Below are 226,547 nucleotides of genomic sequence, written 5' to 3' on the forward strand. Positions count from 1 at the left end.
CCCTGTGAAGCCATCTGGCCCTGGGCATTTATTTGTGGGAAGATTTTTGATAACTGATTGGATCTCTTTGCTTGTGATGGGTTGGCTGAGGTCTTCTATTTCTTCTCTGGTCAGTCTAGGTTGTTCATATGTTTCCAGGAAATTGTCCATTTCTTCTACATTATCCAGTTTGTTGCCATACAGTTGTTCATAATATCCTCTTATAATTTTTTTAATTTCTTCAGGATCTGCAGTTATGTCACCTTTTTCATTCATTATTTTGTTTATATGGGTCTTCTCTCTTTTTGATTTTGTCAGTCTAGCTAGGGGCTTGTCAATCTTGTTGATCTTCTCAAAGAACCAACTTTTGGTGATATTTATCCTCTCTATTGTTTTTTTGTTCTCTATGTCATTTATTTCTGCTTTAATCCTTGTTATTTCTTTTCTTGTACTTGGTTTAGGATTGGTTTGCTGTTCATTTTCTAGCTTCTTCAGTTGATCCATTAGTTCTTTGATTTTGGCTCTTTCTTCCTTTTTAATATATGTGTTTAGTGCTATAAATTTCCCCCTTAGCACTGCTTTTGCTGCATCCCATAGGTTTTGGTATGTTGTGTTCTCATTTTCATTCGTCTCTATATATTTAGCAATTTCTCTTGCTATTTCTTCTTTAACCCACTGATTGTTTAGGAGTGTGTTGTTTAACCTCCAGGTATTTGTGAATTTTCTAAGTCTCTGATGGTTATTGACTTCTAATTGTATTCCATTGTGGTCAGAGAATGTGCTTTGAATAATTTCAATCTTTTTAAATTTATTGAGGCTTGTTTTATGTCCCAGCATATGATCTATTCTGGAGAAAGTTCCGTGAGCACTAGAAAAGTATGTGTATCCTGGTGATTTGGGATGTAATGTCCTGTATATGTCTGTTAAATCTAATTCATTTATCAGATTGTTTAGGTTTTCAATTTCCTTATTGGTCTTCTGCCTGGTTGATCTATCTATAGGAGAGAGTGATGTGTTGAAGTCTCCCACAATCATTGTGGAAACATCAATTGCTTCCTTTAGTTTTGCCAGTGTTTCTCTCATGTATTTTGTGGCACCTTGACTGGGTGCATAGACATTTACGATTGTTATTTCTTCTTGTTGAATTGCCCCTTTTATTAGTATGTAGTGGCCTTCTTTGTCTCTCAAAACATCCCTGCATTTGAAGTCTATTTTATCTGAGATTAATATTGCTACACCTGCTTTCTTTTGGCTGTAGCTTGCATAAAATATTTTTTTCCATCCTTTCACTGTAAGTTTCTTTGTGTCCCTGTGTCTAAGATGAGTCTCTTGTATGCAACATATTGATGGTTCATTTTTTTTGATCCATTCTGCGAATCTATGTCTTTTAATTGGGGAGTTTAATCCATTTACATTCAACGTTATAACCGTGAAGGCATTTCTTGAATCAGCCATCTTATCCTTTGGTTTATGTTTGTCATATTTTTCCCGTGTCTATTAATATCCTTTATTGTACCCATACCGAATCTCTTTAGTACTGAACCTTTCTCCAAGTCTCTCTGTCCTTTCTTTGTTTCTCTGTTTGTAGGGCTCCCTTTACTATCTCCAGTAGGGCAGGTCTCTTGTTAGCAAATTCTCTCAGCATTTGTTTGTCTGTGAAAAATTTAAGCTCTCCCTTAAATTTGAAGGAGAGCTTTGCTGGATAAAGTATTCTTGGCTGGAAATTTTTCTCACTCAAAATTTTAAATATATCATGCCACTGCCTTCTTGCCTCCATGGTGGCTGCTGAGTAGTCACTACTTAGTCTTATGCTGTTTCCTTTGTATGTGGTGAATTGCTTTTCTCTTGCTGCTTTCAGAACGTGCTACTTCTCTTCTATGTTTGACAGTGTGATCAGTATATGTCTCGGAGTGGGTCTCTTTGGATTTATTCTATTTTGAGTTTGCTGAGCATTTAAGATTTGTGTATTTATGTTGTTTAGAAGATTTGGGAAGTTTTCCCCAACAATTTCTTTGAATACTCTTCCTAGACCTTTACCCTTTTCTTCCCCTTCTGGGACACCAATGAGTCTTATATTTGGACGTTTCATATTATCTATCATATCCCTGAGGTCCATTTCGATTTTTTCAATTTTTTTCCCCATTCTTTCTTTTATGCTTTCATTTTCCATTCTGTCATCTTCCAGGTCACTGATTCGTTGTTCAGCTTCCTCTAGTCTTGTACTATGAGTGTCCAGAATCTTTTTAATTTGGTCAACAGTTTCTTTAATTTCCATAAGATCATCCATTTTTTTATTTAGTCTTGCAAGGTCTTCTTTATGCTCTTCTAGGGTCTTCTTGATTTCCTTTGTATCCCGTACTATGGTCTCCTGGTTCATCTTTAGTTCTTTCAGTAGCTGCTCTAGGTGCTGTGTCTCTTCTGATCTTTTGATTTGGGTGCTTGGGCTTGGGTTATCCATATCCTCTGTTTATTTCATATGCTTTATAATTTTCTGTTGTTTCTGGCCTCGTGGCATTTGCTGAACTTCATAGGGTTCTTTTAGGATTTGTAGACCAATTGAAGTCCTTATCTCTAATTTATCAGATCTACAGCTTCGTGGAGTACAGTTTCTCTAACCAGCAGGTGGCGTCCACGAGCCACATGTTTTCCACAAGCCAGTTCTCCCCTGCTTAGCCTTTTTGGTGAGGGGGGGAGTGAGTCTTGTGGGGTCCAATTGGTGTACCAAGCTTGCGTGTGTAGTTGGTGTTGCCTGCCCTGTATATGGGGCGTGTTTCTGGGCAGTCAGGGAGGGGGGGTGGCCCTAACAATCAAATCTCCCTGGTGATCCTAGAGTTTTAAAGCTTCTGCAATAGTCTAATCCTTCAGTTCAGTCCTGCCACAGTTTGTCTCTGCCACTGACCCACAAGTCCTTGGTATTGGCGTATGGCTCCTGAGACTTGCAAGTGGGCCCCTCTTCCAGGCTGTGCACCCCGGGTCCTCTGTTGAGGGATGACTGTGCTATGTCACAGGTGAGTGCCAGTCCCCCCAGGGCAGTTCTGGGCTGCTGGGCTGTGTAGGGAGGCTCCCAGTCTGCTGAAATGATGGCTGAATGGGGCTTTGTTAATTCACACTGCTCCACCTTCCCAACTCTGGGACAATCAGCTGAGGTTGCAGGGAAGGCTAATGTCCACGCCCAGTTTTGTGGTGTGTGCCTGTTATTTGAAGCACTTCCGTCACACTGGGTTGTGTGGGGCAGCTCTGGGCTATGGGGCTGGCGATGGGCAGGAGTGTTTCCTGTCCACCAGGATGATGGCTGTGAGCAGACACCCCCCTTTTCTTGGGAAGTTGTGGTGTTTAGTGAATTTTCTCAGCCACTGGATTATTGCCTTTTGTCTCAGAGCTCTCTTAGTTCTGCTCTTGACTTGACCTGCCCAAATTGCAAGTCTTTGAAGCTTTCTGTATTGGGCTTCTTAGAGTAATTGTTTTAGAAAAAGAAAAAAGGATTAAAAAAAAAAAAACAAAAGGGCCCTTCTCAGAGATCTAATGGGTTATTGAAATGCTAAGAGACAAAGCAACCAGGGCCATTAAGGAAAGGTCCACAGGGCAGAGAGATCAGCTTTTCTTCGGGATTTGCATATGCGCCTCAGGGCCTGAGCTCTGCCCTTCCCCTTTCTATGTTCACCAGAACTCCAAAAATCCTCCGCTTTTATTTTGGAGTTTTTCGTGTTGTTTTTTTCCTATGCCTGTCTCCTCTCTGCTGGGCTGGCTGCTCTCAGATTCTCTGGTGTCTGGTCTCAGTCTATCTGTAGTTGGAGTTTGGATCAGTAGAATGAGTTTCCGATAAGGGCTGCCACTGCAGTTCTCCCTTCTCCTTCCCGGAGCTGACAACCTCTCCTCCCACGGGACTGAGCATGGCAGGGAGGGGGGCGGGTCCCCTGGCCGCAAAAACTTACAGATTTCGCTGATCTCAGCAGTTCCACGTTTTCATGAGTGTTGTATGAAGTATGCCCAAAATCAGATTGCTCTGTGGTGTCCAGTCCACGCAGTTCCTGGCTTTCTACCTACTTTCCTGGAGGAGTAACTAAAACATACAGCTCACCAGTCCCCCATCTTGCCCCGCCTGGTTTTCTATAATGATGCAAAATATACAGAATTTTATAAAAGACATCCTTTTTGGATCCATGCTTCCTCTTTTCTTTCTTAGAAATAAACACCAAAGCACACAGCCTTTGAGCATTCAAAGGACAAAATAAGAATCACTTATAGTTCAGCAAATAATTAGATTAAACAGTTCTCCTGGACTTTTTGTTAGGAGATGGACTGAGGGCATCAGGGCAGAAGGGTGGTGGGGACTGTGAAGAAATGGGACAGAGGCAGGCAAGGGCTACCTTCTAGACCTACAAAAGGCTATGAGAGTGGGATGGGGAGGAGAGGATGAGGAGGGGAGGATGAGGAGCAGGTGTGAACAATTTACCTTCACGTTCTTTCTCCTTATTTTACTATTCTGGCCACCAGGTCAGTTACTGTAAGTTGCATAAGAAGTCAGAACGGGGTTTGGGAACAGACATAGCCTTATCAAGGGAAGTTGAGTGGCATGGAGTGGGGGGTGGGGTGGGGTATCTATGGCAGTGCCAAGGAAGATGGTGATAATTTAAATTTCCTAACTTTACAGATGAGGAAAAAAAAAGTCTTAAAATTAAGAGTCTTTTACAAGGTTGCACAGCTTGTTAATTTGAGAATCAAGACTAGAAGTCAGATTTCCTAAGTACTTGGTCACTTAGTTTCTTTTATTCTACTATGCTGCAGCCCTTCAAAAGCAAAAGCTAAGTAGGACAGAATGGGTAAACGTGTTAAAACGATCATCCAGTCACAAAATTTAATCATGTGGGACCCACACAAGTACATAGAAAAATCCTAACTTTGTGTCAAAAATATAAAATTCACTTAAAGCGACTTCAAAAAGAATCTGAAAAAATTAAAAAAAAAACCAACAAAAAACAAATTAAACTAGGTCTGTTAGACCTCCATAAAATCATTTTAAAAGGACAAATTAAGTTTAAATTTCTCAATATTAGCAAGACGGGGATAAATAATGGAATTCGTTTTAATCTTTCAAGTTAAAAAAAAAGGGGAGATGGTTCACAAACCTGTGTTTTAACTTTTTTAAGGCAAAACAAGGTAGATGTACATTGTGAAAAAGAGTAGAAAAAAATAAGCAAAAGGAAATAAAATTACTAATAATCCTCCCACCTGAGAATTAATTTTAAGTCTTTTTTACCACACAAAAGTATGTAACGATTAAGTAATTAAAAAAAAAACAAAAAACTTTTTTGGGTGGGGAGTTCCTATTTACGTTCAATCATCTAAAATTTACTAAACACCTAAACTGGGACTGGCATTGTGCCAGATCCTTGGGATACAGAGAGCAACAGGACACAGTCTTTGTTCTCCAAAAGGCTTACAGACATAAACAGAGGCTTATCAATAACAGAAAACTGGCAGCATACAATAGAAGTGGTTAAAATGGGAAATTTTGTTGTATATATGTTACTACAATAAAAATTTAAAAAAAAAAAAACGAGAGCTGAATCTCAGTTTTTAGCTCTTACATAGGTCATCGTAGAATTCTCATGTACGTAATTTTCTAAAGCAAACACTCAAGATAAGGCTAGTGCAGTATTATCACCATCACTACTTCAAAACGTATGCGAAGACAAATTTAGGTTTAAATTCACTTTAGTACGTTTAAAATGTTTATGTCTTTCAAAACTAACTTGTTTAGCGAGTTCGAAATGCACACAGGACTGGTAACCACCATGCCCCCAAAAGCACAAGCGCTTCAAGGGTCCTGTTTATACTTGTATTCTCACCACTTACACTCCCCGGAGGCCGGAGAAGCGGTGCATGCTGGGACTTGTAGTCTCTAACCAACAGCAATGAAACGGCACCTCCACTTCTTCCTTTTAAACTACCTAGCCCAACAATGAGATTTAAGTCCTAATCTAAAACATACCTTGATAAAGCTCACCTCATTCTAGTGTTATTAAGCTTTTGCAAGGCACATTATGTTCAACACTCAGAGGGAAAGTAATCCCCCTCTCAAGCCTCAAAGAGATTGGTGTGTCCTCAGCATTGGGCGGACCCCTGGGTAGACTAGAGCTCGGGATTGGCCAGTTTCTCACTAGACGCCGTGTTTCCTTATCCAGTAACTAGTATGTACACTGTGGTGAAAAAATGAGTCCTCCGCAGTATTCTTCCTCGCCGCAGGAAGTCTCGCGATATTTTTGTCGGTGGGACCTAGAGACGCGTAGTGAGCAACCGAGGCCAGTGGGGGTGGCGAACACCGAAGCCGGGAAGGGACAGGTCAAGAAGGGAGGGCGAGCGCGTGCTCCCGGCGCCACTTCGTCGCAGTCCAGGCTGGCTTTCCTGGGCCCAGAAAAATTTTGTGTCCGCGCGGCCTTTCCGGCGGGTGAGTCGGATCCGGGTCGCTGTCGGTGAGTCGATCCCAAGCTACACCTGGGACGCACGGGCCGTGACAGGTGCGCCGAGCAGCGCTGCGCCCCGCCCGCTCGCTAGTCCGCCCCACTGCGGGCCTCGTCCGCCAGGGCTCGGGATGAGCCGCGGGCCCCTGCTGAGCGGCTCTGGCTCCTGGTGCCCATCGCTGCTGCTGCCGCCGCCGAAAAGCGGCCGCCGCCCCTGAGGGAAGAAGTAAGGGAAAGTCCCCTGACTCCGGGCATGAGCTGGACGCAGTGTCAGCTGCGGGACTAAGGCGCCGACATGAACCTGCACCAGGTGCTGACCGGAGCCGTCAACCCGGGCGACCACTGCTTTTCTGTGGGCAGCATCGGCGACCAGCGTTTCACGGTGAGTGAGTGAGGATTTCGCGTCTCCTGTGGCCCGCCCGCGCCCCTAAGCCGGCCAGGCCCGACCAAGAATGAAGGGCAGAGGTGGAGAGCGCCCCGCCGCTCCAGTAAGGTCCTCCGCTGTCCCACGGGGGTCCCCAGCCGTCCCCGCGGAGGTTCCCTACCGCTTCGAACCTGCTGTCTGGGCCTTTGAAAGTGAAGAAGGCAAGAACATTTCGGTCTGTGAGAGGGCCTGAACTCGGAACTCAGAATGTTTTGTAGGATTTTTAAAGTTTTTCATCCTACTTCTTTGGGCCGGGATGGTTTGTCAAGGTCGTGTATCTAAAATTCTTTCAGTTACTTGTTGGGCTTTTCATTATTCCACGCCATGCCTCCGAATTGTCAAGCTTAGAATTATTGAGGATGGGTTTCATTTTTGATTCTAAGTAAACATCAAGTATCTTTGTAGGGAACAAAAGTAAAGTGTCTTAAAACGATTACTAATTGTTTGCTGTCAACACCTAGCGCTAAGTAAAAAACAAAACAAAAGTGGAAACACTGCATTCCCTTCCATTTACTTTTCTTCAAACTATTGAGGAATAACTTTGGAAAGAAAATGTCTTTCATAAATAATTTAATACTACCATCTTTTGAATTCCATATATAATAGTCTAGTGATCCTGGGAAATTTTTATTTCAGATTTTCATATTGATTACTAAAAATTGCACTGCTCTTTTTCAGTATCACTCTTATTTAATATGGAGTAGTGTTTCCAGGTTAAGATGTACTGAAATTGCCTTGCTTTACTTTGGTCTTCCCCCACTATTGGGAAAAAAGAGGGCCCCAAACTTGTGGATACTTACCAGTATAGTGGCGTTTTCTGCCTTAACTATTGTCTTTATAATAATTTCAAACTGTAAGTCAGTATTGCACTGCTGCCTTTTATTTAAACGTATTAATAATGATGAGTTTGTGCTACAACTTCCATAGTTGTCATTTCAGTTGTGATTAAAAGTAAAAATTTTACACAAGACAGTAAAACAAGGTAAATAGCTTAACAGGGTCCCATGTTTAGGAGTCCTAATTTTTTTTTTTTTTTAATCGTACTGTCATCCTTTTGATTGTTTTGTGGCCTTTTCATCAGAATAAATAACAGTCAGCATTTAACATGGTATAAGCATTTAATTCCTAAATTATGATTGTAGAACTGTGCCAACTAAGCACTTGGCTTTCGAATAGAGACTGTACCTCTCTGGTAGAGGGCAATCACTCATCCATGCCTTGATTTGCACTTGATACTAGCAGTTGTAGAGATTTTAAAACAAAATGTTTACCTAATTTGAATACCCATGAGGAGAATAATGAAGTTCTGAGGGTCACCCTTGTAGGTGGACATTGATTTCTGCTCTTCTGTTTAAATCAAGGAAACAAATGACAGTCTAAGGAGGTTTCCTAGTGGGAAATCATGTAACAGTGATATTGCTTTTTTTGCCATCTCCTGAAGTTGTATGAATGCTTTCTCCTATGTAAATTGCAAGAAGTTTCTAAGAAGGCATTCAGAATCTATGTAAGCACTGCTGTGAACCTCAAGGTATATGATAATGCTGGCCTGTTTATACACCTGGATGTGCCGGTCTGTAAAACTTTATTGAATGCCTCCGTATTACTTTTATGGGGAGGTGAGTTAATATGCCAAGGATTGTATATGGTCATCCTACACTGTCATGTAATTTGTTGCTCAGTTCTGCTGAATTTTGAAGTCCACCTCCTTAGACCAGGCTCTACTCATCTCCCAACTAAATCTACTGCAAATTTCTTCCAGATCGCTGAGAAGCATTCCAGTACAAGGTGAAAGATTTTTAATAGCTCTCTTTAATTTTGGTGATGATTTAAGGATTAGCAGTCATCTTTCTACTTTGCTAATCCATCTCTGACTCTTCAACATTGATCAAGGTGGTAAACTCAGTTACAAACTTAAGTTTCTTGAGCTCAAACTTAAGTTAAACATCGTGTATCTACAGGTAACAAGAGTAAAGTGTCTTAAAACAATTATTAATTGTTTGCTATCAACATCTAGCTCTAAAAAAAAAAAAAACAAACACATAAAACAGTGGCAACACTGCATTCCGTTTACTTATATAATGCAGTATATAATGTATTACTTATATAATACACCTTAAATTTATCTCTCTTGAAATTGCTGAGGTTTTTTTTCCTTTTCATTTTAAAAAGCAGACTCTACTTATTTGTTCCTTGAGTTTTGTTTTTAACCTCTTTTGATTTTGACTCTTTCTTTTGATAGGAAGAGCAAACATTGATGATAGATAGTATGTAAAGACTAAAAAGTTTCCCTAAATTTCAGGTTTACTTGGGGTAAAGACATGGATCTATCTCTCCCAGACCCCCTTGGAAAATTCTTTTGCAAAACCTTCTTGGTGCTTTATGCCTTCCCTTAAAACAGAGCTGTAACTGTAATTCCTCCCTTTACATGTTTGCAAAGAACTCACTGATTTTTGCTTTGAAAGATTATAGGAAATGAGATTCTGTTTTGACATGTTTTAAATTGAAATAAAATTGAATACCAGTTCTCATGGATTCTAGATTTTAGAATATGCAATTACTAACACGGGTTTGTATATCTAAGTATTAGGTACTTTTTTTTTTTTTTTTTTTTTTTGCTACTTAAACTGGCATCAAACTGTTTTGACTGCTCTTTTTTTACTAAGAAAACTTTTTTTTCTTTAACTTTTTATTTTGAAATAAATTCAAACTTACAGGACAGTAACAAAAATAATACAAACCCCGCACAGAGAACTCCAGTATACCCATCTCCTCCAAGACAACTAGGTCTACTAACTTTACACTCTACCACATTTGCAGTATCCTTCTATCTATCTATCAATCCATTTTCAGAATACTCGAGTGTAAGTTGTATCCAACATGCTTCCTGAACACTTAATGTTACCATGCACATTTCCTAAGAACAAGGATATTCACTTATATAACCACCTTAAGTGCAATTCTCAAGTTTAAGCAATTTAACATTGATATAAAGCTTATAGTCTATGTTCCATTTTTTTTTCCTGTGTCCCAATAATATCCCTTTGAACCTTTTCTCCTTCTTTGCTAGATCCCATCCAGGATCATGTATTGCATTTAATTGTCATTCTGTCTTCAGTTGCTCTTTTTTTAGTGTTACTATACACAGAAAATAAACTTTTCCATCTCACATTGTCTCCTCCATTATTAAATGCTGTCTAGCATCATGTATTGCATTTAATTGTTATCATCTTGTTAGTCTCTTTTTGCTTTTTTTGATTGTGGAAACATAAATGCAACCTAAAATTTTCTGTCTCAGCAACCCCAAGCCTACAATTAAGTGGGATCAATCACATTCTCAATATTGTGCTACCCTCCTCATCATCTGTTACCAAAACTTTTCCTTCACTCCAACAGAAACTGTGCACCCATCATTTATTAGTTCCCCTTTCCCTCTCCCCCCACCATTCCGTCCTTAGTAACCTATACTTCACCTTTTTTCTCTATGAATTTGCGTATTCTAGTTATTTCTTTTAAGGGGAATCATACAGTATCTGTCCTGTTGTATCTGATTTATATTACTCAAAATGTTTTCAAGGTTTTTTCATTGCAGCATGAATCAGAACTTCATTCTTTAATGGCTGAATAATATTCCATTGTGTATATATATCACATTTAATGGTGTTTTTTGAAGAATAAAAAAATTTAATTTTGATGAAGTCCAATTTATCTGTTTTGTTGCTTGTACTTTGGATGTCATAGCTAAGAAATCATGTTTAACAAATCAGAGGTCATCAAAACTTACTCCTGTGTAAGTTTTCTAAGAGTTTTACAGTTTTGGCTCTTAAATTTAAGTTTTTGGTCCATTTTGAATTATTTTTGTATATGGTATGATGTAAGAGTCCAGTTTCATTGTTTTGCATGTTACTATCCAATTGCTTAGCACCATTTCTTAAAAAGATTATTCTTTTCCCTACTGAATTATCTTGACACCCTTGTTTGAAATCAATTGACTATAAATGTAAATTTATTTCTGGATTCTCAATTCTATTCTGTTGATTTATATGACTTTCTTTATGCCAGTGCACAATGTTTTGATTACTGTAGTTTTGTAGTAAGTTTTGAAGTGTTGTTCCTACAACTTGTTCTTCTTTATAGTTTTAAAGGTAATATTCTGAAATTTATACTGATGTAATCTTTGGGATTTGATGATTTAGCTGGCTAGAACTCACTGCTAGTGCTAGGTGCTAAAATAAAATGCCAGAAGAGGGCTGCTTGTCTTATGCCAGGATAAAACTTTATTGCCTGATCCTGAAGGAAGAAGGTGCATTGTATGTTCTCGTGCCAAGGCTACTCAACCCATAGAAGCCTGCTCCAACCACTTTCAGGCCCTTAGTTGGCATTTAATTGTTCCTTGTTCTCTCAGTCTAAATTGACAGGTTAACTTAGGTAGCTTCAATGCCTTGTTACAAGATGACTTTTTGTTTCCTCTAGTGTGTCATTAAAAAAAAAAAAAAAAGTCTTAATTTTCTAGGAGCTGTGAAACAGTTACAGAGTAGGCAATGCAAAAGGAGTACATTATCATCTCAGTTTTTGTTTTAATATGATGTTTGCATAATCTGGTATTTATCACTTGCTAGTTTGGATGTATTTTTCTTTAAGAAAGTGATTTTTAAGAGGTTCTAAAATTGTGTATATGGTTTTGTGAATTTTATTTTGTCATTTTGTGAACAAGTCTGTTTTTCTGTAGGCATGTCTTCCATGTCTAGTTTTCTATTGAAAGCTCATCAAAGTTGACCCTACTCTTTTTTTTTCCCCATGCATATCTTTATTTTATTACTCATCTAACCATACACTGTATAAAGGGGGTGTCACACACAAGGTTTTAAAATCACATGGTCACAAGCTAAAAGCTATATACTTATACAGTCATTATCCAAGATCAAGGCTACTGGGTTACAGTTCAACAATTTCAGGTATTTCCTTCTGACTGTTCTAATACACTAGAAACTAAAAAAAATCTGTATAATAATTCGATAATCATAATCATTTGTTAAATCCTAACTTCTTTGTTACAACTCCTTTCTCTCATCTGATTGTTCTCTCAATCTTCAAGGATATCTGGGCAATGACTGTTCTAACTTCTTTGTGTTGAAGAGGGGTATCAGCATTATGGGGTAGCTGAATGAAACTGGTTGACGTTCTTGGAGAGACTGGTACCTCTGTATTTCAGGGCTTAATTGGCATAGGAACAATCTGGAGGTTTTAAGTTTCTAAAAAAATAAACTTATTAAGTAAAACATTTAGAGAGTCTTAGAGCCCAGGGTATTCTTTAGGGTTTTCAGGAATACTGTATGTTGGGGCTTGACATATTGTGGCAATTTGCAATATCTGGTTGAAGCTTGCAGAAGAGTAACCTCCAGAATGATTTCTTGACTCTGTTTGAAATCTCTTAGCCACTAAAACTTAATTTTGTTTCATTTCTTTTCTCCCTTTTGGTCAAGAGGGCATTGTCAATCCCACAATGCCAGGGCCAGGCTCACCCCTGGGAGTCATGTCCCACATTGCCAGGGAGACTTACACTCCTGAAAGTCATGTCCCAAATAGGGAGGAGGGTCATGAGTTTATTTGCAGAATATGGCTTAGAGAAAGGCCACATCTGATGAACAAAAGAGGTTCTCTGGGGGTGACTATTGGGCATAATTATAAGTAGGCTTAGCTTTGCCATTACAGAAATAAGTTTTATAAGGGCAAGTCTCAAGCTTTAGGGCTTGGCTTATTAAATTGGGAGTCCCTAATGCTTGCAAGAATATCAGGAATTTCCCATGTGAGGAAGTTTAATAGTACTACATTTTCCCCCAGTACCTCAAGGGGCTTTGCAAATACTTTTTTATTTTCTGCCCAAAATACTCTGGAATGTATCTGGGTATTATATTAAGCTATGCAGAATAACATGCTCTCATTCCCTATTCTAGGCTCCATGTAATTAGGTTGTTTAACTAAACTCACCAGACAGGTTAAGTTAGATAATGCGCTACAGAAAATTTAAATTTTGGACAAAATAAACATCTCTTCCTTTGGTCTTACATGGCAGTTGAAGTTTTAAAATACAGACCATATATCCTTTACCCTGTATTCTGATTTACCTCAGTCCTAACCAGATCAACTTCATTTGTGTCTCTAATTGAAGTCTGATCTCTTTTTCAGCTTCTTTAGTAGTTGCTATATGGAGTAATGCTGACTTTCAAAACTGCAGAACTCTAATTCTGAGTCTCAGGTGTCACACAGATACCTAAAGTTCCAGGGAACTACCAGGTTATACACAGAGCCCAGCATCTCAGAATTCAGAAATATAACAATTAAAACCCAGGAATAAATGTGACTGTTGTAAGAGTTTACAGTCTAGGCCCTGATTTTCTTATAAGCATGTTCTAAATGAGACCATAAAGTATTTGCCCTTTTGTTTCTGGCTTCTTTCACTCAACATGATGTCCTCATGGTTCATGCACCTCGTTGCATGCCTCACAACTTCATTCCTTTCTGTAGCCAAACAATATTCCATCGTATGTATATCCCACAGTTTGCCCTTCTACTCATCAGTCAGTAGACACTTAGGCCACCTCCATCCGCTGGCAATCATAAATAATGCCGCCATAAACATAAGTGTGCAAATTTCTATTCATGTCCCTGCTTTCAGTTATTCTGAGTATATTTCTAGTAAAGGGATTGCATGATCATATGGCAACCCTATATTTAGCCTTCTGTGGATCTGCCACACTGCCCTTCAGAGGGGCTGCACCATTCTACTTCCCTGTTGACATTAAATAGGTATACCTCTCTCTCCACATCTTCTCCAGCACTTTTATCTTTCTGTTTATTTTTCTCAATCTGCAGATGTTATTGGGATATGTTCTTATACCATATATTCCATCCAAAGTATACGGTGTCTCACAGAATCCTCACTTAGTTGTGCAATCATCATCCCTTTCAATTTTAACCAATATTTATGCTCCGGCACACACAAAAGATCACCCCAAACACCCCAAATCCCTTGTCTCCCCCTATTATTTACCCCTAATATTGGTGTGGTACATGTTAATATTGATGAAAGAATATTAAGGTATTACTGTTAAATATAGTCCATAGCATGCAATAGGTAATTCCCCCCATATACCACTCTATTATTAACTCTCTGTAAAAGTGTCATACATTTGTAGTAGTTCATGCAAGAACTTATTCATGAATATTTGTAGTGTTAATTGGTGAAATACATGACTTTAAATAACCCTTTTCAGTCAAATCCTCCTACAATAAGGCACCATTATTTATAGTCCCAATTACAAACTACCATCACCTCTATCCATTCCCAAATATTTAAGTTCAACCTCATTAACAACTTTGTACATATTAGGTAACTGCTCCCCCTTCTCTAGGTTCTGTCTATCTCTAGGTCCCCTATATTCTACATTTTAAGTCTCTGAGTTTACATTTTTTAGGTGGTTCATATTAGTGAAATCATACACTGGCCATCCTTATCTGTCTGGCTTGTTTCATTCAGCGTTGTGTTCTCAAGGTTCATCCATGTTGTCTCATGCTTCAGAAGCTCATTTCTTCTTACTGCTGACTAATATTCCATCATATATATATACCGCATTTTGTTTATCCACTCATCTGTTGATGGACGCTTAGATTGTTTCCATCTTTTGGCAATTGTGGATAATGCCATTATGAGCATCGGTGTGCAAATGTCTGTTGGTGTCATTCATTCAGATCGTCTTTCAAACTGAGTAGCGGAATTGCTGGGTCATAGGGCAACTCAGTATTTAAGTTTGCTGAGGAAGCGCCAAACTGTCTTTCACAGTGGCTGTTCCATTTTACATTCCCACCAGCAGTAAATAAGTATTCCTATTTCTCCACATTCTCTCCAGTATTTGTAGTTTCCTGTTTGTCTAATGGTGGCCATTCTTACAGGTGTAAGATGATATTTCATTGTGGTTTTGGTTTGCATTTACCTAATAGCTAATGAAGATGAACATTTTTCATGTGCTTTTAGCCATTTGCATTTCTTCTTTGGAAAAATGCCTATTCATGTCTTTTGCCCGTTTTATAATGTCTTCTTGTTGTTGAGTTGTAAGATTTCTTTATGTATACTGGATATCAAACTTATTAGATATATGGTTTCCAAATATTTTCTTCCATTGAGTTGGCTGACTCTTCACCCTTTTGACAGAGTCCTTTGAAGCACAGAAGTGTTCAGTCTTGTGGAGTTCCCATTTATCTATTTTTTCTTTTGTTGCTTGTGCTTTGCATGTAAGGTCTAAGAAGCTACCTGCTATCACTAGCACTTGAAGATATATCCTTATATTTTCTACTAGGAGTTTTATGGTACCTGCTCTTACATTTAGGTCTTTGATCCACTTTGAGTTAATTTTAGATGGGGTGTGAGGTAGGGATCGTCATTCATTCTTTGGATGTGGATAGCCAGTTCTCCCAGCCCCATTTATTGAAGTGACTGTTCTGTCCAGTTCAGAGGATTTTCAGGCTGTGTCAGAAATAAATTGACTATAGATGTGAGGGAACTCGCAATTCAGTTCCATTGATCAGTATGTCTGTCTGTGTGCCAATATCATGCTGTTTTGACCACTGTGGGGTTTTAATAAGCTTTAATGTCAGGAAGTATAACTCCTCTTAGTTTGTTCTTCTGTTTTAGGGTGTTTTTGGCTATTTGAGGCCCCTTTCCATTCCAAATACATTTGATAGGTAGCTTTTCCAAGTCTGCAAAGTAGGTTGTTGGAATTTTGATTGGTATTGCATTGAATCTGTAGATCAGTTTGGGTAGAATTGACATCTTAATGACATTTAGTCTTCCTATCCATGAACACAGAATGTCTTTCCATCTATTTAGGTCTTCTTTGATTTCTTTTAGTAATATATTGTAGTTTTCTGTGTACAAGTCCTTTACATCCTTGGTTAAGTTTATTCCTAGATACTTGATTCTTTTAGTTTCTATTGTGGATGGAATTTTTTTCTTAATTGCCTCCTCATTTAGGTCATTACAAGTGTGTAGAAACACTACTGATTTTTGCTGAATTGTTTATTAGTTCAAGTACCTTTGTCATATCGCTCTTGGGATTTTCCATATATAAGATCATGTCATCTGAAAATAATGAGTTTTACTTCTTCTTTCTGATTTGTATGCCTTTTATTTATTTTTCTTGCCTAATGCTCTAGCTAGAACTTCTTGCACAGTGTTGCATAACAGTCATGACAGTGGGCATCCTTGTCTTGCTCCTGATCTTGGAGGGAAGGTTTTCAGTCTCTCACCATTGAGTATGATGCCTACTGTGGGTTTTTCATATATGCCCTTTATCATATTGAGTAAGTTTCCTTTGATTCCTATCTTTAGAAGTGTTTTTATCAGGAAAGGATGCTGAATTTTGTCAAATACCTTTTCAGTGTCAATCAAGATGATTATGTGAGTTTTCCCTTTTGATTTGTTAATATGTTGTGCCAGTTTGAATGTATTGTGTCCCCCAAACGCCGTTATCTTTGATGTAGTCTTGTGTGGGCAGACATTATCAGTTTTGATTAGATTTCTTTGAGTGTTTCTTTGGAGATGCGTCCCACCCAGCTGTGGGTGATGACTCTGATTGGATATTTCCATGGAGGTGTGGCCCCACCCATTTAGGGTGGGCCTTGATCAGTGGAGCCATGTAAATGAGCTGACGGGCAGAGGGAACTCAGTGCAGCTGTGAGTGATGTTTTGAAGAGGAGCTACAGCCAAGAGGGACACTTTGAAGAAAGCACAGGAGCTGCAGATGAGAGACATTTTGAAGACGGCTGTTGGAAGCAGACTCTTGCTCTGGAGAAGCTAAGAGAGGACAGATACCCCAAGTGCAACTAAGAGTGACATTTTTGAGGAACTGCAACCTAGAGAGGGACATCCTAGGAGAAAGCCATTTTGAAACCAGAACTTTGGAGCAGACGCCAGCCACGTCCCCTCCCAGCTAACAGAGGTTTTCCGGACACCATTGGCTATCCTCCAGTGAAGGTACCTGATTGCTGATGTGTTACCTTGGACACTTTATGGCCTTAAGACTGTAACTGTGTAACCAAATAAACCCCCTTTTATAAAAGCCAATCCATCTCTGGTGTTTTGCATTCTGGCAGCATTAGCAAACTAGAACAGATTTTGGTACCGGAGAAGGGGGGGCTTTTGCTGCTGTGTTTGCAAATACCAAACATGTTGGAATGGCTTTTTAGATGGTTAAGGGGAAGATTCTGGAAGAATTGCGAGGAGCTTGATAGAAGAGGCCTAAACTGCTTTGAAGAGACTATTTGTGGAAATATGGACTCTAAAGATACTTCTGACGAGGCCTTGAACAGAAATGATGAATGTGTTGTTGCAAACTGGAAGAAAGGTGATCCTTGTTTTAAAGTGGCAGAGTTTGGCAAAATTGAGTCCTGGTGTCAGATGGAAGGAAGAATTTGAAAGCGACAACCTGGAATACTTAGCTGAGGAGATCTCCAGACTACGTGTGGAGGGTGTACCCTGGCTTCTCCTTGCAGCTTATAGTAAAATGCGAGCGGAGAGAGAGAAACTTATGACTGAACTCTTGGGTTCAAAGAAGACAGAAACTGATGCTTAGAAAATTATGAGCTTCCAGGGGGTGGAATCCCAGAAGCTACAGCCCAACGTAAGGATGTAACCAAACATGGAACCCAGCCACCATTTCAGTACAAGCCAAGATTGGAAAAGGAGTTAAGCAGAAAGGATTTGTGGAAAATCCTACTGTCTGATGGCTTTGACCCCTGTGTGCTTCATGCGAAGCCAACAGAATTTTTGCAAGATCTTTATAGACAGAGCCGTTGCCAGTCTGGACTGGAGGAGATAGACAAGGAACAAATTGCAGAAAAAATTTCTTCAAAGACAGAGCCATGGAGGTTGAGGTCTGGAGTCAAGAGGTGTAGGGCTGGGAGAGCAGAGCAGCCCACACGTATAGAAAGGGTGAGTTTGCCCTGGAGGTCGAGGGCGGGTCTTCCTCCTCAATACTCAGGAAATGTTCTGCAACCCTAAGCCCCAAAGAGGGTGGAGCACATTCCCAGGGAATTGGGGAGAGCCTGGCTGCCACCACACTGTTCTGAGGGGGTTGAGCATGTGCCCCAGAGATGGAAGGGAATCCGGGAGCTGCCCTGATGTTTGAGGAGGACGGGGGCAAGATGGTGGTCTCCCCAGTGTGTGGATATGTTGGAGCACTCACCCAAGCGTTTGGAGAGGAAAGAGCTGCCACAAAGGCCCTTAGGAAGGGTTAGACTCCCGCTCTCTCAAGCCCCAAGGATGCAGCGCCGTTCTGTAAATGACTCTCAGACTTTGAAATCTAATGGAGTTTGTCTTGCAGGTTTTAGGAACTGTTTTGGTCCTGTGAACCCTGTTTTCTTTTCAGTTTTTCCTTATGGCAATGGGAATGTTTATCCTATGAATGTCCCTCCTTTGTATATTGGAAGCACATAACTTGTTCTAAGTTCACAGATCCACAGCTAAAGGAAAATTATGCCTTAGGACTGACCACGCCTATAATTGATTTTGATGGAATTTTGTACTTAACTATTGTTACTGAAATGATTTAAGTTTCTGTGATATTGTTGTGGGATGAATGTATTTTGTATATGGAAAGATAATGTCATTTTGGTGTCCAGGGGGTGGAATGTGCCAGTTTGAATGTATTGTGTCCCCCAAATGCCATTAATTTTGATGTAGTCTTGTGTGGGCAGACGTTATCAGTTTTGATTAGATTTCTTTGAGTGTTTCTTTGGAGATGCGTCCCACCCAGCTGTGGGTGATGACTCTGATTGGATATTTCCATGGAGGTGTGGTCCCACCCATTTAGCATAATATAATATTCTATAATATAGCATAACATAATATAGTATGTTATATTACATTGATTGATTTTCTTACGGTGAACAAACCCTTGCCTGCCTGGAATAAACTCCATTTTGTCATGGTGTATAATTCTTTTAATGTGCCATTGGATTCGATTTGCAAGTATTTGTTTAGAATTTTTGCATCTATATTCATTAGGGAGATTGTCCTGTAGTTTTCCTCTCTTGTAGAATCTTTATCAGGTTTTGGTATTAGAGTGATATTAGCTTCATAGAATGAGTTACATAGTGTTACCTTTTTCAGTTTTTTAGTAGAGTTTGAACAGGAATGGTGTTAGCTCTTTTTGGAATGTTTGGTAAAATTCCCCTGTGAAGTCATCTGCCCTGGGCTTTTCTTTATAGGAAGGTGTTTTTTTTTTAATTGAGATTGTTCACATGCCATACAATTATCCAGAGATCCAAAGTGTACAATCAACTGCCCACGGTACCATCATATAGTTGTGCATCCATCACCGCAATTTTTTTTTCAATTTTTAGAACATTTTCATTACTCCAGAAAAGAGATAGAAACCAAAAAAGGAAACTCAAATCTTCCCATACCCTTAACCACCACCCCCCCTTTATTGATTCATGGTATTGGTATCGTACTTTTGTTACTGTTGATGAAAGAACGTTAAAATACTACTAACTGTAGTATATAGTTTGCAGTAGGTATATTTTTTCCTACATGCCTCCTCCTTATTAACTTCTAATTATAGTGTCATACATTTTTTTCCTAGTTCATGAGAGAGATTTCTAATATTTGTACAGTTAATCACGGACACTATCCACCACAAGATTCACTGTTTTATACGTTCCCATCTTTAAACCTCCAGCTTTCTTTCTGGTGACATACGTAACTCTGAGCTTACCCTTTCCACCACATTCACACACCATTCAGCACTGTTAGTTATTCTCACAATGTGCTACCATCATCTCTGTCCATTTCCGAATGTTTAAGTTCACCCTAGTTAAGCATTCTGCTCATAATAAGCAATCGCTCCCCATTCTTCAGTCTCGTTCTATATCCTGGCAACTTATATTTCATGTCTATGAGTTTACATATTATAATTAGTTCATATCAGTGAGACCCTGCCATATTTGTCCTTATGTGTCTGTCTTATTTCACTCAATATAGTGTCTTCAAGGTTTCTTCATCAACCCTTTTTTTTTAAGACGGTTTTGTTCACACACCGTACATGGTCCTAAGGAAACAGTCAGTGGTTCCCTGTATGGTCACGTATTTATGTATTCGCCACCACCGCCACTATCTATATAAGGGCACCTCCATTTCTTCCACAAAGAAGGAGGCAGAGTCAAAGAAGGCAGAGAGACAAAAGAGAAAGAAAAAAGACAGAAAAAAATAACAGCTAGGAAGCAACAAAAGGAAAACGTCATTAAACTAAAGTAGAATAAAGAGTCAGACATCACCACCAATGCCAAGAGTCCCATACCTTCCCCCCCCCGCCCCCTGTATGCATTTAGCTTTGGTGTATTGCCTTTGTTATATTAAAGGAAGCATAATACAGTGTCTCTGTTAATTATAGCCTTTAATGTGCATTGATTGTGTTTTTCCTGCAGTCCCACCCTATTTTTAACACCTTGCGGTGTTGACATTCATTTGTTCTACCTCATGTGAAAACATATTTGCACCTTTTCTCACAATCATTGAGCACTCGAGGTTTCACTGAGTTATACAGTTCCAGCCTCTATCTTTCCCCTTTCCTTCTGGTGTCCCACATGCTCCTAACCTTTCTCCTTTAACCATACTCACAGTCATCTTTGTTCAGTGTACTCTTGTTGCTGGGCTACTATCTCCCAAAATTGTGTTCCATACCTCTCACTCCTGTCTTTTTTCTTTCTGTCTGTAGTGCTCCCTTTAGTGTTTCCTGTAGAGTGGGTATCTTGTTCACAAACTCTGTCATTGTCTGTTTGTCAGAGAATATTTTAAGCTCTCCCTTGTATTTGAAGTACAGTTTTGCCGGATAGAGGATTCTTGGTTGGTGGTTTTTCTCTTTCAGTATCTTCAGTATCCCCACTTCTTTTTTGCCTCCATGGTTTCTATTGAGAAATCAGCATATAGTCTTCTCAAGCTTCTTTTGTATGTGATGGATCGCTTTTCTCTTCTGCTTTCAGGATTCTCTCTTTGACGTTTGATAATCTGATTATTAAGTGTCTTGGCGTAGGCCTATTCAGATCTATTCTGTTTGGGGTACGCTGCGCTTCTTGGATCTGTAATTTTATGTCTTCATAAGAGATGGGAAATTTTCATTGATTATTTCCTCTATTATTGTTTCTGCCCCTTTTCCCCTCTCGTCTCCTTCTGGGACACCCATGACACATACATTCGTGGATTTCATGTAGTCATTCAGTTCCCAGAGACATTGTTCATATTTTTCCATTCTTTTCTTCATCTGTTCTTTTGTGTGTAGGATTTCAGGTGTCTTGTTCTCCAGTTCCTGAGTGTTTTCTTCTGCCTCTTGAGATCTGCTGTTGTATGTCTCCATTGTGTCTTTCATCTCTTGTGTTGTGCCTTTCATTTCCATAGATTTTGTCAGTTGCTTTTTTGAACTTTCTATTTCTACCTTATGTATGCCCAATGTTTTCATTATATGCTTCATCTCTTTCACCGTATCTTCCCTAATCTTTTTGGATTGACTTAGTATTGTTTCAATTTCTGTATCTCAGTTGAAGTGTAAGTTTGTTCCTTTGACTGGGCCATAACTTTGTTTTTCTTAGTGTAGGTTGTAGTTTTTTGTTGTCTAGGCATCTTGTTTCCTTGGTTACCCAGTGAGATTTTCCCAGAATGGACTCAGGTCTCAGAAGGAGGCAATAGTATCAGGTCTTCTTGAAGGTGTGTCTTAGAAGATTGATACACCCTTTGAGGCCTCAAGGCACTGTGCTTTCCTGCCCAGCAGGTGGCACCTGTCAGCCTGTCACTCCTGACTCGTGCAAGGAGGTGTGGCCTGTGGCTGTTTTCCTCCAGGCCCTCGTGTTTGCTTCTGAATGGAAGGCGGATAGTAGAGCTTGGCATCACCTCCTTCCTCTCAGGGAAGATAAACGCACTGGTTAGATGTCATTTGCATTTCGAGTAGTCTCTCTGACTCTGCTGTCTCCACCCTTGTCTGGGTCAGAGGTCTGGGAACTGCAAATGGCTGAGACCTTCTCCACTGAGCAGGAAAAGGGACGGAAAGCCCCCCTTCAGGGCCAGTCCGCATCCATCCTCAGTTTCAGTGGTTAGCCAGAGATAGCACCTCGTCCTCTGGACTCCCCCTCCCTCCCAGAGAGATTCTCTGGCTCTCCAAGGTCAGTCGGCACCAAAAGCCTCTGTCTGCTTGTAGTGAGCAATCAACATTTGTTAATTAAAACCTCAGTTGGAGCTGGGCTGAGGTATATTCTCTTGTTCAGAGAGTGCTGCTCTCTAGCACAGCAAGGCTTTGCAGTTCAGGCTGCTATGGGGGGGGGGGGCTCTCCGCTCAGGTCCGCAGTTTTTGCTTACAGATTTTATGCTGCGATCTCGGGCTTTCCTCCCAATCTACGTTGGTGTACGATGTGTGGACAGTCACGTTTGTCCCCCAGCTGTTATTCCAGATTATTTAGTAGTTGTTCCTGGTTAGTTATTAGTTGTTCCAGGAGGACTAACTAGCTTCCACTCCTCTCTATGCCACCGTTTTCTTCCGACTTCGGTCCCTCATTTTTGAAGGACAGTTTTGACAGATATAGGATTCTTGGTTGACAGTTTTTCTCTTTCACTATCTTGAATATATCATACCACTGCCTTCTCATCTCCATGGTTTCTGCTGAGAGATCTGCATTTAATCTTATCGAGCTTCCCTTGTATGTGATGGATTGCTTCCTCTTGCTGCTTTCAGAATTCTCTTTGTCTTTGACATTTGGAAATCTGATTAGTAAGTGTCTTGGAGTAGGTCTATTTGTTTAAATTTTTTATGGGGTACGCTGTGATTCTTGGACCTGTAATTTTATGTCTTTCATAAGAGTTGGGATATTTTTATTTATTATTTTTCTATTATTTCTTCTGCTAATTTTCCCTTCTCTTCTCCTTCTGGGACACCTATAACACGTATGTTTGTTGTCATTCAGTTCCCTGGGACCCTATTCATATTTTTCCATCCTTTTCCCTATCTGTTCCTTTGTGTGCAGGATTTCAGATATCCTGTCCTCCACCTCACTGATCCTTTTTTCTGCCTCTCCAAGCCTGCTGTTGTATGTCTCCATTGTGTTTTTCATCTCTTCTGTTGTGCCTTTCATTCCCATAAGTTCTGCCATTTGTTTTTTCAAGCGTATGAATTCTTCCTTATGATCACCCAGTGGCTTCTTTATGTTCTTCATCTTTTTTGTCACATTTTCTCAACTTGTTGATTTGATTTAAAAGGCTTGCTTAAACATCTATAATTCAACTCCTGAATCTCAGTTGAGGTGTTAGTTTTTTCGTTTGGGCCATATCTTCCTGTTTCCTGATGTGGCTGGTGATTTTTTATCTTGATTGCTTTATTCTGGAGGTTGTTTTCCCTCTTTTTCTGAAGGTTTTGTTGTTGGTTGACTTTGATCTCTATCTTTTCTTTGTTTCTCTTGCTGGGCAGTTCTCAGATTGGCTCTGTCCCCCAGTCTTCTTCCCCAAATCAGGCACCCACTGTGTCCTGCCACGGGATTGTGAGTAGGCACTTGGCACCCCAGCAGGTTCAGAGTGTGTGGTAATTCTAATCTTCTGGCTTGTGGTGGTGCTCTGTTTTCCGCCAGCTAGCAAGAACTGGGTTTGTTTTGGGTCCCTGCTTTAACAGTTAGGTCTTCCCTATTTCTCAGCCAGAACAGGGCCAGGTTTCCATACAAGGCATATAGACCAGTTTTTGTTCTCCAAAGAGCATGTCTGAAGCATCTTTTAATAAGTTATTTTATTTCCCTTGCACTTTCTGGACTGTCCAGCAGATGTCGCTGTCCGGTAACTTCATTATACTCAGAGGCTGCTTTGCCTTAGTGCACAAGCTTTGTATGACCCAGAGAGGCTGAAACTGCAGGATTCCTATGCCCTCACTTTGCCAGCCAAAATCTGGCTCAAGGTGGGGCTCCACCTGTGGCAAAGTACTGCCTCAGCCAACCCAGCACTCCAGGTGTCTCCAAGGCAAGGAAACGGCTGCCAGCTGCTGCTTCCCTCAAGGGTGGGAGAAAAGGGCTTTCAGACCCAGCACTGGAAACAGTCTCTGTCCACAAGTTCTCAGTCTCTCTGTCCCTCACTGATCTGGGCTTTGAAATGTCCTCCCCTGTCCACTGGGTCTTCAAACAGTGAGTGTATTTTTCATTGCTGCCAGAGATTTTAAAATCTATGTCTGTAGTGAGAGGGTTTCAGTCTGCTGTTTCTGTGCCTTTCCCACACAGAGACCAGGTGAGGGAGAGGGGAGAGGACTGGCTGATGCGGGACAGAAAATTCCCTATGTTTCTTCTATTTCTTCAATTCAGCATTTGCAGGGTCTTTCTCCAGTCTATATTCTCCTCCAGAGTTTCAGAGAATTCAAAATTATCCTTTTCTTCATTGAATCCCTGGAGAGAAGTTTTTAGTACCTGTTTCCGTCGCCATCTTGATGATGTCACCCCTATTGTCTTTGGATTTTGACCATTTTGCTAAATGTGTCCTGGTGTAAATCTATTCAGGTCTGTCCTGCTTGGAATTCATTACGCTTCTTGGATGTGTATATTCATGGCTTTCCTTAGATTTGGGAAGTTTTCAGTCTTTCCTTCTTCAAATGCTTTTTCTGCCTCTTATTCTCTAACGATGTGTATGTTGGTACCCTTGATAGTAACCCACAGGTACTTCAGAATCTCTTCGTTTTTCTTCATTTTTTGTTTTCTTCTCACACTGGATAATTTAAGTTGTCTTCAAGTTCACTGATCCTTCTGCCTGTTCATATCTTCTGTTTGATCCATCTAATGGGTTCTTCATTTAAATTACTCTTCTTTGCAGCTCCCAAATTTGTTTGGTTCCTTTTTATAATTTCTTAATTTCTTATAAATTTTGTTCAGATGATTTTTTTTTTAAATTTTTATTGGGATTGTTCAGATACCATACAATTATCCAAAGATCCAAAGTGTACAATCCGTTGCCCCTGGTACCCTCATACAGCTGTGCATCCATCACTGCACTTAATTTTTGTTCAATTTTTATAATGTTTTCATTACTCCAGACAAGAAATAAAGTGAAAGATGAAAAAAGAAAAAGAAAAAAATGAAGGAAACTCAAATCCTCCCATATCCCTAGCCAACCCCCCTCAATTGTTGACTCATAGTGTTGGTATAGTACATTTGTTACTGTTTATGAAAGAATGTTGAAATACTACTAACTGTAGTATATAGTTTGCCATAGGTATATATTTCTTCCCTATATGCCCCTCTATTATTAACTTCTAGTTGTATTGTCATACATTTGTTCTGGTTCATGGAAGAGTTTTCTAATATTTGTACATTTAATCATGGACGTTGCCCACCATAGGATTTGGTGTTATACATTTCCATCTTTTGCCCTCCAACTTTCCTTCTGGTGACATATATGACTCTGAGCTTCCCCTTTCCACCTCATTCACGTGCCATTCAGCACTGTTAGTTATTCTCACATCTTGTTACTGACACCTTTGTTCATTTCCAAACATGTAAGTTCATCCTAGTTGAACATTCTGCTCATACTAAGCAACCGCTCCCCATTCTTAAGCTTCATTCTATATCTTGGCACCTTATATTTCATGTCTATGAGTTTACATATTATAATTAGTTCTTATCAGTGAGACCCTGCAATATTTGTCCTTATGTGTCTGGCTTATTTCACTCAGTATATTGCCCTTGAGGTTTTGCCACCAACCCGTTTTTTTTTTAAGATGATTTTGTTCACACACCATACATTCCATCCTAACTAAACAATTGATGGTTCTCTGTATGATCACATATTTATGTGTTCACCACCTTCAGCACTATCTATGTAAGGGCATCTACATTTCTTCCACAAGGCAGGAGGGAGAGTCAGAGAAGGTAGAGAGGCAAAAAAAGAGGAAATAAAATGACAGCTAGGAAGTAGCAAAAGGAAAAGTAACCTTAAATCAAAGTAGAGTAAAGAGTCAGACAACACCACCAATGTCAAGTGTCTAACATGCCTCCCCTATCCCCCCCTCTTATCTGCATTTACCTTGGTATATCGCCTTTGTTACATTAAAGGATGCATAATACAATGATTCTGTTAGTTACAGTCTCTAGTTTATGTTGATTGCATCCCTCCCCTGTTCAGATGATGTTTTGCTAATTTCTTTTAGTTCTTTCTATATGGATTCCTTTAGCTCACTGAACATATTTAAGGCAGTTGATTTAAAGTCTTTGGCTAATAGTTTCAATGTATGAGCTTCCTAAGAGATGGTTTCTGGCAGATTTTGTTTTTCCTGTGAATGGGCCATACTTTCCTTTTCTTTTGTGTGTTCTGTAACGTTTTGTTGCGAATGGGACATTCTGAGATTGCTAGTATTTTTATTATTATTATTATTGTTGTTGTTGAAGGCTGGAGCTGTCAATTTGTGACTTTCCAAATATTTTTGCTCCCAAACAGAGAATGGAAAGAGATAAGAGACAAAGTGGGGGGGGGGGGTGTTGGTGCGGGAGGGATCAAGGTATTGCCTCTTTAAGACTCTACTGCTGCTTTTGCCTGAGGAAGGTTGGAATAATGGCCACCCTCAGGGCTACTCCTCACCCTCCACCCCACCAAGTGATCTGAAATAGTTGATCAAAAGCAGTGATCAGTGATCATACCACACACACTGCATTTTGGAGGACTGAGTCCATAAAACTCACCCAGGAATCTGAGCTGCAGTCCCCACTGCTGCCTGTTACGTGGTTGGGGAATGGACCATGATAGCTATTGTAGGGATGCTGAAATTCACCAGTATTTACTAGCCTCTGCAGTTCCTGCTCTTCCTTGGTTACTGCAGTGTTTCATCATATTCTACAGTTTCAAAATATTTGATTCAGACAGTTTCTGCCAGTTCAATAGCTGGTTTGGGGGATGGACTGATTTCTGGAGCTTCCTACTCAGTTATTGTCCCACCTTCTCACCTCCTTTTCAAGTATATTTAGTATACTTAGTCTGGATGTTTTTGTTCAGTGTTCTGAGATTTATCCATGTTCTGTGCTTTTTTGTTTATCGCTTTATAGCCGTGTTTCTCGAACAGTGGTCTGGGAATGAGATCCTGTGGGTCTGAGAACTAAAAAGTGTTTTTTGTAATAATGCTAAGGTCTTATTTGCTTTTTTCAGTGTTCTCCTACAATGTAGAGTGGAGTTTTCCAGAGGCTACATCCAGAGGCTAATAAAATATGTGCGTGTGTATTCTCGTGTATTAACTTTCCTCAGTTTTAATTTCTAAGAGTAAATCTTGAGCTAGATAACACCACAGAAACTAAAGGTGTTTGGTCTGGTGTTCTCAGTACTTTCCTAAGAATATGAAGGATTCCTGATTCCAAGAAGTTTGAGAACCTCTGTTTTATAGTATTCCACTATATGATTATAGTACAATTTATTTATTCATTCCACTGTTGATGGATTTTTGAGTTGTTTCTAGTTTGGGGCTATTATGAATAACACAGTGAGTGTTTTTATATGTGTCTCATGGTTGCACACATGGGACACACATCTGGTAGGTATATACTTAAGAGAATAATGGTGGTTCATAAGATATGCATCTGTTCAGCTTTCCCAATTGTACTGTTTTACACTCCTGTCAGCAATTATGGGAGCTCTGATTGCTTCACATCCAAATGAGGCATTTTTAATTATGAGAAGAAATCAAAGACAAATCATTCAATTCATACCAGTTTATGGTTATAAGGCATTATAAGTAACCATAGGAAAGGGAGTAGGAGCATGTTCTTTGGCTTCAGTTATAAGTTGGTTTTGGTCCTAGTTGTGCCATGTACTAGCTCGGAGATCTTGAGCCAATTACCCAATCTCTCTGGGCTTCAGTTTCCTTAACAATAAAATGGAATGATAGTAGTAAATACCTCATAGGATTTGTTGTGAAGATTAAATGGGATACTAAGGAGAAGTCCTTAGCATTGACCCTACAGCAAATTGTTAAAGAAGAAAATGGGCTCAGAAGAGTATAGTCAGTGAAACATAGAAAAACACAAAAAAGTGACAGAATTTTAAAAAAAACTTTAGAAAGAATCATTTGGGTATTATATATTTTTATTGCTATGTGGACACTGATTCTTCATTACATTTTATACATTTGCCTTTTTAAAGATCATGTAGAAAGTAAAAAAGTATAGCTACAGATCACAAATACAAATACAATAGTACTGGCATTTGTATTTACCCATGTGTTAACCCTTACTGGAGATCATTCTTTCTTCATGCATCTTTGATCTATTGTCTATTGTCCTTTCCTTTCAACCTTCCAAACTCCCTCTAGCATCTCTTGGATGGCCTGTCTAGTAGTGATATACTCTCTGCTTTTGTTTATCTTGGAATGTCTTAAACTCTCGTTCCTTTTTTTTTTTTTTTAATTTTATTTTGAAATAAATTGAAACTTACAGGAGCAGTTGCAAAAACAACACAAACCCCATACACAGAACTCCAGCATACCCCAACCCCCCTCCCCTGATACCCCGATCCACCAACTTTAACATCCTGTCACACCACCATTACTTTCTTTCCCTCCCTCCCTCCCTGTCTATTGCTGTCCTCTGAACATATGAGAGCAAGCTGCACACATCTTTGAACAAACAATATAATTCACATATACACTTCCCATGAACAAGAGCATTCTTTTATGCAATCCCATTAAGCACAGCTAAGTTGTTCAAGAAATTCAGCATTGATACAAAGCTTACATTCTGTATTTCCTTTTTTTTTCCTTATGTCCCATCTGTGTCCCTTTGAGCCTCCTCTCCTCTATCCTCAGATCCCATCCAGGATCATCCTTGGCATCTAATTGTCATCTATTAAGACTGTCTTTTTTTTTCAATTGTGGAACCATACATACAGCCTAAATCTTCCCATTCCATCCCCTCCCTGGCATTCCATTAGTGGAATTAATCACATTTAGAATGTTTCAATGCTATCACCTTCCCACCATCCATTACTAGAAATTTCCCCTCACCCCAAGCAGAAACCCTACACTCATTTCTTAACCCCCCATTGCGCCTTCCCACACTTCTTGTAACCCCTACTCTACTATTCATCTCTATGGTCATATTCTCTGATTGTTTCTTTGTGTTTACTGTGGGGCTTAAATTTAACCTCTTAAATCTGTAAGAATCTTGTTTTTCTTTGATACCAACTTAACACATAAACTATGTTCCTATACTCCTTCATTCCCCCATCTCTATGTAGTTCTTGTCAAATTTCATATTTTACATTGAGTCCAAAACCACTGATTTATCATTACAGTTTATGTATTTTAGATCATGTAGGAAGTAAATAGTGGAGTTACAAATCAAAAATACAGTAGAATTGGTATTTATATTTACCATGTGATCTTTACTGGAAATCTTTATTTCTTCATGTGTTTTCAGTCAATTGTTTAGTGTCCCTTCTTTTCAGCCTGCTCAACTCCCTTTAGCATTTCTTATAGAACTGATCCACTGGTGATGAAGTCCCTCAGCTTTTGATTATCCGGGAATGTTTTCATCTCCCCCTCGTTTTTACCCTGCAGGTGTTTGTGAATTCTCCAAGTCTCTGATGGTTATTGACTTCTATTTGTATTCCATTGTGGTCAGAGAATGTGCTTTGAAAAAATTCAATTTTTTTTTTTTTTAATTTATTGAGGCTTGTTTTATGTCACAGCGTATGGTCCATTCTAGAGGAAGATCCATGATCACTAGAGAAGAATGTGTGTCCCGGTGACCTGGGATGTAATGTTCTATATATGTCTGTTAAATTTCTCTCTATCTCTCTCTCCTTTCTTTGTTTCTCTGTCGGTAGGGCTCCCTTTAGTATCTGAAGTAGGGCAGGTCTTTTATTAGCAAAATCTCTCAGCATTTGTTTGTCTGTGAAAAATTTAAGCTCTCCCTCAAATTTGAAGGAGAGTTTTGCTGGATAAAGTATTCTTGGTTGGAAATTTTTCTCTCTCAGAATTTTAAATATATCATGCCACTGCCTTCTTGCCTCCATGGTGGCCGCTGAGTAGTCACAACTTGGTCTTATGTTGTTTCCTTTGTATGTGGTGAATTGCTTTTCTCTTGCTGCTTTCAGAACTTGCTCCTTCTTTTCAGTATTTGAGAGTCTGATCAGAATATGTCTCAGAGTGGGTTTATTTGGATTTATTCTATTTGGAGTTCAACTGGGCATTTATGCTTTGTGTATTTATATTGTGTATAAGGTTTGGGAAGTTTTCCCCAACAGTTTCTTTGAATACTCTTTCTAGACCTTTACCCTTCTCTTCCCCTTCTGGGACACCAATGAGTCTTAAATTTGGACATTTTATTTTATCTAACATATCCCTGAGATCCGTTTCGATTTTTTTTTATTTTTTCCCCATTCTTTCTTTTGTTCTTTCATTTTCTGTTGTGTGGTCCTTGAGGAGGCTGAGTTGTTGTTCAGCTTCCTCTAGTCTTGTATTATGAGTATCCAGAGTCTTTTTAATTTGGCCAACAGTTTCTTTTATTTCCATAAGATCTATTTTTTTATTTACTCTTGCAGTTTCTTCTTTATGCTCTTCTAGGGTCTTCTTCATGTCCTTTATATCCTGGGCCTTGCTCTCATTGTCTGTCTTTAGTTCTTTGATTAATTGCACCAAGTACTGTGTCTCTTCTGATGTTTTGATTTGGGTTTGGGTTTGGGTTCTTCATATCATCTGGTTTTATCAGATGCTTTAAGATTTTCTGTTGTTTTTGGCCTCTTGGTATTTGCTTTACTTGATCTCTAGTTTGTCAGAACTACAGCTTGGTGGTGTACACTTTCTCTAACTAGCAGATGGCGTCCATGAGGCACCTGTTTCCCTCAAGTCAGTTCTCCCTAACTTTGTCTTTGTGGTGTGTGGGGATCTGATTCTTGTGAAGTTCAATTGGTGCACTAAATTTGGGTGTGTTGTTGGTGCTATCTGCCCTGAATGAGGGGCATGTGTCTGAGTGGTTAGGGAGGCAGGGCAGCTTTAATAATCAAACCTCCCACGTTTTCCCGGAGATATAAGGCTGTTCCAAGAGCCTAAGCCTTCATTTCAGTCTTGCCACAGATTGTCTCTGATGCTGACCCAGAAGTCCTTGGTATTGGCGTAGGGTCCCTGGGATTGCTGAGCGGGTCCCCCTTCTCAGCCGTGCTCTTCCAGGACCTCTGCTGAGGGGATGTTGTGCCACGTCACAAGTGCGCGCCAGTCCGCCAGGGAAGCCCTGGGCCACTGGGCCGTGCACGGGTGTTCCTAGCCTGCTGTAAAGATAGGTGAATGGGACATGTTACTTTACCCCTTTTCGCAGAGCTCCACCTTCCCAGCTCTGGGACAGTTAGCTGTGGGTGTGCTAAAGGCCACCGTCCATGGCCGATATTGTGGCGTGTGCGCAGTGCTACAGAAAAGACTCCCTGTCACACTGGGTTTCTTGGCGCGGCTCTGGGCTGTGGGTCCGGCCCCAGGCAGGAGATGGCTGCAAGGGGCATGGTTTCTTTCTCCTTTTGGCTCCCCTCTGCTCCCCTGGCCCCGAGACAATCAGCAGTGGGTGTGGGAAGGGCTATTCTCCACGCCAGACACCGAGGTGTTCGCCCAGCCCGCTCCTGCCGTGCTTCACTGCAGGGTTCTCCCCGTCGTATCTGCAGCTGCTGCTGGGGTTTTTTTCTTTTTTAAAAGAACCAGCCCATGTCCAAATGCCAACCCACCATTTCCCCACACTGCAGCGCGCCTGCTGGAGTTTCAGCTGGCTCACTCACTCGTTTCAGAACGCAGACTTCCAGTTTCACCAAATGCACAGTCCCTGTGGATTTAGCAGACCTTGTCTGGCTGGTGCATTGCTGGAACCGGTGTTCTGGGTCACTTTCTTGTTTTTATCTGGTATTTTTCACAGAGATGTTTTTTTGCCCTGTCTCACCTAGCCGCCATGTTAGGTTCTCTCATTCCTTTTAGAAAGACAGTTTTGCCAGATACAGAATTCTTGGTTTGCAATTTTTTTTTTGGCTTTCAACACTTTAAATGTGTCATCCCAGTGCCTTCTTGCCTCCGTGGTTTTCAATGAGGAATCAGAACTTAATCTTGGGAGTGCAGCTGTGAGTGGCGTTCTGAAGAGGAGCAAGCTTGCTAGAGGGGAACGTCCTGGGAGAAAGCCATTTTGAAACCAGAACTTTGGAGCAGACGCCAGCCACATGCTTTCCCAGCTGACAGAGGTTTTCCGGACGCCATTTGCCATCCTCCAGTGAAGGTACCTAATTACTGATGTGTTACCTTGGACACTTTATGGCCTTAAGACTGTAACTGTGGGAGGCGGGGCAAGATGGCGGACTGGTGAGCTGTATGTTTAAGTTCCTCCTCCAGGAAAGTAGGTAGAAAGCCAGGAACTGCGTGGACTGGATACCACAGGGCAATCTGACTTTGGGCATACTTCATACAACACTGATGAAATCGTGGAACTGCTGAGATCAACGAAATCTGTAAGTTTTTGTGGCCAGGGGACCTGCTCCCCTCCCTGCCAGGCTCAGTCCCGTGGGAGGAGGGGCTGTCAGCTCCGGGAAGGAGAAGGGAGAACTGCAGTGGCAGCTCTTATCAGAAACTCATTCTACTGATCCAAACTCCAACCATAGATAGACTGAGACCAGACACCAGAGAATCTGAGAGCAGCCAGCCCAGCAGAGAGGAGACAGGCATAGAAAAAAACAACACGAAAAAATCCAAAATAAAAGCGGAGGATTTTTGGAGTTCTGGTGAATATAGAAAGGGGAAGGGCACAGCTCAGGCCCTGAGGCTCATATGCAAATCCCGAAGAAAAGCTGATCTCTCTGCCCTGTGGACCTTTCCTTAATGGCCCTAATTGCTTTGTCTCTTAGCATTTCAAGAACCCATTAGATCTCTGAGGAGGGCCCTTTTTTTAATCCTTTTTTCTTTTTCTAAAACAATTACTCTAAGAAGCCCAATACAGAAAGCTTCAAAGACTTGCAATTTGGGCAGGTCAAGTAAAGAGCAGGACTAAGAGAGCTCTGAGACAAAAGACAATAATCCAGTGGCTGAGAAAATTCACTAAACACCACAACTTCCCAAGAAAAGGGGGGTGTCCGCTCACAGCCATCATCCTGGTGGACAGGAAAGACTCCTGCCCATCGCCAGCCCCATAGCCCAGAGCTGCCCCAGACAACCCAGTGTGACGGAAGCGCTTCAAATAACAGGCACACACCACAAAACTGGGCGTGGACATTAGCCTTCCCTGAAACCTCAGCTGATTGTCCCAGAGTTGGGAAGGTGGAGCAGTGTGAATTAACAACGCCCCATTCAGCCATCATTTCAGCAGACTGGGAGCCTCCCTACACAGCCCAGCAGCCCAGAACTGCTGGTGACATAACTGCAGATCCTGAAGAAATTAAAAAAATTATAAGAGGATATTATGAACAACTGTTTGGCAACAAACTGGATAATGTAGAAGAAATGGACAATTTCCTGGAAACATATGAACAACCTAGACTGACCAGAGAAGAAGTAGAAGACCTCAACCAACCCATCACAAGCAAAGAGATCCAATCAGTCATCAAAAATCTTCCCACAAATAAATGCCCAGGGCCAGATGACTTCACAGGGGAATTCTACCAAACTTTCCAGAAAGAACTGACACCAATCTTACTCAAACTCTTTCAAAACATTGAAGAAAATGGAACACTACCTAACTCATTTTATGAAGCTAACATCAATCTAATACCCAAACCAGGCAAAGATGCTACAAAAAAGGAAAACTACTGTCCAATCTCCCTAATGAATATAGATGCAAAAATCCTCAACAAAATACTTGCAAATCGAATCCAAAGACACATTAAAAAAATCATACACCATGACCAAGTGGGGTTCATTCCAGGCATGCAAGGATGGTTCAACATAAGAAAATCAATCAGTGTATTACAACACATTAACAAGTCAAAAGGGAAAAATCAATTGATCATCTCAATAGATGCTGAAAAAGCATTTGACAAAATCCAACATCCCTTTTTGATAAAAACACTTCAAAAGGTAGGAATTGAAGGAAACTTCCTCAACATGATAAAGAGCATATATGAAAAACCCACAGCCAGCATAGTACTCAGTGGTGAGAGACTGAAAGCCTTCCCTCTAAGATCAGGAACAAGACAAGGATGCCCGCTGTCACCACTGTTATTCAACATTGTGCTGGAAGTGCTAGCCAGGGCAATCCGGCAAGACAAAGAAATAAAAGGCATCCAAATTGGAAAAGAAGAAGTAAAACTGTCATTGTTTGCAGATGATATGATCTTATATCTAGAAAACCCTGAGAAATCGACAATACAGCTACTAGAGCTAATAAACAAATTTAGCAAAGTAGCGGGATACAAGATTAATGCACATAAGTCAGTAATGTTTCTATATGCTAGAAATGAACAAACTGAAGAGACACTCAAGAAAAAGCTACCATTTTCAATAGCAACTAAAAAAATCAAGTACCTAGGAATAAACTTAACCAAAGATGTAAAAGACCTATACAAAGAAAACTACATAACTCTACTCAAAGAAATAGAAGGGGACCTTAAAAGATGGAAAAATATTCCATGTTCATGGATAGGAAGGCTAAATGTCATTAAGATGTCAATTCTACCCAAACTCATCTACAGATTCAATGCAATCCCAATCAAAATTCCAACAACCTACTTTGCAGACTTGGAAAAGCTAGTTATCAAATTTATTTGGAAAGGGAAGATGCCTCGAATTGCTAAAGACACTCTAAAAAAGAAAAACGAAGTGGGAGGACTTACACTCCCTGACTTTGAAGCTTATTATAAAGCCACAGTTGCCAAAACAGCATGGTACTGGCACAAAGATAGACATATAGATCAATGGAATCGAATTGAGAATTCAGAGGTAGACCCTCAGATCTATGGCCGACTGATCTTTGATAAGGCCCCCAAAGTCACTGAACTGAGTCATAATGGTCTTTTCAACAAATGGGGCTGGCAGAGTTGGATATCCATATCCATAAGAATGAAAGAGGACCCCTACCTCACCCCCTACACAAAAATTAACTCAAAATGGACCAAAGATCTCAATATAAAAGAAAGTACCATAAAACTCCTAGAAGATAATGTAGGAAAACATCTTCAAGACCTTGTATTAGGCGGCCACTTCCTAGACTTTACACCCAAAGCACAAGCAACAAAAGAGAAAATAGATAAATGGGAGCTCCTCAAGGTTAGAAGTTTCTGCACCTCAAAGGAATTTCTCAAAAAGGTAAAGAGGCAGCCAACTCAATGGGAAAAAATTTTTGGAAACCATGTATCTGACAAAAGACTGATATCTTGCATATATAAGGAAATCCTACAACTCAATGACAATAGTACAGACAGCCCAATTATAAAATGGGCAAAAGATATGAAAAGACAGTTCTCTGAAGAGGAAATACAAATGGCCAAGAAACACATGAAAAAATGTTCAGCTTCACTAGCTCTTAGAGAGATGCAAATTAAGACCACAATGAGATACCATCTCACACCGGTTAGAATGGCTGCCATTAAACAAACAGGAAACTACAAATGCTGGAGGGGATGTGGAGAAATTGGAACTCTTATTCATTGTTGGTGGGACTGTATAATGGTTCAGCCACTCTGGAAGTCAGTCTGGCAGTTCCTTAGAAAACTAGATATAGAGTTACCCTTCGATCCAGCGATTGCACTTCTCGGTATATACCCGGAAGATCGGAAAGCAGTGACACGAACAGATATCTGCACGCCAATGTTCATAGCAGCATTATTCACAATTGCCAAGAGATGGAAACAACCCAAATGTCCTTCAACAGATGAGTGGATAAATAAAATGTGGTATATACACACGATGGAATACTACGCGGCAGTAAGAAGGAACGATCTCGTGAAACATATGACAACATGGATGAACCTTGAAGACATAATGCTGAGCGAAATAAGCCAGGCACAGAAAGAGAAATATTATATGCTACCACTAATGTGAACTTTGAAAAATGTAAAACAAATGGTTTATAATGTAGAATGTAGGGGAGCTAGCAATAGAGAGCAATTAAGGGAGGGGGAACAATAATCCAAGAAGAACAGATAAGCTATTTAACGTTCTGGCGATGCCCAGGAATGACTATGGTCTGTTAATTTCTGATGGATATAGTAGGAACAAGTTCACAGAAATGTTGCTAATTATGTAACTTTCTTGGGGTAAAGTAGGAACATGTTGGAAGTTAAGCAGTTATCTTAGGTTAGTTGTCTTTTTCTTACTCCCTTGTTATGGTCTCTTTGAAATGTTCTTTTATTGTATGTTTGTTTTCTTTTTAACTTTTTTTTCATACAGTTGATTTAAAAAAGAAGGGAAAGTTAAAAAAAAAAGAAAAACAAGGAAAAAAAGATGTAGTGCCCCCTTGAGGAGCCTGTGGAGAATGCAGGGGTATTGGCTTACCCCACCTCGATGGTTGCTAACATGACCACAGACATAGGGGACTGGTGGTTTGATGGGTTGAGCCATCTACCATAGGTTTTACCCTTGGGAAGATGGTTGCTGCAAAGGAGAGGCTAGGCCTCCCTATGGTTGTGCGTTAGAGCCTCCTCCCGAATGCCTCTTTGTTGCTCAGATGTGGCCCTCTCTCTCTGGCTAAGCCAACTTGAAAGGTGAAATCACTGCCCGCCCCCGTACGTGGGATCAGACACCCAGGGGAGTGAATCTCCCTGGCAACGTGGAATATGACTCCCGGGGAGGAATGTAGACCCAGCATCATGGGACGGAGAACATCTTCTTGACCAAAAGGGGGATGTGAAAGGAAATGAAATAAGCTTCAGTGGCAGAGAGATTCCAAAAGGAGCCGAGAGGTCACTCTGGTGGGCACTCTTATGCACACTTTAGACAACCCTTTTTAGCTTTTAAAGAATTGGGGTAGCTGGTGGTGGATATCTGAAACTATCAAACTACAACCCAGAACCCATGAATCTCGAAGATAGTTGTATAAAAGTGTAGCTTATGAGGGGTGACAATGGGATTGGGAAAGCCATAAGGACCACATTCCACTTTGTCTAGTTTATGGATGGATGAGTAGAAAAATAGGGGAAGGAAACAAACAGACAAAGGTACCCAGTGTTCTTTTTTACTTCAATTGCTCTTTTTCACTCTAATTATTATTCTTGTTATTTTTGTGTGTGTGCTAATGAAGGTGTCAGGGATTGATTTAGGTGATGAATGTACAGCTATGTAATGGTACTGTGAACAATCGAAAGTACGATTTATTTTGTATGACTGTGTGGTATGTGAATATATCTCAATAAAATGAAGATTAAAAAAAAAAAAAGGAAACAAACCAGGAAAAAAAAAAAAAAGACTGTAACTGTATAGCCAAATAATCCCCCTTGTTATAAAAGCAAAAAAAAAAAAAAGAACTTAATCTTATTGGGGCTCCCTTGTATGTGACATGTTGCATGTCTCTTGGGACTTTCAAAATTCTCTCTTTATCATTCAACATTTTTATTATAATATGTCAGGGCTGGGCTCTGTTTTGGTTTATTCAGTTTGGAGTTCATTGAGCTTCTTGGATGTGTATATACATGTCTTTCTTTAAATTTGGCAAGTTTTTAGCCATTATTTCTTGTAATTGTTTTTCTTCCCCTTTCTCTTTTTTCTTCTGGGACTCCCACAATGTGTATATTGATACACTTGATCGTGTCCCACAGGTTCTTCAGGCTCTGTTCACTTTTCTTCATTCTTTCCTCTTTCTTTTCCCAGACTGGATGATTTCGATTGTCTTATCTTCAGATTCACTTTTACTGATTCTTTCTTCTGTGAGCTTCCATCTGCTGTTGAACCGATTGAGGGAATTTTTCATTTCTATTACTTTGTTCTTCAGGTCTGCTTGGTTTCCTTTTATAATTTCCATCTCTCTATTGATATTCTCTTTGTGGTCACATATTCTTTTCTGATTTCCTTTAGTTCTTTGTCCACATTTTCCTTTAGCTCTTTGAATATTTTTAGGACTATTTTTTTTTAAGGTCTTTGTTTGGTATGTCCCAGGTCTGGTACTCCTCACTGATGGACTTCCTGTTTCTTTGTGTATTTTGTAAACTTATGTTGAAACTTGGACATTTTTATTATTTAATGTGTTATTGCTGGTATTTAGACTCTGAAGTGTCTGTACCTTAAGCTTATAGCCAGCTAGTTTCTGATAGAGCTTTCCTTATATGCCAGGAGCTAACAACAAGAAAAGGAATAAAAGAAAACACCTTTTTCTGTCTTTGCAGATTGACCTGTGCCAGAGCTTATCCACACACTGAGTTTGCAGAATAGCTCCAGGCCAAAGCATATAGGGGCCACCTTGATCCTTTTTCTAAATACATTTTTTTTTTATTTTATTATTTTTTTCTCTAAATAACATTGTGTGTGCAGCTGTCCCTGTAGCCCTAGAAATTCTCCTGTTTACATGAACACAAATATTACTCTTCCCTAGGAAATAGTTTCCTCACAGTCCCAGTAACTACATTGTATATCCTACAGCCAGCAATCCCATGCCTCAGGCTACCACTTGACTACTCTCCTATGGCATTTTGTGGGAACACTCTTTGCAGTGCCTTCTACATGCAGGGCAAGCTCTGGGATAGTGAGGTACTCAGGCCATCATCAGACAGACTAGGCCAGATATATGTGCTTCTAGATGCGCGTGTGGGTTACTCTGCTCCCTCTAGAACCAGGGTCAGGAATCCGCACTGGGAGCACTGGTCAGTTCTGTGCTGACCCATTGAGGGTTGATGTAGGGGCCAGCCAAGGTGCCATGAGATCCTGCCGTTTTTAAGTGGTTTTTCTCTTGGTTCGGTGTTCATATTATTACTGCAGTCCTTTTATTTGTTTAGGATGTGGTGGCTGTTTTTGTGAAATTAAATACTCCATTTGATCCATAGGTTTTTATAAAGCACCAACTGTATGTCAGACCCTTCTGTTAGAATTAGGGGCTGGAGCAGAGCAAAAGTTACGTTTGAACCCTGCCCTCTCTGAACTTAAATTTTAGTAATGGAAATGGACAAAAACAAGATATTTACAAATCATATTATGTGGTGTAAAGAAAATAAACAGTAACGGGATAGAGAGTAATGGGAGAGGGAGACCTGAATTTTTAAAAGAAGCTAGACAGGCGAAGATCAGGCAGATAAACCACCTTGAGTTGGAAGAAGAAATTTATATGCCCGAGAAACAGAAAGAAGAGGGGCAGTATGGGAACAGGAGTCAATTGAGGGAAGAAAAGAACTAAAGAGTGGCCTGAGATGGGAGAAATAGCATAATCATTCAGGGCCTTGACCATGGTAGGAATTGAGGTTTTGTTCTAAATACAGAGAGAAACTATTGAAGAAGTTTAAGTAGGGAAAATTAATTAGTGTAATATATATTTTTTAAAAGGTCATTCTTGTTTTTGTGAAGACATGAATTAGAGGGATGCAAGAATGGAAGGAGTTAGGCTATTAACAGTAGTGCAGAAGAGATGACTGTGGCTTAGACAAGGGTGATAGCATTCAGTGGAGATGGAACAAGTGGACAGAGTTGTTATTTATTTTGCAGATAGGACTGACAGAATTTGCTGATGGATTATATGTGGGAGGTCAGGGAAATAATTTCCAAATAATATAATTTGTTTGTTTTCTAAAGAACATTTTAAATTGGTCTGTCAAAACATAATAGTTAATGCTAGTATTCCAAAAAATAAATATTTTCTTGACACTTTATTATATAGTTTTTTTTGTTCTATTTTTAGGCTTATGCATCTGGATGTGACATTGTAATACTGGGAAGTGATTTTGAAAGATTACAGATAATCCCGGGAGCTAAACATGGAAATATTCAAGTGGGGTGTGTAGACTGTTCGATGCAACAAGGCAAGGTTTGTAATCTTGTGGTAACGTGCATATTTGTTTTGACTGTGTTTTTGTCAGGATGTTCTCTGAAGTACGTGTATGTATTTCTTACTGAATTAATTAGAGACTTGCTTTGTTTCAAAGACAATGTAACTACATATTTCTTTTGCTCTGTAAGATATGGTTTAGAGTCTCAGGAACTCTGTTCTTATATATCTTTAAAATATAAGATAATCTTGTTGTATCTTCTTTGAGTTGAGAAGGAAACAATACTACCTGTAGGATAAGTCTAAGGCTTGTTACTTATATAATATTTGATGGGATTAAGGGAAAAGAAACAAATAAATCTTCAATCTGTTTACAGATAAACTGAAGAAGAATCCTTTGGTAGAGACATTCTTTGTGGATGGGGTTATCTCCTTGTAATTTCTGGAAAGGCTTTAAACTGAAATGAAGATAAACTATTCTAAAGTCTGTAATTTTTTATTAATTTATTCTGATTCTGTAAGAAAAATTACAAACTCTATCTGTATATCAAAAGTAATAAGTTGACCTTAAAGTAAAACAGCAACAACAAAAACAAAACCACAGCATGGAATTCTTCTAGATTATATTAAATATAGTTACATATAGCATCAGAATTGAGAGAGTCATAACTTTTAGGCAGCACAGTATTGCTTAAAATAGCACTATCTTGACATAGGTGGCCAGGCCCAGGAATAATTGTAACCGGTCTGGGCTGAGCTTCGCAATTTACTAATTTTTTTTAGGATTTTTTTTTTTTTTCAGATTTTTAAATATGTATTGTTGGACTGTATGATTTCATTAGAACATTTGGTGTGAGAAATCAAAATGGTCATCTAAGAATTCATGGAATCAATTTTTTAAAATAATCTAATCCTCATTTCTGATAAACCTACCAGTCTGAGAAATACTGCTGGAACCTAATTTAAAGACATTCATTCTTTAATCTTAGACTCACATGAGTCTGGTTAATGTTGGAACAGCCCAGGTTAGGATGAAAGGATCATTTAGTTTTATAATCATTCAGAGCAAAGAAGGTGGCTTTGAGAAATGGCCTGCTGGTTAAAGCCCTCTTCCCATGGCCAGTATGAGATAGACGCTTTACTCAGTTTTTTTCCCCTCAAGCTCTCTTTTTTATTACTCCAAATAATAAAGGGCAAAATTCCTTTGTTTTACAGATATCAGTATTATCAAAGGACTCCACAGAATTTGTGGGTTCTGTTATCTGGGAACTTTTGACTGTTTGCCTTTAAGAAGGGAATGCTACTTGACAGCATAGGTGCTAGTATTTTATTGATTACCATTTTTTTCATTGTATTATACCACTGGATTAATTTTCTGAGAAAACTTATCAGCATTTATTTTGTTATTCCTTTGCTTAAAAACATTCCTACCTTTCCATTACCTTGGAAAAGATCCAATTGTTTACCTTGACATTATGCCCTACACAATTTGATCCAAACCTGCTATTTTTTAGCCTCATATTCATTATTCTGTTATAAGGATCCTTCTCTTTTAGTCAGGCTGGTGGTCACTCACCTCCAAATCTATGTTGCTGTGTTTCATCTTTACGCCTGTGTTCATAGCACACGCTGTTCCTGGAAGTAAATATATATTGCTTGTGATTAGTAGGCAGTAGGAAAGTAAAATATATACTGCTTATGGTTAAAGGCCCAGACTAAATAGTCCCTCCTAGACTGTCCTAGCACAGGTGATTTCTATAGCCTAAGACCTATTCAGAATACTTAAAAATATCCATTTTCCAAATGTATGTTACATCTTCATCCCTTACCCTCCTTCACTAGATCCTGTGTTCTTATTTCTATCATTGATTCATTCATTTATTCTACCTGATATCTGATATTTTCATATTATTATTTTAACATTCATTTGTGATTCATTCAAACTTTGGTAATAGCTACCTTATAATACAGCACCAGGAAAGATTATTTTGCTCATTGATTTAAAGCATAAATTTAAAAGATACTCAAATAAAGTAGAGTATTTATAAAATGTACTTTTTAGTTCACAAAGGAATAATCTAAGTTTTATTTTACAATTAAAAACATACAACCACAGAATGTGAATCAGAGCATACTTCTTGAAGGCTCTGCTTCCTATTTATCTGTGAATCAGTGATGAGACCTCATTTCCTTATCCTTCATCCAATAGCAGACCATTTTGCTCATTCTGAATCTGTTCACTTCTTTCCGTCTCTTCTTGGTCCATACCACTGTCCTGCTGACCTGTAATACTATAATAACTTCCTAACTTGTCTTCCTGCCTTTTATATTTTTTGACAGTGTTTTTTTCCTTTAAACTTTCTATTTTGAAATGATTTCAAACTTAACAGGATAGTTGCAAAAATAATAGCAAAATCATACAAAATCATCCATTCCAACATACCCTGAGCCCTGATACCCAGCTTCACCAATTTTAACATTTTTCCACATTTCCTTTATCATCCTTTCTCAGTCTACCTATGTATGCCTATTTATCAATTTTCTAAACATTTGAGTGTTGTTTATATACATCATGCTTCTTGAACACAGAACACTTAAATATACATTTCCTAAGAGCAAGGATACTTACTTAGGTAACCACCTTAACTTGCTTCTACTCTTCATTTATTCTTCATGCAGAAATCAGGGTGATCTTTTTCTTAAATATAAATCAGTTTACAAACAGACATAAAGTAAACTTAAAACCTTTAATGGCTTCTCATTCCTCTTAAAATAAAATCTGAGCTCTTTCATAGGGCCTGGAGATCCGTTTGGGATGTTTCTACCTACTTCTTCCCTGTACAACCTCATATTCAGCCATTTCCATCAGCAGCTCACTATTTTAGCCTCAGTGCCTTATTTTTAATTCCCTAAATATAGAATTTTTTTCCAGTTCAGAACTTGTTGTGGAAATTAATGGAAATTGTATGGGGAAAGCATCTTGCAAGATTTAAAGTGCTTTACAAATGTAAGATCTTTATTATTTCAGTCAGTATTTGTACATTGGTTGAAATTGATTGCTATAGTATTGTAAACTTTGAGGACAGGTAATCTAAAAATCCATTTTAAATCGTGTCAAGCTCCATATTTGACAAGAAATACATAAGTATGTTTTCTTCTGCAAGGAAGGGAATTAACATTCCCTATGCATCTTAAATGTTAGATATTATATGCTAAGTGTTTTACAAATGTTATTTCAATCCTCAAAATAATTCCATTAGGAAGATAGTGTCATACATATTATATACACAGATAGGGAGACCAGTATTCAGATAGATTAATTTTCTAGTCACAAGTTAATCTTGTACAGAAGCGCAAGAAAATGTCAATCCTGAGTTTCTAATCCAAATAAGATTGTCTCCTAAACCGGTGTTCTCCAAGTATCACTGAATGAAATTGTGTATATGGACATATGCAAAATAATATTATTAATTTTCTTTGCTGTTTTAATCTATAAATGAGTTAACATATCCATAATCAGTTTTCTTTCTTTTTTTCTTTTTAAAAGATTGCAGCATCCTATGGAAACGTTATCTCTGTTTTTGAGCCAGGTAACCTACCGAAGCAAAAGAAAAATTTGGTCAGTAATTTATTATATTTCTCTTAGAATTGAAATTTAAGTATAAAAGATACTTTTAAGAGTATAAAGTCTGAGTGATCATTAAATGAATCTATAAATTATACAGTATAATTGGAAATAAATCTTAAATGCCACTTGCATAGCAGACATACTTAAATGTTTCATTGGAATAGCATCAAACTAAATAGTGCTATTGAATTGCCTTGAAATGCTTTACTTTCCTCCTTCTGACATTTTTTGTTTTACAATGAATATTTGAGGTATCAACTTTTGCTAATATCAAAACACCATGATCCAGCCATATGTGGCACTTTATTCTTTGTAGTTATCAACCTTTGTACAATTTTCTGTTTCTTTTCCTATGTATATTATTCTTAATGTTACATGTTTTAATTGAAGTTATTTTCTTAGAATTATTATATTATGTAATTTTTAATGGTCAGTGAATATTTCTTCATAAAGAAGCTACATTCACTTAATTCATATGTATCTTGAGTGTCCACAGTTCTCCACAGATTTCTGTTTATTACCTAATAAATCCAATATTAGGGACTCTTACAGCCTTTTGAATTAATAATGGGCAGAACTAAAAGTAAAATTTAAAGGAAAGGTGTAGTCCCAAACACCCGAACCATATATTGTAAATAATGCTCAGTAAATATTTGCTGAAAGAAATAACTGACTTTTTTGTTAAAAACTTTATCAAAAAAATAAAAAAAAATTTCAAACAAAACAAAGGAATAAGAAAAAACAAATATCCTACAATAACTACATTGCTTCCATTATGTTCCTATATACCCCAAGAATTTTAATAAATCTTAGTCATTCCTGAGCATTCCCATATAATTAAGATTACCCTCAATGTCTTATTTCTTATTAGATTGTCTTTCCTCCTTCACTAGTTACTGTCTATCTCTTGGTTCCCTATATTCTACAATATAAGACACTTGTTTTACATTTTTCACAATGTTCACATTTGTGGTATCATTCAAATCTCTCCTTTTGTATCTGACTCAGTTCACTCACCGTTATGTCCTCAGCGTTAATCCATGTTGTCATAAACTTCACGACTCTGTTCTTTCTCACTGCTGAGTAGTATTCCATCATATATATGTACCACAGTTTATTTATCCACTCATCTGATGTAGGACATGTAGGTTGTTTTCATCTCTTGACTATTGTGAACAATGCTGTTACGAACGTCAGTGTGCAAATATCTGTTTGTGTCACTGCTTTCAGGTCCTCTGAGTAAATACTGAGAAGTGAAATTGCTGCATCTTAGGGTAACTCAACACCTAGTTTTCTGATGAACCACCATACTGTCTTCCAGAGTGGATGAACCATTATACAGTCTCACCAGCACTGAATAAGAGTTCCAATTTCTCTACATCCTCTCCAGCATTTGTAGTTTCGTGTTTGCTTAATGGCAGCCATTCTTATTGGTGTGAGATGATACCTCATTGTGGTCTTGATTTGCATCTCCCTAATAGGGAAGATGAACATTTTTTCATGTGTTTTTTAGCCATTTGTATTTCCTTTTCAGAGAAATGTCTTTTCATATCTTTTGCTCATTTTATAATTGGGCTGTTTGTACTAATGTCATTGGGTTGTAAGATTTCTTTATATATACAAGATATCAGTCTTATCAGATAGATAGTTTTCAAATATTTTCTCCCATTGAGTTGGCTGTCTCCTTACCTTTTTGACAAATTCCTTTGAGGTACAGAAGCTTTTAATTCTGAGGAGTTCCCTTTTATCTATTTTTTCTTTCATTGCTTGTACTTTAGGTGTAAGGTCTAAGAAGCAACCTCCTAATACTAGGTCTTGAAGATGTTTCCCTACATTTTCTTCTAAGAGTTTTATGGTGTAGTCTCTTACATTGAGGTCTTTGATCCACTTTGAGTTAATTTTTGTATAGGGTGTGAGGTAGGAGTCCTCTTTCTTTCTTTTAGATATGGATATCCAGTTGTCCCAGCCCCATTTCAGTGGATTTTGGGACCTTATCAGAAATCAGTTGACCATGGATCTGGGGTCTATTTCCGAATTCTCAATTTGATTCCATTGATTGCTGTGTCTATCTTTGTGCCAATACCATGCTGTTTTGACTACTGTGGCTTTATAGTAGTCTTCAAAGTCAGGAAGTGTAAGTCCTCCCACTTCCTTTTTCTTTTTTAGAATATTTTTAGCAATTCGGGGTATCTTTCCCTTCCAAATAAATTTGATGACTATCTTTTCCAAGTCTGCAAAGTAGATTGTTGGAATTTTGATGGAAATTACATTAAATCTGTAGATCCGTTTGGGTAGAATTGACATCTTAACTACATTTAGCCTTCCTGTCCATGAACACGGAATAAACACATGCCTGAGGAACCCTCTCCACAAACAGCAGTTGCACCCTCTCTGACCCATCATCCCCCTTGTTGCCAGGATCTCAGACCACAATGCTTCTGGGGCTCCACCAGTAACCGTCCTGGAAAAAACCTGCCTGGAAAAATTCCGTCAGCTTCTCTCCAGCCATAACACTTACTTAGGTGAAGTGAGGAAGTATAACTGGCCGGAGGTTCCCAGGGAGGTTCGTTCTGTAACCTGGAGACTCCTGTTGGGCGATCTTCCAGCAAAGACTGAGAGGAGGAAGTGGACCCTGCAGAGGAAGTGGGAGGAGTATTTAGGCTCATTGAGCAGTATTCTGACTCTCGAAATGAGGAGCGTCACCAGGATACCTACAGACAGATTCACATTGACATTCCAAGGACAAATCCTCTCATTCCATTGTTCCAGCAACCGCTTATACAAGAGATCTTTGAAAGAATTCTGTTTATTTGGGCCATCTGACATCCTGTCAGTGAATCTGTCCAGGGAATTAATGACCTGGTCACTCTGTTCTTCGTCATCTTCCTCTCAGAATATGTGGAAGTGGATGTGGAGAACTTTGACTTGACCAGCTTGTCTCAGGACATGCTGCAAAACCTTGAAGTGGACAGCTTTTGGTGCATGAGCAAGCTGCTGGATGGAATCCAGGATAACTACACCTTTGCACAACCAGGGATCCAGAAGAAGGTCAAGGCACTAGAAGAGCCTGCCAGCTGGATTGATGAGCAGGTACATAATCACTTTAGGAGGCGTGAGGTCGAATACCTACAGTTTGCCTTTCGTTGGATGAACAATCTGCTTATGCAGGAGCTTCCCCTTCACTGCACCATCTGCCTGTGGGACACATACCAGTCTCAACCAGAAGGTTCTCCCAGTTCCATCTCTACATGTGTGCAGCCTTCTAGATCAAGTGGAGGAATGAGATCTTCAATGAGGAGGACTTTCAGGGTCTCTTCATGCTGCTAAAGAACCTACCTGTGATACACTGGGGCAATGAAGAGATTGGGCTGCTTCTTGCTGAGGCATACAGACTCAAGTACGTATTTGCCGACGCCCCCAATCACTACCACTGCTGGGTGCTGTCTCCCCATGGGGACCCAGACTGCCCCATTTCTGATGACAGTCTGGTCACTGTGGCCACTGTGCACGCTGTGGATCCTGGCCAGGAACCACTCCTGCTGTCACATCTGCCACCCAGATCTTAACTTTCTTTGTTCCTGTCCACCACTCCATGTCTGTGGGTGTGTCTCTTGGACCACTGTCAGTATTCCATGGCATGTGGATGGGCCCAGCTCTGGGAAAGGACAGAAAAGGAGGTACAGGGTTGTCTACCCCTTTAAAAGAAACTGGACAAAAGAAGGAAAAGGCTCAGGGTCTCAACTCACATTGTCCCTACATGGACTTGCTGTCTCACCTCCCCAACCCAACTGATACTGTTGTTCTTTGTGACATAGTTTGATTTGATCACAGGTCAAAATGCCTTATGTTTAAGACTCCTGATCCCTCCCTATCTCCCGTTTTCTAGTCCTCCTTCTCACCTAGATTGAGCCAGTGAGTAGCTTTTCAAGACCACTGCTCTCAGATGGAGGAGGCACTGATGCTTTTAACTCTGGGAAGAGACCTACACCCAAGGGCTGGGAATTTTATTTTTCCTTTTCTCACCAGATGTCTGTATGTGTGTGTGTTAGAGAGACAGTGTGTATACACACACACCCATCAGCGTTTAGGTACATATCTAAGTTTCTGTCTCCAGACTGGCGCGACCAAAATCATCTGAGAGGGGCCTCAGTCACCAGATATACAAGCATCCCTTGAAAAGGATCAGGGCAGGGGCCTGGGGGAAGAGAATTTTTACCTCTCCAAATCCTCTTTCCATGTTGCCCCACTCCAAGTCATTATGCATAAATTGTGTCATTATGTATATGGGTAAGGATGTACAAATATATGTCCTCTTTGTAACAGATAAGATTTTATATTTATAATGTACATCACCATGTGAAAGCATTCTAGGTCACTGGCACAGATAAAGTTGCCAGGCAAGCGATTCAGTGATCCAGGTTGTTTTCAAGTATCGTCCTATGAGGGAAATGGGATGGTCATCTGCTAGAGTGAATATGGCTGAGCAGATGGCACTGCTTTTTTTTCTTTTGAATTCATTTTTATTGAGATATATTCACATACCCTGCAGTCATACAAAGCGTAAATTCAGTTGTTCACAGTACCATTATATAGTTGTGTGTTCATCACCGAAATTAATTTTTGAACATTTTCATTACCACACACACAAAAATAATAAGAATAAAAGTTAAAGTGAAAAAGAACACTGGGTGCCTTTTTTTTTGCCCTCCTTTTTCTACTCATTCATCTGTACACTGGACAAAGGGGAGTGTGGTCCACATGGCCTTCCCAATCACATTGTCACCCCTCGTAAGCTACATTTTTATACAATCGTCTTCAAGACTCATGGGTTCTAGGTTGTAGTTTGATAGTTTCAGGTATTTCCTGCTAGCTATTCCAATTCATTAGAACCTAAAAAGAGTTGTCTATATTGTGCGTAAGAGTGCCCACCAGAGTTACCTTTCGGCTTCTACCCACAATGCTGAGGCTAGATTCTTCCCCGGGAGTCATATTCCACATTGCCAGGGAGATTCACTCCCCTGGGTGTCATATCCCATGTAGCGGGGAGGGCAGTGATTTCACCTGCCAAGTTGGATTAGCTAGAGAGAGAGGACCACATCTGAGCAACGAAGAGGCATTTGGGAGGAGGCTCTTAGGCACAATTATAGGCAGGCCTAACCTCTCCTTTGCAGCAACAGTCTTGCCAAGGGCAAATCCCATGGTAGAGGGCTCAGCCCATCAAATCACCAGTCCCCTATGTCTGTGGCACTGCTTTTAAAACCAGTGGCAGCTATCCCAAGCATCAGTGTCCCAGTTTTTTTCTCCCCTTTCTTCCCACTCCTCTTTGGGCCTTTCTGGAGCATCTTCCCTGCTCCCTCCCCCTCTTCAGCAGAAAAAGAATGTGAAGACACAGCTCCCTACCCTTTACCCCTAGCAGCCTCCCAAAGAGGGGACTGCAGAGATGGAAGGCCTTTCTGCATGGTTTAGCCCCTGCCTTTTCCCCGGAATCTGGGGAGGACTCATATTTTTTCACATTTTTAAATCAGCATTTTATTCAGGACAGAAGCTAGGACTGACTAGTCAGTGCCAAGGGAAGGAAAGGGATTTCCAGTGCATCCTGGTGTTTTGGGCTCTTCTGAGTATCCACACTGTCACCATCATAGCCACACAGCTCATGAGACCTGTGACCCATGTTTGATTTTTGGTATTTGGTAGTGAGAGGTGGGGGGGGATTGTGGAAAGCAGCTGTCATCCTCTTGGATGACACCTTGAGCTTCATTGCCAACTAAGCCCCACCATACCAATATATGTTCAGTTTTTCCTGTAGAACTGTTTCTCAGGCATTCTTCCCTAACTCTTTTCCTTTTCCCCTTTGGTGTACCTCAGTAGTTTCCTTCACAGAGTGAGAGGGCTTATGATCCTCCCTCAACCAGACTAATTAAAGAAAGACACTTGTGTTCCCAAGTGGTGGTTTTCTTTTTTTAGTGTTTATGTTTGTATGGGAAATTATGGATAAAGTGAAAGAATGAATAGTAAATAAATAGTGTATTTCCTCTTCCTCCTCCTCTTCCTCCTCAAAAAAAAAAAGAACTGACTTTAAAAAATCTGTATATTATATTAAAATGCCTTTGTTAGTAAGGGTAGAATAGATAATTTTAGTTTTTGCCTATTTTCTCTTTTATTCATTATAATTGATTAATATAATAGTATCTAAGACTCATTTATTGGTAGGCAGCACTAACTGCAGAGAAGATAAAAAAAAAAGGAAGAAAGAAAAAACCTTGAAGAAGGGGAAAACTGGATCTAACGGAAAAATCATAAACTTAGAAGATGCATAAAATTTCTAATTCCAACAGATGGTCTCAGAGGATCTTCAGATCCTCATAAAATAGAATTATTCACTTTTTTGGGGTACATAATTGAATTCTCTTTTGAGACAGTGGTTTTCATGAGAGGTGCACTTTAAAATCACTGGTGAATGTGTCCAAACACTACCTTTGGAGTTTCTAAATCTATAGATGTGAGTTGTGCCTAGACACTAGTATTTCTGGTTCGAGAGAGGTTGGTTCTGATGTGCACTGTGATTGAGAGCCATTCTTCCTGTAAGGCACTGTTTCTTTTCTTTTCTTTTCTTTTTTTTTTAAATTAAATTCAGTTTTATTGAGATATATTCACATACTATCCAGTCATCCATGGTGTTCAATCAACTGTCATAGTACCATCAGATAGTTATGCATGCATCACCCCAATCTATTTTTGAACATTTTCCTTACACCAGAAAGAATAAGAATAAAAAATAAAAGTAAAAAAAGAACACCTAGATCATCCCCCCATCCCACCCTATTTTTCATTCAGTTTTTGTCCCCATTTTTCTATTCACCCATCCATACACTGGGTAAAGGGAGTATGATCCACAAGGTTTTCACAGTCACATTCTCACCCATTGTAAGCTACATTGTTATACAGTAGTCTTCAAGAGTCAAGGCTACTAGGTTGGAGTTTGATAGTTTCAGGTATATACTTCTAGCTCTTCTAATACATTAAATACTAAAAAGTGTTATCTATATAGTGCATAAGAATGTCCACCAGAGTGACCTCTTGAATCCATTTGAAATCTCTCAGCCACTGAAACTATTTCGTTTCATTTCGCATCCTCCTTTTGGGCAAGAAGATGTTCTCAATCCCACGGTGCCACTTCCGGATTCATTCCCAGAAGTTATATCCCATGTTGCCAGAGAGCTTTACACCCCTGGGAGTCAGGTCCCACATAGTGGGGAGGGCAGTGAGTTCACCCATCGAGTTGGCTTAGCTGGAGAGAGGGCCATGTCTGAGCAACAAAGAGGAACTCAGGAGCAGATTCTTAGGCACAATTATGAGCAGGTTTAGCCTCTCCTTTGCAGTAACAAGCTTCATAAGGGCAAGCCCTAAGATAGAGGGCTTGGGATACTAAACACCAGTCCTCAATGTTTGTTAGAGTATCAGCAACAATTCAGGTGAGGAAGTCAAACACATCCACATTTCCCCCCAGCTCCTCAGGGGGGCCCTGCATGTATATTTTTATTCTCTGCCCAAATTACTTTGGGTTATGTTGCTGTTTCACTCTTATCTATACAAACCTACCATATCTCACTTCCTATTCAAAGTTCCATGTAGTTATGGTGTTTAAACAAACTGTAGAAGTTATATTGTTTAGAAAATATAAATCCTGCACTAAATAAACATCTCTCCCCTTGGTCTCACATGAAAGTTGAAGTTTTAAAACACAGTCAGTTTCGACCTTTAACTGTTGCCCGATTTGCCCTAGTCTTAACCACATCCGCTTCATTCATATCTCTTCTTGAAGTCTGGGCTCATTTCAGCTTTTTTTTTTAACACTTGCTGTATGTGCTAATATTGACATTCATATCTGCCCAGCTCTAGCTCTGAGTTTCAGGTGTCACACAGAGGCATTGTTACTTAAAAGCTTATTCTGCAGGCCACTTGTATCAAAATAACCTGGGATATTGGTTTAAATGCAGGTTCCTGTGTCTTGTCCTGGACTTTTTGAACCTTTTGAACCTGAATATTTGGAAATCTGCCTCAGAAATTTTTATTTTTAATTAACATCTCAACCTATTCTTAGTTGTATTTAAAAAAAATTTGAGAACCTCTACATTAAGAGGGTGTTTATGGGTCTCATCTCATTGGCAAACAGTGAAATCAAGTTAGTCAGCTACAACCTGGATTTTAAAGGAAAATGAAATAGACTATAAAATTTCAGATTGCATCACATGTAGTAAGGGTAAACTTCACTTGCATTTACATATACGTATATGTGTGCTCTGGGTCACAGTGGAACATGTATTTCTTACTGGTTTGCAGGCAAGAAAGTTTGAAAAATACTTTTTTAAGGAATGGAAAGGCCTTAAATTATATAATATTAAGGAAGTGTTATTATATTCTTCTTCTGAATTTTCCCACATCTTCATGATCCCAGGTGTGGATGAAACGTTTTTAAAAGACAGTGGTGCCCCAAATAGCAGAACTACAGACACATTTAAAATTAAATCTTTGACTGTAACCATAATAAGAATGACAATAATAATAATAATATTAATTATAATTACAAAGTAAGACTTTTGAACCCCCAGGATTGGATATTCTCTCACTGATCTCTGCCATCATATATTCTTTTTTTAATGCAATTTTCTTGAGATATATTCACACACCATATAATCCATCTAAAGTATATAATCAGTGGCTCATGGTGTCATCATATAGTTGAGCATTCATCACCAGAGTCAATTTTCAAACATTTTCATTTCTTCAAAATAAAGAAAAAATACTAAAAAATTAAAAAGAAATAAAAAAGAACACCCAGGATCTAAGATGGTGGCATAGAGCGGAGTGGAAGCTAGTTATTTCTCCTGGAACAACTTAAAAAAAAAAACAGAAACAACTAGTAAATAACCCGGAATAACTGTGGGGGGACAAATGTGACCATCCACTCATCATACACCAACCTGAATTGGGAGGAAGGCCCGAGATCACAGCATAAAATCTGTAAGTAAAAACTGCGGATCCAAGCCGGGATACCTGTCTCCCTATAGCCTGAGTGGCAGAGCCTCATGGTGCTATAGAGAAGCTCTCTCCCAGCAAATGAATATAGCTCAGCTGAGCTCCAACTGGGATTTTAATTAGCAAGTGTGAACTGCTCACTATGAGCTACAAATCCCCAACAAGCAGACAGAGGCTTTGGGTGATGACTGACCTTGTAGAGCCAGAGGGTCGCCACAGACTAGCCCTGAAGGGGACTTTCTGTCCCTTTTTTGGCTTAGTGGAGAAAGGCTCAGCCATTTTCAGTTTCCAGTGCCCTGATCCAGACAAGGGTGGAGGTAGCACAGGCAGAGAGACACCATTGAAATGCTAATGACCTCTCTCTATGGGGTCTATCTTCCCTAAGAGGAAAAGGGTGGGGCCCAGCTCTACTACCCACCTTCCATTCAAAACCAGACCCCAGAGTCTGGGGGAAAACAGCCCCAGGCCACACCTCCTTACACCAGTCTGGAATTACAGGCTAACAGGTGCCACCTGCTGGTCCGAAAAGCACAGTGACCTGAGGCATCACAGAGTTTACCAGTCTTCTAAGACATACCCTCAGGGAAACCAGATACTGAATATTTCTTCCTTCTGGGACCTGAACCCATTTTGGTCTGGGAAAACCTTATTGGGGTAACCAAGTAAACCATGCCTAGACAACAGAAACTACAACCTACACTAAGAAAAATGAAGTTATGGCCCAAAGGAACAAACTTACACTTCACCTGAGATACAGGAATTGAAACAACTAATAATAAGTCAATTCAAAAAGTTTAGGGAAGATATGGTGAAAGAGCTGAACTGTATAATGGAAACACAGGATGTACATAAGGTAGAAATTGAAAGTTCGAAAACCCAACTGGCAGAATCTATGGAAATGAAAGGCACAGCACAAGAGATGAAAGGCACAATGGAAACATACAATAGCAGATTTCAAGAGGCAGAAGAAAACACTCAGGAACTGGAGAACAAGGCACTTGAAAGCGTACACACAAAAGAACAGAGAAAAGAATGGAAAAATGGGAGCAGAGTCTACGGGAACTTAAGGACAAAACAAAAAGCAAGAATGTACGTGTCATTAGTGTCCCAGAAGGAGAAGAGAAGGGAAAAGGGGCAGAAGCAATAATAGAGGAAATAATCAATGAAAATATCCCATCTCTTATGAAAGACATAAAATTACAGGTCCAAGAAGCACAGCATACCCCAAACAGACTAGATCTCAATAGGCCTATGCCCAGACACTTAATAATCAGATTATCAAACATCAAAGATGAAGAGAGAATCCTGAAAGCTCCAAGGGAAAAGTGATCTATCACAAACAAAGGAATAATAAGACTGTGCGGATTCCTCAGTAGAAACCATGGAGGCAAGAAGGCAGCGGGGTGATATATTTAAGATACTGAAAGAGAAAAACCACCAACCAAGAATCCTATGTATGGCAAAACTATCCTTCAAATATGAGGGAGAGCTAAAAATACTCTCTGACAAACAGACAATGACAGAGTTTGTGAATAAGGTACCTGCTCTACAGGAAACATTAAAGGGGGCACTGCAGACAGAAAGGAAAAGACAGGAGTGAGAGGTTTGGAAAACAGTTTTGGGAGATAGTAGCACAGCAATGTGAGTATACTGAACAAAGATGACTGTGAGTATGGTTGAAAGAGGAAGGCTGGGATCATGTGGGACACCAGAAAAGACTGGAAGTGTGTAAGTCAGGGAAACCTAGGGTTCTCAACAATAGTAATAAAAAAAAAAAAATGTTTTTACACGTGGTAGAACAGATAAATGTAAACATTACAAGGTGTTAAAAATAGGTGGGATTGGGGGGAAAATACAATCAATGCAAACTAGAGACTATTAAAAAAAAAAAGAACACCCAAACTATCCCATACCCCTTCTCCTTCCTATTTTACATATATATCTATATCTGTATCTATTTATTGTTACTATGTTATACTCATCTGCCCATACACTGGTTAAAGGGAGTGTCAGTCACCAGGTCTTCACTATCATATGGGTCACATGATAAAAGCTGTATAGTTACACAGTTATCATCAAGAATCAAGTCTACTGGATTACTGTTCAACAGATTCAGGTATTTCCTTCTAGCTATTCTAATACACTAGAAACAAAAAGGGAAATCTGTATAATGCATAAGAATAACCTCTAGATTGACCTCTGGATTCCATTTGAGATCTCTCAGCCACTGAAGTTTCATTTCTTTTCCCCCTTTTGGTCAAGAAGACATTCTCAATCCCATGTCAGGGCCAGGCTCATCCCTGGTAGTCCTGTCCCTCATTGCTAGGGAGACTTACACCCCTGGGATTCATATCCCACGTGTTGGGGGGGGGGGGTAGTGAGTTTATTTGCAGCGTTGACTAAAAGAAAGAGGCCACATCTGAGCAACAAAAGAGGTTCTCTGGGGATGACTCTTAGGCATAATTATTAATAGGCTTAGCTTCTCCTTTGCAGGAATAAGTTTCATAAGGACAAGCCCGAGGATTGAGGGCTTGATTTATTAAATTGAGATTCCCTAATGCTTCCAGGAATATCAGGAATTCCCCAGGTGAGGATGTTTAATATTTCCACATTTTCCCCCATTCACTCAAGGGGACTTCATAAATACTTTTTTATTTTCTGCCCAGAGTTCTCTGGTGTGCATCAGGATGTCATATTAACCTGTACAGAATAAGAAGATCTCATTTCCCATTCTAGGTTCCTTGCAACTATACATTATTTAAATAGGCTTACTGTATAAGTTATATTTAGAAAGAGTGCTACAGATAATATACCAAATAAACATCTCTTAAATAGCAGTCAAAACGCAGGAATAGATGTGACTGCCCTAAGAGCCTACAGTCTTTGAACCTTTACAACAAGCCTTGTTGCACCCTCCACACTCCTGCATTGTCAGTTGCCCAATCCCTGTCCACATTCTATCCTCTGGTACCTATGCTTTGAATTCAGTTCTCAGCATTTGCTCATTATAGTAATTTTATGTTAGTGAGGCCTTACAATATTAGTCCTTTCGTTTCTGGCTTAGTTCACTCAACATAATGTCCTCAAGGTTCATTCACCTAGTTGTGTGCCTCACGACTTCATTCCTTCTCCAAGCATTCAATATTCCATTGTATGTATACACTGCAGTTCACCCTCGTGTTCACTTGTGATGTACCCTTAAGCTGCCTCCATTCATTGGAAATTGTGAACACTACTACCATAAACACCTGTGTGTAAATGTCTATTTGAGTCTGTGCTTTTCAGTTCTTCCAAGCATGTACCAAATAACGGGTTGCAGGATCATATGGCAATCCTATACATAGCCTCCACATTGCCCTCCAGAGGGGCTACACTGTTCTACTTCCTTACCAACAGTGAATAGGTATATCTCGCTCTCCACATCTTCTCCAGCACTTGTATCTTTCTGTTTATTTTTTAAACAATTTTTTTCACACATCATGCAATCCATTCTGAATGACCAATCAGAAGCTCCCGGTATAATCACATAATTATGCTTTTACCACCACAGTCTATATGAGAACAATTCCATTTCTTCCACACAAAAAAAAGAGGAAGAAAAAAACTGATAAAGATAAAAAAATAAAGAATAAAAAAAAAAAAAAAAAAAAGAAACAGTAACAAGAATCCCATACCCATCCTTCATATCCCCATCTTTTTGACATTTAGCTTTGGTATATTGCCTTTTTTACAATTAATGGAAGAATATTACAATGTTATTGTTGACTATAGGCCCTAGTTTTCATTGATTATATTTTTTCCCTTATACCATCCCCCATTTTCAACACCTTGCAATGCTGACATTCACTTGTTCTCCTTTATGTAAAAGCTTTCTTATATTTCTACATTTAATCATCAGCATTGTCCACTCTAGTTTTTGCTACATTAAACAGTCCCAGTTTTATCCTGTGTCTTTCCTTCAGGTGTCATACATGCTTCTAGCCTCCTTCTTTCAATCATACTCACACTCAGCTTTGTTGATTATACTTGGAATATTGTGCTTCCATCACATACTATTGTGCTATCCATTTCTAGATCTTTACAATCAGTCTTTTTGAGCATTCTGTACCCCTGCAGTATCAAATGCCCAATCTCTACCCTCTTTCTACCTCCTGATAACCTGTGTTCTTTATTTGAACTGTCAGAGTTTGCTCATTATAGTTAGGTCATATTAATGAGACCTTACAGTATTTATCCTTTTGTTTCTGGCTAATTTCGCTCAACATAATGTCCTCCGGGTTCATCCACATTGTCGTATGCATCATGACTTTATTTTGTCTTACAGCTGCATAATACTCCATCCGATTGGGTATTTTCTCTCACTGATCTCTGCTATCATATTCTTTATTCATGTTTCTTGACTGCTTTGAACTTTTTTCTTCTTTTCTCCTTAAAAATGACTGCATATAGTATTATTAGAATAGTAAGCATGAATGGTTATTATGATTATGAAATGCCAAGAATGACTGACTAAATCACTTTTTTTTTTTTTTTTAATTTTAGGAATCATACAGTCAGTGGCAGAAAAGCGGCCAATTTTTTCTGGAATCAATAGCACACAATATAACATGGGATCCCACAGGTAAGAGAACAAACGGGATTATCTGAAATTAAATATTGCCTAGGCTTCCTAGGCTTATTGCTTTTATTACTCTCATTTATTCCAGTTCTGTTATGTGTGAGATTGTGGGGAATACAAAGGTAAGTGAAAGATTGTGTCCTTTTAGAAGCTTATGTACAAATGTAGAAAAATATTCACTGTGAAAGGTGACAGAATATGGTAAATGCTGTAATAGGAATACCTGTTCTTCTGGGAGGGAGACATTTATTCTCTCTGGATAATCAAGCTTTCTGTGAAGAGGAGCCTTTTGACCTGTGGATAGATTTTAATAATGAGGGTGTTGTGGATAAATTGAAGAGTGAAAAAGAATTAAATTCTAAGAAGATAATGACGTTATGTATCAGTTATCTTCTTCTTAGTTAAAAATTATCCCAAAACTTAGTGGCCTAAAACATCAATTGTTTTATTACTTATGATTTAAAACAAATTTATTGTGATAACATATAGACAACGTAAAATTTCTCATTTTAACCAATTCCATGTATACAATTCAGTGGTATTATTTTCACAGTATTGTGTTACCATCAACAATTTTTTTATCATCCCAAACAGAAATACTATATCCATAAGGCATTAACTCCCTGTTTCCCCAGCCTTGTAACCTATGCTTTCTGTCTTTATAAATTTACATTTCTAGTTATTTCATATCAGTAAGCCCTAAACTTTCCCTTTGAACCACAATTGTACCCACATATCGCTTAGTTATATTCGCTATAATGTGTTCCCATCCCCTCCATCCATGTCCAAACATTTATAACAACCCTGTGTTCTCCACAAATTAAGCATCAGCTCCCCATTCTCTGTCCTCATTCCATCTTCTGGTGACCTGTGTTCTAGATATCAGCACCATGAGTTTGCTAGTTATATTTAGTCCATATTAGTGAGGTCATACAATATTTGTCCTTTTGTGTCTGACTTAATTCACTCAACATAATGTCCTCAAGGTTCATCCATGTACTCACATGCATCATGACTTAATTTGTTCTTACAGCTGCATAATATCCCATCATATGTATATGCCACATTTTGTTTATCCTTCATTGGTTGTTGGCACCTGAGTTGTTTCCATCTTTTGGCAATTGTGAATAATGCTGCTATGAACATCAGTATGCAAATGTCTGTTTGCGTCCCTGCTTTCGGTTCTTCTGAGAATATACCTGGTAGTGGGATTTGTCTGTTTGCAAGATTTTATCTGTTGGCGGTGAGTTAGAAGGATCAGAGACAGGAGGACAGTAGGCAGTGACTTTTGGGGAGGAGGCATTCGCTGTAGTCTGGATGAGAAATAAGAACTTGTTTCAATAGCTTTTACATAAGGGGTGCTTAATTAATATTTATTGAATGAATTAATAGTTAAAAGAGTAGATGGCTATGAAATGTATTTAGGCAATACAATTGATGTACTTTGAACATTTCTTAGACTTTTACATTACTTCAGTAGAATTGAAGACTACATTGAGTCCACAAGATCAGGAGTGTTTTATGGAGGAGCTGGAGACAATGGAGCAAGTTTTGTTGGACATGTGGAGTTGAGATGCTTGCATATCATGTAACAATATCCAATAGTTAGAAATTTGGATCCAGAACATACGAAAGTTTTCTTTGGAACATAGATTGGAAGTCATCAGCATAGAATACAGTTTAGGTTTTCTGAATATAGTAGATAAAATAACTGAGGAAAAAATATTGATTTAGAACACAAAGGGCGGAACCTTTAGAAGTTATTTTAGAAGACAAAAGAATTATACTTTGAGAATTTTAAAAAAGTGTATTTTAAAATATTTCTTTTCATGAGATTGTAAGATTGACCATGTCTGCCTGATAACCTACTTGTATATTGTAAGCACACTGTGAAAGGAGGTCAGACCCAGGTTCAGATTCTGGCTCTGTCATTTAGTACAACTCTGTATATAACTACTATAGAAAGGAGACTTATGTCCCAGTTTATGCCTGTTGTCCTTGTTTGAATATTAATAGTATTGTCTTTTACTCTCACAAGTGTTCCTATTTGGATGATAAATTATATGGTCATTTTAACTATAGCACTTATTACAAGCTCTTGCTGCTGTTTGTTTACTTAGCTTATGTTTTTTTATTAGACAAGTGGTGAGATTCTGTTTTATTCCATATTTTATTTATCTTAGGATCTGGCATATATTAGATATTTAATAAATGTTCACAAATATATGGCTAATAGTTTTATGATCATAGGCAAATTACTTAATAGCTCAATAGTGCTATCTTTTTCACAAAATTGTTTTATAATTATCAGCTATGACAATATGTATGAAAAGTCCTTAGTAAATGATAGAATCTTATAAAAAATATTGTTACCAAGTGAACTGACTGTCTACTTGAAGTGTCATATTAATAATGTCAATAAAAGCATCCAATATTTGAGTTGAGTGATATTTTTTAGTAATGACAGTAATAGTAGTTCAGAATTTTTATACTTTTGGTCTAGTGGTACTAATGCTTCAGAGGATAGTATTAATGTTAAATTCTCCTAAAGTCATCTTTACAGACTAGTATTACAAGATAATTATTTTTTTAACATATTTGGTGGTGTATTGACAACTTAATCTTTTATGTTTAATCTTTTTAAGTTTAATCTTTTAACTTTATCTCTTTAAACTCGATTGAGTTAAGATTCACATTATAAAAGTTTATCTTTTTATAATTGGCAGCATTTAAAATTTAGTGATTTGAGAAATGGTTATTACTATAAATATTTGGGAGCTGCTAGTATACTATTTTTATAAATGACCTTTTACAAATGAACTTTTTCTCGTTATTATCAGATTTTAATTATTTTATGTGAAATTCTAGTAGGTTTTTTTTTTTTGTTCAAAAATATTTACTGTTATGTAACAGATATTGAGATATAAAAATTTTTTTGCAGGTGGTGTTACTAATCTAACTGCAGTGCTTTTGTGTTGTCTCCAAATCCACTATTTCATCTTGCCTAAATCTAATATTTTTTTTTAGACTTTTTGTGCTTTTTTCCAGTTTTAATACCTGTACCTTGCTTTTTGTGTTCTAAAATCAACATACCATACCATACCTACTTCCATTCCTTACCTAGGATTAATTATTTCATAGTCTATGTTAAATTCATAATCATTCGTGGGATACCTTAATTTCATCTTCACCTTATGTTAAAGAAAAGAGGGCTTGTGTTTGTTAAGCTCAATAGTGGAATAAAAATGAACTGAATTAGAATGTTCTGAACTGTTTTTGTTTTTTTTTTAATTGAAACTTTTCCACCTAGTTGCTGCTATTTATTGAATTTCTACTTAAGTTCTGGCCTGTGCTGCATACTTAATACATTTTATATAGCTAATCCTTATAACAACTTGATACAAATCCCTATTTGTACAGATGAGGAAATTGAGGCTCAGAAGTTGATCAACTAGATCAAGTCTCATAGCTAGTTAAGTGGTTTACTTGGCTTTCTGATCTTAAGCCTATGCTTTTAGCATAGACCCACCTTCTTTTGAAATAAGGAAGTGATTATTCCAGAGAGACACAAATCCGAAGTCCTTAATTGCAAAGGTGAATGCCTTTTATCTTGCCAGCTTTTTGTTGTTGTTGTTGTTGCCAAAATTGCTTCTCTTCTTTTATCTTGTTTGAAAGGTAGCACAACCTTCTATTAAATTACCTAGGTCATAAAGTTGGACTCTTTTCTTAAAACACTTATTTCTCCCTGTTTTCTTGTTCATGGCAAGCCTTTACAATTCTGCTTTTTGAAATGGCTGTCGGATGGTTTCTTCCTACTTTAATATTGGGTTCCCATTGCCCATTTATTATTATACTCAATTAAGTGGGTTCCCTGTGTCTTATGTCTTCTCTAATCTTGTCATTGTCAGGGTTATTTTCTAAAAGAGATGTTTAACCTTCTTTGTGTGCTGGAGCTTTGAGAGTGTGATGACAGCTATAGATAATCTCTATAGAAAATCAGATACTATACATACAACTTTTGCATATAATTTCTGTGGAGAGAAGTTCACAGACCTCTTCAAGTCCATCCATTGACCCCTGCAATTGAGATTCTTGGTTCTCAAATACAGATTCAATTATGTAATCCCCATTCTTAAAAATCTTTAACTCCTAGTTACTATAACATAAAGTAAAATCTCCTTAAGAACTTAAAAACCCTTCACAGTCTGACCCCCAACATTTTTCCAATTTTATTTCTCCTTCCAGTCCTGCGATGCACCTTATTCCTTGGCTATAGCACATTATTCGGTATTTCTGGGTCACTACCTGAACTGGTATACTTTCACATCTTTGTTGACTTTATATCACTTTTCTGGAATGCTTGTCTCCTCACCTGCATATTCGTCCACTATGGACCAAATTGCTTCTCATCACTTTCACTGACACTTTCACTGAGTACATATAATTTCTCTCTTCTGCAGTCTTCCATAAAATATTGCACACATTTCTATTATGTCTATAATATTTGCACATTGAATAATAATATTTCTATGTTTTTCTGTCTATTGGAATGTGAACTCATCATGTAAAAGGACAGCACCTTCATTTGTCATTGTATCTCCAGTGCCTAGCACAGTGCCTTATACAAAGAAGAGGTTCATTAAATGTTTTGTTGAATGATATAGTATAAGATATCATCCCTTTTTTCCCAAGCTGCATCTTCAACAAAATTTAAATGCAGCCCTTCTTCCCAAATTATCTTTTTATTTGACTTTTTTAAGAAGTTGTGTTATCTTTATAGTAGTTTGTAAAACTCTTAAACTTACACTCTAACTTGTTATTAAATACTTAAATAATAAATGCTGAATAATATTTTTTAGGTAGTCGTCTTTTAACTGGTTCCAGTTGCCTGCAGCTCTGGTCCAAAGCTAACTTGGAGAAGCCAACTGAAAATGAAAATCCAGATAAAACAGATCTTATCTTTGGGGAGTGGAGATGCATTTGGCAATGCAAGTAAGCAATTAATTAGGGGATTAAACTGATAAACCTATTCTATGTGGTTTTAATATATTATATATGTATTTTAGTTTGCCCAAAATCACACTAACATAAAACTATCGATTTTTATTCTGCCATGCCTTTTCTTCTACACAGAGGATTCTCCATTTCCCATGTTCTACAGATCCATTTTTTTTTTTTTTGATTGTGCATAAAATGTCTAGGAAGAAACATAAGAAATGTGTAAGGCTATGTGAAGATCATTTAATGGGAACCTGCTGAATTACACAAAAGAAGACAGAGACACCTTTCATGTTTTTGAATGAAAGGCTTTCTACTGTGAAGAAGTCTGTTTTCCCAAAAATAATCAATATATTAGACATAATCTTTGTGAAGATCCTGTTGGAAGCTCTTCTTTTGAACATAGTTCTAAATTTCATTTACTATGACAAATATGGGAAAATCAGGAAAATTCTGGGAGAGAAGAGGAATGCATACTAAAAATGCTAAAGCTACAGCTATTCAAATACTATCCTGCTGTTATAAGAACAGGCAAAAAATGGTCCAGTATTGGACCCATATACATAAAAATTCCGTATATGAGGTGGCATTTTACATGAGTGGGGCTAACTGTTGGGGTGAAAAAGAGTGTTAGTTTTCTAGGGCAACTGTGACAATTTACCACAAATTAGGAGGCTTAAACAACAGAAATTTATTCTCAGAGTTTTGGAGGCTATAATTCAGAAATCAAGGTTTTGACAAGAGTATACTGCCTCTGAAGCCTCCAGGGGGAGATCCTTCCTTGCCTCTTCCAGCTTCTGGTGGTCCCAGTCACTCTTTGGCTTGTGGCATCATAACTCCCATTTCTGTCTCCATCTTCATTGGCCGTCTTCTGTGTCTGTGTCTATGTCAGTTTTCTGCTTAGAAGGACATCAGTCATATTGGATTAGGTTCTGCCCTAATACGGTAGTTCCTCATCTAAACTTGATTACATCTGCAAAGACCTTATTTCCAAATAAGGTTAGATTCACAGGTACCAGTGGTTAGGACTCCAGCCTGTCTTTTTGAGGGGTACAATTCAACCCATAAAGACACCCAAATTAAAAATGAATAGCTTTGACTATTTAAATAAAAAATTTCCTTCAGTAAAAAAGTCTTTTTTTAACTGAAAATTAAGAACTTGAGGGAAAATATTTGCATTTTGGGGTTAATGCCTTTTATGTAAAGAAGTCTTAAAATTAATCTGAAACAGTGTCTCAATAGTAAGCAAAAAAAGACAGAGAAAAATTTTTAAATGATAATGCATATAAATAATAAGCGTATTAAGAATTGATTGCCCTCACCTAAAATCAAGAAATGTGTAATGACCAGAAAGAAGAGGATGAATAATATTTATTTTAGTGACAAGTGTTTGGAGAAACAGGCACTCGTATTTATGTTAAGGGGATACTGTTGATATTATCTTTCTAGAGAACAGTTTGAAGTATGACTCAATGGACTTAAATTTTTTGTACCTCTTAGATCGCAATTCTAGTTTTCTTTCATTCTTTCAACAAATATTAAGTGCCTACGATGTTCCAGGTGATGGGGATATTGCAGTGAACAGATGGGGGGAAATAAACAATAAGCCTGTGAACAGGTATAACAAGATGTTCAACAGAACTATTTTGCCTCAATTTTATATGAAGTAGTAATAGGATACATATCAGATAAGGTGAGAGTAAGGCCAGTCTATCTTATGAAGAATTTACAAAGAAGATTTCAAAAGAACTGGTTCCGTGTATTTTTTACCCCTCAGCGAAATCATGGATATTTAAAAAATGGATTAACATGTGGAAAGAGAAAATTGCAAAATAGATCTTTGGAAAGAGCTCTGACTTTGCTTTGGAGTCTTTCATGCAGTAGTGTGGTGGAGGGAGCAGTAGTGTTATATTGCTGTCACCTAAGATCTAATCAGGGGCTTGCATGGGATGACTGAGAACTTGGAATGTGTTTCTTGCAATTGGAATATTAGAGGAAACTCAGTGTTAAATTAAGTTCAGAGTACATAGTAGTAATTTGGTCTAGACTGATTATTTGAGACTGTGATGACACTAAGCAGAAGAGCCATGGATGTAGAACCTACATGCAAAGACAAGTGCTATGGAAAAATAATACGTAGGATAAAGAGAAAAACAGAGGTGGCATTTGAACAGAGTCCTGACGGGAGTGAGGGAGTAGTCCGTGTATGTGTGCATGTATCTGAGAAAAGGATGTTGTATGCAGAGGGAATCTCAAGGACTAGGGCCTAAGGTAAGATTATGCTTAGCTTGTGGTTGGAGTGGAGTATACAAGTTGAGGGTAAATGATACGATCAGCAGACAGATTATAGGCTATCATGAGGCCTTTGCCTTTTATTCTGAATTAGTTGGGAAGCTATTGGGGGTTTTGAGCAGAGGGACTATGGAGATCTAATTTCCTTTCCAAAGAATTGCTCTGATACTGTTTTGAGAAAATACTATAGGGGGACAAATTCACAATCATGGAGACCAGGCAGTTTTATTAATTTGTCTTAAGGATATCCTTAGAATTGGCCAAGTGCATAAAAATATATGTGTAAGGATGCACCTTTTTTTTTTTAGTAGCAGTAAAAAATAAAAATGAATTATTCAGTTATTTTAAATCATTGTATATATGTGCATTAAAGTACCATGCAGCCAGTAAACTAGTGATCTATACACGTTTATGCAAAGATGTCCCTGATACATTTTAAGTAAATAAATGATATTACAAAGCAAATTATAAATATGAGCTCAGTTTTCAACCCTCCACCCCTCCCACATAAAGTAGATAAAGAGGGAGAGGGGACAGAAGTGTCCAAAAGTCTATGTATTAAAATGTTAACAGTGGTTTCACATCGGGAAGGAGTATGGTGGTGTTGGTGAAACTGTAGGTGATTTCATTTTCTTCTTTTCATCCATCTGTTACATTAATTTTTTCATGTGTATTTATTACTCTTAGAATGGGAGAAATAGTTATTTGTATTTGGAATGAAATGTGACAGAATTTCTTTTGCCTGCTTTAGGAAACAGTTTAGGATGTATTTATCTGAGCGTGGAATTTGGGTAAAGAAAAGGGAAGGAGTGATAATGACATTTGTTTTCAGATCAGCATATGCAGGTAGCCATAAGGGAAGGTGAGGAAGGGAAATGTGTGAAAGAAGAAAGGGCATGTTCCTAAGTATGTATCAAGTATGCAGGTGAGTCTGGCAGTTAGGATCCATGATTGCTATAAGAGCCTTATTAACCCACACATAATTTTTTTTTTAATTCAGTTATTGGGATATATTCACATACCATACAGTCATCCACGGTGTGCAATCAGCTGTTCACAGTACCATCATATAGTTGTGCGTTCATTATCCCAATTTTTGAACATCTTTCTTACTCCAAAAAGAGTAAAAATAAGCATAAAAATAAAAGTAAAAAAGAACACCCGAAGCATTCCACCACCACCCCCATCCCACCCTATTTTTCATTTAGTTTTTGTCCCCATTTTTCTACTCGTCTATCCATATACTGGATAAAGGGAGTGTGAGGCACAAGGTTTTCACAATCACACAGTCACACCATGTAAGCTACATAGTTATACAATTGTCTTCAAGAATCAAGGCTACTGAGTCACAGTTCGACAGTTTCGGGGATTTCCTTCTAGCTGTTCCAATACTCTAAAAACTAAAAAGGAATATCTATATAGCACATAAGAATGCCCTCCAGAGTGATCTCTTGTCTGAAATCTCAGCCACTGAAACTTTATGTTGTTTCATTTTGCTTCCCCTTTTTGGTCAAGAAGATTTTCTAAATCCCATGGTGCTGGTTCCAGGCTTATCTCCTGGGGGGTCATCTTCCATGTTGCCAGGGAGATTTACACCCCTGGGAGTCATGTCTCACTTTGTGGGGGAAAGGGCAGTGAGATCACCTGCCAAGTAGGTTTAGAGAGAGACAGGGTCACATCTGAGCAGCTCACACATAATTTTTAGTTAAGAAAATGCTACCCCAAGGTAGAACTCATTTTCCATGAGGAAAGTAAAGAATTCAATCCTTTGGAAGTTAGATATCTGGACTAAAAAATTAAATCCTTCTGTTTCTCGCATTCTAAGGGAACAAGAGCTATGACTCTTTTGTCTTACACTTTAAAGATTTCGACTAGTCATTTTTAGCATGATGCTTATGTGTAGATATTTTTATGTTTAAAATGTATCCTAGTTACTTGTTTGTTTATAAGGTGTATTTAAGGGTGAATGCAAAACTTTTATTACAACATTTTCTATTTCAATAAAATTGCTGAAGTATAATTGAGAGGAGTAATGTTGCATTCTCTCTTATTTAATTTTCTTTGAAAATTATTCTATATCTATTTAATTTACAGAACTGCTTCCCAAATTCATTTAATGAAATTTTCACCAGATGGAGAATTTTTTGCCACTGCTGGAAAGGTAAATTGTGAAAATGCTGTTGCCAACATATATGTTTATGGGTTTACTTTGAAACTTCAAAACCATTGTCTAGCTGCTTTCATTTATTTAGGTTGAAAATATTTTCTATTAAAAACTTTTAAATAGCAAAATTAACTAAATACTATGGTGGTAAAAGGCAGAAAGGTATATTTGAAACATATATCCAGAAGCAAATCTGGGTATAAATCCTGCCATTTACCAGCTTGGACAAGTTAGTTAATCTCTTTGAGCTTTGGTTTTCTCATATATGAAATGAGAATAACACCTACCTCATAATCATTGGATTCATTTAGATGTGTATAAAAGATTGGCACAATACCTTTCATATATTATACAGTCAATGAACTATAGTTACTATTTATATTAATTATTTTTGTTGGTAGGTAAGGTTGATTAGGCTGTATTTAAAATATAAAATTTTGATAGGCTTTCTAGAAGTACATTTGTAACCATTTCTTAATATGCATTCTTTGTTATTACCTGTTGACTTCAAAACAATATATTTCCTTGGGAAAAAAAAATTAAATCATTGGTTCACAGAGCAGTTCATGAACGTGAACCACTAATTGCTTGAAATCTTCATTCATATGGCTCAAAGCTGTCTGCAAACTATGAATGTAAGCAATGCTGAAACCTCAGGTTTTTTAAGGAAAAAATGAGAGCTGTTTATTCTGGGTGATTATGTGTGGGAACTCAATTACAGCTTAGGAGGAGCACCTCGCTTTCTGGTCTTCCTTGTTCTTCTCCTTATTGCCCAAATTGAAAGGTGAAAATTTGATTGTACTTAGAATATTTTATGTAGTACAAGTTTAATAACTAATTATCGTCTTCAACATTTTCTTCAGTAACTCATATGATAATTTATAGAAGGTGACCTTTCTTTTTTCCAGTAAGTAATAGTCTTTGTAAGTCTACTAGGGGTGTTGCTTTCTTATTTGATTTTTGGCTAAATGGGAAATGATCTCATAATTTCATTACTGTCTTTCTGGAATGACTCCATTTCCCATAGCATATGGTGATTGGTTAGCATTTTAGTTAAATCAACCCTTGCAAAATACAAACATTCACATAACACTGTTGGTTCTCAAAGCACAAGTAAGGAATGCTAGTAGAAAAATATCAGTATCAGAGATTTTCTTCCCAATTTCTTCATACCCAGTCCCTCCCAACCCCCAAATTCCTGTGACTGGGGAGAGAAATATCACTTTTGCTATTTGACTTAGCCTTTAATTTGATTCTGATCTGAATTTGATCTTCTTTTTAATGATTTTTTTTTCCCCTTAGGATGACTGTCTTTTGAAGGTATGGTATAATGTAGAAAACTGGAGGACCGCTGTTACCTCTCCAGACAGAGGTTCAGAAAAACAATCCCAAGGAGAAATTGACTTTTCGTTTGTGTATCTGGCCCATCCTCGAGCTGTAAATGGATTTTCCTGGCGTAAGACAAGCAAGTATATGCCTAGGTCAGTTGACTAGTAATTTTTTCCTATGTATGAACTTCTGAGCCTATGAAGATTTAATTTGAGTAATTATAAGGTAGCCTCTGGCCTGCCAAATCTCTGGTCATAGGTCAGTTACGATCACCTTTTAGGATGAGAGCTGTATAAAAGGAGTTTAAGCAGATATTGTTTTCCTCCACATCAGATGGTGATGGAGTTATTTTCAATTTGGCCACATGATGTGAACAGTACAGTTTTTTCTCTTACCTTTTCAGTGTTTTATGAATTTTTTTTATCTGAGACATCCTAGGCTGATCTGTGATAGTGTACCTGGATCATTTGCTGACTTTATTTTTGCTCTTTTGAGCCAGCAGAGTATACCTAGATTTTTTTAAAGGTATTTTCTAGTGCAGCACTTACTGTTTTTTCTACTCCGTCCTTGTACTCTAACAAAGCCCGGAAGTAGAATACATTCTAGAAACAGTAGTAGTCTTAAAAAGGTTATGTAAGAGTCTTTGGGCTAAGAGAGTGTAGTGTAGACAATCTATATAGTTAGCAGACACCCCCTCACTCCAGCTTCAGTTTGAGAACTGTTGCTCTGATACCTCTGAGACCATCCCACATGTTTGGAATAGAATGAATGGTGGCATATTTTAACTTTTCTTTTAAGAATTGTAACACTAATAAAATTAGATGCCATCACAATTGTGAGCCTTTTAGAATCTCTGAGGATTACAATTTTTAGAGTCTGGTTTCTTCTGATATATCCAAGTGTTTTCATTCACAGATGCTTCCACCACCAGAATACCATAAGAGAGGCTCTTGAAGTATTATCTTTTAAGAAAGGGCACTCACTTCTATTCCTGACCTACTTCATTCAGTCTCTGTGGAACTGTTCATAGTGGAAGCAGAGGCACATGCCTTAAACTGGATTATTACTGATAATGACAATAGCAGTAAAGCTTCCCAGTATTATTATTTTGCACCCATGTACATTTTATCTGTCAGCTATATTCTGCAGCATAGACTCCTGTGATTTACACAGCTAGAATTTTCTGTTAATTATGGCATCTTTTGTAGATCTCCAGAATTTTGACTTTCAGATCCATGTAATTTAAGAACCAGCCAGTCTCTCTGAGTGCTTTTGGTTTTCATTTTTCTTTCACCAACTTCCTAAAGGTATATAGTGGGAAGGCAGACCCTTGCTCATGAGAATGAGAGAGATTCTGCCAAAGACCATTGCTCTTTCTGACATGTCGTCTTTACTGGGCAGTACAGGTGCTTTGTTATTCACATAAAATTAAGATGTTCAATCAAAATGGCTAATACTGTGGGCAGGGGGACTATTGGATTGAAAGAGAAGAATGGTGAAGTTTTTGTAATACAAAATATTTCTTTATCAATTAAAAATTGATAAATGTGGAGTGGGGTAGGGGGCATGGTAATATCCTCCAAAGAACCTTTGAAGTTGATTCTAGATAATCTAGCTTCAGAACGACAACCACCTTAGCCTGTTATTACTTCAATATAGGGCAGGTGCTGAGGACTTGTACTCATCACATGGTTGCTTTATATAAGGATTTACTTTTTTTATTTATTTATACCTGAATATGATGTGTCATTATATATATACCTGAATATGATCTGCATATGATGTTTCATGGGAGGATAAAATGCCTCTGGTAGTGAAGGGAGGAAGGGAGGTATTACCAGAGAAATACCTCAAACAGATAAGGGTATTTCCTCCATGCCCTGTTCATATTACCTGTCAGCTCTAAGGCCTGGTGTCCTGAGGAGAGTCAACTGGGGCCATCCACGCTCCAGGGTCATAGTCCTTTCCCTGCTTCTTAGTTATGTGTCCTTCTTGCTTGCTTTGTTACTCTTGCCTCAGTTCCTCTGCCTCTTCTGATTGCCGTCTCTTCAGTCCATTGGTTTCCTACTTTCTGCTGTTCCTTTATGAGCCTTTCCATTCTATCAGTCACTCATTGGCACCCTAAACCTTGAAGTTTCCATATTCTTTTGCTCTTTCATGCATTTTCTTTGTGTTTCTATTTGTTTGCTTGACTTCTAATTTCATTGCCAATGCCTATGCATATGTGAATGTACTAAAGAGAAACACATAGGGAGAGCGCTAGGAGACAGTGAGAAGGGTAGGAATGGAGAGAGGAGAAAATGAAGAAATAGGGGAGGAGGGGCAGCAGGGAGAGGAGGGAATTGGGGGAGGAATGCAGAGTAGTGGTGAAGAGGGGGTGTGGAAGAAGAGGTAGAAGAGGAGAAGCAGAGGTCAGGAAAGGAGGGAGGAAACTAAAGATCTAGAGGAGAATGAGAAGGAGGAGAATATGCCCTGCTCTGTTTGAGGGAGGGGCAGGAGAATGGGAAAAGGGAGAAGTAGGGGTTTGGGGAGGAAAGGAGAGACAGGAGGCAGGGAGAGGTAGAGGGATAGAAGAAGAAAGAGAGAGGGAAGGTAACCTGGAGAGGCTGAAAGGCAGAGGATGGAGGGAGGAGGGGACAGAAGGAGGGAAACCCAGAGAGAAAATGGGAAGAAGGAGAAAGGCAGAGAGAGAAAGAGTCTGATTGAAAAGGGGCTGAGGTGAGGGAGGGAGGTGGAAAGGGGAACAATCAAGATAAAACATATACTTTTCTTCCTTTTCTTCCCCTCTGCTACTACCCTTTTTTTTTTTTTAATCAGTTAGCTATGTTTAACAAGGTGACTACTACACAATATTTTGATTTCTTTTTTCTTTATTTTCTTCTTCTTTTTTTTTTTTTAACTTTCTAAGTTACCTAATAGAAGCCTTCTACAGATTGTTCTCTTTTTAATCAGATAGATAAGTTTGAAGACGTGCGTGCTACAGGATATTGTGACTTCTTTTTTCCTGAACTTGCTGAGTTACCCATGGAAGGCAGTCTTTGTTGATAGGGTTTCAATATTTGAGCCCTTAATGCTTATGAGTTTATTAATATATTTGTGATTGATTTTTCTTTCATTTGTTGGTGTTTCAAGAAGGTTAAATTCACTAAAAGACAAGGATGACTAAGAATGGAAGTGTCTAGTGGTTATTTTATTATGGATTTTCTGTTCTTGCACTTGATTCCTTTAGACGTGTGTTAAGTAAGGAGAGAATAAGTATATTGTTAGTAACCAGTGTGCACGTGCTTTACAGAAAGTAAAAAAATGAGGCATTACAAAATATTTCATATAATAACCATTCACTGAGTAAATCAGAAACAGTTATTAGAAGATGTAGTTTTTTCCTTGCTTGTCATCTGAAGGGTTATGGCTTGTTCTCAGTCTTTGTTCTTCAGATGTAAGAAGAATCTTAGATTATTAAAGAAGAAATACTGAATTCTAGGAAGAAGGAAATATATTGGCAAGTATGTGCTGTAATTTAATCAAGTGTGCACTCAATTAGATTCACTGGTTCCAGCTAAATACATTGCATGTTTTTATATTAATATTTTCTTCCTTGTTACTTTAGTTGTGTGCATTTAAATAATTGTAGAAACATTGTAGAATTGTAGAATATCTGTTACACTGTGAAATTTTTATTTTTGCCTCTAACATCTTTTTATTCTTTAGGGCTTCTGTATGTAATGTACTGTTAACTTGCTGCAAAGATAATGTATGTCGTCTTTGGGTAGAGACATTTTTACCAAATGATTGTTTGCTCTATGGAGATGAGTGCAACCATTGGACTGAATCAGTTAATTTAACAAATAACTTCAAGAGAAATGCTTCCAGTAAAGAACGAGTTCAGAATGCTTTAGAAGTAAGTATTTTATTTCCCATAAGTTTTAAAATTTTTTTGTGTATTGCCTTTGCCTTTTTTGTGGCATTCATCCCAATAAATATAATTATAAAAAATAAATATGACTCAGGAAAACAGTTCTCAGAACATTTTTAGTTTTATTTGACTCAAAAAAAAAGCTAAAGGATTTTTTCTACAGTATGAAACCACTTATTCTGAAGTTAATCTTTCATTAACTGATGTAAATAAGGGCTGGTTACACTTGACTTTGCTGAAGTAAAATAAAGTAAATTGAAATCTGATATTGCAAAAATTTGACTGTAAAAACAAATTATATTTTCTTTCTTGAGCTTGGAAGAGTTTTATCCTGTCATAATTACAGGAATGATTAATTACAGTAGTTTATCAGATTCTGTTCTACTTCTTATCTTTAGGACTACCCACTCACCCTACCCTCGCCCTCCAAACTTGGAGTCTTTATTTTACTAATTAATGTTGAAAATAAAAGTCAGTTTTTGATGCTTGGACTAACTGAAGGTAGAAAAGTAATACAGATTCTTATTATTTTCATATTGAAGACAGCAAGTGACTAAAAATGATTTCTCTTTGAATGTTTTGTATAATTATGTTGCAACTATTTAGTTTTCAAATTTGGGTAATGTTCTGATTCCTCAGAATAGAATTAAATATATTGCATGGATTCTAAGCAACTGATGGTATGCTGATAGCATGCAGAGAATAACTGAAGAAGTTCATGACTAGGAATATGAAGACTTTTGTTCTACTTTTAACTTTGCCCCTTATAAGATGGGTGACCATGAGTTCTGTATAATCTGTTTTCTCATGTGAAAGATAAGAATAATAATAGTTGCACTGCCTGCCTTCTGGGACCCAATGAGATAATATCTGTGAAAATACTTTGTAAATTATGAAATACGCTAATGTATGATGGTGATATTCAATGCTTCATGGTTAGGGGAAGTAAGCTGTGAGTACAAAGAGAACAGTATACATAGAGACATCATTGTCTGTGAAAACATTATTGCAAACTTTTTTTGGCTTTTAAATTCAGGAGATTATAAGAAAATAAGTGAAATAAAAATTAATTGTAAAATGTGCAAAAGTTAAGAGATTGTCAGACTGTTTAAGCTCTAACCTGATTCAGGTTTCAAATTTGCTCTATAAAAATTCTGGAAGTTATTTTTAAATATAAAATCACCTGAAATATTATATGTGTGAGTTCTAACAATCATTCTGTAGCCTTTACATATACATATGACTTTTGAAAATATAAGCAACAGTTTTGCTTCATTTTTTATTCACACAGATAAATCTGAGACATTTTCGTAGAGGCTGGAGGAGATCACTTGCACTTGTAGCACATACTGGATACCTGCCACATCAGCAGGATCCTCATCACGTCCACAGAAACACTCCACTGCATGCCAATGCACTTTGCCACTTTCATATTGCTGCCAGCATCAACCCAGCTACAGGTAAAAGCACTCTTCAAAAATGTTTTTGTTTTTTTTTTTTCTGGTAACATGTATACAACCTAAAATTTCTAATTTTGTCCACTTTCAATTATACAGTTCAGTGGTGTTAATTACATTCACAAATACCATCATCCATTATCGAAATTTTTCCATCACCCAAACAGAAACTGTACCAAATAAACATTCACTCTCCATTCCCCTTCACCACCCGGACCCTGGTAACCTGTATTCTAGTTTCTGACTCTAGAATTTTCATATTCTAATTATTTGATATCAGTGATACATTTGTCTTTCTGTGTCTGACTTACTTCACTCAACATAATGTCTTCAGGATTCATCCTTGTTGCTGCATATGCATCAGAACTTCATTCCTTTTTATGGCTGGATGATATTCCATCGTATGTATATACCATACATACATTGTATGTTTATATGTTGTTTATCCATGCCTCTGTTGATGGACTTGGGTTGCTTACATCTTTTGGCAATTATGAATAATAATGCTACAAACGCTGGTGTGCAGGTATATATTTGAGTCCCTGCTGTCAGTTCTTTTGGTATAGACCTATCTTTGGGATTGCCAGGTCATATGGTAATTCTGTCTTTAACTTTCCACAGCAGCTGCACCATTTTACATTTCCACCAACAATATACAAGGATCCCTATTTATCCACATCCTCTCCAATACTTGTATATTTCTCTTTGTTTGCTTTTTTTTAAATAGTAGCCATTCCAATGGACATGAAATAGTATCTCGTTGTAGTTTTGATTTGCATTTCCCTAATGGCCAGTGATGTTGAGTATCCTTTCATGAGTACTCTTCTGTTGTTGGGTGCAGTGTTCTTATGTCTGCTAGGTCTACTTTGTTTATAGTATGTTTCACGTCTTATGTTTCCTTATTGAACTTTTGTCTAGATGTTCTGTGCATTACTGAAAATGGTATATTTAATGGTTCTATTAATCTGGAACTATCTGTTTCTCCCTTCAAATCTGTCAATATTTGCTTCATATATTTTGGGACTCTGCTGTTAGGTGCATGTATACTTATAATTGTTATATCTTCTTGCTGAATTGGCCCCTTTACAGTCTATAGTGTCCTTCTTTGTTCCTGATAATAGCTATTGACGAAAATCCATTTTATCTGACATTAGTATAGCCACTCCACTCTTGGTTATTGTTTGCATGGAATATTTTTTTCTAACCTTTTACTTTCAACCTACCTGTGTCTTTGAATTTAAGGTGCATCTCTTAGAAACAGCATATAGTTGGGCCAAGCTTTTTTATCCATTCTGCCAGTCTCTGCCTTTTGATTGGAGAGTTAATACATTTACATTTAAAAGTAGCTGCTGATAAAGCCATACTTCCTCCTGACATTTTACTATTTGATTTTTGTATGTCTTATACCTTTTTTGTCTCAGTAATTTTTCCATTACTGCTTCCTTTCATATTTATTTGATTTGTTGTATTAATCATTTTGAGTCCCTTCTCATTTCCTTCTGTATATATTTTTTAGATATTTTCTTTGCAGTTACCATGGGGCTAAAATTTAACATTCTCTTACACCAGTCACGTTTGATTTGATACAGTTTTAATACCATAAAGGAAACTATGTTCCTATATTGCTCTGTACCCCCACTTTTTTGTGGTATTTGTTACAAATTTTATGTTTATACATTCTGTGTCCAAAGCCTTAGATTTATCATTAATTTTTATGCATTTGCTTTTTACAACCTGTGAGAATTAAGAAGTGGAATTACATACCAATAATATATTACAGTAGTACTGGTGTATGTAATTATCCATGTGGTTACTGTTAACAGAAATCTTTATTTTTTTATGCTGCTTTGCTTTACTGTCTAGTGTCCTTCCCTTTCAATCTGAAGAACTGCCTTTGGCATTGCTTGTAAGCTGGTCTAGTAGTTATGAACTTCCTTAGCTTTTCTTTATCTGAGAAGGTTTTAATCTCTTAATTATTTTTGAAATATGGTCTCACTGGATATAAAATTACTGGTTGGCAGTTATTTTCTTTCAGCACTTTAAGTATTTCATTCCATTTCCTTTTTGTCTCCCTTGTTTCTGATGAGAAATCAGAACTTAATCTTATTGGGGCTCCAAGGTACATTGCTTCTTCCTTGTAGCTTTCAGACCTCTTTCTTTGTCTTTGGCATACAATAGTTTGATCATATTATGTCTGGTCATGGTTCTCCATGAGTTTATCCTGTTTGGCATTCACTGGGCTTCTTGAATGTCTATATTCATGTCTTTCATTAAATTTGGGAAGTTTCCTGTTTTATTTCTTTGATTATCCCTTCAGCCCCTCTCTTCCTTCTTTAGGGACTCTCATAATATGTTGGCACACTTGATGGTATACCAAAAGCCTTTTAGACTCTGTTCACTTTTCTTCATTCTTTTTTCTTTCTGTTCCTCATCCTGAATAATTTCAGTTGTCTTATTTTAAAGTTCACTCATTCTGCCAGCTCCAGTCTACTGTTGAAGCCCTCTAGGGAATTTTTCATTTCAGTTATTTTGGTCTTCAATTCATATATTTCTGCTTGGTTCCTTTTTGTAATTTCTCTCTCTTTATTGAGATTTTCATTTTGATCATTTATTTTCCTGATGACCTTTAGTTATTTCTACTTGTTTTTCTTACCTTTGTGCATATTGTAGTTTATTTTTTCAAGTATTTGACATATCCAAAGTATTGTTTTCCTCGTTGATTGATTCTGAAGATTTATCTTGTTCCTTTGGATGGGCCATCATTTCCTGTTTCTTTTTTTACCTTGTAATCTTTTGTTGTACACAGTACATTTTAGTATCCAGCTAGTGATATGACAAGAGATTTCCTTGAGTGCCGGTTGCTAAGAAAAGCAAACAAACTAAAGCAAAAAAAAAAAAAAAAACAACCCTGCCTTCCACAGTCTTTTCAATTTGGCTCTGTGTTAGCTGGTGCTCTTCTTCAGAGTTTAGCTCTCCTACTAAAAAGATCAGTTCAAGGTGAAAGTGTGAGGTCCTCTCTGCCCTTTCTGAGCATGTATCTTGTGCTAAGCTTTTGATCATGGTCTTAGGAAATCTGTTGTTTATAGGAATCCTGTTGCCCCCTCTACTGCCTATGGGATAGATACCCTTCCCCCTTAATAGTCTATTGTATGTAGTAAAACTGGTAATCCTTTGCTGGTGGCTGCTTGTTTTGATTGTTTCTTTTACGGCTTTAGCTGTTTTAAAGCTGCTTCTGCCTTCAGGGCAAGTTCTGAAAGGGTGAGCAGAGTGGAGTATCCTGAGTCTGCCTTTCAAGCTGCCACTAGATAAAATGGCACTGACAAAAAGGCACCCTGTTATGCACACAGGGATTACTCTGCTGCCTATAGAACATAGCCAAGGACCCACTATGAGTATGCAGGCCAGCTCCACACATTCTAGGGAGTTGTATGGGAGGAGGCAGCAAAGGCACCATGAGTTTCTCCTACTGCGTTGAGTCTTTGTTTTCTTGATTTGGAGTTTGTCCCGTTACTGCCATCATTTAACTATTTTCCCGAGCTCTGAGGAAGATGGCTCTGATAGTTTTTTTTGTTGTTTTTTTTTTTAATTTTGAAATAAATTCAAAGTTATAGGAACAGTTCCAAAAACAATACTAACCCCATACACAGAATTTCCATCATACCCTGACCCCCCTCCCCCAATAGCCCAATCCACCAACTTTAACATGCTGTCACATCGCTATTTCTTTCCCTCCCTCCCTCTCTCCCTTCCTATCTATCATCCATCATCTATTGCTCTGTCTTCTGCACATATGAGAGCTAGCTGCACACATCCTTGAACAAACACTGTAATTCACATATACACTTCTCATGAATAAGAACATTCTTTTATGCAATCCCATTAAGCACAGTTAAGAAATACAAGAGATTCAACATTGATACAAAGCTTACATTCTATATTTCCTTTTCCTTATGTCTCAACTGTGTCCCTTTGAGCCTCCTGTCCTCCATCCTCCAATCCCATCCAGGTTCATCCTTGGCATTCAATTGTCATCTATTTAGACTGTCTTTTTTTTTTTCAATTGTGGAAACATATATACAGCCTAAATCTTCGCATTCCACCCCCTCCCTAGCCTTCCATTAGTGAAATTAATCACATTTAGAATGTTGTAGTGCTCTTTCCCACCATCCATTACTAGAAATTTCCCTTCACCTCAAACAGCAACCCTGCACTCATTTCTTAACTCCCCGCTGCCCCTTCCCCCATTTCTCTTAACCCATACTCTACTTTTCATCTCTATGGTTATATTCTCTGATAATTTCTTTGTGTTTACTGTGGGGCTTAAAATTAACCTCTTAAATCCATAATAATCTTGTTTTTCTTTGATACCACCTTCACTTCAATAGGACACATAAACTATGTTCCTATACTCCTCCATTCCCCCACCTTTATATAGTTGTCTAAAATTACATATTTTACGTTAAGTTCAAAACCACTGTTTGTCATTAGAGTTTGTGTATTTTGTATCATGTAGGAAGTAAATGGTGGAGTTACAGTTCAAAAATTATTGACTTCTATTTGTATTCCATTGTGGTTGGAGAATGTGCTTTGAGTATGTTCATTTTTTTTTTTTTTTTTTTTTTTTTTAAATGAGGCTTGTTTTATGTCCCAGCTTATGGTCCCTTCTGGAGAAAGATCCATGATCACTAGAGAAAAATGAGTGTCCTGGTGATTTGGGATGTAAGGTACTATATATGTCTGTCAAAATTCTCTTTATCTCTTTCTCCTTTCTTTGTTTCTCTGTCTGTAGGGCTCCCTTTAGTATCTCAAGTAGGGCAGGTGTTTTATTGGCAAAGTCTCTCAGGATTTGTTTGTCTGTGAAAAATTTAAGCTCTCCCTCAAATTTGAAGGAGAGTTTTGCTGGATAAAGTATTCTTGGTTGGAAATTTTTCTCTCTCAGAATTTTAAATATGTCATGCCACTGCCTTCTCGCCTCCATAGTGGCCGCTGAGTAGTCAGAACTTAGTCTTATGTTGTTTCCTTTGTATGTGGTGAATTGCTTTTCTCTTGCTGCTTTCCGAACTTGCTCCTTCTCTTCAGTATTTGAGAGTCTGATCAGAGTCTGTCTCAGAGTGGGTTTATTAGGATTTATTCTATTTGGAGTTCGCTGGGCATTTATGCTTTGTGTATTTATACTGTGTAGAAGGTTGGGGAAGTTTTCCCCAACAATTTCTTTGAATACTCTTTCTAGACCTTTACCCTTCTCTTCCCCTTCTGGGACACCAATGAGTCTTAAGTTTGGACGTTTTATTTTATCTGTCATATCCCTGAGATCCATTCCGATTTTTTTCTCCATTCTTTCTTTTATTCTTTCATTTTCTGTTCTGTGGACTTCTAGGACGCTGAGACATTGTTCAACTTCCTCTAATCTTGTATTGTGAATATCCAGAGTCTTTTTAATTTGGCCAGCAGTTTCTTTTATTTCCATAAGATCTTCTATTTTTTTATTTACTCTTGCAATGTCTTCCTTATGCTCTTCTAGGGTCTTCTTTATGTAGCTTATATCCTGGGCCATGGTCTTCTTGATGTCCTTTAAATCCTTTGCCATGTTTTCTTTCCTCAATTGTAGTTCTTTGATTAATTGTGCGAGGTACTGTGTCCCTTCTGATGTCTTGATTTGTTTGTTTGGAGTTGGATTCTCCATATCGTCTGGTTTTATCATATGCATTAAGATTTTCTGTTGTTTTTGGCCTCTTCACATTTGCTTTGCTTGATAGCATTCTTAGAAGTTGTAAAAAAAAGATACCAATCTGATTTTTCAGAAACAGTTTGGTGGCGTACACTTTCTCTAACTAACCAGCAGATGGCGTCTGTGAGTCACCTATACCCCTCAAGTCAGTTCTCAGCCTTGTTCCCATGGTGTGTGGGGAAATTATTCTTGTGGGGTTCAGTTGGAGAACTCAGTTTGGGTGTGTTGCTGCAGCTGTCCACCCTGAATGTGGGGCATGTGTACGGGGGGCCAGGGAGGTAGGGCAGCTTTAATATTCAAATCCCCAAGGTTCCTGGAGATTGAAGGCCTCCACAAGAGTCTAAACCTTCATTTCATTTCAGCCCCAGACCCTCTGTCTCGCTGTCCCACAAACCACCAGACTTGGCATAGTGTCCCTGAGATCTCCAAGCAGGTCCACCCACCCCGCCGCGATCCTCCAGGGAATGCCGTGCTGCATCACCAGTGCACGCTGTCCCTCAAGGGAAGCCCCAGGCCACCGGGCCGTGCCGGGGCGCTTTCAGCCTGATGCAAACATGACCGAACGGGGCGTCTCCACACCCCCCTCCTCGCACAGTTCCTCCTTCCCAGCTCCAGAACAACTGGCAGGGCTCTGGGCTGTGGGCACGGCCCCAGGCAGGAGTTTATCCAGCCCTCCGGGGAGCCAGCTGCTAGTTGCGGGGTTTCTTTCTGCTTCCAGCTCTCCTCTCCATTCCCCCAGCCCCAAGGGTATCTGCAGCAGGCTATCTTTCGGCCCGACACCTAGAGGCTGGTCCAGCCCCTCTTGCTGTGTTTTGCTGCGTGGTTCCCACTATCGCAGCTGCAGCCGTTCCTGGGTTTTTCCATTTTTTTTTATTTTTTTTTCAGAAGAGCCAGTCAGTCTTCAAATGCTAAGCCCTGGCTTCCCCACAACGCCGCGCGGGTGCAGGTCTTCCAGCCAGCTTACTCACTCATTTCAGAATGCAGACTCCCAGTTTCACCAAGTATATGGCCCCTGTGGTACTAGGAGATCTCGTCCAGCTGGTGCATCACTGTGACCGGTATTCTGGGTCACTTTCTGGTTTTTATCTAGTGTTTTTCACGGAGGTATTTTTTTGCCCTGTCTCACCTAGCTGCCATCTTAGTTTTCTCCCTCTGATAGTTTTTGATAGTTGTTCAAAGATTCTGTAGGGGAATAGAACCCTATTGGATCTTACACTACCGTCTTGGTTGATCAGAAGTCTGAAGATCCAAAGAATGTTTTTGAAGTTGAACAGACTGATTTTGTAACAAATAAGTTGCACTTTCAGTTTTTAAAGAAGTAAGAAATTGGGAGCAGATTTCTTAGGTAACTTTTTTTATTGTATCCATCTCACTGGTTACACAGAAAGATATTTTTGTTTATCTGTTGACTTGTTTGCTCTTTAAGCCCATGATTTGGTTTGTGTTTTAAAATCTTGATAAATCATTGAGACATATATTTAATTTACTCAAGGGTTGAGATTGGAGTAAATCCATAAAGCAGTAGAGGTTAACATCATGGAATTACTATTTTACTGTTAATGTGTTGTGAAAATAAAACCATTGCATTTGGTACTTGATCTTTGGAGCCATTTCAGAAATAGGGAAGAAATATTCAGGAATTATGACTGGAATAATTAAGAAACTCATCTTTATAGTCAAATACGTTCTAGTAGTCAAATGATCTAGAATATCTGGGTCTGCCTATGAATTTGAAGAATTAAGTGCTCATTGTCTTTTGAAATATTTTTTGAGGGTATAAAAACTAATTGGTCACGTTTTGGGCATTTAAAGTGGAACCTTGGAATATAAAAATTTGAAAAAAATTAAAAATGATATTTGCACAGGATAAATTTCATGAGTACAGAAAATTAAATTTTTTTTCAGTCCTATCTCACCCTAGTCCCTCTTTCTAGAGATATACAAAAACCTTCTTGTATATTTTGAAATATTCTTGAGCACAATGTATTTTCATAAAACATACTGGATTTGCTTCAAGGAAATATAGGCATAAATATGGTCCTTTAGTTACTTGAATAGAATTTTATTCATCAAAGTGAGAATTGCTCAGATAACTCAAAGTGAAGAGATACATGTGGTGGGAATGAATGAAGGGTATTCGCTGATTTCTTTAGCTTTTATTTGATTTGACAACAGTCCTAGCTCAAAAAGAATCTGTGAGCCAAGAGGTAAAGGAGGTAAATATTTCATCATCTTTTAATTATTTTAAAAAGTTATATTGGCTTGGGAAAGACTGTCATCTTTATTTAAAACCATAAAGCAACAATGATTCTAATACCCAGAAGAACCTCTAATGTCACTGGATTAATTTTGAAGATCTCTGCTGAGTAAAGGACAACATTATGACAATAAAATTTGAATTCTTATTTTATTGGAAAAGTCTGAGGGATTACTGGAAAAGAATCCTAAATTGCATTGTGACATCTCCTTCACTAGCTTCCAATGATTAAAACTCTAAAACTTTCTTTACATTTTAAGTCCCCAAGGGAAATCCATACAGTTAGAACAAATCGAAGAGTATTATTAGCAGCTAAATTGGATCATATGGAGAATTCCTTTTCCTAATTTAGGTCTATTAGAATGACCCTTTCGGATGGTCTCTTTCTTACCCAGATTTGGCTTTACTAATTTGCCCATCCATAGAAATAGCCACAGGCAAGAAGCTTGTAAGAGTATGTTCTTTTTGTTCTAGTTCCTTTACCCTTTCAATGAAGATTTCTCAGAATGACTTTAGTCAAATTCTTTAGAAGAGATAAAGAGTTTTCTTTTTGCCAGAATGCTTCTGCTAAAAACCAGCATTAGCCCCTTCTTCCCTAACCCTTTGCACATAATAGCTAGGCCTGTGGTCTACTAGAGGCATTGTTGAACTCTTTTGGGCTGATTATAAATTGATAAGAAAATCCTGCCCATAGCTTCTTGGGAGTACTCTCTGAATCCCTGGCACTGCTGTATATCCGGCTAGGAACAATGTGATTGGCAATTCAGCCCCTTGAGGCTTTTATTAAGTGCTTAGGCTGTGCTGGTATAATGATAGGAACTGGAGATACAGTGGTTAGTAAAACAGATGGGTTTTTGTTCTCATAAAACACACAGTCAGGCAGGGGATAGGTAAATACTAATCAAATAATCATATTAAAAATGTATAGTTATAAGCAGAAACGCTTGGATTTAATATAATCTACCACTGTTTAGAACCTGCCTCCCATAGAAGGAACAAGAAAAAGGTTGTTTTATCCTTTCCTTTATCATTCATCCCTTATAGTACTCTTTTTATTAGTATCATTATGTAGATTGAACAGATAATTCAAGTTACTTATCTTTCCATTAAAAAAATTGATGGAGTTATTCTGGGGAAAATGATTTTCATTCCATGAATCTATTTCAGTCTTTATAGTTCAGCTAACACCAGCATGATCCACATTGGATTTAATATGATAGGCTTAAATTTTTCTTTTCTTTGGTTAATTTGGGATTATTATGGGTCATAACAGCTGACTCTTGATTCTGTACTTTGATTTACTTAATTGAACATTTATATCAAGAGTAATGCAAAGGAACTTATCTGAGTTAGTCTGTTTTGAATACCTTTCTTCAGTATGATAACTTACTGAAGTTCAATCTAGAAGTAATAAATAAGCAGTATCCATTTGGGAATTAGATGGATAAGGTTATTAAAGATGTTATTTGTCAGTCTATTAAGTAAATAAAAGAAGAAAGTTGATATTGAGATACATACATTGCTTGCTTTTTTGACATCATGATAATGGCATTTTCCGTTGGTCATGTTCAAATATGCTTGTTACCAAAGTTTGTATATAAATTCAGAAGACTTTCCTATTAACATATCTAAAAATCACAGCTGTATTTCTTCTTGAAAGTTTTTTAGGATTAAATAAAACATGAATGGTTAAATAATTTTATACCATATGACTTAGAATATATAATTTTATCTCCTTTATGATAGGTATGTTAAATTTATCATTTAAATGTATCACTAATAATAATAGTGGCAAAACATTTAAGTTGGGAGTCTTATTTTTATGTTAAATAAAATGAATTTTAGAGGTTTGATGATAAATGTAACCATCAATAATGAAAATATGGTTATTTTATTTGCTGGAATGGTAGAAATTTAAATTTTGTGTGTGTTTTTGTTTTCCTTTATAGACATTCCACTTCTTCCTTCTATCACATCTCTGAGTCTCAGTGAAAATGAAGAGAAGAGTGGACCTTTTGTGGTACACTGGCTAAACAATAAAGAGTTGCATTTTACTTTGTCCATGGAAGTCTTTCTGCAGCAACTTAGAAAAAGTTTTGAACAACCATCTTCTGAGGCCAGTGTAGAAGACTCTAATCAGGCAGATGTGGAATTTGATGAAGGTAAAGCTTTAAGAGAAAGATGAAAATTTTAAGTTTTGTTTAATGTGTAAGTGGTTTTTATGTTGGAGTAACACTAGCTACTTTCAGAAACAAACTCTAAATTTCAACGGCGTAATATAAATTTGGACTAGCTCATTTAACAATCCATTGTAGATGGTTCCTCTTCCAGGTAGCTTTCTTCCAGACTGTGATTCAGGGAGTCAGGCTTTTTCATTCTTGTGGTTCTGTCAGCCTCTAGGGATTTGCCACGTGAAGGACCATGTGTGTACTAACAGTATTGGCATCACTCAGGAGCTTATTAAAAATGCAGAATCTTAGGCACCACCCAGACTCTGGAACTTAAGGAAATTCCCAGGTGATTTTTATATACATTGAAGTTAGAAAAGCATTGCCCTAGGACCTTAGACTCCTCTGCATCCTGCAGTTAGGTAGAGGACCAGAGAGAAGTGAGTTGGGAGAAGGAGAGGTATAACTGTTTGACTGCCTTGACTCAGAATTGGCACATAATTCCATCCACACTCCATTGGCAAGAACTATTCATAGGATTCCCTGTAGTTTCTGACTGGATAGCTATTCTACACTAAATTCTGGGAAGTATGAATTTGTGGTGGGGAGCTAGCTATCTCTATTATAGTCTGTTTTTGTTTTTAAAAAGTTTTTTTTCTTCCTTTTTTTCCTTATAATTAGAAAATTGTACATCCTCATTAAAAAAACAAAACCAGTAGTACAGACAGGTATAAAGTTTTCATATTGTTAAGTTTGATGAATACCCTCCCAGAATGATTCTTTTTTATGTTTATTCAAACACGTTTACAGCTTTTTAAATTTAATTGTATTATGGGTGTTTATTTTTAAGCAAAAATAAGATTGTATTATACATTGTATTCTGCAGCTTGCTTTTTAAATTAATAGGCATCTTTTCCATCTTATTTTTTAACAGCTGCTGTTTCACTAAGAAAATTTCAGTTGAGAGGAAAACTTTTACTTAACATTTCCTTTATTGATAGATATTTAAATTGTTTTTCACTGTACTAATAATGGTATGACATATCTTTTCATTGTTGTGTGAATTTTTCTGTAATACAGATTCCTAGATGTGGAATTACTGAAGAGCATAAACATTTTAAATTTCAATAACTTCTGCCAAATTGCCCTCCAGAAATGATTTATCAATTTATACTTCCTCTAAGTATATGCAAATATCCTTTTTCCACACCCTTGCCAACGTTGGATCTTTTTATTATATTGCTTTTTGCTGGTTGATATGGGGAAAGTGGTATCTTTTGTTTCAAATTTTTATTGTGGTAACATATATACAACTTAACAGTTTCCATTTTAATCACTTTCAAGTATACAATTCAGTGGTGTTAATTACACCATAGTGTTGTGCTACCATCACCATCATCCATTACCAAAACTTTTTCATCACCTTGAGAAATGGTATCTTCTTTTACTTTACATTTTCTTGATGGAAATTGCACAGTTTGAGTATCTTTTCTATTTAGCCTTTCTTCTGTGACTCACCTTTTCATGTCCATAGCCTGATTTTCTATTGAGTTCTTTTTCTTACTGATTCATGTATCTTGACTCTTTTTTTTTTAAATCTTATAAACAGCCAAAACATTTTTCTGAGCAACTCTTTTTAAGAAAAGCTCTATATTTCTAATAGGGGATAGGGTTGTTGTAGGTGTAGCAATTTTGAGCTAGAGTTCAGGATATACGTATTTACTTTATTAATATGTTGCTATACAGATTTATTATTTTCTTTTTCCATTTTTTTAATTAGAGAAGTTGTTAAAATTATGCATAAAATAGTTTTCCCATATACCACCCTATTATTATCACCTTCAATTACTGCAGAACATTTGTTACAATTCATGAAAGAACATTTTTATAATTTTGCTACTAATGATAGTCCATTGTTTACAATATGGTTTATTGTTTGTGTTGTATGGTCCTATGTTTATTTGTAAAAATCTTTATTCTGATAACATATTTGCAACCTAAAATTACCCCTTTTTAACCACATTTATCATTCAATGCTGTTAATTACATTCACAGTGTTGTACTACCATCACCACCATCCATTACCGAAACATTACAGTCAACCCAAATAGATGCTCTGTACAATTTAAGCATTAAGTCCCCTTTCCCTACCCCCACCCCATCTCCTGGTAACCTGTATTGTAGTTTCTAACTCTTTGAATTGCTTATTCTAATTATTTTTATCAGTGAAATCATACAATATTTGTCCTTTTGTGCCTGCCTTATTTCACTCAACATGATGTCTTCAAGGTTTGCCTATGTTGTTGCATGTATCAGAATTTTATTCCTTATTGCAGCTGAATAATATTCCATCGTGTGTATATACCACATTTTATTTATCCCTTCATCAGTTGAAGGACATTTGGGTTGCTTGCATCTTTTGGCACCTGTGAATAATGCCTGTGAACACTGGTGTACATACAACGGTTCGAGTTCCTGCTTTCAGGTTTTTTGTGTATATACCTAGTAGTGGGATTGCTGGGCCATGTGGTAATTCTGTACTTAGCTTTCTGAGGAACTGCCAAACAGGTATTTTTTTAACAACCTGTGTATTGACGGAAATCTGGAAATTGGGCATTGTAAATGTATTCCTTTAAAATGGTTTCTTTAAGATGTCATGTCATTTATAAGTGTATCCACCTGAAAGTTTAGTACAGCAGACTCAAGTTTGGCTAAATTTGGTATCATGAGTACAAATTATATTGCAATATATGTTTTTAAAATTCAATCCTAGAATTACAAGCCTAATTCCACCTCCCTCATTTTACCGTAAGCAAGCAGATCTGGAGAAGTAGTATGTCTCACTGATGGTCAGTCGAGCAGTTTATTGTGGGATATCTGAGTTTAGAAAAAAGTTTACCTGTTTTTCAATCCAATATTAGTTCAGATAATCCACTGATTCAGTTCTGTCGACTCTCTTCTGATTCACTGAGTCAACTCAAAGTGGCCATATATTCCCAAAGCAAGTTATTTTTGAAAGGGAGCTTACTTGTCATTAATATGAAAACTGTTAGATTTTTCATCTTGAATTTATTTATAATATTTCTTAATTTGCAATATTAGCTTGATTGGTTTATGTGGTTCATGTGCCCTTTTGCTTGTAGAAATGGATGATGGTGTCAGTGACCTGAAAATAAATCATGAAAAGAAGGAATTGGGCAGTGATAAAATGGTACCAAACTCAAGTTTATCATCAGCTGCCATCGATCATCACATTGAAGTACTTCTGTCTGAATGGAGTAAAAATGCAGACATGCTATTCAGTATTCATCCCATGGATGGTTCTTTGCTGGTTTGGCATGTGGATTGGCTGGATGAATACCAGCCTGGTATGTTCCGTCAAGTGCAGGTACTATTATTGTGATCTCTATTTATTGTTAAATATATGTACTGTTTTGTAATGCCTCTTTATGTAATTTATTATGTTCTAATGCTCACTCTCTTATTTCTAGGTGTCCTTTGTGTCCAGAATTCCTGTAGCTTTCCCCACAGGTGATGCAAACTCTCTCTGTAAAAGCATAGTGATGTATGCCTGTACCAAAAATGTTGACTTGGCTATTCAGCAAGGCAAACAAAAGCCTTCTGGTCTTACACGTTCCACGTCAATGCTTATTTCTTCTGGTCACAATAAATCAACTAATAGTTTGAAATTAAGCATTTTTACCCCTAATGTTATGATGATTTCAAAGCATGCTGATGGCTCACTGAATCAGTGGTTGGTCAGTTTTGCTGAGGAATCTGCTTTTTCTACAGTTCTCAGTATTTCCCACAAATCCAGATATTGTGGTCATCGTTTTCATCTTAATGATTTAGCTTGCCACTCAGTATTACCATTATTGCTGACAACATCACACCATAATGCATTAAGGACACCAGATGTTGATAGCCAGCTACAACCTTATGATGTTGTAAATACTGAAGAATGTTCTTTGGGACAACAGAATAAAAGCACCATTGATGTGGCATTTCAGGATCCCAATGGAGTTTATAGTGAACTTATTCTGTGGAGGGTAGATCCAGTTGGGCCATTGTCTTTTTCTGGAGGTGTTTCAGAGCTTGCTCGGATTAATTCTCTTCATGTTTCTGCCTTTTCCAATGTGGCCTGGCTGCCTACTCTTATACCCAGTTACTGTCTAGGTAAGCATTCTTATTTTTATTTAAGAAATTTAGATGTTTTTTGACTGACATTTTGTCAAAAGGGTTAAATTTTAAATTTTGTAAATACGTTTTAGGTGCGTACTGCAATTCTCCCAGTGCGTGCTTTGTAGCAAGTGATGGACAGTATCTGAGATTGTATGAAGCAGTTATTGATGCCAAGAAACTTCTATATGAACTTTCCAACCCTGAAATTTCTGTAAGTGAATGGCATTTAAAACTGTTTATATAATATGTTTTGGGGTACTTAATCTATAATTATTGGACATGTTCTAGGATTGTGACATACAGTTTGTAATAAATATGTATATCTTTTGCAATTATTTATTTTCACATTTGTATTGTAACCCTATAGTAATTCTTAGCTCCTTTAAAATTTTTTTTCATTCATTTAACAAGTATAGTCTGTTCTATAGCATGTATTTCTGTAACACTTCTTAGCTTACAGATAAGTGGTATCTAATGACACTATAGTGTGGAAGTTTTGTTGGTTCATATCCATTTTTTTCTAGGCAGGGGTAGTTAGAATGACAGGATGGAAGTTGTATTCTTAAGAAAGGAAAAAGCCCTCAACTTGGCTGCAATATAGGCAGGAATCTTTTCAACACTACTGCAAAGGTTTTTCTTATGACAGGCTACACTTCCTCCTGTACCTAACTAATAGCGACCCACTATCTGCACTGTCTCAGTAACTTCCAGCAAATGAGCAATTTCTACTCTTTTGGTTTTTGTGTTTTTAATATTCTTTGAGGCAGCTCTCAACCATACTGAGCCTGCCTGCTTGGGAGGTTGAAGCCAACTTTTCAGCTACAAATTAATGGTTTTGTTAGTGCTGTGGTTACAGAATTGCATAGGTCTCAGTGCTTGACCCCAATCCTGTTTTTTGTTGTTGTTGTTTTGTTTTGTTTTGCCTTTAAGTTATTTTTCATGTGTGATTTTGCAGAGTGCAAAGTTTCCCAGAAACGCATATATAGTGTAAGAGCAGAAATGCCTGTATTTATTGAGGGCCGTCTACATATCACATAATTGTTTTAACGCTGGTAATTTGGATATGAACAAATCAGACAATAATATATTTTCATCTAAGCTTATATTCTAGTGAAAGGAGATAGAAAAAAATGTAAAAATATATTGATTGACAAATACTATAAAGAAGAGACAGGGTTACAGTGACATTAGGGAGTTCACTTAAAGGCTGGTTAGGGAAAGCCTCACAGAAAAGGTAAACTGAAGGAGATGAGGGAGCTAGCTATTTGGATATTTAAAGAGAGTGTTCCAGAAGGAGAAATAGCCAGTGCAAAGACCATGAGGCCAGAGCTTGTTTGGTATGTAAAGGAACAGCAGGGAGGCCATTGTGTGTGGGGTAGAGTTAAGTGAGTTAGAGTTTAGTGGGTAATGAAGTCACATTAGCCTGGCCAGACCACAGGCCATTGTGATTTGTCTTTTATGTTGAATACCGTGGAAAACATTGAAGAGAATGATGGAGTGATATGATCTGACATAGAGGATCACTTTGGTTGCTGTGTCTAGATTAGACATGGGAAGAACAAAATCAGAGAGGCCCATTTAAGAAGCTAGTACAGTAGTCCAGGAGAGAAACAAAGGGGCTTGGACTAGAGTGGTGGTGATTGAATTGATCAAATTTTAGATGTTTTGATATTTGAATAGTAAGGATTGGACTGGATACGGGATGTGAGAAAAAGAGGATGACTACCAAGGTTCGTGACTGAACTATCAAGGTTCGTGATAAGAAGAATAGAGTTGCTGTGAATTGACATGAAGAGGACTGTAGAAGGTACAGGTTTTTAGGGGTAGGGGCATTCAACAGCCTGGATTTGGACGTGTTAATTTTGAAGTACCTGTTTGACATCCAAGAGACCTAGTAGGCTAGTCTCTCTAGAGTTTGGAGGGAGAAGATAAAATTGGAGATATAAAATTGGAAGTTATCAGCTTATAGATTTAAAGCTGTGGGACTGGATGAGATCATTAAGGTAGAGAGAATAAGTAGAAAATAGAAGTGAGAAAATTGAACCGACACATGCCGTTGTTAGAAGTAGGGTGTACTGAAAGCCAAATGAAGAAAATATTTCAAGGAGAGGGAATGACCATCAGGATCAAATGCTGCTGATGGCCCAAGTTTGGTGAAGATTGCGAATTGAACACTGAATTTAACACTGTAGAGATCATTTGTGACTTGACGAGAGCTGACAGGCATAAGTGGTCATAGACAACAGCAGGTATACACAGCATTTCAGCTTGTTTCTTCATCTCCATCCCCTCCCCTGCTCCTCCCAGCCTCAAAATTACTTGCTTAAAAAGCACTGCTTCTTAGATTCTTTTATGAAATTAAAGTCACTGTTTCACATTTGTGGATATAAAATACCACTACCACTCCAACAATTCCCAAACATTGTTTTTGTTTCTCTGTACTAACTGAGCTTTAAGGCAAAGTCATAGAATATTTGTAGTTGAAAGGTACTTATGAGTATATTTAACCCACTTGAATTTATTATTTATTATGCCTGAAATTTAACATTATTTGTTATTATTTATTTTTCAATTGTTTAGTAAAGGAGATTTTTTTTTTAATACAGAAATATGTTGGTGAAGTGTTTAATATTGTAAGTCAACAATCAACAGCCAGGCCAGGATGCATTATTGCTTTAGATCCCATTACCAAACTTGTAAGTATTATTTTTCTCACTGCTTCGCATTAGATAAATAGCATATTTGACAACTTATGTTGTTATTTATTTGCATTCAGCATGGCAGAAAAACACAGTTGCTTCATGTTTTTCAAGAAGACTTCATTTTGAATAACCTTGAGAAGAAAAGTCTGGGAAAAGACAGCATTGTATGTGATACAGGTAAAGAAGAATTTTTTAACTGTTTTAATTAGAGAAGTTCTAGATTATAGAAAAATCATGCATAAAATAGTGTTTCCATATATCCCTCTCACACACACAGTTTTCCCTATTATTATAACACTTCACATTAGTGTGGTACCTTTGTTACAAGTCATGAGACGATATTACAATTATGCTATTACTTGAAGTCCATAATTTATATTAGGGTTCACTGTTTGTGTTGGATAGTCGTGTTTGTTTTGTTAAATTTTTATTCTAGTAACCCTTTTAATCACATTTAAATATATAATTCACTGGTGTTAATTACTTTCACAAGGTCGTGCTAACATTACCACCATCTATTACGAAAATTTTTTCAGCACCCCAAACAGAAACTCTGTACCAATTAAGCATTAATCCCCCTTCTCTAACCCCACCCCCACACTCACTATTTAATGAGGGATGCTATGTATAAGTATAAAGAGATACTACAAAAAATATGAATTGATATAATGTTTTACATTGATTGTTTGAAATTAAAATTGTTCTGTGTAGTTGTGTGTTGCTATTTGTAATAAATACCATTATCCTTTTATTAACCAGGAAATAAGACATGAAAATATTAAGGGGGTTTGTCAGTTATGAACATAGTACCCAAGTACCTTTTCGTTTCCTTTCCTAACACAATATGATTTAAGATATTTGTGGTTCTCTTTCTTTCCTAATGTTGCTGGAAAACTTTTTTCCTATGCAAATTTAAAAGAAGGAACTATTACCCTAATAATAGCTGTTCTATGACTGTTAAAGTCCTATAATTTACATAATTTTTATAATGTAATTTTACTTGCATAATTTTGCATATTATTAAGCATAATTTTAATGAAGAAAATTTGGATTAAAAATCTATTGTAAAATAAGTTCATTTTTTCAGGCAACAATCAACCTGATTTTATGATAAGTTTTAGATAGATGCAATTATTTATTTTGAGTAATTGTGTACTGTTTTATTTATGGGGTTTCAGCTAAGAAAAATTCTCTTGCATGATATGTTATATAATGAATACTATATTTTGGTCATAAAAATCACACTGCTCATTATGGAACTTCAAAAAATGTTTGGCAACACAACTTTCATTATGATTTGTTGACTTAAAATATGTATCATATAGTTCCTATCTGCTTAGAGATTTCCCTCTATTGTCTAATCTTTGCAGACATTTTGACAATGATGACTGTAATTAGAATGTAGAGTACATGAATCAAGGTATAAAGTCAAATGTGACTTTTTAAGCCTATCAGTTCAAAAAAGAAATTTAAGCATAGCATGCATATACTTGTTAAAATTTTAAGTTCATACAAATCCATGTGTTAAAGAATAAGTTGATGGCATTCTAGCATGGCTGTGTGTTTGTATTTGGAACAGTAGATAAAAGTTTTGAACTGTTTCTTTTCTTTAAATGCAGTTATTTTAACTTGGTATGTTTAGTACGTTGTCTTCTTTATTCATGTTAATAGTGAAAAAATATCATTAATACCAGCAGGTAGCTCACCTAATGGATTTTCTGAAAAGTTCTACCTAGTTGTAATAGAGTGTACTCAAGATAACCGTTCGTTGTTGCACATGTGGAATTTACATTTAAAGTCTGTTCCTGTTTCATTGGGTAAGTCTTTATTTTTTGTATCTTTAAGTAGACTTAAGTTAATAAATTACACATGATTAGACAGTTCAGTGCATTATTCTTAGTCTTGTTGAGTGGTGATAATTGTAGTTTACTTGGTTAAATCAAAAAGCAAAAGGCATCTCTGATTTTCTTGATGTGAAAATGTTTTAGTTTTATTTTTCTAAGGCAGTTTTGGAATATAAAGCATTAACTTCTCTGCAGTTATAATATTTGTAGTTTTGTTTGTTTATTTCAGTTTTTTGTTCTTTTTTTATGTTTTATAGATGAAAAAGTTGATACAAAGATAACTGAAGTAGTTTGCCAGCCAGAAGAACTTTATTCTTCTTCTCCAGAGAAGATATTATCTCCTTTTTCACAGAAGTATCAGGCTTGCAGAGCAAATCTCCAAAGTACCAGCAAGTTGACTCTTTCTTCAGAAATGGTTTATAGCCAAGAGTTTCATTTACCAAAAGGAGTTGAGATAATAAGTGTTAAGCCATCAGCAGGTTTGTAAATTTTGTGAAAAGATACTAAGCAAATTTTGCAACCCATGAGCGTTTACCGGTTATTTTAAAAATAAGTACAACTATCTCTTTTATATCCACAGATAAGTAGAAATGGAAGTAATATTTAAGTACCCTATATTGAAAACCTAAATTTCTCGTTGTGTTTTCAGATTAGATTGACATTTGTCAGCCAATTTTAGTCTTAAATATGTATTTCTAAAAGAAATTTTTTGTTACCCTTTCAGGAAGACAAAGTGAAAGTTTCAAGGACAGAGATGTTAACTAGGTTTCCCTTATTTGCCAACTCTGAATAATATTGGTAGTGTCTGCGTGGAGCCAGGTTTTGAGAAGTATCCTAAATGTGTGGTTCCTGCTATAAATGTATTAGCCTTTTTCTAGGGTATTGGTTCTCAAAATTTCCCCAGACCAGCAGCAACAACATCACCAAAAACTTGGAAATTCTGAGACTACACTCCAGACATAATGAAACAAATTCTGGGGTGGGGCAGTCTCTTTTTATAAGGCTTCCAGATAATTCTTAGGCACACAAAAGATTGAGAACCACTGTTCTAAGATACCAAGAATACCAGTATAAAAAATTATTATTTTATCACAGTTCTTTCATTTTTGTAGCCAAATTGTGAGTCTTTGTTTTTTTCTACTCTCTATCATTTTTTTTTTTTTTTTTTGACTGATTACTTTGAATGCTTTTCAGTTTCTCATGTTGATATCACCTTAGGCACTTAGTCTTTTTTAGCAGGATGGGGAAGTATTAACAGTGGTCTGACCTACATTCTACTGCTCTGTATATTTCAATGAAAGAGGCATTGATGTAAGAAAAGTTAAACTTTGAAAAAGAATGACTTTTGCGTTAACATAATTTTAAGAGCTCTTATTGTTAGCCACAACAGTATGGTCTTTGCTACTAAACTCCAATTAAAATAATATGATAAAGATTAAGAAACTGTAAGACATTTATAAAAACAATCTTATTTAACTTTTTTATTTTTTTTTTTGGCTTAAACCATGGGAATTTATTAGCTTAAAGATTTTTTTAGTTTATTTTTTATTGTGAAATTTAATGTATGTACAGAACAGCAATAACTTTCAAAGAACAATTTAACAAATAGCTACAGAACAAATTTCAAAGAATGTTATACGTTATAGTTCCACAGTTTCAGTTATTTCCTTATTGTAATATATAGCATATATAAAGAACAGTGATAACTTTCAAAGTACCATTTAGCAAGTGGTTAGATAGGAAACTTCAAAGAATGTTGTGGGTTACATTTCCACAATTTCAGTTATTTCCTTATTGTGAAATATAAAATATATACAGAAAGGTGAAAACTTTCAAAGTACAATTTAACGTGTAGCTATAGAGCAAATTTCGAAAAATGTTATGGGTTACATATCCACCATTTTAGTTATTTCCTTCTAGCTATTCTAATACCCTAGCATCTAAAAAATGTATATACATATATATTTATATAAAGTTTCAGTATTCAAAATCCTTTGTTAAATCCTATCTTGTCTGTTGTTTCCTCCTCCTCTTAAAAAACAATCTTATTTAACTTTGGCCCAAGTGGAGTTTTAAAGAAGAGAAGAAGTCCTAGGGAAAAAGAAGGGATTTATTTTGTTTGGTAAAAGAGTAGAATATGGTGAAAGCTTTTTTCTTAGTCTGTGAATTTTTTTTTTTTTTTTAAATCAAGACTTGGGAAGGGTAAGATCTTTACTGTTTTTTCCACTCAGAGAAACCAATGGATAATGCCAGTTGTTTCCTTTAGGAATACTACTGTATTCCTTACAGAATTTTTCTTTTTAATTTACTACAATTAAGTTGAAATGTGCTTTCAAAAGATGACAAATGTTCTATATCACATTTCTATATTATAAATTAGTAGTTTATATTTAATAGTTTAGGACAGGAGTTGACAAACTATAGACCAGCCATCTGTTTTTGTAAATAAGTTTGGCACACAGCCACACCCACCAATTTACTGTTATCTGTGGCTGCTTTTGTGCTTTAATGGCAGAGTTGAATAGCTGCAGTAGAGACCTTGTGGCTGGCAAAGCCTAAAGTAGTTATTACTGTTTGTCCCTTTAAGAAAAAGTTTGCTGACCCCTGATTTAGGAAACTTGTTAAGAATATATTATTACACTAAGCCCAACCAAACATGAAGTCACATTTAGGAATCTTCTCAGCATCAATAATATCAAATGTACCTCAATTTTGAAGGGCCCTGTAAAGTGTCCATTTAATATGTAGGTAAGTATGGGCCATTCTCAGTTGTGTTGAAAAAGTATGAAGGAGATGGAACCAGTCAATGTTGACAAATTTAATGTGTTGATACCTTTAAAATGAAATTTATACTATATAAAACTAGCAAAGTGTTGTGAACAGAATGCTAGATTGAGAATCAGAATGGAACTCAAGTTTTCTAATTCTGGGGCTTAGTCTAGCTGTTTGATTGGACACAGGATAATTAACATGTTTGGTGAAGGGTCCTTCCCTAGGAAACAAAGTAACTGAATTAAATTTTCTCAAAGTTCCCTTTCTGCTCTAGGTTTTAGTGATATTGTCTTTTTTTATATGTACTTTTTGATATCATTAATTGCCTCATTATTGATCTGACTGACCCTTAAAATAAATGTAGACTGTTTTTAAATGTAGTCATAGAAAAGGACTAAAGTCTTTAGTACATGAAAACCCAAGAATTTAATCAAACTTCACATCTCGTTTTAGGACATCTGAGTTCTTCTTCTGTATATCCCATATGCAGTGCTCCTTATTTATTGGCAACTTCATGCTCAGATGAGAAAGTAAGATTCTGGAGATGCAGAGTAACCAGCTTAGAATCTGCCACATCCAAGAATGGAAAAATGGATCTTGTATACATTTGGGAAGAATGGCCATTACTTATTGAAGATGGACTTCAGAGTAATAGTAGTATAACTATTCCTGGAAGGCCTGTAGAAGTTAGCTGTGCACACACAAATCGTTTAGCAGTAGCTTATAAACAGCTTGCATCTAATAGTAGATCTTTGCAGGATTTTATGATGCATGTAAGTATTTTTGAATGTGAGTCTACTGGAGGTTCATGTTGGGTTCTTGAACAGACAGTCCATCTAGATGAGTTAAGCACAGTGTTGAATTCTGGCATTAGTATTGATAGCAATTTAGTGGCTTATAATAAACAAGAGGTGTATTTATCCAGTAAAGAGAGTATCGCATCAAACACAAAACACTTAGTTCATTTAGACTGGATGTCTAGAGAAGATGGTTCTCATATCCTGACTGTGGGAATTGGATCAAAACTTTTTATGTATGGACCCCTGGCTGGCAAGGTACAAGAACAGTCTTGTAAGGAAAGTCTGGCATTTCCACTTTGGGAGAGTACTAAATTTGTGCCTCTTTCCAAATTTGTACTGTTACGAAGTGTGGATTTGGTTTCTTCTGTAGAAGGTTCCCCACCTTTTCCTGTTTCTTTGTCATGGGTCCGGGATGGCATCCTTGTGGTAGGAATGGACTGTGAAATGCATGTATATTCCCAGTGGCAGCCATCTTCTAAACAAGAACCTGTTACAACAGATTCATACAATGGGAGTACTCCTTTAATACATTTAATAAAACAGAGTAACTCATCAAATTCTGGGTTACACCATCCAAAGAAAACTCTGACTCGATCCACAACCAGTCTTGCACAGAAAATCTGTGGAAAGAAAACTGCATTTGATCTTTCAGTGGATATGGAAGATTCAGGTCTCTTTGAAGCAGCCCATGTACTTTCCCCAACTTTACCTCAGTACCATCCCTTGCAGCTTTTGGAACTCATGGATCTTGGCAAAGTTCGGAGAGCAAAGGCTATCTTGTCACATTTGGTTAAATGCATTGCTGGGGAAGTTGTAGCTCTGAATGAAGCTGAAACTAATCATGAACGCCGCCTCAGGTCTCTGACCATCAGTGCTAGTGGAAGCACTACGAGAGATCCCCAGGCATTCAACAAGGGTGAAAGTACAGATTATACAGAAATAGATTCTGTCCCTCCACTTCCTTTATATGCCTTACTTGCAGCAGATGATGATAGCTGTTACTCAACTTTGGAGAAATCTAGTAATCAGAGTACCTTAAATAAATCAAACCAATTGTCAAATGAATGTTATGATGAGCTTTTTCAGATCTCAGCTTCATTGACTGATGTTCATGTATTAGAAACAGATGAAGAAAATGCAAAGCCTAGAGTTATTGACCTTTCACAGTACAATCCAACTTACTTTGGTCCTGAGCATGCTCAGGTTCTTTCTGGCCATTTGCTTCATTTGAGCTTACCAGGACTCAGCCGGATGGAACAGATGTCTTTGATGGCCTTAGCAGATACAGTTGCCACTACAAGCACTGATATTGGAGAAAGCAGAGACAGAAGCCAAGGTAAAACTAAATTCAGTATAGAATTGGAGGAAAAACCAGTGATATTTTTACTTATTCAATACATACTAATTTTGTTCATCCCATAAATCGTAATACTCTGAGGAAGTGCACAATGACTCATGTGCCATTTTTACCTAATTGTCTGCTTAGTAATATAAAAGATCCAACCGAATCCTTTTGAATTTAATAAAAGTTAACAGGTTCTTATTAGACAATTATTTTACATACCTGAAAATAAAAGGTATTTTTTATTTAATTTTTTTCTCATGTTGTAATAATCCACTGTTAAGAATTATTATTTGGTTTTTAAAATATTAAGAACAATTGTTTTAGGATGCTGGAGTTAGCATTAAATATATACTGCTACCTAAATATCAAGTATAAGCATGATAAAATTTTCCTGACCCAAAGACCATCTTTTTCTTTTTAAATTTCCTGAGTTATGAACAAATTAGAGTGTAGGTTTCCTACCAAATCTCAGATAAGATCTGAAATTAACAGTCCACCTTTGCTCCAAATCTAGGTCACTAGGATGCACCCTTTTAACTAAGCTTTAAAGGCAAATATGGGGTGAATTTAAGAAAAAATAAGTTGGTCATGAATCTTGACATCATTTACTTGAAGAGATATTACTAGTAGATGATATTTTTTATGTGAATTTATTACAGGTGTTTTGAATTTATAATCATTTGAAGTAAAAAATCAGGTCCTCTCACTATATAACAATCACTGCCAGTGTTAGCAGCTAAGTCATTTGCATGGATATATGATTTAGGACAATATGGAAAATATTATCCCATATGGCACAGAGAAGTTAAAACTATTTTAAAATAGTCCCATTTTAATTTAAATAAGGCTCATATTGGAGGTCAGATTATTAAAAATGTCAGAGTTTGTTAATTCTTCTTTATTATTTTCCAGTTATTTGTACTATTTTCTGTGATGTATGGTTATGTAGAAAAAATTTAGATAATATTTAGACTGAGAACTTCTTTGTCAATTTTAGAACATTAGTCTTGGAAAAGTTTTGGTAATGGATGGTTGTGATGGTATCACAATATTGTGAACATAATTAACAGTACTGAATTATATGTTTGAGTATGGTTAAAAGGGGAAATTTTAGGTTGTATGTATGTTATTAGAATAAAAAATTTAAAAAAAATCCATAGACCTGCATGACATAGACAGTGAACCCTTAGTTAAACCATGGACTATAGTTAATAGTACAGTTATAAAAATGTGCTTTCATCAGTTGTTACAAATGTATCACACCAATGCAGGGTGTTAAAAATAGGGTGGTATATCGGAGTCCTGTATTTTAGAAATGGTTTTTCTGTAAACCCACAACTTCTCTTAAAAAAAAAAAAGCGTTTGTCCCTATGTTTGGCATTGTGACGTATGCTCATCACCAAATTTATTATCATTTACTTATGTTTTGCTTGTAAAATATTTTTTTTACAAATAAAAATAAGTAAGTACTTTCTTTCCCCTGGTTATAGGTGGAGAAACTCTTGATGAATGTGGGTTAAAATTTCTTTTGGCTGTTCGACTCCATACTTTTCTTACAACTTCCCTTCCTGCCTATCGAGCTCAACTCCTTCACCAAGGTAATTTGGTAGTAATCTATTAAAAGGAAATAAGGGGAATATAAGAAGAGAGACTTGTGAACTTTTAACCTGTTTTTGCCCAGACAAGAAAATGACAAATTTTACATATTGTAAGTTTCTGTAATCTGTTTTAAAAAAAAATGTTTATTTCCACTTAATCTCCTTTGCTTAAAACATTGGAATTTTTAATGTGAGATGAAAAGAATTACTGAAGGAACAGATACTGGCAAATAAATTGTGTTATGTTTCCAAGTACATCATATATTAAAGGCCAGTTAGTATAGTTTCATTCTCTAATTGGTTAGGTCTTCCTTCTTTCTTTTTGATATTTATCTAAATTCATTGTCTTTTTGTCTGCAAAATTTAAGTGTCCTTATTTGTTATAAAAATAATATTCATTAAAAAAATATTTTACAAAGTACAGAATGCAGTAAGTAAAAATCCACCTGTCCCCAAAACTAGTTAACATTAGTATATGTTTCAGATATTGGTATAATATTAGTGTAACGCAATAAATAAAAATCCACCTATCCCCACAACTAGTTAACATTAATATATATTTCAGATATTGGTATAATACTAATGTATTTCAGATATTCTTATATACATGTAGGACTCTCACAACTGACAGAAATCCCACATGAATTAATTTAAACAAAGCAAAATGTTCATTGGGTAAATGCCCAGGAAGTTCAAGGGTAGGACAGGCTTCAAGCATTATTAGATCTGTCAGTTCAAACAGTGTTTGGGGGACTCTGTGGGTTGGCCTCTGCCCATTGGTGTGGTCTCTTGTTCTCTCTTTTCCTCTCTGTCTCTTTGTTTCTCTCTGGGCTTGCTTAATCCCCTCATTTTGCATTTAGCTTTGGAAAAGTAATGCTTACAAAATTCTAAGTCAAATCCTTAATTATTTGTGAAAGTTCATTAAAGTAATTTGAGAGATAATAGTAATCTAAAAATAATTTAGAATGATAGTCTATTCATAGCATAGATTTTTTTTGCTTTTTGGTTTGTTGGGTTTTTTTTTTGTTCGTTTGCTTCTTTTTATTTCTGTTACTTTCTTTCCAAAGACTTGGTTTTGGTAGGTCTTTTAGATTACTAGGCATAGGTATTAGATTAAAAATTTGAGGCAACTTATTCAAAGCCACATCTTATAATTAGTCATTTACTTTACCCAGGTTTAAGTGTAATACTAAAGAAAATGTATTATGAAGAGAAAAAAATAGAAGCTGAGCAGTAAACAACATACATGTAGACCAGTAGGTTGAGAGAATTGCTGATGTAAAGGATGCCATGTAAAGGATGTAATAATAGTTATTGGGCAAGGTTCTATTCTAAATGCTTTATTTCATTTAATCTTCACATCAGTTTAATGAGGTAGCTGCCATGATTATTCATGTTTAATTAACAAAGAAGTTGAGGTATCAAGAGACTAAGCAGCTTGCCTAAGGATGGTTGGTTAGTGGTGGAACTGGATTTAAATGGATGCATTCCGATTCCAGAGTCTTTGCAAAGCTGTACTCATTTTGCCAGGCTATGCTGTTTACTTGATGCCTTTTTAATTCAGTAGAATTAAATCCAGAAAGCAAATGTTGATCAAAGAAAAATGAGAAGTAGCTTTGAAGAGAGAAATATGCTTTGAGGGGCATGTAGAATAATGTTTAGGTGTTTTTCATTTTCTAAAAAGATCATAGGTAATAGCTAGTGGAAGAACTGCAGCACAGGGCCATATACCATAAGCAATTTTTTTCTTATGTTTTTTTCAAAAAGGTATTTTAATTATAGAGGAAAATATATGTTCATTGAAATTATTGTTCAAGAAAATATTGATATTTTCATGTTCAAAGAAATATTGATTTGATACAGTTGTTTGGAGAAACAAGAAAAAAATAGCCCATATTCCCAGCCACCTTAGACAGTTATAACTGTGAATCCCATCTAAAGTTTAGACATTCTTATTTCAAATATGGAACAAACATTTCTGATAATCATTGTATAATCTTGTTTATATTTCTTATGAACATTATTTTTGACATTTCTTTAGGCCTGTCTACTAGTCACTTTGCCTGGGCATTTCACTCAGTAGCAGAAGAAGAACTGCTGAACATGTTGCCAGCAATGCAAAAAGATGATCCCACTTGGTCTGAACTTAGAGCTATGGGCGTGGGGTGGTGGGTCCGGAATACCCGCATCTTACGCAAATGCATAGAAAAGGTAAGCATTTTTATTTGAAATAAAAGTGACTGTGTATATTTTGGATGTTTTCTTTAAATGGCATTTCATATTTCCCATTTCTCTTTTTTTAAAAAAGCACTGAAATATTTTTATATAGTCTTCATATTTCAGAATATTATGTTAATATAATTTTTAAAATTTATATTCTGATTTCTTGAATTGATAGTTGGCACATGTTAGTTTAATAGTATGCCTGTTCTTTTACAAAATATATATGTACGTTTTTAGAAAAATAGTACAGAAGAGCTTGTAATAGAAAACAGTAGTCCTGTTCCCCACTTCTCTATATCCTCAGAGGCCACAGTCACAAATTACTTTTCTAATTATAAAGTGTATATACACACACTTGCATTCATGTTTTTTTTTTTAATTTTTTGAACATATAGATAATGTCAGTCTTGTATATGAGGGAAATAACGTGTTCTCTTAAAAAAATGCTTCTTTGAAATTTTGACCAGTATTTTCTTATTGTAGGTAGCCAAAGCAGCCTTTTATAGAAAGAATGATCCTTTAGATGCTGCCATTTTTTACCTCGCAATGAAAAAGAAAGCTGTGATTTGGGGGTTATATAGGTAGGTGAGAAAATTGTACTTCAAAATGAAAAACTTTTCATGAGGAAAAATGTATTAATAAAGATTTGTTCTATGTGAATCAATGTAGATTCTCAGTTATTTTTATGTTTAAGAAAGGGAAGAAGCCCAGGTGGGTTTTCCAGAGTTGAATCTTGATGAGGTCACTTTAGTTTGTTTTCAGATTTATGAGACAGAAACCCATTTTTTTTGCTTATAACAATATGATGCTTCTTTAGAACAAAAGTAAACCAAAAACTTGTACCTGGTATGGGGAGAAGAAGATGAATTGGAGTGTGCCATAGGTATCTAGACCTCTCTCTTATTGAGAGCTCATTGGCCAAAGCTGTCCCTCCAAACTGCTTCTTGCCTCCTCCTGTAGCCCTTGAACCCATTTATGGACTGAGGCCACTTAGAATTTTTTTACTCTCACTTCTCAGCAGTACTTGGTGAATGTGATTACTATAAAGATTTCATCATTATAAAGATTTCTTCATTTGTTTTGGATTCAATTCCAGGTGAATCCATATGAACAGTGATCTGAACAAATATAATACAAAATCAGCTTTCTAAGAGACTAGATCTCTTAGGATTGTTTCGATGCAGGGCAAATCCCTTGGATTTTTCTTGTTGGTTGTTTTTACCACGGAAGTCATCCTAAGAATGGAGAAAAAAAGTGATTGATGAGGTCTAAATGGTGAAGTAACAAAGCGGTTAATTCGTGTGTTTTACTTGGGGTTTCAAAATAATTTCTTACAGTGCTGCTAATGCAGTTTTCCTTGTAGTTTGAAAGATAATTTGCTCATTAATTTCTGAGATTTGTATGAGAAAGTAACTGTTTCTTTTCTGCTGATTAAAGAAGCAGGTGTATAGTAATTTATGAACTAGCAAATGTTTCTATTGATTTCTAACATTTAATTGGCTAACTTTATATGATTGATTCTGATATAGAAACATTGTGTTTCAGAATTTTCTTACCTTCTGTTTTTTCTTCATAGATCTCAAAAAGAAACCAAGATGACACAGTTTTTTGGACATAATTTTGAGGATGAGAGGTGGCGTAAAGCAGCTTTAAAGAATGCTTTTTCTTTGCAAGGCAAACAAAGATTTGAACATTCTGCTGCATTTTTTCTTTTAGCTGGTTGCCTAAGAGATGCAATTGAGGTAATGAACAAAACTTTTTTTAATAGCCCTTAAAGCTCTTTACCTAGGGCTTAAATTATTATTTTAAAACCTAATTATAATTGAAGTAGCAAAGGCTAATATTTATAGACTATAAAAATTGTTGCATTTAGCTTGAATGGTATTTAAACAGAATTAAAATTAATGAGGCTATTATGCACTCATATCTGGTTTTTAGTGTATAACCTTAAGAAAATTCTTCACTGATTATTTCTCAGTAAATCTTGAAAACAATTATGAATACTTGATGTACCCTTTCTACCTCAAAATTTCCCTTTTGCTCAGAGTTTCATACAAGCAACTGAAAAAACTTATTAATTTGGAAACACTATTTGTTATCTGCTTGGGGTAGATGAGAAGAGTTCAATTTTAGGGTTAAAACAAAATACATAACTTGAACTGATGCTATTAAGAATTATCCACCATTTCCTCATTAGGCCAGTTCTTTTTACAAATATACATTTAGCACTAACAGGTACATTTGCAAGTTTTATCATAGATATTGTCAAGTAGATTTACTAAAGCAAGCAGCATATTTTTTGTTTTTGTCCTCATTTTCCCTACCTCTGAATGTTAAGAGTATCCAACGGCTTTTTGTTATATCCCTGCTTATTAATTTGTAACGTAAATTAAAGCCTTGTGTTCTTCTAGTTATTAGTGAATCAAATTGAGTTTACCCAATAATGAATCCCCTGCTTATTTATAAATAATATTTCTTTTTTTAAAGGTATGCCTTGAGAAATTGAATGACATTCAGTTGGCTCTTGTAATAGCAAGACTTTATGAATCAGAATTTGATACATCTGCAACTTATAAATCTATATTACGTAAAAAAGTTTTGGGAATTGATTCTCCTATAAATTTGCATTATGATCCTTTCCTTCGAAGTATGGCCTATTGGATTTTGGAAGACTATAGCAGTGCTCTGGAAACCCTAATAAAGCAACCTATCAGAGAGGATGATGGTAAGCTGCACTTCTAAGATGTTAATGATTAAGAGTTTTATTAGTTCTTATTGGATGCAGAACATTCTGTTTGGTGTTGAAGGTAATACAAAGCAAGTTGAATACATTGTCCAAGAATTTGTGGTTTAGTTTGGGGACATGCTATTATATATACAGTAATTATTTTTTATGAAAATTTAATCCTTTGAAAACCAAGGACTTAGGCTCTTCTATTTTTATGAAATAGACTTATTGTCCATAAATATTATCCACACTTGAATATAAATATTTTGCATAGATACTGATATAAAGTTTTTTGTTTCTCTTTGGTGGGAGTTATTGTTCTTGTTAATTAATTTCATAATTTTATAGTAAAAATGTATTCAGAGTAAACTAAGTTGACTGAAGTAATATAATTAGAAAATCTTAAGCTAAATAAAACCTTGACTGTTTATTCTTCTTTAGAAGAGTGAGGTGCAGAGGGTTTTCTAAAAAATGAACCTTCTTCAACGCTATTTCCACCTTTTGGTTTAGAAATTCTCTTTGCTAAACCTTTTCTAGAGGAAAATATAAAATGAAATTCACTATATGAATTCATGTAAAAAATGAGTATTTTCCTTTCAAATGTTTTTCCATAGATAGAAATGAATTATGTCTGGTAGCTGATGTAGTACATCATGTTATTTGGAGCACTTGGAAAAGCTTCTAGATCATGACTTTCCATATGGCATCTTTTAAGCAGGAAGTATCATGTGCCATACCTTCTAAACTTAAGAGAAAGCTGAGCTGCAGATTTCCAAACTGACCTACTTTTAATAAAGAATCAGAAGAAAGGGCCCTTTCCAGCCAGCCATTTTCTTATGCCTGCACAGATTCTTGTCAAATAATGTATGTTGATTTCAGATTAATATTTTCAGAATGAGTTAAAACTATTTTCTTCTAGAAAAACATTACAAAAGTAATATGGCTTGGATCAGGACATAGCAGTAGAGGCAGAGAGAAGCACTTGGATTTGGAATATAATTTGAAGGTTGACTAGACTGAACTGAATTGAATATGGAATATAAAAGAAAAAAGAGTTGAAGATAACTCCCAAGTTTTTAGCTCTAGCAGTAGGTAAATAAGATGGGAAAGGAGGTGATTTTCTGAGGTGCTTTTATATAGAGAAGCCCTTCTATAAGGTTTTGAGCAGATACCTGATCTAAATGAGCAAGTAATCAATGTAGATATCTTGGTAAAGAGTAGTACAATCCAAGGGCACACTAAATAAAAAGACCCTTAGGCAAGAGTCTGTATGTGGAATATAATGAAGGTCTTTGGATATAGGAGTGTAGTTAAGTTGGGGCCAGAGATAGAAATTTCCAAGTTATAAGAATGTAGAATGATATTTAAAGCCATGACTGTATGAGTTCACCTAAGGATGGTAGATAGAAAAGAGGTTAAGAACTGAGCCGTTGGATACTCTTAACATTCAAAGGCAGGGAAAATGAGGAGCATCTATTAACAAAGCAAACTGAGAAGGAGTTTCCAGGGAAGTAGGAGAAAAACTAACAGTGTATAAGTGGATGTTTTAAATTACAGAATATTATCCAAAGAGAGTTGTTTAGATGGGAAAACAACATATTGTTTTCCTACTGTATTACAACACTCATTACAAATGTGTCCTTGACTATTTAATGCCATGGATTAGCGTGGTTTGTTAATAAAATGTTATCAAAAGACCAGGTAGGTAAGGGTGCAATTGTAGGAATTTTTTTTTTTAAGGGCTATACAAGATATAGACCCCTAATTCAGCTCTTGAAGAATTTTTCTTGGCTCATAAAATTAATTTACTTTCAGATCAAGCCATGATGTCGGCCTGTAATCCTGCAGTTTTTAATTTCTACAATTATCTAAGAACACATCCTCTTTTGCTTAGACGTCATTTTGGATCTTCTGATGCATTTTCTACACAAATGAGTTTAACAGGGAAAAGTGGACTAGCAGGAACAATTAATTTAAATGAAAGAAGATTATTTTTTACTACTGCCTGTGCTCATTTAAAAGCTGGCTGTCCCATGCTGGCTTTGGAAGTATTATCAAAGATGCCCAAAGTCATCAAGAGGACAAAACCTTTTTGTAGAGCTTCTAGTTTTCTGGATTCTAGTAACGACTGTTTCTCTTCTCCATTAACATTGGATATAAGGGAAGATAAGTCTTCTGCTATTGATTGGTCACAGTCGTTCATGAATGGTTTTGGATCTTCCTCAGAAGGTTCCTCAGAGAAGCAATCAAACTCCACTCTTTCTTTTGACTGGAGCCAACCAAGTGTTATGTTTCAGGATGACTCTTTAGAGTTAAAATGGGATAGTGATAACAGTGAAGAAAATGAGGATCTCCCTATTTCAATGAAAGAAATAAACCCTACACAGAGAAAATTAGGTAAAAAATTAGATGAAATAAGTTCTAATTACACAGAATCTCTCAGCACACTAGATGAAAATGACATTTTAAGTCCATCAGAAGATATCATTGCAGCTCAGTTAAAATTTAGAGCATGTTTAAAGATTCTCACAGTAGAACTTCGTACTTTGTCTACTGGCTATGAAATAGATGGTGGAAAATTGCGTTACCAATTATACAACTGGCTTGAAAAAGAGGTGATAGCTCTTCAGAGGACTTGTGACTATTGTTCAGATGCTGAAGGACTACAGTCTGCCTTTAGTGAAAATGGAGATGAATTCGGATTAAATGAAGATGCTAAAGATTTACTTCACCAAACAAAAGTGAGACAACTGAGAGAAAATTTTCAGGAAAGAAGACAGTGGCTCTTGAAGTATCAGTCACTCCTGAGAATGTTTCTTAGTTACTGCATACTACATGGATCCCATGGTGGGGGGCTTGCATCTGTAAGAATGGAATTGATTTTGCTTTTACAAGAATCTCAGCAGGTATGTAATTATATGATAGCCAGTCAAAGTAGTATGTATCAAATAGTTTTTGATACTTTTTTTTTAATATCATAATTGATGATTTTCCTCATTATATTTACTTTAAGGAATGTTCCCTTTTGTTTGATGCTTCTTATTGTGAATTTGTAGAGTTGTGTATTTATTACAGTTTAAGGACAATTCATATTAAGCCTTTATGACCTGCTGAATTCATACTCCACATCCTTACATAAATGCCTTGTGAGGTGATAAGCTTCTCCTTACTGCAAGAGAGGTGTTGTTCCATCATTTTTGGAAGTTTCTATTATGCTTTCAGTTTTTAATTTTTTGAAGTTTTTTTCAGAGACTCCTGAATTACTTAAGTAATAAGGATTATTAACTATAAAGAGTTAACTAACTTTTGTTCCCTTTTGTTTTTAAGGAAACACAAGAACCAATTTTTCCTAGCCCTCTGTCAGAGCAAACCTCAGTACCTCTCCTTTTTGCTTGTACAGCCAGTGGCAAAACAGTAGTTGCCAATCCATTACTGCACCTTAGTAATCTAACACATGATATTCTACATGCCATAATAAACTTTGATTCACCACCCCATCCTGATATCCAAAGCAATAAAGTAAGTATGCTTGGTTTCAAGCTTTTAATTTATCTGTATGCAGTAAACTAAAAGATAAGTGTTAAGGCTTTTTGAAAAAACAACTTTAAACATCAGACTGTACATAGTGATTTTTTATTTCCAAGTTTATGTTTATTATGATCAAAGAAAACTTATGTTTACAGACCAGGTTCATCTTACTTATAGTACTTATAACCAGTAGAGTACTTTTATTTTTAAACAAAATGCTAGTTATTTCATCTTCACTTCATTAAGATAAGAGTAATAAGGTATGTGTATAGACACATGAGTGATTCCTTTGGCAGTACATTTAGCCAAAATGCTGATTGTTTTGTTTTTTAGTGATGGAAACTTAATATTTGGTTATAAATGTATCTAATATTTAAACAAATATTTTCTTTGTTAATATTTAAAATATTATATATTTTATGGGTGATGTTGTCAGTTATATTGCCCCTGTCATTCCTCTAGGCGAGGCAGCAGTCTGTGAACCAGCTATTACAGAATCTCCTGTAGTGCTTGTTAAAATTTTGGATTCCAAATTTCACTTCAAATTTATTGAATCAGTCTATAAGAGGGAGGCCTGATAATGTGTGTTTTTAAGAAATTCCTCAGGTGATTCTGATGCAGAACTACTAACATCTAGTTAATTATCTAATCAACTATAGCATGTTTTTTGTCCATCATCACTCTACCATTAGTATCGCATTTCATGTTTCATCTTTACTCTCTCGGCATCTTGAAATCCTTTACAGTATGACCACATTTGACTGTCTTTGCATATCTCTGGGAGGTTTTTGGTTTTTTGTTTGTTTGGTTTTTTTTGTCCTCATGAATCTATCATTTGGGTCTTGCCCACCTCAAAGGTTATGATATCATACCAGTCTGATTTTCTGCTTGCCTAGTTGTGGACTCTCCTTCCAAAATGTTATCCTCTTGGATAACCTTATTGCTTGTAATTTAATTTTGTCACTTCTTTTCCCTGCTGCTCTGTGGTATAAATACCTACAGTGCTTATTATATAGCTGGAAGATTAATTTCCATCAGTGTTTGTTTTAGCCAAAATCTATTCCATATTTAACTTTAATTCTAGTTTAATCCTGGTATATTGATAACTCTGGTGTACCGTGCTTTTGCTGCTTAAGGATCACTCTGAAACATTACTAGCTTAAAATACCAGCATGTGTTTAGCTCATGGTTCTGTGGATTGGCTGGTCTATTTGTCTGGAGTGGACCGTATGGACTGATTTCTGCTGGACTTTCTGTGGTCAACTGGTGGGCTGACTGGATGATCTATGATGGCCTCATTTACGTGTCTGACAGTTGGCAGGCAATTGATAGGGCAGACAGGAAAGTCTGGGTCATATGTTCTCATCTTCCAGTGGTCAAGCTTAGGTTTTTTTCACATGGTAAGTTGCAAGGAGTTTAAAAACAGCACGAGTAGAATTTGTAAGGCCTCTTGAGGCCTAGGATTAGAATTTAATCATCATGTCTGCTGTGTCCTATTGCTCAGAGCAAGTTGCAAGGCCGGCCCGGATTCAGGGAGAGGGGAAATAAACTGTACATGTTAATTGGAAGACCTGCAAAATATTGTGATCATTTTTGCAATTTCCTATAGATTGTCTTTGCCAACTTCACACCATGCATTTTATTGACAATTTAAGGCGAAAATAGTGATTAGATTTTGATCTTCTGTCATTCCCCATCTTTATCTCTAAAAAAGACTATCATACTTCATACTTCATATTCAGATCAAGAATAATAGCCTAGACTACTTTCTTACCTCGTTTATACTTGTTCTTCATCTTCATTTCAGCTTCTACTATGGCTTTTGCCGTGCTGTTTTTAGAGTTTTCCTATCCTCCAAACCTAGTTGTTTGGCTCTACTGCCTTTTGATTACTGTCTTCCATACTGTATCCTTTCTCCCTTCTCTTAAAATTTCACTCTCTTCAAATTGTTGTTATGATAGCTAGAATGTGTGATAGTATATTCTTCAATGACCTGTCCATTGATGAACTGTCATTTATCAGTCTTTGCTTCATCATACTTTGAGGAGAAAGCAGATTGAAAGTTAGAGAGGTTGCTTTAGAGCATGATTCATGGTCTATTGGAATGACATCTGCTCTGCTTTCTTCTTGAAATAGAAATTAGGTGTCAGATGTGTGTTTTATAATTTCTGCTGACGGCCTCGGTGCTTTTCTTTAATTTTTCTGGAGTGAGACCTCTCTAGGCAGAAATAAGTATTCATAGAAAAAAAATATGGAAATAGTTTATTTATAAGGGCAAAATCCATGGTTTTTAAAAATCTTTTTTAAAATGCTGGTCATGTTAGGTCTCTAAAAATGTGATTTTGTTGTTTTTTTTTTCCAGGTATATGTAATGCATACTTTAGCAGCCTCACTTTCTGCTTGTATTTATCAGTGCCTTTGTGGTAGTCATAACTACAGGTAAGTATCTTTTGTGAAATTTAACAGTGCATCCAGTACCAATGAAGTTTCAGATTTTGTATGCCATGCTTTAGAAAAACTATATGCAGCGGTCTACCTTAAGTAATGCAAAAGCATAGGATTAAAGTGTTAAGTGCTTTTTTCATCTTTGAAATTGTAGCTTACATCTTTATGGCAAATGAATCTCAAGTAAACTGTCATCAGTGTAATTAGCAGCCTTTTATTATCACTGTTTTATACCAGACACTATGAGAGGCACTGAGAATTTTTTAATGCAATTTTATTGCGATATATTCACATAACATACAGTCATCTGAAGTGTACAATCAGATGTTCACAGTATCATCATATAGTTATGCATTCATCATCACAGTCAATCTTTGAACATTTGCATTACTCCAAAAAATAAAATGAAAATTAAAATAAAAAAGAACATCCAAAACGTCCCATTCCCCTGCTTCCTTCCATTGTTCATTTACTTTTTTTTAATACAGTTTTATTGAGATATATTCACACACCCTACAGTCATCCATAGTGCACAGTTTTTCACAGCACCGTCATACAGTTGTGTGTTCATCACTAGAATCAATTTGTGAAACTTTTCCTTACTCCAAAATAAAAATAAAAGCAAAAAAGAACACCCAAAACTTTCCACCCCCTCCATCCCACCCTATTCTTCATCTAATTTTTGTCCCCATTTTTCCACTCAACTGTCCATACACTGGATGAAGGGAGTATGAGCCACAAGGTTTTCACAATCATATAATCACACTATGCAAGCTACATAGTTATACAGTCATCTTCAAGAATCAAGGTCACTGGGTTGCAGTTTGACAGCTTTGGGTATTTCCCTCTAGGCATTCCAACACACTAAAAACTAAAAAGTAATATCTATATAGCACATAAGAATACCATCCAGGGTGACCTCTCAACTCCATTTGAAATCTCTGAGCCACTGGAACTTTATTTTGTTTTATCTCTCTTCCCCTTTTTGGTCAAGAAGATTTTCCCAATCCCACAGTGCTGGGTCCAGGCTCATCCCAGGAGTCATTTCCCGAGTAGCCAGGGGGATTCACACCCCTGGGGGTCATGTCCCATGTAGGGGGAAGGGTAGCGTTCATCTTCCAAGTGGGCTTGGGGGGGGGCACATTTGAGCAACAGAGAAGCTCTCTGGGGGAGACTCTTAGGCACAGTTGTAAGTAGGCTTACCCTCTCCTTTGGAGCAACAGTACGCACTGAGAATTTTAACCTGAATAAGATAAAGTTTCCTTTCTTAAGGTCTGTCTTTGCTGGAGACAAACATGTGAACTGATAAATGCTATGTAACATGGAATAGTACATAAATGACAAATATTATAAAATGGTAGATAGTAAAAGGCTGAGGGAGCATAGAGAAGGGAATGACTAACTTAGAGGAATTGAGAAAAATTGTTCAGAAGAGTTGACATTTATAATTTTTCTCTTTCCATCTTGAAGTTTCCGTATAATGTATCTAGGCTTTTAAAAAATCTTGTTTGCCATTCTGTTGGGCCTTCCTATATCTATCTTTAGTTCTTTGAAATTTTCTGACTTTTTTCTTCAAATATTGTCTCTTCTCTTTTATAATTCCCCCTTGGTAGACAGATATTGGAACTTGTGGATCCATCTTATTTTTCTTTCACCTTTCCTTTCATATGCTCTTTTTCTTTATCTTTTTTTTACTGCATTTCTGGAGAAATCCTAGTTTGATTTTCCAGCCACTGAGTCATTCATCAGCAATGTCCTATCATTTAGCCTGAGTTTCTGTTTTGTAAATTGTTTTTCATTTAGATTTCTTGTTGACATTTTTATAACCAGTTTTAATTTTGACAGTTTGTTTTTATTTCATGATTGTTTTTTACCTCTCTAAGTAGAAAGTAATTTCCTTAATGTTCTTTTAAGTCTGCTTCCTCAGTATGAGGTCTTTTTATGAGTTTCTGGTGTCTTATATGGTGTCAGCCTTCCTTATTGTTGATTTTTGGTTGCCTTGATCATCTTATGTGTTTGAATTCTCCCTTGGGTGGCTTCATCTTACCACTCTGGTTTTATATTCTCAAGGTAGCTTCACCTTGATTTCTTTGACCTTACTCCTCTGAGAGTGTGCTTTCTTGTTATTGAGTATGTCTTTATTTTCGTAAGTTTATTTTATTCTCACCTGTTATTTCCATAGGTTTACGGTAGCAGGGAGGAGAATTTTTTGTTGCTCTTCTGCCTTCTTAAAACTGGATAGTGAACCAAGAAAAACTATTTACAAATATATCAAAATGTTATGATTAATGAGTTTTACCAATCAAAACAGATTTTAACCAATAAATGTGCTATGTTTAAATATTCATTGACTTAATGTTTGATATAGGAATTTCTGATAGGATTTAACGAATTTCTTAGTACCATATTCTGTCAGAGTGATTTCGTAATTTATGCCAAGCTGCGTGCTATTTTTTCACTCATCTGTTTACTTAACCTTAACTTAAAGTATCATCTATTTGGGGAAGCTTACTCCCAAACTGCATGAAATACTCCCTCTTTTGCTTTCATAGCACCTTATTCAAAGATTCATCTTTAAAAAGAACATGATAAAATTATTCATTTGTTTCTAATTCCCCCAGAAGACTGTAAATGTCATGGGGGCAGAAATCACGTTTTTCATTGTATGCCTAGTGCCTGATGCAGTGCCTGGTCTGTGGTAGTCTAGCATTACATAACAAATTGAACATAAACTGACTTTGTTCATAACCACATAAACTTGCTTTAAAGTCCCATGAGCAAGCTTGCTACTAGTGGTCCATAGTGATTTAGTTTTCTCATTTGTACTGATTCTATGTCTCTCACTAAATAAATATATTTAAAAGCTGTCATGTGTTTAGCAATTTAGAAAGTGTGTATATTATGTGTATGATTACATTTAAAGGACACTTTGTTATAATATAGCACTAGACTATATAGAGTACAGTTCTTAGATGTAATGTTAGTATAATTAATAAATAAAAATGTGTATTTTAAAGTACCATAGAGATAAGATCTGAAACATGTAAATATTACATGTGGAATCCATCACAGATGCAAGTATTGTTTTCTTCTCTTAGTTCATTACAAACAAATCAGTTTACAGGAATGGTATATCAGACAGTACTGCTTCCCCACCGACATTCTTTGAAAACAGGAAGCTTAGATGAAGCAATAACTCCCAATACATCACCTGCTCAGTGGCCAGGTAAATAATTTATCTACGTGTGAGTTTTTTGATAGCATCATTGAAACTTTGTGAGATGATTAAAAAGCTGATTTGGTTTTATATTGCAGCGTGAAAATCATTATTAAGTATTGCTAGAATTGATACTAGTTCAGTATTTACCAGTCATTACAGATTATACAATTACTTAACAGTATTTCCTTGAAATCATTATACTGAAATAACTCAAGGATTTTGTTGTAACATTTAAAATTTTGTTTTTGCCATAATAGAAAAACATGTTATGACAAAGCAATTTTATAAAACTTATTAAGGTTTTCATTTTATTTCAATTATAGCAATGGGATATTTTAGCTTTCTTACCGTTTGATATTGAGATTAATTTGTGTTTATCTTTATCAGATTTGAGTTAGTTTGCAGGTTTTCATTTGTGTCTCTAAATTGAACAAAGAACTCAACTTTTGTTCATTAGTTGTAATAACCTTTACTAGTCTGTGACTCTAGGGAAGAAAATATTTAATCCTGATGCCCTGAAATTTTCAAATGAGAAAATGTAGTTAATTTTTTAATTTTTGCATTTCATTGTTGTTTGTTCTAGGAATAACTTCTCTAATTCGGCTTCTGAATTCTTCTGGTGAGGAAGCCCAGCCAGGGCTAACAATCTTGCTCTGTGAGATTCTCACAGCAGTGTACCTTAGTCTCTTCATTCATGGCCTGGCAACACATTCTAGTAATGAACTATTTCGGATTGTGGCTCATCCTCTAAATGAAAAAATGTGGTCTGCTGTATTTGGTGGAGGTGCTCATGTTCCCAGCAAAGAACAGACACACTCAAAAGCTTTAACTGGTTAGTTTTTTTTCTTTTTATATATTTTTTTAAAAAGACTGAAACTTTTGAATTGTAACTTTCTCAAATGTAATTACAGTTTTATTTAGTTAGCTTTGGAAAGTTCTTGTTATGGACCATTTTCTTAAAGCATCAACAAATAGTTTTATGGTGAAAATACAGTAAAAAGTTTTCGGTGCAGTTTTCGGTGCACCATTCCATTTAAGTTGTATAATAAATGATTAGAACTGTCTAGTGTGCTTTTCTTAAATATTGTACTATTAAAATTTTTATTTGCTTTGAAATACACTATAATACTGTTTTTTTGTTCTATCCCAAATACAGATTCTCTTTTCTTTCTTTGGCAGGAAGGCACTTTGCTATGCCTAGCCCCCACCAGGTAGTGGTATTCTCCATGGAATGTGTGGGCTTTTCCAAAGCTCTTTCAGCCATCAGTTCTCATAGCCCTCCCAGTCTTGCAGGCAAGATATTAGCTTTAGAAATAGGCTTTTATACAGTTCAGCTTGCTATGTGTTGTTTTGGAGTGATTGGGGTACAACGGGCAAGTTTTATTTTGTTTGGCATTTATAGAAAATTGAGAAATTTCCTTTAATCAAGCCATTTTTTTTTTATTTAAAATAGTGATTAACATTTTAGAAAACCATTTTTGCTATTTTATTGTACTTTTATATTCTTGGTTTTTGATATTTTCTATCCCTTAGCATTTAACATATTTTTAAGTATCTAAAATAAGGAAACAACAGTGCTAATCATGATAAATCAGACTATGGCTTGAAGTGATCAAAAAAACATTTCAAATGAAGCTGCTTTATGATTTGCATATTATGATTCTGCCATTAGGGTTTTTGGATTTCTAAGTGTTCAAAATCCCATGAAAAGTAAATATTTTAAACATCTGTATTTCTTTATCTAAGCTTTCTAATATTAAGACTATATATAGTATATTTAAAGATAGAAACACCACCAAACTTTCATGAGCAGAAAAGAAGCCTCATTATGCTTTTTGTCTCTCAGTTAAGTTTCCTTTTTATGATTTACTAGCCCACATGTGATAATCTTGGTTTTCAAATTCTGAAGATTGTGAGAATTAGATTTAGGGATTAATATATAACACCTGAAAATCTGCTTCATTCTATACTGACATTGAATATGTAAGATTTTTTAAAATGCTTTTGAAAGAAACAAGCCCTATAAATATATTTGGGAGAGAAGCCCAGAGATATTATTTATCTCTTTCTTAATTTTAATTCCTTTCCTCCATACCATTTACACTGAAAATCTACATGTACATATGTGTATATGTGAGCTTGCATCTCTATGTATTGAGAGGTCAGGCAGTTGATGGTGAGCAGAATAAAAAACTTGAGTTTGGCTTCATTATTTAAGAGGAAACTACATCCTGATTGTTAAATATTCTTTAAAAGAACCTGTATTAAAAGGAAGTTTATAAAATCAGTTATCTTATTGAAATATTAAAAAATTATTCATAACAGTGTTGGCATTAATTTGCAGTTAATAATGAAATAATAATGAAAGCAGTTTCTACTAAGCTATGGCTGGCATGATTTTACAACAAATAGTTCTTGACTATGAGACAAAATCATGGTGGCCTAGCTTCTGTTTTCTTGCTTAAAACTCTGTTCAAATACCTAGGACTCTCTTACCTTTTAATCTAGCTCTTTCTCTCTCTCTCTCTCTCTGTCTCTCTCTCTCTCTCTCTCTGTCTCCCCCCACCACCACCCCCCAACACACATACTCACAAAATTTAAAAGGTAAAAGAAGCAGGCGAGGATTTAGTATCAGTCCTTTATGTTTAATAGTTACAGTAAGGCAACTTCATAACTTTGAGCAAAGGTCAGCAAACTTTTTCTTGGAAGTGTCGTATAGCATATAATTTAGGCTTTGTAGGCCTTTTGGTCTCTTTCACAATGACTTACCTCTGCCCTTGTAGCACAAAAACAGTTATAGCCAGTATGTAAACAAATAAGTGTAGCTATGTTCCAATGAAACTTTATATAAAAACAGGCCGTAACCTGCCAACCCCTACTATAGAGGTCGGTGTAAGTGAATCAGTGCTCCATTTGGAATAGAATATTTGCCTTCCCTATTAAAAGAATTCCAGGTTTTAAGAACAGCCAACATCATTGTGTTAGGGCGTGCACCTTACATTATGCCTCATTATAAGGATCTGACATAACCATGAAATGTAATACTTTGAGGACAAGTGACATCAGAAAGGATAATTTATAATCATCTCTTCCATGGTCTCTAGCTTCCTTGAACAAAGCCTGGGGCTAATTCAGTTTTGACTGAAGTGACTGAATTCAGTTTTGACTTTAAGCTGTTGAAAATGTACAAGACTAATATGGCTTCTCCTGAAACATAGCATCGTCCTGCTTGGTATTCCACACTTTGTGCAACTTCTCTAATTGCTATTTTATCTCTCTGGTCCTTTTCCTTTGCCCTAAATTAAGCCTATTTCCGTCTACCTTTCCTCCTTATAAACTTCAAATTTCAAATGCAAATTTACTTTTTCTAGTGTTTTAATATTTTAATTATCATAACATCCCTTTTCTGTTTTAACGAGTAATTTCCTATGGTTATTATTATTATTATTTGGATATTGATTTTTTTAAAAAAAGGAAACGACTACCTTCAAGTGAAACTTACCTTGGACTATTTTTTCTTTTTGCATTTTCTAAATTCAGTTTTATTGAAATATATTCACATACCATACAATCATCCACAGTGTACAGTAGGTTGCTCATGATACCATAGTTGTGCATTCATCACCACAATCAATTTTTGAATATTTTCATTACTTCAAAAAAATGAAAACAGGAATAAAAATAAAAGTAAAAAAGAACACCTAAAACAGCCCACACAACCCCCTTATTTTTCATTTAATTTTTGACCCCATTTTTCTACTCATCTGTCCATACACTGGATAAAGGCAGTATGAGCCACAAGATTTTCACAACCACACCGTCACACCATGTAGGCTACGTAGTTATACAGACATCTTCAAGAATCAAGGCTACTGGGTTGCAGTTTGACAGTTTCAGGTATTTCCTTGTAGCTATTCCAATATATTAAAAACTAAAAAGGGATATCTATATAACACATAAGAATACCTTCCAGAATGGCCTCTCGACTCCATTTGAAATCTCTTAGCCACTGAAACTTTATTTTGTTTAATTTCACTTCCCTGTTTTGGTCAAGAAGACTTTCTCAATCCCATGATGCCCGGTCCAGGCTCATCCCCAGGAGTCATGTCCCGCATTGCCAGGGATATTTACATCCTGGGAGTCACGTCCCACGTGACAGGGAGGGCAGTGAGTTTATCTGCCGAGTGAGCTAAGAGAGAGAGAGGGGCCACATCTGAGCAACAGAAGAGGTTCTCTGGGGAGACTCCTAGGCACAATTTATAAGTAGGCTTAGCCTCTCCTCAGTAACAAGCTTTATAAGGGCAAGCCCTAAGATCAAGGGCTCAGCCTAATGAATTGGTAGTCCTCAATAATTATGAGAATATCAGTAGTTCGCCAGGTGGGGAAGTTTAATATTTCTGCATTTTCCCCCACTTCCTCAGGGGGGCTCTGCAAATAGATTTTTATTCTCTGCCCAAATTACTTGGGATTATCGGGATTTCACACTAACGTGTACAAACCTACCAGATCTCACTTCCTATTCATAGTTCCATGTAATTATGGTGTTTGAATAAACTGACCATACAAGTTAAATTATTTAGTGTGATACAGAAAATATACTCGTGCACCAAATAAACATTTCTTCCCTTTGTCTCACATAGAAGTTTATGTTTTAAAACACAGTTGGACTATATTTTCAACTTGAGACATCTGAATTTATTTAAGGAAAATCTTTCAGTGTCTAAAGGGAATAAGATTTTTAACTACTGGGTTGAGTATTAAGTAAATAATAGGTAGATGAATTTTGGCCCTGTTTGTAATATATTCTAAGAGAAAATCATTTGTTCAGGCTTTGATCTTGCATGTTAAATGTTAAAAATGGGGTAAATTCTCATGGAGGAAAGTCCTGTAAAAAATATACCTGTAAAAAAATGAAAAATACGTTCTTGCTAACCAGGCAGCAGGTCTCAGTTCCACTCATTTCTGCTGAGCACAGATTTGTAAAGAGCCTTACTCAAAGCATTTGGTCCAGGTTGTTCCTCTTTTGACCATTCAAATTTAGTATTTATTTCTAGGAACAAATACCATTACCTAAATTATATTTCAAGCACCATCATAATGTATCCACCACTTACTGACAATAACCTATGAATCCCGAATAATCAAAGTTATCAAAAAATTCCTGCCTCTATATTTTTATCCTCTCGGACTGGGGCACTGTAGCTAAATAAAATGTTGTTCACTTAGTTTTGGTGTTAGTTGTAGTCATATCCGGGTGACGTGGTGCTCTTCTGTCTTTGAGAGACCAGAAACGTATTCTGAAAAGGAACAATCATGGAAGTAACTGAAGGAGCACTTAGGAAAAACATGAAGGATATGATTCACCAGTTTGCTTAATAGAAGAAAGGAATATACTCACTGAAAGATGAAGCCAAAGACATTCTGGAAAAAGAAAGATTAAGTAATAGAAAAAGAAAAGAAAAGAAATAAAAGCAGGAGATAGTGAAGGCAGTAGTGGTAATTAGAAGCAACAATCCTGTGAAGCAGATCCACTAACAATTGGAGAGAGAAAATCTGAGAACAAAAATTAACCAAGAATAGGGACTCTGGACTCTCAACCAAGAAGAGATGGCTTTCAATATAAGGCAAAGCTCTGGAGTCTCAGTTTTTGAAGACTCCAAAGCAGCCTGATAAATCTTACCTTGTGGGTAGGCAGCCCTTGTATGTATCAGAATTGCCTTAGAACACTTTGGATTACCGCTAAACATAATCATGATATCCCAATTTAATTGCATTAAATTATATGCAATATATGTTGCTGACCAAGGGAGTAAAATAACCTGTTCTAGGAAAGTTAATCTGAATACAGTCAAAATTAAAACATGTATTTTTTTGCTTTTACTATTTAAATTTGGCCACCTGAAAACTGACCAGTCTGGAGTATTTCATATTCCTGAAAGTAGGCAAATTATTGTATATTGAGGATGAAATAAGTATTTAGAACCCCTTAATCTGTTTTCTAAAAAGTGTTTTTATAAACTTAATCTTATGGGAGGAATTTAAAACTATTCCTTTGTTTTCCTTGTTCTGGCATAAATCTGATTTTAATTTCTTTGCAATAATGGTCTCATGAGCTAAATTATTTTTCTGTTTGCATGTCTATTTTTATTTAACATACCAATTCTTTTAAGGAAACAATATTCACTTGTAACTTAAGCTTGGTAAATTAAGAAAATGATAGCTGATTTTCATTAGACTCTGGTAAGAATTCTTACCAAAAAAGTTAATGTACATAAATCAATAATTTAATTTTTAATCAGAAGATTTTTTATTTCTTTGTGAATTCCATCCATATCATGTTCCTAAAGAATTTGGTTTTTCTAAATTAACTAAAACTGAAGTGCAGGCATGTATTTGTGGAGTTCTGAATTATTTTGCCATTATAGCTAAGTTTTAAAAGTAGAGAATCAGTTAATCTGTAGCAGTTTTCAAAAATTACTTTTTTCTGCTAACAGTTAGAAATCCATACTTTTGCTTTTTTATTGCGTATTTTAAAGCTACCAAAATATTTTTATTTTAAGAGTTTTTATTTTATTTTGTGATAATATCTGCAATTACCAGATCTGTAAATTTTCTATCATCTTTTATCTGGATAAATTTATAGTATTAATTTTTTATTAATTTGAGGGGAGAAATAAAAAATGAGTATTTTATTTGTGGTAAACATGTCATGTTTTATTACTATAAGAATGCTAATGATGTTTTAGACATTTAAAGTATACTTAGTATACTTAGGGAATTTTATTACTTACGTTAAATGTCTATTAAAAATCTAGATTGTTTTTCCCATGAAACTTGAATAATTAAAATTCTGTATTCATATTCAGTGATTATCACGTTGTTATCATTTGTTTTGCAAAATATGTCCAATTTCTTGACCAGAAGGATGCAGGATTTGAGCATATTTTAAGTATAAAACAAAATCAGCCATTTAAAATATATTTATATATGTCTTACACTTTTAACTGGTGATTTATTATAAAAAAAACTTTTTTTTTCCATCAGATACATGTTGAGTATTTTGTATATGATCTGGTATGTGATCAAGAGCCTGTGTTACATTTTGTGCGTTACTGAGTACACAACATTGAATATTAATTAAAGCACAGGTACACCTGAGGCTAAAATAGCTAAAGGATAAAACTACAAGGCAGTCTGCTTTATTCTATATCTAGTTTTTTGTTTGTTTGTTTGTTTGTTTTTATCGTTCCTAATTTTGTCCAGAGAAATAAGTTTCCCTTTCTGCAAACTTTCTGCAACTTTCTATATCCATCCAGGTTTTAATCCTACATTTTCTCCTTTTCATTCTGAAACAACCAGTCATTTAGGACAAAACTACTTTCCTTTTCCTTTTAATACAAAACATCCTTTATACCTCTTATACTTAAGCTACCAAAATAATTTTGAAAACCGATAAAAAACTTTTAAACATGTTAAACCTCAAAATAACGAAATTCCCTGGAAAAAGGAATACGTTTTTGTTAGAGTCCTTGAAGAGACTTTTGGGTGAGGGGCCATAGAATTTTTTTTTTTAAGCTATTGTATTTAGTATTTATTCTTTCATCAACAAAGACAGAGCATCTGCTCTGTTTCCAAGTCCCAGGCTTTTCTTTAAGGAACTTATAGTAATGCAAGGAAACCACAAACAGGACCAAATTACAATGAGAAAATTTTTTTGTAATTAGACATATGTATAGAATGCTGTGGGGGGGGTGGAGAGAATTGACTGAGTGTAAGGTTTGGGGGAGATTCAGAGAAGGCTTCCTGGAGGAATTTTCATCCGAGCTGAATTTTGAAAGCAAATAGGGATTAATTGGTTAGGATGGAAGATGACACAAGAAGCAGATGGAAACTTTAGAGACAGCACATAGAATTTTAATATGTTAAGGGAGAGAATGGAGAGATAAGGTTTAGTAAGTGAGTAGAGTCCAAATAGTGAAATGCCCTCCTCCCTGCCATGTTACATGATTTTTATCTAGGGGGCCATGGTGATCCATGGGTAAGAAATCCCATTCTCTTTATCTCCTTAAGGTTTTTTTGTTTGTTTGTTTGTTTGTTTTTTTAAATTCAGTTTTGTTGAGATATAGTCACATACCATACAGTCATCCATGGTGTACAATTACCTGTTCACAGTACCATCATATAGTTGTGCATTCATTATCCCAATCTATTTTTGAACATTTTCCTTATACCAGAAAGAATCAGAATAAGAATAAAAAATAAAAATATAAAAGAACAAAGGCCATAGAATTTTAATTTAATGTTTAAAAGCATTTTATTCATACATTCATAAAGTAATAAGGCAAGCAAATTCTTATATAATAAAGGGATGGAAGAGAAGAGTGGAAAGGAAAAAGAGAAGGGGGAAGAAGATAAAAGAAACACTCCAAGAATACACATGTATAAACATAAATTTTTACAGCTAAATATTTTCATCTAATATCCTTTTATTTCACTGCTGAAGCCTGATGACAGAGGTAGGAACTAACCTCATAAGAAATGAGACAACTTCAGTTCTCTGGCTTAGACTCCCTCTTTCAATTTTTAAGTACCTTACTTTAAATACCTTACTGAGACCAAGTTTGTGCTCTCTCTCTAAACCCATTTTCTAATATTTCTGCCACTACTAAGTACTGCAGCAAAATAGCTTGAAAGTTTTCTCCATTCTGATTTTTAATAAGTATGTTGAATCTGAGCTGAAATTTTATAGAGAGAGCCATAATGTGGCCTAGTTCACTAGGGCAGCAATCTCCAAATTTTTGATTCCTTTTGCCTTTCTTTGAAACATGCTTGAACAAAACCCAATATATATTTCCTTATAAATACCTGTTTTTCTGTTGATCCAGATATTAAACATTCATAAAGCTTATTTTCTTCTTCCCCTTACTAATACTTCCCCTTTTCCTTACCCCTTTTCTTTATCCCTACACTTTTCCCTCTTCTGCTTTCTCCCTCCCCCATCTCCTTTCCCCATTCTTTCTCCTCCCTCCCTCCCTCCTACCTCCTTCCCCTTTTCTCTTCCACCTCTCTCTCCTTTTTTTTCTCTCTTCTCTCCCCCCTACTCTCCCTGTCTTGTCTTCCTTCTTCCCTCCTCCTTTTCCCTTTCTCCCCCCACCTCCTTTCTTTCACCTCCGAATTATTAAAAAATAAATCTAAATGGAAGTTTTAATATTTTCCTCCTGTCTTCCAGTGAATCATTTTGCACACCAGTTACCTTGAAGACTACCTTGCTGTGTGGTTTGGAGACAAATCATTACTTTCTGTTAAAATATTCATCAGTTTACTTTACAGATATTTATGAAGCAGGTCCCAGATACTGCGCTTGGTAGCAATCATAGGAAGATACCAAGGGTCAGTCTTTCTACAATCTGGATAGTATCCCCTGTCAGATATTTTTGTCATTAATCTTTTTCTTTGAGAATTAAGAAATACCTTAAATTCACTGTTTCTTTAATATCCTGTTTTGGTTTTTTCCTTTTTGTAATCTTAGTTTACTTGTTAAAATTATATTTTACGGGTAACGTTGCAGACTTCTTTCATACTTAATTTGTGTTTACTTACATTTGTACTTCTCGTATTTTTTCCTGAAGTACCCCGATGACAGAGGAGTTTCTGTATATCTTTTAGAAGACTGCGGGGGACTTAGCCTGATTTGGCTTGCTGAAAGCAAGAAATAGATTTGAAATCTATTTTATCTTAAATTTATATGATTTGTATCTTCATATTTGTGTTTCTCTAAACTTCAAAGTTTTTTAATCATCAGTTAAATTATTTACCTTCCTCTCCCCCACTAAATTTTGGAGCTATATTTGAAGATCTAGGACAGTGTGCCTCTTGATAGTTTACGTATCCTCTGGCATACTCACTAATAGCCCCCATGGGTTAGGAGGTGCCTTAGATTGAGAAGCAGAGAATGAGATGTTTTTGCTGATTACTTTAAGGTCAATTTTTAAAGAAATGACATTCAAATCTAGATTCAGAATAATAATTTGACTGTGTCTGATTTAAAATGATAAACTGAAATATAAATGTCAGTTTAGTTGCCTTCCTTGTCTTCAATTTAGTTGCCTTCCTTATGTTGTAATTTTAATCAAAATATACATGTGGGGAAACAAATCTAGTAGTACAGAAGGAATTATGGTGAAAAGAAACATTGTCTTTCTTACGCCTTCTGTACCTCCCATCCCCATTCTTCAGATGTAGACTCTTAACTGTTTCTCCATTTCCATTTTGAGCGCTTTGGGGAGTTGCTTCCTTAATTCTAAGAAAACCACAGTGCAGAATGTACTGCTGTTAAAGGAAGGAATTCTTAGAAGGGAAGGAAGGTATAGTTATATGCTCAGTCCACTGTCTTGACATGGAAGCCCACTATTTAAAAAGTACTGTTTATGAATACAAAGGAGTTAAGAAACTTATTTTTAAAATTTATTTTTCAGAATTGATTCTGTCTCAGTTTTTTCACATGAATGCCTTAGTTTCCTTAGCTAATACTAACCTCTCTATGCCTCTTATAATTCATAAGCTCTATACCCAAGTTTCATCTTCATTTATCCCTAATACTATTTTTTTCTTCTATTACTGGTAAAGTAGCTATTTTTTCCCTAATGGAGAAAGAGAGTAGATTTTAACCCAGGAAGTGGCAGAAGTTCTTGGTACTTGAACATTAGTATTTTCAAAAACAGCCAATTGAACACCCAGCAGCTATATATTTTCTTTTGGTGCCCCTAAGTTTCATGACCAATCTAGGCAAACCCAATTTAAGCATAAAATTGTCTGAAATCTAGCTGCAATTTAAAGGAAAAGGAGGGAGCAACTACCTTAATGACAAGCCACAGATCATTTCTTATTTGCTGGGAGGCATAACTCAAGTCCTTTAATTTATAGCTTTTCAAATAATAAGCCATTCTTCTGTATACTGTGCACCTACTTGCCAAATTTTGTTTCCTTGTTTATCAAAAGTGTTAATAAGTAGATTTTTATTTCCTATCATTGGATGTTAAATATTTTCCTACCAGTATGGTTAATGTCTTATTTTAATGTCATGTATCTAGATTAACGGACTGTATTTTAAAATGTTTTCTCTTTTTAAAAACCCTTTTATGTTTTGCTTGGAGTCTTGGCAAAATCTATTATTTTGGCATTGTTAGTGTTTTATTTTTCCAGAGATGCCCTATGGTTCTGTGTTACATGCCTCCTAATAATCTGAAACCAAGAAAAGCAAAACAGTAATGTTAAAAGTCAGATGACAAATTTACCTTAATATTTAGCATTAATTTTTTGAAAGGTAAAATATTCTAAAAGTATTTCATTTGATGAGAATTTGGTAAATGCACTGTTCATGTTTTAGAATGTAAGTACATGCAACAGGTATATTGAAATCTTGATTACTGATTATCAAGTGCTAATAAAAAGAAAAAATTATGCATTTAATTTGGTGGTTCCTTTGAAAATCATTTGAAAGATTAAGTAATGATACTACTTTTTAGCAATCTCTTAGAATATGGTTTATTCTTACTATTTATTAATATTTGTTAATTTCCCTTTTTCTGATATAACTAAGTTACTGTGTAAAACTCAACTTGCCTTTAAGCTAGATAATATGCATGTGCATGCTGTTTATGTAAGCCAAGCAGCTTCAAGCAATAAAGCAAAATTGTATTACAGCACAAATATTTACATCCCTTTAGAAGGTAACCATTGAAAAATACTGGTTTGCCTTAATGTGGAGTTGTTTGCCTGTCTATTAGGTCATGTTTATTTTTTGGAGATCCTTTGATTCTCTATTAGTGATTTGCACCTTGTGACTTAGTGTTGTTTAAAGATATGTGTACCCTGGTGTGTGTGTGTGTGTGTGTGTGTGTGCATGCACACTTGTGCCCTTATTATTCTAAGGTGAAATACCAAGAGTATACTGAAGACCTGTCTGTTAAGTGTTTAGTAGTAAAAATTACATTTTTCCTTCCTCCTTTATAATTCCACTGAATAGAAAATTCCATCTCTGTGCTATTTCTAAAAGTTTGAATCAGTTTAATTAAGTAGTTATGGCTCCTGAATTTTTAAATTATTTTCTAATGAAAAAGTGTGGTTTTATATATGGATCTCAGGCCAAGTAGTCACTGAAGAATCTTAGGAGTGAGTTGTTGCCTTTATGTTATCACTGACATCCATGGTATTCTTAAAAAAAAAGAAATAGAAGAATTTAGGAAATTTCCTATTATGTTCCTAGCTAATGTGTGGACTAATTTACAGGTAAATTTTACATCCCATTATGCTAAACATATGATAGATAAGGCAACATTCAGTGAGTGCGGGACAAATTGAGGTAAAAGCAGAAATCAGTACATAAAGTAATTTTTGTCTTACCTACTATTTATTTATCTACTCTATACTTTCATAATTATTTCATTTATTTTAGTGTATCTGTTTATAGTTAACCTTATACTTTTTATATAGAGACAGATGAAATAAATACCATGAAAATAATACTTACTTTAATAATACTTTATTTTTTGTTGTTAGTTTCTTCACTAACGGAAGAAGGAGAAAAACAGAGTAAAAGTTTTAGGCAATCAAAAATGTCTTGCAGAGAATCTGCCCTACTGAACTCTCCCTCACCACCAGTAAACCAGGAGTATCTGACAGTCAAGGAGAAGTTCATCCCACCTGAGCTAAGTATTTGGGACTACTTCATAGCCAAGGTAATAAAAGTGCTATCCAGATCAATATTTATATAGTCAAACGGAATAAAAGTGTTTAAAATAAAGTATAATTGTCAGTGCTTCCAAATATTATTTTCCCCTTCTGGTTTAGAAAATTCTTATTTTTATCAGACTACATTTCAAAAAACTATTTTGACCCAAAAATATTTTGACCATATTTCCAGCCAATCTTTCAGGCAGTACTTAGATAATCTATGACTTCTGCATTTTAAACAAAACAAAGTTCTTAACAAGATAAAAAGAGAATTTGGTTAATATCTTAATGCTAATATGCTTGACAGTAATTAAGGAATCAAGAATCTGTCAGAAATCAAAGCACTTTGGTCATTTTATCATCTATACTTTTTCATTCCTTTTCTGTACTACAGACAGTTCTTTCTTTGCACAGTCCTCTGATATATACAAGTTTTGGTTACCACAGTATATTGACTATAAGAATTGCATGAAGTACAAACTCCCCTCATGGCTTTTCTGTCCATAAATCACTGTCAATAACAGTGCACATCATGATCATTTACCAATCATGTAACTTGTTTCAAAGTCTGTCAGTGATTGGTCATCAAGCATGTTTTATTCAGTTCATTCAGAGACAACAAAGTATATAATTGTCTTCCAGTGATACACCATTGTGACATTTTACAAAATTGAATAATCGTAAGAGGGAATTGGCCAACAAATAAATGAAAAGTGATAAAACTGGAAGTGAAATTATAGAAAGTAAATGGAGTTGTAGAAGAAGTAGCTGACTGGGGAAATGTTGTTGTTGCCATTTGAGAGTCTTTAGATATACAGGCAGAGGAACTTAGTGAAGACAAAATTGAAGACACAAATGAGAAAAGTGGTTGTGACAAAAGAATGAAGATGTCCCAGAGATTGTTACATTGGCCAAAAACGTAACATTAAAGAGGCTCCAAGTGATATTTCATAACAATGAAAGTACAAAGAATAAAATGTTAGAAGCTGATACAAACTTAGAAGGGAATATGACAATTTGCTAAGGCACAAAAAGATGCTCAGTATTGAAAATGATATGATTCGAAGGCAAGCACAAATTCATACTACTCTTCATAAGTTTTTTTTTACAAGAAATAAAATATTGTAATTCTCCATGTTTCTAATGTTTAAAATTATAGTGTCTAAATAAATGTTTTATTATATTTTCATTTCCCTATACATTTATAGCCAACAGTAAGATAACTTTTAGTGTTTGACAGATTTTTAAAGGTCATAGAAAAGTTGTAATTTTTCACATTGATTTGCACAGTTTCAGCTTACATAGTCTTTTTGTGGTCCTATACTTCTGTGCAAAACAAGGACTGCCTGTCTATATAATAATGTGAGACAAATCCCTCACATTTTCACCTTCTGGATATTCTCCTTACTTCATTGCATTGATTAACATCTAACTATACTCTGATGATACCAATTCCCCAGGCCTGATAATCAGTGGCTTTTATTTTTCCCATATTCTACTTGTTTCAGGGCAAAGAAGGGAGATGGTGTCTCCTTATTCCTCACTGTCTTTTACAGAGTCAATCATTCATTCAACAAATGTTTATTAAACACCTTATTTATCTAGAAATGTCTTTATTTCATCTTCATCTTTGAAAGATTATGTGCTGGATAGAGAATTCTTGACTAGTAAGGCCATCTTGTTTCTGGATCTCCTTGTTAAATTTCTGGCTGTCTGCCATTTTGTTGCTTGCCTCAACCAGTATCACAATTTCAGGCAAGTTGAGATGTTAGCCTTCCCTAGTGTTTGTCACTGAGATCTTTATTGTTTTGTTTTGTTTTTGTTTTTGTTTTTTTAATTAGAGAAGTTGTGAGTTTACAGAAAAAAATCATGCGGAAAATAACAGAGTTCCCATGCACCCCTCTCCCTGATACAAAGACACACAGTTTTCCGTATTATTAACACTTTGTATTAGTGTGGTGCCTTTGCTACAGTTGATGAAACAATATTCTTATGATTATACTATTAACTGTAGTCCATAGTTTACATTACAGTTCTCTGTGTTGGACAGTCCTATGGGTGTCTTTGTTTGTTTGTTTTATTTTTTAGTTTTTATTCTAGTAACATACAATCTAAAATTTCCCCTTTTAACTACATTCAAATATATAATTCATTGCTGTTAGTTACACTCACAGTATCATGCCATCATCATCACCCTCCATTACTAAAGCTTTTCTATAACCTCAAACAGAAATTCTGTACCTATTGAGCATTAACTCTCTATTCCCTACCCTGAGCCCCTGGTACCCTGTTTTCTAATATCTGACTCTAAGAATTTGCCTGTTCTTATTATTTCATACCAGTGAGATCATAAAGTATTTGCCCTTTTGTGTCTGGCTTATTTCACGCAACATGATGTCTTCAAGGCTCATCCATGTTGTCACATATATCACAACTGAATAGTATCCCATTGTGTATTTACACCACATTTTGATTATCCATTCATCTTTCACTGAGAAAAACAATGAATCATACAATAATATTTTTTGTCTTCCCATCATGAAGATATAAATCAATCTACATTTGATCCCATTTTATTCTTCCCTCCTGTTATAATGGAGGAAGAGTCCTTCTTATCAAAAACCATTTCCTTCAGTTCTACTCTAAATCCTAACCTTGCTTTTCTTCTCTACTCTCTTCTGTGTCTCCAGTTCTTTAACTGTGTTGACTCCTTTCCATTCCAAACCCCTGGTTTGTTTGACACAAAAACTTTTTCCAGCGACTATCCCATTTCTCTGCTTCCCATTCAACTTTTCAAAATTATGTACACATTCTCTTATGACCCTTTTGCACTTAAATCCATTCTGTGACTTCTGACCCAGCTACTCCACTGGCATGGCTCTTACTGTGGATCCAGAGACCTCTATGTTGTCAAATAACTGAAATTCCTTTATTCTCATCTTATTTGACCTCTTAGCAATATTCAGTATGCTTGACCACTTTCTCCTTCTTGAAATGCTTTATGTCTTTTGTTCTTATGATTCCAATCTCTCCTAGTTTTCTTCCTAACCTCATTGTATATTCCTTCATAGAGTCTCCTTTCTTGGTCCTTCCTCTTCTACTTGGCCTCTGGCCATCAGTCGTTTTCAAGATTCAGACTTTTTATATTTATTTTTCCAAACATTTCTTCTCTCAACCCAAAGTGTTCCCTTTTTAGTAAATGACATCTTCTTCCTCATATTTGTTCAAGCCAAAAACCCAGGATTCATTCTTTTCCTCACCTTCCCTTGCTCTCCAAGTCTATCAGCAAATACTGTCAATGCTATCTCCAAAATATAACTTCAATCTTTTATTTCTCTCTGTTTCCATCACTAACACCCATAATCAGGCTCCAACTCTCACGTTAGTAACTGATCTTTCCATTTCCACCCTTGCCTTTGACTTCCTTTTAACACAGAATGGGCATAATGATATTCTTAAAATATAAATCTCAATATATGTCCTCTGATTAACTCATTAGTGGTGTACCATCACATTCTTTACCATGGACTGCAAGACCAGCCATTCTCTTCAGCCATTCTCCTCACACTTTTCCTTTTGTTTAGTAGGCTTCAGTCACACTATTCTTTTCTTTTTCTTTACACCAAGTCCTTTCTCATCTTAGAGACTTTTAAATATTGTTTGCACCGCCTAAAATGCTCTTCGTCCCACTTGTCATGTGATATTCTTTTTTGCCCTTGGGTCTCATTTAAATGCCACTTTTCAAAGAAACTTTCCATGACTAGTTTATCCCAGTTGTCTTCTTATTGCTCTCATCTCAGCTTTGTCTTTTTTTCCTTCATAGTACTTAACACAATTTGTGCTTAGTTTTCTGTATTTCCCATCTTTCACACTAAAATCTGAACTCTATGAGGGAAGTGACCATATCTGTCTTAAAAATTCTTAAACCCAGGTATACTTTTTGGCACATACTGGATACTTATCAGATTTTATATTGAATGGATAATTAAATAAGGATATTGTGTAAAGTGATGTCAAAGGTATAGAAAGGCAAAGAAGCAACAGCAGATACTAATTAATTTCTTACAATGAAGTAACTGGAAATAAATTGCTAACTATTAGACTATATGATTGAATGTAATAAATCAGATGTTTGGAAGATAAATTCTGTAACTTTTTTGTTTTAGCCTTTTCTACCCCCTTCCCAAAGTAGAGCAGAATATGATTCAGAAGAGAGTCTGGAAAGTGATGATGATGATGATGATGATGATGATGATGATGTTGATGTTTTAGCTTCAGATTTCCATCTCCAAGAGCATTCTAATTCAAATTCATACAGGTATGAAGTATTTGATTTTAAGCTTCTTTGAAAAAAAAGTTTTCATCATGTTTTATAAAGAAATATTTTTGAAAATAATATATGTGAAATTATAGCTTGGTGAATTATGTAACACATTATAAATCAAATTTCTTTAGTTGAAATTGTTAAATTCCTTTTCTTATAAAAAATTCCACAGTTGACTTTTGATTATCCATGAGTGGATGATTTATAATTTGTATCATTCCTCCCAGATCTTGCTATCAGATTATTCCTTGCCCTTTGCTCCTCAAAGATAATCAAGGGCCCCATTATTTTAGACTAGAGAATCTAATATTTTTCCTGGAAAATACGTTGTACTGTAAGATGTCCATAAGTACATAAGGCTTCTGTGTGCACACAAATTTGGGAAAGCCTGGATTAAATAATAATGAATGAATATTTTTTACTGCAGGATATCTCAGAGCCTTTAAATATGCTAATGTATAGTGGGAATCTCTAAAATGAACATTTTGATACGTACTGTTTCCAAAATGTATTTAGCATAAAGATTAACAGAGCATAATGAGGGACTTGACTACAGTGTGAATGCTATTCCCAACATGTATAGTGTACAATATGTACAGCCGAATGCAACAGACCTAAGGGTCACTCAGCATACTTTTATTAAATGGAACATTTTGTATATGCTCTTAATTTAGCTTTCTTTTCTCCTCAGTATCTTTCTTATGTTTGGAGGGCTTTTCTTCTTACACTGTATAGATGATTTGGGTGCATACTACAATAAACATAAAAAGATGTCTTCCTAGCCTTGCATATTATAGACTGGAAGGGATTATTTATGACATAATGCAACCCCATCATTTCATACTAGAAAATTTACTGGGAAAAGTAAAGTCACATATTTTATACAACTAACTCATAGGATTCAAGTGTAATTAAAATATGGTTCTAAAATTTGACAGGGAGTCATAGATCTGTTTGGGAAGCTAATAAAATTTGGAGCCATCTCTCCCCCAAATTCAGAGACACACACACAAAGTAGATCTTGTAATTTCAAGATGATCATGGAATTCTTGAAGTTCATTCCATGGATCCCTTAGAGTTCTATGATATTTAGATTAAGGCACCACGAAAATAGCTACTTACCATCATTGGAGTAGTTCATGAAGAGTAAAAATGCTACCTTTTTATTGTTTCCTGAAATTTTTAAACTTCCTCTGTCCTAAAACTTTTTTATTTTTACTAATGGATACCATCATTTTGCTATTAACTCAAGTTTGAAATCTTGGTATCATCTTCACCCTTCAAAATTGAGGATAGTTTAAATTATGGTATAAATATTGATGGAATATTGTACAAGTGTTAAAAATATTGTTATAGAAAGAATATGGAGTTATGTTGGAAAGTATTCATGGCATATTAATTGGATGACAGATAAGTTTCAAATGTATGTATTGTAGGATCTTATTTTTGTAAAAGTATATCTTCATATATTTATACGTATAGAAAAAAGTTAAAACAGATAAAAGTGTTAACAATGGTTATCTCTAAGTTCTAAATTATAGGTCATATTTATTAGTTAATTTTTACTTAGTTGTAATTTCTGAAATATTATCTTATTTTTTATCATGTCTAAATTGAAAAGTGTTTCAATAAATGTTAACTTATTTTTAACAAATAGAATGGTTAATGTAAATATGTTGGGCATTATAAATGTTCAGAACACACACTACCGGCTCCAATGCTATGTTATTCTTACATGCATGAGTGATGGTATCTTATTTTGTCTCTGCTGATTTGTTGTTTACATCTGAAAGGTTTATATATTTTATTGATTGGGTGATAATAAATTTTCTAGAAGAAACAAGTAATTATGGTAGGAGCATTGAAGTAAGTGCTCATTTATTGAAAGGAATAATGATGATGAGATTTTTACTGATTGTTATACTGTTTTTTTGTTGTTTGTTTTATTCCTGTTGATTCAATTTTATTTTTTGAATATATGAAACATTTATATGGTTAAAAATTCAACAGCATGAAAATGTGAAATCAGAAGTCTCTCTTCAGAAATAAGAAGTCTCCTCTACCCACTTTTCCCTCTTCTCTCTTTACAGACACCCATTTTTATTAGTTTATTCTTGTTTATCCTTCTGTTTGTAAAAATAAGCAGATATTTATATTTAATCTTATTTCTCCTATTATACAGAAGATGGCATACCATATATAATGCTCTTCAACTTGCTTTTTATTTATTAATACATCGTGGAGATCACTCCTTATTAACATTTAAAAATCATTCTCATTCTTTTTATGGCTGTCTGGTATTCCATAGTTCAGAACTATAGTTATTCAACCAGTCCTCTCCTGTTGATGGACAATTCAGTTGTTTCTATTCTGCTTTTGCAGTAATGCTGACATGAGTAACTGAATTCATATAATGTTTTGTTTTTGTGAAGGTATATATTCAGGATAGATTCTTAGTAGTAGAATTGTGGGATCAAAGGGTGGTATACTCTTTTAAATACCTAAGTAAATTTTTAACAGATCCACTGTTACTTTATCTTTAGTTGGTCGTTGATGCGATTGGCGATGGTGCAGTTGGTGCTCAACAGTCTGAAAACTTTCTATCCCTTTGCAGGTCATGATCTTGCAGGTAATAAATACCTTAATATGAAGTAATGTTACCATTACTTTTGATATATTATTCTTTTGTATTTTTTTTTTCAATATAAAAGTGGAGAAAAATTTCACTAGAGGACAGGTTTCTGTTGGCCAAACTGAACACCTGTATAAATGTGTCTGTTATACTGTTAGTTTCTATAGGGGGGCAATGTCCAAGAAAACACAGGAACTGAACCTGATATGATTGACTATATTGAGACCATATTTATAGCTTGTCTTAGTGTTGGACTATGAAATAGCTGTAGATACAGAGAACTAAACAAATGCAAAAACTTAGCAACCATTAACTGCAGAGGTGGAAAAGGTTGTATAGGACAGAGGGGCATGATAGTATACCAAGTGGTTCAGCTATGAACAGTATTTACTTATGCATAAGGTAGACACTAAAATCCCAATTTAACCAAAAATTTTGATGTGACTGTATTGAAATGGTGGCAAGAGGAGAAATTCATTCTCATATTCCATATCAGTAAATCTGCAGATCATTTCTAAAATTGGAAAGTCAAGAACTCACAGTAGAAGCATGTTATTTAGATATGTGGATGTAAATAGCAGGAATAGCTCACAGTTGAGAGTGAGATCAGGACTCAGGAGTGTGGAGGTTTAGGAATGGAAAGTGCTGAGTTTTGTGGTGTTATATAACTTTTTTTCTATGACTTTTACTTTCTAAACAAATCTTAAGTTTATAGACCGTACTGAAATTGGGCTGATACAGAGGTTTAAAGCAGTTCATTTTCTCCCAGACATATTTTCATAATTTTTAGGTACATTTTTCATGTGAAATTTAAAGTCAGAAGTAGTAACTGATACAGCAATAATTTAAATCATAAGTATAATTTCAAGTCCTAGTATTAAAACTATGATATAATTTCACTGTATGTTGACCTTTTTTCTGTTCTTTGCCACATAATTATGTTGAAATGCTATATACATTTATGACATTGTTTCTTTAAACCTCTGGATTTCCATGCCAGTCTCTACTTCCATGTAACCCCTGTCAAAGTTTGTATTAATATTTTATTTCAGTCATTCTTACAATTGAATATAGACTTTTTTTTGCAGAAGACAAGGTGGGTTGATTTTATTTTCATTTTTTAGAGCTTCCAGTTAGTTCACCACTTTGTCATGCAGTTCTAAAAACTCTGCAGTGTTGGGAACAAGTTCTTCTCCGTCGACTTGAAATTCTCGGTGGACCGCCTCAAAACTATATTGCAAGTCATACCTCTGAAGAGAGTTTGTCTGCAGGTCCTGCAATTCTCCGCCACAAAGCTTTACTGGAACCTACAAACACTCCTTTCAAGTAGGTTCTCCATGATACTGTAGGACTTTTACTAAATCAGAAAGTTGTCAGGTATTGTTTAGAGAAAAAATATTGAAGGCCTTCTAAGTTCTATCCTAACATCTGTATCTGTCTTTGTGATGTATATTTAGTCCAGAGGTCAGCAAACTTTCTACAAAGGTCCAGATAGTCAGTATTTAGTTTTGTATGCCATATAGTCTTTGTCACAACTACTCAACTCTGCCATTGTAGTACAAAAGCAGCCATAGTCAATATGCAAACAAATGGGCAAGACTATGATCCGATAATCTTTTATTTACAAAAACAGTAGGCAGGCTGGATTTGGCCTGCAAGCCTTAGTTTACTAATACCTGCTCTAGAACAATGCTGTTCAAAAAGCTGGTCAGTAAATTGTTTTATTGCCTATGAGAAGATAAAGAGTTTGCACCAAAAGGTAAATCTATGCAGTGCTTGCTTCATCAAGAAAGTCTTTATGCAAAAAAATGTAAACATACCTGTTCATATTAGAGCTTATATCCCTAGGTCAGGGGTCAGAAAACTATGGCCCCCATCCAAATCCTAGCCACACCCCTGCTTATGTAAATAAAGTTTTATTGGATTACAAACATGCCCATTCACTTGCATATCACTTATGGCTACTTTCCAACTGCAATGGCAGAGTTTTGAGTAGTTGTGAATAGAGATCTTATGGCCCCCAAAGCCTAAAATGTTTACCGTACAGTCCTTTAAGAAAAAGTTTGGCAACTCCTACCCTAGATGATAATGGTCCGATTCTAGTTATCTCTTTATAATAAATATTCATATAGCACCGAGGAAATATGATCATGTTAACTAAAAATCTTTGGAGTGTATAATGATACTTACACTTTTTGTAGATCCAAACACCATCTGGCACTGTCTGTGAGGAGGCTTTGGCAGTACTTGGTGAAGCAGGAAGAAATTCAGGAGACTTTTATCAGAAATATATTCACAAAGAAACGGTGTCTAAATGAGGTCTGTAGAAGTTAAACCTGTTTACTATTTATTATTGAAGTCTTTATCATGTAACCATGAAGAATGAGTTGCACTTTATAGATTTTGTACACAATTAATATTTAGAAAAGTTATTGAAAAGAAAGAGGGCAACAATATTTTCCTAAAATCAAGTAAATTTAAAGTAACTAAGATGTGTTTGTGACTTTTTTAACCAAAAAATACATTGCTTGATTTAAGATTTTGCACATTTTCTTGTTTCTTTTGTTTTGAGTTGTCATAATAACCATTTTAAGGGGCAAGGTAGAAATTTCCTGTGATTTTCTGGTGGTGATTAAAAGATTACCTTTAGAATTTTATTTGAAACTGAGTTTGTATGCTAAAAACATTTCAAATATGTCTATTTTCTTTTTCTCTTGGTTATGCTTGTTAAACTGATGAAATTTTGCAAACTCATTAATTTATAATTATACTATAACTCATTGATTTTAAATTGATGTTAGTCTGTCATAATGATTGGTATTTTGAGCATCTCTAGTTCAGTGCTACTAAAAAGTACCAGTTTGATAATGATACCTGCACCTGAATGTCAATTAACATATTGCTTCCTTCATCGAGAAAGTTTTACTCTTAAAAATAATGTTAGGTGAACTAAATTGTGTACTTACTAATGTAGCTAATTCCTTATGTCCTTGTGGACTAATAACAAAGAGTTCGAGACTCACAGCCTGTCTGTGGACCACATTTTGCAAAGAAAGCTTTGTATGGTTTTTCAAGTGGGAAGAAAAATGAAGACATTTCAGTTGAAGAAATAAGAAAATAGAATGGTTTCTTAGTAGCAAGTTGGCAGAAAGTAAGATGGCATCTAACTGTCTTAAAGCAAAGAATTACATATATCTCAGGGTCTCTCAAGTTAAGCACTAATTTATAAGAGGGAACTAATGGCACCATTATTTACTCTTTGGTTATGTAAATATACTCAAATTATATTTGTCAGAACACAAAATATGTAGGTTTTTGACCGACTTGGAAGATTTTTGATAGTGGGTACCTTGGTATAACATTGAAATCTAGGTAAACAAATGAACATATTTCTATTTAACCCTAGGAAAAGTATGTTTTAAATATTTCCTATATGAATTATCACTAAAACAGCTCAAGAAAATATTTGGTTAAATAAAAATTAATAATGAATGCTCTAGATGACAGTATCAGACTAATTAGGAAGTTTACTGGTGAGGTGAGGTTTCATGTTTTATTTTAAATATATCTTTGCATTAAGTAATTTTTTTACAGGTTTAAGCATTCTGATACAGATTCTAAAGCACTGCTGTATTGTTGTATATAACTATCGCTTTTACTTTGCTTGTTTCTTTTTTGATTTCTGTGGTGTACTGTGTGACATGAATATGCAAATCTGGCATAATAAATTCAAGTACAAAATCAGTGTTTTAAATTGCCATATTTGATTGATGTAGTTGTATAAGTTTATTTCTTTAGAGTTTATGTATTTAGTGTATTTGAGAAATAAACAAGTTCTGGAAAAAAAGGCCAAACAAAACCTGTTGAACTATACTGGGTTGTCTGGTTGATTCAAGGAAGGGAAGGAGAGGAACAGAACCAAGTCAGAATGCATAGAACAGCAGATAAATGAGTGCAATTACACATTCATAAATTTCTCTGTATTATTTCATCACTAATTTTCTTCAGCGTTTCATTATATCTTAAGATAATTTAAAAATTATTTTCACATTATTTTAATTAAGGCATAAATATAATTTGGGGCTAAAAGCTTTGTGACTATCAATAAGCTGCATAATTTCTCTGAATTTTAGTTTTTTTGTCTTCGAAACAAGGAAAATATCCCTTAGTTTGCAATGTTTTGAATAGATTTAATTAATTTAAAGCCTGGTACAGTTAATGGTAGTTATTAGTAATTTGTTGTTATTTTTCTTTTTTTTTTCTTGATGATAATCTTAAAAGTAGTGACTTTTTGATAAAGGGCTTGTGAAAAGAAAAATTTGATACAGTAAAACATAGGTTGAAAGAAACTAAATGAAATCTTAAACTTATATGGAGTTGATATCGAGTTATACAAGAAAATAAGTATTTAATCTTTACTGGAAATTTGACTAGACCAATTTTAGTATTAACAAAATTTACTTCCATCTCTTATCTATATAGAATAATGAATATGACTAAATATCTGAGTATAAGTAACTTTAATTTTTTTAGATGGCCAGAAGACAAATATGACAGGTCCTATGTTTTTGTTGTGAGGTAAGGGAGAGTATGTAGACTATTACTGTTTCTTTAAATTTCTTTGAATTAAATTTTACAATTTTTTCATTTAATCTTAAAATGCTGGTTTGTCCTCAGATCTTTTCTTTTCCTATATAATGTGGTTTTCTGGCACTTTCATTTTTAAAATAGTAAGATCCTCCCTATTTGTGGAAATTAAGTACAGATAGACTGTCTCAGTCATTCCCAGCATAAAATGCTTGATGGCTGCTCCCTTTGTGCCCAATTCTTTTTCCTGTTTTCTTTCATTTCTGTGAACTCCAGAGGTCTTGAAGCAACTCTTTCTTTAACAAGTTCTGATATCCCCTTTTAGTAAAGATATATGCCTCCAAGGAATTCATTGACTGTTTCTGGATAAAGCAGGAAAGGAGGGAATTAGAAACCTAGGATATGAAATTTTCTAATCAGAAGGTTTTCCTGAGATATAAGATATCATGGAGACAGGATATAGCTATGTATAAGACAATAGTTCTTCAGTTGATAGTACTCAGGCACCAGTTGCTCTGATTGTAATATAAAGTACTTTGGGCTTAATCCTGCTTTAATGTCAACTAAACATTTCAACATTAACTTAACTTAAGTGAGTAGAAATTACTTAGAGATAAAATAAAATTTATTGCGATGGTTGATATGTTCTGGGAGATTAAGCTTTCCCTATCCTCTGTCAGTACACCCACACACACTTCTTTTAAGGTATACAAAATTTTAAAAGTAATAATTCAGTGCAGTGCTGTTTTCTATTAAATTTTTTAAATATTTTTAAAAAATATCCCCAATATTTTCATGTTACATCTCGTCTTTACTCTTTGTTGTGTGGTTATTCTTTCTTGATGAAGTCGTTAGAGGACAACAGTGAAACCATCAAAAATTCTATGATGGAGGAGCCAAACATCAATAAGGTACAAAATAGCATTCAACTGAAATTAGAAATTGCATTCTTTAAAAAGAAAAACAAAATATTTGGATTTTAATTTTTGACTGAACTTTAGCAGTGGAATTAAAATGTTATTCCCTCAAATTATCCTTTTTGTAATTTAACAACATAAATATTGCAATCACAAGAATTGTTTCTGTTTTGTTAAATAAGAGAATGCAGTTTTAAAGGGAGTTGAATGTATCCTGTTTTGGCTACAGCTTTTTCTGACTAAATATAACTAAAGGTCTTAATAAATATAATTACAATAGTCACTGTAGAAGTATTATACGGTAGTATTGTGCCATTTCTATAGGAATCACTTTTGAAGTTAAAATTGTTTCCTGTGATATTAATTCCTTAAAATACAGCAAATACATTTATTTCACTGATAGGAATAGCATGTAGTAAAATGCCTTGTACATAGTAAACACTCATAGTTTAAGTACATAAAAACAAAAGCATGAAATAGATGAAAATTTGTACAATTATAAAATAACTTCTAAGTGTTTTATAATAGCACATTCAAATATGACTTTATTAGGGAAGATATTTAACTTGTTTTTTCAAATTTTATGTGGTTTACTGATTTTAGACAATCTCAGCAGAATGATTTTTATGGGCTGAAACTTCTTTGGTGATATTTTTTTAAGGCTACATAATTCCCACCTCTTATTTTTTCCCCCAAAGAAATCTTTTAATAAAATTTTAGAAATAATTGTATGCAATTAATAAGAAAGATTGATTTAATATCAAATGTAAATTTTAACTAAAATTTTGGCAAAATCAGTACATGTGTTACTTAACTTTGGAAATTTCTATTGGCCTTTGGGAGTTTTGAGAGAATATGATTTCAAATCTTTAATGAGTTAACAAGTTTACTTGCCTGGGTAATCATTACTTACTACATTCTATATATAGAAAGAGTACTACATTCTGATCCGAAGAGTTTTCTTTTAATGTGTTTATAATGTATTAATAATCAGACTTGTATTTCTATAGTCATCTATCTCCACACTACATCAAAATGCAGTCTTTCTGTTTGTCTAACTCATAACTATTTTGGGCCTGAATTTTCTAAGCCCTCGGCTACATTTTCTCTTAACAGCTTTTTTAGGTATATTTGACTTGAAATAACTGCATATATTTAAATTGTACAGTTTGATAAATTTTGGCATATGTATTCTTTCGTGAAACCATATCCACAATCGACTTAATGACTGTATCTATTCCCCGCCCCCGAGTTTCCTTGTTCCCTTTTATACCCCTCCCTTTCTCCTCTCCTCCCATCACTGCCTTCTTCCTCCCCAGGTTACTACTGATTTGATTCCTGACACTATAGATCAGCTTGCATTTTCTGGAACTTTATAGAAGTGGAATCATATAATATGTCCTTTTCTTTTTCTTTCTTCAACTTCTGCCTTCTGCCTTCTTCCTTCTAGCTGCTGCTGCTGCCGTTTCTTCTTCTCCTCCTCTGCCTTCTCCTTCTTTGTTGTTTCACTTAGCATTATTTTGAAATTCTTCCGTCTTGTTGTGTGTGTGAGTTTTCCACTCCTCTTTATTTCTGAGGAGTAATAAATATAGACATACCACAATTTGTTTAACCATTCACCTGTTGATGAACATTTGAAGTGTTTCTTGGCTATCAAATAAAACTTCTTTGCATATTCATGTACAAGACTTTATGAACATATGCTTTCATTTCTCTTGTGTAAATGCCTAAGAGTGGAATGGCTAGATCATATGGTGGTAGGTGTATGTTTTAACTTTTAAAGAAACTGCTCAACTGTTTTCCAAGGTGGTTGTACCATTTTATATTTTTACTGACATTGTATGAAATTCCATTTATTCTACGTCCTCACCAACAACTTGGTTTGGTTTTTTTATTTTAGCCTTTCTAATAGGAGTGGTAGTTCATTATGGTTTTAATTTGCACTGAGCACCTTACGTCCTTAATAGCAATTTATAAATTTTTTTAGTAAAATGTCTGTTCAAACCTTGTGCCTATTTTTTTATTAGGTTGCTCATATATTCTTTTATATGTATTCTGAATACAGGTCCTTTATCAGGTGTGATTTTCAAATAGTTTCTCATAATCTGCAGTACATCTATGCATTCTCTTAACAATGTCCTTTGAAGTACAGAAGTTCTTAATATTGATGAGGTCTGATGTTAAAATTTCTTATGTTTATGGGTTTTTTAACAACCTAACATAAGGACAGAAAGATTTTTCTCCTACATTTTGTTCTAGACGTTTTATAGTTTTAGATTTTACGTTTAGGTCTGTGATCTACTTTGAATAAATTTTTTTGTATTTTGCAAAGTATGCATCAAAGTACCTATTTATTTTTTATGTATTTTTTTTGCATCTTGATATAATTATTCCAGTACGATTTGCTGAAAAAATTACCCTTCCCTTCATTAAATTGCCATTAACTACTTTGTCAAAAATAAATTGACATATACATGTGGGTCTGTTTCTGGACTCTGTTTTGGTCCATTGATCTATTTGTCTGTCGTTATGCTAATTCCATGATGTCTTGATTTCTGTATCTGTATAATAAATCTTGAAGTCAGTTAGTGTAAGTCCTTCATATTCATCCTTGTTTTTCGAAGTTGTTTTAGCATTTCTAGCTTCTTTGCATTTCCATATGACTTTCGAGAATCAGGTTGTCATTTCTACCACCAGAAAAAGCATGCTGGGCTTTTCATTGGGATTGCATTGAGTCTCTAGGTCATTTAGGGGAAAAAAGACAACTTGACAATAGTTAGTCTTATGAGCCGTTGTCACAGTGTCTCTCTCCACTTACTTAGATCTTTAATTTCTCTCAGCAATGTTTTGTATGTCTCAGTGTACAGATCTTGCACATCTTTTGTCATACTTATCCCTAAGTATTTCATATTTTTGATGCCATTATTAATGGTATTTTCTAATTTCAATGTTTAATTGCTTCCTGCTTGCGTATGGAATTTAAATTAAAATTGACTTTTGAATATTGCTCTTGTATCCTGCAGTATTGCTAAACCCACTTATCTGTTTATATACAGTTGTCTTCAAGATTCATGGGTTCTGGGTTGTAGTTTGATAGTTTTCAGGTATTTACTGCTAGCTACTCCAGTTCACTAGAACGTAAAAAGTGTTGTCTATATTGTGCATAAGATTGCCCACCAGAGTGACCTCTCGGCTCCATTTGGAATCTCTCTGCCACTGTAGCTTATTTCATTTCCTTTCACTTCCCCCTTTTGGTCAAGAAGATGGTCTCCATCCCACGATGCCGGGTCTACATTCCTCCCCGGGAATCATATTCCATGTTGCCAGGGAGGTTTACTCCCCTGGGTGTTTGATCCTATGTAGCGGAGAGGGCAGTGATTTCACCTGCCAGGTTGGCTTAGGTAGAGAGAGAGGGCCACATCTGAGCAACAAACAGGTATTCAGGAGGAGGCTCTTAGGCACGATTATAGAGAGGCCTAGCCTCTCCTTTGCAGCAATGGTCTTCCCAAGGGCTAGTCCTGTGGTAGAGGTCTCAACCCATCAAACCGCCAGTCCTATATGTCTGTGAGCATATCAGCAACCATCGAGGTGGGGAAGCCCAATACCCCTGCATTCTCCACCAGCTCCTAAAGGGGGTTCTGCATATTTTTTTTCATCATTTTTTTTAAATAACTTTTTTTTTAAATCAACTATAAAAAAAAATTTTTAAAAAAACATTTCAAACAAACCATAACAAGGAAGTAAGAAAAAGACAACTAACCTAAGATAACTACTTTACTTCCAACATGTTCCTACTCTACCCCAAGAAAGTAACCTAATATAGCAACATTTCTGTGAACTTGTTCCTACTATACCCATCAGAAATTAACAGACCATAGTCATTCCTGAGCATTCCCAGAACATTAAATTTACCCACAATAGCTTATCTGTTCTTACTGGGTTATCATTCCCCCTTCGTTAATTGCTCTCTGTCACTAGTTCCCCTACATTCTACATTATAAACCATTTGTTTTACATTTTGCAGTGTTCACATTAGTGGTAGCATGTAATATTTCTCTTTTTGTGCCTAATTATTTCACTCAGCATTATGTCTTCAAGGTTCATCCATGTTGTCATAGGTTTCACGACATCGTTCTGTCTTACTGCCACGTAGTATTCCATTGTGTGTATATACCACATTTTATTTATCCACTCATCTGTTGAAGGACATTTGGGTTGTTTCCATCTCTTGGCAATTGTGAATAATGCTGCTGTGAACATTGGCATGCAGATATCTGTTCGTGTCACTGCTTTCAGATCTTCTGAGTATATGCCGAGAAGTACAATCGCTGGATCAAAGGGTAACTCTGTATCTAGTTTTCTAAGGAACTGCCAGACTGACTTCCAGAGTGGCTGAACCATTATACAGTCCCACCAACAATGAATAAGAGTTCCAATTTCTCCACATCCCCTCCAGCATTTGTAGTTTCCTGTTTGTTTAATGGCAGCCATTCTAATTGGTGTGAGATGGTATCTCATTGTGGTCTTAATTTGCATCTCTGTAATAACTAGTGAAGCTGAACATTTCTTCGTGTGTTTCTTGGCCATTTGTATTTCCTCTTCAGAGAACTGTCTTTTCATATCTTTTGCCCATTTTATAATTGGGCTGTCTGTACTCTTGTAATTGAGTTCTGGGATTTCTTTATATATGCAAGATATCAGTCTTTTGTCAGATACGTGGTTTCCAAAAATTTTTTCCCATTGAGTTGGCTGCCTCTTTACCTTTTTGAGAAATTTCTTTGAGGTACAGAAACTTCTAAGCTTGAGGAGTTCCGATTTATCAGTTTTTTCTTTTGTTGCTTGTGCTTTGGGTGTGAAGTCTAGGAAGTGGCCGCCTAATACAAGGACTTGAAGATGTTTTTCTACATTATTTTCTAGGAGTTTAATGGTACTGTCTTTTATATTGAGATCTTTGATCCATTTTGAGTTAATTTTTGTGTAGGGTATGAGGTAGGGGTCCTCTTCCATTCTTTTGGATATGGATAGCCAACTCTCCCAGCCCCATTTGTTGAAAAGACTGTTATGTCCCAGTTCTTTGGCTTTGGGGGCTGTTCTAGTTTGCTACTGCTGCCGGAATGCAAAATACCAGAGATGGATTATTGGCTTTTATGAAAGTGGTTTTATTTGGTTACACAGTTAACAGTCTTAAGGCCATAAAGTATCCAAGGTAACACATCAGCAATTGGGTATCTTCACTGGAGGATGGCCAATGGTGTCTGGAAAACCTCTGTTAGCTGGGAAGGTACATGGCTGGCATCTGCTCCAAAGTTCTGGTTTCAAAATGACTTTCTCCCAGGACGTTCCTCTCTAGGCTGCAGTTCCTCAAAAATGTCACTCTTAGTTGCACTTGGGATATTTGTCCTCTCTCAGCTTCTCTGGAGCAAGAGTCTGCTTTCAGCGGCCGTTTTCAAACTGTCTCTCATCTGCAGCTCCTGTGCTTTCTTCAAAGTGTTCCTCTTGACTGTAGCTCCTCTTCAAAACATCACTCACAGCTGCACTGAGTTCCATCTGCCCATCAACTCATTTATATGGCTCCACTGATCAAGGCCCACCCAATGGGTGGGCCAACACTCCATGGAAATTATCCAATCAGAGTCATCACTCACAGCTGGGTGGGGCACATTCCAAAGAAACACTCAAAGATTACAATCTAATCAACACTGATAACGTCTGCCCCCATAAGATTACATCAAAGATAATGGCCTTCAGGGGACACAATATATTCAAACTGGCACAGGGGCCTTATCATTGATCAGTCAGCCATAGATCTGGGGGTCTATCTCCAAATTCTCAATTCAATTCCATTGATCAATATGTCTATCTTTGTGCCAGAACCATGCTGTTTTGACAATTGTGGCTTTATAATAAGCTTCAAAGTCAGGGAATGTTAGTCCTCCCACTTCGTTTTTCTTTTTTTAGAGCGACTTTAGCAATTTGAGGCATCTTCCCTTTCCAAATAAATTTGATTACTAGCTTTTCCAAGTCTGCAAAGTAGGTTGTTGGAATTTTGATTGGGATTGCATTGAATCTGTAGATGAGTTTGGGTAGAATTGACATCTTAATGACATTTAGCCTTCCTATCCATGAACATGGAATATTTTTCCATCTTTTAAGGTCCCCTTCTATTTCTTTCAGTAGAGTTATGTAGTTTTCTTTGTATAGGTCTTTTACATCTTTGGTTAAATTTATTCTTAGGTACTTTTTTTAGTTGCTATTGAAAATGGTATCTTTTTCTTGAATGTCTCTTCAGTTTGTTCATTTCTAGCATATAGAAACAGTACTGACTTATGTGCATTAATCTTTTATCCCGCTACTTTGCTAAATCAGTTTATTAGCTCTAGTAGCTGTATCATCGATTTCTCAGGCTTTTCCAGTATATAAGATCATATCATCTGCAAACAATGGCAGTTTTACTTCTTCCTTTCCAATTTGGATGCCTTTTATTTCTTTGTCTTGCCGGATTGCACTAGCTAGCACTTCCAGCACAATGTTGAATAACAGTGGTGGCAGCGGGCATCCTTGTCTCATTCCTGATCTTAGAGGGAAGGGTTTCAGTCTCTCACCATTAAGTACTATGCTGGCTGTGGTTTTTACACATATGCTCTTTATCATGTTGAGGAAGTTTCCTTCAGTTCCTACCTTTTGAAGTGTTTTTATCGAAAAGGGATGTTGGATTTTGTTGAATGCTTTTTCAGCATCTATTGAGATGATCATTTGATTTTTCTCTTTTGATTTGTTAATGTGTTGTAATACATTGATTGATTTTCCTATGTTGAACCATCCTTGCATGCCTGGAATGAACCCCACTTGTCCATGGTGTATGATTTTTTAATGTGTCTGTGGATTCAATTTGCAAGTATTTTTTTGAGAATTTTTGCATCTATATTCATTAGGGTGATAGGCGTGTAGTTTTCCTTTTTTGTAGCATCTTTGCCTGGTTTTGGTATTAGATTGATGTTAGCTTCATAAAATGTGTTAGGTAGTGTTCCATTTTCTTTGATGTTTTGAAAGAGTTTAAGTAAGATTGGTGTGAGTTCTTTTTAGAAAGTTTGATAGAATTCCCCTGTGAAGCCATCTGGCCCTGGGCATTTATTTGTGGGAATTTTTTTGATGACTGATTGGATCTCTTTGCTTGTGATTGGTTGGTTGAGGTCTTCTATTTCTTCTCTGGTCAGTCTAGGTTGTTCATGTGTTTCCAGGAAATTGTCCATTTCCTCTACATTATCCAGTTTGTTGGCATACAGTTGTTCATAGTATCCTCTTATAAGTTGTTTTATTTTCTTTGGGATCTGCAGTAATGTCACCTTTCTCATTCATTATTTTGTTTATATGGGTCTTCTCTCTTTTTGATTTTGTCAATCTAGCTAGGGGCTTGTCAATCTTGTTGATCTTCTCAAAGAACCAACTTTTGGTGTTATTTGTCCTCTCTTCTTTTTTGTTCTCTGTGTCATTTATTTCAGCTTTAATCCTTGTTATTTCTTTTCTTCTACTTGGTTTAGGATTGGTTTGTTGTTCATTTTATAGCTTCTTCAGTTGATCTGTTAGTTCTCTGATTTTGTCTCTTTCTTCCCCTGTAATATATGCATTTAATGCTATAAATTTCCCCCTCAGTACCGCTTTTACTTCATCCCGTAGGTTTTGGTATGTTTTGTCCTCATTTTCATTTGTCTCTATATATTTAGCAATTTCTCTTGCTATTTCTTCTTTAACCCACTGATTGTTTAGGAGTGTGTTGTTTAACCTCCAGGTATTTGTGAATTTTCTAAGTCTGATGGTTATTGACTTCTAATTGTATTCCATTGTGGTCAGAGAATGTGCTTTGAATAATTTCAATCTTTTTAAATTTATTGAGCCTTGTTTTATGTCCCAGCACATGATCTATTTAGGAGAAAGTTCCATGATCACTAGAGAAGAATGTGTGTCCTGGTGATTTGGGATGTAATGTTCTATATATATGCCTGTTAAATCCATTTCATGTATCAGATTGTTTAGGTTTTCAGTTTCCTTATTGGTCTTCTGTCTGGTTGATCTATCTATAGGAGAGAGTGATGTGTTGAACTCTTCCACAATTATGGTGGAAACATCAATTGCTTCCTTTAGTTTTGCCAGTGTTTCTCTCATGTATTTTGTGTCACCTTGATTGGGTGCATAAACATTTATGATTGTTATTTCTTGTTGTTGACTTGCCCCTTTTATTAGTATGTAGTGGCCTTCTTTGTCTCTCATAACATCCTTGCATTTAAAGTCTGTTTTATCTGAGATTAATGTTGTTACTCCTGCTTTCTTTTGGCTGTAGCTTGCATGACATATTTTTTTCCATCCTTTCACTTTCAATTTCTTTGTATCCCTGTGTGTAAGATGAGTCTCTTGTATGCAACGTATTGATGGTTCATTTTTTTTTAATCCATTCTGCGAATCTGTATCTTTTAATTGGGGAGTTTAATCCATTTACATTCAACATTATTACTGTGGAGACATTTCTTGAATCAGCCATCTTATCCTTTGTTTTATGTTTGTCATATATATTTTTTCCCTCTCTCTATTAATGTCCTTCAGGGTACCCATACTGAATCCCTTTAGTACTGAACCTTTCTCCATATCTCTCTCTCCTTTCTCTGTTTCTCTGTCAGTAGGGCTCCCTTTAATATCTCCGGTAGGGCAGGTCTCTTGTTAGCAAATTCTCTCAGCATTTGTTTGTGAAAAATTTAAGCTCTCCCTCAGATTTGAAGGAGAGCTTTGCTGGATAAAGAATTCTTGGTTGGCAATTTTTCTTGCTCAGAATTTTAAATATGTCATGCCACTGCCTTCTCACCCCCACGGTGGCTGCTGAGTAGTCACTACTTAGTCTTATGCTGTTTCCTTTGTATGTGGTGAATTGCTTTTCTCTTGCTGCTTTCAGAACTTGTTCCTTCTCTTCCATATTTGACAGTGTGATCAGAATATGTCTTGGAGTGGATTTATTTGGATTTATTCTATTTGGGGTTTTCTGGGCATTTATGCTTTGTGTATTTATGGTGTTTAGAAGATTTGGGAAGTTTTCCCCAACAATTTCTTTGAATACTCTTCCTAGACCTTCACCCTTCTCTTCCTGTTCTGAAACACCAATGAGTCTTATATTTAGACGTTTTATATTATCTGTCATATCCCTGAGGTCCATTTTGATTTTTTCAATTTTTTTCCCCATTCTTTCTTTTGTTCTTTCATTTTCTGTTCTGTTGTCTTCCAGGCCACTGATTCATTGTTCATCTTCCTCTAGTTTTGTACTGTGAGTATCCAGAATCTTTTTAATTTGGTCTTCAGTTTGTTTAATTTCCATAAGATCATCTATTTTTTTTATTTACTCTTGCAGTTTCTTCTTTATGCTCTTCTAAGGTCTTCTTCATGTCCTTTTTATCCTGTGCCATGGTCTTGTTGTTCATCTTTAGTTCTTTGATTAATTGCTCCAAGTACTGTGTCTCCTCTGATCTTTTGATTTGGGTGCTTGGGCTTGGGTTATCCATATTGTCTCGTTTTTTCATATGCTTTAAAATTTTCTGTTGTTTTTGGCCTCTTGGCATTTGCTTAACTTGATAGGGTTCTTTTAGGATTTGTGGACCAATTAAAACCCTTATCTCTAATTTGTCAGATCTACAGCTTCGTGGAGTACACTTTCTCTAACCAGGAGGTGGCGTCCGTGAGCCACCTATTTCCCTCAAGCCAGTTCTCCCCCACTTTGTCTTTGTGGTGAGTGGGGGTATGAGTCTTGTGGGGTCCCAACTGGTGTACCAAGCTTGCATATGTAGTTGGTGTTGCCTGCCCTGTATATGGGGTGTGTTTTGGGGCAGTCAGGGAGGGGCGGGGGGGGGCGGCTCTAACAGTCAAATTTCCCTGGTGTTCCTGGAGATTTAAAGCTGCTGCAACAGTCTAATCCTTCAGCTCAGTCCTGCCACAGTTTGTCTCTGCCACTGACCCATGAGTTCTTGGTATTGGTGTATGGCCCCTGAGACTTTGAGTGGGTCCCTCTTTCAGGCTGTGCACCCCCAGGACCTCTGTTGAGGGGTGACTATGCTATGTCACAGGTGAGTGCCATCCCCCCAGGGCAGTTCTGGTCTGCAGGGCTGTGTAGGGAGGCTCCCAGTCTGCTGAAAGGATGTCTGAATGAGGCATGTTAATTCACACTGCTCCTCCTTCCCAACTCTGGGACAACCACCTGAGAGTGTGGGGAAGGCTAACGTCCATGCCCAATTTTGTGGCATGTGTGCCTGTGTTGTTGGAAACACTTCCCGTCACACTGGGTTGTCTGGGGCAGCTCTGGGCTGTGGAGCCAGCAACTGGCAGGAGTGTTCCCTGCCCACCGGGAAGATGGCTATGAGAGGACACCCCCCTTTTCTTGGGAAGTTGTGGTGTTTAGTGAATTTTCTCAGCCACTGGACTTATTGCCTTGTGTCTCAGAGCTCTCTTAGTTCTGCTCTTGTCTTGACCTGCCCAAATTGCAAGTCTTTGAGGCTTTCAGTATTGGGCTTCTTAGAGTAATTGTTTGAGAAAAAGATTAAAAAAAAAAAGGGGGGGTGGGAAAGGGCCCTCCTTGGAGATCTAATGGGCTATTGAAATGCTGAGAGACAAGGAGATTAGGGCCATTAAGAAAACCTCCAGGGAGCAGAGAAACCAGTTTTTCAAAGAAACTCATCTTCTGGATTTGCCTATGAGCCTGACTCTGCTTGAGCTCTGCCCTTCTCCATTCTATGTTCACCAGAACTCCAAAAAGTCTCTGCTTTTATTTTTGGGTTTTCCTTGCTGTTTTTGCTATCCCTATGTCCTCTCCACCGGTCTGGCTGCTCCCCGATTCTCCGGTGTCTGGTCTCAGTCTATCTTTGCTTGGAGTTTGGATCAGTAGAATGAGTTTCTGATAAGGGCCACAACTGCAGTTCTCCCTCCTCGTTCCCAGCGCTGATGGCCCCTCCTCCCATGGGACTGAGCCTGGCAGGGAGGGGCACGGGTGCCCTGGCCACGAAAACTTACACATTTCGCTGATCTCAGCTGTTCCACATGTTCATGAGTATTGTATGAAGTATGCCCAAAGTCAAATTTCTCTGCAGTGTCCAGTCCACGCAGTTTCTGGCTTTCTACTTACTTCCCTGGAGGAATAACTAAAACGTACACCTCACCACTCTGCCATCTTGCCTCGCCCTCCTATAGTGTGACTTATTGGTTCTTATAAATTTTTTTGTAAATTCTAATATAGGTGATCATGTTGTGTGAACATAAAGACAGTTTTACTTCTTCCTTTCCAATCCAGATGTTTTTATTTTGCTTTCTTGTCGTACTGCACTGGCTAGAATTTACTGTCCAATGTTTAGTAGAAGTGGTGAGAGCAGACATTCTTGTTTGTTCCTGATCTTGGGAGAAAGCATTCAGACTTTCACCATTACATGTAATGTTAGCAGTAGGTTTGTTGTAGATGCCCTTTATAATGTTGAAAATAGTTTCTTTCCCTCTCTAGTTTGTTGAAAGTTGTTAAACAGGAATAGATGTTGTTTTGTCAGTGCGTTTTTTGCTATTTATTGATGATCATATGGTTTGTTTGATGAATTTTTTTGAATGCCAGAGCAATCTTACATTCTTGGGATAAGCCCTCCTTTTGGTGATGACATATTATCCTCTTTATTGTTGTGTTTTATTTGTTAAAATGTTTTAAAGAATTAAAAAATTCTGTGTTCATGAGGAATATTGGTTTGTGGTTTTCTTAAAATGTTTTTGTCTGTTTGGGATGTTAGACTAATGCTGGCCTCATAGAAGAAGTTAGGAAATCTTTCTTCCTCTCTTTAATTTTTTGGAAGATTTTCTGTAAAATTAGTATTTCTTCCTTAAGCGTTTGGTAGAGTTCACCAGTGAAACCATCTGGGCCTGGAGTTTTTTAACTACAAATTCAATTTCTTTAACAGATAAAGGACTATTTATGCTATTTCTTGTTGAGTGAACCTTGGTAGTTCATGTCTTGAGGAATTTGTTTCACTTAGGTTGTCAAATTTAGTGGCATAAAGTTATTCATAATAATCTCTTACTGTTTTAATATGTATAAATGATGTCACCCTTCATTCCTCTGCTACAGTTTTGCAAACCAAATTATTTCTTCCTTAAAATTAATATTTTGGGTATTGGTGTTACTTTATAACCACTTGATTGTTTCCCATTTCCTTCCAGGTGTGCCTTTGATATTGTTAGAAATTGTTAGATCTGTCTTCATGTTTGTTTTATCATATCATTGGAGTAATGCTGAAGTACTCCAAGTATACAGCTTTACATTGTAGAGGATCTTAGTAACTGAAGGTCTTTGAGATCTAGGTCCTCAGTTTAGCTTTTCCATAGATCTGCTATGTGACCTTCATCTCTTTTCTACACTTGTAGCCTTATTTCCTAACATAGAAAATTAGAGTTGATGGTTTTAAGCTTACTGCTGCTCTAAGTTAAATAGTAGTAGAATTCTAGAATGTAGTCTGTTAGAGCAAGCCTTCTCCTCTGGCTCCTAAGAGTTGCTCTGTGGAACCCCAAACAGTATTCAGATCATTTCTGCATAATCTCTTAAGATCCCTTCTAGCACTAAGATTTGAATTCTTTATTCTTTCTATATCTAGTCTAGTCAAATTTTACAAAGCATAACTTAAAACCTTATATTTACTAGACATTTAAGACCATTTTCATTGTGTCTTTTTACTACGATACTATGTATTGCAGGGCTTTTAGCCAATTAAATTGTTCATAGGACATCCAAGTTCTGAGTCTATTTTTAGCTGATCGTATCATGTCCCCACTTCCTTCCCTTCCCAGTTTAGATTTCATGATCCATCATTATGATCAGTCCCTTGCAAATGTCCTCAACCCTTTTGCCCTGTTCTCCCTACAGAGTAATTGCCTTGAAAAAATCTTATACTTGTTTAAATCCAACTCCTTGCCTACTGTCTTTATCCAAGCAGCTAAACATGTATGTAGTAAAAGCACAAATTCTATTACTTAACTTTTACAGTTACATATCTCAAGGTAGTTTAAAACCACCCAGCAGATGTAAGTTACTCTATAGTAAAATTAATTTTTCTTTCTATTCCATTCTCTCCACTTTTTCTTCTCTCCTCAGACTTCCAATACCCACAGATGCTGTCAAAATATATGCAAGTGGAGATTTTGTCTAATTGTACCACCAAATCTAACTTCTGTTCTATATGCAGATATTTTATTCTGTCTCCTCTAACACCGGATGAGCTGTCAGTCTTTTATATGAAGCCAAATCTTCCACTTGTGCATTGAACCTATCTGCTCTTATCCTCCCTGAACTTTGGAAGTTATTGCTTCTCTCTGCTCAATGATAAATGTTTACCTCTTAGAGTATTCTCATCAGCATGAGCAAATTGAGCTTCAAATCAATCAAAATGATAAACAAACATTGAAATTCTTTTATGTTTATAATCAAATAGTATTTAAATTAGAGTACATTTGACATCTTTACAACCACTGACTATGATATTTCTTTGTATAATATTTTGATTTGATTTTCTTGTAAGTTTCTTTTAACTGTGCAGTTGAACAGTCATCTTAATTGCCATTTCTAAAAATCCTGCTGACCTTGACCCCATTCTATGGAGAGACAGTGGACAGCCATTGTTGATATTTTCATCTATTTTGCAGGAGTAAATTTGTTGAATACTAATTTCAAGTTCATAATATCTGCATTTTATAAAGAGTTGTGAAATACTTTATAGTAATTCATTTTAAAAGTTGAGAGTTTAAGGATAATAAAATAGAGTTTAAAATATCTTATATTAAGCAACTTTTCAATAATTGCCTCCTCTTTTTACCTCTGTTTATTTTAGTAAGTGTTGATTCTACATAGCACTGTCTTCTGAGTTCAGAGGTATTATTTGCCCCTTCTCTGGAGTAAGCAGAAGGCCAATTATATTACTCTCATCTAAAGTACACTAAATTATGGTTTATGTGACTACTAAAATGATTTCTGATTTGGCAAGTTATTATGCCATACAGTGTTTTGTGTTTCTCTTCTGTAAACTTAAAGCTATTTTAGACCAGGATTAGGTAAACTACAGCTGACTGGCCAAAGCTGGCCAGGAGGTAAAAATGGTCTTTATGTTTTTAAAGGGTTGTTAAAAAAAAGGAAGATGTATTGCTGACAATATGTGGCCTGCAAAACCTGAAATATTTACTTCCTGACCCTTTACTATCTTACCTTTAATATTTACAAAATATAATTACATAATCAATACTTAGAAACTTGGTAAATAAGTCTTCCTTTAAGAATTAGAATATCTTTATCCTTTAAAATCACTTCATTATAGCTTGTGAGGATAACCAATTAATGAAGTTGTATATCAACTGTGTTTTTATGTGTAAAAAAGCAAGTTTGAAAAAAAAATTTAAATTCATTCCTTGTCAGGTAATCTTATTTTGGGGAATAATCAGCATGCAAAACAGGACCTTTGGAACTGAAATACTTCCAAAGTTTCTTAAAATAATTTAAATTATTCAAATAATAATAAATAATGCAAATATTAAATTATAGATTCTCATATATTTTTATATTGATAAAATTGCTATATTTTTATATTTTATTTCCCTCCATTTAGATAGAAGCAGATTTGGGATATCCTGGAGGTAAAGCAAGAATTATCCATAAGGAATCAGATATCATTACTGCCTTTGCTGTTAATAAGGTAAGTACAAAGACATTTTTCTTTTCTTAGATTAAGTGTTCATATTAGGAAAGTGTCTCCTGTATTATCAGTTATTCAAAGCTACTTCCCACTCCTTGAATCGCCATATGAATACTTTTATGTTTTATAAAATAATTACAGCAGTCAATAACATAATTCATTATTATATTCATTATTATGTAAATTTGGGCATACAGCAGATAAAGTATTTTTATGCAATAACTTTTAGAACTTATGATACATTATAGCAGTTAACGCAGAGGGAAGATTTTCTGTTTTCTTTATACGGGTATGTTGAAAGTGATTCTCACATTTGATAAAGTTTGAGTTTATATGTGGCTTATGGAAATTTTCCCTCTTTGAGTTACAGTTCTATTAGCTGCCCAAATGTGTGTATTTCTGTGTATTCTTAGTCTTCTTTTTAACATCCTGCTTAGATATGTCTATAAACTACTCACAAAAGAGGTGTCCTTAGGTACAATGATCTGAGTTTAAAACGTGCCTTAATCATTTTCCTCTTCTTACTCCCCTAATTGTCTTTTTGCGAAACTTCTAGTCACTGTTTCCTTTCCTTTCCATTAACTTAAAAAATATATATCCTTATATATTACAGTATTTTTAAAATACTTATTTTTAATTAAAAATTTTATATAATGTGATCTTTTACAAATTTCACTTTCTTAGATATATATTCTTGGCAGTAACTGTTCAGTACTCCTTTCACCAGTTCTGTTTTACTGTGCTATGTCTGTCTTTTCTTCCATTTCTTCTAGACAGTTCCTTTGTCATTCTATCCTCATATCCTCCCCATGTCGTTCCTCTCATTTCCTCATAGATGTCTCTGAACAATGATTAGTTGTGTTCAAAACAGAAAAATCTGGAGTTAGCCCCATAGCCAGGTGGTTCTCTTGTTAATGGTAACAAGAGGATATGGTTCTTTTTCTAGAGGCTCTCAAATGCAAAATTATTGTCTGTGTCCTGTAGTACCTCCCCCCCCGAAAGAAAATATGATTTTAAATATTTTGTGCTGTTAAACAAACTGGCTCTTTTTTAATGTATATAAATAACTAGCAAGGAAAAAGCATCCACATATATGAAGACTGACATTCACTGTGTATGAGTATGCTTGTTATTTTTTTATTTCTCCAAATTTGGTGTTTTTACTTTGTTTTGTTTTGTTGCAGAACTTATAGCTCAGAAATTGCCCATTTTGCTTTAGATTGAATTTTTTTAAATGCCAGTGAGGATGAACAGTTTCTCATTTGTTTAATTATGAATCTCTGTCAAGAACTTTGAAGGGTGTAAGATTTTACCCTACCTTCAAACTAGTAAGTTAGCTTCCACAGTTTCATACATGATGTTAGAGGGCATGAGACCCCTGGATCATACACAATAGTTCATTACTAACAACAGTAGCAGAAGCCAGAGAGCATTTTTACACTGGTTCACTGAATGCTAATTCCCACAGAATGACAGGAAGAGGACCACATGATACCGGTACACACAGTAGGTTGCAATACTGGAGAGGAACACTAAGCTTAGGGAACTCAAATATTTTCTAATGGAAAGAAAGCAGGCCTGCCCTTTGCTCCGGAGGGAGACACTACCTCTATCATCCAAGGCTGTGAGCAAACTTGTCCTTCACTCTGGAGGGAGAAGCTATTGCTATACAAATATCATCCTTAAAATGATGTTTCAAAACAAAGTACTGTCATTGACTCATAACAAGTGTAGAAATGGAGACCCCTTTGGAGAATTGTCTCACATTGGTCTGTTTATAGCCTTTTTCCCATTGTTTTTTAAAAAATTTATTTGTATTAGCATTTTGCATAGTAGAAATATTAATCCTGTCTTCTCTTTGCTGTCATTATCTTCCCAACTTTTGTTTTGGGGATACAAATTTTTAATACATAGTGAATATTTTATACCATTTAATCTGACCAATTTATATTTATGATTTCTTCTGGCGTACTCCCCCCATTCTTTTTCTACCCCTACACCTTTTTGTCTGTGACCCTTTCCCACTTCTGTTTTTCTTGCTTAAGATTAAAGGAGTTTAGTAGAAAGTGATATCATTTTATTTTTATAATTAACCATTATTTCTTTAGTTTGAAGTTTCTTATCTCTCTCACCTTTCCCTACTCAGGGTGCCTTTGTTTATTAGCATCTCCCTTCATACTGCTGGATTGTGCAAACCATGGGGAGAATATGGCACAGAAAAGTAGAGAGACAGTGTTGGGACAGGAAATTAAGTGGTTCATGCATTGCCATTTATAGTTGCCTTTCTCTTGGCTCCTTAGAGGATAACATATCTCCAAGCTCAAGTTTATGATTATTACATTAAAAATTTAATTGATAAAATTAATTTAAAATATCTATTTTAAATTAAGAAAGAAGCCCATATATGTTGTGTTTTTTAATTTTAAAATTGCCTTATGGCTTATTTTTCAGGCAAATAGAAACTGCATAGCAATTGCTTCCAGCCACGACATTCAAGAACTAGATGTTTCTGGAATTCTCGCTACACAGATCTATACTTGGGTGGATGATGATATAGAAATGGAAACCAAAGGGTACCCTTATACCTTGTTTCTATTCAGTAACTTTGCAATAAAAATGACTATATTTACTTAACTATAACTTTCAAAATATCTGTTTAAAATACCACTAGATTGTAAGTAAAATAGAGGCTGATGTGTACAAAAGAGTAAAGAAGTAGTGGCAGGAGTTTTAAGAAGGTAATTGAGCATTAAGAGAAAATAAGTGAAGGGATCTGAAATCATTTGAGTATGAAGTCATTGTGAGTTATGAGTTAGAATTAAAGAAAATTTAATTTAAGGGGAATACAATGTCAAATGATAAGAGCTTTTAGCTGTAAAAGAAGAATTAAAGATTTGAGGGATTGTTTTCATTCTGGTTGACATTCCTTTGTAGATCAGAAGATTTCTTGGTTATACATACTCATGATGATTTAACAGCTGTTCAAGGTACAACACCATATACACATAGCAATCCTGGCACTCCTATCAACTTGCCATGGCTTGGTAGTACACAGACGGGCAGAGGAGCATCTGTGGTATGTAAAACTGAATATGTTTAAGTTTGTGTATAAATGCCCTATTTTACCCTCTAGTTTAATACCGAAATGATTACTTACAACATTTTTAAAAATTCTTACATGTTGGAAATTGTTAATTTTTGTTAAGAAGGGTAGTATGTTTTCAGTTGGAAAAGATATTTTTAAAATTTACTTTGTATAAAAACTGATCTGTGTTTAAATAGTAATTATTTGAAACTAAATGGTCTAGATCAGAGCTATGGCCTGTGGGTCAAATCTGTCCTGTTCTCCTTCAGTGCTTATCCATTCAAAGAACTGAGAAAATACTTCCCTGGTCCTTTTTGAACATGTGTCGTGTTTTGGACATGTGTGTGTGGCCCTAAGAATTTCCCCATTTAAGCGAATGGACATGTTTCCTCTTCTCTAGGAAATAGTGTCCTCCTTGTCCCTGGCTTTACACTTTATGTTCTACAGCCAGCAGTCCCTTGTCTCAGGTAGCACAACTTGACTGCTGTCTGTAGGAGAGCTCTGTGCACCACCTTCTACATGGTGGGCAAGTTCTGGGACGCCTCAGGGCAATGCCAGACGTATTGGGCCAGATATACATGTTCCCAGTGTGTCTGCTCCCTCAGGAATCAGGACCTGGAGGCCATTCTGGTAGCATAGGCCAGCTCTACATCAAACCGATGAGGAGTGGGAGAGAGGCAACCAGAGTGCCACAAGAACCTTTCATGTTTTTGTAGCCTTTTTCTTGATTTGGCATTCACCTTGTGACTGCATTCCTTTTAAGTATTTTCTGGAGCTTTGAGAAAGATGTTTCTACCAGTTCTTACTGGTTGTTCAAAGCTTCTGTGGGAGTACAGAGCCCTGAAGCTTCTCACTCCACCACTTGATCGGGGCAGAGCCTTACAGCTTATTTTATGTGTTGATCTTGTTCCTGAAACTTTTTTGATTTTATTTATTAGTTCTAGTAGCATTTTTCTGGATTCTTTGGAATTTTCTGTATATTGGTTCATGTGATTTGCAAATAGAGTTTTACTTCTTCCTTTCCAATTTGGATGTCTTTTATTTCCTTTTCTTGCTTTGTTGCTATGTTGGATAATAGTGGTTATAGCAGGCTGCCTTATCCTGTTGCTGATTTTAGGGGGAAAGCTCTGTCTTTAAACATTGAGAATGTCAGCTTTGGGTTTTCATATGCACTTTATCATGTTGAGGAAGTTCCCTTCTATTCCTAGTTTTCTGAGTGTTTTTACTGAGAAAGGGTGGTATATTTTTCAGGGTCTTTCTGCATCAGTTGAGATGATTGTGTGGGGTTTTTTTTCTTCCGTTCTATTAATGGTGGTATATTACATTAACTGACACTTATGATGAGATACCCTTGCATTCCTGGGATGAATCTCATTTGGTCATGGTATATAATCATTTTAATTGCTGTTGGTTTGGGTTTGGGTTTACTTCTATTTTGTTAAGGTGTATGTTCAATTATTAAACATTAAGCAACAGAATTTTTCTGTATTAATAGATGATCTACTTGAGCCCTGATTGCCTAAGATGTGATCTATATTTATACCTCCAAGAATTTTCTTTATTGATATTTAAGATGTAGGAATTGATGCACAGAATGAAAAAAAAAACTGAGTACCTTTAATTATTTCAGTGGCTTTCTAGCTGGTAGGATTTTTTCCTTCAGTTTCACATCATCCGGGAAGAATGTTTTCTTTGTACCACCCCACCCCCAAGAAAATCACTAATTAGTAAGGATAAGTGTTCAAGTGTAGGCTTAATAATCTTTAGTAGTACATAATAATGTTTTATACTTAATGCAATTCCTTTATATCTGATATAAACTTATAATTCTGTAAGATAAATGTTGTACCCGTTATTTATTCATATCTACCATTCTTCTAATGAAGCCTGACATACAGAAAGGTTCAGGTGACATACCTTTTGTTACCATGTTAGCTTGTAGTAGAGCTTGGTTTAAAGCCCTCTAATCTGATTTTAAGTAGGATTTTAGTATTAAACTGAAGCATTTGAAAAGCGTGCTAGTAATTATTCAGATGAAGTGACTCAATCATTAATAGTTCATTTTTTTCCAATTGACAGATATGTTAAAATCTGTGTATAACATGTGCTAATATTATAATCTTTTAAAGGGGAACTTACATATGAAAAGAATAAGACACTTTTTTTCTTTTCCATCTTCATAGAATACAATATCGTTCTTCCTTTAGCAGTTTTCTAGTTGTTCTCTCTGCTTCTGTTCTTGTTCCCTCTGTTCTCCACATAGGAGGTAAATTGTTCTTTTAAAAATCATCACTCATATTGTCACTCCCTTGCTTAAAACTTTCAGGTATCCTAATACTGTTGTAAAAAAAAATAGAGTTGTAAAAAAAAAAAACATGGCCTCTAAGGCGCTACATGATTTAACTCTTGTCTGCTTATGCAGCCTCATTCTCTCTCCATTCAAAATGCGCCTGATTTTTATTGTTATAGTTGCACTGGCTCTCTTTCTGACTCTTGGAACATTAGATTTTTGCCATGTTAGAGCCTTTGCCTTGTCTTATGCTTAAAACGCTCTTTCTCTCCTTTCTGCCTTTCAGATATCAACTCACATTCCCAGAAATTTCTCTGGCCTCTGTAGCCAAAGCGTCTGCCTCTTTCCATTCTACTTCCAGTCATTCTACATCATATTATCCTTTTTTTTTTTATCATCTTTTTAGCATTTTTCAGTTACTGAAATTATCTATTCATGGTTTGTCTTTTTTTATACCCACTGGAATATAAGTTCTTTGAGAACTTTGATTCTCCCTGCTTCATACACTAATGAATTGTGTTTTGACATGTAGTAGGTTTTTAAAAGATATTTGTTTATACCCCAAAGCATTATAATACTGAAAGCTACCTTTTCCATTCCTTTTAGGACTGAATTTGCCTCCTATCTAAATCCTAGAAGGATATGTTTTTATTTGGGATTATGGTCTTTTGTGTACAAGTTTTGGAAACATAATTATTATGTTGTTTCACCCCAGCCTCAAGAAAAAGACTAATATAATTAGGTTATTTTTATTTGACTCTTCTAAAATCGTTAATGATTTCTTTGCTTTATAATGTTCTGCATGTATATCTGATTTCAGAAACTGTTTTTCCATCTGTATTTGTGTATTTTTTTTTACTCATGATTTCTGTTTGATGCTTCAGTCAGAAAAAGTGAAATTTGAAAAAAGAACAAACTTTTAGGCATTTCTTTAGGAAAAACATAGATTTAAACAAAAGTTTAGTAAACCAAAGTAACCCTCAACAAGTTTTCATTTACTGTGGATGATGGATAAAATCTTTTCTTAATCTGATTATTTTATTAAATTATGAACACTGTTGATAAAAAGAACACTTGTTATAATCAGCTTCTGCTGTTTTGGACTATAAATGTGTCCATATGTATCTTTCCAGTAGTTCTATTCCTTCACAGTTCTGCTGGCCTAGTTCCTTCCCTCCCTAACAACCCACACCTTCCTCAAAATTTTAGACTAATTGAACAATTTAAAATCCAAAATAACAAGAACCACAACAAAATCTGTGAGAGACTGAAACTGCAAACTTAGGATGACATATCCCTGTAGTTATGGTGCTGTATGCATAGGAAACATTCTATAAATTAAAATTTTTTTTTATAATTTACTTTACTCTTGACAGTCTACTTAAATCATTCAAAGCCTTATTTAGAAATGAGTTAATAAGCAGTTTCAAATTGTCAGTGAAAAAATTTATGCAATTATCTGTTTACCTCTTTTTTCATGTGCTTCTGCCTGTCTTTTTAATCTTATACTATTCAGGATTATTCCAATAAATTTAGTGGGATGAGAAAAGAATTGGCAGGAAAGAATTCTTGAGGAGAATTTATTCCTAGACCTTATTCAGTGATGCAGAAAATGTGTATACACTTCAATGTACTATTAAATTTAGTATCTATTTATCATTTTTAGTATTTTTAGCACCTGTAATGGTAGTTTTGGAATCCCATAAAATAAATAAATATTATGGGAATTTCCTTTCACTGTTTAAATTTTAATCCTTCCTTTATTGCAACTGTACAAGAATGATTTTTCTTTCTTAACAGATGATTAAGAAAGGCATTAATAATGTCAGAAGAATGACTTCTCATCCAACTCTTCCTTACTGTAAGTTGATAATAATTAAGAATAATTCTTTCTTATTCTTACATCTTTATTTGTAATCTTTCATAAAGAAGCTTTTAGTTTTGATTGAAAGACAGTAAACATTTAATGTAGTTTTTTTGTGGAGAATGTTTATTACTGAAAAGAATCTTTGTGAGAATTGGAAAAATACAGGAAAAAAAATTTCCTGAATTAATAGAGAAGATTAACTCATTGCAGTAAATATTTGGCATTCCTAGGTTAGTACATTTTAGGTCAATGTAATCACTTTGTATTTTATTAATATTTCATCTTTTAACAAGACACATTGATCATAAGCATAGGTCATGGTTATTAACAAGCTCTTATATTCTAAGGCAGGATATGTTTAAATTAATATTTCTAGGAATCTCAAAAGTCTGTCTTCATTTATCAATGAACTTAATTAGTGCGGAATTTTTTGGAAGAATTGAAGCAGTAATAAAAAAATAGAGACAGAACTTTAAAATTAGCTGGTGGTTGGAATCAATACTCATATTGCCGAGGGAGTATTCCAAGTTTATATTTTGTTTCCTCTAAATATGATTTTCAAGTTGTGCACTTCCAGTTGTTCTACCATGCAGTTAGGAAAATAGTGCATATAAATTAAGATGTATTTACATCTGTTCCAGTTTCAAAATGCTGCTGTTATGCAAAATACCAGAAATGGATTGACTTTTTATCAAGGGGTTTTATTTGGCTACAAATTTATACTTCTGTGGCCATAAAAGTATCCAAACTAAGGCATCAACAAGATGATACCTTCACTGAAGGATAGCCAGTGGCATCTGGAACACCTCTGTCAGCTGGGAAGGCATGTGGCTGGCAACTGCTGGTCCTTTGCTCCTGGGTACTAGTTTCAAAATGGCTTTCTCCAAAATGTCTCTGGGCTTGTCTCTCTTAGCTTCTTCAGCTCCTGTGCATCTAACAGTCTGGAGGTCCTCTCTTAGTTTCTCCTGAGCAAACCCTGGACTAGCATCTCTTAACTTAACATCTCCAAGTGTCCTCCTGTCCGCATCTCCAAGCATCAGATTTCAACGGCCTTCTCCAAAATGTCTCTCTCAGCTGCTCTTGGGATGTTTTGTCCTCTCTCAGCTTCTCCAGAGCAAACTCTGGGCTAGCATCTCAAAGCCTTAGCATCAGCAAGCATCTGGGCCTGTGTGGCTCTTTTTAAAGGACTCCAGTAAACTAATCAAGACCCAGGCTGAATGGCTGGGGCCACACCTCCATGAAAATAATTCAGTCAGAGTTATCACCTACAGTTGGGTGAGTTGCAGCTCCATGTAAACAATCAAAAGGTTCCAGCCTAATCAAGACTAATATGGCAGCCCCCACAAGATTGCATTAAAGAACATGGCTTTCTCTGGGGGACATAGTATATCCAAACTGGCACAGTGTCCCTCCAATTTAATAATCCATAAATAATCTGTACCACCTTTTCTCACGGTATATATTCTGATAAAATAAAATTGGCAAAATATATTTTCTTTTCTAATTAATTATTATAAATGCTATAAGCATCTGTTATCAAAGTTGGTACCAGTGTCCAAAAAAGGAGGACTAAAGGCCTTCAGAACAATATATTTAAAATGAAGAGAGTAACTTCTGATACTTAATCTTAGAGATATAGAATAATTAAAAAGTATTAGTCTCTTTTCACTACATTGAATTTATTAAATACTAGAAATCTAATGTGAAGATAGAGATACAAAGCAGTTATGAAACCTATAGAATAACAAATTAAAATATATTTTATACATAAAGCTTAAATAATGACTACTTGACATAGTACCCCCTATAGCAAGATATATTTTGAATTGTTGAAATCTGTCTTTACTCTGTGCAATAGGGTTTAGAAGTGTACTGAGATATTGAGGAGACATTACTTTTTCTTAGCCCGATAGCTCATAGTGACTAGTTTTTAGTGTATATCCTCTGTCTTAAGAAAACTAAAGCCCATAAATTTAAATAAAGAGATCACCAGCTTCCAACGTAGTTAATGAACTCATTTTTAGAGTTATTAGGTAACGTCAAATCACTGTCCTTTGAGGTAACTACTTTCTCTTTTATAGAGGACTACTATCAGATAAGATACTTGGAATATTAAAAGCTAATTTATTTAATCACTGAACTTTTTTAATTTTATCTTTTCATTTTATGAATAAGTCCTACAGGTAGTAATTTAGTTCAACAATATGTTTTGAGACACAGTTTTTAAAAATCTTACTCTGAAGTTCATATACCTCAAAATAGCTTCTTTCTTCCCTTGGAATTGCTCTTCTAAAAATGGTAGCCATTGTAGTCCAGTATTTTTTTATTTCTGCTCCAAAGAAATTTTTAGAAGTTAAGCTAATGCATTTTACTTTCCTGGGTCATTCTTTTTCCCTTTCAAAATGATTAGTATGTTTTCCCATTTCAATAAATATTTATTGAAATGACACTGTGTAGTGGTTCTCTATAAGTCTAGAGGAGAAAATGACAAAAGCAACCATGGTCTTTGGCCTCAGGAATTCTAATTGAAGAGAAATTATCCATTCCTAGTGTTTAAAAATAAATAATGATTTATTTTGTATATCAAGTACATAGGTTGTAGACTTAAATACCTATCCGTGACAGTCAGGTCAGGTCACTCTGGATATCAATTGATAGTCTGTAGTGGGAATGAGTTAGATTAAATTAGAAGTAGAAGTCTTAGAAAGCTCTGTTTTTTTTTTTTTTCTTCATTAGGGACATAATAAGGTTTTTAAGATTGCATTTAACCTTTTCCTTACCTATATGATGTAACACTGTTGTTACCACTGAAAAAGATTAGCTCAGACAACCTAGTTATAGGAACATTTATTTTATTTTTAAAATGTCAGTTTACAAAGGATCCAAGAGAGTTTTTCATTTTACATGTCAGCTACTAACTTAACTACTAACTAAACTAAATTAAACAAAACCACAAATAATATAGAAAAAACGTGATTTTTTTAAAATGCAGCTCTCACAATTTATTTTTCTGATTAAGGGAAGGAAGACTATTGGGGCAAGGGACAGTTAATACTCCTCAATCTCAAGAAATTCTCCCCACTCTCCCACCCAAGCCTACTGGTAAAATATTTCAGAACGATTGACGTTCTTTTTTTTTAAATACTTGGTAAAGAATGAAGAGAGCTTGACTAATATGTGACTAGCAATGTGCTAGATGCTTTATATACATTAATATAATTTAATCCTTATTATCTCATACCAAATTAATACAGATATTTTACTTAATATATAATTGAGTGTTTACTAAATGTTAGGCATATTTCTAAGTGCTTTATATGAATTATCTTATTTAATTCTCACAACTATTCAGTGACTTATAATTCATTATTCCCCTTTTATAGGTAAGGGAATAGGTTTAGAGAAATTAACTAAGTTTTCTAGATCATGCAATTAGTAAATGGTCAAGTAAAGAATTAGTAATTATTTAGTGTGTTCATTTTCTTCAGTGAAACAGATAACGTGTTTGAAATATCAAGTCAATCAGGATAACTTTTAAAAATGATAATGGAATTTGATTTTTTTTTTCAGAAAGAAATGTATAAATGTAAACATGAATAGTATAACTGAGTAAGATTGGCTCTTTAGAAATTTAAGAAAGTTTTTATATTATGTACTTAGGGTAAAAATTCTTTATTAAGGTTATTACAAAACCATTGAGATAGTTTTAAAGGGGAATAGAATTTATAGAGGTCTGATTTAAATGCTTCTCTTGTTTTGTTTGAGGATTTATTCTCAGTAAAATCAAATTACATATAACTGTCTGTTTTATAATGAGGAATATTTAAGTGAAATTTCATACTAGGTAATAAATTCATAGAAACTGACCCTAACTTATTTCTTAGGTGTTTCTTTTGTAACAGTTTCTCACATTGGATTAAAAAGTTTTTTTCCAAAGACTCTTGAAATAAATTTGCAATATTTACCCTCTCATAATGCAGATCTGACAGGAGCTCAAGATGGAAGTGTCAGAATGTTTGAGTGGGGCCATTCTCAACAAATAACCTGTTTTCGATCTGGTGGCAATTCAAGAGTTACAAGAATGAGATTTAACTATCAAGGAAATAAGGTAGTATATAGAAATGTAAATGGAAAAATGCTTTGATCGTATTGGAGGTTTATAAATGTTACTAGGTTGGGTTTCTGAAGAGAACAGCTCAGTTAGGCAGTAGTAGACTGTTAATCTCTATGAATTGTTTTTGTTTTTGTTTTTTTAATTCCTCTCAAAGAACACTTAAATGCATTTGGTTCTTCCTGGAAGTACCTCATATGTGTCCTTTAAAATTCATTTTAAATTCACTTTTATAATTCTTAAGGACTAAATAATCATAGGACTTTAAATTACACATTTTTAATTAGTACTTACTTCTACTTTCTTTATTCTCTATAACCTTGCTACTCAGTGTATCTTCCAGTACCAAGTAGCAAGTACCATCTGGGAGCTTGTTAGAAATGCACATTATTAGCCCTATCCCATACGTACTGAATTACCATATGCATTTTAACCAGATAAGTGATTTGTACACACATTAAAGTTTTGAGAAGCACTCCTCTAGAACAAGGCCTGGGCAAACTATGGTCTGGCCATCTGTTTTGTAAATAAAATTGTATTGGAAGATAGTTATATCCATTCATCTTGTGTTTTCTATGGCTGCTTTCCCACTACAATGGCAGAATTTAGGGTAGAATATATCTGGCAAACCTGAAAGATTTACTGTCTGGCCCTATAAGAGAAAGTTTGCTCACCCCTGCTGTAGAACATCCCTTACTGTGCTCACTTCCCATTATCCTACCATTTCCTCAAGCTGCCTCTCTCTTCCCCTAGTGTCTCACTAGCACATTAAACAACTATTAAAGGAGGAATCAGCCTGGTCTTTGTCTTCAGGGCCAGGCTTCACTAAAAATCACTGATACAGGCCCTGGCTGATGGTACATCTGGCCTTCCTTTTACCCTCAACCTCCCAACCATCAGTCTTCCTCATAGTAACCTGTCTCATGGTGTGCTGCAACAGTTTTGTCTGCCATGTTTACCATGACTCTACTTCCATTTTACAGAAGTTGAATGATTCCTTTTTCGTGTAGTTATGAAGCAAAAGTTTAAGAGCATATAATTTCTTAATACTGAATAGCACAATATTCTTTGCTCCTTAATGGGAAATTAAGGGGATTTAGTACAGAAGCCTTTAGATTTTTATACTTTTAATTGTATATTTCATTAATATCCTTTATCTATTCATGCTTTTCTTTTTTAATTATCAATATTATATTGCTCCCAACTATTCTTTATCCTCAATCTTTAACTCTCTAATTCATTTTTCTTGTTGTCAGCAAAGTTATATGGAAACAATATAGTTATGTAACTACAATATAGGTGGAATCATTTTATTGTTCTTCTCAGGAGTCCGTCAAGACTTCCTGTTGTATCCAGAATTAAGCCCAAATTGTTTAGCATGGCTTTCAAGACCTTCTGCAACCTGCCTTTATTTTCAATTTAAGATTCATTGTATCCTTGTACATAGGCTATCTTAAGGCACACTAAACTAGTCTTCATTGCTGCCCAAGTGTCTAACAGCAGCCAACTTACTGTTCATTCACCTTAACCATGGTGGTGCCCAATAGGACAACACCTGTGTATGCTGTCTCCCTCAGTACTGGAGTAAATGGAAGAGATGACTCACACTAGCCAATAATGCTGATCAGTTTGATAGTCACTTATGAATAGAAATGGACACCCCAAAGTCAGTGACCATTTCAAGAAAACCAAGAGCCTACCTAGGGACATTAAACAGGATAAATGAATTGTGTGGAAGATATTACATTCATAAAACAAGAACAGACTGCAATGAAACAAGAGCAGTAGGAGACCAGGAAAGAGTTCCAGGAATTTGAAAATATAAGATTCCTAGAAATTGGGATCAGTAGGGGAAATTCTCATTAGAACAAGGGTTATCAAGCAGAATGGAAATAGTTGAAAATCAAGTTTGTGCTTGAGAATTACAAATTAAGAAATAATACCATAATAAAAAGAAAATAACCCGAGAGAGAAAAATTGAGGCTCAGTCCAGATAATTTCATAGAAGACATTTGAAAGACATTTTAGAAGAAGAAAAAAATTATGAAAGAGAAGCAATATTTAAAGTAATAAGGGGAAAAAATGTTTCCCTGAAGCAAAAAAAAAAAGAAAAACCCAATTTTTAGAAGAGGAAGGGCCTACCAAGTACTAGGCAGAAATATTGAGAAATAGTACATACCTAAACACATCCTAATTATTTGTTCATTTATCGATTTTTTTTTTTCATTTTAAGGATAAATAATGAAGTCTGTAAGCTTCTAGCAAAGAGTACATTACTTACAGCACCCTCACCCACATCCCCCAAAACAATAAAAAACATTGATGACATCAGGCTATTCAAAAATAGGATTTGCAGATAGATAGTAATGTCCACAGAATTTTGACTGACGAACTATGATTCAATTACCATCTAAAATATCATTCAAATTTGAAGGCAAAATAAATGCATTTTTACATATATAAAGCATCAACACATTCCGTGTATATCCTTTCTGAAATACATATCTAGATCCACTCCAGAAAATAAAATATAAATATGCATAAAAACAAATCTGAAAGGGAACAATATCAAATTGTTAATAGTTGTTAGATCTCGGGGCTGAGGCAGGCAGGAGTACAAAATAGGCATTAGTTTTATTTCAAACACTTTATAGAAGCTTGCATTAGTTTTATATTCTATGGAAAAAAGTATTTAGCAGCCTTATTCTCCTTCAAGCTCTGTATCACATACTCTCTTATTGGATTATTTGGAAGTCAGAGTGCCCTGCATTCCCATAGTGGAATTCTTGTACTTTGATAATCTTTTTTTCATTTTACATTCTATTGTTGTTTTCATGTTTTCCTTATTAGATATTTTGGGAAGTCCTTATTTTGTCTTTATTTCAAAATGAACAGTGTTCTATTTTATATATAATAAAACATTCTTGCCTATATTGATTTGTAAATCCAATACCCTATTTTTGTAGTACTTAGAGAATATGGAGACAGTGCTGTAGGTCAGGATAATAAAATGGTTATCTGATAATTTGTTTCCTTTATGCCTACTCTAGAACTTTTTTTAAGCAGTGGCAAAATGTGTTTCTGGGCTGGATCCATGCGTATGTGAATGAAAAGTCAAACAATTTATCAATCAGGTATTTAAGAGTCAATATATGGGTGTCACAGTGATAGTAAGGCTTAATATATGCTTTTCATTTGTATTGAACACTTCTTAAAATACTTCTTTTTCTCTTAAGTTTGGGATAGTTGATGCTGATGGATATTTAAGTTTGTATCAAACAAATTGGAAATGTCCAGTTACTGGAAGCATACCTAAGCCATACCTGGTAAGCCAAGAATTCTTATCTGTAGAAGAAATGTGTATTTTTTATTTAAAGAAAGCAAGAATATACATTTGAGGGAAGAGATTTTAAAGCCAATAAATAAAATTTATCTAGTCCTAGGTGCTTAACCACATTGCTGTAAGATCCTGTCCTTTTAAGCATTATGTGAAAATTACTGTGTGAAGTTTAAAAATTTTCTGTCTCTGTTAACTTGAAAAATTAACCTCTGTAGGACCAACATGGTGACCAGTAGGTCAGTTGAGCCCATTTCCAACTTCACTGAGATGCACTGGGTATTATACCTAAATAGAATGATCAACAGACTAGTACATCTGGTTATTTTTCTAGAGTTACCTCTTTTGAGATAACTATCTTCTATCTGTTAACTATTTCTTTCTTGTCCATCTCTTTAAAAAAAAAAATACTGATACATCTGTATTAAGGACTATTCTGGCTTAACAAACCTACAGCTGCATAGAAACACTGTATTTATATTTAATATATTCTTCATTGAAGCCCTTTACAGGACTGAGCAACACCTGTCAGGAAGAAGTTAAGAATATGGGTTAAGATTTTGGTAAATTAGCTCAGGGTTAGATGATAGAATATAGTACTAATCTAAGTGAAAGCCAACAAGGGAGGGTTAGTGATGCTATCTTGACAGAATATTAATTACTCATTTTCCTTAAGCCTACAGATTTAGATATGCAAGTTTATTTTCCCTAAGGTTCTGCTTTTTTAAAAAACCTGTTTAAAATGATAAATTGGATTAAAATGTACATTAATATTTTGGGTTTACCGTAGACTGTTTTAAGGACACAACATCTAGCCCACCTACAGTAGTGGTCTGGATGGATGGGGATGTGGCTCAAAAGAAAATTCTTTTATATGATGATTTGGGTATACTTTAAAAGTTCATTTTTTTTTGAAAGAGAAACCTCTGAACAAATATACCTTGGAAGCTTTTTTAATTAACTAAACCTTAAACAGTTTTTATTGTTTGAATGAAATCTTGAGATGTGCTTTGTCATCTAATTCTGTTGACTGGTAGTAACATATTTTAGTTGATTTATTTGAACATTTATTTTAAAATTTAAGTATTTCTGAGAAATACACTGTCAATAGAGTTAACAAAGGTAGTTAAGTAAGTGATAATCTAAAATCCTGGTCTCTTGTCTTCTCCTGAAACAAACATTTTCGTGAAAGATACTAAAGGAAATATTTGGAGTTTAATCTCCTTTTGTTTCCCCTCGAACTGTGGTTGAACAAATGCAAAGGGCCTTTGTAAAGCTCATAGTATATGCAGCCTACATAAATGGTTCAGGAAAAGTAAATGTATGTTTTCTTGTCTATGTGTATGAAAACCAAAGAGATAAAATCTTAAAAATGGGTGAATTAAGATAAAGGTTATACAAGTTCTCTGTATTACTCTTGCAACTTTTCTAAAGTTTGAGGGGAAAAAAAGATACAAAGGGTTTAAGTAAGCCACTTGCTTTTTGAATAATGCATGTACCTGAATATAAAATATTTAGTGATGGCAGTAACATTTACTTTTTATAACCATTCCAGACATGGCAGTGTCATAACAAAACAGCCAATGATTTTGTCTTCGTTAGTTCTTCCTCTCTGATAGCTACAGCTGGTCTTTCAACTGACAATAGGTAAGAGATTATAGTTGAAATTGAAGTGTGTGTATGTATCACTGCTTTTATTATTATCTTACCTTTTAAGAATTTATCATAATTATGCCTTTACAGACATCTATCTTAAAGACTTGTTTATTCCTTGGAGCATTTTTAGGATTCTAATTGTAAAGCTAAGGAAATTCTGGTGCCATTAAAAACAAAATCCATTCAGTCTCTTTTTTATATTCTGATATTAAGACTTTATAGAGTAGAAGAAAAAGATTCGATTGTTATGGAATTAATTTTTTCCATATTTTTCCCTATGTGTTAAGAAAACTTGAGGTGAAAAACGGGGCTATTATTTATTGGCAGTTTTTTTAGTTAATCTTAACCATGGCCCTATGAGGTAGATGATAGTACTGTTTCACAAGAAAGCAGAAACTCTTTAGAAAGACTTACTACTTGTAGAAGATTACTAGCTAGTAAATGGCAATACACCAACCCACTACCCACCACCAAAAAAGAGAAAAAGAGCTGCAAGAAAATGCCACCCACCTGAGTTCTGAGACAAAAGCACATTGATGTGTCTGAGCTTTGTATTTATCTGCAAGGTCTCATCTTGCACTAGAAATGTGACTGTAGAAATCTGGAGCTTTCAGCCCATCTTCCATAAAAATTCTTTTCATATGTTTATGCCTCCTTTACAACTGATGGAAAGGAGTAAAACCAGGTCCCCTTCATAGTAGAAGTAAGTTTTCTTTGTGCGCAAGAAAATTGAGTGTCTCTTGCTGTTGGTGTCAGTCAGTCCAACTGTTAGATTAGAGAATTGGTGAATACAAAAAGTAATTTCATAAAAAGTATTTTGTAATTATCAATAATACTTCATATAGTATAATTTGTAAATATATGATAATCTGAAGCTCTTCAGTTTGTTATGCTAATAGTTTTTAAATTTTGTGTAAAAATTTATCATATATAAATATTTTGGTTACTTGTATTTGGTGCTTTTGTAAATTTAAGAACTTTCCTTGAGAACATAGTTGGAGTATTATGTAAGTATATGGTAACATATTTTTTATTCTGTTGGTAACTTTTGTGTAACTCAAAAAGTAATCTTTTTTTTTTTTCCAGAAACATATGTTTGTGGGATACTCTTGTAGCACCTGCAAATAGTTTAGTCCATGGTAAGTTTTAAAAATCATTTTATAAATTTTGGAAGAATTTCCAAGCTAGTTTTTGCAGAAATTTATAAACTAAAAATATTTAAATTTATTTGTGTTTAACAACACAAATATTTATTAGCCTGTGAGGTTTTTCATTTTTCCCATGGCACACCAATTTTGAAAGAAGAAAGATGCAATATACATACTTAACTGTATCCTGGTGAAAGACAGTTAAGACATAGATAATGTAAATATCATTTGTCTTTACTTTGAATCTTAAAGCCGCAGAGCATCATTATGGCCATCAGTTATTGCATAGTATTATGGATGAGGATTTCATTTTAAACTTAATTAATACTAATCCCCTTATCAATTTTTCAAGCACATTTCTAATATCAGTTTATCTATTGACTTGTATATTTTTCATAAACACACAATGAGGAATGAAGAATGGCCCTATTTCTTGGACTATATAACATAATCTTTTGCAAGACTAATTATGAAAATATTCACCCAGTATTTTCTTTCCTTGGTTGAAAGCTTCTGATCCTGTTAGTGATGTTACTTTCCATTAAAGTGATTTCTGCATCAGTGAGTCTGTGTATCATTTTAATTTTACTATAGCTTTATGCCACTTTTTTATATCTCTGTCTAATAATTTGTTAGGTATGAAACAGTATTTTTGCAGTTTCAAGAATTTTAGCTCTAAGGCCTTTAATTAAATTCTTTCTCAAAATTTATTAAATAGTTTTACAAATGTGACAGTAAGTTAGTTTTCTTCAAATGCCCCTGTTTGTGTCACCTTTGACAAATTGTAGATAAGTACCTTTAAAGTGATTAAGCTCTAAGATTGAAAACCCTTTTCTTTCATTGAAGAAATGTTCATCAAGCATGTTCCATGTGCCATAATCCATGTATATTTGCATATAAAACCATTAATTTATTTCATTGAGTATTAGGGAAAATGTATATGCACATGACAGTTTCACTGAGGTGCATCCATTAGGATGAGGCTTTCTGATGTAGATATACTAATAACTTCTATTACTGGATGTTTTCTATGGGACAAGCACTCTGCTAGGTCTTGTACACATATTTCATTAAATTCTTATCACCCTATGATGTAGAAACTGTGGCTCAGAAATTCAAGTTCATAGAGTTAGAAGGGAGAGAATTTCATATCTGATATGCTTGATTGAAAAACTATTGCTCTGTACAGTGCTACTTCCAAGAGTTCTGTAGCTTTATTTGGATGAAAGTTAAAAACAAAGAATTTTAGCAGCTAATCTTTATGACTCTTGGTATGATTGAAATGTGATCAAGGTAATATTTTATGCTTGCATTGTTTCCATCATTAAGATGCATCAAATATATTAGTCTTTTTTTCCTACCCAGTTAGCAAATTGCTTTTTTTCCTAGTGCTGTAGTTTTTAGAACCTAGCTTTCTTTCTGATAGCTTTCCCATCCATATATATGTATACATAATTTCTATAGCATTATTGATACACTATAATTATTACAGCATTATTGGTATACCATGAAATCCATCAGTTTTAAGTGTGTAATTCATAGCTGTTCATTATCTCAACACTTGAATGTAGGTTGTAAACATCATGTGCTTTAAACACTTAATACTGCCATGTGTATTTCTTAAGAAAAAGGACATTAACTTATGTAACCACCTTAAGTGCAGTTAACAAGTCTAAGAAATTTAACATTGATAGAAAGTTTACAATCTATATTCCAGTTTTTTTATGTCCCAATAATGTCCCTTTGAGCCTTTTCTCCTCTTTTGCTAAGATCGTGTGTTGCATTTAATTGCCATTGGCTCTTTAGTTCTTTCTTTTTTTTTCAATTGTGAAAATATACATATACACACACACATACACATATATATACGTATATACACATATACACAACATAAACTTTCCCATATCAACCACTCCCAGGCATAGTATTCAAAGGGATTAATCATATTCACAATATTGACTTACCTTCATCACCTTCCAATACTAAGATTTTCCCATCTCCCAAAACAGAAACCCATTATGCATTGACTTGCCATTCCCCTTATCCTCTGTCCTTGTCAACCTGCACTCTAATTTCTATCTCTATGAGCGTGCGTGTTCTTCAATATTTTCTTTGTTGTTACTGTGGAGCTTAAATTAATATCCTAAAGCTATAACAATCTCATTTGCGTTGATACCAAGATCACTTCAATAATATGCACAAACTGTGTTCCTATACTACTCCATCCTCCCACCTTTATGTAGTTCTTGTCACAAATTGCATGTTTATACTTGATGAGTCCAAAACCACAGATTTCTCATTGCATTTTATGCATTTGCCTTGTAGATACTGTAGTAAGTAAAAAGCAGAATTACAAACCAAAAATACAATAGTACTGGTATCTATATTTACCCATGTTTTTCCCATCACCAGAGGTCTTTGTTCTTCATATGGTTTCGATCTATTGTCCTTTCCTTTAAACCTGCAGGACTCTTTAGCATCTCTTATAGGGCTGATCTAATGGTGATGTAGTCCCTCAGTTTGTTTATCTGGGAATGTCTTAATCCTTCCCTCATTTTTTTAAGACAGTTTTGCTGGATACAGAATTCTTGTTTGGCAGTTTTTTGCTTTCAGCATTTTAAATATGTCAGCCTACCACCTTGCCTCCATGGTTTCCAGTGAGAAATTGAGACTTAATCTTATTAAGGTTCCCTTGTATGTGATACATTGCTTCTCACAGTTTTCAGAGTTCTCTCATTATCTTTGGCATTCAACAGTTTGAGAATAATATACTGTGGTGTGCTTGTATTTGGGTTTATCCTGTTCGGAGCTTGTTCTAGTTTGCTAATGCTGCCAGAATGCAAAGCACCCAAGTTGGATTGGCTTTTATAAAAGGGGGTTTATTTGGTTGCACAGGTACAGTCTTAAGGCCATAAAGTGTCCAAGGTAACACATCAGCAATCGGGTATCTTCACTGGAGAATGGCCAATGATGTCTGGAAAACCTCGGTCAGCTGGGAAAGCATGTGGCTGGCGTCTGCTTCAAAGTTCTGGTTTCAAAATGGCTTTCTCCCAGGACGTTCCTCTCTAGGCTGCAGTTCCTCAAAAATGTCACTCTTAATTGCTCTTGGGGTGTTTGTCCTCTCTTAGCTTCTCCAGAGCAAAAGTCTGCTTTCAGTGGCCATCTTCAAACTATCTCATCTGCAGTTTGTCTCTCCGCTCCTGTGCATTCTTCAAAGTGTCCCTCCTGGCTTTAGCAAGCTCTCTCCTTCTGTTTGAGCTTATACAGTGCCCTAGTAAACTAATCAAGGCACATGCTGAATGGGTGGGGCCACACCTCCACAGAAACTATCCAGTCAGAGTCATCATCCACAGTCAGGTGGGGCGCATCTCCATGGAAACACTCAAAGAATTACAATCTAGTCAACACTGATACATCTGCCCACACAAGATTACATCAAAGATAATGGCGTTTTAGGGGACATAATACATTCAAACCAGCACAGAGTTCATTGAGCATCTTGGATGTGTATATTTATGTCCTTCATTAAATTTTGGAAGGTTTCAGCCATTGTATCCTTGAATATTTTCTCTGCTCCTTTTTCTCTTTCTTCTCCTGGGACTCCCACAGTGCATATTTTGGCATGCTTGATGGTGTTCCACAGATTCCTTAGGCTCTTTCCACTTTTCTTTATTCCTTCTCCTTTCAGCTCCTCAGACTGAATGATTTCAATTTTCTTATCTTCAGGTCTCTGAGCCTTTCTCCTGCCAGCTCCAGTTAAACTCTCTAGGGAATTTTTAATTTCTGTTCCTGCTGTCTTCGGCTCTGTTTGGTTCCTTTCCATAATTTCTGTCTCTCTATTGATATTCTCTTTGTGTTCATTTATTGTTTTCCTGATTTCCTATATTTCTTTGCCCACATTTTCTTTTAGCATGTTAAACATATTTAGGACCTTTTTTGTGGTTTTTATTAAGTCTTTGGTATGTCCCAGGTCTGAGCTTCCTCATTAATGATTTCTAATGCTTTAAACTTCTCTTTTGCCTAGGTCATCATTCCCCTTTTCTTTGTATGTTTTGTAACCTTTTGTTGAAACCTGGACATTTTGATATTTTAATGTTATCACTGGAATTTAGATAGGAGGCATCTGTTTCTTAAGCTTGAATCAAGCTGACATTATGACAGAATTTTCCTTAATGCCAGGAGATAGCCAAAATAAATAAGTAAATAAGGTTAAAAAAAAAAAAAAAAGAAAGAAAGAAAAGAAAAGAAAAAAGGAAAAAAAAGAAAACACCTTTCCCAGAGTTGCAGATTGGTCTGTGCAAGTGCTCTCCTTCAGTGAGTTTAGAGAACAGTTCCAGGCCAAAGCATAGGAACCTCCCTGATGTTTACTGTGTGTGCATCTTGTCTTTGGCATGCATGTGTGGCCTTAGGAATTCCCTTGTTTAAACAGTTCCAAATGTGCCCTCTTCCCTATGAAATAGTTTCCTCAGTGTCCTGGTGCTACACTGAATGTCCTACAGCCAGCAATTCCTTGCCCCAGACAGCACAACTTGAATGCTATCCCATAGCATTCTGTAGGAGAGTTTTGTGAGCTGCCTTACAAATACAGGGCAAGTTATGGGATGGCAAGCCCCTCAATCCATTGTGAAACAGATTGGGCCAGGCATAGATACTCCTGGTATGTATACAAGGTTACCCTGCTCCCTCTAGAACCAGGGCCAGGGATCTGCACTGGCAGCATGGACCAGCTCCATGTCAACAAGTGAGGGGTAGGGAAGGGGCCAGCCAGGGCACCATGGGATCCTACCTCATTGATTTAGCCTTTTTTTTGATTTGGGGCTTGCCTTGTTAATGCAGTCCTTTAACTCTTTTCTGGAGTTTTTAGAAAAATGTGTCTGCCTGCTTTAAAGACCAAGGAGCTAAAAGAAGCAAATGAAACCAATGTGAAAATGTATATGTATATGTATATGTATATGTATATGTATATGTATATGTATATGTATATATATTTTAAACCCAACAGAACTTGTGGGGGAAAATACACTCTTTGAAACATAAACTCTATAGAGTAGATTAGACCTAGCTGAAGAGAAAACTGGAATATAGATCTAAGGTAATCACTAAGGAAAAAAGATGGAAAATATTGAAGAGACAAAGAGAATAGAATAAGAGTAGAAAAAAATAGAAAAAAACAAAGGGCTATCATATAAAAGCATGAAGTCTGATATTACATCATGTGCTTAGAAATGTGGCTGAAGAAGTGTTAGGTGCTATTATTAATTCATCACAGTTACTTAATTTTAGAACTGGAAGGTACCAAAGAGAAATAATTTAGACTAGAACCTAGAGAAGTAAAATGATTTCCTCTCTGTGTCATACTCTATTGATCAGCCTAGCCATGACTAAAACTCAGATCTCCAAATTCTTTCCCTTAAATTTCCTAATTTTGGTTTCATTATTATTAATAGGAAATGCATTTTAGTACAAAATATTTCTGTATTGTAAGTATAACGTAAAATATCATTAATTTATTTTCCATTCAGTTTCATTCAGTAATAACTTGGCCATCGTTGATCAGAAATTCATCAGTGCCATATTTACCTAAGCATTTGATTTAAACTCAATTATAGAAGATATGTTTCATTTCAGGAAATATTGAATTATATGCACATAAGCTACTCTATTATAAATGAGCATACTTATAGGAGATTTCTGAGGGCCCTATATTTGGAACAGTTTGGCATTATTTTTAACTCTTTTGTATTCCATTCCTGAGACTAATATTTCAAACTTACTTTTATTTGTAAAGTGAATGTATATGTGTAAGTTAAATTCAAACATAAGACAGTTCAAAATCGTACCTCTAAAGAAATGATGTTAAGTTGATGCTAAAAAAGCATTTGACAAAATCACTTATTCATGATAAAAATTCTCAGTAAACTAGGAATAAAGGGCTACTTCCTACAAAAACACCTCCAGTTAATATCATACTTAATGGTGAGAGACTAGATGCATGTCCCCTAAGAATGTCATCTCTTACCACTCCTTTTAAACATCATACTGAAAATCTTAGCTAAGGCAAAGGAATAAAAGGTATACAGATTGAAAAGGAGACATAAATTATCTTTATTCACAGGTGACATGATTGTCGTGGTAGAAAAACCACAAAAATCTACCAAGAAACTCAGGAACTGATGTGCAAATATAGCACGATAGCAGAAAAGTATACATAAATTAATAGCTTCCCTATATACCAGCAATGAAAAATTAGAATTTAAAATTTTTAAAAATTACTGTTTACAATAGTACCCTCCAAAAATGAAATACTGAGGCACAAATCTAACAAGACATATAAAGAATCTCCGTGTGGAAAACTATGAAATTCTGATGAAAGAAATCAAAGATCTAAATAAATGGAGTGGTAGTCTATGTTCATATATTGTAAAACTCAGTATGATTAAGAAGTCAGTTCTTCCTACCTTTATCTATAGATTAAATGCAATCTCATTCAAAATCACAGCAAGCTATTTTGTAGATATCAACAAAGTACTTCTAAAATTTATATGGAAACACAAAGGACTTAGAATTGGAGAACAAAATTGGAGGGCTCATGCCTCCTGGGTTTTTGTTTGTTTGTTTTTTGATGATGATGTGTTTGATTTTATTTAAAATAGCTTCATTTTCAATTCATTTCTAAATTGTGATGGCAATATAAAATGATTTTAAAAGGAGTATTTATTTGCCATAAGACTCTAATAGTTAAGAATCATAATTTTATATTCTAAGTGTTTGAGTTAACACTCAGTTATTTTCTGTTTGATTCAAATACTTTTGTTTACAACTGCGTAAAAACAAAACTAAAACATGGCCAACATATTAGATTTTCAGCAACATAATTTGCTTACAAATCTGCAAGTACTAATCTATGGAATTTTTCTCACTTCATTTTACTTCTTACAAAGTTCATCATTCAGTATAATTCCAATGCACTTCACAATTCTACATTGTTATTATACATACTTTCAATAGTAAGTCTTGTTCAAAATTCTTGACTCTGCTGAATTGAGTGCTAAAGGGTCCGTATAAAAGATTTTATTTAACACTATGAGTTTTCTGATGTGAAATCCAGCTGAAGATTTTCCTAAATTGACTTTAGGATTGTTGATTCCTCAGCATAGGAATATTTATGCTAAGGAATGAGTGATCTCTGACAACATGCCTTCATTCATGACACCAATGAGTTTTATACAGTGTGAATTCATACTTGCCCTACAAGTGTTGCTGTATGAATAAATGATTTTGTGTGATTTTTCATGAATAACATCTCCAGCAGGCATTATCTGACACTCTCTCAAGGGGCTGCATGCTCTGGTAAAGACTTGTCTCTCTATCAGGTAGAGCAGTGGATGTAGACTCTTCCACTCTCATTACATATGTATTATGATTTCTCTCATGTTGTATGATTGGATACTAAATGCTTTTATATATAGGTGTCATTTACGTCAATCCTTCCCTGTTTAATTTGGCTTAGATTGACACAATTGTCAGGATGACTAAAAGCTCTACCAGATTGATTACAGTTTTGTTTTGTTTTTTCCCTTGTGTGAGTTTTCTAGCATAAGTAAAGGTTCACTCAAGGGCTGAAATCTTATCCATATAAAAATAATTTTTAATACAAGTTCTCTCATGTCATCTAAAGTCAGAATATTGACTGAAGCCTTTCATATATATGGCATTCATAGGGATTCTCTCCATTTTGGTTTCTCTCATGTTGTCTAAGGTTACAGAAATAAGCTAAGGTTTCCCCACATAGATGATATTCTCATGGTATCTCTGCAGAGTGAGTTTTCTCTTGGTTTCTAATGGCAGAATAAGTGAAGACTTTCCTACAAAGTTGACATTCATAGGGTCACTCTCTACTGTGAATTCTCTCATGTTGTCTCAGGGCAGAACATCGATTAAAGGCTTTCCCGCATACCTGGCATTCATATGGCTTCTCTCCAGTGTGAGTTCTCTTAGGTGCTATCAGGTTAGAACAATGAGCAAAGGCTTATCCACATAAATGGCATTCATACAGTTTCTCTCCAATGTGAGTTCTCTCATGTAGTCTAAGACAAGAACAAAGACCCTGAAGCCTTTTCCACATAGATGGAATTCATATGGTTTCTCTCCAGTGTGAATTCTCTCAAGTTGTCTCAGATTAGAAGCCTGAGCAAAGGCTTTCCCACATAGGTGACATTCATAGGATTTCTTTCCAGTGTGACGCATCTCATGTTGTGTAAACATAGAATAATGGGTGAAGGCCTTCCCACAGAAGCATACATATCATTTCACTCCAGTGTGAGTTTTCTCATGTTGTGTCTTGGAAGAATATAGAGTGAAGGCTTTCCCACATAGATGGCATTCATATGGTTTCTCTCTAGTGTGAGTTCCATTGTAATGTGTAAGGCCAGAGCTTTTAATAAAGGATTTACCAATTAGGTGACATTCATATGGTTTATTTTTAGTGCATATTTGCTTTTATTTACTGACAGATTACTGGTCACTGAGGGCTTTTCCAACAAGATTGCTGAAGCAGGGTTTCTTTCAATTGTGAGTTAATACCTGTTGAGTCACACTGGATTTGTGAGTAAAATCTGGCAAGCCACTACACATAAAGCCATTCATTTTAATATGAGAATTCTCCCTCAGGGACATGATGGTAGACATCTGTTTCCTGCAATTATGTTGCATGGATAGCATTTCTTTTTTTTTTAAGACCACTTTTCCTTCCTGAATTCTGGGGTTGGAAAAATCCAATTCTTTATTTCCAGAGTTCCTCTCATTGCTCCAAGTGGGAAAGTACTTCTGGTTTGAAGATCAGATGTTCCACTGAGACCAGAAGTCTGATATTGTCCAGCATAACATCTCTGAACAGCTTTCTTTGCAATGTGTGTAGCAGGATCACTCTTCCTGGGTGAAATCTATAACTACGTCTTTCAAATTCACTAATTCCAGTGGCTGCATGGTCAATAGCCTCAGCTGACAACTATCTTTCTCTGGGTTTTCACTCATAACCACAAAAACGTGCAGAGTGCCACGATATCCCAGAGCTACAGGCACCTCCCTGGTGGGTCCTGCGGGGACAAAGCCCAATGCTCATTGAAAGCAGTACCAAGGTCCAGGGAACTGAACTCCGAGTTGTTTCCTGGGTGGTCTGAGTCATCTTGGGTCAGAAAAGGCAGGTTTGAGTGTCCGCTGGAGGGTACACCCCTTCTGTCCTTCTGACTGAATCCCTGATACTGGGCTGAGACTCCTCAATGTAAGTGACCTGGCTGGGTGAAGTGGACTTCTCAGCAGTCAACAGGGAAGGCGTTGGGAAGGAAGGATCTGCAGAAAGAATAGTAAGGGGGTGGGGGTGTGTGCTCTGGGCCCAGACTCCTTAGTCCACAGCAGGACAGAGCACACCTGATTTGAAGACTTATTATAAAACTACAGTAATCGAGACAGCGTGGTATTAGTGAAAAAAATAGACACATAGATCAATGAACAGAATAGAGAACCCAGAAATAAACCTATGCATGTTATCATCAGCTGATCTTTGATAAAGGCAGGAAAGCAGTTCAACAGACAAAGGATAGTCTTTTCAACAAATGGTGTCAGAACAATTGGGTATCTATATGTAAAAAAATGAATCTAGACAAGGCCTTACACCTTTCACAAAAGTTAACTCAAAATCATAGATCTACATGTAAAACGCAAAACTTCTGGAAGAAAATACAGTAAAAATCTGGGTGGCCTTGAGTTTGGTGGTGAGTGTTTAGGTAAACTCTGGAAGCAAGATCCATGAAAGAAATTGAGAGTTTGAGATCTTTTAAAATTAACCCCTTCTTATTATTTGAATAGAAAATGAGCATATGAAAAGGTGCCCAACATAATTAGTCATTAGGGAGCAAACAAATCACCATAAAATACCACTCTACACACTTGAATGGCCAAAATTTAAAAGACTTGGGTATACCAAGTGTTGGTGAATATGTGGAGAAACTGGAACCCTTGTATATGTTGCTCACAGGTTTATGAAATGGTGCAACCACTTTGAAAACTGGCAGTTTTTTTTAAAGTTAAACACACAGCTAGCATGACTCAACAGTTTATGCTCTTACATGTATACCCAAGAGAAGTGAAAACATATGTCCACCAAAATACTTGTACAAGAAGGTACCAGAAAAAGACTTGTACAGGAATGTGCTTAGTCACTTTATTTTTAGTAGCCCAAAACTGGAAACCACACAAATTTGCAATAGGAAACTGTGGTATGTTTATATAGCAGAATACAATACAGCAGTAAAAAAGCATGAACTAATGATACACAGAGCAATGTAGGTTAATCTCTAAAACATGTTGAAGAAAAGAAGCCAGAAACAGAAGAGTATATATTGCATGATTTCATTTATTTGAAGTTCAAGAACAGGAAAAACTAATCGAATAGAAATCAGAATAGTGGTTCTCTTGTTGGGATGAATGGTTAACTACAAAGGGGTGTGAAAGAACTTTCTGGGATGATGAAAATATTCTTTGTCTTGGTCTGAATGATGATTGCACAGATGTATGCATTTGTCAATACTCCTCAAGCTATACACTTAAGATTTGTGTATTTTACTCTGTGAATTATGCCTCAAAATGCTGGTAAAATTCAGAACCCCTTTTCTATAATCATTTTAATTAGATTCTAAAAATAACAATAACCAAGTGTTACTGAATACTTCATATGTGTCGGTACTGTATGTGGTTTGCATACATTAATTTAATCCTCACAAAAATCTGTTAGGTTGGTGGTATCTCTACTTACCATGCTCAGTCTTTCATCCAGCTTCTTGAATATATAGAATATATTTATAATGACTGTTTTAACTTCCTCATTTGCTAAGTCTGTCATCTGTGTTATAACCAGAAGTCAGTTTTGACTGATGTAGTTTTTACAATTATGGCTTGTAATTTCCCTGTTTCTTTGTATTCATGATAATTTTTATTAGGTGCCAGGTAATTGTGAATTTTAGCTTACCAGTTGCTGATTATTTTTGTAATCTATAAGCATTCTTTATTCTGGTACACAGAAAGTTACTTAGAAACAGTTGGGGTTTTTTGTTTGGTTGGTTTTTTGTAGAAGAGCAGTGTATCTTTACAGAATAATCATGCAAAAAGTACAGAGTTCCCATATTAACACCTCCCTCACACACACACTCAGTTTTCCCTAATCTTAATCTTTTGCATTAGTGTAATACCTTTGTTGCAATTGATGAAGCAGTAGTGTTATAGTTACATTAACTATATTTCATAGTTTACATTAGGGTTTATTCGTAGTTTTGTACAGTCCTACTGGGGTTTTTTTTTTTTTAATTATTCTTCTAATGTATATACAGCCTAAAATTTCCCATTTTAACCATTTTCAAGTGTACAGTTCAGTGGTGTTAGTTACACTGACAATGTTGTGCTACCATCACCACCATCCATTATGAAACGTCCCGTCTCCCAAATCAGAACCTCTACCAATTCAGCATTCATTCTCCATTTTTCATCTTCAACCCTAACCCTGATAACCTGTATTCTAATTGCTGTATAAAAGGTGGTTTCTTGATTTTCCCTTCAGATTGTTCTTTCTCATGCATGGAAACACTGCTGATTTTGTGTATTGATCTGGTAGCCCACAAATTGCTGAATTTGTTTATGAGCTCTATGGCTTTCTTGTAGATTCTTTAGGATAGGCTATTTATAGGATCATGTATTCTGCAAATAGGGAATGTTTTATTTCCTCCTTTCCAGTTTCCTTTTGCTTTCTCCCCTCCCCTCCTCTCTTTTGCCTTAATTGCTTTAGCTAGAATTTCCAATACAATGTTGAATAACAGTGATGACAGTAGGCATCCTTGTCTTCTTCCTGACCTCAGAAGGAAAGCTTTCAGTCTTTGCCATTGATTATGATGTTGGCTTATGGGTATTTTATAGATGCTTTTTATAATGTTCAGGATGCTTTTTTATCCTTAGTTTTCTGAGTGTCTTTATCAGGAAGGGGTGCTGGGTTTTGTCAAAAGCCTTTTCTGCATCAATTCAGATGATCATGTGGGTTTTTTCCTTTCCTTCTATTAATATGGTGTATTAAGTTAATTGATTTTCTTAGGTTGAACCACCCTGACATACCTGGAATAAATCCCACTTGACCATGGTATATAATTTCTTTAATGTGCTTTCGGATTTGGTTCACTAGTATTTTGTTGAGGATTTTTGCATCTTTATTCATAAGGCATATTGGTTTGGAATTTTCTTCTCTTGTGAATTCTTTATCTGGCTCAGTATTAGGGTGATGCTGACCTCACAGAATGAGTTAGAAAGTATTCCCTTCTCGTATTTTTTGGAAGAGTTTAAACAGGATTGCTGCTAATTCCTTACCAAGGAAACCATCTGTTCCTGGGCTCTTCTTTATTGGGAGATTTTTGATTGATGACTGTTTTGGTTTGCCAGGCTGCTGAAAGCAGATACCTACCATGAAATGGATTGGCTTTCAACGATGGGAATTTATGTGGTTACTGTTTTGAGGCTGAGAAAAATGCCCCAGTCAAGGCATCATCAAGGCAATGCTTTCTTCCGGAAGACTGGCTGCCAGTGATCCTTAACTCATCTGCCACATGGCAAGGGCACATGGTGGTGTCTACTGGTATTTCCTTCTCATCTGGGTTTCATTGCTTTCACCTTCTTGCTTTCATAGCTTTCCCTATGTATTCATCCAATTTATAAAGGACTTCGGTAACATTAAGACCCATTCTGAATGATTGGATCACACCTTAACTGAAGTAACCTCATCAAAAGATTCTGCTTACAATGGGTCCACACCCACAGGAATGGATTGTCTTTAAGAACATGCTTTTCTAGGGTCCATACAGTTCCAAACCACCACAGTGATTCAATCTGTTTTCTTGTTATTGGTCAGTTGGTAGCTTCCTTTTCTTCTTGAGTCTGTATAGGTAGTTTGTGTGCTTCTAGGGATTTGTCCATTTAATCAAGGTTATCTAATTTATTGGCATATGATTATTTATAGTATACTATTGTAAACCTTTTTTATTTTTGTGATGGTAGTAATGTCATCCTTTCATTTTCAGTGTTTTCATTGAGTAGCTAAAGGTTTGTTGATTTATTGATCTTTTCCAAGAACAAACTTTTGGTTTTGTTTATCTTATTGTTTTCTTATTTTCTATTTCATTTATCTCCACTCTAATCTTTATTATTTCCTTCCTTTACTAACTTTGGGTTTACTTTGCTCTTCTTTTTTTAGTTCTTCCAGGTGCAAGATTATGTCTCTGAATTGAGATATCTCTCTCTCCCTCTCTCTGTCTTTCTTTTAGTGTAAGTATTTATAGCTATACATTTCCCTCTCTGCACTTCATTTTCCATGTCCCGTAAGTTTTGGTATATTGTGTGTTTTCATTTTCATTTGTCAGGATGTCTTTTGGAGGGGTTGGGGGCAGTTCCATTCCATTTATTTATTTATTTTATTAGAAAATTTGTAGTTTTGCAGATGACTATGAATTTCCTTATTCTAATTATTTCAGATCAGTGAGATCATGCAGTATTTGTCCTTTTGTGTCAGGCTTGTTTTCCTCAACATAATGTCTTTAAGGTTTGTCTCTGTTGTGGCATGTATCAGAACTTCATTCCTTTTTGCAGTTGAATATTGGATATGTAGTTTCCAAATATTTTCTTCCATTGTGTAGGTTTTTGGTTTTACTTTCATGAAAAAGACCTTTGCACAAAAGTTTTTTATTTTGATGAGGTCCCATTTATCTATTTTTTCTTTTGTTGCTTGTGCAAGGGATATAAAGTCTAAGAAACCATTGCCTTACACAAGCTTCCAAAGATGATTCCCTAAGTTTTCCTCTGAGAATTTTATGCCTTGACTCTTACTTTAGGTCTTTGATCCATTTTGAGTTGATTTTTGTATTTGGTGTGAAATAGGAGTCCACCTTCATTCTTTTACAGATAGAAATCCAGTTTTCCCAGCACCATTTGTTGAAGAGATTATTCAATCTCAACTAAGTATACTGTGCCACCTTGTCAAAAATCAGTTGGCCATAAAGGGTAGAGTTAATTTCTGAGCTCTATTTGATTCCATTGGTTTATATGTCTGTTCTTGTGCCAGTACCATGCTGTTTTGATTACTGTGACTTTGTGGTAAGTTTTTTTTTTAATTAGAGAAGTTGTGGGTTTACAGAACAATTATGCATAAAATACAGGATTCCCAAACATCACCTCACCACCAACACTTGCATTGGCATGAAAAATTTGTTAAAATTGATGATAGCACTTTTTTGTAATTCTAATATTTTTAACAGTAGTTACATTTGTTACAATTGATGAAAGATTATTAAAGTAGTTCTATTGACTATTGTCTATAGTTGTAATAAGTTTTAAGATCAGGAAGTGTGTAAGTTCTCTAATGTGCTTCTGTTTCAAGATAGCTTTGGCTATTTGGGGCTCCTTACCCTTCCATATCAATTTAATGATTGGCTTTTCTGTTTCTGCAAAGGAGTCTTGGGATTTTGCTGAATCACTAAATTACTTTGGGTAGAATTGATATCTTAACAATATTTCGTTTCCCAATCCATGAACACAGAACATTCTTCCATTTATTTAGGTCTTCTTTGATTTCTTTTAACAATGTTTTCTAGTTTTCTATGTACAAATCCTCAGTATCCTTGATTAGATTTATTCCCAGGTACTTGATTTTTTAGTTGCTATTGTAAATAGAATTTCTTTCTTGATTTCTTCCTATTCATTACTAGGATATAGAAACACTACTGACTTTTCGGTGTTGATCTTATACCCTGCCACTTTGCTAAGTTCACTTATTAACTTTGTTATAGATAAGATATTTCTTAATTTCCCTCATAATTTCTTCTTTGACCCCCTAGGTGTATAAGATTGTATCATTTAATTTCTATATATTTGTAGATTTTCCAGATCTACTTTGTTATTGATTTATCACATTGTGGTTGACTGAGATTCATATCATTTTTTTCAGTGTGCTTAAATTTATTGTTTTATGAACCCACATATGGTATATCATAGAGAATGACCCATTTATTTAGAGAATAATGTACACTCTCCTGCTGTTGAGTGAAGTATTCTATATATGTCTGTTAGGATTAGTTGGCTTATAGTATTGTTCAAGTATTCTGTTTTGTTACTAATCTATCGATGTATAATCCATTGAATTGAATTTTCCTACTATTAAATGCATTCTCCTACTATTAATGTAGAGCCGTTTATTTCTCTCTTTAAGTCCATCAATATTTGGTTCATATATTTTGTGACTTTGCTGTTAGGTACATGTATATTTCTAACTGTTATATCTTCTTGTTGAATTGACTACTTTTATCGGTATATACTGTCCTCTTTTGACTTTTGTAATATTTTTTACTTAATGTCTGTTTTGTCTGATATTAGTATACCTTCCCCAGCTCTCCTTTCATTACTATTTGTTTTTTTTCCCCCAATTCTTTCTTTTTTCAGTCTACTTGTGTCTTTGAATTTGAGGTGAGTCTCTTGGTTCATGCTCTTTTATCCATTCAGCCATTCTCTGCCTTTCCACTGGACATTTAATCTATTTGCATTTCAAGTAACTAATGCTAATGCTATACTCTCTTCTGCAATTTTGCTGTTTGGTTTTTGTAAATCTTATACCTTTTTTGACCCTCAGTTCTTCCATTACTTCCTAATTTTGTTTTTATTTGATCTTTTGTAGTGGACCATTTTGAGTCCCTTCTGTGTGTGTTTTTTCAGGTATTTTCTTTATGGTGACCATATAACTTAAATTTAACCTCCTAAATCTATAGCAGTCGCATTTGATTTGATACTGACTTAAGTTCAGTAACATGCACAATGTATGTTCCTATACCCCTCTGCCCCCCCACACCTTTTTGTTGTTTTTGACAAAATTGTATGTTGATATGTTGTGCATCCAAAATCATAGATTTAACATTACTTTTTTTAAACTTTATTTATCGAAAAATTAAACAACCAAAAAAAAACACATTTCATACAAAACAAAGCAAAGGAATAAGGAAAACAAATAACATAAAAACACTACTTTGTTTCCAACATGTTCCTACCATACCCCAAGAAAAATAATAAACCATATCCAAAGGAATAAGAAAAACAAATAATCTAAAATAGCTACATTACTTCAAACATGTTCCTAATATACCACAAGAAAGTCAACAAACCATAATCAAACAAGATATAAGAAAAACCAAATAACCTAAAATAACTACATTGAAGCTAATTTTTAAAATGCAATAGCTTTGGACCCCTACTCGCTGTATAAACGTAGTTGGGGAGATCTGGATTGAGGATAAGAGGTGGCTCGGGTGCACCATCTGCTGGTAGGTCAGGGAAGGTGCACTGCATCAAGCCGTAGCTCTGTCAAATTATAGATAATTGTTTAAATAAGCCTGCATATCCTAAAAGAACACTATCAAGATTAACAAATGCCAAGAGACCAAAAACAACAGAAAATTATAAGCATATGAAGAAACCAGAAGATATGGATAACACAAACACTCATTTTAAAAAATCAGGAGATACAGAACTTGGAGAAATTAATCAAAGAAGTAATCACAAACACCAGTACCATGGCTCAGGAAATAAAGGACATCAAGACCCTAGAAGTGCATAAAGAAGAATTTGCAAGAGTAAATTAAAAAAATGGATGATCTAATGGAAATAAAAGAAACTGTTGATCAACTTAAAAAGATTCTGGATACACACAGTACTGGGTTAGAGGAAGCTGAGGAAAGAATAAGTGAACTGGAAGAGTGCAGATTGGAAGTGAAAGTACAAAAGAAAGAATGGAGAAAAAAATCAAAAAATTCAAAATGGATCTCAGGGATATGACGGACAACATGAAGCACTCAAATATAAGAATCATTGGTATTCCAGAAGGGGAAGAGAAGGGTAAAAGAGTAGGAAGAGTATTCAAAGACAGTGTTGGAGAAAACTTCCCAACTCTTCTAAATGACATAAATATTGTAAATCATAGATGCCCAATGAATTCCAAACAGAATGAATTCGCATAAACCCACTCTGAGACATATTCTGATCATATTGTCAAATACTGAAGAGAAGGAGTGAGTTCTGAAAGCAGCAAGAAAGAAGCAATTTGCCACATACAAGGGAAACAACATAAGACTAAGTAGTGACAACTCAGTGGCCACCATGGAGGTGAGAAGGCAGTGCTATGACATATTTAAAATTCTAAAAGAGAAAATTTGCCAACCAAGAATTCTATCCAGCAAAGCTCTCCTTCATATTCGAGGGTGAGTTTAAGATCTTCACAGACAAACAAATGATGAGACAATTTACTAACAAGAGACCTGCCCTACAACAAACACTAAAGGGAGCCCTACCAGCTGAGGAAAAATAGAAAGGAGAGAGAGGTATGGATAAGGGTACAGAACTAAAGAGTTTTAGTCAGGATACATTAAAGGAAATAGAGAGGGGAGGAAATATATCTGACAAATAAAAACCAAAGGATATGATGGCAGATTCAAGAACTACCTTCACAGTAATAACATTGAGTGTGAATGGATTAAACTCCCCAATTAAAAGATACAGATTGGCAGAATGGATTTTAAAATATGAGGCATCAATAATGTTACTTACAAGAGACTCATCTTAGACCCAGAGACACAAAGAAATTGCAAGTGAAAAGATGGAAAAAAATATTCCATGCAAGCTACAGCCAAAAGAAACCGGGGGTAGCAATACTAAACTCAGATAAAATACTCTTTAAATATAAGGATGTCATAACAGACAAAGAAGGACATTATATACTAATAAAAGGGACTATATGCTAATAAAAGGGACAATAAGAATCATAAATGTCTATGTACCCAATCAGGGTGTCCCAAAGTACATGAGACAGACATTGGCAAAACTGAAGGAAGCAATAGATGTTTCCACAATAATTGTGGGAGACTTCAGTACATCACTCTTTACTGTAGATAGATCAACCAGACAGAGAACCAATAAAGAAATTGAAAGCCTGAACAATTTGATAAGTGATTTCAACTTAAATGTATAGAGCATTACATCCCAGATCACCAGGATATACATTCTACTCTAGTGCCCACAAACTTTCTCCAGAATAGGTCATATTCTGGGCCACAAAACAAGCCTCAATAAATTTAAGAAGATTGGAATTATTCAAAGCACATTCTCTGATCACAATGGAATACAACTAGAAGTCAATAACTATCAAACATTTAGAACATTCACAAATATCTGGAGGTTAACACAATCGTAAACAATCAGTGAGTTAAAGAAGAAATAGCAGCAAAAATTGCTAAATATCTAGAGATGAATGAAAACAAGAGCACAATGTATCAGAATTTATGGGATGCAGCAAAGGCGGTATTGAGGGGGAAATTTACAGCTCTAAATGCATATATTAAAAAGGAAGAAAGAGCTAAAATCAGAGAAGTAATGGGACAACTGAAGAAGCTAGAAAATGAACAGCAAACTAATCCTAAACCAACAGAAGAAAAGAAATAACAAGGATTAAAGCAGAAATAAATTACATAGAGAACAAAAAAACACACAATAGAATACAGCAGAAATAAACTACATAGAGAACAAAAAACAAACAAAAAGAAAAAACAATAGAATAAATAAAACCAAAAGTTGGTTCTTTGAGAAGATAAACAAGATTGACAAGCTCTTAGCTAGACTGACAAAATCAAAGAGAGAAGACCCAAATAAACAAAATAATAAATGAAAGAGGGGACATTACTGTGGATGCCAAAGAAATTTTAAAAATCATAAGAGGATACTATGAACAGCTATACACCAACAAACAAGATAATGTAGAGGAAATGGACAATTTCTTAGAAACACATGAACAACCTAGCCTGTCCGGAGAAGAAATAGAAGACCTCAACCAACCAGTCACAAGCAAAGAGATCCAATCAGTCTTTTAAAAGCTTCCCCCACAAATAAATGCCCAGGGCCAGACGGCTTCACAGGGGAATTCTACCAAACTTTCCAAAAAGAACTGACACCAATCTTACTTAAACTCTTTCAAAATATTAAAGAAAATGGAACCCTACCTGACATTTTTTGAAGCTAACATCACTCTTTTAGTGCCAAAACCAGGTAAAGATACTACAAAGGAAAACTACAGGCCAATCTCCCTCATGAATATAGACGCAAAAATTCTCAACATTACTCTTTATGCATTTATCCTGTAACAAGTAAAAAGGAGTTACATCCCAGGCTTCTCTTGCCACCTGGTGCTGGGACCAGCACCGCCACTGGAAGTATAGGCCATAGAGAGGGCCCTGTGCTTGTGCTGCCCGATGCATGGGCTAAATGCCACTACTGTCCATGTAACATGCTGGAGTTCCAGAACAACCAGAGTTGCCACACCACTGCCTGGTCTGGATTGCAGTGCTCTCTTTCCTTATAAAGAAGACACAAAATTGGATTATCACTTGCATTTATCTTCAACTGCTCCTCTTTAATCCTTTCATCAAAACCAAAGGTATCAGCGGGAATCATGTGACCAATGATGTAAAAGACATTACAAGATTGGTGGCATATCTTCCAAAAGATTATATGATAACCCTCAACTATATCCCTGGGATGGATGTCTTGCCTAGTCATTGCTGGATAAGTGTGATGGTGGAACAACTGACAGCATGATTGAGCTTCTGGACAAGTTTTCAGAAGGCTTAAGTAATTATTCTGTCATAGACTGGTGCAAAGAGTGGATGACCTTGTGGAGTGCATGGAAGAACCCTCACCTAAGAATGTAAAAAAGCCGCCTAAAAACGCAGAACACAAGCAATTGATTCTGGAACAGTTCTTCAGAATTTTTAATAGATCCATTGATGCCATCAAGGACTTTATGGTGGCATCTGAAACTAGTGAATGTGTGCTTTCTTTGACTTAGGACCTGAGAAAGATTCCTGTGTTACAAAACCATTTATGTTACCCCTCTGTTGCAGCCAGCTTCTTTAGGAATGACAGCAGTAGCAATAAAAGGAATGCCTCAAATTCCATTGGAGACTCCAACCTACAGTGGGCAACCATGCCATTACCAGCATTCTTTTCTGTTGTAATTGGTTTGCTTTTGGAGCCTAATACTGGAAGATGAACAACCAAATCTTAGAAGGGCAGTTGAAAAAATACAGATTAATGAAGAGGATAATGAGATAAGTATGTTGCAAGAAAAAGAGAGTTTCGAAAAGTGTCATTGTGGCTACTATCTCAACACTGTTACTTTCATACATTGATGGGTAACAATTCATGTTTGCTTCATAAATGAGGCAGCTTTGAACAAATTTATATTCTGTCTGGAGTGACAGACTGCATCTTTATCTGTTCTTGCTACCAGTGACTGTAAGGATGATTCAGAAATTGGAACACAGTGTTTTACTGTGAAACTAGCACTGAATTAATCATCTATAAAGATTAATTTGTGTGGAGCAGGACTCTTTTCATTTCTTCATTTTAAAGACCCAGGGGGCTTGTCATCTCACTTAGAACTTGCAACTGATATTGGGAAAGAAAGAACATGCCCCAGACTATACTGCACTATTTGCATGCCTCCACAAATGTCTAATTTCCAAAAAATGACATAGCTTTATTTTTTCAGTTACAATTGGCAGCCCATGGTAATTCTGGCCTTTGCAAGTAAATTGCAGCTGGGATAGTGAAGGGTAACACTTCTCCTCAAAGCTTTTTCTCAAAAACCAAAAACTCAATAGCATCAGCCACTGTCCAGTATAGAAAACAGTGGGAATGACATGATTGGAGTAGGCGACATGTCACCTTTATAGCTGCCCAATTACCTGATATGGGTCTGATCTTGATGTCTTTCTGATGGAAACCATGGTCTGCCATATCCCACTAGACAAAAAGGACATGGTCATTCAGGGGAGCCAGTACTGAATTAGAACAGAGATGCCTTTGCAGAGTGGAGACTCCCAAAAATTAACCCATACAGAAGTTATAAACACTAAAGAGCAGGACAGTCTGCCAAAGAGGACATTTGGCACCCTTGGTGAAATCTCCCCTTTTCACTTGTATTATGGGATGTATAAATTGTGTTTGCAAAAAAATATTACAAAATGTCTATATTCTAAAACTAAAAATAAAAGTCACATAAAGCGACTTTGGAGAAATTGCTGAATGTATGAATTTCCCATTTTACAAGTGCTCCATGAGAGTAAAAACAAATTATAATATTTATTATCTAAGGTAAGAGAACCACACTCAAATGCTAATATGGGTGTTGAAACTAGGTTCTTGGCTTTTACAAGAATGCAAGAAATCTGGAAACTAGTTATAATATAATCACCATTATCTGTTTAAAGGAGCCATTTATTTAAAATGAGGTACTGTATATTCATTAAGGTTTATGAATTAAAAGAGAGCTTTATGTAATCATGTGTGTCAGTATGCTGTTTTAATTGTGTGACAGCATTTGTCATATTTAGAGTGAATTTGGCAGCAATTCCCAAAGATGGACATTGTACTTTTAAACTAGAACTTGTAAGGTATTACATGAATTCCCCTTGCCAATGTGTTTTTTTTAATAGTCAAAGAAACATCTGACTGAAGTCAAAGATTGATTTCCTATGTTTCATTTTGATGAAGGTTCTTTTAACATATCATGAACATGTAAAGGAATCCAAAGCTTCCCATTCTAAAAAAAAAGTTACATCCCCAAAATATAATGCAATAATAATGGTGTTTAACACTTTCCCATGTGGTTTCCTTCATGAGAGATCATTATTTCTTAATGTCACTTTTCTACTGTTTTTTGTGCTTTTCTTTTAGTCTGATGAACTCCGTTTAGCATTGCATGTAGAAGTAGGTCTGATCTAGAGCTTATGAGCCCCCTCAGCTTCTGTTTATTTGGAAATAAATGTCGTAATCTCTCCCTCATTTTTGAAGGACAATTTACTGTGTATAAAATTTTTAGTTGGCAGTCATTTTTTTAATAGCACTTTAAATATTTCATCCCACTGCCTTCTTGCCTGCATGGCTTCTGATGAGAAGTCAGCCTTGAATCACGTTGCTTTTCTCTTGTGCTTTCAGGATTCTCTTTTTGTCTTTGGCATTCGACAGTTTGATTATAAAGTGTCTGGGCAGAGATCTCTTGGAGTTTATTCTATTTGTGGTTCATTGGGATTCTTGTATGTATATATTCATGTCTCTTATTAAATTTCAGAAGTTTTCTATCATGATTCCTCAGAAACTCCTTTTGCCTCTTTCTCTGTTAATTCTCCTTCTGGGAATTCCATAAGGCATATATTTGTCCACTCTGTGGTGTTGTACAGGTATTTTAGACTCTGTTTACTTTAGTTCTTCTTTCTTTTTGCTCCTCAGCCTGAATCATTTCACTTGTCCTGCCTTTGAATTCACTGATTCTTTCTTCTGCCAGTTCCAATCTGTTCTTAAACCTCTCTGGGGAATTTTGTTTTTGTATTTCAGTTTCTTCAACTCCAGTATTTGTTTGGTTCCTTTTATGCTTTCTATCTTTTTACTGGGACTCATTTTATTCATACATTCGTTTTTCTGATATCCTTAGTTCTTCCTCTGTGATTGATTTCCTTAGCTCTTTGACCGTACTGAAGATCATTTTTTTATAGTCTGTTTTATGGCATGTCCAAAGTCTTGTGTTCTTCATTGATTATTTCTGATGTTTTATCTTGTTCCTTTGGTTGAGTTATCATTTCCTCTTTCCTTGTTTATCTTGTCATCCTTTAGTGCACACAAGACATATTAACATTTTAATGTGTTAAGTCTGAAATTTATTCTCTGAGCTATCTATTCCTTAAATTTGTATCCAACTGGTGATATGATAGATTTCCCTAAGTGCCAGGAACTATGAAAAGGAAACAAACCAATGCCAAAAAACACCTTTCACAGTCTTTCCAAATTGGCTCTGTTTTGGATGGTGCTCTCTTTCAGAGCTTAGCCCTCCTACCAAGAAGATCAGCCCAAGTAGAAAGTGCAGGATCCTCTCTGGTCTTTTCTTAGCACATTTTTTGTCCTGGGCATGTGCTTGTGGCCTTAAGAATCACCCTACTTACGGGGATCTGAATGCCCCCTCTTTTCTCTACCAAATAAACTTCCTGCCACTGCTGGGTGCTCTATTTTATGTCTTAAATTTGTCAATCCTTTCTCCCAGGCCACTTTGATTTGATTGTTTCTTACATTGATTAACTGTTTATAGGCTGCTTCTGTGTGCAGGGCATGTTCTGGATGGAGAGCCAGAGAATAATGCCCTGGTTTAGTCTTAAGGAACCCCAGTATGTGCATAGGGGTTACTTTGCTCACACCAGAATCTGGCTAGGAACTTGCACTGAAGACACAAGCTAGTTCCACTTGGAGTTGGGGGTCTGGGGTGGGGGCAATGGCACCCCAAGCTTTTCCTACCATTTTCTTGATTCAGTACTTGCTTTGTGGCCAATTTTTCTCCCACTGCTGAGCCAAAATCCTTCTGAGTAGTCGACCCAGTGCCTTGTAAATAATGAGGCTCTCCACTTTGACTGGTAGGAACAGGAACCTGGCTCAACCTGGGTTCCCTCTCCTTAGCCAAAAACTCTGTATGTAGTAAGCTGGGGCAAACACAGGATTTACTCATTTTGTTTATATTTCTTAAGAGAAATCATTTCTTTGTTGCCAGATGCTCAGTGTCTCAAACCATTGGCTTCTACATTTTGTTTGATTTCTTAATTGTTTTAAGTGGAAGGGTAAATCTATTAAATTTTACCACTTTGGGCAGAAGCTGGATGTTTCATGCTTACATTGGTTTAAATATTTTGTTTTGTTTTGCTTTTAACTTTTTTTTTTCTTTCAGCTTTTACCTGTCATGATAGTGGAGCCACAGTTTTAGCATATGCTCCAAAACATCAGCTACTGTTATCAGGTGGCAGAAAAGGCTTCACATGTGTATTTGACCTTTACCAACGACAACAGAGACAGCTTTTCCAGAGCCATGATTCTCCAGTTAAAGCCATTGCAGTTGACCCAACTGAAGAGTACTTTGTTACAGGATCTGCTGAAGGCAGTATAAAGGTAAACACAATGCTGCCACAATATCTATAAAATGAAAAGAAATTTTCAGAAACCTGAAGTCTTTAATCATATTGATGATACCAATTTAATTAAATAATGGTACTCTTAACTTGTTTATGTTGAGCATTGCTAATTGCTACTTAGTAAATTGGTTGATGAATGAAACAATATAAATACTTGGAACTTTTCTATTTGAATTGGTTTCAAATATGCTTAATTAATGCAATCAAAAGAATGAATTATTTCATGGATACAAATTTCTGTTACATTAGAGCCATATTATCTTATATTTTATTGTTATGTAATTAGAGTTATGTCATTTACTGAATTCAATTTTCAGTTGAACTGAATTTCAGTTTTTAGGTGCTCAGAATTATACTGACATTTTCCTTTACAACAATTTCTGACCATTTTTTCCTGTCAGTATTAGCGTCTAACAACTCCGTGCCTAATTTAGGAAATCAGAATGTACCTGGATAAGCCCTGCCAATAGTAACCCTTCCCAAATCCGAGTATGTTTAAAATTTAGAGAGGTTGTTAAAAATGTTGAACGACTTATTAAAAATACAAATTTCCATGTCCTACCCCTGAAGTACTGAGTTGGTATGTCCCCAGTTCAGGAATCTGCATTTTTATAACACAAACCTGTTGATATTGGACGGTCTTTTGGCCACCCTTGTGAAGACCTACAGGGATAGTGCAGTTTAGAACAGTCCTTATGTTATTCTAATGGTAACAACCTGAGAATTGAAAAATATCACTATCTAGAATTTGGTTTTTTAGAATACATTAATTTAAGCACTAGTGACCATATTTAGTGCTCATAAATTGGTCTTCTCTGATGGAACCAAGCAAACTGTTTTCTTAATTTTCAGCCAGAAAAAAAAAAAAAAACTAAACTAAAATTGTAGAATTTTTAAAAAGTTTTTCTTGAAGTCAAATATATATACCAACCTCCATATAGAATTTTCCTTTAATTCGAACCTGATTTCTTCTTTGAACTGCCTTCAGTCTTTGAGTAAGTCGTACTAGGTTTTAATTTAGTTCTTTAAATTAGTTTGTACAGTGAATCTGAGATTTATTGTTTAGTCAAGTAAAAATCAGTTTGGGCTGGGAGGTGAGAAGGGATTAGTAGTAGGCAGAGCAGGAAGATACGGTGTTTACTTGAGGAAATGAAAAGCTTTAAGGTAAAGACTTCACTGAGTTCAGTCGGCAGCTGTTATGCTTTCTACAATGTGAAGTCTTGTGACAATTGGCCTACAATAACTTTATTTGTATAACCTTGCACCTAAAGAAGAAGGAGAATGGCTTGAGTTTTGTTTTCATGTGCCAGACCTAAAAGAACTCACTGGAGTTTTGCAGAAGGGACTAAAAGATGTCCTTTGCTGATGTCCAGGTCTCTGTAGTTGATTGCCCTGATTTGACTAAGGAACCATTTTCCTTTCCTGCAAAAGTCATCTGTGGGAGAACTAGAATTGCCAAAGTAGGTGTGCCTTACTTATTTCCTCTTGCAAAATGAGAAAAAGTTTATAATTTGAATAAGGTTGCAACAGAAATCAGGCTGCCTGGAGCTTTTATTCTTGGAGCAGGAGCAGGCCCATTTCAGACTCTTGGATTCAATTCTGAGTTTATGCCAGTTATTCAAACAGAAAGTGAACACAAACCTCCTGTGAATGGAAGTTACTTTGCTCATATTAACTCTGTAGATGGAAGGTACCTGCTAAAGAAATACAGTGAGAAATATCATGATTTTGGGTGTGCATTTATCTTTTTGCCAGTGACGGCTAACCTGGCAAGATCACTGAGGTGAAGGCCAAAAGAACTGGAGAACTTAACTTTGTGATTTGTATGAGAGAGACTCAAAAAATATTATGAAGATAAGCCTGTAGGAATGGGAGATACTTTCATAATTCAGAAGGGAAAAGTGAAGACTCACATTATGCCCCCCAGAATTTTCTTCCTGCTCATTGAACACTGATGAAGATCTGAATAAATGGTTGCATTTTTATGAGATGAATGCTGCTTTGATTTGTCTGCCAGTTTTTGTATCCAGAGACCCAGGATTGGATTTGCGATTGGAACACACTCATTGTTTTAGTCATCATGGAGAAAGTGGGCAGTACCATTATGACACTACCCCAGATAGAGTGGAATATGTTGGATACTTCTTACCTGCAGAGCTTCTCTATCATATTGACCAACCAAAAGAGGCCCGTTTAATGGGGTGATATTAAATCAGCTGATATTCATGTAGGAAAAGAAATAATTAAGGTTTACTTTTCAAATTATTTTTAAAATTAAACTCATTGATTGATACTAACATAAAATCCAATGCAGGGAGGCGGGGCAAGATGGCGGACTGGTGAGCTGTATGTTTTAATTACTCCTCCAGGGAAGTAGGTAGAAAGCCAGGAACTGCGTGGACTGGACACCACAGAGCAATCTGACTTTGGGCATACTTCATACAACACTCATGAAAACGTGGAACTGCTGAGATCAGTGAAAAATGTGTGTTTTTGCGGCCAGGGGACCCGCACCCCTCCCTGCCAGGCTCAGTCCCGTGGGAGGAGGGGCTGTCAGCTCCGGGAACAAGGGAGAACTGCAGTGGCAGCCCTTATCGGAAACTCATTCTACTGATCCAAACTCCAACCATAGATGGACTGAGACCAGACACCAGAGAATCTGAGAGCAGCCAGCCCAGCAGAGAGGAGACAGACATAGAAAAAAAACAGCATGAAAAACTCCAAAATAAAAGCGGAGGATTTTTGGAATTCTGGTGAACATAGAAAGGGGAAGGGCAGAGCTCAGGCCCTGAGGCTCATATGCAAATCCCAAAGAAAAGCCGATCTCTCTGCCCTGTGGACCTTTCCTTAATGGCCCTAATTGCTTTGTCTCTTAGCATTTCAATAACCCATTAAATCTGTGAGGAGGGCACTTTTTGTTTTTTGTTTTTTTGTTTTTAATCCTTTTTTCTTTTTCTAAAACAATTACTCTAAGAAGCCCAATACAGAAAGCTTCAAAGACTTGCAATTTGGGCAGGTCAAGACAAGAGCAGAACTAAGAGAGCTCTGAAACAAAAGGCAATAATCCAGTGGCTGAGAAAATTCACTAAACACCACAACTTCCCAAGAAAAGGGGGGTGTCTGCTCACAGCCATCATCCTGGTGGACAGGAACACTCCTGCCCATCGCCAGCCCCATAGCCCAGAGCTGCCCCACACAACCCAGTGTAACGGAACTGCTTCAAATAACAGGCACACACCACAAAACTGGGCGTGGACATTAGCCTTCCCTGCAACCTCAGCTGATTGTCCCAGAGTTGGGAAGGTGGAGCAGTGTGAATTCACAAAGCCCCATTCAGCCATCATTTCAGCAGACTAGGAGCCTCCCTACACAGCCCAGCAGCCCAGAACCACCCTGGGGGGATGGCACTCACCTGTGACATAGCACAGTCATCCCTCAACAAAGGACCAGGGGGTGCACGGCCAGGAAGAGGGACCCACTTGCAAGTCTCAGGAGCCATACGCCAATACCAAGGACTTGTGGATCAGTGACAGAGACAAACTGGCAGGACTGAACTGAAGGATTAGGCTATTGCAGCAGCTTTAAAACTCCAGGATCACCAGGGAGATTTGATTTTTAGAACCACCCCCCCCTCCCTGACTGCCCAGAAACACGCCCCGTATACAGGGCGGGCAACACCAACTACACACGCAAGCTTGGGTACACCAATTGGACCCCACAAGTCTCACTCCCCCACTCACCACAAAGGCAAAGCAGGGGAGAACTGGCTTGTGGAGAACAGGTGGCTCGTGGACGCCACCTGCTGGTTAGTTAGAGAAAGTGTACTCCATGAAGCTGTAGATCTGATAAATTAGAGATAAGGACTTCAATTGGTCTACAAATCCTAAAAGAACCCTATCAAGTTCAGCAAATGCCAAGAGGCCAAAAAGAACAGAAAATTATAAAGCATAAGAAAAAACCAGACGATATGGATAACCCAAGCCCAAGCACCCAAATCAAAAGATAAGAAGAGACACAGCACCTAGAGCAGCTACTCAAAGAACTAAAGATGAACAATGAGACCATACTACGGGATACAAAGGATATCAAGAAGACCCTAGAAGAGCATAAAGAAGATATTACAAGATAAATAAAAAAAATAGATGATCTTATGGAAATTAAAGAAACTGTTGACCAAATTAAAAAGATTCTGCATACTCATAGTACAAGACGAGAGGAAGTTGAACAACGAATCAGTGACCTGGAAGATGACAGAATGGAAAATGAAAGCATAAAAGAAAGAATGGGGTAAAAAACTGAAAAAATTGAAACGGACCCAGGGATATGATAGATAATATAAAACGTCCAAATATAAGACTCATTGGTGTTCCAGAAGGGGAAGAAAAGGGTAAAGGTCTAGGAAGAGTATTCAAAGAAATTGTTGGGAAAAACTTCCCAGATCTTCTAAACAACATAAATACACAAATCATAAATGCTCAGCAAACTCCAAATAGAATAAATCCAAATAAACCCACTCCGAGACATATTCTGATCACACTGTCAAACACTGAAGAGAAGGAGCAAGTTCTGAAAGCAGCAAGAGAAAAGCAATTCACCACATACAAAGGAAACAGCATAAGACTAAGTAGTGACTACTCAGCAGCCACCATGGAGGCGAGAAGGCAGTGGCACGATATATTTAAAATTCTGAGTGAGAAAAATTTCCAACCAAGAATTCTTTATCCAGCAAAGCTTTCCTTCAAATTTGAGGGAGAGCTTAAATTTTTCACAAATACTGAGAGAATTTGCTAACAAGAGACCTGCCCTACTAGAGATACTAAAGGGAGCCCTACAGACAGAGAAACAAAGAAAGGGCAGAGAGGCTTGGAGAAAGGTTCAGTACTAAAGAGATTCGGTATGGGTACAATAAAGGATATTAATAGAGAGAGGGGAAAAATATATATGACAAACATAAACCAGAGGATAAGATGGCTGATTCAAGGGATGCCTTCACTGTTATAACATTGAATGTAAATGGATTAAACTCCCCAATTAAAAGATATAGATTCACAGAATGGATCAAAAAAAATGAACCATCAATATGTTGCACACAAGAGACTCATCTTAGACACAGGGACACAAAGAAATTGAAAGTGAAAGGATGGAAAAAAATATTTCATGCAAGCTACAGCCAAAAGAAAGCAGGAGTAGCAATATTAATCTCGGATAAAATAAACTTTAAATGCAAGGATATTTTGAGAGACAAAGAAGGCCACTGCATACTAATAAAAGGGGCAATTCAACAAGAAGAAATAACAATCGTAAATGTCTATGCACCCAATCAAGGTGCCACAAAATACATGAGAGAAACACTGGCAAAACTAAAGGAAGCAATTGATGTTTCCACAATAATTGTGGGAGACTTCAACACATCACTCTCTCCTATAGATAGATCAACCAGACAGAAGACCAAGAAGGAAATTGAAAACCTAAACAATCTGATAAATGAATTAGATTTAACAGACATCTACAGGACATTACATCCCAAATCACCAGGATACACATACTTTTCTAGTGCTCATGGAACTTTCTCCAGAATAGATCATATGCTGGGACATAAAACAAGCCTCAATAAATTTAAAAAGATTGAAATTATTCAAAGCACATTCTCTGACCACAATGGAATACAATTAGAAGTCAATAACCATCAGAGACTTAGAAAATTCACAAATACCTGGAGGTTAAACAACACACTCCTAAACAATCAGTGGGTTAACAAAGAAATAGCAAGAGAAATTGCTAAATATATGGAGACGAATGAAAATGAGAACACAACATACCAAAACCTATGGGATGCAGCAAAAGCAGTGCTAAGGGGGAAATTTATAGCACTAAACGCATATATTAAAAAGGAAGAAAGAGCCAAAATCAAAGAACTAATGGATCAACTGAAGAAGCTAGAAAATGAACAGCAAACCAATCCTAAACCAAGTACAAGAAAAGAAATAACAAGGATTAAAGCTGAAATAAATGACATAGAGAACAAAAAAACAATAGAGAGGATAAATATCACCAAAAGTTGGTTCTTTGAGAAGATCAACATGATTGACAAGCCCCTAGCTAGACTGACAAAATCAAAAAGAGAGAAGACCCATATAAACAAAATAATGAATGAAAAAGGTGACATAACTGCAGATCCTGAAGAAATTAAAAAAATTATAAGAGGATATTATGAACAACTGTATGGCAACAAGCTGGATAATGTAGAAGAAATGGACAATTTCCTGGAAACATATGAACAACCTAGACTGACCAGAGAAGAAATAGAAGACCTCAACCAACCCATCACAAGCAAAGACATCCAATCAGTCATCAAAAATCTTCCCACAAATAAATGCCCAGGGCCAGATGGCTTCACAGGGGAATTCTACCAAACTTTCCAGAAAGAACTGACACCAATCTTACTTAAACTCTTTCAAAACATTGAAGAAAATGGAACACTACCTAACTCACTTTATGAAGCTAACATCAATCTAATACCCAAACCAGGCAAAGATGCTACAAAAAAGGAAAACTACCGGCCAATCTCCCTAATGAATATACATGCAAAAATCCTCAGCAAAATACTTGCAAATCAAATCCAAAGACACATTAAAAAAATCATACACCATGATCAAGTGGGGTTCATTCCAGGCATGCAAGGATGGTTCAACATAAGAAAATCAATCAATGTATTACAACACATTAACAAGTCAAAAGGGAAAAATCAATTGATCATCTCCATAGATGCTGAAAAAGCATTTGACAAAATCCAACATCCGTTTTTGATAAAAACACTTCAAAAGGTAGGAATTGAAGGAAACTTCCTCAACATGATAAAGAGCATATATGAAAAACCCACAGCCAGCATAGTACTCAATGGTGAGAGACTGAAAGCCTTCCCTCTAAGATCAGGAACAAGACAAGGATGCCCGCTGTCACCACTGTTATTCAACATTGTGCTGGAAGTGCTAGCCAGGGCAATCCAGCAAGACAAAAAAATAAAAGGCATCCAAATTGGAAAAGAAGAAGTAAAACTGTCATTGTTTGCAGATGATATGATCTTATATCTGGAAAACCCTGAGAAATCGACGATACAGCTACTAGAGCTAATAAACAAATTTAGCAAAGTAGCGGGATACAAGATTAATGCACATAAGTAATGTTTCTATATGCTAGAAATGAACAAACTGAAGAGACACTCAAGAAAAAGCTACCATTTTCAATAGCAGCTAAAAAAATCAAGTACCTAGGAATAAACTTAACCAAAGATGTAGAAGAACTATACAAAGAAAACTACATAACTCTACTAAAAGAAATACAAGGGGACCTTAAAAGATGGAAAAATATTCCATGTTCCTGGATAGGAAGGCTAAATGTCATTAAGATGTCAGTTCTACCCAAACTGATCTACAGATTCAACGCAATCCCAATCAAAATTCCAACAACCTACTTTGCAGACTTGGAAAAGCTAGTTATCAAATTTATTTGGAAAGGGAAGATGCCTCGAATTGCTAAAGACACTCTAAAAAAGAAAAACGAAGTGGGAGGACTTACACTCCCTGACTTTGAATCTTACTATAAAGCCACAGTTGCCAAAACAGCATGGTACTGGCATAAAGATAGACATATAGATCAATGGAATCGAATTGAGAATTCAGAGATAGACCCTCAGATCTATGGCCGACTGATCTTTGATAAGGCCCCCAAAGTCACTGAACTGAGTCATAATGGTCTTTTCAACAAATGGGGCTGGGAGAGTTGGCTATCCGTATCCAAAAGAATGAAAGAGGACCCCTACCTCACCCCCTACACAAAAATTAACTCAAAATGGACCAAAGATCTCAATATAAAAGAAAGTACCATAAAACTCCTAGAAGATAATGTAGGAAAACATCTTCAAGACCCTGTTTTAGGTGGCCACTTCCTAGACTTTACACCCAAAGCACAAGCAACAAAAGAAAAAATAGATAAATGGGAACTCCTCAAGCTTAGAAGTTTCTGCACCTCAAAGGAATTTCTCAAAAAGGTAAAGAGGCAGCCAACTCAATGGGAAAAAATTTTTGGAAACCATGTGTCTGACAAACGACTGATATCTTGCATATATAAAGAAATCCTACAACTCAATGACAGTAGTACAGACAGCCCAATTATAAAATGGGCAAAAGATATGAAAAGACAGTTCTCTGAAGAGGAAATACAAATGGCCTAGAAACACATGAAAAAATGTTCAGCTTCACTAGCTATTAGAGAAATGCAAATTAAGACCACAATGAGATACCATCTAACACCGATTAGAGTGGCTGCCATTAAACAAACAGGAAACTACAAATGCTGGAGGGGATGTGGAGAAATTGGAACTCTTATTCATTGTTGGTGGGACTGTATAATGGTTCAACCACTCTGGAAGTCAGTCTGTCAGTTCCTTAGAAAACTAGATATAGAGTTACCCTTCGATCCAGCGATTGCACTTCTCGGTATATACCCGGAAGATCGGAAAGCAGTGACACGAACAGATATCTGCACGCCAATGTTCATAGCAGCATTATTCACAATTGCCAAGAGATGGAAACAACCCAAATGTCCTTCAACAGATGAGTGGATAAATAAAATGTGGTATATACACACGATGGAATACTACACGGCAGTAAGAAGGAACGATCTTGTCAAACATATGACAACATGGATGAACCTTGAAGACATAATGCTGAGTGAAATAAGCCAGGCACAAAAAGAGAAATATTATATGCTACCACTAATGTGAACTTTGATAAATGTAAAACAAATGGTTTATAATGTAGAATGTAGGGGAACTAGCAATAGAGAGCAATTAAGGAAGAGGGAACAATAATCCAAGAACAGGTAAGCTATTTAACGTTCTGGGGATGCCCAGGAATGACTATGGTCTGTTAATTTCTGATGGATATAGTAGGAACAAGTTCACAGAAGTGTTGCTGTATTAGGTAACTTTCTTGGGGTAAAGTAGGAACATGTTGGAAGTAAAGCAGTTATCTTAGGTTAGTTGTCTTTTTCTTACTCCCTTGTTGTGGTCTCTTTGAAATGTTCTTTTATTGTATGTTTGTTTGTTTTTTTTTTAATTTTTTTTTCCATACAGTTGATTTAAAAAAGGCAAAAAAGTTAAAAAAAAGAAAAAAAGAAAAAAAAAGAAAAAAAATATGTAGTGCCCCCTTGAGGAGCCTGTGGAGAATGCAGGGGTATTGGCCTACCCCACCTCGATGGTTGCTAACATGACCACAGACATAGGGGACTGGTGGTTTGATGGGTTGAACCCTCTACCATAGATTTACCCTTGGGAAGATGGTTGCTGCAAAGGAGAGGCTAGGCCTCCCTGTAATTGTGCCTAAGAGCCTCCTCCCGAATGCATTTTTGTTGCTCAGATGTGGCCCTCTCTCTCTAGCTAAGCCAACTTGAAAGGTGAAATCACTGCCCTCCCCTCTACGTGGGATCAGACACCCAGGGGAGTGAATCTCCCTAGCAACGTGGAATATGACTCCCGGGGAGGAATGTAGACCTGGCATCGTGGGACAGACAACATCTTCTTGACCAAAAGGGGGATGTGAAAGGAAATGAAATAAGCTTCAGTGGCAGAGAGATTCCAAAAGGAGCCGAGAGGTCACTCTGGTGGGCACTCTTACGCACAATTTAGACAACCCTTTTTAGGTTCTAAAGAATTGGGGTAGCTGGTGGTGGATACCTGAAACTATCAAACTACAACCCAGAACCCATGAATCTCGAAGACAATTGTATAAAAATGTAGCTTATGAGGGGTGACAATGGGATTGGGAAAGCCATAAGGACCACACTCCACTTTGTCTAGTTTATGGATGAATGAGTAGAAAAATAGGGAAAGGGGGTGACAGTGGGATTGGGAATGCCATAAGGACCAAACTCCACTTTGTCTAGTTTATGGATGGATGTGTAGAAAAGTAGGGGAAGCAAACAAACAGACAAAGGTACCTAGTGTTCTTTTTTACTTCAATTGCTCTTTTTCACTCTAATTATTATTCTTGTTATTTTTGTGTGTGTGCTAATGAAGGTGTCAGGGATTGATTTAGGTGATGAATGTACAACTATGTAATGGTACTGTAAACAATCGAAAGTACAATTTGTTTTGTATGACTGCGTATGTGAATATATCTCAATAAAATGATGATTAAAAAGAAAAAAAAATGTTATATGATACCTCGCAGAAGATTTGCCTTTGCTCATCCTGGTTTTCCTGGGATTCACTGCAAGTGTTAGGTTTTGCAAATGGCCCTAAAAAAAAAAAAAAAAAAAAAAAAAAAAAGAAAAATAGGGGAAGGAAACAAACGAACAGACAGACAAAGGTACCCAGTGTTCTTTTTTACTTCAATTGCTGTTTTTCACTTTAATATTAATAATTAATAAATTAAATTAAATTATATTATAAATTAATTTATATTAATATATAATATAATATATAAATTATAAATATATATATAATATATAAATAATAAATTAAATTATATTAATAATTATAATAAATAATAATTAATAATTATTATTCTTGTTATTTTTGTGTGTGTGCTGATGAAGGTGTCAGGGATGATTTAGGTGAAGAATGTACAACTATGTAATGATACTGTGAACAATCAAATGTACGATTTCTTTTGTATGACTGCGTGGTATGTGAATATATCTCAATAAAATGAAGATGAAAAAAAAATCCAATGGAAATTACCTTATTACTAAACCCTAATTTTTTGGCCTCTGAAATGAAGGTGTGTATATTTAAAGATTCTGGGGGGAAGCGGGGCAAGATGGAGGACTGGTGAGCTGTAAGTTTTAGTTACTCCTCCAGGAAAGTAGGTAAAAAGCCAGTAACTGCGTGGACTGGACACCACAGAGCAATCTGTCTTTGGACATACTTCATACAACACTCATGAAAATGTTGAACTGCTGAGATCAGCGAAATCTGTAAGTTTTTGCGGCCAGGGGACCCGCGCCCCTCCCTGCCAGGCTCAGTCCCGTGGGAGGACGGGCTGCCAGCTCCGGGAAGGAGAAGGGAGAACTGCAGTGGTAGTCCTTCTCGGAAACTCATTCTACTGATCCATACTCCAACCATAGATAGACTGAGACCAGACACCAGAGAATCTGAGAGCTGCCAGTCCAGCAGAGAGGAGACAGGCATAGAAAAAAAAAAAAATAACACGAAAAACCCCAAAATAAAAGCAGAGGATTTTTGGAGTTCTGGTGAACACAGAAAGGGGAAGGGCGGAGCTCAGGCCTTGAGGCGCATATGCAAATCCCGAAGAAAAGCTGATCTCTCTGCCCTGTGGACCTTTCCTTAATGGCCCTGGTTGCTTTGTCTATTAGCATTTCAATAACCCATTAGATCTCTGAGGAGGACCCTTTTTTTTTTTTTTTTTTTAATCCTTTTTTCTTTTTCTAAAACAATTACTCTAAGAAGCCCAATACAGAAAGCTTCAAAGAATTGCAATTTGGGCACATCAAGTCAAGAGCAGAACTAAGAGAGCTCTGAGACAAAAGGCAATAATCCAGTGGCTGAGAAAATTCACTAACCACCACAACTTCCCAAGAAAAGGGGGGGTGTCCGCTCACAGCCACCATCCTGGTGGACAGGAAACACTCCTGCCCATCGCCAACCCCATAGCCCAGAGCTGCCCCAGACAACCCAGTGTGACGGAAGTGCTTCAAATAACAGGCACACACCACAAAACTGGGCGTGGACATTAGCCTTCCCTGCAACCTCAGCTGATTGTCCCAGAGCTGGGAAGGTGGAGCAGTATGAATTAACAAAGCCCCATTCAGCCATCATTTCAGCAGACTGGGAGCCTCCCTACACAGCCCAGCAGCCCAGAACTGCCCTGGGGTGACGGCACTCACCTGTGACATAGCACAGTCATCCCTCAACAGAGGACCCGGGGTGCACAGCCTGGAAGAGTGGCCCACTTGCAAGTCTCAGGAGCCATACGCCAATACCAAAGACTTGTGGGTCAGTGGCAGAGACAAACTGTGGCAGGACTGAACTGAAGGATTAGACTATTGCAGCAGCTTTAAAACTCTAGGATCATCAGGGAGATTTGATTGTTAGGGCCACCCCCCCCTCCCCGACTGCCCAAAAACACGCCCCACATACAGGGCAGGCAACACCAACTACACACGCAAGCTAGGTACACCAATTGGTCCCCACAAGACTCACTCCCCCACTCACCAAAAAGGCTAAGCAGGGGAGAACTGGCTCGTGGAGAACAGGTGGCTTGTGGACGCCACCTGCTGGTTAGTTAGAGAAAGTGTACTCCACGAAGCTGTAGATCTGATAAATTAGAGATAAGGACTTCAATAGGTCTACAAACCCTAAAAGAACCCTATCAAGTTCAGCAAATGCCACGAGGCCAAAAACAACAGAAAATTATAAAGCATATGAGAAAACCAGACGATATGGATAACCCAAGCCCAAGCACCCAAATCAAAAGACCAGAAGAGACACAGCACCTAGAGCAGCTACTCAAAGAACTAAAGATGAACAATGAGACCATAGTACGGGATATGAAGGAAATCAAGAAGACTCTAGAAGAGCATAAAGAAGACATTGCAAGACTAAATAAAAAAATGGATGATCTTATGGAAATTAAAGAAACTGTTGACCAAATTAAAAAGATTCTGGACACTCATAGTACAAGACTAGAGGAAGTTAAACAACGAATCAGTGACCTCGAAGATGACAGAAGGGAAAATGAAAGCATAAAAGAAAGAATGGGGAAAAAAATTGAAAAAATCGAAACGGACCTCAGAGATATGATAGATAACATGAAACGTCCAAATATAAGACTCATTGGTGTCCCAGAAGGGGAAGAAAAGGGTAAAGGTCTAGGAAGAGTATTCAAAGAAATTGTTGGGGAAAACTTCCCAAATCTTCTAAACAACATAAATACACAAATCTTAAATGCTCAGTGAACTCCAAATAGAATAAATCCAAATAAACCCACTCTGAGACATATACTGATCACACTGTCAAACACAGAAGAGAAGGAGCAAGTTCTGAAAGCAGCAAGAGAAAAGCAATTCACCACATACAAAGGAAACAGCATAAGACTAAGTAGTGACTACTCAGCAGCCACCATGGAGGCAAGAAGGCAGTGGCATGATATATTTAAAATTCTGAGTGAGAAACATTTCCAGCCAAGAATACTTTATCCCGCAAAGCTCTCCTTCAAATTTGAGGGAGAGCTTAAATTTTTCACAGACAAACAAATGCTGAGAGAATTTGCTAACAAGAGACCTGCCCTACTGGAGATACTAAAGGGAGCCCTACAGACAGAGAAACAAAGACAGGACAGAGAGACTTGGAGAAAGGTTCAGTACTAAAGAGATTCGGTATGGGTACAATAAAGGATATTAATAGAGAGAGGGAAAAATCTGGCAAACATAAACCAAAGGATAAGATGGCCGATTCAAGAAATGCCTTCACGGTTTTAACGTTGAATGTAAATGGATTAAACTCCCCAATTAAAAGATATAGATTCGCAGAATGGATCAAAAAAAATGAACCATCAATATGTTGCATACAAGAGACTCATCTTAGACACAGGGACACAAAGAAACTGAAAGTGAAAGGATGGAAAAAAATATTTCATGCAAGCTACAGCCAAAAGAAAGCAGGTGTAGCAATATTAATCTCAGATAAAATAGACTTCAAATGCAGGGATGTTTTGAGAGACAAAGAAGGCCACTACATACTAATAAAAGGGGCAATTCAGCAAGAAGAAATAACAATCGTAAATGTCTATGCACCCAATCAAGGTGCCACAAAATACATGAGAGAAACACTGGCAAAACTAAAGGAAGCAATTGATGTTTCCACAATAATTGTGGGAGACTTCAACACATCACTCTCTCCTATAGATAGATCTACCAGACAGTAGACCAATAAGGAAATTGAAAACCTAAACAATCTGATAAATGAATTAGATTTAACAGACATATACAGGACATTACATCCCAAATCACCAGGATATACATACTTTTCTAGTGGTCACGGAACTTTCTCCAGAATAGATCATATGCTGGGACATAAAACAAGCCTCAATAAATTTAAAAAGATTGAAATTATTCAAAGCACATTCTCTGACCACAATGGAATACACTTAGAAGTCAATAACCATCAGAGACTTAGAAAATTCACAAATACCTGGAGGGTAAACAACACACTCCTAAACAATCAGTGGGTTAAAGAAGAAATAGCAAGAGAAATTGCTAAATATATAGAGACGAATGAAAATGAGAACACAACATACCAAAACCTATGGGATGCAGCAAAAGCAGTGCTAAGGGGGAAATTTATAGCACTAAACGCATATATTAAAAAGGAAGAAAGAGCCAAAATCAAAGAACTAATGGATCAACTGAAGAAGCTAGAAAATGAACAGCAAACCAATCCTAAACCAAGTACAAGAAAAGAAATAACAAGGATTAAAGCAGAACAAAAAAACAATAGAGAGGATAAATATCACCAAAAGTTGGTTCTTTGAGAAGATCAACAAGATTGACAAGCCCCTAGCTAGACTGACAAAATCAAAAAGAGAGAAGACCCATATAAACAAAATAATGAATGAAAAAGGTGACATAACTGCAGATCCTGAAGAAATTAAAAAAATTATAAGAGGATATTATGAACAACTGTATGGCAACAAGCTGGATAATGTAGAAGAAATGGACAATTTCCTGGAAACATATGAACAACCTAGACTGACCAGAGAAGAAATAGAAGACCTCAACCAACCCATCACAAGCAAAGAGATCCAATCAGTCATCAAAAATCTTCCCACAAATAAATGCCCAGGGCCAGATGGCTTCACAGGGGAATTCTACCAAACTTTCCAGAAAGAACTGACACCAATCTTACTCAAACTCTTTCAAAACATTGAAAAAAATGGAACACTACCAAACTCATTTTACGAAGCTAACATCAATCTAATACCAAAACCAGGCAAAGATGCTACAAAAAAGGAAAACTACCGGCCAATCTCCCTAATGAATATAGATGCAAAAATCCTCAACAAAATACTTGCAAATCGAACCCAAAGACACATTAAAAAAATCATACACCATGACCAAGTGGGGTTCATTCCAGGCATGCAAGGATGGTTCAACATAAGAAAAACAATCAATGTATTACAACACATTAAAAACTCGAAAGGGAAAAATCAATTGATCATCTCAATAGATGCTGAAAAAGCATTTGACAAAATCCAACATCCCTTTTTGATAAAAACACTTCAAAAGGTAGGAATTGAAGGAAACTTCCTCAACATGATAAAGAGCATATATGAAAAACCCACAGCCAGCATAGTACTCAATGGTGAGAGACTGAAAGCCTTCCCTCTAAGATCAGGAACAAGACAAGGATGCCCGCTGTCACCACTGTTATTCAACATTGTGCTGGAAGTGCTAGCCAGGGCAATCCGGCAAGACAAAGAAATAAAAGGCATCCAAATTGGAAAAGAAGAAGTAAAACTGTCATTGTTTGCAGATGATATGATCTTATATCTAGAAAACCCTGAGAAATCAACGATACACCTACTAGAGCTAATAAATTTAGCAAAGTAGCGGGATACAAGATTAATGCACATAAGTCAGTAATGTTTCTATATGCTAGAAATGAACAAACTGAAGAGACACTCAAGAAAAAGCTACCATTTTCAATAGCAACTAAAAAAATCAAGTACCTAGGAATAAACTTAACCAAAGGTGTAAAAGACCTATACAAAGAAAACTACATAACTCTACTAAAAGAAATAGAAGGGGACCTTAAAAGATGGAAAAATATTCCATGTTCATGGATAGGAAGGCTAAATGTCATTAAGATGTCAATTCTACCCAAACTCATCTACAGATTCAATGCAATCCCAATCAAAATTCCAACAACCTACTTTGCAGACTTGGAAAAGCTAGTTATCAAATTTATTTGGAAAGGGAAGATTCCTTGAATTGCTAAAGACACTCTAAAAAAAGAAAAACAAAGTGGGAGGACTTACACTCCCTGACTTTGAAGCTTGTTATAAAGCCACAGTTGCCAAAACAGCATGGTACTGGCACAAAGACAGACATATAGATCAATGGAATCGAATTGAGAATTCAGAGATAGACCCTCAGATCTATGGCCGACTGATCTTTGATAAGGCCCCCAAAGTCACTGAACTGAGCCATAATGGTCTTTTCAACAAATGGGGCTGGGAGAGTTGGATATCCATATCCAAAAGAATGAAGGAGGACCCCTACCTCACCCCCTACACAAAAATTAACTCAAAATGGACCAAAGATCTCAATATAAAAGAAAGTACCATAAAACTCCTAGAAGATAATGTAGGAAAACATCTTCAAGACCTTGTATTAGGTGGCCACTTCCTAGACTTTACACCCAAAGCACAAGCAACAAAAGAGAAAATAGATAAATGGGAACTCCTCAAGCTTAGAAGTTTCTGCACCTCAAAGGAATTTCTCAAAAAGGTAAAGAGGCAGCCAACTCAATGGGAAAAAATTTTTGGAAACCATGTATCTGACAAAAGACTGATATCTTGCATATACAAAGAAATCCTACAACTCAATGACAATAGTACAGACAGCCCAATTATAAAATGGGCAAAAGATATGAAAAGACAGTTCTCTGAAGAGGAAATACAAATGGCCAAGAAACACATGAAAAAATGTTCAGCTTCACTAGCTATTAGAAAGATGCAAATTAAGACCACAATGAGATACCATCTAACACCGGTTAGAATGGCTGCCATTAAACAAACAGGAAACTACAAATGCTGGAGGGGATGTGGAGAAATTGGAACTCTTATTCATTGTTGGTGGGACTGTATAATGGTTCAGCCACTCTGGAAGTCAGTCTGGCAGTTCCTTAGAAAACTAGATAGAGAGCTACCATTCGATCCAGCGATTGCACTTCTCGGTATATACCCGGAAGGTCGGAAAGCAGTGACATGAACAGATATCTGCACGCCAATGTTCATAGCAGCATTATTCACAATTGCCAAGAGATGGAAACAACCCAAATGTCCTTCAACAGATGAGTGGATAAATAAAATGTGGTATATACACACGATGGAATACTACGCGGCAGTAAGAAGGAAGGATCTCGTGAAACATATGACAACATGGATGAACCTTGAAGACATAATGCTGAGCGAAATAAGCCAGGCACAAAAAGAGAAATATTATATGCTACCACTAATGTGAACTTTGAAAAATGTAAAACAAATGGTTTATAATGTAGAATGTAGGGGAACTAGCAGTAGAGAGCAATTAAGGAAGGGGGAACAATAATCCAAGAAGAACAGATAAGCTATTTAACGTTCTGGGGATGCCCAGAAATGACTATGGTCTGTTAATTTCTGATGGATATAGTAGGAACAAGTTCACAGAAATGTTGCTATATTATGTAACTTTCTTGGGGTAAAGTAGGAACATGTTGGAAGTTAAGCAGTTATCTTAGGTTAGTTGTCTTTTTCTTACTCCCTTGTTATGGTCTCTTTGAAATGTTCTTTTATTGTATGTTTGTTTTCTTTTTAACTTTTTTTTCATACAGTTGATTTAGAAAAGAAGGGAAATTTAAAAAAAAAAAAAAAAAAAGGAAAAACAAGGAAAAAAAAAAAAAGATGTAGTGCCCCCTTGAGGAGCCTGTGGAGAATGCAGGGGTATTCGCCTACCCCACCTCGATGGTTGCTAACATGACCACAGACATAGGGGACTGGTGGTTGGATGGGTTGAGCCCTCTACCATAAGTTTTACCCTTGGGAAGACGGTTGCTGCAAAGGAGAGGCTAGGCCTGCCTATATTTGTGCCTAAGAATCTCCTCCTGAATGCCTCTTTGTTGCTCAGATGTGGCCCTCTCTCTCTGGCTAAGCCAAGTTGAAAGGTGAAATCACTGCCCTCCCCCCTACGTGGGATCAGACACCCAGGGGAGTGAATCTCCCTGGCAACGTGGAATATGACTCCCGGGGAGGAATGTAGACCCGGCATCATGGGATGGAGAACATCTTCTTGACCAAAAGGGGGATGTGAAAGGAAATGAAATAAGCTTCAGTGGCAGAGAGATTCCAAAACGAGCCGAGAGGTCACTCTGGTGGGCACTCTTACGCACACTTTAGACAACCCTTTTTAGGTTCTAAAGAATTGGGGTAGCTGGTGGTGGATACCTGAAACTATCAAACTACAACCCAGAACCCATGAATCTCGAAGACAGATGTATAAAAATGTAGCTTATGAGGGGTGACAAGGGGATTGGGAAAGCCATAAGGACCAAACTCCACTTTGTCTAGTTTATGGATGGATGTGTAGAAAAGTAGGGGAAGGAAACAAACAGACAAAGGTACCCAGTGTTCTTTTTTACTTCAATTGCTCTTTTTCACTCTAATTATTATTCTTGTTATTTTTGTGTGTGTGCTAATGAAGGTGTAAGGGATTGATTTAGGTGATGAATGTACAACTATGTAATGGTACTGTAAACAATCGAAAGTACAATTTGTTTTGTATGACTGCGTGGTATGTGAATATATCTCAATAAAATGATGATAAAAATAAAATAAAATAAAATGAAGGTGTATGTTGAAATTATATTCTACATTATTTTGTAAATCCATCTTAGAGAAACTGCTGGAAACAAAGATACACAATTGAGATGTTCTTCATCTTTAAATTTTATAATATCAGCAAAGTCGGAGTCTCGTGTTTATACCTTATATATTAATATGATCAGGAATCATGTCATTTTACTTACTAATAGTAATACCTTACATTTGTATAACTCTGTTAAACTTTTCAAATTAGTCTCACAACTGCTACTTGAATTCTTTCTGGGAATTAGAAATCAGTGTTTGAAATGTTAATAGGTGTTGAGACTTCATACTGAATTTTTTAAATTTCATCTTATAAATTAGAATACACTTACTTTAATGGAACAAGTTGATGGGGTCAGCATTCCTCTTTTGGTAATGTTGAGTTTGGTAAGTTTGAGTTTGTACTTTAAAAATAATAGCAACTAGATGCTTATTCGTGATTCCTCCCGTTTGGATTGCCAGATAGAAGCAGTTTGTACTTTGTCAGTTATTTGCAACAAGAGAAGGGAAAATAAACAGCATCAAAATACAGCTCTGAAGGAGCATCATTTAATTTATAAGTGAGGCTGTTAAACATAACTTCTGCTCTTCATGAGAGATAAAATTAGATTTTTTTTACTGATTGTAATGATTGACATTTTCCTCAGTGTTCTTCTTTAATAATCATTAGCCAGAAATCAACTCTAATTTTGTTAATGCCAATAGCATGCAGCTCTAGGAGCTCTTCAGTACTAAGCACATAATCAATCTTCAAAAAAATAAGTTTTGATTGTCTGCTTTGGATATTAGCCATAACGTGTCCTGTGAGTATACATTCCTAAATATTTTCAAATAAGCAGTAGTTTGAAGCGAAAAAAAAAAGTGTATTCTTAATATATTTCTTTTTAATGCCTTGCATCCAGACAAAAATAATATTAGTATTCATTCACTTAAGCAAATACATATTAAATACCTACTGTGCCTTATGGAATATAAGCTTCATGAAGGCAAGGACTTTATCTGTTCACCACTGTACCCCTAGGGGCTTTAGCAGTGCCTGGCCAAAGTAGGCACTCAATAAATACTTGTTAAATGAATTAGTGTATGGATTATTATGCCAGGCACTTTGCTAAATGCTGGGGATCTATCATTCAGTTGTTTATAATATGTTAGGTGGTAATGTGTGTATCACAGGGTAATATCTCTACTGAGGAATCTGATAATGAAAATGCTGATTCCTTCTTTCCATGCTGCTCTCATATACCACCTGATGTTTCTGTTCTGATAGTGAAGAATCAGTTATTCCTTCTGATATAGAAGCATAGTTAACAGAACTTTTACCTAAAAACACTCAAGTATAATTTCCAAATGATAAGAAGTAGAAAAGCCTTACTATAATAACTGGAACAAGTCCCATATTAGCTTATTATACTGGTGAAAAAGCTAAACAGTTAAAAAAAAGCTGAATATTTGCAAGAAAGCAGAAAGGTCCTCTCTCAGCCTTCTTAAATATAGAAAGCATGTAATCGCCTAGTCCTCTGTGAAACAGGATGTGCTGCAGCAGTTATTTAACCATAAATAAGTCGTAAATAATGTAGCAAGGATGAATACAGTTATAATCATATTATGTTTATCAATATGTAATGGCTAAACTAATCACAAAATAGAATGAAAAAGCTGTATTAACAAGTTAAAAATGAGTAATAGTAATCTTCTAATTTTTAGTCTTTATACAAGTAAAAGTAGGTTACATTGCTCTTAACAGAAATCATAGCTTAATTAGTAAAAATATTATCAGTAGAGTTTTACAGGCATTCAAGGCTAAGTCTCTGATAATATGGATACCTTCCTTTGATCTTGAACCACTCATGGATCAAGGCGCTTCACTTAGTGAGACTTTCATGTTCATAAAGCATCATTTAATGTAAAAATAGAATATGATTTGATTGAATGTAAATCAGAAGTGCTGTAAATTATCTGTAACTGAGACGGGGGAGCTCTCTGATCTCATGTCCAGCTGCATCTGGAGGAGTGGGGGCTCCCAGGCTTGGTAATGTATCAATTAATTTTTACATTGTAAACTTGTTCCTTTTACTTTAAGTGCTCCTTTAATAAAAATGTGTTACAGTTGAAAAAAAAAATTTGAAAGTATGGCATGTAGTACTAAGAAGTCATAATTTTAAAAATTCATGTCCACAATAGGTATGAATTAATGAACTTCTTAAGTTGCAGAAAGGTTAGAAAAAGAAACATGATCTCAAAAAATCAGATATTTAGCTTCCCTGGATATCCTGAAAGCATTCAGGCCTTTCACGTAAGTGAAGATGCTTATAATTTCTTTAGAAACACACTTATTTGGTAAGTAAGGGTTGAAAATAAAAGATCTTAGTAAATTGAGTATTCTAAAGTTATAATATTGACTATGTCATGTAGGTGGAGCTTGGGTTCATCTGTACCGAGGCCTCTACATGTCAGGCTCTTCCCCTTTTCTAGCTGCTGTAATCCCCAGTTGAGTATTTTGAGATTATGGAGAAGAAATTACTCATTGTTCAACTACACAGCAAAAGCTTGACTGAGAAATATGAAACCTGGATTGTAGTCCCAATAACATTACAACTTTCTGTATTATACAAGTCACCTCTTCGTATGTTACTTTCCTCATTTTGAATGCAGGGTTAATCACACCTTCCTCTCTAAAGACATGGATTTTAGGAATTTAATAATATAAAAGCAATTTGGAAATTTGCAGAGTCCTGTACAGAATTAAGGTGCTACGATTTTAGCCCTACACAGGTTCTATTCCATCTTTGTTTTAGAAATGTGTATGTCATCAGAAAGACAGGATAAAATTTTTCATTTGGATTCTTAAGCTAATCATCAATCCTAATTTTCGTTTTGTTCTTAATATCTTTCAGATTTGGAGTCTCTCTACCTTTAGTCTTCTCCACACTTTTATTAATGAACATGCCCGGCAGTCCATTTTCAGGAATATTGGAACTGGAGTAATGCAAATTGAGACAGGACCAGCAAATCACATTTTCTCTTGTGGAGCTGATGGAACAATGAAAATGAGAATACTGCCAGATCAGTTTAGCCCATTAAATGAAGTGTTGAAAAATGATGTGAAATTTATGCTCTAACATTTTGACAGTAGATATATGATTTGTTATCTATTTCATGAAAGTGGCCAACAGATATAATGTATAGTGACCATTCCTTTTCAGTGCCACAAATAGTAAGCTAATGCTTTCTTGTTTTCATATTTATTTTATGGAGCTTTGCCCTTAATGCACTGATGCCTTAAAAATTAACAAGGTCATTCAGAATTAGATTACAATGCCTAAGGTAGAATGCATAGGTAATGCTGTAATAATACATATTTATAGTTGTTATAGTAAGTATGTCAGTGTTAAAGGAGTTTTTTCTTTGTTTTTTTTTAATTGTTGGTAAATTCTACAGCATTATATCTCTGCATGAATTTATTTCACAGTAAAATACACTTTATGTACAGGCTGTTGCACATGATAGTCATCATTAAATTCACCACACACTCGCTTCCTTTATCAAAGTTATACATCCCAGTTCCCCTCCTCTTAAATAATGATAGAATTATATTTGGAAAAGAATCAAAAAGATAATGAGCATCTCCATTAGAGCTAACATTGGAACTAAAGTGATAAAGGAACCAAAAGGCTAATTACATAAAGTTTTCATCACTTTCCTTTCTGGAGCCAAATTTGTGTGTATGTATACATATGTGTGTGAGTATGTATGTATATATGTATGTATGCACATCCTATTTGAACTTAGTTCATGTGTATATAGGAGATATAACAAGTCTTTTCATGTGTTTTTGTGCCATAACAATTACTGCCACCAGAATAACAACTTTTTTTTTGCAACTTTTTAAATTGTCTTTTTTTATTTTGACTCCCCATCCTAATTTGCAAATTAATTTCAGAAAGACTTCGAAGATTATTATTTTAAATATTACATTGAGTCAGGTGTCTTAGAAGGCAATAAAGAGTCTATGTTATCATGTATTGAAAGGCATTTAAAAGTAAGTTTGTGAAATTTTCAAAGGATTTTTGAGCATCAAACATTTTACTTAAATTTTATTTTATGTGGTTTCTTTAGGTGCTTGTACTCTCAAAATTCTGAACAAATGTGAAAACTGAAAACAAATTAAATAGATTGTATTTACAAATGTAAACTACCCAGCAGATCTACCATGAATAGAAAATCAACTAAATCTTAGATTTTATTTTTTTGCCAAAAGATTATTTCATTTAAAATGTGACCAAAATATTAAAAATGCACAATGCTTTTAACTTAGATGTGCTAACATTATTTCTGTCCATTTTGTGCTTTACCTTTTCTGATTCAGAATTATACAAAACTTGATAAATACTTGATTTTAACCAATAAGGCTGGAGGTAGATGGGACTAAGTGTTTGAGAGATGATTATATACTATTTAGCTTAAATATATTTTGTTTAATAGAAACTATGAAATGAAATTTTTATGTAATAAAATATGGACAACTATCTTGGGAATTAAAAAGTTAAATAAAGCAAAGAAATGAAGGGCTTGTAAAATGAATTTTGTAATATTCTCAGGATACTTTTATCTTAAAAGTATATTGTTAAAGATTTTGTAAATTGTATTTCATAATTTTAAATGTATTGAGCAGGTTGCAGTGGAAACACTGTCATTATGTAATAGAGAGTTTATATACATATAATAACCTGTACCTATAAATTGTACAATAACAATGTGACTATTTTGCCATAGAGAAATCTGATAGCATTGCAAACAATACTATTGTTTCATGTAGTTGAGTGTGTTATTTTTTAGTAATTTCTTCACAAATCAAGATTCAAAGGCTTTAAACACTTTCAATGAGAGAGGAAATTTAACATTACACTTATGGTAAAAAAAAGGCATTGTGGAGGAGCAGTTGAGAATTTTAATTGAGGGTTTATACGAATAACCATAAATTATGTAAACCCATATGTATTTACATACAGAGTCATAATATTTTAAATAAACAATCATGCAGTGAACTTTTTTTAGCATGCTATTGTTTTAAGTAATATTTATACTACTATAGTTGACTGTATGTATATATATGTGTATATACATATATAACGACATTTAAAAATGTAGAATACCTGCATTTGTATTTGGTTAATGTAGGAAGGATTGATTGATTTCTATTCTAGAATCTTTTTAACTTAATAGGTAAGCATTCAGATAAGGTGGGAATAAAAATAGTTGGACTATATATATAAGTTGAAAATGACATACATTTATGTAAAATTTTATTATCCACATTAATGGAGTGGATACATAAAAATACAAGTTGATTGTGCATGAACTGATAATGTGGCTTTATAATGACCTAAAAAGTCACAACATTGCAACTCTCATTTTCTGAAATGTAGTATTTGACTTACAAAACAGTTGGATAGTTATCTCCATCCCTCTTTCTTGCCCTCACCCAAATTCATTTCCTTTTTTTTTCTTTAATGGCAGAAATTTCACACATTGGTCTCAGTAATTGAAAAACAATACAAAGATAAACATTTAAAGAAAAAACTTTATAAACCTTAGGGTAGGATTGATTTTTTTTTTTAATATGTCTATATTTTTATTGTGGTAACATACATAGAACACAAGATATCCCGTTTTTACCATTTTTAAATGTACAATTCAATGATATTAATTACATTCACAATGTTGTGCTATTATACCTTCATCCATTACCAAAACTTTTTCATCACTCCATATGGAGACTCCATACCCATTAAGCAGTAACTCCCTATTGCTCCCTCAGCCCTGGCCCTGATACCTCTAATCAACTTTCTACCTATGAATTTGCTTATTATGTGGAATCATAAAGTATTTGTCCATTTGTGTCTGGCTTATTTAACTCAGCATGATGTTTTCACAGATCATCCATTTTGTCACATCAGAACTTCATCCCTTTTTCTGGCTAAATGATATTCCCTTGTATGGATATACCACATTTTGTTTATCCATTCATTTGTTAATGGACATTTGGGTTGTTGTCACCTTTTGGCTTAGGTGAATAATGCTGCAGTGAACATTGATGTACAATTATCTGTTTGAGTCCCTGCCTGCAATTTTTGTGAGCATATATCCAAAAGTGGAATTGCCAGGTCATATTCTATATTCTATATTTAGAGGAAGCACAAAACTGGTACCACAGTGGTTGCACCACTTTACATTCCCACGAACAATGTATGAGTGTTCTTATTTCTCTACATCCTTGCTAACTCTTGCTTTTTTCCTTTTTTTTTTTTTTTTTTTTCCTGAATAATAGCCATCCTAGTGGGGGTTAAGTGGTATTTTGTGGTTTAGATTTTTATTTTTGATTTGTATTCCCCTAATGTCTAATGATGTTGGGCATTTTTCATGTGCTTGTTGGCCATTTGTATATCTTCTTTTAGAGAAATGTCTGTTTAAGTCCTTTGCCCATTTTTTAATTGGATCTTTTGTTATTGATTAGTAGCAGTTCTTTATATATTCTGGATATTAAGCCCATATCAGTATATGATTTACAACTGTTTTCTCCCATTCTGCAGGTGTTTTGCTTTCTTGATACTGTTTGCACGAAATATTTTAATTTTGATGAAATTCAATTTATCTGTTTTTTCTTTTGTTGCTTATGCTTTTGGTGTCTTAAGATTTATTGCCAAATACAAGGTCCTAAAGATTTTCCCCCATTTTCTAAGAGTTTAATGGATTTAGCTCTTAAGTAATTTGGGTCATTGATCCTTTTTGGGTTAATTTTTGTATATGGTGTGAAATAGTGGTATTCATCTTTTTAATAGTTTTGGAAACCCAGACAGACATCTTTTACGAAACAAAAATGTTGATTTTTGAAGAACCCACAAAGATAAAAGAAAAGATAGATTGAAAGAATTATTTGTATAGTTATAGAAAAGGTGTTAATGTCCCTGTATACAGTGATGTAAAAATAATAAGTTATTGGAAAAATTGACACCAAGGATAAGCTAGTCACAGAACAGGAAATTGAAAAATCAACCAGTGTAAAGTATATTCATCCTCATTAAAGGTTTTTTAAAAATGCTAAATACAACAACGTGATACCAGTTTTCATCTTAACAGATTAGCATAAAGTCAAGAGAGTGGCATCAAACATTGCTGGCAGGAATAAATTGCTAAAAAAAATTATCTGATGTATATTAAAGTTGAATACACGTATCTTTTATTAAGCAAACTCCCTTTTGAGAAATTATCCTATAAAAATAGAAGCACCCATACACAAAAATGTATGTACACAGATGTTTATTGGGACCTCTATAGGAGCAAAAACCTGAAAATAAACAATGTTTACTTGGGGGAATAGTTGAGTAACTTGTACGTCATACAATGGAATATTCTAAAGGAAATTGGTGGGAAATTTGCAAAGTAAAAGGTGCAATGTCCCTTTTTTTTTTTTTTCAGAAAAACTCTGTGGTAGAATATATGCAAAACTTATGTTAACATGGCAAAAGGGAACAAGGGAATATTTTTCCAGACTCCTTTAACCTCTGTTCAGTAAAGTACTGCCAAAGATAGTTTTGTGTGGGAATGTGTATTGTGAAGAAAAGCTGTATTTTTATACAAATAGCACATAATGACTTTGTAACCTGCTCTGTTGAGGAAAGAGGACTTACGTAAGGAATGCTTCTCTTTGACCTATTGAGATATTTTTGATGCTTGATTTTATTTAAACAGGTTAAAATGTTATCCTTTGGAATACTGGGAGAAAGTTGAACACAAATTATATAAATGTGCCTATTAGTTTTTTAGAAATGTGTCTAAGTTTAACTGGTCACTTTCAAAATTGATCCTTTTTTTTTTTTTTAAATATTTCAAGACTTTCCTTCCTGCTATATTGTCTCCTGTAAGTATGTGGCCTATAATTGAGGGATCCAGTGCCGAGTTAGAGCCTCATGTTGCTTTCTGAGGCTACTTGGAACAAGAAATTTAAATTCTCCCACTGCAAATATAGATAGGTGATAGAAATATTTGGTATGGCATCCCTATTCTCTCTACAATGGAAAAATACTTTGCTCATTGTTCTAGTTTGCTAATGCTGCCAGAATGCAAAACACCAGATATGGATTGGCTTTTATAAAAGGGAGTTTATTTGGTTACACAGTTACAGTCTTAAGGCCACAAAGTGTCCAAGGTAACACATCAGCAATCAGGTACCTTCACTGGAGGATGGCCAATGGTGTCTGGAAAACCTCTGTTAGCTGGGAAGGCATGTGGCTGGCGTCTGCTCCAAAGTTCTGGTGTCAAACTGGCTTTCTCCCAGGGTGTTCCTCTCTAGGCTGCAGTTCCTCAGAAATGTTACTCTTAGTTGCACTTGGGGTATTTGCCCTCTCTTAGCTTCTCTGGAGCAAGAGTCTGCTTCCAATGGCTGTCTTCAAAATGTCTCTCATCTGCAGCTCCTGTGCTTTCTTCAAAGTGTCCCTCTTGGCTGTAGCTTCTCTTCAAAATGTCACTCTCAGCTGCACTGAGTTCCCTCTGCCCATCATCTCATTTATGTAGCTCCACTGATCAAGGCCCACCCTGAATGGGTGGGGCCACGCCTCCATGGAAATATCTCATCAGATTTATCACCTGCAGTTTGGTGGGGCACATTTCCATGCAAACAATCTAATCCAAACGTTCCAACTTAATCCCCACTAATATGTCTGCCCCACAAGATTGCATCAAAGAATATGGCTTTTTCTGGGGGACACAACACATTCAAAGCAGCTCACTCATGCACGATTGATTGTCTAACCAGTGTAACATAACTGAACCAGTAAGGTGTACCAGGCCTGCATATTTGTTGAATAATTTTTAAAATCTTTATCTTAACTGTAGGTTCTGGAGCATATTTACTTCTTGAAGCCAAACCTCTTTTTCTTTGTATTGTTCTTACTGTACATGAGCAAAAATAATTCTTTTAAAAAGCATCTTGTGCTTATTTGTTCATTTGTTTTATTTTGTTTTGTGGAAAAGACACCAGGTAACTAGGAAAACTGCAATACTTCCCTTGTATTTAAAGACCTTGTAGGGCCTCTCTTAAAGGAAAAAGATACCCCTCCTGTGAGTGCAAATTAGAGAAAACTTCCTGTGTAGGTGGCTGAAGCCCAACAAAAAGGTACCTGTTCCTGAGAATGCAGCTCCACAAGAGGACACAGCTTAACAAGTGAAGAGAGGGCTAGATTTCAGCTGAACAATTACACAACCATTCACCATACTCCATACCTCATGGTGAAAATCTATGGTTCTAGTAGGATAATTAGAATCACCTGAATTTCTGTTTCTTCATGAATTCTCCAGGAAAGGGGAAACAAGGAAAACAAAGCTCTCACAGTCCATGCTTAAGCGTATTAGGCAACAGAATGCTTTAAACTTTAAGTAACATGTAAATTGAGAAATAAACATCTGTGACCCTTGTTTCTGTTTGCTAAAACTTCTCTGAAGAAAGGCTGCTGGCATCTGGGGTTCCTCTGTCAGTGAGGCACATGGCTGGTGTCTGCTGGTCCTTTGCTTCTGAGTTTCGTTGCTTTCAGTTTCTGGTTCCATTGACCTCCTGTTTTGGTTCACTAAAGCTGCCAGAATGCAATATACAGAAATGGGTTGGTTTTTAGAATTTGCAGTTCTAAAGCCATGAAAATGTCCAAATAAGACATCACAAGGCAGATACCTTCTCTGAGGGAAGGCCAATGGCATCCAGGGTTCCTCTGTCACATGGGAAGGCACATGGTAATATCTGCTGGTCCTCCTCCTGGGTTCTGGTTTCAAAATGGCTTTCTCCAAAATGTTTCTGTCTCTGAGTGTTTCTCTTTCAGCTTCTCGAGGTCTCGAGTTTCATCTGTCTTTTATCCTCTCATAGAGGACTCCACCAAGGGGATTAAGACCCACCTTGAATGGGCTAGGCCACATCTCCATGGAAACAACCTAATCAAAAAATCCCACCCAACAATAGGTCTGCCCCCACAGGGCTGGATTAAGATTAAGAGAACATGATCTTTTATGGGGTACATAACAGCTTCAAACCAACACACCTCTTCTCTGAGCTTCTATGGGTTCTCTCTTACCTTCTCTGGGACTTTTCTCTCTCTGTTCTCTTGGCTTTTTCAGTCCTTTATCCTCTTATAAAGGACTCCAGAAAGGATTAAGACCCACCTTGAATGGCCTCCATCACATCTCAATTGAAATAACCTAAACAAAATGTCCTACCCACAATAGGTCTGCATCTGCAGGAATGGTTTAAAAGAACATGGCCTTTTCTGGAGTACATAACAGCTTCAAACCGGCACAATCTTGAACCCTATAGTAGAGCATAGAATGATTGCAGGGAAGGGAAGAGCATATATAAAGAGTGTAGAATGATTCCACTTACTGACACAAATAATATCAACTGAGTGCAGAAGGAGAAGATCCCATACCAAGTGAGGAAATAGAAAGTTTTAGCTCTGGCTACTAAGGAATAGAAGCTACAAGTTTGGAAATTGCACAAGACTGGATGTGAAAACATTGGGAAGTTAGTAATTCTGGGAGGGTGGGAGGCATCTTGGAAGGAGGTAATGTCCTTGGGAGGGTTGTCAGGCAAGGAAAAGAAGGAAGCAAATTAATGGTCCTATTTGTCAAGATATCAAATTTTTTTAAAAAAAGACATGCTCCCCCACAAAAGGAGCATTTTTTAAAGGAAACTGCTCTTCACTTTAAAAGAAGATACTATGCCCCTGAACTAAAAAACAGTAAGCTTTCCATATACTCCAGCATATGATTCTTGCTCTTTCAATTTCATGTATAAAACAGAAAAAAAATCTATCTTTGTACAAAATTACTATAAGATCAAAGTGAGAAAATTTGGTGCACTCCAAAAATAAAGCCATGAAGCTGAGAAAAACTAACTCACCAGACCAATTTAAGTATAATTGAACTCTCAACTGTATTCATGAAAAAAAAAAGGAATCAGAAATTCAAAAACTTAATAGGAATAATAGGAAGAGAGATATTCAAATACACATCCACAGTGTACAATCAGTATTCACAGCACCATCATACAGTTGTGCATTCATCACCAGAATGAATTTTTGAACGTTTTCCTTACTCCAAAATAAAAATTAAAATAGCAAAAAATAATGCCTAAATCTTTCAATCCCCTCCCCCCACTCTATTCTTCAGCTAATTTTTGTACCCCTTTTTCCACTCATCTGTCGATATACTGGATAAAGGGAGCATGAGCCGTAAGGTTTTCACAGTCACACAGACACACTTTGCAATCTAGATAGTTATACAATTTTCAAGAATCAAGGTCACTGGGTTGCAGTTTGACAGCTTCAGGTATTTCCCTCTAGCCACTCCAACACACCAAAAACTAAAAGGTGATATCTGCATAGCGAATAGGAATACCCTCCAGAGTGACCTCTCAACTCCATTTGAAATCTCTCAGCCACTGGAACCCTACTTTGCTTCATCTCTCTTCCCCTTTTTGGTCGAGAAGATCCTCCCAATCCCACAGTGCTGGATCCAGGTTCGTCTCTAGGAGTTATTTCCCACGTTGCCAGGAGGAGTCACACCCCTGGGAGTCAAGTCCCACATTGGGGGAAGGGTAGTGAGATCACTTGCTGAATGGGCTTAGAGAGAGGGGGGGCTACATCTGAGCAACAAACAGGGGCATGGTGGGGGGCAGTGCAGGGAACTCCTAGGCACAATTATAAGTGGGCTTGGGTATTGTTCCAATGCTTCTGGCTTGAGTAGCTTCTAAGAAAAGGTTTGTTATTCTTTAGTTTCTCTGTATATAATGTGTCATTTTTTTCTGCTGGCTTTTGCAATTTTTCTCATCACTGATTTTCAGCAATTTCAGTATGATGTTCTTTGGTAGTGGTAGTGGTGTGTGTGTGTGTGTGTGTGTGTGTGTGTGTGTGTGTGTGTGTGTGTGTATGAATCCTGCTTGGGTTTTTTTGAGCTTCCTTTATCTCTGAGTTTATGCTTTACATCACCTTTGGAAAAGCTTAAGCTGTTATAATGCAAACATTCCCTCTCCCCCATCTTTTATTTCCTTTGATTCTAACTACGTATGTTAGATCACTTGATATTGTCCCACCATTAACTGATCAGGGTTCCCTTCTTGGTTGTTTTTTTCCCTAAGCTTCTTTCCTTCTGTGCTTTATTGTAGATAGTGTCAATACCTATGTCTCTAAGTTCTCAGATCTTTTCTTCCAAAGTGTTTAACTTGCTATGAAGCCCATGGTGTGGAATTTTCATTTCAAATATTGTATTTTTCTCTTCTATATCTTAATTTTTTTAATTATGTTCATGGTTCCTCTCGGTTTCTGTGTATATATTTATAATTGCTATTTTAAAATTCTTTTCTACTAATTCCATCATGTCCATAATTTCTGTTTCTAGTGACTGTTTCTCTGAGTTATGAGTTACATTTTCCTGCTACTACTCATGCTCAGTAATTTTTTAGTGTGTTGGACATTGTTTGGAGTAAATTTGAACTCCAATAAGGGCCAATTCCATTCCATTTCAAGGCTTGAGAATAATCCTTTGTGACTTTAGGCTTGACCCTCTGGATCTGCAGGTCACTCATCTGGGCCTATGCCTCACTCCCCTGGCCCACCCAATGGCTTACTCCTCTGAACCTGTGGGTCCACCAGCCTCTGCCTCTTCACTGGCAGCTCTTCCATCTGGGCCTTCAGCTCTGCCCTTGGAGGCGTTCTTCATTATTCTTGAAGGATAGCACATTTGCAGTCAAATGCTCTATGAGCCTGCTTCATGCCTATAGAATTTTGGAAGTCCAAAAGCCTTCTCTCACTTCATCTGTCTCTGCCCCTTTCAGTACAAGCTTATAGTGTTTCTGGTGGCATAACATTATGACAAACCTTTTGGAACATCCGTGGAAAACCCATCTCTATTTCTGATCTCTGCTGAAATGGTTGAATGGATACTTGAGACACATAACTAATCTCTTCATCAAAATGTTGTCCAGTAATACTCCTGTCCCTCTCTCCAGAACATGTTTTCATGTTTCAAGGCATTTCAAGTTTCAAGGGATTTCATGTTTCAAGGGATTGCAGCATCCCTTGTGATCTTGTTAGGGTGAGACCTTCCCAAATCAGGAAGTGATGATTCCTTTTCGTTTAACAGTTTCTTTCTCAATTTATGTCTCTCCTTTTACATTTCAATATAACCAGCAAGATAAAACAAAACCACACCTTCAACACTTTGCTTGGAAATCTTTTCAGCTGAATATCCAAGTTCATCGTTTACGAGTTCTGCTTTCCACACAACTGTAGGACTAGACTCAATGAATTTTTCTGCCACTATATAAAAAGGATTGCCTTTCCTCCAGTTTCTAATAATATGTCCCACATTTCCTTCTAGGCCCTTTCCAGAAGCATCTTTAACATCTGTCTTTCTGTGAACTGTCTCTTCAAGGTAATCTAGACTTTTTCTATCATGCTACTCATAATTCTTGTATTCTCTATTATCTCATTCTAAAGCCACTGCCACATTTTAGATATTTGTTACAGCAGCTCCCCTTACTAGTACCAAAATATGTATTAATTTCCTATGACTGCTGTAACAAATTACCAC

At 36.0% G+C, this 226,547-nt stretch overlaps 1 protein-coding gene and 3 pseudogenes across 8 annotated transcripts; all 4 read left to right on the forward strand.

Moving 5' to 3' along the window:
• Positions 1-6,237: 6,237 nt before the first annotated feature.
• On the forward strand, positions 6,238-217,963 carry DMXL1 (Dmx like 1). 8 transcript variants are annotated; one of them, XM_037802218.1, is made up of 45 exons: positions 6,239-6,822; positions 39,670-39,795; positions 43,304-43,375; positions 56,963-57,041; positions 61,898-62,030; positions 66,423-66,489; positions 67,795-67,973; positions 71,530-71,719; positions 73,026-73,194; positions 83,126-83,338; positions 86,488-86,732; positions 86,836-87,520; positions 87,616-87,737; positions 90,133-90,222; positions 90,303-90,405; positions 91,923-92,045; positions 92,330-92,551; positions 95,298-96,980; positions 98,480-98,587; positions 100,629-100,798; positions 101,294-101,391; positions 102,387-102,552; positions 103,298-103,535; positions 105,354-106,444; positions 106,866-107,057; positions 109,429-109,505; positions 112,610-112,737; positions 113,315-113,563; positions 113,911-114,024; positions 125,290-125,468; positions 129,630-129,781; positions 132,331-132,416; positions 133,544-133,745; positions 134,621-134,738; positions 137,855-137,917; positions 152,572-152,658; positions 155,110-155,231; positions 155,593-155,734; positions 159,834-159,894; positions 163,881-164,008; positions 167,248-167,337; positions 168,904-168,995; positions 170,091-170,143; positions 194,034-194,251; positions 215,813-217,963. In XM_037802218.1, exons 1-45 carry the CDS (start codon positions 6,736-6,738, stop codon positions 216,035-216,037), a joined length of 9,237 nt encoding a protein of 3,078 aa, XP_037658146.1. In that variant the 5' UTR covers positions 6,239-6,735; the 3' UTR covers positions 216,038-217,963. The 8 variants fall into 8 exon arrangements, 7 of the variants coding, with proteins under 7 accessions (XP_037658146.1, XP_037658147.1, XP_037658148.1 ...); XM_037802219.1 differs by having other exon boundaries at positions 91,926-92,045; XM_037802220.1 differs by lacking the exon at positions 137,855-137,917.
• Positions 45,780-47,973, forward strand: LOC119508369 (annotated as a pseudogene).
• Positions 189,256-192,794, forward strand: LOC119508370 (annotated as a pseudogene).
• Positions 195,305-196,645, forward strand: LOC119508562 (annotated as a pseudogene).
• Positions 217,964-226,547: the final 8,584 nt, after the last annotated feature.

The sequence above is a fragment of the Choloepus didactylus genome, chromosome 13 (assembly GCF_015220235.1).
Source record: "Choloepus didactylus isolate mChoDid1 chromosome 13, mChoDid1.pri, whole genome shotgun sequence".
Classification (NCBI taxonomy): Eukaryota; Metazoa; Chordata; class Mammalia; order Pilosa; family Megalonychidae; genus Choloepus; species Choloepus didactylus.

Bases quoted from the DNA above. Each gene is read 5' to 3' on its own strand.
- DMXL1 (XM_037802218.1), top strand. From the start codon at position 6,736: ATGAACCTGCACCAGGTGCTGACCGGAGCCGTCAACCCGGGCGACCAC. The intron at 106,445-106,865 runs GTATGTAATTAT...TTTGTTTTTAAG, and splicing joins TTTTACAAGAATCTCAGCAG to GAAACACAAGAACCAATTTT. The intron at 152,659-155,109 runs GTAAGTACAAAG...CTTATTTTTCAG, and splicing joins CTGCCTTTGCTGTTAATAAG to GCAAATAGAAACTGCATAGC.